The sequence below is a fragment of the Bos indicus x Bos taurus genome, chromosome 10 (genome assembly GCF_003369695.1).
Source record: "Bos indicus x Bos taurus breed Angus x Brahman F1 hybrid chromosome 10, Bos_hybrid_MaternalHap_v2.0, whole genome shotgun sequence".
Taxonomy (NCBI): Eukaryota; Metazoa; Chordata; class Mammalia; order Artiodactyla; family Bovidae; genus Bos; species Bos indicus x Bos taurus.
In genome coordinates this window covers 6,008,593-6,251,749 of record NC_040085.1, presented here as the reverse complement: position 1 = coordinate 6,251,749, position 243,157 = coordinate 6,008,593, and the positions used below count along the sequence as shown (strand labels likewise).

Below are 243,157 nucleotides of genomic sequence, written 5' to 3'. Positions count from 1 at the left end.
CTGAAGCAATAGAGAGGGTTTGTTTTTTTTTTTTTCTGCTTATCAATTGAAAAAGACTAAAAAGTGTAATATCCAATGCTGGTGAAGACACTGGTGATAGCGGGTAAATGTGATATAGCAGCACAAATGACCCTGCTAAACTGTAAGTCAGATCAAGTCTCTCCACACTCCACACATTCCAGTGGCTTCCCACCTCAGTCAGAGGAAAAGCCAATGACAGTCTGCCAGCATTGCTCGAAGAGCAAAAACTGAAATCTACCTAAACAGATGAACTACTGGTTACATAAAGGATTTCTCATCTTTCCAGTAGTCAATCATATAGCAGTTAAAGGAAATCAGTTCAGTTCAGTCGCTCAGTCATGTCTGAATCTTTGTGACCCCATGGACTGCAACATGCCAGGCTTCCCTGTCCATCACCAACTCCTGGAGCTTGCTCAAACTCATGTCCATCAAGTCAGTGATGCCATCCAACCATCTCATCCTCTGTCATCCCCTTCTCCTCCTGCCTTCAATCGTTCCCAGCATCAGGGTCTTTTCCAATGAGTCCATTCTTCGCATCAGGTGGCCAAAGTATTACAGTTCAGCTTCAGCATCAGTCCTTCCAATGAATATTCAGAACTGATTTCCTTTAGGATGGAATGCTTTGATCTCCTTGCAGTCCAAGGGACTCTCCAGAGTCTTCTCCAACACCACAGTTCAAAAGCATCAATTCTTCTGCACTTAAGCCTTCTTTATGGTCCAATTCTCACATCCACATATGACTTCTGTAAAAACCATAGCTTTGACTAGATGGACCTTTGTTGGCAAAGTGACGTCTCTGCTTTTTAATACACTGTCTAGGTTGGTCATAGCTTTTCTTCCAAGGAGCATGTGTTTTTTAATTTCATGGGTGCAGTCACCATCTGCAGTAATTTGCAGCCCAAGAAAATAAAGTCTCTCACTGTTTCCACTGTTTCCCCATCTATTTGCCATGAAGTGATGGGACTGGATGCCATGATCTTCGTTTTTTGAATGTTGAGTTTTAAGACAGCCTTTTCACTCTCCTCTTTCACTTTCATCAAGAGGCTCTTTAGTTCTTCTTCGCTTTCTGCTGTAAGGATGGTGTCATCTGCATATCTGAGGTTATTGATATTTCTCCCAGCAGTCTGGATTCCAGCTTGTGCTTCATCCACCCCAACATTTTGCACAATGTACTCTGCATATAAGTTAAATAAGTAGGGTGACAATACACAGCCTTGACATACTCCTTTCCCTATTTGAAACCAGTCTGTTGTTCCATGTTTGGTTCTAACTGTTGCTTCCTGACCTGCATACAGATTTCTTAGGAGGTGGTCTGGTATACCCATCTCTTTAAGAAGCAGAAAATATTAAGTAGAGGTGGCAAGAATACACATGAGAACTATACAAAAAAGATCTTAATGACCCAGACAACCACAGTGGTATGATCACTCACCTTGAGCCAGACATCCTGGAATGTAAACTCAAGTGGGCCTTAGGAAGCATCACTACAAACAAAGCTAGTCAAAGTGATGGAATTCCAGTTGAACTATTTCAAATCCTAAAAGATGACGCTGTTAAAGTGCTGCACTCAACATGTCAGCAAATTTGGAAAACTCAGCAGGGGCCACAGGACTGGAAAAGGTCAGTTTTCATTCTAATCCCAAAGAAAGGCAATGCTAAATAACGTTCAAACTACCGCACAATTGCACTCATCTCACACGCTAGCAAATGCTCAAAATTCTCCAAGCCAGGCTTCAACAGTACATGAACTGAACAGAGAACTTCCAGATGTTCAAGCTGGATTTAGAAAAGGGAGAGGAACTAGAGATCAAATTGCCAACATCTGCTGGGTCATAGAAAATGCAAGAGAATTCCAGAAAAACATCTACTTCTGTTTTATTTACTACTCCATAGCCTTTGACTATGTGGATAACGACAAACTGTGGAAAATTCGTAAAAAAGATGGAAATATGAGACCACCTTACCTGCCTCCTGAGAAATCTGTTTGCAGGTCAAGAAGCAACAGTTAGAACTGGACATGGAGCAACAGACTGGTTCCAAATTGGGAAAGGAGTATGTCAAGGCTGTATATCGTCACCCTGCTTATTTAACCTATATGCAGAGTACATCATGTGAAATGTAGATGAAGCACAAGCTGGAATCCAGACTGCTGGGAGAAATATCAATAACCTCAGATATGCAGATGACACCATCCTTACAGCAGAAAGCGAAGAAGAACTAAAGAGCCTCTTGATGAAAGTGAAAGAGGAGAGTGAAAAGGCTGTCTTAAAACTCAACATTCAAAAAACGAAGATCATGGCATCCAGTCCCATAACTTCATGGCAAACAGATGGGGAAACAGTGGAAACAGTGAGAGACTTTATTTTCTTGGGCTGCACAATCACTGCAGATGGTGACTGCACCCATGAAATTAAAAGACACATTCTCCTTGGAAAAAAAGCTATGACCAACATAGAAAGCATATTGAAAAACAGAGACATTTCTTTGCCAACAAAGGTCCGTCTAATCAAAGCTATGGCTTTTCCAACAGTCATGTATGGATGTGACTGTTGGACCATAAAGAAAGCTGAGTGCAGAAGAACTGATGCTTTTGAACTGTGGTGTTGGAGAAGACGCTGGACTCCCCTTGGACTGCAAGGAGATCAAAGCATTCCATCCTAAAGGAAATCAGTTCTGAATATTCATTGGAAGGACTGATGCTGAAGCTAACTGCAATACTTTGGCCACCTGATGCGAAGAACGGACTCATTGGAAAAGATCCTGATATTGGGAAAGATTGAAAGCAGGAAGAGAAGGGGATGACAGAGGATGAGATGGTTGGATGGCATCACTGACTTGATGGACATGAGTTTGAGCAAGCTCCAGGAGTTGGTGATGGACAGGGAAGCCTGGCATGTTGCAGTCCATGGGGTCACACAGAGTCAGACATGACTGAGCGACTGAACTGAACTGACTGAAAAAATAGCTTTGTTTTGCTTTATCTGCTTTTTCAGTGAAAGATATTACCAAAGTTTTAAGCGGGTAAGGGGAGAGCCTGGAAAGAGAGATGTAGGCCTATATTATGAGAAGCCTTTAAAAATTTAGACTTTATATCATTTTTCAAAGGAGAGGGTGTTCTAAATTAAAACATTCAGTTCTATTTTCTCAGCAAATGTAGTATCCACCAAATTTTCTGTTTTCTCTCTTTGAACTTTTTCCTAACATCCTCTCTTCCTTCTTCCTATCTTCTTTCCACAAATATATATTGAGTGTCACATTCCAGACCCTGGGGATCCAATTGTGGATAAGATTCACCCCTATTTACAGAGCAGAGATGAAGTTAATTGAAACTGCAATTGTATAAAATTGTTTGTTTTTTCAATGAGTCCATTATTTTAGACTGAGAAAGCTTTGTGGTTTTCTCAAATGCTGTAGAAAAGACTGAAGGAGGACTGAGAGGGAGATCAGAGTTTCTTTATGAAATATACTGCAAAGGAAGAAAGATATGTAGGAATAAACCTACAGATTAAGAAACTTTAGACATATATGAAGAAATTGCAATGTCTGGATGTTACTTGGATCCTAATTCAAACAACCAAAGTGTAAAAAAGTAAAACTTATGATATTTATGAGTCAACTGGATATTTGAAAGTTGACTAGGTATTTGATGAAAGTAGGGGTTTACTGCTACTTATTTTAAATGTGATAATGGTACTGTAATTGTTATGGACTTAAGTCTCTCCCTTTCAAGAGAATGAGAAGACAAGTCAGATTGGGAGAAAATATCTGCAAAATACATATCTGATAAGGGACCATTATCCAAAATAAGGGCTTCCCTGGTGGCTCAGATGGTAAAGAATCTGCCTGCAATGCGGGAGACTTGGGTTCGATCCCTGGGTTGGAAAGATCCCCTGGGGGAGGGCACAGCAACCCACTCCAGTATTCTTCTTGAGAATCCTACAGTCCACTGGGTCACAAAGAGTTGGACACAACTGAGCGACTAAGCACACACACAAACACATACACATGTATCCAAAATATACAAACAACACTTAAAACTTAACAAGAAGAAAGCAAATGATCTTATTAAAAAATGGGCAAAACCCCTGAACACTTTACCAAATTAGATATACAGATGGCAAGTAAGCACATGACAAGATGTTCAACATCATATGTCACTAGGGAACTACAAATTAAAACAACAATGATATACTACTATTTACCTATTACTATAGTCAAAATCCAGAACACTGACAACATCAAATGCTGGTGAGAAGCTAGAGCATCAGGAATATATAACAGAACCACCTCCAATGCTGCTAAGCTAAGCTAAGTCACTTCAGTCTTGTCTGACTCTGTGCGACCCCATAGACGGCAGCCCACCAGGCTCCCCCATCCCTGGGATTCTCCAGGCAAAAACACTAGAGTGGGTTGCCATTTCCTTCTTCAATGCATGGAAGTGAAAGTGAAGTCGCTCAGTCGTGTCCGACCCTCAGTGACCCCATGGACTGCAGCCCACCAGGCTCCTCCGTCCATGGGATTTTCCAGGCAAGAGTTCTGGAGTGGGCTGCCATCGCCTTCTCCACACCAATGCTGCTAGGAATATATAATAGTACAATCACTTCAAAGGACAGTTTGGCAGTTTCTTACAAAACTAAACATATGTTTACCATACAAGCCAGCAATCTCTCTCCATGATATTTATCTAGTTGAGTTGAAAAAACCTCTACCCACAGAAAAACACGCACAAGGATGTTTATAGTAGTTTTACTGATCATTGCCAAAACTTGGAAATAACCAAGATATTCTTCAGTAAACTGTGGTTTACCAAAACAATGGAATATTATTAACATATAGCACAAAAAAGAAATGAGCTATCAAGCCATGAACAGACATGAAAGAACTTTAAATGTGTATCATCAAGCAAAAGAAGCCAAACTGAAAGGACTACTTACTGTATGATTCCAACTAAATGACATTCTGGAAAAGCAAAACCATGAAGACAGTAAAAGGATAAGTGGTTCCTGGAAGTCATGGGAGAGGGAGGGATAAAAAGAGCAGAGAGGATTTTTAGAGCAGTGAAACTATTCTGTATGATGCTACAATGCTGGATACATGTCACCATACATTTGTCAAAACCCACAGAAAGTACAGCACCAAGAGTGAACCCTGTAATAAACTACGGACTTTGGGTGATAATGCTGTGTCAGTGTAGGTTCATAGAGTATAACAAATGTATCACTCTGGTGCCGGGACGTTGACAGTGGTGGAGGCTGTGTGTGCTAGACAGAGGATATGAGAACTCTCTGTTCTTTCACTCCATTTTGCTGTGAACCTAAAAGTGCTCTAAAAATAAAGTTTATTCATCAAAAAAGCCTTCTCTTTTAGGGATACATAATAAAGTATTTATGGATAAGATGTTATGCAATCTGTGATTTGTATCAAAACAAAATGTTGGAGAGAAGTGGGTAGGGTATAAATGAAAGAAGACGGAGAATTGAGCTGATAGTAGAAACGGGGTGAAGGGTATGTGGGGGTTTATTATGCTGCTCCCCATCTTTGTCTATGTTTGAACATCTTCAGTATTATTAAGACAAATGGGACATATCTAGAATTTCTTCGGACTTCTACTTTGGTGAAAATAGAGGAATAGGGTGGGATGATGAGGGAAAGCAGATAGCCTGGAGCTTAGAAGTATGATTTGTCACTGGACAAGGTCTAGACTAGAGAAGGCAGGGAGGAAGACATAGGGCAAAGGACAGTATAGGAGATGGAAAGGGAGGGAAGAGCAGAAAAGGAATGTGGACTCACTGCCTTCCCTTCACTTTCTCTCTTCCCCTTTTCCTCACTCACTCCTCACCTTTCCTCTCTGTAGATGAAAAAATCATATTGGGAACTTAACAGTGAACATTTCAGGCACCAATCCATGAAATTTCAATTCAGTCAGCATGCCCTTAGAATCTACATTTCAACATGTGTTGTAGGAGATTGGATGTCTGAACCTCCCTTGAGTCCCAATATCTGGCTTCTGTGAGCAGCATGTTATTTCTGTCACTAACCTTTACTCTGCCAGACTGGGGACCAAATCACTCTGCCTTTCAAAGCCTCTGTGACAGTGGTCCACTGTTTCAAAGCAGGAAAAAATAAAGGGGATGACAGATTATGCAAAAAGAAGTTGTTTATTGATTTCCTTTAACGTATGTGTGGAAACATGCAAATGCTAAAGGTCTCCTGAGTGGGAAAAACAAATTCATTAGCCTGCTCTGACTTGAAAGACATATCCTTTACGACCTTCTAACTCTTTGTGCTAACGTTCTCTGATTTTATATTCACTGAACAACCTTTTGATGTTTAATGGAATTCTACTAAGAATTAAAAAACAAAAACAAAAGCCCTTACCAGTTGCCTCAAGTGATATGGTTCTCTTGATAGTTCTACCTTTCATCATCAATTTTAATCAACTGTCCTTTTGCTTCCCAGGTTTTCTGAAAGCCTGTATTCAGAAGATGTGATTACCCAACAGCAAACTAATAAATTCAATCTTTAGTACCGGGTAAGGTAAGGAATCAGTCCATGGAACTGAGCTGGAACTGAGCACAGGGCTGTCGTCACACATTAGGGGTAACTCAGCAACTCCCTTACCCACACGTTCTTGGCCACATGCCTCCAACTAGGGAAAGAATTTTAAATTATAACAAAGTAATCAGGATGCAGCCTTACTTACCTAGAGTCCAGTGCCTGCTCAAGCACTGAGTCTTGAGATAGTGGGACCAGCCAAGCTGGTAGAGGAGTTCTGAAGCAAATAAGGCAGTCTGTCCCTGGCCCCTGATGCTGCCAGGGACATGCCCATGGACTGATATGCCGTCCTCTGCCTCCTCTGATATAAGGAGGAGACAGGAAAGAACTACAGCAACTGGAGCCCACACTCTCCCACAGAACAAACTGTGACTAGTCAGACTCAGTTGTTTGGTTCAAAACATCCTCCCTCCGTGACCCACCCCCTACCACACCCCATCAGGGAAGAGCGGAAGAAAAGGAGGCAAAGGCCTAAAGCCTTCTAGATGCCTTTCTGTTCCCACTTGCAACCTATGTGGTACAGAATTGTTCTTTGAACCATAACTAGCCAGGGGCTTGCTGGCATTCATTCAGGCATATCTCTAGCTGACATTTCCTGGCTCCCAAGAGGTTAGAAAGAAAGTCTCTTCTTGTCCCCTCAAAGACCTCGCTGAGGCAAAGGCTGCTATAGGGACACCAGGTTGCCAGAGGTGAGGTAGGCAAGGACCCATGATGCCTCACAGAAAAGCCTAAGTGCAAATCCTCAGCAGTGACCTTGGCCAGGGCAAGGGAACTGACTGAACCCTCTCCCTGCTTCCCTCAAAAGCTGCTGCTGCTAAGTCGCTTCAGTCGTGTCCGACTCTGTGCGAGGGACAAAGTGAGCATCTAGGCTGAGGAGACCAAGAGGGAAAGTCTTGATATGGAAATTGGCTCACGTCAACTACGAAAAATACACAGTATGCTTAGTATGGGCACTCCTCAAGCAGGGATTACTTTAAAAAGAGTAGGAAGAGGGGTCTGTCACCTGGTACAGAGGATATGAGTGAGGGGTCTGAAGAGGGACGGGGAAGAGGGGCAAATACCAGTGAGGGTCATGCTGGTGCACCAACGGGCCCACATGAGTGAGGAGACAGACTGTGAACAGGTCATGGGGTTACCCAGATAACTGAGGCCCACGCGTCAACGAGAGGCAGGTGGGCAGAAGGCCAGAAACAAAAAAGGAACAGCCCGAGAACGGGGAAAGAGAGAAGAGGCGGTCACAGCCCAGGGCCCGGCGAAGTCGAGGTCCTGTGGGGAGAGGGGTCGGTGGCGGTCGTCGCAAAATCTTTGTGATGAGAGACGCTGGGTAGCTTCTGGCTGAATCAGCGCCCCGCCCACAAAGTCCTTAAAGCCCCGCCCCAAGCGCCTCGCGCATCCCGGGCGCTGAGTTCCGTTTCGTCGCGCGGCCCTGTAGTTCCGGGTGCTGCGAGCGGGCGGAAAGTTTTTGTGGACGGACTGTGTCGGTGATGGGCACCGGGTCAGTGGAGGAGGCCGGAGTCCCTAGGCTGCTTTTGATTGCTTGTTAGAGCTGCAGGAGAAGGGGTCCGCGGCGGGGAACAGCGCGGGGCCAACGCCCGGCTTTTCTACTGCCTGGGTGCCAGTTCTGCGCCTCTCTTCGTTGTGCGGCGCTGGAGCTCCGCACAAGCACACCATTTCGGCCCCCTGCCCAGGCCCCCTTCGCCTCCTCTTCTCATAAGAGAGACTTCTAGATCTCAAAATTTTTTGAGTGATTTTTAAGGTAAAAACACAATCAGAAGCAGACGCGATCCAAATGCAGGAGTTCTGTATTTCCAGGTTGGCACTTGAGAGGTGAAGTTGTAACTGAGAAAGGTGGAGGGGACTCAACCGGGCAAGGGATGCCAGGCCAGCAGAGAAACTTAAGAGTAGGTTAGTGGATCCCTAGAAATTCGAGTGGAATCACGCCTTAAGAGCGGTAAGAATCAGTTCTTTATGAATAAACTAATTGCCTCCTTCTGGTAAGAATTAAAAATATGTAGCTGATGGAGATGGCCACATCAAGGGGCTAAGAGCTTTTCTCAAGAGTAGACTGTTCTGGAGAAAAGAAGGCTACCAGTTGTCTTAAGCATTGTTTGTAAACAGTACTTATGACAAGTGTGGGGGTGGGGTGAAAGGTAAGAATCAACCCGAGAGAGAGAACGTGTTTTCACAGAATTGCTGGACTGTGTGGGGAGGGATTTTTTTCCTTTTAATCAGGATTAGGCTGCTTGAGTGAACCATTCTTCAAGAATATTCACTTCCATCTTTTACTTCTGTGCTTACAACCTGAGTTCTGAATGGATTTCCTATGACTCTGCTGTTGTTAAGGAGGTGTGTTTGGGGGTGGACACATGCGCATCAGTCAGAAGAAAGAGCCAGCTCCAGAGGTGCCTTCTAGAAGGCAAGACTGCAGGCTGTGGTCACCCATTACAGCAGATTTACAGCAGATTTCATGAGCTGGATGGAAATGCTTTCTTATATATGATCTAAATCTGTGTCCCCTGATTCTCATTCTCATTCTAAGAGATGAGGTCAGTACTGCTCATCCCCAACTTTCAGTAACTTTCATGAAGGCCTCTATGCTTGAGTGGGAATACCATAGGAGGTGGATAAACTCTGTGTAGGCAGAGGCATAGAAGTTCCTGATACCTCTGCATGAAGGAGGAGAGGAGGAAGTGTGTTTCTGGTGTGCAGAGTTAAAATTTGTAATGTGTTTTGCCAAAAATTAATGTTATAGCTGGTGCTGAGAGGTAGTTCTCTAGTAATTATCAAGTTTTGTCCAGTACATACAATGTGGCAATTGTGGGAAAGTCTTTTGTTCCTTTTTTTTTTTTTTTTTTTGCCACATTGCCTGTGGAATCTTAATTCCCTGACCAGAGATTGAACCCAGGTCCCCTGCAGTGGAAGCTGGGAATCTTAACCACTGGACCACGAGGGAGGTTCTGATGTGATAGGTTCTTCAGAGACACTGATGGGCAAAAATTCACACTGCCCCTGCTCCTGTTGAGCTTGTGGTCTAATGTAGTGTAGTTGAACCAGGATTGCACAGAACCTCACTTCTTGAATAACACAGCTGAGATCCAAAAAGGGTCTGGAAAGATGAGTAGATGAAATAGTACTCAGTTGATAAACCTCAGTGCATGCATTTGACTCTCAAAGAAACTCTGAGCCTGTTAACTTTGGACACAGTTTTAACAAGCTGGATTACCTGGCTTTCTAGCTCATAGTCGCCAAAAGCCCAAAATTGAAAAGAAGGATGATTACAGAGACAAGTAGAATGCAAATTGATGGTCCAAAAATTAGTTATAAAGAGGAGGCATCAAAACACAACAGCCTGGATGGATCCCTTGAGTAAAAGGCAATGTTTCGGGGTCTGTTCTACATAATACTTGTTCCATGGGACCTTAACTGATGATCAGAGAAGGATTAAATGGGAAATATAGAGTTAGCAACTTAAACTGGATTCTTTGCTGTAGAGTTTCTGTGTCTTATTTATTTTTGGCTGTGCTAGGTCTTTGTTACTGTGGGGGCTTTTTTCTAGTTGCAGCAAGTGGGGGCCCCCTTTGTTGCAGTGCCGGGGCTTCTCATTGCGGTGGCTTCTCTTGTTGCAGAGCAAGACTCTGGGGCACATGGGCTTCAGTAGTTGCGGTTCCTGGCTTTAGGGCACAGGCTCAATAGTTGTAGCACACGAACTTAGTTGCTCCGTGTTGTGTGGGATCTGCCCAGACCAGAGCTTGCACCCATGTCTCTCACTTTGGCAGGTGGATTCTTTACCACTGAGCCACCAGGGAAGCCCTCAGTATCTTTAATAAGCCCTGAACTCATTTGTCTTGGAGCATCCGTCCAGGACAGTGTTTTGCAGCACACACTTGGAAGAATGGTAGTGTAGATTAAAACATCAGGGCAGCAATGCGCTGGGCAGTATTCATGTTTATAGTTGTGATGCTAAATCAGAATGAATTATGTTTAGCACACTATTTAATGAGGCACAGATTATGGATGCACATTTTAATTTTTTCTACCAAAATGGTTACACATTTTGGAATTCTGAGTCTGAAGGAGTAATCTCTTTTAGTCTTTATTGATATTGAATGCATGAGGCGTCACTGTATTTGAAATGTATCTAGGCCATTATGTGGTAAAAAGGCTTTCCCTACTTAACCTGAGCCCCTGATCCCCCTTTATAACATTGTTTTTGTGAGCCCTAATTTTGTGAGCCCTGAATTCCCAACAGCCTTTTTACAAATAGAATTTGAGAATATCACATATTTGCATTTGGACACTGTACTAAAACACGCAGTGTTTTGAAGTAAGTTCCAAAAAAAGAAATTAGTGAACATTAAATTTCTAACTTATTTATGTCCATCTTGAGACTTTTCTAATTGAATATATGCAGTATGATTTTTATGAAGTTGTAATCAGTGTATACATATAGTCCTATGACCTGCTTTTCTCAGTTGCTGATACTTTATATAAATATGTCTGATTTTGACATGTGTCATTTATTTATAACTATATGATATTTCACTGTGTGACTGGACTGTAGTTTTCTTAATAATAGAGTAGCAGCATCAAGAGCAGGTCTATATATCTGTAAACTTTTCTACTTCTGAGTACAGAAATGTTTTCTTCATACTGATTCTCAATTCATAACTTTAAAGAGCTTTTTGTTTTCCCTTTTTCCATTTTGGCTTTCATACAGTTTCCTGAGATAATGCCAGCTGTCTCACATATCCTTTTTTATTATTATTATTTTATTTCTTTATTGTTGGCTGTCCCGGGTCTTTGTTGCAGTACACAGGCTTTCTCTAGTTGCGATGGGCTCAGCAGTTGCAGCTCAGTAGCTGCAGTGCATGGGCTTAGTCGCCCCTGGGCATGTGGCATCTTCCCAGACCAGGGATCAAACCCATGTCCCCCTGCATTGGCAGGAGGATTCTTTAACACTAGAACCACCAGGGAAGCCCCCTGTCATACGTATTCTTTCATTTTGTTCTTTTCTTTCATATTTAAAACACCGTTGCTGGTGTGTCTATAATGAGTACTGCTGAGGCAATTGGTTGCTTCTGCCATGCTTAATGATTTCCTGCTTTGTCTAGTTTGGACTATAACTTTTCTAGCCCTTTCACTGTATATTTTGCATTCAGTTTTTTTAATGAGGACATCAAGCAACGAGATAATTCAGAAAACATTTGCCCAAATACTGCTGTATTGAGTAGGATAGTGATGGTGCCCCCAAAAATGGTTGATTGTCAAAAAACACCACAACTAGAAATGTTCTAGAAACGTCTAGAAATGTCTAGAACGACTAGAAAGGTTCTTTAGTAAATTAAGTGTTGGAGAGGTCATGTAGAAATGTTTGTTATTTTAAGTTGTATGACATTTGAAAATCTTCAACTCAGGGGCTACTTGAATTTAATATTTTGTTTATTTTATTTTTACTAGAGGAAACTTAAGATGTTCCTTGATTTATGGCCATTTAGTGGGTGATTCTGGGAGTGGTCCTCATACAGAGGACCTAGAGCAGGGAAGCTGCTTGCTTCCCTTACTCTGACATCCCTGCAGATTTGCCCTTACCTCAACTTAATGGGGTTTGCCTTCAATTATTTCTAGCAAGTTTGGTTAAAATTATGATGAAAAGTAAAGAATCTGCCTGCAACACAGGAGACCCAGGTTCGATCCCTGTATTGGGAAGATCCCCTGGAGAAGAAAATGGCAACCCACTCCAGATTATTGCCTGGAGAATTCCATGGACAGAGGAGCCTGACAGGTCCACAAAGTTGCAAATAGTCAGACATGACTGAGCGACTAACACACACACACACACGTGATGAAAAAAACACTTTTTTTTCCATGACATGAAAGACCTAATCATGTTTGTTTTCTGAAGCATTTCTCTATAGCTTCTCTATTCGGATTGGGAATACCGGGATCGCTTTCATCATGCCTACAGTGGTGGTAATGGACGTATCTCTTTCCATGACCCGACCTGTGTCTGTCGAGGGGTCTGAGGAATATCAGCGCAAGCACCTGGCAGCCCATGGTTTGACAATGCTGTTTGAGCACATGGCCACAAATTACAAGCTTGAGTTTACAGCTCTGGTGGTTTTTTCATCCCTCTGGGAGTTGATGGTTCCCTTCACAAGAGATTATAACACCCTACAGGTACTAAAAGAAATGAGTTATTATATGTACAGGGCCCAAATTTATAGGAAGGAAAGCAGTGTTATCATACTGCACTGAATATTTATAACTGGAATTGCTTAATGATAAGTCTCTGAGTATACTATTTTGAATATAACTATAAAACAAGGATTATAACCAGTAGGCCCTCAGCCTTTGTTAGAGCTCTGAGTTAGAGCTGTGAGTTGTTGCCATAGTCACCTCTCTTGGTTTTCTGAAATTCTCTGTGGGAGGGGAGCATCTCAGAATGTAGTGCCTTGTTCCCTGAGGTTCAAGATCTTTAGGTTCAACACTACTATTTTCTACTTTTCTATAAACTTGAGATGAAAAATAGCCCTTACAAAAGCCTTCATTCTAGAGTAATTCAGGAGTATATTTCCTCCCCAACAAATAGCCTTTGATTTACAGATGCCAAGAAATCCTCATTTTAAAACTTTGATTGATCGGTGTTATCTTCCAAAGGTTTGTCTGTGATATGCCAAAGAATTTACTTTCTGGCAGCATCTCTAAATTATTAATATTTCCAACAATGCCTCGCACAGTTCCTTGCGGATAGGGAGCAGCAGTCAGTGTTTGTGGAATTAAAATGAACAATTTAATAATTGCTAGGCAGTTTAGAAAATCAGGATCAGTGTAGTTTGCTTTTTAAATATAAGGAATAAAATTTTGTTAAATCACTTATTATCTCACTTTTTTTAAAAGTGACTCTAAGTTTGTTTGTTTTTTTTTCATTGCACCGAATTTCTTATAAGTAAGTAAACTGAGGACCTTGGATGTTTAGTAGTGTGAAATGTCAAGAGTTGCTATATCGATAGTGCAGAGTGATGATTAAGACCAGGAGTCTTAGAGTCTGACTGACTGGGTTCAGATCTAGATTCTGCCACGTGGGCATAAGACCTGGGAAAATTACTACTCATTTTGTACCTTAGTTTCCTTACTTTAAAAATAGGTTAATCATCTACACCTTATAGGATGTTATCATGATTAAATGCATGTAAAATGCCTAAGGTGGTGATAGTATTCAGTAAGTTTTGCATTATTTTTGTTGATGTGCTTAAACATTTTTCATTTTAACTATTCTGTCAAGATCATTTACAAAAATATGAACTTGATGGGCTATTCAGTCTCACCTGATGAGAGAACAAAATAAAGGGAAGCTCTTTTTTACCATCCTTTACAGTTGAGGAAGTCTGTTTTACCAATTTTCTTTAAGAAAGTGTACTTTGGGCTCTCGGAAATGCAATGTCCCCCTGTGTGACATTCATGCTTTGAACAGTTTATGTTTTTTTCTAGTAACAAATGAAAACAATAAAGAATAATGAACAATTTTATCTTTCATTCAATCAGGAAGCACTAAGTAATATGGATGATTATGATAAAACCTGCTTGGAGTCTGCATTAGTTGGTGTTTGCAATATCGTTCAGCAAGAATGGGGTGGTGCAATTCCTTGTCAGGTAAAAGCTTAATTCTTTTCTTTGCCTTAAGTTAAAAGCATTAACCACTGAGGTGCTTCAGTTTTCTTCAGGCTGTAACACAGCATGCATTGTAATTCCCACAAACTATCTTATATGCTATTGGTATCTTTTAAAAGAAGACACCAAATCGACACCAGTATACTCAGAAAGCAGCACAATTATGCGTTAAGGAAAGCATCTTCCTAGTAAATTGACTTATTGAAAGCTGGTATTTGTATAAAATATAGAGGGCTCGCAGTGGAATTTTAGAACACTCTCTGGAAGGGATGATTATAATTCTGAGTGATAGAATTGTAAACATCTGTACAATATAGTCTGTCTGCATTATTCCAGTGTAGCATTTATTCAGCACACTTTTAACCTTCTCAACTATTGACTCGTCTAAAAAGTGAGGTGTATCAATGTTATAAAATCGGTTGCCCTTTCCCGTGAGTCCACATTAGGTCTACGTTAGCATCAAATCAGAGCAGAGTTGTAGCAATTGAACATTTGCCATAAAGAGGTACTTTGAGAAGTGGTGTATTTTAAAGGAGAAAACAGTAAAGTTGCCACAAGGAAAATCATAATAGTCTACAACAGGAGTCAGGAAACTTTCTGTATTTTAGCCTTTGCAGGTCTGTGGCAGCTCCTCAGCTCTGTTGTAGCATAGAAACAGCCATATATATTAAGTAAATAAATGAATGTGTTTCTGTTCCAGTAAACTTTGCTTATAGAAATAGTCAGTGGCCCATAGTATATGATTTTTTCTATAGGGTCAAATACAGAATTCCTCAGTAGTGTCAGCAGCATCAGTGATATTTGTTTTTTAAATAAATATAAGATTGTAGCTGCCTATAGTGTAAAATCTACCCCAATCTACAATTGGAAAGATTAGGGGTTGACCTAAGTAAAGCATGAAGGAATATGAGAAGTGATGGAACCGGTCTGTATCTTGATCGTAAAAGTGGTTACATCGCTGAATGCACTTGTTGGAACTCGTAGAACTATATACAAATAAGGGTGAATTTTACTGCATGTAAATTGTATCTCAGTAAACCCAGCTTTTTTTTTTTTAAGCTTTTTTCTCTTTTCTTGCTGTAAAACCATCCTGTTGATAGAGTATGATGTCATGAGTTGGTGAAGACCCTGACCTACTACAATAAGGTTAAAATCAGAGCACTTTAGTGGACACTTGCTAAAAAAGCCAATAAATACGTTTTATTTCTTTTCAGAAATAAAAATCTTTGGCACCTTACTTCATAATTATTTGGTACATTACAGACTATCTAACTTCCTAACTATAATGAAAAGTAACGTTTTGTTGTTAATACCCTCTGAACTGAAAGCTAGCGGATAACACAGTTTCATTTGCTACTTCTTCAGTGTTTGAAGAAACTCAGAAAGTATGTAAGAGCCAGACCTTATGCACCATGCAGACTTCTGCCTTTTAATGTTTTCTTCTTCCTTTGCAAAAAGGAGGAATCTGAATTTGAGATATACTGTACCCTGAGGGCAAGGAGCTGGGCCTGGATCCACTTAGACTTGCTTGGTGAGTTTTGGGGTGAACCAGGTCCAAACCACAGTGGAAGTTATTAGTGATTGTTTTTTATAATCAGTTACTATCAAATGGATTTGTTTTAATATGGAATATTTTTAGCCAAATTTTTAGAAAGCTGGACTATGTCTTCGTTAGACATAGTCCATTAGAGTAAAGTCTGTTTCATTTGGACATTACAAAAAATATTTCATTATCACACAGCATCTGAAAAAGCTAGTGGCGGAAGTAAATAATTAGGTAGCAGCTGTTGGTACTTGAAAGAGGGATATGCGTTGCCTGCCTTCCCAAGAGATGACATCTCTCCAGGGAACCTCTATTAAGCATTTTTGGGCTTTAGAAGTAAGTGCCAGTCTTGAGGGGCTTCCCAGGTGCCTCAGTGGTAAAGAATCCTGCCAATGCAGAAGACCTGGGTTCGATCCCTGGGTAGGGAAGATCCCCTGGAGGAGGAAATGGCAACTCACTTCAGTATTCTTGCCTGGAGAATCCCATGGACAGGGGAGCTTGGCAGGCTACAGTCCTTGGTGTCGTAAAGAGTCAGACATAAGTGAATGTGCATGCATGCACATGTGAATCTTGGTGCTTCACATGGTACAACCACCTAATACTGCCTTACTGGCCTATTATTGTCAAGTTACTAGACTAGGTTAGAGAACAAAAACAATCCTCCTCTGGATTGCTTGCAAAGTCCACCCTGCACAAGATCACTTGGAAGCAATGAGAAAAATGAAAATGATCTGTAACTAACCTTCATTGTTAGTATGTTTTGAAGTCTTTTAAACATTATAGGTTGATTAAGAATGCATTTCAGGACTTCCCAGGTGGTGCAGTTGGTGAAGAATCCACCTGCCAATGTAGGAGACATAAGAGATGTGGGTTCAATCCCTAGGTTTGAAAGATCCCCTGGAAGAGGGAATGGCAACCCACTCCAGTGTTCTTGCCTGGAAAACTGCATGGACAGAGGAGCCTGGCAGGTTACAGTCCATGGGGTCACAGAGTCTAACACGACTGAGCGCACATACACACTGGTAGTACAGTGGATAAGAATTCCCCTGCCAGTGCAGGGGACACCGGTTCAATCCCTGGTCTGGGAACATCCCACATGCCATTGAGCAAAATGGTAAATAAATACATGTTTAAAGGAGTTGTCATTTTAGTTGACCAGGGGTAGATAAAGTTTGTCATCTTTGAAAATAAAGTGTCATGAATCAGTCTTCAGACTTCTGTGCTGATACCTCCTAAGGACACATGTAAATCCTTATTCCATTTTTGACAGCAGCGCCTTAGGTGCCAACTCCTCGTCTGAGAAGTAGGATTCTAGTTTTAATACAGTTAAGTAAGAATTGGTTATGAGTGGTTTTGTCCTTTTTTTAAGTGTTCACAGGTAGGTGCTTTTCTTTAAAGGTTTAATTAGGTAAAATATAGTAAAATCCATAGATCTTAAGTGTACAGTTTATTGAGTTTTAACAAATGTATACACCTATGTAACTGCTCTTCCAGTCAAGCTATAGAACATTTCCATTACCCTGCAGTTTCCTCATGCCCCTTCCTACCCAGTATCTCCCTACATTCCCTATTTGATTTATCTTAGTTTTGTTTCACCTGTTCTAGAACTTCACATATATATATATGTATAGAATCATAAAATGTGTGTAATCTTTCACTCGACAAAATGTTACTGAGATTTATTCACATCTTTGCTTGTATCCCTGCAAAGGTACATTTTTCAGTGCAAATGTAATTCGGGAGAAATGCAAACATTGCCAAATGAGACTGCCTTAAATAAATATGTTATTTCATGGACAAAGCTGCTCTCACTCTTTGAAAACAGGTGGTTCTGGTGACAGATGGCTGTCTTGGCATCGGTAGAGGGTCTCTGCGGCACTCCTTGGCTACTCACAACCAACGCGGTGAGAGCAACAGGTTTCCACTACCTTTTCCTTTTCCATCTAAGTTGTACATCATGTGCATGGCGAATCTGGAGGAGGTAATGCTTTGTACTAAGTTCTTTTTAGTTTGATTAGATATGTTTTGGGACTCAGTTTAATTTTTAATATATTCCAGTAATATTGCATTATGTATACAGGCATGCCTCAGAGATATTGCAGGATGTTCCAGACCACCACCACAAAGTGGGAATTGCAGTGAAGCGGGAATCACAATAAAGCGATTTGCATTAATTTCTTTCTTTCCAGGTGCATATAAAAGTTTTGTTTATACTTTACTGTAGTCTGTTAAGTGTACAATAGCATTAAGTCTAAAAAAAATCTACATACCTTATTTTTAAAATATTTTATTGCCAAAGAATGGTAACCATCATCTGAGCCTTCAGCGAGTTGTAATCTTTCTGCTTGTGGAGGGTTTGAAATATTGGGAGAATTACCAGAATGTGACACAGAGACAAAGTGAGTAAATGCTGTTGGAAAGATGGGGCCAATAAAATTGCTTGACACTGGTTTGTCACAAACCTTCAATTTGTTTTAAAAAAAAGCAGTATCTGCGAAGCTCAATAAATGAGGTATGCCTGTACTATCACACCGACCTGCATTGTTTCAGCTGAGACTGATTACTAATTATATTTGAAAAGACTTTCTGTCTCAAATGCTCTTTGAAAGCACAGTGTTATCTCAAGAGACATAGCAGGAGTTGTTATCCATCCTACTTCCCACAAAGATCCTTCACATGCTGAAGAGTCAAAATGTTCTTTTTGGTGGTCAGTGTTTTCCTCAGTTAGGAATTCTTAACATCCATTAAGCTAGGAATGTTGACAGAAGTATATGCTTTTTTTTTTTTTGTAAAGTAACATTACTCTGATGAATGTTTTATTAAACTCCACTTCCTGATTTTCCATTTAGTTTGGAAAGTTATTTAATTTTTCTTCATCTCAGTTTTTCTATCTGTAAAATATAGATAATGATGGTTTTTACCAAAAGATGTTAGAAACATTTGGAATGGAAGATGGTCTGTGAATACTAGCTGCAGTCACCTCTGAATCATTGCAAAGCTACTTGAAATGAAATAGCTCTACTGGTATAATTTTCTATAACATTCCTCTTTGGCAACTTTGAGTCAAAATTGTTTTCCTTCTCACATTGATTAAAGAAAAAAAATCATCTCCCTTATGTGACCTTGGTGTGTTGATAATAATGTCTCATTTTATGCCACTTTAGTCTGAGTGAACTCCGGGAGTTTGTGATGGACAGGGAGGGCTGGCGTGCTGCAATTCATGGGGTCGCAAAGAGTCGGACACGACTGAGCGACTGAACTGAAAAGGGTCGTTTTGCTTTCTAGCTTCAGAGCACTGATTCCTTGGATTGCCTTGAACGTCTTATAGATTTAAACAATGGTGAAGGGCAGATTTTTACTATTGATGGTCCCCTGTGCTTGAAAAATGTACAGTCTATGTTTGGGTGAGTATACACATTGAACTTTATTGCCTTCTTACAATCTATTATTATAATTTGATAGCAAACAATAATATCTAGTTTACTATTTCTAATTGTGTCATTTCATTTTCCCCAAGTTGCACATTTTTCAGATATTATGACTGATAGTAGTGACTTTTAAAAGTTTACTCCCTTTTAAATTAAGCATATCTAAATCTATAATGCCTGTAGTTACCAACTTCCTTACATTGACAAAGATGAACTTGCTTTTGGGCTTTTCAGAATTGAAATTTCCTCACCAAAAATATCAGATTTTGTTGTTTCACAAATGGTCAGATAGATCATAGCTTTGGAATAAACTTGAAGGGAAAACAAACTTGACATCTTAAAAAAAATTTCCTTGGAAAAAAGTACATGTGTCATACTACTGTTCCTATAACAAATAACCATCATATTCTAGAAAGCTGATAGATCTGGCATATACACCCTTCCATGCTGTCCTCAAGTGTGGCCACCTCACCGCTGACGTGCAAGTCTTCCCCAGGCCAGAACCTTTTGTAATAGATGAGGAAATTGATCCTATCCCTAAAGTCATTAATACAGGTAACTTTTTTTTTTTAAACTTCCTCCTTAGTACTTCTGTTATCCTTACTTTCTTCTAACTTCTGATTTTCTTCTCCTCTCTCCAGGAGGGCTGAAGAGAAATACATACTCAGTATACTTTGGATGGGAGGGTGCATTGCCTAAGGGTTGGCAGATGAGTGGTCTTCCATGGTGACGTCATGAATTAATCTCCAATCCTAGAGGGTTATAAACACAAATTACTAGAGATTGAAAACCAGAGCCAAATTCACTAGCATTGAAATCCTTGAGGTAGTCCTTTAATAGAGATAGTAAGACTGACTTGACACACACGGAGAGAAGCATGGAAAGCTTTGTAGAAGCTTGAAATTGAAGTCGCTCAGTCGTGTCTGACTCTTTGCAACCCCATGGACTATAGCCTACCAGGCTCCTCCGTCGATGGGATTCTCCAGGCAAGAATACTGGAGTGGGTTGCCATTTCCTTCTCCAGGGGATTTTCCCGACCCAGGGATCGAACCTGGGAGGCAGACACTTTAACCTCTGAGCCACCAGAGGCTGACTAGCATCATTATTAAGGTCATGTATGAAGAGCTAGCTTCTAGACTTGTCTGTGTGAGTCTTCCTCTGTGACCCTGGACAAGTCACTTCCTCTAGTTCTTATTGGCTAGGTGAGTGGAATCTCTCAGGTCTCAGCTCTGATATACCGTACCGCTCTAATCCTGCTGCTTATGACTAAAAGAAAGCAAAGTATATGACTTCTACCTGGCTCGTGTTGCCAGTGCTATACTTAGGTTAGATTGGCAAAGCCAAGAATCTAAAGTAACTAGGGTAGTAGAGAAGAGAATTGTCTGATATTGGCAGATGGACTCCTTGAGTGGTGGGTACATGTTGAACCATCAACTATTTTAGTCACCAGATCGCCCTCTGTGCCTGGCATACTGTCTCATGCTCAGTAGACATTCACTAGGTAGCTGTTCAGTCACCAAATGATTAAAATTAAATACAACTGGAGATTCATTGCATTCTTAAATGTATAGATTTTAAGGAGTTTTTGAAGGAAAAGCTGTGCACAAGCTCTTTTCTTTTCTGGGCCTTTATTTTCTGTTCCCAGCTCTCTGAAAGTAGGGCATCCGTCTCTTTCATTGCAACTAGACTGCAATGTGCCAAATGTTTTGTTGCCTTCAAACCCGTTAGACTCCCATCTTTTTTTGGATGAGTAACTTTCAATAGATCTTTTCTTTCAAGAAGCACTTTACTTTCTATGTATCAGATTTCATAAGCAGTGTTTACATGGGGAAATCAAATACGATGACTGAGAATGTTACTGGAAATTTCTCTGAGTGGCTCTAATACTTTGCATTTTAAGTCACTAAGATAATAAGGATAATTGTCTTTTATTTAATGGACTAAGTTATATAAACTTTTAGTCCAGGATTTTTGTTAAAGCTTATATTTAAACCACTTTAAAACATAGGCCTTTTTCTACTCAAATGAAAAAATATATATAACTGCTTATGCTAATTCATTTGTTAATCAGCTAAAGAAAGTAATGACACCAAAAGTCCAGAGAATCAGATTTCCTGATTATTCAATATAAGAAGTACGGTATACTCACCATGATCCTGACTTTTTTAAAAAATTGTTTTGAGAATGAGTGAAATATGAAGGCTTCTTCCAATTAAAAATAATGGGTGACTTTGTTTTTCTCTTTACAGTTTTTAGTGTTTTCTAAGTTTTTATACTAATATCTATATAATCAGAAAGAAACTTTTAGAATGTACTTTGGGTTTCAACTATTTTTTTTTTTTACTAATTTTAAATTTTCAAAAAATACTTTTGATCTTTAATACAGTTTCTATAAAGCAAGGAAATCATTGTCATATATAGACTGCAATCCTGGTTTTGTAGAACATGTATTTCTTTCTCTCAGGGAAAGCATTTTTAATGCAATAGCCTTGCTCTCCAAATACAGGCTGCTTTCAGTTGTCGTGGAAATATTTGTGTATATCGCCCCCTGGTGACCAGAACATCCTTTACAAAGACAGCCATTAAGCTTTTGCCTTGGCTGAGGACCTAGCCTCATAAAAAGTTTAGCTGATTTGTCATAAAACTTAAGTCCATTAAATAGACAGATATCCTTATTTTCTTAGTTACTTGAAATGCAAAGTGCTAGAGTCATTCAGAAAAACTTCTAATAACCTTCCTAGTCATTATATTTGAATTCCCCAACTAAACACACAGTGTTTATGAAATCCAGTACATAGAAAATAATGTACCTTCCCATAAGATGAATTAATTTTTATTGGAGTATAATTGCTTTACAATGTTGTGTTAGTTTCTGCTGTTCAGCAAAGTGAATCAGATATACACACACACACACACATATATATATATAATATATATAAACACTCCTCTATTTTAGATTTCCTTTCCATTTAGGTCACCACAGAGCATTGAGTAGAGTTCCCTGTGCTGTACAGTAGCTTCTCATTAGTTACCTATTTTGTGTACAGTCTCAATGTGTGTATATATCAATCCCAGTCTCCCAGTTCATCCCACCACCAATTCCCCCTTTGGTAACCATAAGTTTGTTTTGTACATCTGTGATTCTATTTCTGCTTGCAAGTAAGTTCATCTATGACATTTTTCTAGATTCCACATATGAGCAACATTATATTTGTCTTTCTCTTTCTGACTTACTTCACTCTGTGCAACAATCTCTAGGTCCATCCATATTGCTATGGATGGCATTATTCCATTCCTTTTTATGGCTGAGTGATATTCCATTGCATTTATGTACCACATCTTCTTTATCCATTCCTCTGTCAATGGACATTTCCATGTCCTGGCTAAGTAGTGCTGCAGTAAACATCAGGGTGCATGCAGCCTTTCAAATTGTGGTTTCCTCCGGATATATGCCCAGGATTGGGGTTGCTGGGTCATGTGGTAGCTCTATTTTCAGGTTTTAAGGAACTTCCGTACTGTTGTCCATAGAGAACAGTATTGGCTGTACCAATTTACGTTCCCACCAACAATGTAGGAGGGTTTCCTTCTTTTTTTTTTCCCACATTTGATAAGGAGGTTACTTGATATCGTGTAGGCAAAAATAAGTTATTTATCTGCAAATCCCACATGGAATCAATGCTTAAGGAAGTGCTCAAACATAGATAGTACTAACAGAATAAATACAACTAGCTTTTGTGTCCAGGACTGCCATTAAAGTTTTATTTTTAACTGAACATATCAGAATTTCATTGTACCTTGATCAGAACTCACCTTTGGTTGTAGTTAATGAAGTTTCCACTCCTTTTCAGTGGGTAAATCTCAAATTCAGTTCAGGATTTAGATGCTCCACTGCTGGTGGCAGAAACTTTGAAAAGTCTTCACAGCTCAGCCAACTCCACACACCACAGCTCTGGGCTCCAGAGAAGCAAGGGTTTCCTTCTTTCCACATCATCTCCAACAGTTATTGTTTGTCATGAATTAATTCTATGTTGATTCCTTCTTTTCAGATTTGGAAATAGTGGGATTTATTGATATAGCAGATATTTCAAGTCCCCCAGTTCTGTCCAGACATCTGGTCCTACCTATAGCACTTAACAAAGGTGAGTTCTCTTCTTATTCCAGTGATACATATGAAGTATCTTATTATCTAAAGTTATTCTTAAATGTTGGGTAGTAGAATAGCCCATTTTGAAGTTTTGGGGAAAGGAGTATTTACTGGGTTGGATTTTTTTTAAAATGGAGTGTTGCCTAATATATTAAAAACTAATTCTGCTGCTTTATAACTGTGGAAAGCATGTGACACGATTTACTGTGTGCTGCTTTGTTAATTTACAGTGGAAGTCCTCTTTAGAGATGAGAATGCTTGCTTAGTTCCTCATCTAGGGCTCTGTCTTTCCCTGTGGGATCATGCTGGGGAAACCAAAGTAGTTCTTAGAAAGTTGCCTGATGAACGTGGAATGTAGCTTTATAACAGGAGAAACTGCACCTGTTCTCTACTGGTGCTTAGCACATAGCACATACTCAGTAAATACTGTTGAATGAATGAATGAATCCAGGCCCTTGTGAGGCCACATTATCTCAGAATATACTTCTCCAGCAACTATAGTTACAGCTCCTGAATTCAGCATCTCTCTGGAGAATGTTAGTCTCTAGCACTTTAAACTTCTCTTTTCTCTGTTTTAGGCTGACCATCTCCTTTATGTTCACCAACTTTCTCCAAGAAATGTATACAGTCAATCAGGTTTCCCCCTACTGAGTTATGATCACGTTTCATTTACTCACGGTTATTTCATTTGGAGTTTTGGGTATTCCATAATCATCCATCACATAGACCAAATCTTTGATATGTTCTCACAGATGACTGTTTGTGATCATTGTGTTTACACTTTACCTTATTGTTCTTGATATTGATAACAACCAGGTTTCCCTTATTTTTAAGGTCCTGGGGGGATTCTGCACACCCATATAAATTGCCAAGAAAGAAAGTGGGCAAAATAAAGAGTTCATGTAGGAGAACAGTGGAAAGGAAAGTATGGGAAGGCAAAATGGAGCCGTGTTGTAAGGGCTATTGAATATCAAGCCAGGCAGAGTCTTCCTATTGAATTAGAAAGTCTTTGAATCAGCTTGAGTAAACGGATAGTTCCAGAAGGAGGTTACCTGAAGGAAGATGCATTCATCTGTTGGAGAGAACCTGGAGTTGGAGAAGCGAGTTAAGAGGCTTGTGGAGAAGTCACTGTTCTTTGGGGTATCCCATCCACTTGCTGCCTAAGGGCTGTCAGTTGAGAACACTCTTGACATCTTTGAACCTCTGTTTCTGTTTCAGTGGTGCCTAAAATTCCGAGAGAGCATCTAGCTTAGTGTTCTAGTAAAAACTAAGGAAAGCTGATTTTTTATGTAACAGTTTTGCTGAAATATAAATCATATACCAAATACTTCACTCATTTAAAGTGTACAATTCAGTAGTCGTATTTAGTGTATTTACAGTTATGCAACCATAACCATAGTTTTTGAATCAGAATTTTAGAATTTTCACGGCCTCAAAAAGAAACCTTTTAGCTGTCAATCCCTAACCTTCCATCTCTCTTAGCTTCAGGTAACCACTGATATCCTTTCTATCTGTATAGATTTGCTTATTCTAGATGTTTCCTATAAATGGAATTCCTATAATATGTAGAAACTGATTTTTAAATGGACATAGGAAAGCCAGAATATGAGTTTTTCTTCCTCGTTATAATATTCCTTTATAATTCCATGTACTCTCCTTCCAAGGTTAGAAGCAACCAAGAGTGCAATTGGAGCTTGGGGCTTTTCTAGCTAATATCAGTCTGATTGGTTTTCTCTCTTTTCACAGAAGGTGATGAGGTGGGTACTGGTATAACTGATGACAATGAAGATGAAAATTCAGCCAATCAGATTGCAGGCAAGATACCCAACTTCTGTGTCCTGCTTCATGGCAGCCTAAAAGTGGAAGGAATGGTGGCGATAGTTCAGCTAGGGTAAGAAACTTTTTTACCATTTGTTGAGTGAAAGGGAGAATCAATTTACAAAGTGAAGTATTTCCCAGATTTTTCTGAAAGAATAGAAAGAATCTCATCAGTCTTTTTCTCTTCCTGCCATATCTTCCCCACCTACTGTCACCGTGTCTACTTCTCTTTAAAGCATCCACTAGAGTAAGTACAGAGTGAGTCTTTTCATTATACTGCCTTTATATTTTTTAGATGATGAGCATTTTTTATTTCTTTTTTTAAATTTATTTATTTTTAATTGGAGGATAATTCATCACCATGAATCACTCATAGGTGTATACATATGTTGCCTCCTTAATAAAGTATTTTTTACATTGTTTTTTTTTTTTCCTTTTTATTTTGTATTGGAGTAAGCTGATTAACAGTGTTGTGATAGTTTCAGGTGAACAACAGAGGAACGCAACCACACATTACATGTATCCACTCTCCCCTGAGCTCCGCTGCCGCCCAGGCTGCCATGTAGCGTTGAGCAGTAGATCTTTATATTGCCTTTATATTATATCTCTTCTCAGTTTTCCTCTTTTCTGTCCTATCTAGGAAACCCGGAGTCAGTTAAAGCAATGCTGCCAACTTGTTATAGGATCTTAGACAGACTTCTCAGCTATAAAATGAAAAAAAGATGCTGATAATATTGAACATTTAACCATGTGCCAGATACTGCTCTAGGCACTTTACATATGTTAACTCATTTAATCCCTCATAACACTATCCAAGAGGTATCAGTATTACCCCCTGTTGCCTTAGACAAGGAAACTGAGACTTAGAGAGCAAAGTCATGGTACTTGCTCAAGATATTGAATGAAAGAGTCAGGATTTTTATCCATGCGTGTGACTCTGTAGCCCATGCTCATAACCACTGTGCTATATTCCTTCTCTATAAGGAATGCCCTTCTAGCTTTGACTTTGGATATAGTCTCAAAATCTGCAGAACTGCCTGCTTCCTTTTCGAAAATACCTGTTTGTTAGAGAAGAAGAGGTGACTGGTCATCCTCTGGCCATCAACTGGGATTGATTGGTAGAGAAGATCAAGAGTTGTTAAGGATACCTAGAGGAAGCATGGCTCCATTTCTGCTGGAGTTAAAATTAGCTAATCCAAAAAGACAAATGCAATTCTTATTAGATATTGGTGTGCTAGATTCTTGGTACTCAAGTTACTTGTACTAATTCTGAATACAAGAATCACCTGAGGCCCTTTGAGAAGTGTGAACAGAGCTGGGTGATGACTTTGCGCACTGTGTTAGAAGGGCTTCTCTGTGTGGTATTTCTGTGAATGATTTGGAGGTGGCTGAAGAGACCTATAGGTCACAGCTCTTACTCCTCACCACACCTGCAGCTATCTGCTGCCCTTGTGATTCTCTTTTTCTCTTATAAGACTGTTTTTTATTTCTGTATCTACATAACTAGTAATACATATCTCCAAAGAATGCTAATATTAGGGGGCAATAGTATGCATTTGTAGGTTTAGGATTTGGCTTTAATTTCAAAGCTGAAAGCCATATCTCTCGAGAGAAAAACACAGGGTAGAGTTATTTAGCTTGACAGTCCCAGGCGTAAAGCTGTTCTCACCGTCCGTCTTCTCTCCATCTAGTCCTGAATGGCATGGGATGCTCTACTCTCAAGCTGACAGCAAGAAGAAATCAAACCTCATGATGTCTCTCTTTGAGCCTGGCCCAGAACCTCTCCCATGGCTAGGGAAAATGGTGCAGTTGGGTCCAATTTCAGGTATACCCCAGATCAGACTTTATTTATCCTGACTTTGTTTTCTCTCTACTGTTCTGAATGGCTCTCTCTGTGAGTCAGAGAGCGCGTGATTTCCCTTATGAGTGCCCTGTGGTTTCTGATGCTGGATATGTAGGTGGACAGCCCCAAGAGAATTTAACCTTTGGACTTTTAACATTACAGCTCAGGGGAAACAAACTTTCTTTAGTGTACTATTTTTAACCCAGCTACCCCTAGACATTCTTAGTTAATTTAATCCCATTCCTTCTTGAGACTGTTTTCCCTTAGTTTTCCTCACATTGCATTCACCTGGCGCTTATCTTTTTCCTTGGCAACTTTTTTCACTTGTAATCCTGTCTTTTCTTCCCCTTGCCTCATGATTTCCCAGGGTATTGTTCTTTGCCTTCTACTCTTGGGTTATTACTCTCTCTTGTTTATTTCATCAGCTGTTTTGGCTTCAGACTCTCAACATGCCTCTAACTCTCATCCTGCTTGATCTCTCCCTAAATCTTGCACCTGTATTTCCCGGTTGCCACTTGGACCTCTCCACCTGGATATTCTGTCACAGTCCTCAGATCAGCGTGTTTGTGGCAGAAACCATCATCTCTCCCTCTCTCCCATAAGCCATTTCTTCAGATTTTTCTACTCCTTCTGATTGAGGCCTTTGTACTCCTAGGTACTCAGGCTCCAACTGTAGTGTCTCCCTGAGCTCATTTGGGCCCATTTCAATTTTAGGAACATCTGCCAAGCAGCCTATTCTGTGCCAGGTCTGCAGGCTAAAAGAGTCAGCAGAAGTTACTCAAAGACTAGTGGAAAGTGGAATAATAAACCTAAACTGGCATGAGATCACAGTTGGCCTGAAGTAGGGGATGGTCAGCTCTTCCTTGAGGACTTGGGCATATCTCCAGAGAGGAGAGAGACCATTACTGAGTTTGAAGAAAAAGAGAAATTTGTTCTAAATAGAGCACCTCTAAAAAAGAAAGAAGCTAGACCACAAAGTGGGAGGGTGAGGGTGGGAAGGCCAGATGGTAGGTTAGAGTTTGGCAGTGGGACAGCAGGGCAGGCCTCATCTGAGACTTTATTCTACAGATACAGGGGAGCCGCTGAAGGAGAGTAATATGATCAGATCCTTCTGGCTATGATGAGAACAGTGGAGATACCAGTTAGGTGATTATGTATTCTAAGTACTGGTAACTTCTGCAGTTGTGCAGTGTGGCTGATATCCAAGTGAGAGATAATAAATTTTGCATTTAGAAAGAAAACTCTGTGGAGTATGGATTTGAAAAGGTATGGGCATCTTGCTGTTAGAAGTCCCCGGTGACAGTCCTGGAGATGTCAAGATGAGACGCAGAACAAGGCCATTGGCTGGGAACAGAGAGGATGTGATCCATGCAAAGGTATTTTGAAGGTGGAAAGAGCAGTTTTTAGATAAAAGAATAAAGGAAACAGAAGAGTTGAGAATGATCCCAGGTTTCTGACGGGCTGCAGGGTCAAAGGTGGTACTAATAATTGAAACAGAATAGTAGATTTGGGAAGAACTTCTCTTGTGCACGCTTATGCCTGTGAGATTTAGGTGAAGGTACCTATAGACAATTCCTGTAAGAATCTGGAGTTCAGGAGAGAGGACAGAGTTGAAAGTACAATTTTTAGTTACAAACATTGCCGGGGTCCAGCCCTGGTGGATCCAGGGAAATTCGAAGGGGAGACGGCTTCAGCGAACTGGATACAATAGCTTTAATTAAATATTAATTAGAAATATAAAGAGTAATAGAATGGGGATAGCTCAGTAGGAAAATTCAGTGGAGAAAAGAGGCTGAATAACTTGGTTTACATGGAAAGCTAATAGAATTCCAGGGCAAGGAATTTATGTCACCTACGTAGGCCGCAGGCATCCTCCCGTTCTCCCGAAGGAGAGGAGACACTAAGGCCTCCCCGGTCAGATCTTAGAAGCCCAGGCATGATTAGTAGGCTTGACGAGCCTCCACGTTCCAGATGGGGATTCAGCCAGAAGGTGAGAGAAAGAACGACATGAGGAGACCAGTCTTTCAAGGAACTGATCCCATTTTTTATTTTTCCAGGGTCTGTTTTTATACACTGAGATGTTATACAAAAGTCATGCGGGGTCAGCAGTCCTGACTTTTATTGAAGTCAGGTGCTTCATACAAATGTATACAGAGGTCTTAGGGGCGTTACATCATCTTCTGACCAGGGGGCCTGCTGACAATTTATGACCCTCTCCTTGTGACAGTGGTCAGTCAACCAGAACACTTATTTCTCCAGAGGTGATTATTCTTAAAACAGACGCTACCTTCCAAAGGTACCAGATAAAGTTACATTCCTATAGGGTGAGGGTGTAGTGGGTTTTAATTAAGGAAAGAATTTACTTAGCCTAAGGTCTAACGTGATTAATATCAAAGGTTAATACTTATTTCTTCTATATATTCATTAATGTGTATAAGGGCAGGGGATGTGGAGACTTAGCAGCAAACATTGGCTCAACAAATGAAAAACCCTTCACCAATACAATTTCTAATCAGCCCACTATACTATACTAATAGTTTTCTAACTTCTCTAAAGAACCTGTTTTTAGAAGGTTTAAAGCATCTCGTGCTTCTCACGGTTGGGAGGCTGTGAACAATCACATGTGGCCGGACAAGCCTGTCAGGCAGGCTAGAGAACCTTCAGAGGAGTTTGTAAGTTGGAATACTCCTATCACGCCCAGGAATTATTATTAACTGGAGCTCTAAGTTAACTCCTTCTCCGAAAGAGGTGGTGGGGGACAGCCCCCCGTAAAGTCAGAGGTGTAGGTGAGAGCACAAAGTAGTAAAGTAGGCAGACTCTGGTTTTGGGGGTAGATGCTCAAGAATTTCCAGGGGGACTCCTGAGGCTCGATCCCGCCTTTGCGTATGTTGAGCTTCCTTCCTCACGACCTTTGCCACGGGCGGAGTTCCTCACTCTGGCTCCCAGCAAAACATATTGGTGATCTTTAAAATGGAGAGATGAGGGAGATTGCTAGGGCAATAGTTTACAAATTTGAGTTTTGGTATACAAAAGTAAACCTGGAGAACTTGTTTTAAAATTCTGTTTCCTGGTCCCCACTTACAGAGATTCTGATTCAGTAGGTCTGGATTCAAAATCAAGAATTTGCAGTTTTAATATTACCTAATTGATTACAATCTAGGTCAATAACCACACTTTAAGAAGCCCTAGCCTCAGGAAAGTATATACCTCAGGGGAAAAGGACCAGACCCCTAGAAAGGACCGACTACTAGAGGCAGTGGAAATGGCACCAGTAAAGGAAAATGAGAAGGAAGAGGCAGAGAAGAGAAAAAGTACAAGAAAAAGGAAGTCACAGAAGCCAAGAGAATAAAGAGATTCAAGAAGGAAGTAGAGTGTCTCATGAGCACATGTAAGTCAGGCCTGCAGTGTCTTACACACATGTGCATGCATGTCCATTCAGGTTCAAAGGATACCTTTTGCCATCGAAGCCTAGAGATTTTGATGGAATATCGGCCCTAGAAGCTAGGCCAAGGGTCAGCAAACTTTTCCAGCAAAGGGCCATATATAATAAATATCTTACATTTTATAGGTAATTATGGTTTTTGTCCGGGGAAGGCGATGGCACCCCACTCCAGTACTCCTGCCTGGCAAATCCCATGGACGGAGGAGCCTGGTAGGCTGCAGTCCATGGGGTCGCTAAGAGTTGGACACGACTGAGCGACTTCCCTTTCACTTTTCACTTTCATGCATTAGAGAAGGAAATGGCAACCCACTCCAGTGTTCTTGCCTGGAGAATCCCAGGGACGGGGGAGCCTGGTGGGCTGCCATCTATGGGGTCACACAGTCGGACACAACTGAAGTGACTTAGCAGCAGCAGCAGCAGCATGGTTTTTGTCACAGCTACTAAACTCTGACATCATAGCACAATACATAAACCATTTAAAATATAAAAAACCATTCTTAACTCAGAAACACACAGCCAACCATAGTGTGCCAACTCTTGAGCTAGATTCCAGGGGCTGGGATTTTAAAGGTCACACAGGAACAGGAGACAAGACTGAACTGAAATCTCCCGAGTAAAGCATGGAGTGTGGAAGTTCTACCCTCTCAGTGAGAGGACGACAAAAAAAATTCTATTCATTGTTTCTACCTACTTTTTACATATAAAGAAACCTAAACGTCTCCTGTGAGACGTGGAAGCCCAAGTCCTGCACCATGTGGCTCAACCCTGCCCGTTCCCTAACCAACAGTGTAAACCCTGGAGCTGAAGCAGCGAAACCCGTGGTGCGTCCTCCAGAAGCTAATGTAATGGCTCTGTGGAAACTCCTCTACAACCCAGGGGGAAAGTGAAAGTGAAAGTCACTCAATTGTGTCCAACTCTTTGTGACCCCATGAACTATACAGTCCATGGAATTCTCCAGGCCAGGATACTGAAGTGGGTAGCCTTTCTCTTCTCCAGGGGATCTTCCCACCCCAGGGATCAAACCCAGGTCTCCTGCATTGCAGGTGGATTCTTTACCAGCTGAGCCACAAGGGAAGCCCTACTGCAGAAAAAACAGTCCTCCCTGGAGATGTGTTTGATTTGAAAAAAAAAAGTTGTAAAATCATATGAAGGTCTTTGATTTGAAGGAAGAACGATAGGAGGATTAGCGCCTTGAGGAGTTAATCTAAAAGATGTAGAATGAGTATTTTAAATGATTAAATAGTTTTAGGGAAGAATAGAAACCAAGAAGAAAGAAGAGGACACTGTGAATCAAGAGTCATTTGATCTTGACAGATAAGAGATTCTTGGTGGCTTTGTAAGAATCAGTTTTGGCAAATGATTAGCCAGGAGACAGGCTGAGGAATGAATTAGGAGTTTGACCACAAGAGGACAGAAAGAGGACAGTAATTGGAAGAGAACCTGGGTGTGTGTGTGTGTGTGTGTGTAAAGGGATTCCTCACCCCCTTTATTCACTCTGCAGCATTCCTACATTCATTCTGACCTTTGATTCTCAGGGCTTTTGCATTGTACTGGGATTCTTTACCTTTCACTTAGATCAGTTCAGTTCAGTTCAGTTGCTCAGTCATGTCCAACTCTTTGCGACCCCAAGCCTGGCAGCACACCAGGCTTCCCTGTCCATCACCAACTCCCGGAGTTCACCCAAACCCATGTCCATTGAGTCAGTGATGCCATCCAACCATCTCATCCTCTGTCGTCCCCTTCTCCTCCCACCTGCAATCTTTCCCAGCATCAGGGTCTTTTCCAATAAGTCAGTTCTTCACATCAGGTGGCCAAAATACTGGAGCTTTAGCTTCAGCATCAGTCCTTCCAATGAATATTCAGGACTGATTTTCTTTAGGATGGACTGGTTGGATCTCCTTGCAGTCCAAGGGACTCTCAAGAGTCTTCTCCAACACCACAGTTCAAAGGCATCAATTCTTCTGCACTCAGCTTTCTTTATAGTCCAACTCTCACATCCGTACATGAACAACTATAGCTTTGACTAGATGGACCTTTGTTGGCAAAGTAATGTCTCTGCTTTTTAATATGCTGTCCTTATGTTGGTCATAGCTTTTCTTCCAAGGAGCAAGCGTCTTTTAATTTCATGGCTGCAAGTCACCATCTGCAGTGATTTTGGAGCCCAAAAAAGTAACATCTGTCACTGTTTCCATTGTTTCCCCATCTGTTTGCCACGAAGTGATGGGACTGAATGCCATGATCTTCGTTTTTTGAATGTTGAGTTTTAAGCCAACTTTTTCTCTCTTCTCTTTCACATTCATCAAGAGGCTCTGTAGTTCCTCTTCGCTTTCTTGGATAAGGGTGGTATCATCTGCATATCTGAGGTTATTGATATTTCTCCCAGTGATCTTGATTCCAGCTTGTGCTTCATCCAGCCTGGCATCTCACATGATGTACTCTGCATATAAGTTAAATAAGCAGGGTGACAATATACAGCCTTGACATACTCCTTTCGGAATTTGGAACCAGTTTGTTGTTCTACCTCTGGTTCTAACTGTTGCTTCTTGACCTGCATACAGATTTCTCAGAAAGCAGATCACTTAGATCAGAGGTCAGCTAACAATGGCCTGCAGGCAAATTAACCCACTGCTTGTTTTGTAAATATAGTTTTATTGTTAAGTTTTATTACAGAATCTCTCCCATTCGTTTACATACCTATGGCTGTCCTGCTTCAGTGGCAAAATTGAGCAGTTACAACAGAGACCATATAATCCCCAAAGCCTAAAATACTTACATCTGATACTTAACCTAAACTATTGTGATCGTTTTTACCACAGCGCCTGTCCATAATCTAAGGTAGTAGTGTTCATATTCCTTTCTGATCCGGCTGCCAGCCTAGCAATGCGTGGCTCATTGTGCATATTCTTAAATCAGATGGAACTGCTTTTTTCTCAGCCCTATATTCATGGTTTGTTTTTTTTTTCTCTCCCTCTGTTCTTTTCAATGAGGGTAGTAAGAACTAACATCTATTGAATTTAACTTTGTGCCAGGCACTGTGCTAGACAAAATGAAATGGGTCATCTCATTTAACTCTCACAACAGTCCTAGGAGATTGGGATTGTCATGGTAACAAGTAGTAAAAGTGAAAGTGAAGTTGCTCAGTCGTGTCTGACTCTTTGCGACCCTGGACTGTAGCCTACCAGGCTCTTCCCTCCATGGGATTTTCCAGGCAAGAGTACTGGAGTGGGTTGCCATTTCTTTCTCCAGGGGATCTTCCCAACCCAGGGATTGAACCCAGGTCTCCCGCATTGCAGGCATACGCTTTAACCTCTGAGCCACCAGTAACAATAAAACCTGTCTTAGCTAGTTGGTGAGAGAAGTTTCTAAGGAAATGAGTACCTGACACACAGTAGGCGCATTTGAATGGTAGAGCTTGCTATTTTAATTATGATTTTTTAATTAAAGGGAAGCTTGCAAAATACTACTATTTATACCTACCCCCTTCTACTCCTAATTCTGTTCTTACAGATAACCATTCTCAAATTTTAATTTTTTCTTCTGATATTTTACTTACATTTCTAAATAATTTACATATATAGCTATTTCTTGACTGTTATTTTAATGCCATTTTTTTACTTTTCAAGGAAAACTGCTTAGCTCTTCTCTTACTACTGCCATCCTTGCCCACCTGTTCACCCAAGAAGCACATTTTTCCCTTGCTCAACCGTTGCAGTGTGGTTATGGTGTTCTTGACCGTTCAGCCAGTTTTTGGTCCTTGCTGAGCAAAGTCAGTGCTACTCGCTGCTAAGCCACGTGCTGCACAGTGCGATGTTTCCTTTGTTTTGCAACTCTTTGTGTCCTACCCCAGATACTACTGTTGTTTTTAATTAGATATTTCTTTTTTCTAGCAGGTAAGCTAAATGTATTCTGACTGACTGTAATTAACAGGAGAGCTCTGTAGGGAAGACACCGACATTCCTCTTAGAATCCAGGAAAGAGCCTGGCAGCCAGGCTGGGGGGAAGCCAGCAACAGATGAGTGCAGCCATCACTCTGGGCCCTCATGGCCTTCCCCTGCCTTTTCTTCCCCCTTGTTTTTCTTTGCTCTTTTCCACGTACCTATCACCAATTCCTGCCTAAGCAAAAGACATCCTTTACGTATTTTGTTGTCACTTTCTTTTTTTCCTGAGAGTCATCTTCCTTCCTTTTGTTTCATGAATGGACTGGTTATTCTCTAGGCACATTGCATAGCTGTCATCCCACGTCTTCCCTTCACATCTCTCCCGTGACTCTCCTGGTTGATGAATCCTCCTGAGAAAAGGGCACATGGGAAGTAAGCATTTGAAGTCTCATATTTGTGGAAATGTCCGTATTTCATCCCTTACACTCTACGGATGGTATGGTTGAATATTGAGTTCTAGGTCAGGAATCATTTTCCCTTAGAGTATTGAAGCATCATTCTGTTGTCTCTTCTGGCTTCCAGTGTTGCTCCTGAGAGTCTAGTGCCATGCTGACCGTCCGAGCTTTGACCCTGGTCTCTGTTTCTCTGTGCACCTTGAGGCTCTTCTAGTGTCCCTAGCGTTCTAGATGTTCCGAATCACATTCCTTGGTTTCGGTCTCTTCATCATTGTGCTGGACTCAATGCTTCCCTCTCGCAATTCAAGTCCTGGAAGCACGAATATGTCTTTGGTTTCCTCCGTGTATTCTTTGTTCTCCTTTTCTAGATGTGTTTATAGTATTTGTGTGCATGTGTGTAATTTTCTTATCCTACCCATATTTTTCAGTTTTGAAATTTTTTGTTCTACCTTCTGTAAGATATCTTCAATTTTATCTTGCAACCAATATTTAAAAAAATTTTCCATTATCATATTTATTATTTCTAAGATTTCCTGTTCTTTTTTCATTAATGTCTACTAAGCCAGTTTCCACATAGAGGCTCCAAGCAATTAGAGACAATATAAGGTAGGCTGTAATAAGATGCCGAAATGTTGGGTACTAACACTGAGTGCTGTAGGATAAACGGGACTAGACAAATCGTCTACCAGAAAACACTGGGACAACTCCATGGAGAATGTAGGATAGGATCCGGACCTGGAATTTAAGTACATTTGGGTAGGTGAGGAATAGCAGTGTTGAATGGGGGAAGAAGTATTGCCTTTGAAACCAGGCCCAGCTGTCCCTGTGAAATCTGAGCCTCAATTTTCTCATGTTTAATGAGACTAATAATATCTACCCTCTTGAGTTGCTAAAAGGAGATAAGTTGTATATGTTAAGTATTTTGCACACAGTTGTAATTTAATAAATACCCTTCATAAATACTCATATTCTTCATTGAGGCCAGAAAAAAATATCTTCTCTAGCCATACTTCCTAGCATGGTGCTTCCTACATAGTGAGGTCTTAATATAGACGACGAATGAGTACGTGAGGGAGGGAATAAATAAATGAGGAAAAGAGAGCATTGCAGACAGGGGAAGAACGGAAACAGTGGCCAAAAAGTTGGAAATAAGCATGTTGCCTGGGAAATGACAGTTGGGATCTTGGCCTGACTTAGAAAGGCTTATGGAGTGACAAGTCTTCATGGAAACATCTGGAAAGCTGAACCAATAAATTTTTGGAGGGGGTAGGAGGAGAGGGCAGTGACAGAGGTAGAATGGGGCCAGTACAAGGCACCCAAATTAATGACCAGATTGGGGTTAGAGCACCTCTGGGTCAGTTAGAGAAGCTGAGCTAATTCCAGTTTTCAACAGAAACGTGGGCAAGGGATTTAAGCTCCCCAGTCTTGTTGGGAAAATGATTCCTGCTCTGTCTACCCTGAAAGATGACACGGATAAAATGAGCCAAGAGGTAATAAGTATGCTTTGTAAGTTTGTGACAAAATATCATTGACTCAGGAAGCAGGTGGAAAAATAGAAATCTTTGTTTATCCACGTGGCTATAAACTCAACATGGCTTTATGTCTGTGGAAGCAGTAAACCAGTAACCCGTAAGATGGGTATGTTTCACCAAGAAGGTATTTCTTCCCTGCTCTTTTCCTTAAATTGGCTATATGTAATTTCACTTTTAAATTTTCTCAATGTCTCTACCTATGCTGTCTGATCCAGTAGCCACTCACCACAGGAGGCTATTCAAATTTAATTAAATAAAATCCAGTTCCTCTGCTACACTAGCCAGGTGTCAAGGGTTCAGTGGTCTCATGGGGTGTGGCTACCTTTCCTTATCACAGAAAGTTCTGTTGGAGAGTGCTGGGCTAGACTATGTAGAATTGCAGTATGTAGGTATACATATATTTTTATATACACTTTAGTATTATTTTATGTATTTTTATCCTCTTATGACCTTAATTTATAAAGCAGATAAGTAAAACTTGTATATTTAAAGACAGTAAGCTGTTTTTCACTTGCCTGGGCCTCAGTTGATTGTTCAGTGTCCAACGTTAGTGCTGAGAACAGGTTCCCCAACCTGACGGAAGTTAATGGATTTTCTTAATTAGGGAGGTAATAGGATATAGGAGATCGAATGATTCAAAGAGCTTCTAACCTAATTGGAAATGTGCTTGACTGTGTTTTGCCAGATGTCATTTCAAGCTTGTTTTTTTCTTTTAAGATGCTAAAGAAAACCCTTATGGTGAGGATGATAATAAGAGCCCGTTCCCCCTGCAGCCCAAAAACAAGCGCAGTTATGCCCAGAATGTGACGGTGTGGATCAAACCCAGTGGCCTGCAGGTAACATTACCATCCACGCTGCTCTCCACTGGGGACAGGAGGAGGGGTTCCTGCAGGCAGGAGGACATTTGATTTGATTTTCTTTTCCTCTGATACTTCGTAATTCATTTACTTCTTATATTTGTCATTATTTCCAAAAAGGATTTGAGGTGGCCTACAGTAAAACACGTACGTAGCAGAATCATTTTTTACAAAATTTGGAGCAATATAAGACCTAGAGGAAGAAGAAAGACGGTGTTCCAGGAAGCCAAGGCAGAATGATAATTGTGTTTGAGCAATTTGGCTCTTGAGCTTCCTGCTACCAAGGTCAAAAAAAAACATGTTGGTTATATGGTTCTCCTTGTCTGATAAAAGGAAGCATGTCAGTTCTTCTAGAGAGACACATTTTTTCCAGCATTAAATTTTAATGTAAAAGTTTTGACATGGTGAGTCATTGAATAATATTATAGGTGTTATCTTTAGTACCAGTTTTGAGGAAGACATAAAAACCTTCATGTGATTATTTCTCCCATCGGCACAATGTAAGTCAAAGCATTACCATGTAATACCACAGAAACGCTTTATGGAAGACTCCTATGAAATTATCCTATTATCAAGGTGTGCTGCCTTTAGTCAAGGGGCTCAGTGACTTTCTCCTCCCATTGGCAAAGTCATTCATACCTATTTTTAAAAATCAGTTTTTGAACTTTTTTTCTCACTTGAATGCCTTTTCTTTTTTCCTTTGTTTCTCCCATGAGTCCAGTCCAAGCCAAATGAGAAGAGGCAGTCAGGCCACCTGACCACAGAAGTAACCTCTATTGACGCATAGTCTCTTCTAGCCCCCTTTTCAGGGAGACTAGACAGACACATCCTGCCCTGACTAAGGGGCCTCTTCCCTTTGTTGGAAATTAAAGTTCTCCCTCTTTCTTGCCATCGCTGACCCCAGCACTTCCCTGTCTGAAGGAGAGCTGAATTTTTCTAAAACTGTTTTTTAAATTTTGTTTTGGTCTGGATGTGTTGTTTTATTATGGTGAGGTGCACATAACAGAAGTTACCATTTCAGACATTTTAAAGCATTCAATTCAGTGACATTAATATAATCACAGTGTTACATGACCATCACCACTGTCTAGTTCAAAAACATGTTCATCACCCCAAAAGGAAATCCTTTACCCGCTAAACAAGTCACTCTTGCCCCAGCTCTAGGCAACCACTTACCTGCTTTCTATCGTCTGTAAGGATTTGTCTGTTCTGGATATTTCATGTAAACTGCATCATATATGTGCCTTTTTGTGTTTGACTTCTCTTAGCGTAATGTTTTCAACAGTCATTCATGTTGTAGCATGTATCAGTCCTTCATTCCTTTTGATGGCTGAGTAATACTAGTCCATTGAATAAATAAGGGTCCAATGTATAAAGTCCATATTTGTCCATTCATTCAGTTGATGAACTTTTGGATTATTTCTACCTTTTGGCTATTGTGAATAATGCTGCTATGATCATTTGCCAAGTTTTTTTCTTTTGTTGCTGTGTTGTTTTAAGAGTTTTATAAGTAAGTTTTATGGTAAGAGTTTTATAGTTTTAGCTCTTAACATTTAGGCCTCTGATCCATTTTGAGTCAATTTTGTGGGTATGGTATGAAGTAAGGGTCCAACCTCATTCTTTTGCAGGTGGCTATCCAGTTATCCAGGCACCATTTGTTAAAGAGACTTCTTCCCCCCATTGAATGGTCTTGGCATCCTTGTCTAAAAGCCTCTGGCCATAGATGTATGGGTTTACTGGGGGTGTTTTTGTGAGACAAGTTCATTTTTTTCGCCATGGGCTTTAGTATCATCAAGCCTTTTGAAGGAGAGAGATGATTTCCTAATGCTGAACAGTAACATTAACTTAGAAGGGAGCCTCATCTTTACACTATAACTCTTCTCATTTTCATTTTTTTCCATTTAAAGGTGTCCTTTTGTATTCTTTCCCTTTTTACCACAGAATTCTAACATTGAATTCGTTTTACCCTCTATAGACTGATGTACAGAAGATTTTAAGAAATGCAAGGAAACTACCTGAAAAAACACAGACATTCTATAAGGTGAGACTACGGAATTATGGTAGTTGAAGGTGGGCTCCATGTTGCGTGCCAGAAATAAACTGCTTCACAGTAGTGTAAACACTGAACATGGACAGGAATTAGAAATACTTGTTTGTGCCTCCAATTTTTCATCAGTAAAGTCAGTAGAAGCGATAGGTCTGTACCTGCCCTAAACTCCAGGAGTCAGGAGTGTCTAAGTGGCTGGTTCTGTGTGGTGGGCCCTCTGGCAGGTCTTCTCTGTCTTGGTGCTGCTGCGAATGGCTGAGGGAAGGAGCTGAAAGGACCTGGGAGTCATAGCCCTTAACGCTCCTCCCTGTTCCCAAATGGGTATCCGATCTAACTCCAGGCAACCAGTGGACGTTTTTCCAGGACGTGTCTGCTCAGAACATTCATACTTTGCCAGAGGAGCTGCTTCTGGTAATGACTTCTAAAATGGCCCACTTACGAGACTTCCCTGGCGGGCCAGTGGTTCAGACTCCATGCTTCCCATGCCGCGGGCACAGGCTCAATTTGTGGTTGGAGAAATAGGATTTCACCTGCCATGTGGTGCAGCCAAAAGATAGTGAGTGTTTTAAAAAATATATACATTTATAAATTGCAAAAGAATGGCCCTCCAGAATCATATCTCACTAATGCAGAACCATTGGTGGAGTCAAGCTTCAAGAGATGGGGTGGGGGTTGGGGGTGGCATTTAAGTTCACTCTTGCTTCTCCTGTCCTTCTGATATTTGGCTTAAATTAAATTAAGTGGCAGTGTGAGGTATGCAGTATTGTCAGTTGTGTCCTAGCTTGCTAATCTTAAAATATCGTGCACACAGTCAACCCCAGGGTAGCTAGCATCTCTTCCAGAGAACATAGGTGCTTTGGGTGTTATCTCATTACCTTTATGTCTTCAACCCTAATTATGTAGCGAGCTGGTGAAATCAGGCAAGAGTTCAACCAGAGAGTGGTTCAGCCCACCATGCCTCCCCCTAACCGAAGCCCTTAATCCATATTGGCCCTAGATGACCACCCCGTGATTGCAGCCCCTGCCTGCCTGCAGAGCTGTCTATTCGTCTATACTTTGGCCTTCTTCTGAACTTTTCATCTGTAAACAGATGATCGTAGAAAGGTGATCAGAAAGTCTGTTTCTTTCTTCTGGTTTTATATAACCTACATAACAGAGTGGGAAGGGGCCTCTACCAGATGGCTGTGTCTACCCCTCCAGTGGGCACAGCAGAGGTGAGCCTCGTTTTGTAAATGAGGCCACTGACACCCAGAGAGGCTGCACAACTTGCCCAGATCACACTGCTAAGTGATGGATGGGGCATTTCATGTTTCTCTGCTTCCATCCAGTATTTGACTTCTCTTTTTGAGGCAGTCTTTGGGGTCTGACTTCCTGACTCCTCCAGACATACTCATTGTCATTCAGTCTAAGGCTCCAGCCAGAGAGGCACCAAAGGGTTAAGAGCCCTCTGAGGTTTGGGCAAGCCTTTTCCATACCTGAGTAACAGAGATGAAGTATCCTCAGAGTTATGAGTTGTTGTTTAATCGCCAAGTCGTGTCCAACTCTTTGTGACCCCATGGACTATAGCCCGACAGGCTCCTCTGTCCATGGGATTATTCTCCAGGCAAGAGTACTGAGCAGGTTGCCATTGCCTTCTCCAGGGAATCTTCCTGACCCAGAGATCTAACCCACATCTCCTGCATTGGTAGGCAGATTCTTTACCACTGTGCCACCAGGAAGCCCAGAGTTACGAGTACTGTACATGAAATGATGTACGCAAAGCACCTCACCATGTTTGGCCTAAGTGGTCATGAACTGTGGTGAGGATAACCTCAGTTTCAGAAGCCTGTTGTCCTTTGCCTGCTGACCACCTGTAGAGGAACTACTTCCCAGGCATGTCTTCACACCCTCTTATTATGGGTGTCCCTGTACAAATATTTGTTCTGATACAAAAACACTCATTTAAGTTTGGGGGTCAAGGGGAATATATGTCACACTGAGCACTTAGGAAGTTTGTGATGAGGAGAATGCATTTTAGGAACACTGGTGTTTTGTTTGTTTCAGGAGCTGAACCGTTTACGAAAGGCTGCCTTGGCCTTTGGTTTCCTGGACCTGCTCAAAGGGGTGGCAGACATGCTAGAAAGGGAGTGCACGCTGCTGCCCGACACGGCTCACCCCGACGCTGCGTTCCAGCTGACCCACGCTGCCCAGCAGCTCAAGCTGGCCAGTACTGGCACTTCTGAGTACGCTGGGTATGACCACAACATCACACCTCTGCAGACAGACTTCTCTGGGAGCAGCGCAGAGAGAATATGACGCTGACTTTGGAAGCCTTCCTTCTTTTTTTCAAGTGAGAATGATTTCGGGTAAAACCTTTTCAGTCTGTTCACCTCTGCAGCGGCTGCCCGAAGACCTTCCGAGACTGCCTGAGACACACTCCTCACAGGTTTGACTCTGCTATTCCGAGAAGGTTCTGCAGGGTGGGCAGCTGCTTTCTGGAGCTCAGAGTCTTTTAAATCCCAAAGACAGCTGTTGCTCCCACAACGAGAACATCTCCTGAAACGCTTGAAGGACTGACAAGTGTAGAGCCCTCTCCACCATCCTCAGGAAACCCAACAGCTTGGGTTCTGTTTCTGAAAGACCTCTCCATTCTTTTCCTCTCCCAACCATAGGGACATTTTCAAGTACCTGTGGTTGGGAGAGGAGACTTGTTAAACACAATCCCGACATCCCTAAGTTTCAGAATTTCCTTAAAACTTGGGCAAAAAAGTCAGTGGCAACCCTTAGGGTGCTTTTGGTATATCTTGAGATACAAACTTAAACAGCAACCATAAATGTATGATACTCATTTATTCAAATTTTTTAATGAAAATAAAATATTTGGTTTTCTATAAAATGGTTTCACTGGGAAACCAGTAGGTCTTTGCCTTGGGTCTCTCCTACAACATAAATATAATTTCAGCTTCCTAAGTGGCATAGATTCTTGAAGGTTCCTTGGATTCCATATTGACTTCCTTATTTCTGACACTGGTTAGGCCTCACTGCCTAAGCCAGGTTCTGACATCACTGTAGTCAGTTATGGTTCTAGTCCATCAGCTAGCTTCATGACCTTGGGCAAGTCATTAAACTTCCCTGGGATTTATTTACATCAGTAGTGCTTTTCAGATTGCTCTGTAAACATCCTAAGGAATTATTCCCATAGGCTTCAGCCCAGGCAACCATATTGTTTTAAACTTTTCATTTTGTATTGAGGTATAGCCAATTAAAAATGTTGTGATAGTGTTAGGTGAACAGCACAAGGACTCAGCCATACATATTCGTGTATCCATTCTCCACCAAGCTCCCCTGCCATCCAGGCCAAGCAACCATGTTTTACTTATTAATAACATGCTGAACTGCTATAGAGGCATACCTCAGAGATTTCGGAGGTTCACCTCCAGGCCACCATGATAAAGCAGGTATTGTAATAAGGTGAACCACACAAATTTCTTGGTTTCCCAGTATATAAAAATGTTATAGTTTATACTATAGTCTGTTAAGTGTGCAATAGCATTATGTCTAAGATAAAATGTACATACCTTGAGTAAAAACTAGTTTATTGGTTAAAAAAGGAAAAGCCAAACATCCTCTGACAACACAGGGATCTTCAATTTCTGAAAAATGCAAGTATCTATGAAGTGTAATAAATCAAAGTATGCCTATATAATATTTTGTCTAAATGAAAGGATTTATCACTAATAATTTTGAAACCATTAGACTAAATGATCTTTAAACACAAGTTACTAGGATTTTGATTGTAAATGTTTTAATAGAAATACACAATCTTTAGCTTTTTTAGACAGCAGTGAGGTTTTTAACAATCACTAAGAATACAAGATTCTTTACAGCATAATCTACTGTAAAGCTGATCTGCCCAATTACACATAGAAAGTCAGTTGAGAAGACACCAGAAATTAATACAAACAAATGCTGACAGAAGTTGCAGACATGCAAAATATCCTTCAATGCAGTGAACTTGACGTCTGGTTAGTATAGGCCTATACTAACCAGATGTCTTTAGGTCAAACCAAGTTTCTATCTTGGGCTCAGAGAAATGGCATAATCCAAGTCCCCCTTCCCCCAGGAATAGTGGGAATGGCAGAACAGAAAGAGCTATCATACCTTAAATTCTTATAGACAAACATTACTTATTTTACTTGGTTTACTTGGAATGTACTAGGGAAAACTAATGTTTTTGATGGTGGCCATATCTTAAAAGATTTTTCTCAGTTCCTCTGTTGGTGAACTTCCTGTAAGGAATCTTCGTTAAGGCTCAGATGGTGGTTCTTCAGCCAGAGTTCTCACTCTGTTTTCACTGGCCTGCTGCAAACAGGTGAAACAGCAGCAAAATAAAAACCTGGTGTTTTTGAGGCATGTTCAAAAACACACAGTCTCACCAGCTGACTCTGACAGGTACACAAGCACATGAACTCGGTCAGTGCAGGGGAAGGAAGGCTGAGTGTCTTTATGTCTGTGCACAGCCTAAGACAGTTCTGTAGCTACTTTTAGTGTGGTCTACTCTGAGGTTTCCAGCGTGCCACAAGCCGCATTGCCAGACTACCTTTTTGATCCCTATAGTGCCGTCTGGGTTTGGAACTCGTTTACAGTCTGTTTCCTAACTAAGGTTTCCATCTTTCATGTTGAAAACAGCTGTGATTTAGCTGCAAACGAAGTAAGTGATCATGGTGTTCCAAGGTTCTGACTGGTTTCTCTCAAATCACCCTGTGGCTCTCCAGTGCCTATGCAGGTTAAGATGTCGCTAGAGAGACCAAAAGTTTCACAGGTAATATGTGTCCTCCAGCCCTACCTGGACTCAGAAATGTTTTTATCAGTAACTGAGTCAAACTTAATTTTCAAAAAAAAAAAAAATCAATGCCAACCCACTTAACAAGTAGCCCCTTGGGTACAGAATATATTAGGTCTTTTTCTGAGTCACTTTTGGAGCCTCCTATACAGCTACATAGTCTTTTTGTTTTTTTTCCCCACAAGCAATAGCTGCAAAGAACACATCTCAGCTATACACACGGCCAGTAGCTGGTAGCCTCAGGGCACTGAAGAAATATCTGGGGCCTGTGAAACAGACTGACTAGAGATGGAGTGGGTGGGGGTATGGCTGAGTCTTTTGCTGTCACTAACAGAATACACAAGAATGAACCTGTCATCGGGTATCAGGAACCCATGTCATGCGAGGACTACACTAAGGTAATACAGTAAATTCAGGAATGTTACTGGGAAAAAAAGAAGATAGCTCCACTGAGAATTGAATCATTTAACTTTAAAAAAACTTTTACATCAGTACAAGAAGGTAAAACTGTAAGAACTATAGATTAGGCTCAAACTGGCAAAAAGTCATCTAAATCTCTTCCGTTTAGTGGATCTTTTTCTTTTTTTGTCCAAAGCGCCGCCTGCGCTGTTTATAAAGATAACGGAAATTTACGTATAACCCTGGAAAAGAAAAGAGGCCAATTAGAATCTTTGTCTCTGTTTATAAGCAGAAGTTCTTGGGGTAGAACAGTCCCTAGCTGTCTGTTTTTCATATCCCACAGCCCTGTGCTTCCTGCAGTTCCTCAAGAAGCACAACCTAGAACACATATTAACAATGCACTAGAGACATTCAGTTTTCCCCCAGTGGGTTTTACAATTTAATTTTCTCTCATGCTTCATTATGAAAATTTTCAAATATACAAATTAAATCATTGTACAGTGAATACCTAAATTTAAACTTTAACTGTTTATTACACTTACTTTATCACATACCCATTCCCATCTCATTTTTTATGTATTTCAATGTAAGTTGAAGACATCAGTACACTTCACCCCTAAAAAATTCATTAATTAGAATTCAATACTCTTTTTCCTTTCTTTTAAGGTAGGATTTACACAAACTGAAATATACAAATTTGAAACAGAAAGAGAACCTAATTTTTAATTCAAGGCTAGGCAATAATATATATTAAGCAATAGCCTAAAAGGTATGAGACACTTTTCTAGGAAACAAAATTCAGTGAACTAGAAAACAAAGGATTTCAGAGCCAGAAAAAAATTTCAATCCCACGTGATCACTGAGGAGCTCTATAGCGAAACCTCACTTCCATTTTTTCCATTGTACAATAGAGTTAAAAACACTTATAGACTTACTGTGAGAGAAGGAACGTTTGATCTGTACACAAATATAATTGTTATACTGCTCCTAAATTATGCAGATTTAGGGTATCATTCTCAAGAACAACTACACACTCATTGTAGGCAAGCTAAATATGAGTATAGAACCTTGTAAGTTAGAATATGCAACACAAGGAAAAGCCACTAGGGTTGCTGCTGCTTCTGCTGCTAAGTTGCTTCAGTCGTGTCCGACTCTGTGCGAGCCCATAGATGGCAGCCCACCAGGCTCCGCCATCCCTGGGATTCTCCAGGCAAGAACACTGGAGTGGGTTGCCATTTCCTTCTCCAATGTATGAAAGTGAAAAGTGAAAGTGAAGTCTCTTAGTCGTGTCCGACTCTAGCAACCCCATGGACTGCAGCCTACCAGGCTCCTCCATCCATGGGATTTTCTAGGCAAGAGTACTGGAGTGGGGTGCCATTGCCTTCTCCGCCACTAGGGTTAGTGAACATTAATATTCATTTTTTAGTAAAATATTTTAAGGGTCTTTCCAGTACTTATTCCTACTCTCAGTAGGTCCATTGGTTGCAGCTTAATTACAGCAGTACTAGACTTATGCAGGAATAGAAGTAAAAAGCTCTTTTAATGAGTGCATTTTCCAAATTGATGCTTGCTCTCTTCAAGCACCAAAGACTGTAACATTTTTGGTTTGAAACCTTTCTGAAATGGGTAATATCCTTTATGAAATGGAAAAGAAGACATGGAACAAAAGGTAACCTTTGTTATGAGGGTACTCATAATGTGTCTCGTTTAACTGTGCTTCTGCCATGCGCTGATTCCCTGAAGGGCTCCAAAAGGATGTAGTTCTCTTCTCCCCCACTTCTAAATGGCCAAAATCAGGAATCCCCTCGTGGTCCAGTGGTTAGGACTCTGAGCTTTCGCTGCCAAGGGCCCAGGTTCAGTCTCTGGTCGGGGTACTAAGATCCCAAAAATGCATGGCACAACCAAATAAGTAAGATCACTGGGCTTTCCAACTTCTTGGGTTCACTTTTTGTGGTCTCCCTCTCGGTATGGGGAAGCCAGCCTCCGAGCTGGTCCCCAGTAATCCCTACTTCCTGGTATCCCATACCCTTGTGTAGTCCCCTCCCACACTGTACAAGGTTGATCTGTGTAACAGAGAACACAGTAAAAGTAACAGTAAATCTGAGTTTAGGTTATAAAAAGGGTGGACGTGACAGAAGTGCTAATTATCACTACAATGGCAATCTTATTACACCTGATGTATCAAATCAGTGTTATATACCTTAAAGTTACACAATGTTTTATGTCAAATATATTTCAATAATACATAAATTTTTTAAAGGGAAAAAAAAGGGAGTTTGACTTCTGGCTTTCTTCCAGATCACTTGCTTTGGCGAGAAGCCATGTTATGAGCATCCACATGGAGTACTGTGGCGGGACACCGAAGCCTTCCTGCCCACAGCTACACAAGCGAGCTTGCAGTAGATCCTCCAGCCCCGGTCAAGTCTGCAGAAACTATAGCCCCAACTGAGCCAACAGCTTGACTGAAACCTCGTGAGGGTCCCCGAGCCAGGCCCACTCAGCTTGCCTGCTTCCTGACCAGGAAAACATGCCCGATAATAACTGTATGTTGTCTTAAGCTGCTACATTTTGGGCTAATTTGTTACACAGAAAAAGATAACTAGTACACTATCTGTGTCACATCCTTCTGTTGCCAGGAGACCAAATAGCCATACTTAAGGCCACCTCATGACTTTTGTGAAATACAACAGGGAGAAATACATATAAATTATATTAAAATGTGTCAGAACTTTATCCAAAGTAAACAGTCCTCCTAATTAGGCTTTTATCTTTCAAACTTGCAATAATTTAGGTTTACTTCTCTATCCCTTCTTTTAGTTCTTAGGAGGTCCCTAGTTTTTATGAATTAAGACAAGAATTTATGATTTTATATAAAAGTTGATAAGCAAGCAAGGTTTTACATGAGGAATAGGGGGCTTTCCTATTGTCAGGTAGAAGGCTTTCTGACGTCTTGCGGGTCCTTGAACGGAGGCCTTTATTGCCTTCTTCCTTGCTGCCAGCTGTATTACCACCTCTGTAACAATTCCTCTGGATAAGGAATCTGCTACTAAAATCAGCAAAAGTAAAATGAGCTTTTTATTCAGTTTTAAAAGCGCTTCTTACATTATTTTAAACATGAAATATGGGAAAGTCTGAATGACCAAGAGCATTTCAAGAAAAGAACTCATCCAATCAAGATGTGAGAAGAAATATTTCTATGTGGCATATTCTCCAGTGGGTCTGTTCTGCAATGTAATTTGTTCTTAAACTTATTTCCACTCTTTTGAAAGCAAGAATATTAATAAGGATTTCTAAAACTTTGAATCATTTAACTACCTTCTAAGAAGCAACAGAAAGAATCTATTATGGAGCCAATACTTACCTAAAAATAGTAATATAAGATAAATCTGAAGAAAAAAGGAAAATCTAACTTTGATTTTCACTGGATATGGCAATGTGAAGCTGAATCTTCCTGTTTCATTAAATACTGGAATGGACTGAATCACTGAGACAGCTGAAAGCAGAAACAGTAGCTTTTTAGAAGCAAATGAAATACAATTAAATTTACTGATAGAACCTTCTAACTCCTCAAAGTTTCAGTTCTAGGTTTGTTGAAAATGCTTCCTCCTCCCTTTGTACAATAGGCTCACGCCTCTTCTTTTTTCCCCACTAGCTTTCCTAGGAAATAAGCCTTCAAGCTGACAGCAAAGGTAAATAAGGAACAGTCATCTGATAGCACTGAGCTTCCTATTCTATAAAATGGAGAGAAAAGTGCCTATCTGACTCACTCATTAGGTGTTTGTCATAATAAAATGAAGTCATCAATATGAACTTGCTTTGGAAGATTAAAACTACCATATAAATAGGAAGCATGCATGACCACCAGCTTCCAAACCTTAACAAAATGAACTAACTACTTCCTTGGAACAGTCTGGACAGCAGTAGTATTGTGGAAGGAAACCACTAGAAAGAAATTCTTGTAAAAGTTCAACACCCATGTATCAGACTAAAGCTAGCAGAGGGAGGAAGAGAGGTCTGGCTACTCAGTGGAGGTAAGATATAAGTCCTAGAGTTCTTTAAAGTACCTTCTGCCAAACATCCCATAGGATATAGGGGAATCCACACAGTGTAACGAAGCCATGTGAGCACCTTCCAATCCATGTCAATGCAGGAGAGCATGTAGAAGGGGTACCTATTGGAAATAAGGCATTCACATGTTAAAAACCACTGAATGCAACTCTAGAACATCATTGAAGAGTAATTTCACAATCAGTCACACATGGCTTCTTTTTAGCAGAATTAATGAACTCCCATCGTGCTCTTCGTCCAATCTTCAAAGGATATGAAAGTGAAAGTGAAGTCATTCAGTCGTGTCTGACTCTTTGCGACCCCATGGACGGTAGCCTACCAGGCAGGCTCCACCATCCATGGGATTTTCCAGGCAAGAATACTGGAGTGGGCTGCCATTTCCTTATCCAAAAGGATATGAATTCTCGATAATGGCAAAGTAAGTTTAGGTCTGAAAGGAATCCTCTATGAAAAAGTTCTGTACATGGAACAGATCCTCAGAAGCATTTTGGCTTTATTCCTGGTTCTGATCTATGTCCCATGTAGGTTAGGACAGATACTTTGACACTTTATCTCTGCCTAAATGAACATTTACCAAAATTAAAGTATAAAAAAAGACCTCTAATCTATAATCAGGCATACTCTACTTAAAAAGAGCTAACATAAATTTGTTTCTCCCAAACAGTAAAAGTTACTATTAAGAACCTATAATCTCTTTCACTTTTGTGTTAAGTAGACTAGAGGGTATACAGGATGCCATGGGGTACAGACTACAGTTAAGACATAATCTAGGGCTGCTAATGTCTTTTCTCCCTCTTAACTGTCAACTTTCCCAAAATATCACCAAACCTAGAACTGAAGAGTCAGTTTGCAAAACCAATGCTCCACTTGGCTGAAAAGGGAAGAAGTATGGAATATGTATGGTCTGGTACAGAACACATCTACTTTAATCAGATTTTTTTTTAAGAAAAGGATAATTTCTGGATTTCCCTGGTGGTCCAGTGATAAAGAATTCACCTGCCAATGCGGGGGACACGGGTTCAATCCCTGGTCTGGGAAGAGTCTACATGCCTCGGGGCAAGTAAAGCCTATGCGCCACATCGGCTGAGCCTGCGGTTTAGAGACAACACACAACTAGCGAGTAGCCCCCACTCGCCACAAATAGAGAAAGCTCGCACACAACAGTGAAGACCCGGCACAGCCAAACACAAAGTTATTTTTTTAAGAGATTTCTTCTACTGACAATCAAAAATTGAAGAATCAAATAAGAGATCAATTCAAACTTCAGTAATCTTATAGCCAAAGATTTATTCTATCATCCCTTCTCGAAGGCTGGTCTTCAGTACTTCATCCAGCCTGGGATGCTTCTTCAGTCACATGTTTCTTCATCCTTTTCAAGAATTTTTCCATGTGAATGAGTCCTTTCTTTCCAATAAGACAGCAAGATCCTAAAGGGTAAGATAGGCCTTTGGTTTCTCTGGATCTCTCCTTCTCCTCCCCAGTGTCCAGGCTGGTATTATGATCCACTGAGTGCTTTAAAAAAAAAAAGCCTCAGACTTCCTGGCAGTCCAACTCTGTGTTTCCACTGCAGGGGACATGGGTCTGATCCCTGGTCAGGGAACTAAGATCCCGCATGGCGTGAGGCCAAAACATAAAATTTTTTAAAAATAAATAGGCTTGTCTGAAAGTAGTGCATTATCTCAATTGATTGTTCACAGTTATAGATCGAACTCCTCATCCTACTCTTTCCCCCGTCTCACTACTGCACTTGACTAGTCTTTTATGAAAGCAGCCTAGATGTCCATCGGCAGATGAACGGATAAGGAAGTTGTGGTGCATATGCACAATGGACTATTACTCAGCTATAAAAAAGGAACACATTTGAGTCAGTTCTAATGAGGTGGATAAACCTGGAGCCTATTATACAGAGTGAAGTAAGTCAGAAAGAGAAAAACAAATATTGTATATTAACGTATATATATGGAATTTAGAAAGACAGTACTGATGATCCTACATGCAGGGTAGTAAAGGACACACAGGTGTAAAGAACTGACTTTTAGACTCGGGGGGAGCAGGTGAGGGTGGGGTGATTTGAGAGAACAGCATTGAGACATGTACATTACCATACGTAAAACAGGTGACCAGTGCAAGTTCAATATATGAAGGAGGGTATCCAAAGTCAGTGCTCTGGGACAACCCAGAGGGACAGGGTAGGGAGGGAAGAAGGCGCGGGGTTCAGGATAGGGGGATACATGTATACCTGTGGCCAATTCATGCTGAAGTATGGCAAAAACCATCACAATATTGTAAAGTAATGATCCTCCAATTACAATAAATTAATTAATTAAAAAAACTTTTAATTCAAAAAGTATCTTTAATGTTTTAATTTAAAAAAAAACACTGTCTCAACTTTGCAGAGCACATAGATGCAGGCAGAACTCCACACATGAAACTTTAATCTCAAATAAAATGAGACTCTGGATAAGACAGTCTTATCCATAGTAGAAGGAGCACTCAAACACCATCCTGGCATTTGTACCCACCTGAAAATTTCAACTGTGCTCCATATATAAAACACAAAGAAAACCACAGCTTTGTTTTGCATCTCTTCCATGGTACCAAAGATGATAAACAAAATGAAGTTTCTTCCAAGAAGCTATTAAAAAGACCCAAAAGAGAAAAACAAGTTTTAAAATACATTCTTAAAAGACAACACATAAATGTGTTATCTGAAACATAACCCCATTAAATTCAAGGTAAATAGAAAAAGACTGAGAACAACTTAGAACAAGTTTAAGTACCAAGTGAGTACCAGTATTACAGACTGTGTGTGTGTGTGTGTGTGTTCAGATAAAACACTGCTATTTCTCTGCAACAGGTAGAAAAGTTAAAAGTACCCAAGCCAGTACCAGTATTTCTGGACAGATTTTGTGTGTGTGTATTCAGAGAAAACAATGCTATTTCTCTGCCAACAGGTATTTTTACTCATTGAAACGTCTCAGCAAAGTGTGGATACCTAGTAAATAAACATCGAAACCCTGCATTCCCCACCCTTGAGCTTGACTGTTCAATACCTGGAAAAGAGAAGGTACCACTGGTGACTTAGTGACTCCAATTGCTGCATTGATAGATTCCACGGCTGCCAGCATCTGGCAAAAATACATCATGTCAGCCACAGTGTGGAACGTGTCATAGAAGGACTCTATGGGACAAATACATATTAAAGGTAAATCAATTGGTAAATGCCAACACAGAAGTATTTTGCAATCTAGACAAGCCTTTACATGAAATGAATTTTAGGAAAAGTATAATAAACATTCAGTCAGATTCAAGTTTACTACTCAACTAAGCTGGAGGGGAGCAGGCCTCCATGAGCCTAATTAGTAAATTTTATTAGTTACCAGTAAGTTAACATATAAACCTTGTATGCCCTTCTCAATTTTAAAAGGCAAGAAAAAAAGCATACCTAGATTTCACTCACTTATTATATGCTGAAAAATCTATGTATCAGGCACATTGGTAATTCTTTTCAGATCCATTATCTCATTTAATTTAAAGGTAAAACTGTATTACATATATAGAATGAAACCCAGCTTTTTAAAATATCAAAACTATATAATCATAAATACATGCAGAGGTACAAAAGTACTGAATAAAATTAACTTCCAAAAACCTTAATTGTATTTATATATTTAATCCTATTAATTCTCATTCTTAGAACATGTCCTAACTAAAAAATCTAAAATGAAAAAGAATAAAAGCTTCAGCAAGGAGATTGTTCTCTGAAATGTTACATATTTCTAAGTGCACTAAAACAGAAATGGTCTAAACTTACAATTATGGAAAGTTTGAGTAAACTACAGTATATCTATTTCATGGAATATTATATAATAAATTAAAATGAGTTATTACTTATATGAGGTCAACAACTGTGGTATCAATTTGGAGTGGTCCATAATTTAATATCCTTCATTTTTCATACTGATCCTCACTTGACATCCCGAATTCTTACATTCCTCTTTGCAGTGTTTCTCAAGCAGGGTACCACTGACGTTTTGAGCAAGATAGTTCTTAGTCCTGCATATTGTAAAGGTTTAGGATTCTTGTCTCCCTGCCTATTAAAGTAGAGTCTTTAAGAAATGGCAGAGTTGGGCAAGTTACCAGTAAAGATGACACTGCAGGCTCCTCAAAAGAATACAGTTTAAATATCAAATGAATAAAACAGGTCCTGGCAAGACTGAAAACACTCTCTAATCGCAAAAATGATCGACTATACAATCCTGCTACAAAGTCAAATGTGAATACACCAATGCTATACTATGCTAAGTCACTTCAGTCGTGTCCGACTCTGTGCGACCCCATAGACGGCAGCCCACCAGGCTCCCCCGTCCCTGGGATTCTCCAGGCAAGAACACTGGAGCAGGTTGCCATTTCCTTCTCCAATGCATGAACGTGAAAAGCGAAAGTGAAGTCGCTCAGTCGTGTCCGACTCTCCGCGGCCCCATGGACCGCAGCCTAGCAGGCTCCTCCGTCCATGGGATTTTCCAGGCAAGAGTACTGGAGTGGGGTGCCATTGCCTTCTCCGGAATACACCAATGAGTAAGTTCAAAATTTGATTATTTTCTTTGAAGAAGTAATGCAAAATTACAATTTAAATTTTGCTATAATATAAAAAATTTATTCATAATTTTAAATGCCCCTTGTGAAGACAAAAATCACAATTTTTTTTTCACCATTTACAGTGAAATTCTGGTATCTTTCTTCAAGAGATTCACTTCTTAATTTTTTGGACAAATTATCTTTGACAAATGAGGTTCTCCATTATTTTGAACTAGAAAATTGTGACTTAAGATTTGGAATATGGTAAATAAAAGTAGATCTTGTTGCTTTGTATCTGATTTTATGGGAAATTCATCCTTGTTTCAATTCAGGAATAAAAATCTGATTTCTAAAATGACTGTTATAAAGAATATTAATAACACTAACATGCTTATAATACTGTTTTAAAAACAAGATGCAAAACTGTATACACAGCATGATGATAGTTTTTAACTGCAGGAGAAAAAATAAAGACTAAAAGGAAATGTATGGAAATATTTAAAGTGATGGACAATGGCTTATTCACCTCCCCTTCCAGGCCCCCACACCTCCTCCCCAGTTTTCTCCCATTTTCCAAACTTTCTTAAATTGCTCCATTTACTTTTTAAAATTTTGTATTTATTTATTTATGGTTGTGCCGGGTCTTCATTGCTGCCCGCGAGCTTTCTCTAGCTGCAGTGAGTGGGGCGACTCTCCTTGTCGTGCGCAGGCTTCTCACTGCAGTGGCTTCTCTTGCTGAGGAGCACGGGCTCTAGGTGCACAGGCTCAGTAGCTGTGGCGCATGGGCTTAGTTGCCCTGTGGCATGTGGGATCTTCCCAGACGAGGGATTGAACCCACATCCCCTGCATTAGCAGGCAGATTCTTAACTACTGGACCACCAAGGGAAGCTCCAGCCCATTTACTTTTATGATCTGAAAAAAATTTTTTGAAAGTACTAACACAAGGCACTCGTGTTAATGGACAAGGATTTAAATAATGGTAGTATAAAACAGTACACTCTTTCTGGGCAGTATACATCAGAATCCTTAAAAGTAATCTGCCCTTTAGTCTCATAATTCTTCTTCAAGAACTTTTCCTAAGAAAGGTACATGGGTTTATTAGAAAGATATCTAACAAAGTGCCAAGAATCCATCACTCTGATAGATGGAATTACAGCAGAGTTTAAGTATTTAAGTAATTAACACATTTTTATAATTAGAAAAAAACTTTAATTAAAAAAAAAGTATTAATAGAGAGACAGACATGAGTTTCTACAAGTTTGCTATTTCCTTAACATGAGTTCAGCTATACATGTTTATGTAAATAAAACAAGTACATGTGTAGAATTTGCCATTCACCAACACCTTTTATTCAAAAAGAGGTAACTGCAAAGGACAAACTATGACCCTTGGTACCAGGCCCAGGTCCTTACTATACTTCTGAGGACTGATAAGAGAAGAATTTCAACAGCAGCTCCATTCCAATAGGTGGAATTTCCAAAACAGAAATTACAGATCCAGGCAGCTAACTTTAAACACATGACCCAGATAATTTAGCAGCTTTTGGAGTGGATCACCTAATGGCTAGCAGGCTCGCACAGGAACATTCAGAACCAATACAACTATGCTAAGTTAAATAAATAATTTATGAATTGGAAAGTCCCTACTCATTCTATGAAACTTGTGTTAAATCCATACTAGTAAGAGCTACAGATCTAACAACTGTCCGAGACTTCCTTTGCTTCTTTAAATAACCAATCAGTGGACTTCTGGTTACATACGACTATAAGATGCTAGGCATTTGGGAAATTTTTCACTAGCCTACTACTGTGCTTTGCAGAAATCCAAGTAAAGACTGGAAAAACACTGTGCACTTCATTCTAAAGATTCTGGAGCTAACTACAATTCATCTTTACAAACCTCAGGTGGGAAAATTTAGGACTGAAGAATAAAATAGTCTACAGGACTTTTTCTCTTTTTAAATACTTTCTTTTTTTCCACTATGCTCATATTTTCCCTCATATTTACTTTACAAAATAAAGAAAAATTTTAAATGATCCATTCAAGCCATTTGAAAATGGTGCCTTTTCTTCCAATCATTCCACATTTATTGGTTGTTTTCTTTCTCCTTTTTATATTGGTGTGAACAAACTGGAAGAACAAGTTTGTATGTTACCTTTTTAGTCTATCGTATTTTTCCAGATTTTACCACCTCTCTAAATACTTAACATTTGCTTCACAACATTCCACTGAGTGAACAATCTATAGCAATCCTTCACTCATGGACATTTACATAGTGTCTAATTTGTCACTAATATAAATAATGCCATAATGTTTATTTTTTATAATTACTTTTTGGATATGAATAATTAAGGTTCTTGATGTTGCTATTGTTGTCGCTATTCAGTCATTCAGTTATGTCCAACTCTTTCCGACAGCATGGACTATACAGCACAACAGGCTTCCCTGTCCTTCACCGCCTCCCAGAGCTTGCTCAAACTCATGTCCATTGAGTCGGTGATGCCATCCAACCATTTCATCCTCTGTCATCCCCTTCTCCTCCTACCTTTAATCTTTCCCAGTATCAGGGTCTTTTCTAGTAAGTCAGCTCTTCCCATCAGGTGGCCAAAGTATTGGAGTGTCAGCTTCAGCATCAGTCCTTCCAATGAATATTCAGGATTGATTTCCTTAGGATTGACTGATTTGATCTCCTTGCAGTCCAAGGGACTCTCAAGAGTCCTCTCCAACACCACAGTTCAAAAGCATCAATTCTTTGGTGCTCAGACTTCTTTATGGTCCAATTCTCACACTCAAAAAACCATAGCTTTGATTATATGGACCTTTGCCAGCAAAGTAATGTCTCTGCTTTTTAATATGCTGTGGTGTTGGTCATAGCTTTTCTTCCAAGGAGCAAGCGTCTTTAAATTTCATGGCTGCAGTCACTATCTGCAGTGATTTCGGAGCCCAAGAAAGAAAAGTCTGTCACTGTTTCCGTTGTTTCCCCATCTGTTATCTACAGGAAGTGATGGGACTGGATGCCATGATCTTAATTTTTTGAATGTTGAGTTTTAAGCCAGACTTTTCACTCTCCTCTTTCCCTTTCATTAAGAGGCTCTTAGTTCCTCTGTGTTTTCTGCCATTAAGAGTGGTGTCATCTGTGTATCTGAGGTTATTGATATTTCTCCCAGCTTGAGCTTGAGCTTGAGCTTGAGCTTCATCCAGCTCAGCATTTCACTTGATGTCCTCTGCATATAAGTTGAACCAGCAGGGTGACAATATACAGCCCTGATGTACTCCTTTCCCAATTTGAAACCAGTCTGTTGTTCCATGTCTGGTTCTAACTGTTGCTTCTTGACCTGCATATAGATTTCTCAGGAGGCAGGTAAGGTGGTCTGGTCCTCCCATCTCTTGAAGAATTTTCCACAGTGTGTTGTGATCCACACAGTCAAAGGTTTTGGCAAAGTCAATGAAACAGAAGTAGATGCTTTTCCAGAACTCTCTTGCTTTTTCTATGAGCCAACAGATGTTGGCAATTTGATCTCTGGTTCCTCAGATTTTTCTAAAACCAGCTTGAACATCTGGAAGTTCTCGGTTCACGTTGAAGCCTGGCTTGGAGAATTTTGAGCATTACTTTGCTAGCGTGTGAGATAAGTGCAATTGTGCGGTAGTTTGAGCATTCTTTGGCATTGCCTTTTTTTGGGACTGGAATGAAAAACTGACCTTTTCCAGTCCTGTGACCACTGTTGAGTTTTCCAAATTTGGTGGCATACTGAGTGAAGCATTTTAACAGTATCATCTTTTACGGATTTGAAATAGCTCAGCTGGAATTCCATCACCTCCACTAGCTTTGTTTGTAGTGATGCTTCTTAAGGCCCATTTGACTGTGCACTCCAGGATGTCTGGATCTAGATGAGTGATCACACCATCGTGGTTATCTGGGTCATTGAGGTTCTTAAGTATCTTACAAAATGATTTTCCCAAAGAGCTGTACTTATGCACCCTCCCCAGTAGCCACTGTTGTGTTTATTTTAGCACATGTTGTTTTCAATTAGGCTCTTTCAGAACTTTGCAAAACTGATATATAAAAAATAGTATCTTTCATTTCCTTCACCATTACTGAGTTAAACATTTTGTTGTATGTTAAATTAGTTTTATTTCCTCTTATGAACTGCCTGTATGTGATCTTTATCTACTGGGTAGAGTTTTCACATTTTAAAATCAATTTTACAAGTTGTTTATATGTAAAAAAAAAGTTGCCAATATTTGTTACAATTTTTCACCAACCCTCCATCCCCATTTTGCTCATCTCAATATGCTTTTCATCTTTCATGTTGTTTTGCATGGATATTTTTAGATATATAGAAATTTAGGCATTTTATGTGGTCAAATACATTGACCTTTTTCTTTATGATTTCTTCTATTATTTTTAAAGTTAGAAAATCCTAACCCTCCACATGTGATTTTCATAAACATTTATTTATATCTTCTATTATGACTTAACTTTTTGATATATGACTCCTAAGTCTTTTGGGGGGGATTTTTTTTTTCCTTTATATACAGTGTAAGAAGAGTGAAAGAGATTATCTGCCTCACAAATCAAGCCAATTTTCCTTGGGAACATTATTAGATAGATTTCCCATCTAATAGAAAAAATGACTGGATAATATTTTCCTTTCCATTGATTCAAAATTCCTTTTTACCATATACATAATTTGGATATATATTATCTATTACATAATGTAATATTGTAATAATAATAATATATAATGTAAGCTACTTTTGAGCTACTTAATCTGCTCTATTAATTAGTCTATCCTTATACTAATACTATACTATTTTAATAATATTTTTTCATAGCAGATAGAGAAAATCCTCTCCCATTACTGTTTTTTCCCTCAAATTTTACTATTTATGGTTCACAATAAAATTTCAGAATACTTTAGATCACATTCTCAAAAATGTTCTATTGTCATTACTTTGGCCAGAATTCTGCTAAACATATAAATTAACTTAGCAAGAACTAATACCTTTATGATAGTCTTTTCATTCAGTTTCACAACAGTCCATTTAGTCTATTTAGGCTCCAAAGGAGTGGGATCCCTTTAGGACTTTGTGTAACTTTGACACTGGGAGTATCTCATCAATTTAGTTAGTTATAAACGAATTATCAAGCAGTGAATAAGAAAGGGATTTTAGTCCAAGATGTACCTCTGGCTAGCTGGGTGGATGTGGACCATTTCTTTGACCATCTCCAAATCTGTTTCCTCACCTATTAAATGAACAGAACATCCAGGCAGCCTGTTTCACAAGGTCATGGGAAGTGAGAGCTGCGAGCATCCAGTGAGAGGCCTGAAGCGCTACATAAACATGGTGGGGGTGGAAGGGGTTGGTGTGGCAGGCTGAAAGGCAGAAAGTGTCACTTCTGAACAGTGGGCCAAACCACTCAAAAAAGAAAGCAAGCTTTGAAACTGTGTACTTGCCTTTTCCCAAGATAAAGAATCTCACGGTCATGTTCACAAATATCCAGGAGAATCCCAAGAACTGCACTAGATTATACATGAACAGGTATCCTTTCTTCAAGCTTGTAAGAGCTGAAAAGCAAAGAAAGGCAGAAAGATGTTAAAAATAGTAGTCACAGCAGGAGACAGGTATGTGGGGTTTACCTGGATGACTGCATCCCTCTTTCGTACATGGGTGCCCTAAGCTTCTCAACAAATACCTGGCCCAGGCCTGCACCAACCAGGCTCTTGGTCCCATAGAAAACAGATAAGCAAAATTATAAGGAACACTGTAGTCCAAGGCATATCTTCGGTGGTCTTTTCCCTCACAGTCTTGAAGGGTTAAGTACACAGACTTAACAAATCCAAGAAGGAAAAGGAAAAGTTACATCTGGCAAAGAATAACTGACTAGCTAAGGAGGCATTATAAGGAAAGGAAATAAAGCTATATTCAGTCCTTGCTCCTGTCATCTTAATATAATATACAGTTTGTTCTTTTTTAGAATTTTTTTAGGGCATATAGGTCAAACTACCTCAAAGAAACAGAAACTGAATTAAAAACATCTAATATTTGACCATGTATCCATTCAACCAAACATTAAGTGAACACCTACAACATGCAAGATACTGTGAGTGGCATCACTGAGCTTCAAAGATGGTTAAGACATGATGCTCCCCTCAGAGAGTTTACAATCTACGATCCATATTTCAAGATTGAGAGTGACAGGTAATATCCTGTGAGAATTTCTAGGTGAGAAAATGACTTTAGGCTGGAGAAGCATGTATCAGGCCAAGTCTGCATGGATGAGATGGTTATCTAATCAGGGCTTTGGAAGATGGAAGAATGAGGATATAACCAAAGGCGGAAAACTGCAAACCAAGAAGAAGGAAGGAGAATAAAGGTCATTAACTTTGCAGCCTAAGGGTTTTCGAAGACATAGCCAATAATAGAATTAAGGGAAGAGTAAGGAGCTTAGACAGAGTCATGGTTGAGTCAAAGGAGTAGGGCACAGGAAAGGATAATTCTTAAGAAGAGCTTTGGAGTTCAGGTTTTGCTGCTACACATTTATTCCTACCTACATATTTTTATAGCCACATATCAGTGTTTCTATAGAGATATCCAGCATAGAAACTTGGTTGATGCTCAAATAATCATACTTGGTATGTCCAATCAAAAACAGCCTTATCTCAAGGGGTGAAAAAAGTCATACTTGTAGCAACATTTAACAAATTAAAATTTTTTTCTTCAAAACTACAAAAATGTATTACATTTCCCCATTTAAAGAACTTTATTAGGAGATTTTATGAATTTAGATAAAACTGCTAAAGCTTTTTCTAAGATCATAAAGTAATCCATACATAAGAATTTTTACATATTTCAGAAGTTTATCCCTCTGGACACCAAAGGTGGCCTTTTTATGTCATTATCCTTCATCTCCACTAGTCCTCTCCCTTCGGCTTTTCTAAAGCAGAAAATTCCTCTAAATTAGTGGTTATTCAAAAATTTTTTAAAGCAACAAATTGTCTTTTCCATAAGAAATGTTATGGACTTCCATAAACACTTCCATAAGAAGCGTTATTCGGGACGCTAATACATAAAACACAAAAGCCAAGCTGCTCTAATTGAAGTGGACCTGCCTGCTTGGCCTACCTCTCCAAAGCATCTCTGGGAATCCCTGGGGTACCATGGTACATAGCTTGAAAACAACTGCTCTAAAATTTCCCCTTCAGTCGTGCCTGACTCTTTGCAACCCCATGGACTATACAGTCCATGGAATTCTTTAGGCCAGAATACTGGAGTGGGTAGCCTTTCCCTTCTCCAGGGGATCTTCCCAACCCAAGGGTCGAACCCAGGTCTGCCGCATTGCAGGTGGATTCTTTACCAACTGAGCCATAAGGGAAGCCCAAGATACTGGAAAGGGTAGCCTAACCCTTCTCCAGAGGATCTTCCCAACCTAGGAATCAAACCAGCGTCTCCTGCATTGCAGGCAGTTTGTCTATATCAGGGAAGCTCTTTCCCTACTTGCTGCTGCTGCTGCTGCTAAGTCACTTCAGTTGTGTCCGACTCTGTGCGACCCCACAGATGGCAGCCCACCAGGCTCCCCCGTCCCTGGGATTCTCCAGGCAAGAACACTGGAGTGGGTTGCCATTTCCTTCTCCAATGCATGAAAGTAAAAAGTGAAAGTGAAGTCGCTCAGTCGTGTCCGACTCTTCACGACCCCATGGACTGCAGCCTACCAGGCTCCTCCATCTATGGGATTTTCCAGGCAAGAGTACTGGAGTGGGGTGCCATTGCCTTCTCTGTTTCCCTACTTATGGCATGCCAAATAAGTGCCACTAAAACTTGAAAAGTTTTTGATTTTGGACACATGAGGAACACTTATTCATTCTGCTTTTCAGCATTAGTTTTGTATAGACCTGCATGGTCCTCCAACTAGAATGGATAAGCTCTTCAAGCACAGTGCTCTGACGGATCACTGGCTCCAAAGCTCAAAGGCCTAGGACAATGCTTTCCATAAAGCATGAATTTAAGAGCTGCTGAATTTAATCTATGATACCCAGAAGGTAACACACTTAGAGACAGACACACTTGGACAGACATAGAAGTAGAACTGAATTTTTAAAAGGTTAATGAACAGCAGGACTGTACAGAATACTTTCCATCTTTAAGGCTGACATCAACAGCCCTTATGATCTCGGTTAGGAAAACACCACCAGACTGGAAGAACTGTAGTCATGGACCTATGCAGTACTTTCCAGGTCTCTGAAGGACTTGCTGCCACCTAGCACCCTACTAGGCCAGTCCAGGAGGCTGAGGTTCTTCCATTCTGCTACACCAACCTTGGTGTACTCAGATGATGTCAGGCCCCCAACAGCAGGGAAACATTAAAAGTAAGTAACACTTTAGATGCGGGTTTGCACAGCTTAAGCATTGGGCATTAAGGATTTCTCAGAAACTCATCCACCCAATACAAGCCCTCCTGCTGCTTCACACTCATCCACACTCCCATCTCTGTCACAAGTTAACTGGTAACCACCATAGCAGTAGGGGCAACTTACTTTCAGGGGAGCCTTGGCTTTCGAGTCTGAGTTTATTTAATTGTTCTTCTTCCTAGAATTTGGACAGAAGTTTTCCAAGAACACAAGTTAGACTACTGTATGGTACAGGGAACTATATTCAATATCCTGTGATAAACCATAAGGGAAAAGAATATGAAAAAGGATGTGTATATATGTGTATAAATTAGGCACTCTGCTGTACAACAATAATGTATTTAACATTGTATTTTAATTATACTTCAGTAAAAAAATAAATTGAAAAAACAAAAAAAACACAAGTTAAAATTCCCAGATGCTTGCAGAAGCCCACATGAGAGATAAATGATCTGAGTCCTTCAAAGCCACCTCCTCCTCCAATTGTGTTCTCACTTCCTTGGGAAAAATGTCTGAACTCACGGTACTAAGGAGCCTGACTCCTTACTGGGTAGCACTGGCACTACAGAATGACCCATCCAGGGCTCACAGAATTAAACCAATCAGCTGGCTTCCAAACTACAAAGTGGGCAGCCTTAAGATCTTAGAGCTGGAAAAGACATCTAGAAAATCTGTCATGGTTGTAGAAACAAAACAGAAATTTAAGACAGGAAATAGATTGCTATTTCATTTTTTAAGACTTCGATAATTTTCTATAAGCTAAAATCAAATCTCCAACATTAGTGTGAACTTATATTAGGATAATATAGATATAGATGGATATATATGGAAATACTTAGAGGTACATGTATATACATGGGCTGGTATACACACATATATTTCCTTGTGCTGTCAGCTGAGAGAACCTAAAAGTAATATCTCAGTAGCAATGAGCACACTTAGCACGCAGATCACCCAGATCCTGGTTTCCACTATCATCCTGCAATAAAAACAACAGGCCTGGGAATATACAAGATAAACCTGGAGCAGCTTACAGTGCCAGAAATTAAGGATGCACTTTAAAAAAAAAAAGGCCCATGATGATGGAGCTGTGTCAAAGGGACACAAGAGCCAACCGCAAGAGCTTCCAGTGGCCAAAGATAGAACAATATGAGCAACAAGATATATTACCCAGTATTGAATTACAGCCCAACTATAAACCAAATCTGTTCTGATATAAATAAATGACAATATCCATACTGATATAAATAAATGACAATAAATAAAGGAGAAAAGAAAAATCTCCCATGCAGAATTCCAAATAAAGTATACAGATACTCCACCCTAAGAATGGGAAGCATAACTTCTGGCTTGTTAAGTGTGAACTGTGCATAGTGACTTCCTTCCAAAGAAAACAGTAAAGAAAGGAGAAGAGTAACATTATAGTAGAGAAACCATACAGTGGAGAAACCTACCAAAGATTAACCACATCCAGGTGAGCTAGATTAACATCAAGAGCTATAGGTCATGTTGAGAGTATTAAAAGCTTGATATGACATGATAAGAATGGCACTTTACCTCTGTGGCCTTCCTACCCAAAACCCATCACCCTAAGCTAATCATGAGAAAAACATCAAACAAAACCCAACTGAGGAACAGTCTACAAAATACATGCCCAATACTTCTATAAAACCACGTCTCCAGGTCATTCAGTGAATTTATATTTTTGTCCTTATTCTATCAGATCCTGATAGATATCTGAGGTGGCCCAAATAACTTGGGTTCCTCATGACTTCTGTCTAGATCCCAGATCCTTACTGACCTTGGCTCTGAGCTCCATTTCAGCATCAGACTCGTCCAGCCAACGATCAAAGTCAGGGGCCAAGAACAGTGGGCGCTTCTCCTGCTTGGTGAGTCTCTCCCACCATTGACTCTCCTTCTTCTGCACGGTGATGTTTACCTGCCTCTGGGTCAGCTTGTAAACCGGCTAGGAGAGAAAGCAAGAACATGAGAATGCCCTTTCCCATCAAAGAAGCTGCATGGTACTTACTGCTGTTCCTTCTCAGTTCCTAAAAGTCCTGGGGCAAAGAGAACATCTAGACCAAGGGCTGGCACAAGGAAGAACGCCAAGAACAGCAATATCTTGCTCCGGTTCCCTCCCCACCCGCTGCCCCACTGGGGACACAGGAGGAAAGCCAGACAAGAAAGGCAGATAGTCTTGATTATCTTGGTAATTAGCATGAACTCCCTACTAATTAGAAATTAGCATGAACTCCCTACTGGATCTACATCATGCCAGGCTCTACATCCAACCGCCTTCTCAAGGGCACTACTGCCTTCCAAATCTTCCCATGAAGATGATTCAATTCAAATGGTCAGTGGTTTCCAGCATTTAGAAAGGCCTGCATCAAGGCCAGAACTGTACTGTATCAGTTACAGCTTTTTTAAAAGCAGTCTTTCACTACAGAGCCTTCTCAACTAAACTCAAATTCTTAGGGGTGCTCCAGCTCATTATTTCTTTGTATGGCCTCTCTCTTTTCCTCCAAATGAAGTCCCAGACTGCTGACTATTAAGAAACCCTTAAACCACTGCTGACTATTAAGAAACTCACAGCTGGAAAGAACCTTAGAGATCCACTTAACCCAATCCTCCATGTAACATATGAGAAAACTGAAATGCAAAGAAGTGAGGAGACTTCTTCACACCACTAATAATGACAAAGCCCAGATTCAACTCAGGTTCTCCAATTTTCCTCTTACTCTGTGGCTAACACCTGGGCTCTGTTCCAAACAAAAGTATATTCTGCTTAGGTTTATCTTCTTCTTCCCCATAAGGCTTGCCCCCCATTTCACAAAACTATAAGTATTTATTTCTTAAAATAGAAAGGGAAGGAAGGAAAGAACATACCTCTGGCTTCACAAGGTCTAAGAACTCCAGGTGAAATTCATAAACATTGTCTCCTTTGGCACCATGCCCCTGAGCTATAAAGAAATGTGGGTTGCTGTGAATTTGAGCAGAACAATGCCATTCAAATGTTAGCTTGGTGCAGTTCTTTCAGAAGTATGAAAATATTAATGGGTCCTGCCAAGTGAGTGGGGGCTTGTGAGCAGAGCTACTCAACAGCTAGATGAAAGCTAAATCCTCGACAAAAGTTTATCTCCTTATGACTTTTTGGTGATCAGTTCCAGAATATTTAATCTTCTAATGAGGCCTCAATGATGGCTGGTATAAATAACAGATAAGCAAAAAGAATACGGAAAGCAAAGCCAAAGATAACATTATATAAACTCTATATAAATTTAACGTTCACATTTACTTTGGCTCTGAATCCACAGCAGAGAAAAGTCAAGTAGGCGTATTCTCTTGACTGCAGTTAAGCAAAGCTGCAGGGTACATGGACCCTCTAATGTACCGTCTCAAAGAAAATTCTAAATTTAACATCTTCCAACCAGAGATGGGAGACTTTCCAGGTGACACCAGTGATAAAGAACCTGCCGGCCAGTGCAGGAAACATAAGACATGGGTTTGATCTCTGGGTCAGGAAGATCCCTGGAGGAGGGCGTGGTAACCCACTCCAGTATTCTTGCCTGGGAAGTCCCATGGACAGAGGAGCCTAGGGAGCCAGAGTCCATGGAGTCACAAAGAGTTGGACACGACTGGAGCAACTTGCACACACAACCAGGGGTAGACAATGGAGCAGGTGACTGCTCCTTTAGCACATGCCAAATGGAATAAAAAAGAGAAATAACATTTTTTCACCTCATTCCCAAGAGGACAAATGGAACTAGGAAGAAAGACCTCAGGTTGACCATCATGCCATTCCTGTGCCCTGACATGGCATTTTCCCCCAAAGGCAGCAGTTGCCATGCCTAAAAGCCAGTGACTACAGGATGTCCCTGCCCTCTAACTCTTGGGATTATCTTTCCTCATCTGACCATGTGTGGAAGGACTTGCCTATTATGTGTTATAGGTAGCTATTCTCTAAGACCACAAATTCCTTAGGGTAGGACAGTCTAGAAAGCTCCACATGGCAACATACACGTTTATCATTTTAATTTCCTTCCAAATGCTGAGCTCCCTCCAAAGTCTGAGCCATTACCACCATGGCTCTCACTTGGCAAAGTAGATTCAAAAGCCAGGCTGTGCTTTCACATAAGTATATTAAGGTAGATGGAGTCTCATATAAGGCAGAAACTCTTCAATCTCCCATAACCCCAGTCACTTACTAATGACATTCCAAGGAACCAGAATAGAAAGACAGCAGGGAGAATCCCACTCCACTGGGTATCAGTGAATCCCGACCTACCCTCTCAGGCTCAGCAGAAAATCTGCTGATGAACTAAGAAGGAGATGGAGGTGAATTCACAGAATTAAAGACTCTCAGAGCTGGAAAGGCTTCAGATATCATCTAAAGTACAGTGCTTATTAAATTGGTCTGTAAGTATAACATCAGGGAGCCACAAAGTCTTGTTAAGAAAATTTCTATTGTTGGGTTTTGTTCTAATATTTTTAAAAAGAAGCATATTTTGAGTCATCTAGATAGCTACCTTATAATCAAGTAATACTTGTACGAGTTCAGCGGCTGTTTGCCACTGCGTTCACAAGTGTAATGGAGTCAAATATCACTTACAGTGACCATACTTAACTCTTAACATGCTTTTCAACCTAGGGTCTGTGGCCCTAGAGGATCCTGTAGATATACGTTCAGGTGTCCTTGGATCTTCAAGTTTAAGAAACACAGATTATAACCCAACACCCTATAGGCCCACAGAAATCAATAAGTTGTCCAAAGTAGTAGCAGAATTTTAAGCTAAATCTCCTGATTTCTAACCTAGGATACCATTTTGCTATATCTCCTGCCTTTCCCAGCGGAAAGTGGGATGTTAAATTACTGAGCTCTCTGATCATACCTCAAAATAATATAATTTACCCCACGAGTATGAGAAAGGTAAACATCAATAGAGAGTGAGTAAAATAAACAGATAAAGATAAAAAGCAACCATCACAATGTCTCTTTAACTGTGTAGAGGCCTAGGAACCTTTTGCCCAGATACTGACCTTTGAAATGTAGCACATTTTCAGTGATGCTGATGGCAGGATTCTGTGGAAAAAGACCAAGAAAGCAAGAAGGACATTTTAATGAAGAGAAAAATCAAATTAAAACCAGTGGCTTACTTCCCTCCCTACATTGTTCCACCCTGGGGACTCGACCTTCCTGCCCTGTGCTTCCTCCAGAGAATATATTTGGTCATTTACTCCCATCTCTGTGGAGGGTTTCTCTGTATCTATCTGTACACATGGCAGATTGCAGGCTCCCGCAAGAAGGACCCTAAACTGCTCTGCCGTGAAGAGCAATCATATACTGAATCAGTCCATTCTGCTCATGGTCAGTGGTAGATGGTGCCGTGTGAGGTGCCATGGGGGAATACACGGATCTCTAAGACTCAGTCCCTGAGCTGTGGAGGCAGGGAATCTGGTAGGACAGATGAGTCATATCCTGTGAGAAGAAACAATATAGTATCAAGTAACATATGCTCAAGACCAAAAGAGTAGAAAAAAACAGTTAAGTGTTACGGGAGTTTAAGAAGAGAGTGAGTACAACAAGAACAGAACGGTTAGGGACAGCCTTACCAGGAGGGACACCCATACCGCATCATGAAAAACAAATTAATTCCTGTATGTTAAGTGAAGGGCTGTAGATTACAGGCAGTTGGATGAAAATGAAAACGTGCAGTCCCTGAGTCTTAGGCTCCACGCTCTCTTAACCTCTATCCAAACCAAGACTAGAAGAGATGGAAATTCTCTAAATTGTTCATTTATTCCCAGAAGTTGCTATGTGCCTTTTAGCAACTTAACTCTTTTTTTTTTTTTCAGGGGATGAGAAACAGTTTGCATCCTAACTCCCAGATCAAAATTAACAAGCAAGCAGCAGCGTATTTCCAGTGCCATAACTAGTTCATTTACTCTTCTTCTGTAGGCTCTGCTCTGTTTTCCATCTTGCATCAAAGAAAACAAACAAGACAGAGAGAAGGTGAAGGGTATGTTTATTCTAACAATGGGAGCCTAAATGCTTCACTCATAGCCAAGTGTTAGGAAAAGGGGGAGCATGAAGGCTGGGTGAGGGAGCTTTTAAGCCAAGAACCTCCCCAGTGAGAGTATAGACTTGAGGCTGAGAAGCTCACCCACAGGGGCTAATAAGCCAGATGATCTCTGTGCCAGGGAGAGGGAATTAAGGAACTTCACCAAAAAAGTTATACGTTCAGGGGCATGGTTCCTCTATAAGGGAAGCAGGGTTTTAGTGTGAGTATCATCATGAAAGCCTGCGTTCTGGGATGTCTCAGTGGTACATTTCCTATTTAGGTCACTTCTTTGCTTACTCTGTGTTCCCCATATCCTAATTCACCTGGAAGGAAAAAGGAGTCTGCGGGGGGCTCAGTTTATTCTCCTCAGACACAAGATGTGAGCAGCCAAGGTTTAAGCTCTAGACACAGCCTAAGGCCTGCAGTTTATTAAGCATTCTGAGTCAGATTTTAGATGCTAACTCTTTCCCTGGTAGCTCAGTCAGTAAAGAAACTGCCTGCAGAGCAGGAGACCAGGGTTCAATCCTTGGGTCAGGAAGATCCCCTGGAGAAAGAAGTGGCAACCTACTCCAGTATTCTTGCTTGGAGAACCCCATCGACAGAGGAACCTGGTGGGCTACAGTCCATGGGGTCGCAAGAGTCGGACACAACTTAGCAACTGAACCACCATCAACTCCTACCCAGCAGTACATGGGCACGTCAGATTCAGCTTCTCCAAAGGTGTTGGTAATTAAGGAAGATATTTCAATTAAAAAAAAAAAATGCCAGAAACAAGCTCAAAACTGGGAAGGAAGAGACACGGAAGTGATAAAAAAAAAATTAACATCTATGTCTATAAATGAGATTGGCCTATAATTTCCCTTTCTTATAACTGCATCACCAAATGAACTGGAGAATGTTCTCTCTTTCTCTTTTCTGGAAATGCAAGTATAAGTGCCGTGGTTGCCACCTGCAAGATGCCCCCCCATGATCTTCTGCCCCTGGTATTTATACTCTTGTGTAATCGCCTTCCAAATGACATCAGGAATCTGTGTAACCGATAGAACACAGTGGAAATGAACCATGTGACTTCTCACGCTAGGTCATAAAGGGCACTGCAGCTTCCTTCTGAGCTCGCTCTGGGAAAACTCAGACACCGGGGCATGAGAACACTCAAGTAGCCCCACGTATCCTCTGTGAAGGATTAACTCATGGATAACTTGCCAATAAGGTGAGCGGCACATCCTTGAAGAGTCTACTTCAGACTCTTCAACCTGTCAACCACAAATGACATCCGAACAACCACATGAGAGATCCCAAGCCACAACACCCAGCTGAGTCTTTTCTGAAGGACTCAGAAATGGAGGCATTGACTTTTGTGTATGGCATAAGACAAGATCTTATTTTATCTTTTTGCCACTTGGATTACCAATTGTCCCAACACAATCTCCTGAATAGTTCACCCTTTCCTCCATTAATTTGTAAAGCCACCACTGCGGTTCAATAAGTTTTCACACATGGGTAAGTCTATTCTGTTCTATTGTTCTTTGTGTTTCTCATCTAAGGTTTAGTATCACAATAATAATGTTTTACACCTGAGTAGCACACCAGAATTCACAAAGCACTTTCAAATCTATTATCCAAGGCAAGCCTCAAAACAATCCCGTGAATTAGGTGTTATTCACATTTATTTGTATGAAGAGACTGAGGCTCATAAAGGTTAAGTTAATAATCCACGGACACCAGATATTAAGTGGAAGAGTAAGGAACCAACTCTTTCCACCAGACTCTATCAGGTAAGGTCAAGAACAGCATCTTTCCAACAGCTCCCAAACAAAGCTAAACACACAGCCCTCATACAACTGAAATGAACAAAAACCTCGAAAAATGAACAAATGCTTTAACAACTATGGTTGTTGGCACAAATCTGTCCTTCATGCTTATCCTGTAAACCAACTTTATTCTGAAAGCAACCATGCCTTAGCCCCAATGGACTTTCACTGGTGTCTTTGCTACTGCTCACCTCAAACACAGAAAACAGCTGCTGACGAAGCCTTTTTCTTCTCACCTCAGTGGTGGTTTCTCATCAGGCTCTAGCTCTACAGCTCCAAAGACGGAGGAGAGATATGAAACCCTGACAGCTCTCTGTATCTCGGGAAGGGAGCATGTCTGATGCCCTCAAACTGGCAATACTGAAACTCACTTACACATAAGCTACAGAAAGCAGGGGGCGATAGAGAACTGTCCGAAAACCCAGAACCCAGCTTAATGCAGGTACTCCACAAATGGTCTTCATTAAGCAAATAAACGGAACGCTTCATCCCAAGCCAGAATCACCAGTTCCACAGGCCATGCGTGGAGCAATTAATTGGGAAGTTTTTAAAAAGGAGCAGCCCCTGACATTCAAAAGCTGGCCTGGCATTCACAGCTAGGACACATTACTCTGCTATTACACAAGAACAGAATACCTTGATAAAATGAGATAAAGCCATTTCATAATTCTGTGCAAGCACAGACAAAAACATGGCCACACTGCCACTCACAAAACATGTTACCCTGCCCCTACGCCAAAATATGTGACTGCCACTCCTCTACCAATTAGTTTTATTCTTGTTCTAATCTCTCTTCCCTATATATGATTTATTCAGATGCTCAACCATAGCATTGGTCCTGTTTTCTCACAGCATCTAATTTAAAGTGAATCCTTGCTTCCTTAGTCTATCCCCCAGTCTCCAAAGTCCAAATTCTATAATCAGCTCTAACGTTCTAATGAGCTAGCCCCACAGGGTATGCTCTCCCTTGCTGTTATGAGCAATAAACACAACTTGTTTAACTAGAGGTGTGTTCCTGGCAGTCTCTGGTTATAGGGCATTGACTCCTACAACAAATCAGATGATCTGAAAGTCTATGCCGTCCTCTTTCCAGAAAGTTCTCCCAGTTTCAGTCTGACAAGAATACTTCATCTTATTTCTGTAAAGTGAAAGTGAAGTCACTCAGGTCCGACTCTTTGCAACCCCATGGACCGTAGCCTACCAGGCTCCTTCACCCATGGGGATTTTCCAGGCAAGAGTACTGGAGTGGGCTGCCATTTCCTTCTCCAGGGGATCTTCCCAACCCAGGGATCGAACCCGGATTTCCTGCATTGCAGACAGACGCTTTACTGTCTGAGCCACCAGCGAAGCAATAAAAGAATTAATAAACGCCACCAGGTAATTAATAAAAGAGAGGTAACAAATTCCTTTAACACCAGGGACCTGGTTTAATACTCAACCCCAAATCTATAAATAAACATACTCATGCACAGAATTTTTTGTTTGTATATAATATCCTTCCTCCTAGATAGAATACCCTTGGAAAGCTGAGTCTGTCTGACTCATCTTTGTAAATCTGTAGTATTTCACACATGGTAGGGGATTTCTTTTATGAATGATACTGACATGTTACTTTAAAACTAATGGTAGCACCAATGGATGCCTCAGAATTACAGACAAGAAATCTAGGTAAAAAAAACACTCAACTGGGGACAAAATATTTATTTTTTTCCCTAAAAATAAAAAAGGATTTCTCTTTCCAAAAGAAAATCCCATTTTTTTCCTCCACCTTTACATTTCTTTAACTATAAGATATTCCAAACGCATACGTTCATATTTGAAAATACACCAAATACAATTAACACATATGTTCATGTTTCTTAACTAAAAGGTTTATAACTTTCAGGAAAAATTTAAGTGTGATGCTTTCATTTGCCCAACAAATTTACATTTTTTTCCCCCACCACCACCACCCTACCTCCCCTAAAAACAGCTTTTCTGTTTGTGTTTCAGAAGTACGCCAGGATATCACATCCTTATTACAACTAGAGAGGGTCTCTGAGTTTAACTGGTCTACAAAATGTTTAACAATATCTAAGAGACATTGCCACGACACAAGGTCCATACTTTTCTTATTGATTACTGTTAGAATTCTCTCTAGAAAGAGACTTTGATGCCCATCTACAAAGATTTTGCTTTTTTCCTTTTTTATTAAAACACCCTGAAGCAGAGTAGAGGAACACTGTACAAAACATTTATTCATCCTCTGAGGTAAAAGTACAATTCAGCCGGGTTTAACATATTAAACGACACAGCGTGCAGTGTCACAGCCTAAAGCATTCTGGCCAGTACTATCTTTCAATAGGAAAACAGGTTTATATTCCAGAAGCAAAGACTGAATTCAACAAACTCAAGTCTACAATCAAAGATCACCTATACCTTGCAAGACAATATGCCAGATGGGCTGACAGACTGAATATAAACGCCTGACTCAGAGGCAGAGGGAGTTAAGCCGGAGTGAAGGAGGTTATAAAGTGCCATAGATGTCAAGGAGAGTAGGCAGTAAGAATGACTATAGAAAGAACATTCCAGACTACAAACTTCAGCTCCTCAACGATGGGAATCCTGGATGGTTTTCACAGAGACAGGGGGGTACATAGGTCCTGAGATGGCCACCAATTAAGAAGCCTCAGCTTGTTCACATGCAAGTCAATGAGATCAAGCATAAATGCTCAATGTGAGTTAAGATAATTTTGAAGTTCTGCATGCAACTCAGCAAACGTGAGCCCACAGTCTTCAGAAGAGGGGGGAAATCACTCCTTCGGGGTCTTCTGGATTTTAAAATGAACAAGAATGATTTCCATCACTGAATGGCTAGGAGGTGGGTGTGCCCCCCTCCCCCCGCCCGAGGCAGCGGCGGGCCTCTTGAAGGCCCGAGGGGACCGCGGGACCTCTAAGACCAGCGCTGGACGTCCAGCCACGGCCCGGCAAGCCACTGTCACACTGTATCTCCGACCCAAAGAGCTCATCCCACGCCTCGAGGGGCCTCGGCAAACCCGAATCCAGACAGCCAGGCCTCCAGGGCCAGGCTCGGGCTCCACCAGGCCGCAAACTGCGAACAAAGAGACTGCTGGGGCAGCCTCTGTTGCGCGGGGCTCACGCAGCACCCAAGGAACCTGAGCCTTCAGGGAGTCGCGCCCGGGGTCTGCCTTGATGAGGGGCAGCCCGTGCTCTGGCCTGGCAGCCCAGAGCGCACCGTGTCCTGGATCCCGTTGACGCGCTGCTGGCTCTCCGGAAAAAGGGGACGGGGGTCCCAGCGGGTCCCCAGAGCCGAGACCCGGCGCACGTCCCGCCGCCCGGCCTTTACCTGCACATCACTCAGCTCCACGCGCAGATACAGCTCGTGGTGCCGCTGAGCCCAATAGACGTGAGGCGTCAGCACCTGATTCTCCATAACCACACTGCCCAGAGCGGCTCGCTGCGCCTCGCTGTCTCAGGTAGTGCGCGGCTGGAACTGGTCAGACGAAGGCCGCAAACCCCCGAGCTCCGAAGTGCCGGCAGTCCGCAGCCTCCAGACGACCCACGCTCGCGGGCCGCGCCTGCGCAGTAGTGAGCGAGGGGCCGCGGCGCCGGCTCCCGCCTTGCCGCTAGCCGGGTGGGGGCGGGGCGGAGGCGGGATGGGGTGGGCCACAGGAGCGAGTGGCGCCGCCGCTCGCTGCGAACGCCTCGGGAGTTGGCTGGTGTGTTGTCGTTCCTCTTACCTGCTGGAGGACGGTTAAAAAATAAGAGTAAAAACTGAAAAACGCTGGAGACTCATGAAGAACCGATTAGCATAGAGAAAGGACTTGGGATTGGTGTATCTGGAAGGTTCCTCCCATTTGTCACTCATTAATTCAACATTTGTTGAGCGTCTGCTATGTGCCTGAGCTGCAAAGATAAAACACCGAAGCTTCAGGAGTAAGTCACAGTACCTGACGTCTTGAAACCCTCAGTCTATTAAAAAAAAAAAAAGCCGCAAGGAATTATAGACATAATAAGTATGATGATGGTTATAAGGGAAGCAGTGGGAAAGCGAAGAAGAGATCGGAAGAGTGTTCTAAGAGAGGAGAGTAGCCTTAAAGGCCAAAGATTTCCAACGCTATCCCATAGAACTTTACACGTAGATTATGGAAATATTCCATTCTGCGCTGTCCATAACGGTAGCCACTGCCCACATGGGGCTTTTTGACTACTCGAAATGTGGCTAAAGAGACTGATAAACTGAATTTTTTATTTCCTTTACTTCTAATTAATTTAAATTAATGGCTATTAATTAACGTCACAAATTAATGGCTATTCTATGGGACAGCGCAGGAGACTGTATCTCTAAATCGGAAACCCAAACTAGAGAGAATACCAATTTATATCTAATTTAAACTATCGCGTCTGTATCCACTTTCAGCCCCAAGTCGGCTTGGAGAGAAGAATTCGATAGGAAGCAACATGACAACGAAAACCAGAAATCTGGGACAAAATTGAACTTTTATAATTCAATCTGTTAGTACCCATTTATTTAGCAAAGTCCTGAGCACAGGGATCCAAAGATGAAATGATGCCAGTTCTCAGAAAACATTTAGCTCAGGGAGTAGGTCATATAAAATATAGAGGGTTTCAATATGAGAAATATGCTGAGCTCTAAAAAAGGCAGGAAGGTAGGAGCTGAGGGTTGTAGAAACCAGTAGCAGACATTTGAGAGTAAATCCTTGAGAGCTGGGCTGTGAAATGTGAGGAGGAATTTGATAGAGGAAGAAGCGGAGGTAGGGCAGTAGACCCACAGGGCGGGAGTCCAAAGTTGAAGAGAGATGGAAGGTTCTGCATATTGGGCGGTGGGGGCTTCCCAGGTGGCTCAGTGGTAGAGTTCGCCTGCTAGTGCAGGAGATGCAGGAGACTTGGGTTGCATCCCTGGGTGGAGAAGATCCCCTGGAGGGAGAAATGGTAACAGATCCCATCATTCTTGCCTGGAAAATCCTGTGGACAGAGCCTGGTGGGCTGCAGTCCGTGGGGTTGCAGAGTCAAAGGTGACTGGGGGACTGAGCACACGCACACATACTGGGGGTGAAGGGCATGGAGAAGAGAAGTTGCCCTGGGTCTCGAAAGACCCAGGTATTGCATCAGGGAAGTCTGTTTTAATAGCTGTTTGTACTTTATCCTACAGACACGGAGGAGTCAAGGAAGTTTGTTGCAGGAGATTAGCAAAATCATATATGCACTGGGCAAAAAAAAAAAAACAGTCAGTGAGGAGGAATTAGTAGGAGGCAAACCAATTGGAGGTGATATAATCTTCCTGTTATGACATAATGAAAACAGCAACCTTTGATAGCCTTGAATTTTAAAAATAAAATATTTTTTTAATTATGAAAGTACTTTTATTGCATTGCTTTTACTACAGTGTAGACACAATATAGGGCACATTTTAAAAACTGAGGTATAGGAACCAGGCAAATTTTAAATATTCGACTTCAGCTGAATTTTTGCATGTTTATACCTGTATAATTAATTACTATCCAGATCAAGGTCTGGAACATTTCTAACATACTACATGGTCTTTCATGTCAATAAACATTTGCCTACCCTTCCCTACACCCCAATAATTACTATCATGACTTGGATCACCGTAGCGTAGTTTTTGTCTGTTCTTGAATCTCGTGTAAATAGGATCGACAAATGTACACTTTGTGTCTGGTTTCTTTCATTCAACATAATGTATTTGAGATTTATCTGTGTTGTATGAATCAACAGTTCATACTTTTTTGGTTTTTGTATAGCATTTAACTGTATAAAGTTTTCACAAATTGCCCGTTCTTCTGATGATGGACATTGCATTGTTTTCCATTTTTAGCCATGAATATTTATGTACTTGTTTTTTGTGGATATACTACTCAGTTCTCTTGGGTAAATACCTGGGAATGGAATTGCTAGGTCATAGACTATGTATGTTGAGCTTTTGTAGATACTATTAGGCAGTTTTGCAAAGAGTTTTGATCAATTTACACTTGCACAAGCAAAGTTTGAAAGTTCTAGTTGCTCTCAGTCAGTCAGTTCATTCGCTCAGTCATGTCCAACTCTTTGTGACCCCATGGACCTCATCACACCAGGCTTCCCTGTCCACCACCAACTCCTGGAGCTTGCTCAAACTCATGTCCATCAAGTCGGTGATGCCATCCAACTATCTCATCTTCTGTTGTCCTCTTCTCTTCCTTCCTTCAGTCTTTCCCTGTGTTAGGGTCTTTTCCAATGAGTCACCTCTTCGCATGAGGTGGCCAAAGTATTGGAGCTTCAGCATCAGCATCAGTCCTTCCAATGAATACTCAGGACTGATTTCTTTTAGGATTGACTGGTTTGATCTGTTGCAGTCCAAGGAACTCTCAAGAGTCTTCTCCAACACCACAGTTCAAAAGCATTAATTTTTTGGCACTCAGCTTTCTTTACAGGCCAACTGTCACATCCATTCATGACTACTGGAAAAACCATAGCTTTGACTAGATGGGCCTTTGTCGGCAAAGTAATGTCTCTGCTTTTTAATATGCTGTCTATGTTGGTCATAGATTTTCTTCCAAGGAGCAAGTGTCTTAATTTCATGGCTGCAGTCACCACCATCTGCAGTGATTGTGCAGCCCAAGAAAATAAAGTCTCTCACTGTTTCCATTGTTTCCCCATCTATTTGCCATGAAGTGATGGGACTGGATGCCATGTTATTAATTTTTTGAATGTTGAGTTTTAAGCCAGCTTTTTCACTCTCCTCTTTCACTTTCGACAAGAGGCTCTTTAGTTCTTCTTCACTTTCTGCCATAAGGGTGGTGTCATCTGCATATCTGAGGTTATTGATATTTCTCCCGGCAATCTTGATTCCAGCTTGTGCTTCCTCCAGCCCAGCATTTCGCATGATGAACTCTGCATGTAAGTTAAATAGGCAGGGTGACAATATACAGCCTTGACATACTCCTTTCCCAATTTAGAACCAGTCTGTTGTTCCATGTCCAGTTCTAACTGTTGCTTTTTGACCTGCATACAGATTTCTCAGGAGGCAGGTAAGGTGGTCTGGTAATCCCATCTCCTGAAGAATTTTCTACAGTTTGTTGTGATCCACAGAGTCAAAGGCTTTGGCATAGTCAATAAAGCAGAAATAGATGTTGTTCTGGAACTCTCTTGCTTTTTCTAGTTGCTCTATTTCCTTGGTATTTTCAGTCTTTTAAATTTTAGTCATTCTGATAGTGATAGTAAAAGTCACTCAGTCGTGTCTGACTCTTTTCGAACCCATGGATTATACAGTCCATGGAATTCTCCAGGTCAGAGTACTGGAGTGAGTAACCGTTCCCTTCTTCAGTGGATCTTCCCAACCCAGGAATCAAACCAAAGTCTCCTGCTTTGCAGGTGGGTTCTTTACCAGCTGAGCTATCAGGAAAGCCCTGGTCATCCTGGAGGCTGTATAATAAAAGTAATTTTAGTCCAGCATATCTGAACCCTGAGGTTTATCAACTGACCTCTGTCCAAGGTGAATTGAATTCAGGGCTCTTGGTAAGCAAGGAGACTGAATGTTGACATTCTGCCTCAGATGCTCCATAAGAAAAGTCCAGTGGAAGGGGACTTATCCAGATTGGTTCCACCACCACTAACCCATTGGATGACTTCTCTGGGCCTGAGCTTCCATATCCATCGAATGAGAGAGTTAGAGTCAGTGCCTGCCAATATTCTTCTCAGCTATTCCTAAAGTTTCCTGTGAGGACCACTATTGTGGGCCTCTCTCTCCATGGGAAATACAGTAAAAAAAAAAAATAGAAATGGGGAAGGGAAAGAGTAGCATCCAGGTAAATTATAAAAGATAGCAGAGGGGGTAAAAAGGCAGAGCAGAAGTAGCCCTGCCAAGCTGAATTAGGAAGGGCTGAGGGTTTTATGATACCAGTCAAATGAAAATGCAAACGAGCACTGTTTTTGTATTCGACTTTCCAGGTAAGCCTCCCCAGCCCTCTTTGGCCCAGGGTCACCCCTCCCTCCTCTGGCCACCAGAAGCATTTGCTGAGTGCTTTCTGTGGCTGAAGCACATGGTGGTGGTGGCGTAAGTCATGTCCGACTCTTGTGACTCCATGGACTGTAGCCTGCCAGGGTCCTCTGTCCATGGGATTCCCAAGGCAGAATACTGGAGTGGGTTGCCTTTTCCTTCTCCTGGGGCTGAAGCACAGGCTCAGTACATAAATCTGTACTCCTGCCTTTGGCAAGTCATCATCCACATTCTCCTTGTCCAGCATTTTACAGAAGTTTTTTATATCTATAAGAAACTTTGGAAAATGAACTATTGAATTTGGCTGTGCTGTGTCTCACCCAGGATCACCCAACCAGATATCCTTAACTGAAATCAAGTTACTCTATCTAGATGGCACAAAGTTGAGAGTGGAGAGAGACTGAGAGATCAGCCCAGGCATCTACTGGGGAATCTGTGCCCAACCAGTTCATATCCCTGTAACCTCTTAACAATGCCAAGAGGGTGGTGAGCATTGCAGCCAATCATTGCTGTAAAAACCATCCCCTCAACCTGTCAATCCCCAGTTCGGATGACTGTGCAGAGATGCCCCTTTCCTTGAGTGTGGGGAGTGGCCTTTCCACCCTGTTCAATTTGACCTACCTGATAAGTCTTGGCTTTCTGGGCTGCCCATACGGTTGCCAGGAAGACAGTTGGTGTGCTACCATTTATGGAAAAAATAGTGGAGTGGAGAGAAGAATACTACATTTACATATAGGCATTTGTTTATGGGCAAACTTGGGCAAACTCCAAGAGATGGTGAGAGACAGGGAGGCCTGGCGTGCTGCAGTCTATGGGGGTTGCAGAGTCGGACCCAACTTGCGACTGAACGACAATAAATTTATGTATTGTGTTGGCCAAAAAGTTTGTTTGGGCTTTTCTGTAAGCTGTTACAAAAGAATTTTTGGCCAAGTCAATATCATAAAATGGGCTTCCCAGGTGACCCAGTGGTAAAGAATCTGCCTGCAATGCAAGAGACACGAGACCAATCCCTGGATCAGGAAGATACCCTGGAGAAGAAAATGGCAACTGGCCCCAGTATCCTTGCCTGAGAAATCTCATGGATGGGGGAGCCTGGTGGGCTACAGTCCATGGGGTCGCAAAAAAGAGTCGTGCCTGACTTAGTGACTAATACACACTCGTTAAAATATTACATAAAAAGTAAATGCAAGAATCTAATAACCTCAGTTTCTTGTGGGGAGGGAAACAGTGACTGAAAGACCAGCATAGGAGGATATTTCTACTATATATGCTTTTATTCAAAAAACTAAATATGAAAATTAACTGAAAAGGCTCCTTTTTGTTATGGCAGCTTGGTTTGTACTGTCTCCAAAAAGGTGCAAAATATAGAGGAAGTGGAAAAACAAACTCTAACCCATGGGATATGATGTAGTCAGCTGCTATTACCTGCTTATGATCTGTTTCCTCAACTAGATCAGAAGTCCCCAGCCTTTTTGGTACCAGGGATGGATTTCATGGAAGACAGTTTTTCCACAGACAGGGCAGATGGTTTGGGGATGATTCGATTGCATTACATTTATTGTGCCCTTTATTTCTAATCTGATGCTGCTGATTTGACAGGAGGTACCAGTCCATGGTCCAGAGGTTGGGGAACCCCTGAACTAGGTTGTAAGCCTCCCTGCAGCACAGATTGTCTCCTCTTGGTATCCTACAGCATCTAGTACAATGTTTTAAAAAGTAAATGCTTAAAATGTGCATGTTGATGATAATGCCCAGTGCTAGAAAAGTTTCAGTGAAATTGCCACACTCATGCTGAGTGTAGCTAAGGGCAGTGTGAATTCGTGGCATCATTTTGAAAAGCAATTTTGCAAGAAGTAGCAAGAAAAATGGAGATGTTTATGCTGGTTGGCTTTGTAATTCCCCTTTGGAGATTTTATTCTAAGACAATAATTTCAAGGAAGAAAGATGTATATATGAAGATGTTTACAATGTTACATAGAAAAACACTGGGACTTAAGAATGACCAAATGAATTGTGGTATGAGAATTCAGTAGAAAAACTATACAGCTGTGCAAAATAATAAGACACTAGCAGTATTGAAAATATTTATGATAAAAGATACAAAAATTTTGATTATAACTTTATATAGTGGTAAGATACTAGGGAGTAACTTGTATTTTTCTTTTCTTCCTTTTTAACCCTTGATCCTTCCCAATAGAGGGACACAGAGTCGGATACGACTGAAGCGACTTAGCAGCAGCAGCAGCAGCAGCAGCATGAGGCAACCATTGTTTTCTGGGAGTTGTGACTTTGGGGTTAGAAAACAAAGACAGATTCTTCTCTTTTAACCTCAGTTGAGTATTCAAGACAGAAAATATTTGGAGCAATATGCAGACTAAATAAAAATTGTCCAGGCACTCTTTCTGCCCCCTTCTAATGTCTATGTCAGAAGCTTTCTCTATCTCTTTTACACTTTATTTTAAAATTTCCAAGTATAAGAGGGAGGAGAATGTTTACAGATGAGAGAAATAAAAAGAGAGGCCTGATATTAATCTGTTAGTAAGGAAAGGATCCAGGATGGGAACCCAAGACTGCCTGACTCCAGAAATTCGGGCTCTGACCCATGAATACCTGAGCAAAAGTACCACTGCCTGAAGATCATGGACTGGTAGATGCAGAAGAACTGGGAGACAGGTTGGTCTCTGATGAGGCCCAGTGTGAAAAGGTGTCAGATTTTCTAAAAATGAGGTCAGAACTGCTGGTGTATCTGACTCTTTGTGACCCCCTTGACTGCAGCCTGCCCGGTTTCTCTGTCTATGGAATTTTCCAGGCAAGAATACTGGAGTGGGCTGCTATTTCAGGGGCTCTTCCTGACTCAGGGAAGAATCTACTTCAGGGGAAATAGTTTATTACCTACTTCAGGGTCCTTCCAGGAATTGAACCCTTGTCTCCTGCATTGCCAGCAGATTCTTCACCACTGAGCTGCCTGGGAAGCCCAGAACTGTATGAGGATCTGATTAGCTCAAACAGGCATGGATTTCAAGATGCAGTCCAGAGACTTCCCTAGTGGCCCAGTGGTTAAGAATCCACTTTCCAATGTAGGGGACATAGGTTCTATCCCTCTTCTGGGACTAAGATCCTATAAAAGAGGCAAGAGGGGCCACTGAACCCCTGTGCTCCTGAACCACAACTAGAAAGAAGGCTACAGGCCACAAGGGGAAAAAAAAAATCCTCCAGGCTGCAGCTAATACTTAACCAACTGATAGCTGATGCAGCCAAATTTAAATTAAAAAAAAATTTTTTTTTAAGTCGCAGCCAGGGTTCCCTGGAAAGGGTTCTCACTTGGCCTTACCACTCTGGCTTTCACTCACACTTACCTGCCTGCTGTCCATTATGTCAGAATATGATTGTTTTATGATGCTTTTTGTTTTGATTAGCAAGGGTGGATTTGTATCATCCCCACCATGCTATTTATTCAGACCATGTGTGCTAGATAACTTGCCTTTTCCTGAGGAGTTCCTAGAGTGTAGCCTAATATGATACAGTTAAGTAGGTTTTGTCAAGCACACATATACAAGTTTGGCAAGGCCCAGACCTGACTGATTCAGCCAGTAAATATACAAGGAGCCAGTTTAGGGACTTCCCTGGCAGTCCAATGGTTAAGAGTCCACCCTTCCAACTCAAGGGGGTGTGGGTTCAATTCCTGGCCGGGAAACTAATATCCCACATGCCACATGGCATGGTCAAAATAAAAAGAAAAGCAAGGAGCCAGTTTAGCCTCAGAAAGTGCATTACTTACATATACCACAAAGGGAAGAATGTATCAAGATGCCAGCTGCCAGTGATCCTTATCCCACTTATGAAAAAGGACACTCCTGAAGCAAAAGGGGCCAGGTGACTGCAATGTAAGTTCTGGGATAACTGCCTGCTGAGGAGCCAGTTCTAGGCTGCAGCTAAGAGGTTTTTATATTCTCAGCTCTATTCTGGGGGGGTAGGAGGGGATGGGGCAGAAAGTCTCCAGCTCATCAGACCTGCAAGGGGACAAGGTCTTCAGAGGCTTCTGGTCCTCTCCAGTTTCAGAAAAGTCACAACGCATTCTGCTACAACTCAGGTAAGTATCGGTTTGACCCTTTTACCTGGGAGGGAGGCCTTTGTGGTTACATACAAGGTGGCCAGGGTTCATGAAGATGTTCTCCCACAGCTTTCTCAGGGTTAGAGGCTTTTTAAGCCTGCCAGCCTGCTATGTGTGTGTGTGTGCTTAGTCGCTCAGTCGTGTCCAACTCTTCTTTGCGACCCTTTGGACTGTATCCCACTAGGCTTCTCTGTCCATGGAATTTTCCAGGCAAGAATACTGGAATGGGTTGCTATTCCTTGCTCCAAGGGTATTCCTGACCCAGGGACTGAACCCTTGTCTCCTATGTCTCCTGCATTGCAGGATTCTTTACCCACTGAGCCATCAGGGGAGCCTTAACCCTGCCACAGAAAGAGAAAATAAGACTGAAAACAAGAAATATGAATTCAAATCTAGTTCAGTCCATCATTAGCCACATGACTTCAGAAAATCTTTTACCTCTCTGGAGTGTGTTCGTTTGTCTTGAGGGGGTTGGTGTTTTTCTTTTCCCCTGAGCTTTACTGTTAATTTCTTTTTTTTACTTTATATTGATATAGTTGATTAACAACATTGTGTTACTTTCAGGTCTACAGCAAAGTGATTCAGTTATACACATACATGTTTCTATTTGTTTTCAAGTCATTTTCCAATATAGATTATTAAACACTATTAAGCAGTATTTCCTGTGCTACACAGTAGGTCCTTGTTGGTTATCTATTGGAGCTTGTTTTTTTAATCAATAAAATTATATAGTTTTTGTTTGCTTTTGAGGAGGTCTCTTTCCTCTTATTTGAATGTAAACTGCACAAAGTCAGGGATTTTGCCTACTTTGTTTACTATTATAGCCCCAGTGCTTGGAACAGTGGCAGGCACATGGCAGAGATTCAGTAAACATTTTTGTTGTTGTTCAGTCGCTCAGTCATGTCTGACTCTTTGTGACCCCATGGACTACAGGCAGCTTCCCTGTCCTTCACGATCTTCTGGAGTTTGCTCAAACTCATGTCCATTGCGTTGATGATGCCATCCAACCATCTCATCCTCTGTCGCCCCCTTCTTCTCCTGACCTGTCTTCCCCAGCATCAAGGTGTTTTCCATTGAGTAGGCTCTTCGCAGCAGGTGGCCAAAGGACTGGAGCTTCAGCATCAGTCCTTCTAGTGAATATTCAGGGTTGATTTCCTTTAGGATTGACTGGTTTGATCTCTTTGCTGTCCAAGGAACTCTCTAGAGTCTTCCCCAGGACCACAGTTCAAAAGCATCAATTCTTTGGCACTCAGTCTTCTTTATGGTCCAATTCTCACATCCCACGACCACTGCAAAAACCATAGCTTTGACCAAATGGACCTTTGTGATGTCTCTGATTTTCAGTATGCTGTCTAGGTTCATCACAGCTTTTCTTCCAAGGAGCAAGCATCTTTTAATTTCATGGCTGCAGTCACTGTCCAAAGTGATTTTTGAGCCCCCAAAAATAAAGTCTGTCACTGTTTCCATTTCTCCCCCATCTATTTACCATGAAGTGATGGGACTGGATGCCATGATATCTTAGTTATTTGAATGTTTAGTTTAAAGCCAGCTTTTTCACTAATGAAATGAAGATGTTTTGCTTATTTTGTTAGCATGTGCATTCAAAGTCCTTTCAGGTGTTTTGTGTTTGTTTTAGTTTTTTGCACAAAATTCATAGAGGAGTCCCAATGAAAAAATGACTATTCTTTTAGGGGAACAACTGAAAAACAAAATTCTGAGTGAAGACACATTTAAGTTCAGGGTGAATAATTACATAAATAAACCCTCATGACACCTCTGCCAAATGGTTCCTTGCAATAATAGAAAATAGGGAAGGCCCAGCTTGTCCACTGTTTGATTCTACACCTAGCACCTTCCCAGTCATCTCCCAAGGCTCCTTTTTCCTCTTTCTCTCAGACAGTGTGTAGTGCAGAGTAGAAAATAAATTACCCGTCAAGAGACCTGCCTCTGGTTCTGCTAAAAGCAAGATCACTCCCTTCCTTGCCCTGAGCCCCAGTTTCTCCATCTTTCTGTATCTGTATGACACACATGGTTTTCCTTAATTGTAACTAAGTGATGTTAGTATAGCACTTTCACAGATCAAGAAACCATGTGAGCTCAGAGACTAACCCGCTGAAGGTCATTAATTAGTACCAAAGCCAAGCTTTCTGACTCCAAGTTCACATTTCTTTGTGTGTCAGTTGCTCAGTCGTGTCTGACTCTTTGCGATGCCATGGGCTGTAGCCCACGGGGCTCCTGTGTCCATGGAATTCTCCAGGCAAGAATACCAGAGTGGGTTGCCATTTCCTTCTCCAGGGGAATCTTTCTAACCCAGGGATCGAACCCAGGTCTCTCACATTGCAGGCAGATTCTTTACCATCTGAGCCACCTGGGACGTCCTTTCAGGGTTCTTTGCACCATATCAGTGAGACACCTAGAAATCCCCAGGCGGAGGTCCCCTCCCTCTCCATGTCTCCTCTATGAAGGGACAGGGATTTTTGCCCGACTTGGCCCCTGTTCTAATCTCAGCGTTTACAATTCCTCCTCGCACATAAGAGGCAGTCAATATGTATTTGTCGAAGGAAAAAAAAAAAAAAAAGATGAGACGTGCCACAATTCTTCCTGTAATTTCCAGCAAGTTACTGCCGTTTTCTGGATTTGTTCTGTCCCCCACTCTCGCGGTTTCTTTCCCGCTCCTCGTTCGCCCCTCTGGCCACTAGACGGCACTGTCAAAAGTGAACCCCATCTAACAGAGAGCGGCGCCCTTCTTGGCCCCGTTGCGCCTTCTACGGTCGGAGGGCAGCGCGCAAGAAACCGGAAGTGCCGGAGCCGCCGCCGCCGCCGCCGTCTTTAAGTGCCGTGTTCGCCCCTTCGGTTACCGCCGGCGCCGTCGCCAAGGAAGCCGCTGCAGCCGGGTCTGGAGTGGAGGCGGCGCGGCATGAAGCGGCGCAGGCCCGCTCCTTAGCGCGCGTCAGGACGGTCCGGGCGGGGCCGGGGAGGGGGGAAGGTGCAGTATCCGCCCTCTCTCCTTCCCCTTCGCCCGCGAGGCCTGCGCCCCTGCCCACTCAGGCCTCTCCGCCTCTCGGAGGAGCTGCCCGGCGCATTCTCCCGGTTAGCTAGCTCTGCGATTTACCCGGCGCGCCGCTCTGCGCGGGCCACAGCCGGTGGTAGAGCCCCAGTTGCCGGAACAGGAAGCCGAGGCTCTCAGATTCCGAGTCAGCCACCGTTCACTGGGCGCCCCCTGAGCGCTGGGTGCTGGCCGCCGGACTTCCACGTCCGTTATCTTAATTGAGCCTTGCTGGGGTTGGGAGCCGGGTGTTGTCCAGGCTTACAGATGAGAAGCGGAAGTCCACAGAGGCAAAGGGATTTGCCTAAAGTCCGACTGTGGCAGACCGGATTCGGACTGAGATTTTCTGGTTTCCTAGCTGGTGTTCTTCCTACTGCCCCATTTCTAGGTCGATTCCTTCCCTCCTTGTTCACTGGCCCCTTCTCATTCTATTTCACCCACCAGGGCAGGATAGGTTCTTTACTTTCCTATTTCAAACCTGTCCTCACACATTTTTCTTAAGTCTCGGCATCTTCCCAAGTCCCCTTAATATTCTCTGCTACACTTCTGCTCTTCATTCTAGCTCTCAAGGTCTTTGCCCACTTTGTGATAATAAACCTCTCAACTAGCTGTGTGGATCCTGGCGAGTGAAATAACTAGGCTTCAGTGAGGCTTGGGATGTTTAAGTGGACAAACTGGCGCCTGGATTAAAAATTAAGGAATGATGTCTGAGTGGGTCCAGATTCAAGAGTCCTGTTTTCTAACCCGACATACTCTTCTCTGAATGAGAGTCTTAGTGCATGAGAAGGTGTCTTGACCTCTTAGTCCTGTTGTTGGCTGTGTTAGCACAACTTCACTTTTTCCCCTCCATTTGCCGGTGACCTGCATGTCTCTCCATCACCTGTCAGGGCTATGAAAGCCTCTGATTAAAACCGATAACCAAATAACGGGTGTAATCACAGACTCTGCTTTTTTCTTTTACTAAGCCAGAATTTCAACAAACTTAACACTTCCATTTTTCAGAGAAGTTACCTAATTCAGTTATCAATATTTTCGAAGTAACATGGAAAGGAAAGAAGCAAAAATGGAGTGCACTGAAAATGGATAGTACATTCTTTATCTTGTGAAAATCTTAATGTTAACAGCATATTCTCTTTCCACAGAAATGGCCTGTTTTGTATTAATAGTTCTTACTGGTTATTACACTGAATCTGTTCTGTCTTCAATCTGCTAAATATGAATTCTGTCAAATAATACAAATTGATTATTATGTAAAAGAAAAACAGGACCAGGCACAGAGAAATAAATTTTATTATCCATTATCTATCATTTTGAGAATTTGTAATAGCCACTGAGTAATCTCACATCTGTATGCCTTTTATACTTTTAAAAGAATTTCTATAACTTACCTTTTAATATGTATCCAAATGTCAGGACTAAACCACTGTGTAGATAGTCTTTGGAGTAAATTCAGCTGTACATTTCTGAAATAAAGTCATTTTATAATTTTCAGAAAATGCAGATACAAAATAATCCAGGCATTGTATATTATTTCAAAAAGAATATGTGTCAGTTCTAAGTACTAATTGAGACTTTAGGTTTGATATTTTGGGGGCACATATGATCCATTTTAATAATGATCAACAGGCTTATATCTTATTTCATTATCCTGGTGAGCAGGATTGGATGGTGAGAAAAGGAAAGACTCCTGTGAGAAGAGAGCAGGATGAGCAGAGGGATCTATGCTTGAAGTTGAGTCACTTGAAAAAAGATCTCTTTGAATGTGGAAGAGATCTGAACAGATGAAAATACAATCAGGTAGGCACCAGGGAAGGGCCTCAAGTGAAGAGGTAGGTGGGGCAGTGAAATAAATGCACGGTACTGAGAATGTGTACTGGCCTATTTTCTCATTGTTGAAATGAGAAAACTCTGGTCACGTGTTTTGAGGATGTATATATAAGGTGTTATGGAAATATGGAAATTAGTTACACATTTGTGTATATTACTAAAATTATGTAATATCAGGTCTGTGCAAGGAAATGCAGAATATACATTTACCATAAAATACAGAGGAGTAGTGTCATTTGAACTGTAGAATGTGTGTGTGAGAGAGAGAGAGTGGAGAAAGAGAAATGGTGAGTGTGGGCATCTAGTACAATTTAGGAATATCTGATACATGCTTAAGTGCAAGGCAATGCAAGGTTTACATACAAGAGACATCAGTAGCTCAAGAAGCTGGGCGGTGAGCTTGGGAAGTCTTGTTTGCTAAGCTTCCCTGTTCCATCCCCGTTCTCTGTTGTTTCAAGCAGTGATTTGGAGATGAAGTTCCAAATTAACACAAGGAGTGGACAAGAATGAGCCCGGTTTGTGTATCTCCTTGTTTAACCTGTCCCTCACTCTCTTAGGAATTAAACTAGATCCACTTATATATTTGATAGAAAACAGACCTCCACCAGCTTTTAGATGGGCAAACAACCACGACTGTCATATACTGCTACTTGACATCAGTGTGCTGAGTATCAGTTGAGCTGAATGACTTTTCTATTGAGCTGTGTGGATTTTAATCATGGGAGGTAAATGCCCAGTTGTAATAATGTTGCAAGTTGTATACCTGTAAAACTCTCCAACGCTCTTGCTACTGTTACATTGAAAATGGCAGTGTAATTCTCGGTAACTTGAAAAAAGGCACAGTATCCTAGCCATTCAGTTTTGTTTATTTCATCACACAGCATACCTGATGGAGTAATTCACAGCCTACACTTGCTAGTCTTTTTCTCTGTGGCCCGTAGTTTTTTACCCTGAGCTCCTATTAACCTGTGAAATTAAACCTTAAAAAAGACATGTTAAATTTACAGCCATGTATTGATTTTTGTTGTAGAAGTGGTTAATAATTATGTGAACTGGTTATACAAAGGCAGTGTAGTTTATCTCCCAGGTCCTCATGTTTTTGGCATTTATTAGTTCCAAAAGAGCAGGTTGCCCCAAATTTTTATGTTGTTCCTTTTTGGTAGTGTTATAAATAATGCATGTCAGAATATCTTACAGTGGCTTATAATAACACTTGTTGTTTTTTTCTGATACTTTGCACCTGTTAATATTTAAATATTGAACTGGATAGAGGAAAAAAAATCATCATCTTCCAGATTTGTAAAATGAAAGAAACATCGTTAGTAGATAAAATGTTAATATTGTTTTGGGGTTGAACTAGTAAATTGGGTTCAGACTTTTGTCAAAATATTGATAATACAAACATTAAATGTTTTCAGCATAAATTACAACTAAAGCCACTTTCTTCTCTTCTCATTTGATCATGAGAGTAAAAGTTGCGTAATCAGTAATAAAAGTATAAAGGCACACAAGGGATGGTCAAATAGTGCTATCTAGCAAGAGCAAAGACAAGAAAAACGTATCAACCAGTTAGGTCTTTTGGTGTTTGGAGGTCCTATTTAAAAGGAAATGGTATTTGTGTTATCTTGGGTAAATGCTCCAGGATGATTATTACATTTTTTTTTGGCAACAATTTTATTAGTGTTCTGATTGGTTGTGATTATTTCTGTTAGCTGAAGAAGTCCACAATGTATCAAATGTATTACTTTTTTAAAGTGCAAAAACACTCAACTCCCTTGGCACATTTAGCTTCACTATTGACATGCTCTTTGAAGGAACATAGCAGCCAACTGGCATATGGCCTGTTTCCTTCCAGTGTGGGAAAGAAGAAGGAATTTTGGCAAGAGATACCTAAGGAGAGCCTTTTATAAAAGTTGCCAAAGAGATTTATAGTCACTGTGAAATAGACATGACCTCAATTTTTTTTTAAATCTGTTTCACACTGAACACAGAGAAGGGGGAGCTATTGCTTTTAGTACTAAGTTTCATTGCAACTGTACTGAAAAGCACTTTTCCCCCTTTTTTTGGGGGGGAAGGGGGACCCTAATCAGGCTGTCATTCTGATTAATGTAAGAGAGGACAGATCTGTGAACTTCATGTGGCTTATTTATTTATTTTAGGAAAATGCAACATGGCAGCAGCGATGGAAACAGAACAGCTGGGTGTTGAGATCTTTGAAACTGCAGAGTGTGAGGAGAATATTGAATCACAGGATCGGCCTAAATTGGAGCCATTTTATGTCGAGCGATATTCCTGGAGTCAGCTTAAAAAGCTGCTTGCTGATACCAGAAAATACCATGGCTACATGATGGCTAAGGCACCACATGATTTTATGTTTGTGAAGAGGAATGACCCAGATGGGCCTCATTCGGACAGGATCTATTACCTTGGTGAGTGTGAAGTCATAGTTTCTGAAAGGAAATGCTTTCTTAATTCAGAATTAGAGGCTAGATGCAATGGGCACTCAAATTTTGTTGAATAAATAAGTGAATCAGTGATGGCTCCACTAAAGAGAAAAAAATAATTTGAAGAACTTCAGTTTTGGTACTATTTTAACTTTTTGTCCCATTAATTTTGTTTTTATTTGCAGATAACAAATCAGTTGATCATGATCTTACTTTCAAAGTAAAGATGCCAGATATTACTTCTTCCTAAAGCTAATTGTAAATGATTTTCCTTCAGTATGGTCAGTTTCTTTAGGAATGGTGGATGAGGAACACACATAATAAAACCAGTAGTTTGTTGCCATTCTCAACAGCTGCTGCTTTCATTTTTTTAATCAAGGCTGGTCTTGGTCTCTTCTTCCTGAGCCCATTCAGTCCAGATTTAAGATATGTTGACCTTAAGTCTATTATATCACTGATTGACTTTTTTTGTTTCTTTTTTGTTTATAAACCTTAAATGTTTTGCTAAGATGTTGTGGTAAAAGGAATAGGTAGTAAAGACTGAGCACCAAGGATGCTTAGGCACAGCTGATAGCTCAGCTGGTAAAGAATCCGCCTGCAATGCAGGGGACCCTGGTTCGATTCCTGGGTTGGAAACATCCCCCTGGAGAAGGGATAGGCTGCCCACTCCAGTATTCTTGCCTGGAGAATCCTCAAGGACAGAGGAGCCTGGTGGGCTGTAGTCCATGGGGTTGCAAAGGATCGGATACAACTGAGCGACTAAGCACAGAACAGCATTGAAAGAAATGACTAATCTGTCACATACATAGACACAGGGCGGTAGATAAAGAGGTGGTCTTGGAGTCAGAAGCCTAGGCTCTGGCATCAACTTCATGGCTGACTTACTAACCCTGTGAGTCTCAGTTTCCTCATCTATCAAACAAGGATTAATATCTATCTCACAGGATTGTCTTAAGTGTTGAGTTGACCAAAAAGTTTGTTCGGGTTTTTGTATGCTCGTATGGAAAAACTTGAACAAACTTTTTGGCCAACCCAAATTTAAACAAATGTTAATAAACACAATACTGTTCTTGTACAACCAAAACAAATTTTACTACAGCTAGTCTGAAGAAGAAAACTAAAAAAGAAAAGAAAAAAAAATTTGGTTATGCGATCTCCCAAACAATTGTCTGCACTACAGTATTATTTTTTAGGATTAGAAATAATAGTTGTAAAAAATACCGGAAAAAAACACCAAATAATAGTTGTAAATTACAGTATGCTACCTAGTATTCACCAACTGGTAATTATTATTTGTACAGTTATTAGCTTAAGTCCCAAAGGCCCATTTATTCATTCATTGTCACTCATTGAATACATTTATTGAGAGATGGTGCTGAAATATTTAGGTAAGTTGTCTGAGTGAAAGTGAGTCTTTCAGTCATGCCTGCTGTTTGTGATCCCATGGGCTATAGCCCGCCAGACTCCTCTCCATAGAATTCTCCAGGCAAGAATACTGGTGTGGGTAGCCATTCCTTTCTCCAGGGAATTTTCCCAGCTTGGGGATCGAACCCAGGTCTCCTGCATTGCAGGCAGATTCTTTACCATCTGAGCCACCAGGGAAGCCCAAGTCATCTTGGAATACATATATATCTTTCTCAAGAAACTTATGCTGTGGCTTTGTTGGAAGCAGAAAGTCAGACTTTCCTTTGATTGGAGAAGCATTGTAAGAAAAGCTCATTCATAATTGCTAAATCAGGCAATTTGATTGGAAGAGAGTTTGGGCAAAATTAGGGGGAAAGGCCTTATATTTTGTATAGTATTTTAAACTTATAGCCATACTGTCTGTAGTTCTTAACTGTAAACAAATGTCTCACAAAAATGTTTATTAATTACCATTAAAAGTGGTAATTTCAAAAGGGATTTCACCCCTAATACAGTAGTTGAAATGGGATCCCAAGCCCATAAATTTTGGAGTTCCTTCATGTAGTCATGCTATGCTATTTTATTTTCCTAACCCACAGCCTGAGGGAATGAATGTTTGGTTGGTGTTGGTTGGTAGAGTAAGAAAGAAAAGAATGTGAGAGATGAGAACACTGAAGGAGCTGAGGCCCGAGTAAACTCCCACAGCTGAGAGCTGGGTGGAAAAGGACGGGCTGAGATGAGTTTGAGGGCACTGACCTCCTGATGTGCCTTTGTTTACCAAGTTTTTAAAAATAGGTCTCCTGCCCTCCTCCAAAAGTGTTTTTTTTTTTTTTTTTTGATAGTCTCTGCATGAGTCCACATTAGTAATTATAGATTTTTTTAAAGCAATTTCAGAGTATTCCATTATATAATTATGCCATATCCAGGCTTCTCTGGCCATGGGATTTTCCAGGCAAGTGTACTGGAGTAGGTTGCCATTTCTTTCTCCAGGGGATCTTCCTGACCCAGGGATCGAACCCAGGTCTCCTGCCTTGTAGGCAGACGCTTTACCCTCTGAGCCACCAGGGAAGCCCCATATTTTACTTTACCAGGCCCCTACTAATGGCCATTTAGGTCTTTCTATTTTGGTATTACAAAAAATGAGGGAGCAAATATCACTATATATCATTTTATGCATGTGTGAATTTACTTAATAGGACTAATTGCAAAGAGTGGAATTACTAGGACAAAAGGTGTACACTTTCTGAATTCTTATTGATATTGTCAAACTACCCCTCCATGGAGGTTACAGAGTTTACATCCCTGTCAGCATTGTCTCAGAGTATGTATTTCTCTGTACCTGTACCAATAGTGAGTGAGCAAACTTTTTATCCTTCCCAATCTAATTGGTGAACAGCAATCCCTCACTGTGATTTTTTTATTATTGTTTTTTTAATTGAAGTGTAATTGACATATTAGTTTCATGTGTACAACATAATGATTCAATATTTTTGTACATTGTGAAATGACCATTACAGTAAGTCGAATTAACATCTGTCACCATAGTTAATAAAAAAATTTTTTTCCTTGTGATGAGAACTATTAAGACTTATTCTCTTAGCTACTTTCAAATATGCACTATAGTATTATTAATTACAGGCATCGTGCTGTTCATTATATCGCCATGCTTCATTGTAGTTTTAATTTGTATTTCTCCTATGAGTGAAGTTGAGCATCCTTTCACATATTTACAAGGCATTTGTGTGTTTTTTTCTGTGACTGATCTGTTTGTAATCACTGTCTATTTTTTATTGGGTTGTGGGTACTTTTCTTGTCAACTTAAAGCATTTTTTTGTACAGTGAGGGAATTAATCCATTGTGATATTTTTTCCCTGAATGTTGAATTTTTTCCCTGAATGTTGAATTTTTTCCCTGAATGTTGAATTTTTTTGCCTTTGGTCCTTTTGTAGAAATCTGTGGGTTGGTGTTTTTTTTTTGGTAGTTAAATTTTTACTTTTTATGTAGTTTTGTATCCCATCTAGACATCTAGAAAGGTTATCTCAACTCCAGATTGTATTTTTTTGAAATCCTTATGTACTTTGGACTTTGTTTTGCTCCATTGATCTGTCTGTCAAATCAAGGGCCAATACTGTGCTGCTCTTACTATTATTACTATAACTTTAGATGTTTTACTGTTTGATAGTAAACAAACAGTACTTTTCATTACTCTTTTTCATACTTTTCCTGATTATTTTTGTTTGCTTGTTTTTCTGTGAGAACTTTAATTAGCTTAAAGCTCCTTTCTCCCAATCCTACTTAAACTGTGTTATGTTAGGATTGCATTATATTTACAGATGAAGTTAGGAAAATTGACAGTCTTTAAAATATTTATTTATTTTTGGCTGTGCTGGGTCATCGTTTCTGCACAAGGGCTTTCTCTAGTTGCAGTGAGCAGGGGTTATTACTCTTTGTTGCTGTGCTCGGGCTTCTCACTGCAGTGACTGCTCTTGCTGTGGAGCACAGACGCTAGTGCTCGGGGCTTCAGGAGCTGCAGCGCGTGGGCTCTGCGGTGGCGATGCACGTGTGCAGTTGCCCTGTGAAATGTGGAATCTTCCTGGACCAAGGGTCGAAACCGTGTCCTCTGCATTGGCAGGCTGCTTCTTAACCACTGGACCACCAGAGAAGTCCTCTTTAAAATAACGAGCTTTTCAAGAAAGTTGTATGCCATTTTATTTGCTCAAGTGTTTTATATCTACCTGAATATTAATTTTTTCCATATAAGTTTGTTTCAAAAAAATTAATATACTTCAGGTCAGTTCAGTCGCTCAGTCGTGTCTGACTCTTTGCCACCCCATGAATCGCAGCACGCCAGGCCTTCCTGTCCATCACCATCTCCTGGAGTTCACTTAGACTCACGTCCATCGAGTCAGTGATGCCATCCAGCCATCTCATCCTCTGTCGTCCCCTTCTCCTCCTGCCCCCAATCCCTCCCAACATCAGAGTCTTTTCCAATGAGTCAACTCTTTGCATGAGGTGGCCAAAGTACTGGAGTTTCAGGTTTAGCATCATTCCTTCCAAAGAAATCCCAGGGCTGATCTCCTTTAGGATGGACTGGTTAGATCTCCTTGCAGTCCAAGGGACTCTCAAGTGTCTTCTCCAACACCACAGTTCAAGAGCATCAATTCTTCAGCGCTCAGCTTTCTTCAGAGTCCAACTCTCACATCCATACATGACCACAGGAAAAACCATAGCCTTGACTAGACAGACCTTTGTTGGCAAAGTAATGTCTCTGCTTTTGAGTATGCTATCTAGGTTGGTCATAACTTTTCTTCCAAGGAGTAGGTGTCTTTTAATTTCATGGCTGCAGTCACCATCTGCAGTAATATACTTCAGACACCAGTAAATACTGTTGTGTCAGCAAGAAAGAAACAATGGGAAAAGGTCATTCTGTGTTACACAGAGCTGGAGAGTGTGTATGATAGAAATTTTTATTGGTCACGGTTGAATCCTGGAAGACATGGAACAGTAGCAGTTTCAAGAGGGGAATGTGAAGGGATTGTGGGAAATGACTCACTGAGAATAGATGAGAACCAGCTTTATCCTAGTTGCATGCTGAAAGCTCTTAGAAGGGAAAGGCTTAAGGAGGATATGATCGTATTTTGTACGATTATGAATAGTATGGATAAGTGGCTACTGTCTTAAGAAATACGTAACAAAGTAACTCTGGAATGTGCAAAGTAGATCTAAGGCAAAACTAAGTGCTGGGTTGGGGAGATCCCCTGGAGAAGGAAATGGCAACCCACTCCAGTCTTCTTGCCTGAAGAGTCCCATGGTCAGAGGAGCCTGGCAGGTTACAGTCCATGGTGTCACAAAAGAGTCAAGACACAACTGAGCAACTAATACTCCCACAAATGCTGAAATAAGTATCAGCTGATAACTAACTTTTTACTCCAAAAGGCAAGACAGACTAAGAAAGGTTTAAGTAAAATTTAGGATAATAAAGGGATACAGGAAGCTGTGAATCTTTGGGGACTCATCCCCAATCTTTGCAAGGGTTAGCATGGAAGTTAGCATGTCCTTCCACAGACTACCTTCTCTGCCGTTATCAGAAACACAAGGCTGAAGATTTATTCTGCCAGGAGAGAGTTTTTGTTCTTCCTGTGTTATTTACTTTCTCTTTCTCTCCCCCCTAGTTTTTTTTGGAAGTGATAACCTTTCTGGTACCTTTATGGTAGAGTAAAAGGACTTTATTTTACTATGAGTTTTCTTTGGTTCACCTCTTCATAACCATGTTGTATTTCTGTTACTTCTCTCTGTTATGTAGTTTATTCTACACTGCTGTGATCTTCCCGTTCAGTTATCCTATGATTTCACAGAATAGACCCATCTTCTATTTAATGTGGACCTCTTTCTTTCACAGTTCCTGAGTAAAGGATAAAGAGACTTTTAGCAAATCAGATATCAGATTCTGTGTTGTTTTAATGTGAATGTCCTTTCATTTGAAGCTTATTAGTGATTATAGTGATAGAATATTTATATTGAAGAAAAACTCAAATTCAGTTAGACCTATGTATATTTCTAAATGAATACTGTAAATGATTCAGAAAAAGAAGCTTAATCATCTGAAGTTGTCACAAAGCACCCCCATTTGAAATCTGATAAGTCTGTTGCCAATTTGTAAGACACTAACAATTTTTTAAAAAACTAAAAATGACACATAACCCTTACAACATCTTATATACTTTTTATGTTTGCTTTGAGAAGGACTAAAATTTGAATATTTTCTGGGAGCCTGGGTTTTACTGAAGAAAATTAGCATGGCGTATGGCGTGCGCATCTCTGCTTTGTTAACATGCATTATAGGTCCCACAGAGTACAGCATCCTGCAGTATGTAAGAGGTGTTGTGTACTTACTGCTGTGATTGTTGTAAATAGATTGCCATTTTTTAAAGTAACAAAAAATGATTGTTTTCTTTTATAGCTATGTCTGGCGAGAACAGAGAAAATACACTGTTTTATTCTGAAATTCCCAAAACCATCAACAGAGCAGCAGTCTTAATGCTCTCTTGGAAGCCTCTTTTGGATCTTTTTCAGGTAGGATTAAATGTTGTTGTTATTATGATTTTCTGTATGGTTTTAATATTGCATTTATTTAGGGGCAGAAATTCAATTGGGATCTTATACTTGAAGTAGATATGAATCAAAAGGAATTAAGATATATGTTAATAAAGTAATAATAAAAACAATTTTAAAAGACCAATAAGTCATAATATAAAAAAAGAATTAAAACATTTTTATGTTTTTCTGTGTATGACCCTGAAATTTGATTTAATTCTCAATATCTGAGACTAGGGATATTAGATGTTATTAATACAATTCAGTTTTTTTTTGGCTACCCAGTGTGGTGTGGCATGTAGGATCTTAGTTCCCCTGCTGCTAAGTCACAGTGTCTGACTCTGTGCGACCCATAGACAGCAGACCACCAGGCTCCCCCGTCCCTGGGATTCTCCAGGCAAGACCACTGGAGTGGGTTGCCATTTCCTTCTCCAGTGCATGAAAGTGAAAAGTGAAAGTGAAGTCGCTCAGTCGTGTCCGACCCTCAACAACCCCATGGACTGCAGCCCACCAGGCTCCTCTGTCCATGGGGTTTTCCAGGCAAGAGTACTACCAGGGATCAAACTACACCTGCTGCAGAGGAAGCATGGACTCTTAACTTCTAGACCACCAGGGAAGTTCCCAGATTTTTTTTTTAACTACCTTCTCCCTGTTTAACCACCTTTCCCTCTGTAAACTTGCTAGTTACATGGTTCTCACATTTTGGGAGAGAATTGTTCACATAAAAGAAGTAATATATATTTCCAGAAAGCTTTTATTTAAATCTTTAAATTGTAGTTCTAATATTTAGTAACAGTACTAATATAGGGATTAAATAAAGGTACTAAGTTCAGTTTTTGTTTCTAAATAGCAAGATTCAATTTAGGGAAAATCAAAGGTTAAGTTTTTTCCTTCAATATTTTGTCTTTAGACAAAATGTAAATGGTCGAAAACATCAAAAGAACAAGATTATAGTTTGGGTACAGTTGTTTGCCTTTTAGGTTCTCACTTAATATTTTTACATTGAATATTATTGAATGGCATATTTGTGCTAAATGAACCAAAATGTGATATTTCTCTTAAGAAGTAAAAAAAAAAAAAATAGCTTCCATGACAGCTAACCATTTTGACTATAACTGTTTATCAAGGATGTTTTTCACATTGCTTTGTGACTTTTCTTTAAAGCAGAAACATTTCTTATTCTAAGAACAGTGTGTTGAACTAAAATAATGGTCGTTTTCACATAGAATAGGTTGTAAATTAGTGAGTCAGAGGTTTTTGTGTGGTTTTTTTTGAGGTCTATCATGGAAAATTTCAAACCGTGCAAAAGCAGAATCCCATGTGAACTGGTTTTAACAATGATCACATCTTGGCCATCAGTGTTTCATTACAGCCTTTCCAGTCCCCACCCCCCTTTTCAGAATATTTTGAAACAGCTCCCAAATATATCATTTCACTCCTAAATAGATCGTATCTCTAAAGAATATATATTCTTTTTAGACATTACCACAGTATCATCATATCTTAAAAAGTCATTAATCATTTCTTCATATGAAATATTCAAATTTTCTTGATTTTTAGATAAATGTTCTCTTTTTTTTACACTTGATTTGTTAAATAGGATTGAAATAAGTTTGATATGTTACTTTTTATTGATAGGTTTCTTAAGTTTCTTTTCCTTTTAATCCTCTGATTTTCTTTCTGTCCTTTTCTCCCCATTACGGTTTATCTATTGAAGAAAGAGGGTCTGTTCTGCTGATTGTATTCCTATGGTGTTATTTGATACGTTCTTCAGTTTCCTATATTTTCTATAAATAGAAATAGGTAGTCAGATCTAGAAGCTTGATTAGACACAGGTTTGCTTCCCCTCCCCACCCAAGACTACTTTACAGATCAAAAAAATTGAAAGCAAGGTCTTGAACAAATAACTCTACACCATGTCCATAGCAGCATAATTCATAATAGCCAAAGTGTCCATGGACAGAAGAACGAATAAACAAAGTCTGGCATATATATGTGACAGAATATCATTCAGCCTTAAAAAGGAAGGAAATTGTGACATGCTACAACATCAAGGAACCGTGAAGACATTATGATAAGTGAAATAAGCCAATCACGAAAGGACAAATGCTACATGACTCCACTTATATGGGATGCCTAAAGTAGTCAGATAGACTACCAGAATGGTAGTTGCCAGGGACTGAGGGAGAGAAAAGTGAGGAGATGCTGTTTAATAAGTTTAATGGATATAGAGTTTCAGTTTTGCAAAATGGCAAAGTTCTGGAGATGGGTTGCACAACAATGTGAGTATAATTAACAGTACTGAGTGGTATACTGAAAAAGTTGTTAAGGTGGCAAATTTTATGTTATATATATTATTTATATGTATATATGTTTTTTGTACAATTTAAAAGGTAAAGAATACTTCATCAATAATGTTATATGCCCCCATCAAAAGTCATATAGAACTTTAGTTGCTTGTGATGATAGCGTCGTTTGATCATTACCTAGATCTATTATAAAACAGTGAGTTTTTATCATTCCTTCTTCATTTATTAACTGAGAAACTTCTATAAAGAGAAAACTGCTATTCAACAATTATTCAGTTATCCTGAGGAGAAGTTCACGATAGAAAGGCAGGATGTTTCTTTCCTTTCTTTCCCATTTTTCAAACACAGTCTTCTATGTGTGATAAATTAGGAGTTTTGGAGAGTATTTGGTTTTCATTTTTATATCTTTATTAATTTACAGTGTAGCCTGTTTGGTATCTTTTGATCCATTGACAGTTGTTATTCTTATTGTACAAATTATCTTATTTTTGACTGTTAGAATCCCCGTCAACTTGACATATCAAATCGTTTTGACATGATCCTGGTAGTAATTGGTATTTGGTGGTATGGAGATGTTTCATGATCATCTTTCACACTGCTTTTTCCATGCTTGGAATCAGCCATATCTGTCTGCTTCCTTTAGAGGAAAGTGGTATTAAGAGACTTTGATCTGAGTACTAGTTACTGAGGGACAAGCCGTATACATAATCTTTATTTGTTTTTACATCTGTGTTGTGTTGTACAGATGAATCATATTCAACCAGTTCCCTCTTGATGGACATTTTAGTTATTTTCAATCTTTGTATTATAAATAGTACTGCATTAAAATAGCTTGGGCATACAACTTTTTACATTTTGCCAGTGTATCTTTAAACTAGATTCCTAGAGCTGAAATTATTGGACCAAACAGTACATGGTTTTGTAATTTTGCTAGGTATCAAATTTCCTTCCATAGGAGCTGTGCCATTATGAATTTCCATCAGCAAGGAATAATTGTACCTGTTTTCCCATAGATTCTCCAACACAGTTTGTAGTCAGACATTTGGATTTTTTGCAAATCTGATAGAAATGCTATCCCAATTGTAGTTTAATTTGCTATTCTTTTATAGGCAGAGTTGATCATCTTTTTATCTATAAACCATTTTTATGTAACATGGTCCTTTTTTCATTTTTAGAAGCCTTTTATTTCCTGGAGATATTAACCCTTTGTCTGTGATATAGTTTCAGATGTTTTCATGAAGTTGTAATTTGTATTTGTGTGTGTGTGTGTGTGTGTGTGTGTGCATGTGCTCACACACCACATGAAAGACTTTTGTATGATAAAATGTATCCTTCTGATATTGCTTCTAGAATTTGTCTTTTATCATAGGACAGTTTTTCTACACTCGGGTTATAAAAGAATTTACCCATGTTTTTATCTAGTGCTTTATATGGTTTCACTTTTTAAAGGTTTATTGAGGTATAATTAACATATAAAAATTGCAAGTATTCGGTTTAATAGATTTGGATATACATACCTACTTTTATTTATTTTTTTTTCATTAAAAATGATTTTTTAAAGCAATTTTAGGCTTACCATAAAGTTGAGAGGAAAATACAAAGATTTCAATCCATATGATTATTTTATTTATTAAATTTTTATTAGAGTATAGTTGGCTTACAGTGTTATCTTAGTTTCAGGTATACAACAGTGAATCAGTTATACATTTACATATACACGCTTTTTTAGCTTATTGTCTCATATAGGCCATTACAGAATACTGAGTGAGTTTCCTGTGGTATAGAGTAGGTCCTTATCAGTTATCTATTTTATACATAATAGTCTGTATATGTCAGTCCCAATCTCCCAATTTATCCCTCCTCCCACTTACTTGGTATCTATATTTATTTTTAGATCCACACATAAGCAGTATCACGTCTTTGACTTCACTCGATGTGGCAGTCTCTGGTCCATCCATATTGCTGCAGATGGCATTGTTTTGTCCTTTTTTGTGGCTGAGTGATACTCATTTGTACATACATATGTACCATACCTTTTTTTGTTTATTCCTCTGCTGATGGACGTTTAGGTTGCTTCCATGTCCTGGCTATTGTAAATAGTGCTGCAGTGCATGTTGGGGTCCATGTATCTTTTTAAATTATGTGTTTTTCCAGATATATAAACTTGACTACTTTTAAAGTACTAGTCCTTGAGACGTCCCTGATGGTCCAGTGATTGGGACTCCATGCTTCCACTGTGGGAGACCAAAGTTTGATTGGGAAACTAAAATCCTGCAAGCTGCGGCTTGGCTAAATAAAATAAAATAAAATAATTAGTCCTTGATAGCAGAAACCATATCTGTTTCCCTTATTTATTCCTTTATTTATCATAAAGAGCTCTTAGGGAAGATGTGGATATAAATTCTTAAAACTAGCACTTACTAGATTTGTTTTCTTTATGTTTCTTCTTATACATGTGAAATTTTATATATATGTATCAGATAATACTTTTAGTTTGGGAAGGCCCCTCATCATCATCAATCATTAATTACAAATATTCTTTGACGGAGATTTTAGCTGTTGCTTTAAGTGGGAAAACAAAATGAGACAGATTCTGCTCTCACATTTTTTTTAATTCATTTACTGAAAGAAAGTGAAAAACAAAACTATAGCCAAATGAGTAAAAGAGATAGTAACTCTTATAGAAATATCGGGAAACTTTCCTGGCCAGCGTTGATTTAGGGCTAAGGTTTTGGGATAGCAGTAGAACTCAGATGGATAGAAAGAAAAATGGCCTCTCAGTGTGAAGGGAAATGGAACAAAGGCCAGGAGCCAGAACACCACAGTAATGTGATGGGCCTGACCTGGGGTTTTATTAGAGTAGTATTAGCGGATGTAGTGGAAAGGAACTAATGACAGCTGATGTTTGAGAACTTTACTCTGTGCCAATCATTGTGCTAATAAACATTTTACATATTTTTATCTAAGTTAATCTTCACAGTGCTGAAGTAAATGGTTTATTACTACTCTGAAAGTGAAGAAAACTACTTTTGAAGAAATTAAACTACTCTAGAGTCTCCTCTTAAATGCATGCAGAGCTGCTGTATTACATTTAAGTTGTAGGAGATCTTGAATGCCAAGTCAAAGTAATGGAGCTTAATGCTTGCTCTCTAATGAATGCAGTATTCATATAGGGACCTTTTACCAAATTTTTCAGCAGACTTCCCAAACTTAATCTGTTTAAAGTTGTAACAAATTTTGGGATCACGCAAAATGTAAACTCAGTAATACTGTAGATGCTAGAATTTCAGTGCTATTAATAAAAGCAAAAAGCTGGCTTTCAGAAAACTGGAATAGGAGACCTCTCTCTTTCTGCATTAGGCGACACTGGACTATGGCATGTATTCTCGAGAAGAAGAACTATTGCGGGAAAGGAAACGCATTGGAACAGTTGGAATCGCTTCTTACGATTATCACCAGGGAAGTGGGACATTTCTATTTCAAGCTGGTAGTGGAATTTACCATGTAAAAGATGGAGGGCCACAAGGATTTACTGTAAGTTGATTTTACTGCTTGATAAACTGCTAGGTGTCCTAAAATTATTTGTGTCCAAATCAGAAAGATAGTTAAACTAAGAAATTCTGCTTACCAGTTATTTACCACTAACTTAGTAGTAAAGAAAATAGGAAATATGGGTATTAATTTCCCATATGGGTATTAATTTTTAGTTAATAATTTTTCAGTGACATTAGTTATATAATTTTAAAATACTGAAAACACTTGTTATGTAGGAAGAGTTAACAAAGGGAATCAGTGTGCCATTTTTTGTGTAATTGCTGAGTTGGATTTTCAAAGATAATGATATCACAAGACAATCCCTTTTTGGTTCTTCTAAAAGCTTAATTCATCTCAATAAATAGTTTAAAATTTTGATTTTATTCCAAGCAGTTTTTCATGTGATATTAGAACTATTCTTCTGATAGAATTGTGACGCTTCTAGCTTTCATTACAATGTTATGAACAAATTATTTTATACTGGTAAAATTAAATGGAAACATTTAATAAGTGAAATAGGCATATAAGTTTAATAAAAGTATGCAACAAACAATAATTACTCTATTTAACAGGTTTGGTCAACAGAATTTATGAGGTGCTGTTATATTGTCTTTATTTCCGTTCCTATTAGGCTTAGCTTATTAATTCATAGGAAAAAAATGATTCATTTCTTATAAGGCACATAAGTACATTTTTCTGGAGAGCAGTTATCACAGTTGATATTATACTTAGGATTATTATTCATTTTATAGGAAGGGTGCTGGTACAACACCCTGTATTGTATGTATGTAAATAGGTATGTATAAGCCTGATACTTGCCTTTAAATGTTGTTTACTTTTCTAGCAACAACCCTTACGGCCCAATTTAGTGGAGACTAGTTGTCCCAACATTCGGATGGATCCAAAACTATGCCCAGCTGATCCAGACTGGATTGCTTTTATACATAGCAATGATATTTGGATATCAAACATTGTAACGAGAGAAGAAAGGAGGCTCACTTATGTGCACAATGGTAATTCAGGTTCTTCAAATCAATTTTCCTAAAAAATATTTTTAAAATTTAATTTTGTTTTGCTTACATTTTGAAATCAAAGCATGCTGATCTTTATATTTTAAATTTAAATCTTTAAAATTAGAAAACAAATGCAACTTTTTTTTATAAACTTGTATGTATCACCTATAGAATGCTACTTGTTTTTTTTTGTAGTTGATGGCTATGTCTTGATTTTGCTGATATTATAGGTGTCTTCACATGTCCAAAATAATCAAGTATGTATTCAATGCATGCACTTTTAATGTCAGTTATACCTCAGTAAACCTTAGAAAAGATGATAGTGAAGCTTAACAAAAAGAATACAAGTTTCTGAGAACACTAGATTACATAAAATTTCCTATGGGGTAAAAGAAAGAACTACCTCTACCACCACCAAAAATGAAATAACAAACAAAAAGAATCATTGTAATGCTACCTTGTTTTAATGGTTATTTTCAGACAGCACAACCGTAGCACTTATCTGATTGAAATAAAATTTAATTTAAAAAATCTTGTTTTTAGGAAAACAGAAAAACTCAATACACACTGTAAGAACTACTTAAAATTTTATTTTCCCTTTTTGGAGAGCCTGCTTAGTTATTTTGTCATAAAAGGAAAAATAAAACTTTCTGTGTTGTGGAAATATTTAATTTTTATTGAAATGACTTTAATAATACTAAGCACTACTAAAAGGGCTTCCCTTGTGTCTCAGCTGGTAAAGAATCCGCCTGCAATACAGGAGACCTGGGTTCGATCTCTGGTTAGGACGATCCCCTGGAGAAGGGAAAGGCCACCTATTCCAGTATTCTGGCCTAGGGAATTCCTTGGGCTATATATATAGTCCATGGGGTCTCAAAGAGTCAGACATGACTGAGCCACTTTCACTAAAAGCACAGAAATGATATGGATTTTTTCCTTTTTCCTCTAAAGCTTTTATGCAAATGAAAGAAGGGAAATAGTTTTTTTTTTTTTTTTTTTAAACATGGAAGTACACCTTAAGGTTAAGCTCCATGATGAAGGACAGTCCTCTAAAAATTTATTGTCCAACTTTCCCGTAATTTGATGGTCATAAAACTGATTTATTGGGCATGGGCATCTTCCTTAATAAATTATTTTAGAATATGATAGTGTATTGGCAACAGTTTTTTCATCATTAAGATAGTCAGTGTTAGAGAAGAAGTCTTTTTCTGAACGACTTATATTGATTTAAAAAAGCACTGAATTAGAAGTCAAGAAATCTGTTCTAACCATTGTCAATCAAGATATATCAAGTTCCCGGCCCTAAAGGAAATAACAAATAAATAACAAATAAATAACAGAACAGAATGATAAACAGCAAACATTGGGTGTTATAAGAGTACAAGCCAGGGTAGTGGTCCCAGAAGGCTTACCTGAAGAGATGACACTTAAACTGCTCTCAAATAGTGACTGTACATTAGCCAGTACACTCCAGGCAAGAGGACAGCCTGGAAAGGCCTTGATGCGGAAGGCACCATAGTTTGTAAGAATTAGAAGCAGTCCTACGCTCCTAAAGCATGAGGTGTGAGTCAAGATATAGAGAAAGATGAGGCTGGCACATAAGGGCAAGGAGAAGGGTGGACAATTTCTTATGTAAATGAACATGGCCTTTATCATGATATGGGGGTTCATTGGAAAAAGCTTTTAGCAGTTGAGTAGTGTGGTCAGAGTCCTATTGTAGATAAATTGTTCTGAATACTTCGTGAAAGTTATATTTGAGAGGTGCAAGTCTAGAGAGAGGGCAAAGCTTAACTAGTGTAAATACTGTAAATACCCAGGTCTTAACAACCTAAAACTAGGGTGTAGAATAGAGAAAAGGGGATGGAGTAGGGAAACTTTAAGTAAAATGTCCATATTTTGGTGTTTAATGAGTCTTCATCTGGAGTCAGGAAATCAGGACAGCTACCACTGGCAAAACAAAGTTTAGGTTAGTAGTTAGTAAATCTGGGTTGGAAATCCTAGCCATTTGTTCATGGTTTCAGCAAACATTAGAGACTCACTATGTACTAGTTATTGTTGTTGAGGCTGGGACTGCTTTGACAGTGACTGTTAGAAATAAGGCATGTTTTTAGTCTGTACATTTTTTCCTTCTGTAGGATTGTTTTCCATACAGGATTATTGTGAAAATTGGCAGAATTTAAAGTAGAAACCACTGAAATCCTGCTGGATGTGTGTGTGTGTGTTGGAATTTATTTTATAAATCTGAGAAGTGATTCTCTTGTGTGACTTTTTTTAACAATTTTTTTTATATTTGGCTGTGCTGCGTCTTCGCTGACGCGTAGGCTTTTCTGTAGTTGCGGTGAGTGGGGGCTACTCTTCGTTGCCATGCTTATCATGGTAGCTTCTTTTGTTGCAGAGCAAGGGCTGCAGGCACGTGGGCTTCGGTAGTTGATGCATGTGGGCTTGGTATTTGCGGCTCACAGGCTCTAAAGCACAGACTCAGTAGTCATGGTGCACAGGCCTAGTTGCTCTGTGGCATATGGGATCTTCCCAGACCCGGGATTGAACCTGTGTCTCCTGCATTGGGAGGCAGATTCTTTGCCACTGAGCCACCAGGGAAGCCCACTATAATAGTGTTTTTATTAATTTCTTTTCTGTGCATGTAGGTATATGGTATATTTTTTATTTTCAGGGTTAGTGTAGTAGTTAAAAATACAATCTAGAACTGGAGTATCTAGATTTGAGTCTCATCTACTCTTTTTTACTTCTGTTCTTTTGAGTAAGTTGTTTAACCTATCTTTGTTTTCATATCTGTAAAAAGGTTAATGAAGAGCATGTCATCATGAGGTTGTTATTGAAGTTTTAATATTTGGGAAGTGTTTTAGACAGGGTCTGAAACACAGTAAGTACTGTTTAATTTGTTTATTTAGAAAAGTAGGTAGAGAGGAAGCATTATCACTTTTATTTCTCTTATCACAACAAATTTCCAAATGAAAGTCTTCTTTTACATGGGTTTATTAATCACTCAGCATCTGCATTTGCTTATTCTCTGCCTTGCATAATAGAGAAACTTAAAAGTAATGTCATACCAACCTCTATTCTCAAAGGACATATCTTATTGCAAGAACAAGGTGATACCATTTATTCATCTAATTAATCTTAGTAATTGAGGTCATCACCAGGGACGCCCGTAATAAATGATAGAGAGATATAAATGAGTGATACATATTATCACATCTACAGGAGAACAAAACATAAAACAGTATGGGAGGTATAACTTTGGAGTCGTTGAATGATCCAAGAAAGCGGAGCACTGATGGCTGCATCATTAATTACAAAATCCAGAAACCTGGAAAACAGAGCTTAGTGTTGATTAAGTTGGTGCGAAAACCTCTTTGGTGGCAAGATGTGACCTGAACTGACCTGAGGTTATTTATAGTCTTAATCCTACTTAGTTTGCTTATTCCTAAATTTGCTGCAGGAATATTAGTGTATTTGATTACAAGGTATTTGATTACCCTGCTGGAGATATGACATAATTATGTGTTGATATATAAACATGAAAAGAATTCCCCAGATTCTGTGTTCTGAACACTTCTGGACTCAAAATTTTGTTGTTGTTTTTTTACTTGATTTTTATTTTATATTACAGTATAGTTGGTCTACAGTGTTGTGTTAGTTTTAGGTGTATAGCATTCAGTTATATCTATTAGGTGTATAGATTCAGTTATATCTATTCTTTTTCAAATGATTTTCCCATTTAGAGTGTTGCAGAATATTGAGTAGAGTTCCCTGTGATTTACAGTAAGTCCTTTTGGGTTATCTAATTTTGTATATAGTAGTTTATTTATGGTAAGAGTGCCAGTTTCTTTTCTGGCGTGCTGCGATTCATGGGGTCGCAGAGTCGGACACGGCTGAGTGACTGATCTGATCTGATCTGATAGAAACCAATATTTGTTGTTTAGTCACTAGTGGTGTCCAACTCTTTTGCCATTTCCTTCTCAAAATTTTTTGGTAAGGAACAATTGGTTCATATTACACATTCTTACCCAGCCATTCCAGTCCTAGGTTTTTATTCAAAGAAATGAAAACACATGTTCACAGAGATTTTTATACAAGAATGATTTCTGTTGAGCTAGTACAGATTTTGGTCTGTTGGCTAAATGCACATGGCTTAGCTAACTGTTAGGATTGGATGAAACCTATGAATATAATAAATGTCAGAAGACCTATAAGTATTTAACCTGTCATTGTATATCAGAGTTTCCACGGGGATAATTCAAACTTCTGTCAGTATCCTGATTGATCAGAAAACTTGAATGAAAATGAGAAGTCTCAGGGAAAAACACAAAAATTTTTTTCTGAGCGAATGTGTGAGTTTCAGAATTGAAAATAAAGTTCTTAGCTGAAACTGATGTATCAGACTTCTGTTTTGTTGTAAGATCAAGTCTCATAGAAACTATACAAGAATATATTTACTTGTACACAAACTCACTGTGGAATGTGAAGTTTTTGAGATGGAGAGATAACTTGAATTCTGTGAACACCCCAATAAATGTGATTAGTTTCAGAAAAATAAAAGAATGATTTTAGCATCTTTATTCATAATAGCAACTAGAAGCTATTCAGATGTCCATTAACAGATGAATGGATAAAAAAATTGTGATATACAATGGATTATCACTCAGCAACAAACATAAAGTATGTACTGTATGATTTCTCTTACATGAAAGTCTGGAATATGTAAAACCAACCTTTGGTGATAGAAATCAGATCAGTGGTGCTTTCTGAGGCAGGAATGGACATTGACTGGGAAGGGACATGAGAATGGAAGTATTCAGTGTCTTGGTAGGGTTAGGAGAGTTACAAGGCACCATGACCCTTCTCATGTATTCTTTTCCCCATGGTCCTAGCTAAATGGGAAAATAAAAACTGACATTTATGGAGCACATACTATGATGGTTCAGGCTTTGTTGTAAGTACTTTATGTAAAATAGCTCATTTAATCCTCATAACAACCATATAAGGTAGGTTCTTATTCCCATTTACAAATGGGACTCTGCAACGGAATGTGATCAGGTGATTTGCCCAGGATCAGTCATTTGGTGGATAATGGAATCCAGATTTGAATTCAGTCCATTTGGCTTCACAGTTCACCATGATACTATAGCTGCCTTTCAAAATAAATGGATCGTTCTGCTTTGTACCTGTGAAAAGATGAGAACTTCTGTGAAAATTTTGCCTTTATGTTTATTTAGAGCTAGCCAACATGGAAGAGGATCCCAGATCAGCTGGAGTTGCTACCTTTGTTCTTCAAGAAGAATTTGATAGATACTCTGGTTATTGGTGGTGTCCAGAAGCTGAAACAAGTAAGAGGGTTCAAAATAATATACTATAAGTCAGTTAAAGCATTATGAGATTCAACTACCGGTTAGGTAACTGCACAGATTCTTAATTCTGAATAGTAAATTCTTAAGTGATGAAGATTGGATCTTACTAGTAGTTACTGCGAATATTCAGGCTGTATACCACCATAATGAATTCTCATAAAAAACAATTAGTTGTATTATGGTTCTGTGCCCCAGGTCCTTCAACTCTCCTTGCCAGTTTTTCTTTTTTTTTTTCTTTCTTTTTTTCATTTTTAATTTTTTGGCTGCACCGTGCAGCTTATGGGATCTTAGCTCCTCGATCAGGGATCGAACCTGTGCCCCCTGCCTTGGAAGCACAGAGTCTCAACCACTGGACCACCACGGAAGTCCCACCAGTTTTTCATCTAGAAGCTGATTGGTGGCAACATTGGTAGCAAAATAAAAAATGCCACCCTTTAGTGGGAGTTGCTATAAATATAGGATAGCCTAGAGAGTCTGCATGAACAGATGGCCAAATTAGTATATGAATGGATCAGGAAAAAAAGGCAAAAATTCCTTTTTTCTTTGTGAATTTACAAGTATTTCACTAGCTGAGAAACAGCTCTCTAAAGCAGAAGCTTTCAAACTTTTTGACTGTGATCTGGTTAGAAATTTGCTTTACATTCTAGCCTAATACATTGTACATATATTCCACATAAAACTGAAAACAAATTTCATGAAGCAATGCTTAATCTTACACATGATGCACTCATATATTTTTTTTGCTTGTCTTATTCTTAAAATGCTGATTATGACCAGCTAAAAGATTTCATGACCCACTAATGGATTGCACGTAGTATTCTGAACACATCTCTAAGGGACCATGAAAAATATTTATAATATTTAAGCCATATCTTAGATTTGGACATTTTAAGATGTAAAATGTTTTGCCATAACTATGCTGTTAGAACAAGATTATGACATGAATTAGAGAAGCCATTAAAAAAAACCTGGACTCTTTTAAAGTGGGGTTTATTTTGTTATAGAAAATATTGTAAGTGTAATAATTCCTGAAAGGAATGCATTTTAAGGTGTGCAGGAACTAAAATACTTCACAAATCTGTTTCTTCCATTGTGTGTGTGTGTGTGTGTGTGTGTGTGTGTGTGTGTGTGTGTGTATGATGATCTTCAGTTTTTATCTCCAAGAGTAGTAGCCTTTAACCAATAACAGTGGCTTAGCAGTAACTCACCTTGCTACTGCAAAGATTAATAGTATTTTCATACATGAAAGGCATATATTTTATACATAAACTATTTTTTACTATGGGAAATAGAATACTAGAGGGAATGGTCAATTGTGATGATTTTCTGGCATAATACTCCCAAATTTTCAATATTTAATTTCCTTTTAAGCACCCAGTGGCAGTAGAATTCTTAGAATTCTGTATGAAGAAAATGATGAATCTGAGGTGGAAATTATTCATGTTACATCCCCTATGTTGGAAACAAGGAGAGCAGATTCATTCCGTTATCCTAAAACAGGTACTGCTTTCCATTGATGTTTATATACACTCATTCCTACTTTTAAAACAAGATTCTTCTGCATTCATTCAAAAGTTTACAGACCGAAGGATAGATTGTTAAGTGTCTCTGAAGTAAATTATTTTAATTATAGGCTGATCCTTTTAAATTATTTCAAAGGTAGGGAAGTGCACAAAACTGATTATTTCAAGGAATGGATAAAGAAGTATCTTTGCTACAAAATAAAGATTTTTAAGGGATTATGTTCTTAATTAGCAATTTTTCCCCATATTGCTATTTACAGCATTTCAATTGTGAAATGATATAGGATTCCCCTTCATTACCTACTAATTCCTAATGTTCTTTGGCTCCTTCTTTTATAGTCATATTGAAAATTATGAATTTGAGATAGAATTTTGAGTTTTTTATATAATAAAGCCCTGACTAAATGCAATATTCCTGATTTGACTAAAAAGGATTCATCTGGTAAAATTAGTTTGAATAGCTTTGTATTACTATTTGTTTATATCTCTTCTTAAAGGCACAGCAAATCCAAAAGTCACTTTTAAGATGTCAGAAATACTGATTGACGCTGAAGGAAGGGTAAGTATAAAATGCTGAGTTAACTTTTTGTATCATTTCGTCTGTCAACAGAGATTGTAGATATGCTTTCTTATATTTTGGACTTGTGGAACTTGCTGAGACATCTGTAGATCATGATTTCAGGTTGACCTCATTTTCTACTTTGAAAACTTTCTTACTGGTTCCCAAGTTAGGAGTATGGGGAGATGCATATTTACCATTCCTTTCCAGTAGTTTTTCCTCTTTGCCTTTGTTAATTCTCCAGATCAATATTTCTTAGATAGTGGTTATTGACTGTTGAGTTACCCTCTGTGTTGAATAGTTGTCTGTCTTAGGTTAAATATCCCTCATGTCTTTTATACTGCTGCTTTCCACAGTCAGATGCCTATAAGCTTAATGTACACATAATTGATTAAAAAAACAATCTTCTCTGCTAGACTTTTTAAAAACAGCTTTATTGAAGTATATTTCACATACAATATAATTCACTCATTTAAAGTGTAAAATGGCTTTTAGTATATTCTCAAGATTTGTGCAGCTATCACCACAGTCAATTATAGAACATTTTCCTTACTCCTAAAGGAAATTCACATCCCTTAGTCATCACCCCAAAACCTCTCCATGCCCCCCAGCCCTAGGCGGCCACTAATCTGTCTATGGATCTGCCTGTTCTGGACATTTCATATAAATGGAATCGTACAGTATCTAGTCTGTTCTTTCACTTAACATCTTATTTTCAAGCACTAATCCTGTGGCACCAAGTAACAGCACTTCACTACTTTTTATCACCTAAAAATACTCTATTGTGTGGATATATACCACATTTTATTTATCCACTCAGCAGTTTTAGACAGTTGGGTTCTTCCAAATTTTGGTTACTAAACGTAATGCTACCAATAATGTGGGTGTACAGGTTTTTGTACAGTCATACATTTTCATTTCTCTTGGTTAGATACCTAGGAGTGGAGTTGTTGGGTCATATTATAATTCTGTGTTTTACCCTTTTGAGGAACTTCCAAACGGTGTCCGCAGTGGCTGCACTACTTTATATTCCTACCAGCAGTGTATGAGGTTTTCAGCTTCTCCACATCTTCATCAGCTCTTGTTATTATTTGTCTTATAGCCATCCTAGGGGATTTGAAATTGCATCTTATTGTGATTTTGATTTACATTTTTCTAATGACTAATGATGTTGAGCATCTTTTCGTGTGCTTATTGGCCATTTGTATATCTTCTTTGGAGAGCAGTCTATTCAGATCCTTTTGTTCATTTTTAAAAATTTATATTTTAAAGTGTGTTAGCCAGACTAGGGAAAAAAGTTTGCTTACTCAAGACCATTTCACTAATATATTATACATATAGTATTTTAAACTAAAATGTAAGGAACTAGAGACTATTTTTCTTAGATACTAAAGTCTATAAAGTGATTAAAATCTGATTTTACCAGTTACTATCAAGAGTTCTATTAGTATACACTCTTGGAAAAAAACTTTTAGACTATGCTAAGTCTTTTAGTTAGAACTTTTTTAGACATAAAGAATACCAATAAAGGTAACCCATGACTTACTGCTGGTTTTGCCATATCCTTTGTACCTAAGACTGAACAAGTGACTTGCTGTTAAAAATAGTGCTTTACGTAGACCAGTATCAGTCTTCTATAACTAGGTTCCTTTTTTCTTTTTCAATAGATTATAGATGTCATAGATAAGGAACTAATTCAGCCTTTTGAGATTCTGTTTGAAGGAGTTGAATATATTGCCAGAGCTGGATGGACTCCAGAGGGAAAATAGTGCGTATGTTAAATTGTCACTTCTTTACAAATAATTTAAGACCCAGAACTGTCTGTGCTATTAGGCTCTTCCTTTCCTTTGGAGCTGTTTTCACATGTAAATTTGCAAGGTAGTTAGTTCTACACAAAGAATTTTTCCTGAACTAAGTAGACTTGTAATCCTATAAGCATAGGTGCATTGCATTTTATTTCTGTCTCTTAGCCAGTGACAGTTTCACAGTGGTATTTGTGGTTAAAGTAGGACTTTCAGGCTCATATGTAAGTATATGTATTTTTTTAATTGTATAACTTAAGCAGAAATATTTGTACAGCCTTATGTGAAGATGATTACATGTATTTCCTGTGTCTGATGTGGACAACAGGAGTTTTCATGGGGCTAGCATTTGTTGACATTAAAGGGAGAAAATAATTTCAAAGGCCATCTGTGATTTTGGAAATTTAAAGAAAACTACTTTTAAAACCTCTACTCAAGCTTAACTTTAAAAAAAATGAGTGGAATATGTGTACCTATGGCTGATCCATGTTGATGTAAGGCAGAAACCAACACTATATTTTAATTATCCTTCAATTAAAAATAAACTTAAAAAAATAAGTGTAGAATGAACTAATACTTTTCATTAGCTGTTAGTGATAATTTAACATATACTAAAGCAATACTGTCACTGTGATTACAGAAATAACTGATGAGTGCTAAAGGAAAGATTAGTGGAATATTCATTTTCCGAAAGAGAGCTTTATTTTGTGCTTTTCTTTTGTTTATGTGAATAGTGCGTGGGCCATCCTACTAGATCGCTCCCAGACTCGCCTACAGATAGTGTTGATCTCACCTGAATTATTTATCCCAGTAGAAGATGATGCCATGGAAAGACAGAGATTCATCGAGTCAGTGCCTGACTCTGTGACACCACTGATTATCTATGAAGAAACGACAGACATCTGGATAAATGTATACATGTTTTCTTGTAATACTTGGTTTAAATATTTTCTCAGAATGCTAAAGTAAATGAATCTTGATAGCAAACTATCAAAAGGAATTTTTTAAGTTCACAGTAATTTTGAATGTTATTTGCTTAGTTTGAACATTTCAAATGGGAATGTTGGTTCCAGAATGGGGAATGGTTTGTAGATGAAAGGTCGATGCCATTCCAGTGACATCTCCCTGGATGCAGAATTGCTGTTGTTTCTGGACACGTCAGATATTGAAAACACAACCTCACCAGTGCCTCTGGGAGGCCCACGAGAGTCCTGACTAGAAAAGACTTTCTCTTTTAAGTTGGTAAACTATCCCAAAATATACCAATTTGGGATTGAATTTTTCATTTTCCAGTTTAATGGAAAAAACTTACACAAGATACAAAATAAATAAAGCCAGTTCACTCTCCTCTGGCTGCATATAGGCTTCACGTGATTCACCTAACAGATGACATCTGTTTTCCCTTGAATTGTTAGAATATTTCTCTCTGGAAAAGAAAAGTAAAAAAAATTTTTTCTCATAATTCTTGTAATAAGATTTATATCATTAAATAAACTTCATGCCATTTTTCAAAGAATTCCAGAGATGGTGAGTAAGAAACAGCTTTTGGTTGTATTTTTCATTTTTCTCCATTTGGAAACATTTATTTCTCAGTAGATGACATCTTTGACTAAAGTAAGATAAATATGAAAGGCCCAGGCAAAATCTGTAATTGTACATATACCATACCCTGAAATCTGGCAATTACTTACATTTCAGAAAATGTTTATCAAGTAATTCTTTCTCTCTGGCTTAGTCAAATTGTTTGCATAGTATTCTCATTAATGTATATAGTAAATTAATCTATCTATTTTACAGATCCATGACATCTTTCATGTTTTTCCCCAAAGTCATGAAGATGAAATTGAATTTATTTTTGCCTCTGAATGCAAAACAGGTTTCCGTCATTTATATAAAATCACATCCATTTTAAAGGAGAGCAAGTATAAGCGATCCAGTGGTGGGCTGCCTGCCCCAAGTAAGAAGTTATTTTCTATTTAAAAAGAGGCAGAAGGTGGGAGGGTCAGGACAATGTAAAGTCTCTTTTGTGTACTTTATAAGCATAAGACAAAGTTTTTGAAGGATACATAATAAACTATTAATACTGGGTAATATTTGGGTGTTGAAATTACTTATTGTTACTTTCTGTTTTTGCCTTGACTATACTTTTTGTTTCAAGTGAGCTCATGTAATTTTTAGATTGAAAAAGCTACTTTTAAAATGTTACAAAGTTATTAGATATTTGTGTGTACTAGATTTTTTTATACTGTCTGCACGTATGCTGAAGTTGATTTATAGGTATAGCTCTTCATATTGATATAATTGTTTTCCAAAGTGAAATTAAATATTATGTCAGCTGAAATTAATTTCTTTTTTTAAAGTGTTGGGTTTCCTTCTGGGAAATGTAATACAGATAAATGGGTAAACAAAATGTGTTTACACATACAATGGAATATTATTCAACCTTAAACAGACAGGACATCTGACACATTCTACAATCCGAACGAACCTTGAAGACACTATACTAAATGAAATAAGCCTGTCATTAAAGGACACATACTGTGTGATTCTATGTATATGAGGTAGCTGCTGCTGCTGCTGCTAAGTCGCTTCAGTCGTGTCCGACCCTGTGCGACCCCATAGACGGCAGCCCACCAGGCTCCCCCGTCCCTGGGATTCTCCAGGCAAGCACACTGGAGTGGGTTGCCATTTCCTTCTCCAATGCATGAAAGTGAAAGGTAAAAGAGAAGTCGCTCAGTCGTGTCCGACTCTTAGCGACCCCATGGACTGCAGCCTACCAGGCTCCTCTGTCCATGGGATTCTCCAGGCAAGAGTACTGGAGTCGGTTGCCATTGCCTTCTCTGTATGAGGTAGCTAGAGCAGTCAAATTCATAAACATAGAAAGTGGCTGCCGGGGACTGAAAGGAGAATGTGTAAGCCTAGAAAAGATGAAATAGTGCATTCGATACTTCTGTGTTTTTAAAAAGACTGAGCTACGGTTTTCTACTTTAATAATACAGAGTTTGTTTTAAAATACTAGACATTTAATGATGTTATGTTGTATGCTTTACTGCCATTTATAACTTAACAGGCTCAACATAGCCATTTTTTTTAAATTGTGGTAAAATATGCATAACAAAATTTACCATTTTAAGTGTGTGGTTTCATGACATTAAGTATATTTCCTACTGTTCTGCAATCATCACCACCATCCATCTCCAGGATTCTTTTTCGTCTTCCAGAACTGATTCTGTCCAATAAGTAATATCCAATTTAGTGGTAAATAATTAATAGCTTCCCATTCCTTCCTCCTCTCAGTCCCTGGCAGCCACTTTCTATGTTTATGAATTTGACTGCTCTAGCTACCTCATATACATGGAATCACACAGTATGTGTCCTTTAATGACAGGCTTATTTCATTTAGTATAGTGTCTTCAAGGTTCGTCCGGATTGTAGAATGTGTCAGATGTCCTGCCTTTTTAAGGTTGAATAATATTCCATTGTACGTGTAAACACATTTTGTTTACCCATTCATCTGTCTATTAACAGTGAGGTTACTTCTTTTGACCATTTTAAGTAATGCTGTAATGAGCGTGGGTAGACAAATACCAGTTTGAAACCCTGCTTTCAGTTCTTTTGGGTATATATCCAGAAGTGAAATTGCTTAGTATTTTAATTCTTTAAAGTTTTTTGAGGAACCACCATATACTTTCAATAGCAGCTGCACCTTAATACACCTTAATACATTCCCATTAGAAAGTGCACAGAAGTCCCAATTTCTCTACATCCTTGCTAATAACACTTGTTGTTTTCTGGGTATAGTTCTTTTTTTTGTTTGTTTTGTTTTGGTTTTTTGGCGGGGTTTTGGTAAGAGCCATGCTAATGGATATGCAATGGTATATCGTTGTGCTTTTGATTTGCATTTTCTTAGTGTTTAGTAACATCATATTATTTAGCCAGTTTGTATCTCTTTAGAGAAATGTCTATTTGAATCCTTTGTGGACTTTTTAATTGGATTATTTGTTTTTTCAACATGCCCTTTAACATCATTCTTATTTGGGAAACACTGACCTACAATTTAGGACAGTAGTAAATACTACCTATGACTTGCTCCTTCCCTTAGCATGAATTTTTTTAAAAATCAGACTAGATCTTATATATCCAAGATGGAGTTTTTTTCCCTAAGAGCCTTAGTTTAATTTGACCCTTGGTGTGGAATTGCCCTTACTTGTTCCTCTGTTGTTCAGAAATTAAATCTACTTACAGATTCCAGAAAGTTTAGTGATGAAGACTGGTCAAAGAGCTATGAATAGTAATTCACTAAAACAGCATTCTTGGGACAGGGATTAAAAGATAACTTAAAATTTTATACTCGTATTGAAGAATAAGAAGCACTGTCACCTCAGCTGACATTCTTTTCAGAACACTTAGCCCCTGTTCCCTCTCAGTGTCTGCTTCTGGGCCCTTGAGCTTGTCTACCTCTTTCCATTTCCCTCCTTTTTCCTTAGACTTTCTTGCTCCAAATCTTCATCCTTTTCCTTGATGTCCATTTTATTTTCCTCTTCCCTCCTCTTTTTTCTTCCATAAGTGGCTATAATGTGTAACAATTAGTATTGTTATATATTAAATAATACTTATTTTCTGGTGATAAAATTTAAAGTACTAAGTTGAATTTTTGTATCTAAGAAAAATAAAATGAGTCTATTTTTTTAACTTGAGTAGGACCCTACTTAAGATCCTATATCATCTCAGCCTCTTCTCAGCTATCACTTTGAGAGCCAGAGCTGGCAGCAGCTAGGCAGAAGCAGGGGTTTCTTTCTTTTTTTATTTTAACCTTCTCCTTAGGCCACTGAGAGAGCCTTATCTACCAAGACAGAATCTTACAAAGATAAATGGAACATGTTGTTATTTACTATGGTAATATTCAATTTGTTTTTTGCAAATAATAAACAGTTGTATTAAAATTTTCCTTCTCTGGCTTAAGTAGTTTGTTGCATTTCTAGAAGAAATGCCTCGTTGACACATTAGATTGTTTTTGTCTGTCTAACCAAAGGTCTAGGAATACAAGTGCTTTTGAGTTCTTTTCTGTCTTTACCATAAGAGTCTATTTTGCTGTTTTAACTTTAGTTACATGGATCATTCCATTACTATTGAGAAGACTCATAACTTGGAGTTTTTTTAACTGTAGACTTTATGTTGAGGTGGAATTCACATGACATTAACCGTTTTAAAGGAAACGTTTAGAATGAAGGGAGGCATTTGGTACATTCAGTGCTGTGCAGCTAGCTACCACCTCTCTTTAGTTCCAAAGGATTTTCATTATTCTAGACATAACTTTGAATTTTTCAGTGTTCCCTTTTTGAAAAAAAGAGTTTAGAATACTATTTTTCATTGTTTTGTTTGCTTATAGTCTGATGCAAAGTACTGAATTATAATTATATTTATCTTTAGGTGATTTCAAGTGTCCTATTAAAGAGGAAATAGCAATTACCAGTGGTGAATGGGAAGTTCTTGGCCGGCATGGATCTAATGTATGTTCTTTTATTCTACTGATATGTTTAGTCAACATCAGCTGTGTGTATGCTGTACTGAAAATCAGTAGTGCAACTTCATATGACCCCAGTATTTTGAAAATACTGCTAGGGCCTCAAAAAACCCAAGTTGTTGGAAAGGGAGAATCTTAGTTTGAATTCTAAATCTCACCTATTTAATAATGCTGATATTAGAAGTGTTCTGGTTACCAAAGGTCACCATTTGCAGATGCAGTGTTGCATCTTAGTAAGGAAAGGGCTGGTCCATTCTTTCCAAGTCTCTCAAAAGTGATTGAGGATATAGTTTGAAAATTATTTCTGAATCACTTATAGACTACTTGTGTCATTTCTGCATTGGTGCATTTACAGTTCCTGAGGTAGTGATGCTCTTTCATTCACCTGTTTATCTTATCTCACAAATGTAAAGTTTCATATACCACTTGCAAATTATAATGGACATTTATACAGAGCATAGATTGATAAGGAAAGGGAGGAAGTCCACCCTCTGTTTTCCTGTTGGCATATGGCTTGCTGTAGCAATTCAATGAATTCTAATTTTTTTCTTTTGCCTTTCATAGTACCTTGTGTTTGTTTCAACTTTCAGTTAGATGGTCAGTTTCATGAGATGTCCAGAACTCCATCCTTTATATGTGTGATACATAAAGTTAAGTTGAGGTGTGCTACCAGGATTTAGTGAAGGCCTATGATTTCCTCAAATTGATTCAGAAATTTATTGAAGAATTATGTATACTGGCCACTATAGAAGTCACTCACACTTCCTTAGGTGATTAAGGAGAAAGAATGAAGATACAGGCCCCAGGTTTGTTTTTGTTGGTAATGACTTTAGAATGTAATAGGTGACCTTTAAAGTCTCATTTCCACTGGTAGTGTCAATTGGCCTCTGGTTATATACTCAATATATTTTTTTCTGTTTAGGGACCTTTAAATGTTACTGTCAGATGTTAGTGGAATTCTTAAGTTCTGATAATAAAAATTTACACTGATATAAACTTCATGCTGTGTAATGGTTGGATAATACTGAGGGAAACCCCAAAATTATACAGAGCTGAACCTTATTTGGGTAACTAAATGTCTTTCTGTTACTTGCTATAACGTGCATCAGTTCTTTTCTATCATGCCTATTTATGTGATATATTTATCTCGCTTTCTTACTCTTCTATTTTCCCTCTATTCTTGCTTTATTTTTTTTTTAAGTTATCTTTCCATTTTCTACTTTTGCAGGTGACCTGTTCACCCAGAGATTTTTAATGCCAGTAATTGAATAAATCTTTGAGGCTTTTAAGTCTGTTAGCCACTTAGGGTTCTCAAAGTGTGGTCTCTAGACCACAAAGTATCAATACCACCTGGAAACTTTAGAACTACTAGGCCCACCCTAGACCTCTTGAATGGAGAAAGTTGTCTGGGGGTAGGATTCAGCGATCTGTTTTACAAACCCCTCAGGTGATTCTGATGTAAAGTTGTTACAGGAAACAAAGAAAAAAGGAATAAGGAATTAACTATTTATTTAGTTTTGAAAGGCCTGACTTCTAACTGCTAAATCAAGAGCAGAACCAGTCCTGACCTTTTACACAGATTAACACATAACCTGTGAAGCTTCATGAAAGTTTGTTCTGCCATCTCTTATCCTTTGTATCCTTTCTGTCTGTGTCATATAGGCCTTACTTAATGTCAGCTGTGTTTATTTCTGTATCCATGCATGCTAAAATATGTTTGCAATGATTAAGAAGCTTCTTGAAGAAAATGTGGCATCTAAAAATATTTGCTTTTAGAAATACACCTTTGTTTTCTGTATAAAAGTTTGGATTTTATTAAACGTTATTTGAGTAGGCTGCTGGAAGATTTTGAAAAGGAACAATAAAAGCCATTTATTTAGAATCTCACTGTAATTTGGGAGGAATATTAAATGAATTCATCTGTGAGTGTACTGGCAGTTTTTTTGTGTTCTGAATGAAGACTTAAAAGATCCTTCATACTTATTTGTAAACTATGCCAGTATTGAAACTGATGGAGTGATTGAGTAGAGTTACTCCCCAACCCAATAGATAAAACATTTTTGCAAATTTTTACAAAAGACCAAAAAAAAGAAAAAAAAAAACACTGTCTAACATACTGCTGCACTAACTGAGAAATAGGAGCTACTGCTGCACTGAGAAATAGACAGGATGCCAAAATTAGACTCTTTTAGGTGTGCATGATTGGTTGACCTGAGCTGTGATACAGATATTTTTTCTTTGTAAAGCGTAGTCGTTTTAATGAAATAATTTTTGTATTTTAAGAAAAGCACACATTTTATCATAGGAAATTATCAGCAGCATGCAGCTCGGGTGTCCTTTTAACTTTCTGAACAGGATCTATTAAGACATGAACAAAACCACTCAAGCTTATTAACATCAGTGACAAATTAAAGTCAGTGTGTGACTCAAATTATTCTGAGTGAAATTGACTGGTCTTGCCAAGGTCATACTAGCACTGATTTTTATGTTGTTATTTTGACAGATCCAGGTTGATGAAGTCAGAAAGCTGGTATATTTTGAAGGCACCAAAGACTCTCCTTTAGAACATCACCTGTATGTGGTCAGTTATGTAAATCCTGGAGAGGTGACGAGGCTGACTGACCGTGGTTATTCGCACTCTTGCTGCATCAGCCGGGTATTAAGTCCCTGTTTGCAAAGGGTTTCCTGTCATATAAAAAAACCTCTGCTCATATAATACTCCTTTTTAGTAACGTGAAAACTGAAACAGCCTATAAAAACCTTAGCCTTAACTTTAGCATTGTATATTCACATAAATGGTCAGAGTGTTACCATACTCCTGCTGTAGCATCAATGCAGATATAGCAACAGATAACCTTTTTTTAGTTTTCCCTGGGGGGAAAAAATAATTGTTTTTCCTTTCTCTAGCATTGTGACTTCTTTATAAGTAAGTATAGTAACCAGAAGAGCCCACACTGTGTGTCCCTTTACAAGCTGTCAAGTCCTGACGACGACCCAACCTGCAAGACAAAAGAATTCTGGGCCACGCTCTTGGATTCAGCAGGTACTCATTCTCCTGAACCCGATCTTAAGCGAGATTAGTACATTAGTGCTCTAAACCCGTGTCGTAGGTCCACGTTTCCTGACAGAGCCTTCCCGTCCCTCACCACTGCCTGTCCTTCGGCTGCTGGCTGATCCCATCCCGCCTAGTCTATCAGTTATCAAATAAGGCTGGTTACCTCCTGCTCCAGGCAGGAGCAAGACTGGACGGCCTTTTTGAAAATAAGATTAACATAATCAAGATAACAGCTAGGAAGTGATTTATTCACATGTTTGGATGAGTTCCCAGGTAAACAACGGAACTCGAACGTCATATGGACTGAACTCTTGAGCAGGGAAGCTGCAGCTTTAAGGAATACCCACCTGGTAGCTTTCTTTAACTTCTACCAGCACTTGCAATGGCCACCTTAATAAAAGATAAATCCTCATTTTGTATAGGAGTGAAGAGCACTGTGATTACCTGAATTTAAAATGCTTGATTTCTTAAATATAAATAATGGACTAATATGTTATATCTTTTAATTCATTTTATACCCAAATCCTTTTTTCTGTTAGGTATTTTCACTCATAAATATCTCCTAAGGGGTTAAGAAATTAGTGCAAAACCACAAGGTATAGGTATATTCTGATGTCCACAATTAGAATTTGTAATACGCCAATCTCTGCTTCAACTGGAACATCATCCGGTATACACAGACTTGGGGGAGGTCTGTGTAGCTTTGTAAAACCAAGCACTGATCATGAGTTTTTTTTCTGGGTTCTGATTAGGCTTATTCTCTAATGATCATAAAGAAATGTTTTTTGAGCACCTGCTGTGAGCAAGTTAAGTTAATTTGTGCTTTCAGTTTCTCATCAGGTATATGGCTTAACCATCAATAAGTTATACAAGCTGAGTGCAAAGTATTTGTGTTCTGCATGTAAATACCTCCTGGGCTCCAATGATTATTGATAATACTTTGTGTCTGCTTCTGAAATGGATAATTTGATGTGTTCATTAGATTTCCTTTTTTAAATATAACTATTTGTGCTTAATTTCTTGCTTGTCATCTAAAGGAGGGATAGTTAGTTATTAGGGTAGTGGGTTTATGGTATTTTTTCCTTGCTCTCAGATTGTCAAGCTCGCATAAGAACTTTACAGAATGTATTACCTCCTCCCAGGTCCTCTTCCTGACTATACCCCTCCAGAAATTTTTTCTTTTGAAAGCACTACTGGATTTACATTGTATGGGATGCTGTACAAACCTCATGATCTACAACCTGGAAAGAAATACCCCACTGTGCTGTTTATATATGGTGGTCCTCAGGTAGGCATATTTCTGTACATATGTGTATGTGTTTTCATTTTTTTTTTAGGTAATTTGTTATTTAAATGTCTGGTCAGTTGTTTAAGATTTGAGCATTGCTGAGCCTCTGCTGTTACTGACTCTGGCTTATGCTCTCATTACCCAGTTTAGGAGTTTAGGAAGCTGGGTTTTGTTAGGTAGCGAATTTGAAAATCAGTGTCACTTTCTTTTTTTTGGCCATGCTGCTTTGCTTGTGGGATCTTAGTTCCCCAACCAGGGATTGAACCAGGGCCCTTGGCAGTGAAAGTGCAGAGTCTTAACCACTGGACTGCCAGGGAATTTCCTCAATGTCAATTTCTTAATTCACAGTGAGGACTGTAACTGTCATGGGGAATGTACTAGTCATGTCAGTTAGTAAATATGTTGTATTCTAGGTAGTTATAGTTTCCACTTGTTTGGAAAATGATACTAAATAATTAAATGTCTTGGTTAATAAAGAGTCTTAACAGATATTTTTGAAACCTTTGGTATCCTAATGAATTCCCCCTCTTCATTCTAAGGCCAGATCTCTCAAGCAAGCTATAATACTTTTATCAGCTAGTTAAGGCAGCTGCTGGAGAAGGAAATGGCAACCCATTCCAGTATTCTTGCCTAGAGAATCCCGTGGACAGAGGAGCCTGGTGGGCTGCTGTCCATAGGGTCGCACAGAGTCGGACACGACTGAAGCAACTTGGCATACATGCATGCATTGGAGAAGGAAACGGCAACCCACTCCAGTATTCTTGCCTGGAGAATCCCTGGGACAGAGGAGCCTGGTGGGCTGCTGTCCATGGGGTCACACAGAGTCGGACACGACTGGAGGGACTTAGCGGCAACAGCAGCGGCAAGGCAGTTGCTAAATGGCACTAGTCCACACGTGTCACACAGCTTTTAAATAGAGACAGTAAAATTTAAACCTGGGGCTTCCGAAGTGGCGTTAGTGGTAAAGAATCTGCCTGCCAATGCAGGAAACCCAAGACATGCAGTTTTGATCCCTGGGTTGGGAAGATCCCCTGGAAGAGGACATGGCAACCCACTCCAGTATTCTTGCCTGGAGAACCCCGTGAACAGAAGAACCTGGTGGGCTACAGTCCACAGGGTCGCAGAGTCATGACTGAAGCAGCTTAGTACAGCACATACTATTCTTCAGCACTGCCAGAAGTTTGCACATTGATTTTCTTTTTTTTCTGCGTTAAATAGTAGCATGTGAGTATTAAGGAAATTTTACTATCAGAGTAAAGTGTTTTGGGTAGGTTAGTTGGTTAACTGGTAATTTTTTTTAAAGTTTAATCTTGTTTACATATCTTACACTGAGCCCCTAAAGAAGTTAGAATTATACATATATATATATGTTTTTTCCTAATATAACTCTCTCTCTTTTAAAATTAATGCATTTTGGATTGTGCTAGGTCTCTGTTACTGTCCTCAGGCGTTCTGTAGGTTTGGCCAGCAGGGGCTGCTCTGTTGCAGCTGCGCAGGTTTCTCACTGTGATGGCTTCTCTTGTTGCAAAGCACAAGCTCTAGGAGCATGGGCTTCCCAGCTCAGCAGTTGTGGCTCCTGGGCTCTAGAGCACAGGCTCAGGAGTTGTGCCACTTGGACTTAGTTGCACTGTGGAGTGTGGGATCTTCCCAGACCAGGGATTGAACCTGTGTCTCCTGCACTGGCAGATGGATTCTTATGTACTGTACCATCAGGGAGGTCCAATTACAACTCTCTAGAATTCAGTAAATATCCTATTTTATAGTTATATCCAGTTATTCAGATCTGGAAGTATATCTAGGTGTCAAGTTATCAAAAACATAAAAGGTAGCTACATAAGCCATAACATCTCAGTAGTGATGATCATACATCAACTTAAGTCACTTTGCCATTGTTTGATGTGTTTTACAAACAAAACATGATTTTCATTGTAGTTATCTACACATAAATTATGAAAGAGTTAAATGAGACTTCTCTTAAAAACTTGGAAGCCAGATCTTTGTGAACTTAAAGGTGTAATATAAGGAATTCAAGAGAGAAATTACAGGGCACTCTTAAAAGCTTTACATGTTCTATTATTTAAATAAGAAGGATGTTTCTTCTTCCCAATGAAGAAATGATATATGAGATATGTGAAAAACATACTATAAAAACTAGCTGGTTATCTAGATATTTAAGACTAAAGGACTCCTTATATTAATGAAGTGAAGTGAAGTCGCTCAGACATGCCCGACTCTTTGTGACCCCATGGACTGTAGCCAGGCTCCTCAGTCCATGGGATTTTCCAGGCAAGAGTACTGGAGTGGGTTGCCATTTCCTTCTCCAGGGGATCTTCCCGACTCAGGGATCGAACCTGGGTCTCCCAAATTGTAGGCAGATGCTTTACCGTCTGAGCTACCAGGGAAGCCTCCTTATATTAGTAATTAAGTTTAAAAACTCTAAGCCATATGAAAAGATAGTGTCACTAATCCAATAGGGAAATGCAAATCAAAACCACAATGAGATAGCACTTCACACCCTTTAGAATAGCTCTTTTTTTAATAAAAAAGAAAATAATAAATGTTGGTAAGGGTGTAGAAAAATTGGAACTCTACTTTGCTGATGGGAATGTAAAATGATGCAGCCGCTGTGAAAAACAATATAGCAGTACTTCAAAAATTTATACATAGAATTATAATCTGACCCAGCAATTCCATTTCAGGCTATATACCCAAAAGAATTGAAAGCAGAGACTCAGATACTTGTTTGAGTTACAAGTATGCAGTGTCAATTGCAACATCATTCACAATAGCCAAAATGTGGAAGCAACCCCAGTGTCCATTGATAGACGAATGGGTAAACAAAATGTGATATATAAAGGAATATTATGCAGCCTTAAAAAAAGGAGGAAATTCTGACTTATGCTACGTGGATAAACCTTGAGGACATTGTGTAAGTGAAATAAGCCAGGCACAAAAGGATAAATATTGTATTATTCCACTTGTGTGAGATACCCAGAAGAAGCAAATTCATAGAGATAGAAAGTAGAATAGAGCTTGTCAGGGACTGGGGGAGGGATAGGGAATTATTGTTTAAAGAGTTGAAGTTTCTGTTTGAGATGATGAAAAGGCTCTGGAAATCAGTAGTGGTGGTGGTTGTACAGCAGTGTGAATGTACTTAATACCACTGAAATAGAGGTGTTTGTTTCTCAAAGTGTTCTTTGGATGCATTCAAATTTGGTGAGGCCACAGGAAAAGCTGGTGTTCAGTCTGCAGGGAGATTTCACCTTAAGACTTTGAGTGATAGAATCGGTTAGCACTTCAACCCATTGGGAGATCATTCATCCTTGTATTTGATAATCATTTTGATTAGTTATGAAGAGACTCCTTAAGGTAAGACCAGATCTTTCTACTAGCACACAGTAACCTTGCAAAATTTGATTAAATCCTAAAAGTGATCCAAGCCTTTTTTTTTTCCTTCCCTTGGTGGGTATTCAGGTCAAAGTGGAAGTCTTTTTGAATAAGGAACAGTGTCTCAATTCATAACATGAAAGGAATTACTTCCTGATTAAATGTAGCAGTGCCTGCCATAGGACATAAGTGAAACCAAGGAAAGCAACAAATAATTCTATTTGAAGTTGTTAAGGCTGATTGCTTTAAACCTTTTATTGATAACAGTAGTATTGTTTAAAAATGTTTAACAAATACTTATGATGCTTCCTATGTGTCGGACACTTCTGCAAACATAAATGCATAAGAGAGGTTAAAATAGCAGAGTACAGGTTTTGAAGAATTGATACTGAAGAAAACTTTTGAATTCTTGGTGCTCAAGGGCATTATGTTTGAGTACCTTCTTCTAAGAAGAAGCAGGCCTTGAGGCTACAAAGGCAAAAACACTGGCTCTGGGGGAAAATGTTCCTATCAGGCAACTGAGGCCGTCTTCAGTGATTTACAGCAGGCAAAGAAGTGAGTTAATTTTCTTATATGTTTGTATTTGTGTTCTTCTAGGCTTACTACTTCTTTTTGCAGCTCCTTTCCTTTAAAAACAAGCACCTTTGCCCACCAAACACCTCTTCCCAAGGTAGAAAGGAAAACCATCATTCTCTATTTTTCATTCATTCATTCAGCAAATAGTTACTGAGTGCCTGTTATGTACCAAGCAGTATTCTAGGCAGTGAGGATACCACAATGAACAAGTCAGACTAATGTCCCACCCTCATGAAGATTAATGAGGAAAATAAGATAAATTATATAACTTCATATAATGGCAGTGTTATGAATAATTGTTGAGAAGGAAGATAACAAAGTGACTAAAATGAGGGTTCTGATTGGAAGGGCAAAGAAGCTCTCTGAGGTTGCAGAGGATGAGAAGGGATGAGCCATGTTAAAGATCTGAGGGAAGAGCATTCCAGACTGAGGGGAAAATAAATGTCAAGGTCCTGGGGTTAGAACCAACTCAGTATAATTGATAGTAAGACTAGAATACAGTGCTCAAGGGGGAGAAATGGGATGAGATGAGGTGAGAGAAAATAGCCAAGGAACAAATATTGTAGGGTCTCGAAGGCAGTGGTAAGAAGTTTAGATCTTACTCTGATCTAAATGCCCTACCATTAGAAGGAGCCAAGCCATAAAGTCATACCTGGTTTGCATTTTTAAAACATCGTTCTGTTACTATGAGAATAGATTGTATGGAGGACAAGTATAGAAACAGAAAGACCTGTTTGGCAGTTGTTACAGTGGTAACTAAACATCCAGAAGTTCAAAAGGAAGATTTTTTTACATGCCCACCTCCAGTCTAGCTCAGTAAATGGTCAGTAGATGTTGACTGAGTGAAGATAGCAGCAATTCTTATTTTAATTCCTGACTAACTTGGTTTTCCCAATGGTTTACACCAGAGAACGCTTTCTCAATTTTGCCAGAATCCATTTTTTGTTTATTATCTGTCTTTGTTGTTGTTGTTCAGTCCCCCAGTTGTGTCTGACTCTTTGCAACCCCATGGATTGCAGCACGCCAGGCCTCCCTGGCCGTCACCGTCTCCTGGAGTTTGCCCAAGTTCATGTTCATTGCATCGGTGATGCCTTCCAGCCATCTCTTCCTCTGACGCCCTCTTCTCCTCCTGCCCTCAGTCTTTCCCAGCATCAGGGACTTTTCCAATGAGTTGTCTGTTCGTGTCAGATGCCCAGGATACTGGAGCTTCAGCTTCAGTCCTTCCAGTGAATATTCAGGGTTGATCTTTCTTAAGATTGACTGGTTTGTCCCAGGTTCTGGCACCAAGAAATGGAACAAAACAAAACAAAAGATTGGTTTGATCTCTTGCTGTCCAAGGGACTTTCAGGAGTCTTCTCCAGCACCACAGTTGAAGGCATCAGTTCTTTGGCGTTCTACCTTCTTTATGGTCCAGCTCTCACAATCATATGTGACCCCTGGGAAGACCATAGCCTTGACTATACGGACCTTTGTCGGCCGAATAATGTCCCTGCTTTTCAACATACTGTCTAGGTTTGTCATCGCTTTCCTGCCAAGAAGCAGTCGTCTTCTGATTTCATGGCTGCAGTCACTGTCTGCAGTGATTTTGGAGCCCAAGAAGAGGAAATCTGTCACTACTTCCACCTTTTCCCTTCTATTTGCCATGCAGCAATGGGGCTGGATGCCATTGTCTTAATTTTTAAAATATTTAGTCTTAAGCCAGCTCTTACCCTCTCCTCCTTCACCTCATCAAGAGGCTCTTTAGTTCCTCTTTGCTCTTAGTGTCCACCAAAACCTTGAACTTCTGTAGCTTTTTGCCCATTAGTTAAAGTCTTCTTTTCACTGGAGAGTTTACTTCTGGTGAAGCACTAAACTGCATTTAATTTCGCAGTCATTTTGAAGTATAGTTTCTAGGGTGCTAAAGTTTTTTAAGAATTATCTTACCTTTTGCACTGATCTGTGTAACAGGAAAAAGTAAGCTGACTGGTCACAGTATTTTATTAAAGTACTGAAGTTTTCCCTCTACTGGTCAGAGACAATCCCAGAAGATACCGGTAGGGAGAAAAAAAATGGTCCTGTTCCATCATTTGAAGGATGCATTTCTTTCTCAGGGTAGAAGTAATCATTTTAGTAACTTTTTTTATGGAATAGACTAAATCATATATCTTATAGTAGTTAATATCTTATAATTTTGAAGTCTGTAATTGTTCATTAATCCTCTGAACTTTGCATGTGAAGTTAAGAAAGAAAAGAAATAACATAAACATGAAAAGATTTAAGTTAATTTAAAAATATATCATGGAGAAGGCAGTAACACCCCATTCCAGTACTCTTGCCTGGAAAATCCCATGGATGGAGGAGCCTGGTAAACTGCAGTCCATGGGGTCACGAAGAGTCGGACACGGCTGAGCGACTTCACTTTCACTTTTCACTTTCATGCATTGGAGAAGGAAATGGCAACCCACTCCACTGTTATTGCCTGGAGAATCCCAGGGATGGGGTAGCCTGGTGGGCTGCCGTCTATGGGGTCACACAGAGTCGGACACAACTGAAGCGACTTAGCAGCAGCAGCAGCAGCAAAAATATATCAGGCAAGGGGAAAGAGAGAGTTACTAAACAGTGACCATAAAAAAAAAACCTGAATTATGCAAGATGAATAAGTTCTCGAGATCTGCTGTGCAAAACTGTCCTATGATTAACAATACGGTATTGTACGCTTAAATTTTTAAGAGGGTCCATTTTATGTGTTCTTGCCACAAGAAAATAATTTCATTTTATAGGCAAAATAATATTAAAAATGTAAGCTTTCTATTTTTTGCAGCATCCTTCCTCTCTAATTTGCTTTTGTATGTTACCATAGAATACATTTCACTGAAACTGTCTTTCTTCCTCAGGTGCAGTTGGTGAATAATCGGTTTAAAGGAGTGAAGTACTTCCGACTGAACACCCTGGCCTCTCTGGGCTATGTGGTTGTGGTGATAGACAACAGGGGGTCCTGCCACCGGGGGCTTAAATTTGAAGGCGCCTTTAAGTATAAAATGGTGTGTGAGCATACCAGCATTTCTCTTTTAAAGACATTTGCAGTTTTTGGTGCTTTGTTTGGTGTGAAATCCCAGAGACAGAAATGGGGCAGGGACCGTGAGTGAGTGTGTGTGTGCACATGTGTGAGCATGTGCTTGGGGCGGGAGGGAAGGTGCCAGCCGATCCTCACTAGGCTATTCCAGTCTACCTGTAAGTAGCTTTGTGGAGCTGAGATAGAACCACTTTTACATAGAAACCCCCTCTCTTTCTATTTTTTATGTCCAGTGTAGCCAGAAGGCATCACATTTAGTTTTCAGCATCCTGTACACTAGTAAGAGGAATAACTGAGATTTGTTCTGTCCTCTGTGAAGAGAGAAACCAACTGGTTAGTGCCTTCCTTGTGACAAGCCTCTTTCTCTCTACAGGAAGCTTTAAATGCTACCTTTTAGAGATGCCCCATGTCCTTTCTGCTGCTTTGGGAAATGATGAGAATCCGATGTTCCTTTTGCACAGTAAGGCAGTTACTGTGTTTGCCAGTGTATTGGACATGCTGAGTAAGACATGGGGATTTTCTCCCACAGCCAGTTCTTTGACCTTATGTTGTATTCTCATGTAAGTTTTTGTTTTTATTTTTGTTTTTGGCTCAGTGAAGTGAGATTGTGTGCACTGGCAGGCCTAGTAATACAGATAGGGTGGTGGTGATAGGAATCAGGACTATATAGGACTTTAAAGAAATTGTATGTTCAATTCCTAGAGGTAGATAATGGGCAAAGAGGAGAACAAGACCTCAAGAGTGATTCCTTCCACTTTATTGCATGAAGTTTTAAAGAGAAGTAAAATTAGTCATCCACTTAAGGGGGCTAATTTTTCATCTTTGGGTATAGGAAGGCTTGTTACAAGGAAGATGCTGACCTCTTAGCAGACAACAGAACAAATGGAAATGGGAAATACCCATATGACAAAGGACATTTGGGCTTGCAGTAGGAAAGAACTTTGTGACTAAGGGGTAACTAAACTCTAGGACAGGCTAGCAACAGAAGCTATAGGCTCCTATCTCTAAATAGAGTTAAAAAATTTTTTTCCAAGCCACAGAATCTCAATCAATAATAAGTTCTTTTCTAAAAAAAAAAAAAAAAAAACACAGGTGTTTTTAGTAAGAACATCTGCCAGCTTTCAAAACACTCTATAATGAGATTTTTATTTATCAGAATCAGTGAAATGTTCTCCCTTTTTTGACAGGGTCAAATAGAAATTGACGATCAAGTGGAAGGACTCCAGTATCTAGCCTCTCAATATGATTTCATTGACTTAGATCGTGTGGGCATCCATGGCTGGTCCTATGGAGGATACCTGTCCCTAATGGCGTTAATGCAGAGGTCAGATATCTTCAGGGTATGTGATTTCCTATGGTATTTCTTTTGCAATAAGGGTAGAATTTTCTATAAATTGAGATACAAGAAAAGAACCAATTTTCTGAAGTTGACAGTATTATGAAATATTAGGGTTTGTGTGTTTAACAGCCATGAGAAATAATAGATTTATCTTGTCAACTTGTGGGATATATATTTATATTTCTTTATCTGTATATATCTGTATGAAATACTTGTCAGCTTGATCAGGTATTAGCTATTAACAGACATATGCCAAATATTATGGGAGATAGTCTTGATTAGTAAAACCCACATTCGTATTGGATTGTTCTTATTTTTTTAATTATTGGGCTACAGCGTCTGAGGGCAGGGATCTATCTGCCTTATGCTGTATCCTCAGCAGCCAAGCACAAGGCTTGGCACATAGTAGGTCCTAAGTAAGTCTGTACCAAATGAATAAACTACTAAATATATAAGCAGTGATTACAACTTTATAAACAACCTCTTATGTTAGAGGTTGTAGAAAAATATGTTAGAAAAAAGATGCTAAAAACTGTTAAGCACATGGAAATAATGAGTAGCATTTTTCTTTTTTTAATATTTCATTAACATTTTATTTTACAGTGGAAATTATTTATTTTTAGGAATAAAAGTGACAAGGTTTTTGTATATTCAGATAATCTTTATTTATAATAACAACAAAATGAAGTCTGAATACTGCCATAATTTTCCCAGGCTTGCAGCTGTCAAGAAAGTAATTACGATATTTAAATATAAAACTGTGGGAGCCTTAAAATGAGACAAGTGTTTAGTACGTAAATATATTTCATTCATTGTTTTAAATTCTGTACTGCCAACAGAAGCTAAAAAAACAAAAAAGAAGAAAATGACTGCTCTTCCTATGTAAAGCTGACACGTGTCCCATATTTTTTTCCTCAGCTTACACTGAGGCATTCATATGTTCTAGTTCAGCCTCCTCTTCTAATGGAGACTCATGTTTATGTTTCATCCAGCCCAGGTTAAGGATTTAGCGTGTGCCACCTCTGTGGAACATGAAGCTATCTGACTCATTAAGTATCAAGTTCTTGACCTTGGCATTCCCCTTTGATTTTCTCAGTTGCCTGAGACCACAGTTGTGAGGCTAAAGCCTAAAGATAATTTTAGCCTATAAATTTGCAGTTACAGACTGTCAGTGTTAACCATTCTTTTCTGAACCACACTTGACTGTCACTGTTATCTTCTGTAGGTTGCTATTGCCGGGGCCCCAGTCACTCTGTGGATCTTCTATGATACAGGCTACACGGAACGTTATATGGGTCACCCTGACCAGAATGAACAGGGCTATTACTTAGGATCTGTAGCCATGCAAGCAGAAAAATTCCCCTCTGAGTAAGTTCAAGCTTTAAAACTAAAATTTTAAATTGTATTTTTTAAGATTGTCTTTAATAGTAAGGAAAGCTACAAATAAAAAAAATAAAACTAATATTATATGGATTACTAGAAAGCATGGCTGTTTTCTTAAAGCTGAATTATAGGCCAGTTCATATAATTTTGGTTTTTTAGGAGAAGGCAATGGCAACCCATTCCAGTACTCTTGCCTGGAAAATCCCATGGACGGAGGAGCCTGGTAGGCTGCAGTCCATGGGGTCGCTAAGAGTCGGGCATGACTGAGCGACTTCACTTTCACTTTTCACTTTCATGCATTGGAGAAGGCAATGGCAACCCACTCCAGTGTTCTTACCTGGAGAATCCAAGGGACGGGGGAGCCTGGTGGGCTGCCGTCTCTGAGGTCGCACAGAGTCGGACACGACTGAAGTGACTTAGCAGCAGCAGTGAGTTATATTTGAAGCAATTGCTTAAGTGCTAAAAGAATCTTTATTAATTAAGTATACCACTGTTTCCCTGGAGGAGGGCATGGCAACCCACTCCAGTATTCTTGCCTAGAGAATGTCCATGGACAGAGGAGCCTGGCAGGCTACAGTCCATGGGGTCTCAAAGAGTTGGACACAACTGAGCAACTAAGCACAGCACAACACCACTGTTTCAGAGTGGAAAAAATCCCATTTCTGCTTACGTATATTTTACAAATAGCATATATGATTATTCCTTTTCTAGGGACATGCTGTAATTATTGATGTATGATAATATCTTAATAGGAAATTGAACACGTTTGATTTTTTTCATTATATGTAGCATCTGGTTAATATATTACTAATTTAATATTGAAATGTTGAATCCTTATTCTAACATTACAGTATAAGGAAGTTATTGTAGTAGGTTATGGTTAGTTTTAACAAGTTAAGTAGTTTTCGCAAATACTCTATTTTACCTCATCTTCTGATATTTCCATTTCTCCAGACCAAATCGTTTACTGCTCTTACATGGGTTCTTGGATGAGAATGTTCATTTTGCACACACCAGTATATTACTGAGTTTTTTAGTGAGGGCTGGAAAGCCATATGATTTACAGGTGAGTTATTTTAATTTTCTGATTAATATAGTCATGATTCATGATTGGTTACTTTGAAATATAATAAACTATGGAGTGAGGTTGAATTTTCAGCTGTGGCCACTGTCTGCTTAAGAGAACTGAAATACTAGGCATAGTTAGCAGTGCCTCTAGTTGGTAAAAGTTAAGATTCTGTTCTGTTGAAGTCAGGATGAAAATTGGCCTGTCCGATTACATGACTTGTGTGTCTGTATCTGCTTTCAGTTTGTAGTCGTGGACAAGATGACAGGAGTCCATTCACTATCCTCCTTTGCTTTTCTTCTTCCCCTTGGAAGGGTGAGGAAATGCTACTTGATTTCATTGTAAAGGATTTTTAGGACCTGAATATATGGTCTTTTAATTTTCTTCTATTTTATATTGACACTGGGGCAGAAACCAAGTTACCCACCTCCATTGCTCCATTATTAAAAAAAAAAAACTTTTAAGAGAAACCGTTCTTCCTTTTCTTCCTTGTTTCTGCTCCTTGCATGGATTATATGCTCGTAAGAAATGAAAAATATTACTTTCCTTCTTTTATGTTTCAGTTGGCATTTCTTTGGGTAAACTCTGAGATATTTGCTGTAGCATCAGTTTCCAAGGGTCTCGGGGCCCTTCTATATACCAAACAGTTTTTCTTTATGTGAATTATGTCAGTGGGTATTGCTCTTACATTGACTAAGAAAATCTTAAAATATTTATTTATTTACCAATGATAAACTATTATTACATGTTAGCACAGATCACATTTTTTTAATGGGGGAAAAACAATTTAAAGTTTAGTGAGAAAGTTAGTACTGTTTTACATATTTATAAATCCCTTTAATATCTGACTTAATAAGAAATAACACCTCAATGCTCATATCTACTTCTGTTGTGAAATGTTGTTTTGGCTAAAGTAAATGAAGAAATTTCAGCCTCACAAAATACCTAGCTAAGAAATGGGAGTAATATTTTAGCTTTTTCAGATAATAATAGCTGTTCTTTGTTGCTGCACTAAAACTGGACAAATGGTAGTTCTTAAAGGTTAGTTTTAGTGTAGAATCCGAAGCTATATCTGTAAACTTCTCATGCTCTGTTATAGTCTGTTGGGTGGATCTTGTACTTCAGATGCATCTTTTATCCATGCATTGGTCATCTGGAAAACACTGGTTCACTTCTAATTGTTGACTCATTTTATCATACAATATTTTTTAAATCACATACATTAATACTACCACTAATGCCAAGAGAAAAGTCTTCCAGGTATTGGAAACTCATGAAATAGTAGTTGATAGAATGCAAGTTTTCCAAAATTCTAATTTTCACTTAAAATCTCACAATTTATCACTAGCAGCAAATACTGTCAATGTTGTCTTTGAAGTAGCCAGCTATTATTTTTGAGAAAATGTTTGCCAAATAGCCAAGTCTAAATCACCGTAGATGTCTTTCTTTCAAGTGAGAAAATGGAGTTCCATTTATAAGCTCAGTTTGAGAGACCCTGGCAATCCAGTGGTTAAGATGCCACACTTCCAGTGCAGGGGGCATGGGTTCGATCCCTGGTTGGGGACTTAAGAGCTTGCATGCCTCGAGGCACAGATAAAAGAAAGAAAACTCAGTTGTACAAGTCTTTCCCTTCAGACATCCTGTAGCAGAAGTGCTTTATGCATTCTGCCCGTTTTATCACCACAGAATATAAAAAGACCTCTGCTCAAGGGTTGCAATTTAATAAAATTCTAACTTCTGCTTAAATGAAGCTGGCATTTTTTCTTATTTACTAAAGTGTACGTCACTGATTTGATTCATGCTAAGGCACCAGCAGTTTTACCCACCGTTGCCTTTCATTATCAGTGCAGATGCCAACACAGTGAATAAACGCTTATTCCTTAATGTCTTAGTTTTGTCTTAGTTTTGTCCTGAAAGTAGTTTTGACCCTGTGTATCCCTTGAAAGGGTTTCTGAAGACTCCAGAAGTCTGCAAACCACACTTGGAGAACCATTGATCCTTCTGTAAGCTTAGTGATACATAGGGAATTACAAAAGGAAGAGGGGCTTCCCCAGTGAGATGCCACACTTCCAGTGCAGGGGGCGTGGGTTCCTACCTTGGACAGGAACTAAGAGCCTACACATCGTGGGGCTTGGCCAAAAAAATTTTTTAATAATAATAAAAAAATAAAAGGAGGGGAGCCTTTACATTGGAGGTGTGTATGCAATATCTTGGAGAAGCTCTGCTCCATGTTATTATTCCTGTTGAGAATCTCTGGAAAGCTTTGGAAGGAGATACTAAGTTCTTATTTTTTGTATTTTGATTTGGTTGTTGTTTTTTAAGATCTATCCTCAGGAGAGACACAGCATAAGAGTTCCTGAATCTGGAGAACATTATGAACTGCATCTTTTGCACTACCTTCAAGAAAACCTTGGATCACGTATTGCTGCTCTGAAAGTGATATAATTTTGACCTGTGTAGAACTCTGGTGTACACTGGCTGTTTAACCAAATGAGGAAGTTTAAATTTAATCAATAGAGAATTGATCATCACATTTTGGTACTTGCCACATAACATCTACTTCTGAAAGTACATCTGGTGCCACGCAGGTGTTTACAGCTTGTGGATAGTAATCTCATACCTTAACCATACACACACAAAATTAAATGACACGTATTTCTAAGGGACCCAGCAATACCTTGAGAATCACTGAAAGAAATAAGACATTAGCACTATGTATTCATACTACCTTATTTTCATTTTTAATAGCATTATGAAACCTCATGGACTTAGTGTATTTTTACAGTATACTTCGGAATTTGTTAAAATATGATGATATTAGTGATTGGCTTGGTTCAATTCCAGAATCTCTGACTAGTTACAGATTTGATAGCACTTAAATGTAATTGAATAGCTTCTGCTTCGTTGCTTGGGGTGTATCCAGCATGTTATAAAGTAATCACTATTAAACCTATGACTTAACCAATCATTAACGATTGTTCAGGGTTAAGTTAGTGGCCTCCTAAAGACACTTACTTTGTTTCATTCAAACTCTGACCAGTTTTTAGCCAATTTAAATTGTATCTAGTATAAATGGTTCTCTTTAATGATATGACCGAGTGGGTTTTTCTTTTCACATAAAGGCAAGTAACTGTATATGTAGCATGATTATAATATTGATAATTACAGGCAGGAAAATTTTAATCAGATAATTAGAGCTTAAATATTTGCAGGCAGTTCCTTTCCCTTTGGGAAAAGAAAAAAGTACACATTCACTCGTATTCTTCAGAAAACTTAATGGTGCCATTTTCCATTGGGTATTTTCCTCACTGAAATGTTCCAGAGTTTTAGGGCAATGGAAGGGAATTTTGGTGGAGTCGGGGAGACCAGGGTGTGGAGAATGGCAAGGAGAGGAGAAGGCAAGGGTCTGCTTAAGAACTAAGCAGAAGTATAATCTGACCAAAAATACTCATGAAAAAGTTTCAGAATTGAAATTTAAACTCCTAGAATATTAGCTAAGGAAACCAGAATTAAGAAATCACTCTCTTGCCAACAGTTACAGACTAACATTATTCAGGGGAAGAAAAGCTCCTTACAGTTACTTTTACATTTCAATTCTAATTTTTTGTTATTTTCTTCTTAATTTTGGAAGCCTTGCAAATTGAAACTTTCTTGAACCTTTATAAATTATTTGAGCATCATTTAAATATTGTGATCTTAAAATACAGAGGTTTCCAGACAACCTCTTAACCATAAACTGATCCCCAGCCAGCCATGACTCTCTTTTTCAGTGTTCAAAGCTTATAAGCGATTTCTTGAGTGGTCATGACATGTTCCTGATTTAGCCCTAGAGCTTGACTATTAAGGGAGCTCATAGTGCTGATTGGGATCTGTCATCTTAGCATCTTAGGGTGCTAGCTGGGTCACATTGGAGCCAATGTCAGAGAAGGCACCCAAGAGTTTGACCCTTTTTATCACAAGCCTCAATGTTCGGAAAGTCGTTATCAGTACTTCTAAACAATATTCCAAAAGAAAAAAATTTTACTCTCTCTCACCATTACAGAGTGAATAGATTCCTAATCCTAGAGAGCACAGCCTCCGTTAGTAAAGATAACTGTGCTTGAGACGTGGACCTCATCTTTGAGGGCCACATGGGAGGTGGGAGACGTCCAGAGGTGGCAGGGTGACCTGGTGGTTCTGTCCACGGAGGGGGGTTGGGTTTTGCTGTTTTTGTATTTATACTGTATTATAGGTACCACACTTTTCCCAATGACTGTATATGTATGGATTTTCTTGTTTATGATATTTTCCCATGCTGAGATATGTTTATATTCTTTTCAATGTTAAATTAAATTGATTTGGGTAATATTCTTCCCCAAGAAAGTACTTTCCCCCATGACTTAAGTTTGTATCTGATTACTGAAGGCCATTTTTGTTTGTGGACCTCGTTGGCCTCCGAGGATATATCCTTATATAATATGCAAAGTAGAAATGGTATACAGTAGCTTTTAGACAGCCGTTCATTTGAAACCTCTTACCCAATATGGCTGTGTTTTCAAAATGGCATCTCGTATTTTACCAAAACAAACCTTAAAGGAACCTCATGGACTCTCAAATTCACAGATATTTTCCTTTTGCATCTTGCCATCTGCTTTCCTCCCATCACAAGGAATGCTTCTGTTATCATTCCCTGTCAGTCAGTTAAAGGCCATTCTCCTTCTATAGAGAGGGAAAATACCTGACTGAATTTGCATGCAGAAAGACAACTTGACTGAATTTGATTTTTAAAATCAATGGGAAAAGCATAGTCAATTCAGGCAATCTGTAGAAACCTCACTAAAACTATTTGTACCCTATGTATGGGCAACAAACTAAAAGGCAAGAGTATAGCAACATTTTTAGTGAGAACCAAAAAGCTCTAGGTTAAACATCAAGGGGGAGTTTTGCAGGTTTGATAATTGAGTGCACTTGAACAGCCATCAGGTAGGTATGGTTGCTTGTGTGTTGAGCAGGGAGACTCAAGATCTCATTCATCTGGATGCTTTTGAAAAGAAATGCACTCTTGAACCTCACTCTTAGAAATTTGGATTTGGTTGATTAAGTGGAGACCAGGAATCTGCATTTCTAACAAGCTTTCCAGGTGTCTCTAAAGCAAGTCATTTGTGGAGCTACTTTAAGAAACTCTCCTACAGGACTGAGTTGGATTAAGAAAATAATAGGTGATTTTTACACTGGACTGATTTTCAAGAACGTAAAACAATAGTCAAGATAGCTCCTCATACAGTAATTATTGGCTGTTTCTTCACTGTGAAAAAAGCAGAAGGTATCATTAACTGTATCTCCCCTTGGTCTGGAGATTAATTTTGGAATGAAGGTTTTTCCCTCTTGCTGTTCCTGGCTTGTTTCCAATGCCTCACACATAAGAGGAAGAAGTCACAATGCATGCATGATTTTTCAAAAGAATGAGGTAATAGGTAACTGATGCTTACTTTTACTTGTTTTATTTCTTGAAGAAAAGTGTATCCCACCTCTCTATAACATTGTCTCTCTTTAGGTGGAATGATTCCTATGAGATCTCTCATTATTATAGAATTACAGAACTTTCAAGCTATTATATCTTTGATATAATCTGATGTTCTCATTTTTTAGAGGAGGAACCTCCATATAGAGAGGAGAAAATATACCCGTGGCCACACAGCCCCTTAGTGCTTTGTCAGTGCTAGACTCCATCCAGATATCCCAGCTCATGGTAGTTAAATGATATGTAGAAAAGGCAAATTTTTAAAGAAGTATTTATTAATATATTCCTATGAAACATTTTAAAGATAACATAAAATGGTTAATTTTTCCATTCTGAAGTAAATGCTAAGCATGCTTATTAATGAAGCAGTACTTCTAATTAGTATATGACATTCTGAAGTTAATTAAAATTGTTAAACTCAACGTGTCTTCCTTGGTGTAGTGGGAGGTTTGGGGCTTGGGATATAAAGTGCTTGTTTAAGCCTAGGAACCCAAATTAGAGCTATTTAAAGTAAGCAAAAAGACATAGCCATATCTAAACTAAGATATGGAAGCTGAGTGTCCATTCCCAGCAGACGTAGGAAACTTTCCTGACTCTCACCTTTCCACAGCCCAACCTCACCTATCCATCTTGCAGCCTAAAATATGAAGGCATGTTAGTGCAAGGTGCTGGCTGCAGTTTTTTCTTACTTTGTCAAAAAACAATTCTAGGTAATCATTTAAGAAGTCCCTCACAGAGAGAGAGAAGTAGTGTTTGTATGTTTGTTTTTAAATAACCCAAATACAAGTTTATGTTGTATTCAGCACAATTGGAGTTCAGGTCTTTAATTTTAGAACATAAAGTGCCTGCTGTTTTAAGCGTTGACTTGTATAAAAAGAACTGCATGTCTCACTCCAGTAAGTTTATGGGTTTTCTCATTTTCAGCTACATGGCTTTTAATCATGTAAAGTGAAACCTTAGTTTTGTTGCATTTTATTACAGGTTCTTTGTTGCAATAAAGATGCTGCTAAAATTAATTGATGTAAATGTCCCTTTTTCCCCCATTCCGCATTTGTACACTCTTGCTTTGACTAGTGGCAACCGTGACTGGTTAAAACACACAAACAAGGTCCTGTGCTTGCAGTGGAGAATGGAGACTGCAAGGTGATTGATTACATGTGGTTTCTAGTATAGGTACTAACCAAAGATACATCCAGGCTTCCTTGATAGTTCAGTTAGTAAAGAATCTGCCTGCAATGCAGGAGACCCTGGTTCGATTACTGGGTCAGGAAGATCCCCTGGAGAAGGGATAGGCTACCCACTCCAGTATTCTTGGGCTTCCCCTGTGGCTCAACTGGTAAAGAATCCGCCTGCAATGCAGGAGACCTGGGTTCGATCCCTGGGTTGGGACGATCCCCTGGAGAAGGGAGAGGCTACCCGCTCCAGTATTCTGGCCTGGAGAATTCTATGGACTGAATATTCCATGGGGTTGCAAAGAGTCGGATACAGCTGAGCATCTTTCACTTTAAAAGATGCATCCAGACACAGAGGGTGATGTGTTTTGTATGTGTAAGTGGTTCCCAGCACCCAGAGCTGGTACTCCAAGGGTGGGCGATGCTTGGAGCCAGTGATTAGCATCTCCTCCCTGAGCAGCTGGCAGTTTCTCTGGAATACCTCTTGGAGTTGACAGTGGTTTCTGCATGCTCCCTAGGAAGTTACAAGGGAGTTCAGAGTAATACTTTCCTCAGAGATTTCTTTGGCAATTCTCTGGTCTTTAAGGGCAGAACTAGAGAAAAGGTGGAGGAAAGAAGCAGATGAACCCCTCTAAAAATAGTAAATTTATATTTGTCTCATAATTCTTCCAGAACAGACCTTCAGTTTGGATTCTATAGCCCTCTGAAGTTGTATGCAAAATACTCCATGAATGAGTGGGGGTGCATTCCGAGGAGCAGGGCTTTCACATCAGATACTCAAAGGGATAATGTTTAAAAAAAAAATGCTGTGTTCTATATTATGGTCTTTAAACTTTATATATAAAAATTTAGAAATAAAAGATTAAACATCCTACTGCCATAGACCTATCCTTTTTCCCTCATGACATATTTAAAAAAAGGAAAAAAAGACATTTAAATGACTCTGGGATAAACTAAGGTGCACTAGGTTAACCTGTTGAGGTTACTTTTAGCCAGAAATGATCAGCCAGACCCACCCAAACTAAAGAAATTTAGTGCCTCAGCGCACATATAATTTATGGCACTCCAGGTGAGAAACTTTTATAGACTATGATCTCTTTAATTTACCCAGGATTATTGCTAATCAAAAATCAGCTTTCAAACTGGCCATAATCATCCCACAAAGCTGGATGGCAGTGCAGACTTGGCAGTGGCTCCTGGGCTCCAGGGTCCTGTCAGAGCAAGTGTATGACCTCAAGGCCTCCGACGGCCCTCTGGCCTGACCTCACCCACGCAGTGGTTATGAGAAATAAGGATTGATCCCTTGGTGCTTTGGAGGGAGCAGAATTAAAACAATTGCAGTATAAGGATCCATAACCATAATTTTATTTGGGGCTTGGAGCAATTTGGGGAATTAGCAGGATTTAAATAATCAGCCTAGTTCTGTCCACAGATCTGGTGCCCTGGCCATGCCACCCTGGATGGGGGTGAGCTCTCACTGAAATGGATTACATGGGATCAGCTCTGACACAGGGAATGAGATTTCTGAGTTTGTGTGCACCTTGCTGAAAGATACACCTAAATTGGCTCCCTACTTGAGTTCTTGAAATAGAAGTTTGGGAACAGGACAGTGTCCTTAGCCAGTGTCAGGAACCCACTCCCTGCCACTGCCCACACCTGCACATCTTCACTGGAAAAGCGCTCTGCGGAAGGACATGGTTAAGCGTTCTTCTCAGACTTCCCTGGTGGCTCAGATGGTAAAGAGTCTGCCTACAATGCAGTTCGATCCCTGGGTCGGAAAGATCCCCTGGAAAAGGAAGTGGCAACCCACTCCAGTATTCTTGCCTGGAGAATCCCAGGGACAGAGGAGCCTGGCGGGCTACAGTCCCTGGGGTCACAGAGTTTGATGCGACTGAGTGACTAATACCTTCACTTCTAGCATTCTTCTCACAAGTGACAGTTATTTGCAGGAAGGTCCTCCGGCCAGGTAGGTTCTGGAAACCACGGTGCTCTTCTGTGAAATGGATTTTCCATGTTGGCTCGGTTTCTGGGCACATGTATGGCCACAGTGCCATCCCTCAGCAGGCATGTGAATGCCACCCTCTGTACTTAACGTACTTGGGCACTTAATGGTGTGTTGCTGAGCCATGTCATTGTTTTTCGTTGTCTCAACTGTCCATCCTCATTCCTGTCTCTGCTCCTACCTCCTCAGTCCAGAACCTTCAATGTCATGCTGGGTTGGAGTAGAAAGTGAAGATAAAAAATTCCACCTGGAGCTGGAAATGGCAACCCACTCCAGTATTCTTGCCTGGGAAATCCCATGGACAGAGGAGCCTGGCGGTCTGTAGTCCATGGGGTCGCAGAGTCGGACATGACTTAGCAACGAAAACAACAAAATAACAAGTGGCATCTGAAGTTTCTACACCCAAGGTAATCTGTGAGATGAGATGTGATGTTTGGTCCCCTCATATGGAGTCCTGTGTTGATTAAAAAAAAAAAAAAAAAAGCATTAAGGATGCTTTAGGAATGCCCATCACTCAGAGGGCAACGATTCGTATTCCAGGCTCTGAGCTCCTTTTGTAAAACCCTATAGACTATTAGCTATTTGAAGTGAGTGTGTAATTGTTCAGAACATGTGGATTTCATGTATTTGAGTTCCTGTCCAGTTGCTGTCAGTTTTTCTTCTGCTGCCAACTTGTGACTCATGAACAACTAGGATCTCTTGTTCTTTCATTTCAGGGGCTGTTCCAGGGCTCCAATTAGTAACTTGATTATTACAAGGTGCTGAATATGTTGGTAACCATATTGTTATATACCTCAAGGAAAGGATTCAGATTTTTATTTTTAAAATATTTTCGTTCCCTTCTCTTTTGAATTTTATATCCATGTATCAGCTCAGACATGCCTAGCCTATAGATGGGGATATTTATTATGAAATGGGCATTTTTTTTAAGAGAATATTTTGCTTGAAAGGCAAAGGACTGAAAGATTTGTAGGTTGTTGATTTTGTTACTTCATACTGGAGCTTTCAAGTTTTCATTAAAGTTTTGTTTTCTACTTAAAAAAGATTTCCAGGTGACTTTCTTCAGAGAAGGAGAAATATCGTATGACATCCCTTATATGTGGAGTCTAAAAAGAAATGATACAAAGAACCTACTTACAAGACAGAGACCCACAGACTTTGAAAATGATCTTATGGTTGCCAGGGGAAAGGAATAGTTAGGGAGTTTGGGATTGACATGTACCCACGGCTATATTTAAAATGGATAACCAGCAAGGACCTACAGTATAGCACACGAAACTCCACTCAGTGTTATGTGGCAGCCTGGATGGGAGGGGAGTTTGGAGGAGAGTGGATACATGTATATGTATGGCTGAATCCCTTCCATGTTCTGAAACTGAAACTGGCACAACATTGTTAATTGGTTATACCCCAATACAAAATAAAAGGTTAAAAAGAATTCCAAATGACTTCAAAGAAGCAGTTGCCAACTTCACTGACCAAATACAGTAGCAGTCATGTGCCAGGCCTGTGTAGACCATGAGGAAACGAAGATGGAGAGGACCTTGCCCTCAGCAGGTCCTCAGGACCGACTTCACCTCCCACCTCACTAGTGCACTCGGCAGAGCACTGCCACCTCCTTAACGGCATGATAAATTCACTGTCTCACTCCTGTCCCTAGTCAAATCCACTCGACACTCAAAGCCCTTGTCACCTCACGTTCCCTCACATGGTCTCTTCTCTCACCCACAAGCATCTGGAAAGTTTCCTCTCTTCTTTTAATTAGTAGAACACATGCTTTGAGGCCAGACCCAGGCTCCTCTTGGTACCCTACAGAGCTTATATGAGAGTCTCCCAGCCAACATGGGTGGTATTGCACAATGGTACCAGCGTCAGCTTTGGAGCCTGGCTTCAACCCTTGCCTCTGCTACTTGCTATCTTTATGGGCTTGTGTATGTTTACACAACACTCTGATCCTTGGTTTCCTTAAGTGAGAAGTAGGAATAGTAGCAGAACCCTCCTCAGTGGGTTATTGTGAGGATTAAATTCGTCTAATATACTAGAAGGCACTTGGTGCCTGGCATGCAATAAAAGTGCTCAATAAAAATTATCTTAGATTTAGCACTTAATTTTATACCATACTGTTTGCCTCTGATTTTGTTTCTGCACTTAGATTGGAGACTGTTAGACTAGGCACTGTATTATACTTGGTTAACTCTCCCCATCATACCTACTATAGCCAGGTAGGAATCACTTATTAGATATTTGAATATCAAAAAATTTTTAATGAAAAAATTATTTTGACCTCCCCTATATGGGATCATCTAATGGGAGAAAAGTTATGGCCAACCTAGATAGCATATTGAAAAGCAAAGACATTACTTTGCCAACAAAGGCCCATCTAGCCAAGGCTATGGTTTTTCCAGTGGTCATGTATGGATGTGAGAGTTGGACTGTGAAGAAAGCTGAACCGAGAATTGATGCTTTTAACTGTGGTGTTGGAGAAGACTCTTGAGAGTCCCTTGGACTGCAAGGAGATCCAACCAGTCCATTCTGAAGGAGATCAGCCCTGGGATTTCTTTGGACGGAATGATGCTAAAGCTGAAACTCCAGTACTTTGGCCACCTCATGTGAAGAGTTGACTCATTGGAAAAGACTCTGATGCTGGGAGGGATTGGGGGCAGGAGGAGAAGGGGACGACAGAGGATGAGATGGCTGGATGGCATCACTGACTTGATGGACGTGAGTCTCAGTGAACTCTGGGTGTTGGTGATGGACAGGGAGGCCTGGCGTGCTGCGATTCATGGGGTTGCAAAGAGTCGGACACGACTGAGCGACTGAATTGAACTGAACTAAATTGATAGGTTATAGGTTCCTGAATACCCATCCACCAATCTATTTGTAAGACTGCAAAAGAAAATTCTGCCCAGATTTAAGCTTTTAAGGCTCCTCTGAAATGTCATTGGAATTTCTATCCTTTGTCCCCCACTGAGGCTTTAGGTCTGGAAGAGTGGTACTTCTGAGCCCTGCTTGCAGTCACAATTGCCAAGGGAGCTTATAAAAAGGTGGATGTCTGAGTCTTTCCTGGGGTCAGTGGGGGAGGATGTCAGCCGTATTTTAATAATTTTTGATAAGCTCCCTAGATGATACTAATGTACAGCCAGAGTAATGTAGGACCTTTGAGACAGAGCATTGGAAGACCGCATTCATGGAATGTCAGAGCCAGAACAGAAATCATCTTGGACTTCCCTGGTGGTCCAGTGGTTAAGAATTCGCCTGCCAATGCAGGGACATGGGTTTGATCCCTGGTCTGGGAAGATGCCACATGCCATGGAGCCACTAATCCTGTGTGCCACAACCACTGAGCCTGCGTGCCTTAGAGCCTGTGCTCCACAACGAGAGAAGCCATCACAGTGAAAAGACCGCCTACTGCAACTAGAGAAAGTCCATGCACAGCAGTGAAGACCCAGCACAGCCAAAAATTTAAATAAATAAATAAAATCAGTGACCCCTCCAATCATTTTAGAGATGAGGAAACTAAATCCCGGAGAGGACCACAGAGCCACATGGCTGTCAAGTGGCAGAGCCAGTGCCAAAAATCAGGCCAACTCCCTGAGGTACAGGCATGTAAAATGACAAAGGCACAGAACCAGTTGGTAACTGAAAGAGACACTTGACTGCGGTCCCAGGAGTCCTTCTAAATTTCCTAAAATCTCAACTGTTATCATTTTTATGATCTCCATATCAGAAACATAAAACTGAATAAGAATACATCTTAGAATCAAGGAAATATGGAATTTGCCTGAAATCTGAGTTCCTCTGGGGACTCATGCTGAGCTCAGAAAGCCTGTACTGGGTGGGTCTTGGATATGAATCTCCCTGAACTTGCCCAGAGAAAGAAGGGGGAGCATGAGAAAGACTAGCATATTTGAAATCTGATAGACTTGTGTTCAAGTCCAGCAGTTGTGCTCTTGAGCAAGCCCTTGGCTTCTGTAACCTTGGACTCTACAGTGGGGTTCTAATACCTTCTTCACAGAGTTGCGGTGAGGTCAACATGTTGGAAGTGATTTATGAAGTTGGCATTCCTGCCATTGATATGACCTCATCTCCTCCAAGGAGTGAAGGGCTGCCAAGGGGAGCAGTCTGCTTTCCAAGACCTGAGCTGTCAGACTCAAGCCATGGGGAGAAGTTAGATGCTGGGTGGGGAGGGGAACATGAGCCAGCCCCAGAGACCTTGGGAGAAGACCAGGTTCCAGGACGAGTAAGGAGGGTGGGGACAGAAGCCTCCCATGGGGGTGACCAGGCTCTGCCTTGACCTCAGATACTTCTCATTGGCCTGACTGAAGGCTGATCTTCCAGAATTACACATTAACTTGGATGAAGGTATCATTAACTGTAAGACCCCTGTTAGCATAACATGTTTTACCTGTGAGCAGTTGACACATTTCCCTCTGAATACCAGCTGCGTGCTAAGTTGCTTCAGTCATGTCTGACTCTGTGATTGTACGGACTGTAGCCCGCCAGGCTCCTCTGTCCATGGAGGTTCTCCAGGCAAGAATACTGGAGGGGGTTGCCACGTCCTTCTCCAGGGGATCTTCCTGACTCAGGGATCAGACCCATATCCCTTATGTCTCCTGCACTGGCACCCTGGTTCTTTAGGGCCACCAAGGAAACCCTGAATATCAACTGCTAGCACCTATATGGTGAGTGCCCCACTGCTTACACTATATTTCCTCATGACAGCATCATGTTCAATTTGATCTTCATAGTAAGCTAAGATTAGTTATGCAGTATTAATACCCTCCGTCCACCAGGTTGCTTTTTTATTTTCTTCCTCCAGAGAAAGAAATGAGAGCTCAGGGAGGTTGTGTGCCTTGTCCAAGGTCACAGTGCAGAAGCAGAATGCTATTCCTGGCTTCACTCATCCTTGAGCAAGCAACATGAGTTGAGCAGCTGCCATGACCTGGCTCATGCTGAAGGATTCAGGGATCTGGGAATGCTCAGAGGAGTCAGTCTACTCTCCAAGGGTTCTCAGTCCAGAAGTGGACATAGATGTATAAATAAAAGAGGGTCAGTACAAAGAGAGATGTCGAGTGCTGAGTCTTGTGTGAGCCCCCCCACCCCCAGGAGGCAGGGAAGAATGGCAGTTAGAACAAGGGGCTTTGACCTAGAGAGTCTATCTTCCTGTCTCCCACTGAATCACTTCCTACTGTGTGACCTTGGGCAAGTTACTTAACCTCTCTGTGCTTCAGCCACCTCTTCTATAACATAGAGTTATTAATGGTACTACTTCATGGAGTTGCTGTGAACTTCAGTATGAAAAAAATGCATACAGAATTCCCAGTATCTGACACACAGCACTCAACAAATATGAGTGACTGTTTTCTCTGGGCAGTGGCAAAGAGGATGGTCAGGGCTTCCCAGCGGTTAAGAATCCACATTGCCGTACAGGGGACACTGGTTCAATCCCTGATCTGGGAAGATCTCACATGCCTTGGAACAAATAAGCCTGTGCACCCTAGAGCCCAGGAGCTGCAACAAGAGAAGCCACAACAATGAGAAGTCCACACTCCACAATGAAGAGGAGCCCCCGCTCACCACAACTAGAGAAAGCCCATGCACAGCAACGAAGGCCCAGAGCAGCCAAAAAGAAATACATAAATAAAAAAAATTTTTTACAAGAAAAGAGGATGGTCAATAGGGCTGCACAGAGGAGGTGGCATTTGGATTAGGTGTCAAGGAGTGAGTTTCTCCAGGTGAGAGTAAGTCATTCTAGGCAAAGAATCCTTTCCTCACAGGCATGAAGCGGGTTAAGTTTGGGAGCTGGCACTCTGGAAGGCGGGAAGCTGAGTGTGGCTGGGGAGGGCTACGATAGGGAAGGGGAGTGCTGGGATGGGCTGTAAGGGCCTTGAACAGTGAGAGCCCATGGGGTTGTGCATCTTCCCCCTGCCCCTCTCCTGGTGGCTGCACCTCCACAGATTCAGTTTGTCTGAGAGACCAGAAGAGAAGGTGGGTCATGAGCATATATACTTAAACTTTATTGACTGACTTTTGCCCTTGCTGGGTCTTTGTTAGGCTGTGCAAGCTTTTTTCTACTTGCGGAGAGTGAGGGCTACCCTTGTTTGCTGTGCATGGCTTCTCAGGTCACAGAGCACGAGCTCTAGAGTGCGCAAGCTTTGGTAATTACGGCACGAGTTCTAGGTTGCACAAGTTTTGGTAATTACGGCCCGTGGGCTCAGTAGCTGCCGTTTCTGGGCTCTAGAGAACAGGTTCGACAGTTGTGGTGCACAGGCTTATCTGCTCTGAGGCATATTGGATCTTCGCAGGTCAGGGATGGAACTTGTGTCTCCTGCATTGCAGGCGGACTCTGCAATGGCAGGCGAACTCTTTACCACTGAGCCACTGGGGAAGCCCCTAAGACATATATACTTTAATGGGGAAAGTGAAGAGGAAAAAGGCTATTAGGTAGGACAGGGCCTGGGGAGGACTCGGGCCCCCAGGGGCTGAGGGAGGTCACAGTCTCCAGCATGGAGGGTGCAGCTTCCAAAGATGGGTGGACAGTGTGACCAGCATCACCTACCTTCAGTTCCGCAGAAGGCAGGGCTAGCATCCTGCCACAGTCAGTATATCCAGCTACAGGCGGAGCTTCCAGAGACCTTGGGAGAGAGCTGGTCTCAGCCCACTGTGTTGGGTGTACAGAGGCCCCACACAAGGGGACAGAAAGAGCCACTCCAAACCCAGGCCTGCAGGGGCAAGCTGGCCTTAGGCACAAGTGGGTGTCCAAGAGCAGTGATTCCAGCAGGAATCAGCTGCTGGGCTCAGCAAGGTGGTGTAGAAAGCTGTGGAGGAAGGATGGCTCAGGGCAGGGGGGCCACCGTGTGAACACTACTTGTATCATCTCTTTTTTTTTAAGTTTTAATTCTATCATAGTTACATAGCCACATAGCTTAAGGAGTCAAGTTCTAAAATCTCTAAATAACATGTTTGTAATGTTACTCTGTGATTCTTTTTTCCAGTTTTATTTCATTATCTAGTGGTATCCCACTACAAAAGATTAGAATTTAGCTGTTTTCCCTCCCATATCCACCAAGCACACACACCGCTTACCCCCCTCCTCATCTTTTCAATAGAGCAGTTCTACTGCAGTTTTACTTAGATCAATATTCAGTGTTTACATCATTATAACTACGTAAATATACTCAGCGATGAATCATGTATTGTAATAAACTTTGAATCATTTTCATTCATGCAGAACTTTGTTTTATCTATATAATTATCTTTTTTTTTTTTTAAAGTGTATGTATGGGCTTCCCTGGCGGCTCAGTGGTAAAGAATCTGCCTGTCAGTGCAGGAGACATGGATTCGATCCCTGATCTGGGAAGATCCTACATGGCATGGAGCAACTAAGCCTGTGAGCCACAACTACTGAGCCTGTGCTCTGGAGCCTGGGAGCCGCAACTACTGAAGCCCACTCAGCTTAGAGCCTGTGCTCTGCAAGAGAGGCCACTGCAATGAGAAGCCTGTTCACAGCAACCAGAGAGTAGCCTCTGCTCAACATAACTAAAGAAAAGTCTATGCAGCAATGAAGACCTGCTGCTGCTGCTAAGTCACTTCCGTCGTGTCCGACTCTGTGCGACCCCATAGACGGCAGCCCACCAGGCTTCCCCCATCCCTGGGATTCTCCAGGCAAGAACACTGGAGTGGGTTGCCATTTCTTTCTCCAATGCATGAAAGTGAAAAGTGAAAGTGAAGTAATTCAGTCGTGTCTGACTCTTAGTGACCCCATGGACTGCAGCCTACCAGGCTCCTCCATCCATGGGATTTTCTAGGCAAGAGTACTGGAGTGGGGTGCCATTGCCTTCGCCGAACGAAGATCTAGCACTGCCAAAAATAAGTAAATAAAATGATTTTTTTAAATAGTAATTTTTTAAAGTGTGTTTTTATTACAAATTCAATCCCAAACTAGACACCTTTCCACTGATATTTTTTGTTTTAATTGCTAACATTTCCAATGTTTTCTTTTTAAAGTACACTTTCATTGCCAATATACAGCATTTCAGATATTTAATGAGTTTAATAGGTTTGGATTGGTGAGATCTGGAAGGTAACCTTGAAGGAGCTGAGACTCAAGTCGAGTTTTACAGAATTGTATATATTTTTCCATTTTGGTAAACTATACATAACAAACTTCACCATTTCAGACATTTTGAGTGTACAGCTCAGCGGCCTTCCATACGTTCACACTGTTGTTCAACCATCACCACTATTTAACTTCAGAACTTTCTCATCTTCCTTAACTGATGTATTTTTTCCTTAGTTACATTTACTATTTCTGTTTACAAAAATAATATGTGTTCAATGTAGACAATTTGGCAAAAAACAAAAAAAAAAACAGAAAAGCACAAAGGAAAAATGAAAATATCCCATAATTTCACAAATCTATTAGCATCTGTTGATAAGAAAGAAATGAAAAGATATCTTAGGGTGAGAAGACCCACCCATCCCCCTGGCTCAGAGGACATGAGCAGAAGCATCCTGTGGGAGATGGTTTTAAATGTGAAGAGTGAAGATATTCTAAACATATTTATCTTTAGTATCTTCCTCAAAGGGGGATGAATGAAAGAAGCAGAGAGTGGTTCTAGTAGTGAACCCAACCCAGTAAAGACTCTAGCGTGTGTTCTGGCTATCTGGTAATACAAATCAAACCATCCCAAAATTAACGGTGCAGAACACCGACAACAACCACGTGTTACTATTACTATTTCTCACAGTGCTGGGGGTTAACTGGTCTCAGGATCTCCTATGTGGTACGGTCGGTCAGACAGGAGCTGGGGGTGGACATGGGAAGGTTTCCTCACACCTTTGGCTCCTGGGCTGGAACAACTGGGGCTCCTCCAGCATCTCCATCTCCATAAGGTCTCCCCACATGGACTCTCCAGCGTGGCAACTTCAGGGTGGCCAGACTTCCTACCTGATGGCTCAGGGATCCAAAGGCACATGTCGTCTGGAGAAAGCCAGGTGGGAGCTGCATCTTTTTTTGACACATCTCAGAAGCCATGTAGTACCACCTTCACCACATTCAGTGCTTTAGAAATGAGTCACTAAGGTCACTATATTCAAAGGCAGGGGAAGGAGATTACCTGAAGGGAGGGATGTCAAAGAACTGGTATAACTCTCCATACCTGTGGGTTCCATATCTGCAGATTCAAAAAACCACAGATGAAAATTAAAAAAAAAAAGTTCCAGAAAGATCCAAGAAACAAAACTTCAATTTTCCACCCAATGCCAACTATTCACATAGCATTTACATTGTATTTAAAACTATTTATATAGCATTTATATTGTACTAGACATTACAAGTTATCTAGAAATGATTTACAGTGTATGGGATGTTATATGTAGATTATATGCAAATCCTTCCCCACTGTATATAAAAGACTTGAGCATCCATGGACTTTGGTATCCATGGAGGGTTCTGGAACTAATCCCCCACAGATACTGAGAGACAAGGGACGACTGTACTTTAAAACTCACTACAGTCATCGATTCTGGCATTTATTCTAGAATGATGTGAAAGCCACAGACTCCCACTGCTGGTCCTACAGAGCAAGTGTTCCATAAATGATTAATTTAGGATCATAGAACCTACTGAGATCTTAGAGATTACTCAGGCAAATGCTTGCCAATGCTTTTTGATGCTCAAATCCCTTTCACAGTAATATGCTCTCTTGACAACTTCCTTAGTGATTTAAAACTCTGGTCATTTTTGCATGCTGCTAAGTCATGCAATGGCACCCCACTCCAGTACTGTTGCCTGGAAAATCCCATGGATGGAGGAGTCTGGTAGGCTGCAGTCCATGGGGTCGCTGAGGGTTGGACACGACTGAGTGACTTCACTTTCACTTTTCACTTTCATGCACTGGAGAAGGAAATGGCAACCCATTCCAGTGTTCTTGCCTGGAGAATCCCAGGGACGGGGAAGCCTGGTGGGCTGCCGTCTATGGGGTCGCACAGAGGCGAACACGACTGAAGCGACTTAGCAACAGCAAACTGATGATTAAAAAAACACTCTTCCCTATCAACGAAGTGATGGGCACTAGTTTTAAATTAATTGCAAAAACATATGATCTGTCAACAAACAAGATGATATATAAAATTTGGGGACCAAATGTACATTGAAATTTAATCATGTTATAGGATCGAAAATAGATAAATAGATAAATATTGCCTTCATTTAGTGATTGCATTTTGTGCTAAAGTGAAAAAAACAAATTTTGAGTTTTATTCCTGAAATGTGAAAGAAAAGATGTTAGGATCTATTGGGAAGTACTTCTCCCCAAATAACATAGATAAAATCCACGTGCCTTCTCGTGCCCTCATGCAACAGGGCCTCTGCATTAGGGCATTTCCTCCCCCACCATGGCTGTTCCTCCCCCAACAAGGCTGTACCCTCCTTAGACTGTCAAGACCTAGGTCAAACATTTGTAACAATTAACAGTTCTGTGAAGGCTTTTTCCTCAACTACTCCCCAGCCCCTCACCACACACGGTTGGTCCCTCCTTCTCGTATTCCCATTCTCCCAGCCACCCCATGCCACTTAGGACACAGCTGTCTCCCTAGGCAGTGACTTGTATCTTATCCTGGCCCCCTGGCATCTACACAGTGTCCGATACCGGTTCACTGCTTAGAATTCAGCAGTGAACCCAGCCAGTGAAAATCCTTGTCCTCACAAAGCCCACATTCTGGTTAGGAGGACAGATTATAAATGAAATCAGTAAAACAGAGGATGTTAGAGGGGCTTCCCAAGTGGGTCAGGGATAAAGTATCTGCCTGCAATACAGGAGATGCAGGGCATGGAGATAAGATCCCTGGAGGAGGGCATGGCAACCCACTCCAGTATTCTTGTCTGGAGAATCCCATGGACAGAGGAGCCTGGTGGGCTACAGTCCATAGGATCGCAAAGAGTCGGACACAACTGAAGCAACTTAGCATGTACAGAGCATGTTAGAAAAATGGGCACACAGGCAGAGTGGGGGGGCTTGTGAGGACATGAGATGTGGGGGACAGAGCTCCAGACCGGCACCAGCTGAGTAAAGGTCTAGAGGCTGGAAGTAGGGGACTGGCTGCCATCAAGTTACAGCAAGGAGGCTGATGTGACTGGAGAGGCAGTGAGCTGGGGAGAATGGCATTGGAGAAGAGGTCAGAGAGATAGAACGGCCTTCCAGATCAGATAGGCTTTCCTGTCATATGAAGGACTCCAGCTTTTGCTCTGAGCTAGGAGGCCCTGGTGGGTTTTGAGCAGAGAAGCGACATGATCTCATCCCTGTTTTAATAAGATCACTCTGGATGCTATAGTGAAAAAAGACTGAAGGGGGACAAGGACTGAAGGGGGACGAGTGAGAGGGCAATTGTGACAATTTAGTGAGAGATGATGGTGCTTGGTTGAAGGTAGTAGCAGGAAAGTGAAGTGTGAAAGATGGGATGGTGAAGAGTCAAGGATGGCTCCAAGGCTTTTGACCTGAGCATCAGGAATGATGAAGCTGCTAGGAACTGAGATGGGGAGACTGGGGGAGAAGCAGATTTAATAGGGAAGGTCAGAGCTCAGTTTTAGGCATGTTAAATTTGTTGCTGTTTTTGTTTTAATCCTTGCAGTTTACATGGATCTTAGTCCCCCTCACCAGGGATTTGATCTGTGCTCCTGGCAGTGAAAGCACAGAATCCTAACCACTAGACCACCAGGGAATTCCCTGGACACGTTAAAGGTGAGATGCACATTGGCCAACGGAAATGTTGAGCAGGTAGCTGGATACACAAGTCTGAAGTTCAAGGGAGATGGTGCAGGCTGAGATATAAATGTAGGCATCTTCAGCATAAAGATTTAATTTACAGCTTTGATGACCAGATGAGATCACTAAGAGAAACAAGTAGGAGTGATCGGCTAAGTCAAATGCTACTGATGCGCTTGGCAATGAATGAATAAATGCTAAATTCCACTGGACCTGCAAAGTGCTGGTCATTATTAAGGGTTAATTAGCAACAGATGGGTACGGTACACACTGGGTACAGAGACAAAATAGCTCTGTCATGGAGACAGAGGAGATAAAGAACCATGGCATCTTGGTCTTAGAAATGACCTTAAATAGGTCATTTCTAATGATGACCTTAAATTCTGTCTGTACTTCACTCCCTACCTTAGCCTGACCACTGAATCCCTGGCTTTAGAGAAAGAAGTGACTGGGATACTAAGACAACCAGTCTAGCTAGAACACAGAACGCACAGTTGAAATTGTGAGTGGGAAATGACCTCCTGGAGTCAGAAAACCAGAGTTCAGGTCTTGTATCGGCTACTCCCTGGCCTCGTTTCCTTAGGCAAGTCACTTTGCCTCCTCCAGCCTCAGTTTCCCTACATGTAAGATGAGAGCAATCAAACCTTCCTTGTCTCTCCCAGGGCTGCAGAGAGGTGCAAATATGGCAGTGCTTGCATGTTCATGGGTACTAAGTCTTGTCGAACTCTTAGTGATCCTATGGACTGTAGCCCACCAGGCTCCTTTGTCCATGGGATTCTCCAGGCAAGAAAACTGGAGTGGGTTGCCATGCCCTCCTCCAGGGGATCTTCCTGACCCAGGGATTGAACCGGCATCTCTTGCACTGCAGGAGGATTCTTTACCCCCTGAGCCGCCTGGGAAGCCTGTGGCAGCGCTTGGAGTAGAGTAAATGCCCTGCTGGGGCTGGTTATTCCAAGACCAAAAGGTCAACAGAAGTCATCAGTTTGTCATGGCAGTGGAAATGGAGATGAAGATGAGGAGGGAACCGTCGAGTCCCCAGAGGGTCTGTCGGTGGAGAAACTAAGGAGGATTCAGGCCAGGACCTGGGCTGGAATGGACTGGCTCAAATGGCAAGATGGGGTTATCAGGACAGAAACCAAGGCCTTGAATCTGCCTCCACTGAGCCTGGAACCCAGATGCTGGAGACCCTGAGGCAGCTGCAGAGAAAAGAAATAGAGACATCGAGGCAGAAAGAGATCCCGAGGCAGAGACGAAGAGACAAACAGACCCAGAAACCAACTGCCCAAATGGGGGGGGGGGGGGGGGCCATGGCGACCCGGAGCCGGCGAGGCACACGCGCGCAGACCCCAGCAGGGCGGAGCACCCGCGAGGCGCAGGTCACAGCACGGGGCCAGGGTCGCCGGCGGGGCTCGACCTGCCGCGCTCGCCTGGCGCCCCCGCCTGGGCGGCTCGCCCAAGATGGCGATGGAGGGGCGGGCGAGGCGGCAGCAGCCCCGGCCCCCGCGCCGGCCCCCGCTCAGGCCCGGGCCCCCGAGGCCGCGCCCCCGCCCGCGGCGCCGCGCCTCCCCGGGCCACTGACGCCCGGCGCGCCCTCCCCCGGCGGCGGCGGCGGCGGCGGCCGAGGCGCGGGGAGGCGGCGGCGGCGGCAGCCCGGGCCCGGCCCCATGTCGCGGGGGGACGCTGGCCGCGGCAGCGGGCTCATCGCTCTGACCTTCTGCCTGCTGACCGCGCGCGGTAAGGGCGGGCGCCCAGGCAGCGGCGGGAGCGCCTGCGGGGTGACTGTGCGCCCCGGACTGCGTGAGGCTGTGGGGCCGCCGCGCCCCGAGTCCCGAGCGAATGGGGACCGTGGGGCGCCGGCTGCGCGCCCTTGTGCCGGTGATGCCTGCGCTCCGGGGTCCGCGAGCCGCGGCGGGCGGCGTTCGCGGCGCGTACTTGTCCGTAGGGGGTGTGTATGTCCTTGGTTTGTGGAGTCCGGAGTGAGTGTACGAGTGTGTGTGTGTGTGTGTGTGTGTGCGCGCGCGCGCGCGCGGAGGGTGGGGAGGGGGCTTCTGCCTGGCGCACAGGTCCGCAGTGCGTGGCCGATCGCTGCGTGGCATCGCGGGCAGTGGCAGCGGTGCCGGTGGTTTGTGCGGGGCGGGTACTGCCTTGTACTCGCGCGTCTCCGGGTTGGGAGTGTGAAAGAGGAGGGGTGTGTGTTGAGATTGTGTGTAATTGTGTTCATGGCACTGAGCTAATATTTGGCCTTGGCTTTTGGGGAGTGTCCTTGCCCTTGGTGGGGGGACAGGAGTAGGAGATTCCGGATTAACTGGGGATAGTTGTGATAAAATACTCAACTTTGTCCAGTGGGTGTGTCCCTGAGGCTGGTTGCGGGGGGGAGCGGGGGACTGTTGCCTCCCCCCAAAACCCGAGGCCCGGAGTGGGCTGGGGGAGGGGGCAGGAACCAGTTGCTTTCGTGGACGAGTCCAATACTCGCTGTCGGGCTGGGACGCGTGTCACTTCTGCCCCACCCCCGAGGGACACATCTGAAAAGGGTTGACGAGGTCAGCAAAGCCTGCTCCAGCCCCCCAACACAGTGCGCATTGGGGGTGGGTAACTCTCCAGAGTTGTTCTAGATGGAGAAAGGGCTGGGGATGGGGTGACGAAGTCCCAAGTGTCTATGCTTAAGGGAGCCTTTTTCTACCCCGGCCCGCTCCCTTTCGGCCCTGTGTGCGTTTGGGGGGCGGCCCAGGGGGAAGGTGGTTGGGAGCGCTGGGGAGGGGGATGGGCTGCCCGCTTTGTTCGCCTAGTCCTTGCCTTCTCTGCCTAGCGGGGAGTTGAGGATGTGTCCGGGGCTAGTCGGGGAGGGACTTGGAGGTGGGGGTGGGGAGGGGGATTTCTCTCCAGCTGCTGCGGCTTTCCAGAGAGACTCAGCCAGGCCACGTGGGAGGGAGGCAGGGACGGCGGAGGGGGGAAGGAGCCTCCGCCTGGCCCGCCCCGGCCCTTCTCCAGGAAACCCAAACAGCGGGTGGGAAAGTATCAGGAACTACTGGGACCCCCTAGCTGCCTACAAAGACACGCCCCTTTTCAGACCCGACTGCGGACCCGGCAGGAGGCCGCCTAGGGGCGGGGTCCCGGCCTCTGGGCCAGGGTAGTGGGGGGTCTGGGGTTGTCAGGTGGGGTGCGGGGAACCTAGGGATTAACGAAGAGTTGTACCCACCCTCTTCTCAGAGCTCCAGACCGGGGTCGGGATCATCCAGCCAAGCGGAGTCAGGGCTGGGAACTGCACTCAATCGAGCATTATGGAGTAGCGGTGGGGCCTCCCGCCAGGGGCTCAGTTTGCCTCGGAGACCTGGCCTCTCCGGACTCCGAGTGCACAAGGCCGAGCTGGGGCTCCCTTGGCAGCAGTGTGCTTGGCTGAAGCTACTGCGCTGCCGGTCCTCAGTGCTAAATCCTTTGAGTGTGCAAATCTTCTCAGTCCTGGGGACATTCCCCAGGCTAGAGTTTGACTAGCCAGCCCCATCTGGATGGAGGTCATTTATTCAACAAATATTTACTGAGTACTCGTTTTGGCTAGCATGTGACCGGTGCCTGGATATAGTAAATAAGGAGGAGACTGACAGGTAGTCAGCAAAGGCTTCCTTCAGGAAGTAGTGAAAACTAGAGCTCTGTGCAGAGGGTCAGTTAGCACGGAAGGAGAGCGATGGTAGGGAGTTTTGCACAGAGAACTGCACATGCAAACGCTCAGAAGTGACTTTCTTTAGACCACCGGATGAAACTAAATCTGGCTGGAGTTTAGAGTGCAAGGCATGAGGCAGGTTAAGGAAGAATGGGCCAGGGGCCACAGAGTGTCAAAAAGAGAAGGCTGAAAATGGAGCTGGATCCAACTCATGAAGGGGCTTATAAGCCCCACCAGGGTTTCTGGCCTGAGAACCCAAATGAGTCCTTGGGGGTTTTTTTGTTTGTTTTTTGTTTTTCTTTTAAAATATTTACTTGTTTTTGTATGCTCTGGGTCTTCGTTGCTGCTTGTGGGCTTTCCCTAGTTCCGGAGACTGAGGGCTCCTCTCTAGTTGTGTGTGGGCTTCTCACTGCCGGGGCCTCCCTTGTTATGGAGCACAAGCTCTAGGCACGTGGGCTCAGTAGTTGCAGCTCGCTGGCTCCAGAGCGCACACTCAGTAGTTGTGGCTCAGGGGCTTAGTTGCCCCCTCGGCATGTGGGATCTTTCTGGACCAGGGATCGAAATGGTGTCCCCTGCATTGCGGGGAGGATTGTTAACCACCGGAGCACCAGGGAAACCCTGGAGGGTTTTGAGATCTGTTTTGCATCAGCTCACTCCAACCGAGGTAGAGAATGATTGCATGGGATGGAGGCAGGAAGCTGCCTCTTCTTGGGAGGCTGTGGTAGTAATCCAGAGGAGAGGGTGGTGGTAACTAAAGTAGTGGCAATTGGAATGGCCAAGTAGCTGGATTCTAGAGTAGAATTAGCATGATAGTTTCAGGGAGTTTGTAGAGAGTGAGGGAGGGAGAAGTGAAAAATAATAGACACTTCAGCCACCTTGACATGTTGGAGTCAAGACTGACTGCCTGTCTCCCCAGCACACTTCTGGTCAGGGATTGGGAACTGGGGAAGTGTTGATGTGAATGGGATCCTACCTGGGAGTGGTGGTGGGATGCCCAGTGCTCTGTTTTCACCACAAGCAGAATTTAGGGGGTGGTGATGCAAGAGGTCAGCAGGAGGAGGGCTCTAAGAATAGGTGAGCTGCTTTCTTCTCACCAGGAAACTCCCACCTCCCATCCCTTTCTCATCCCAGAGGCTTGGAGGCCAACCTCCATCAGTTGGAGTGTTGGGGTGGCCATTTCTAACCTCATCTTGGGGGTTAGGAACTAGGTCAAACACAATCTCTATTTTTTTTCAAGATTTTTTTATTTTGATGTGGACCATTTTTGAAAAATGTCTTTATTGAGTTTGTTACAGTATTGTTTCTGTTCTATGTTTTGGCCTTTTGGCCAAGAGGCATGTGGAATCTTAGTTCCCATACCACTGACGTTGGAATGGGACATCTTAACCACTGGACTGCCAGCAAGTCCCGAACATAATCTCTATTAATAGTGAATCTAAACAATCCAGTTAAACCTTCACTGATCTTGTATGTTTTTTCATGGCTCAGTTAGTCATGGCTCAGGCTTCCCTGGTGGCTCAGACAGTAAAGCATCTGCCTGCAGTGTGGGAGACCTGGGTTCGATCCCTGGGTTGGGAAGATCCCCTGGAGAAGGAAATGGCAACCCACTCCAGTACTCTTGCCTGGAAAATTCCGTGGACTGAGGAGCCTGGTAGGCTACAGTCCATGGGGTCACAAAGAGTCGGACATGACTGAGCGACTTCACTTCACTTCAGTTAATCATGAGTTTCAAGTTGATTAATCTCACAATGAGTCTTCAAAGGTCGGCACTAAGGAGAACTTAGAAATACTTTTAGCATGAACTCATTTTGCAGATGAGAAAATTGAGTGACTTCCCAGAGTTACATGGATGGAGACTGAACTGGGACCGTAACCAATCTCCTGGCTATTGGAGTAGCCATGCCTTCCCGGGATTTGGTACACATTAAACCCGAGTTCAGTCTCTCTTCACCCCTCCCCATCACATGAGAAGTTACCAACAACTTGGGGCTTAGCCCCCTCACTTCGTGTGTCTGGGCCTGGGCCCTGGAATCCACTGTTCCCCACCCACCCCCACCCACTGCCTCCTGTTTTGCCTCCACTCTTTCTGAGATACAGGAACCAGACTTGACACAGAATTCCAGATGCAGAACAGATGTTATTGCCAAGCAGGCCTAGGGGCTCCCAGCTCCCTGGGTCACAGGGGAGGAAGAGAAAGAGTGGCTCTGATGGGGGAAGACCCCAGCCCCAGCCTGGTCAGGGATGGGGGATGGCAGCTGGGGGGAGAGAAGAAAACCAGAGAGGATGATCTGGGCCTGACATGCAAAGAAATGGAATCCTCGTGCTTGGGACTGGCTGGGCTGCCAGCTACTACTGCCTCACTGCTGAGGCATTGTCTGGATTTGAGGGGCTGTGGGGTCCCTGAGGTTGAGAAGCAGAGGCTCAGGAAGCCGTCTCTCAGGTGCAAACCTGAACACACAAGCTGGTGCAGAGTCAAGACTTCCAGATGGCTTCATAAGGGGCTCACTTACTTTGCACATAGCTTGGAGCTCTAGCAAATGAATGGAGCATAAGAGAGACAAAGGTGGGCACACAAGGAAGGTATTTTTAATCGGACCTTCCATATAGCAGCAGAGGTGAGGTAATGAGCTCCCCAGTCCTGGTAATGTTTAAGTACAGAATTTCTTTGAATGTGAGTTTGCTGTTTTGTCTCTGGGCTTTTTTTGTTTTTTTTTTTTTTGGCTGCGCCGGACAGCTTGCACGATCTTAAGTCCTTATTTCCTTGATCAGGGGTGAAACTCGCCCACGGCAGTGAACGCACAGAGTCCTAACCAGGGAATTCCTAACAGGGAATTCCCTGCCTTGGTGCATTTTCAGCATTTTGCTGGATATCTCATAGGAGGCACATACTATGCTAGGCATTTTCCCACATGTATTATTCACATCATCCCCAGCCCTGAAGGGAGTTCCTATAATTTTTCCAGATAAGGAAATGGATGTTTGGAAAAGCACAAGGGGCTCTGCGTCTTGTCCTGTTGCGTGTCTCTCAGCCTGTCCTCTCATCTGTTCAAGGACTATTTACTGAGCACCTGCTGTGTGCCAGACAGTGTTTTAGGTCCTAGGGAACGCTGACCAGGACGATAATCTCAAACTTGTTGCCTTGCTGGGGAGATAGGCAAGTCAGAAATCTGCCGTGCTAACTGCAATGGCTCAGGTACCCAGGGTCCTATGGGGCAGAAAAAGGAGCGCCGTGGAAGTCAGACCCCAGGATGGCACAGCTACTGAGGAAGATGGAGCAGCAGTGCTTTCCGAGAACAGAAAGTGGTTTGGTCTGGTGGGGGCTCCGCGTGACAGGAAGCAGGAGGTAGGCCAGTCAAGCTGAGCGTGGCTTTGCTGTCAAGTCTGCTGGGGCCGAGCCTGACTCCACAGGATCACAGATGAAGGGAATGCTGTCTTCCTCGCATCCCAGGCAACAGTCCCAAGCTCTCCTTCCAGCTGTTGTGGGAGGGGTTTAGCTGTTGTGGGAGGGGCTTAGCGTGTGGTATGGGAGGTGGCCAAGGTGGGGAGTGGGGAAGGAGGTTTCTGGAAGAAACTGACTTGTGTCTCCTGGGAAAGAGAGTGGTGTTGGTGTCATGGAGAATTGCCCTTGTAGACTGAAAACAAGTTATAAATCTGTTGGGCCCTGAAATTCAAAAATGACAAGGCATTGATGTTTGTGGCAAGTTCTTGCCTTAACAAAGGCAGCATCTCAGCTTTGTCCCCCTTCTTCCCCCCACTCCCCCATCCTCTTTTCTGAAAGTTCACTGAGGAACGGAACCCTGGCTTATGCCAGGCCCCCACAAATCCTGCAGAACAGCACTGAGCTGGCCCCAGGGCTCAGCAGCGAATCTCCTTTCTGTCTGGGTCCTAATTGGCCTCATAAAATCTAATTTATCCTGCAAGTGGGTAAAATAATGCCAGAAAAAGGAGACTGAGAGATGGTCCTGGGGCTCCTGAGCATAGAAGCTCTGTATCTCCAGCAGGGTCCCCCCCTCCCCACCCAGGAGAGTGAGGAGAAGGGCTTGTGGGGGAGGGAGAACCCCTTGAGCAGAAAGCTGGCCACAGCGTGTCCGCTTTGTCCGCCCTGGCCTGAGAGGGAGGGCTGAGAAGTGCTCATGGGAGGGGCTGGGGGTGGTGGGAAAGGGGGGCGGGGCATGAAACCACTGGGCAAACACTGCCCACTCTCCGGAGCATCACTTTATGCAAAAAGATTTGGTGGTGTAGGAGCCACATGTACATGAAAGCCAACACTGCTGTGTAGCAGAATAGGATGCAAAATGGGCCAGAGGTTTCAAAATAAAAGCATTTCAGGTGGTCAGTAAGCCTCCTGAGTCTGATCCCCTCTACTGCTGGGAGAATTTTGGTGAAAACGAGAACCGTGGCAGCTCTTCATTTTAAAACTAGGGAAATGGAACCTGAAAGGAGGAAAACGGACCAAGGTCATACAACACACGATGCGCCTAGGACTCTGACTCTAGGCCAAGGCTGGTCCCACCACATCCCATGGTCTGTCTTAGGCAAGAGGAAGGATGGGTAGGGGACCTCTGAGTGGCTCCATTCTGTGAGACCCAGGAAAGACCTTCCTTGGAGGGGAACAGGGGCAACTTCATGGAAGGATGTGGCAGCTGAGCTGAGCGCCTAAGGATCCACATGTCCTGGGCACAGAAGTTGGGCTGGGCCCTGAGGCAGAGAGAACCTCCTCTTATTCGGGAGCAGCTCTCTCCTTGATGCTGGGTTCACCCCTGGGATATCCAAGGACAATTTCCCCAGACTATCTCCCAGAGAGGCGAGCCCCTCCCCTGTTGGGCCTCAGTTGGGCTCCTCCCCATCTATAAAATGAGCAGTCTCAGGCTCTGCACATATTTTCATTAACGTGAGCTGATCTGGACTCCTGGCACAGCCCTGTACCCCCCGGGACCCCGAGTTCTCCCCACATCTACATCCCTGTTGGTTTCCACTGCCGCCTGGTCTTGCTGGGTGCTGAGCTCCTCTGAGGTGGGGCAGCCAGACATCTGCTGATCCATGAATATTCAGAAAGGAATTGGAGCCTTCTCTGGGCTCCCCAGCCAGCCACGGCCCCTCTGGCCGCCATCCTGCCTGTCCGAGCCCAGGCTGCTGACAGACCCAGCAGCTGCTCGGGGCCCCAACTGTTCACATTGTTTGTTCACCACGGCGGGGGATTTTCCAAGCCTCCGACATGCTTTGGGGGGCAGGGAGGCTGCCAGAGGGCTCAGGGATTCGAGTCATGTGGGGCTTTTCTTCCCTGAAACTCAAACCGACTGCTCAGTGGCGGCTGGAATGGGGCATTTGGAAGCCGCTGGGCTGACAGCCCAGGCTGGCCTTGCCCCGACCGCGTTTGCATCCGAATCTAGGGCCGCAGATAGACAAGGGACTGGATGTTGAGAATAGTGATTTGCATTTGTACATCCCTTTCCAGTTTATGAAGTCAAAGTATTAGTCGTTCAGCCGTGTCCAACTCTTTGCAACCCCATGGACTGTTGCCCACCAGGCTCCTCTGTCCCTGGGATTCTCCAGGCAAGAATACTGGAGTGGGCTGCCATTCCCTTCTCCAGGGGATCTTCCCAACCCAGGGATCGAACCCGGGTTTCCTGCACTGCAGGCAGATTCTTTATCATCTGAGCCACCAGTGAGATCTCCAGTTTATGAAGTGCCTCTAAAGAATGAGTTCCCATTCCTTGATTGATGCCTGTTAAGCTTTGAACTGGAGCCCTGCCCTCCATCATCTGGTGTAATCCTCACAGGCTCCATAGTATCACCTTCATTTTACAGATGTGGAAACTGAGGCCCAGAGAGGTGAAGTGGCTTGTCACATAGCTGGTAGATGGAACAGCATGATTGGAAGCTTGATCTTCTGCCCTGGGATCAGGTGCTCTTCGTGGCTTCCTTCCCCAGTTTGGCTGGAAGCCAGGTGAGGGCAAGTGCTGCCTTCTCCTGGCTGCACCCTCTAGTACTGCTGAAACCAGCTGTGTCGTTGAAGGTGCCTGCAGGGCCTTTAAGAAAGGCAGAGAGGCCCGTTCAGACCCCCTCTGTCTGTCTGTCTTCCCACAGCGGTGGCCTGGCTTCTGCACTGGCCTCTGTATCTCAGCTTGTCAGGACTTCTCCCCTCCGTCTTGATCCTAAAGTGTTGGCAAATATGTGTGTAGGTGTAGCAGAGATTCGGGTGCACATGTTTAGATGTGGAAGGTATCTATAGTTTTTTGTGTGTATCTAGATGATACAGGCTTCCCAGATGGCTCAATGGGTAAAGAACCCGCCTACAATGCAGGAGATGCAGAAGGCACAGGTTCGATCCCTGGGTTGAGAAGATGCCCTGGAGGACGTCTTGAAAACCCGCTCCAGTATTGTCTGAAAAATCCCATGGACAGAGGAGCCTGCTGGGCTACAGTCCATGGGGTTGCAAAGAGTCGGACATGACTGAAGTGACTGAGCACTGCACAGCTAGATGATACTCTAAATCAGTTTAGGAATAGGTGTGTCCAGTTCACTGGACAATCCTGCCATCATAGAATCTCAGACATCACCTGCTGTGTTTGAGTAAACGAGCAGGGCGGGGGTGGGGGCAAGAAAGTCCCAAGGCCACACAGCTAGACTGTGACAGGTCCAGGTCCAGAACTGAGGGTTGCCTGAGTCCCCCACCGCTGTGCTTTCTGCATGCCCCTGACGGGACGCTGTCAGCCCTGGCCTGCCTGGTAATGAGTATGGGCCATTGTCTTCACCTCTGTCCCTGACTCACTCTCAGACACACCATGGTGCCTTTAAGCAAGGTGTCAGGCCAGAGGATAGAAGGGGGCCTTCAGCCTTGGAGCGTCTATGGGACAAGGAGGCAGTAGGCCAACCTTGTGGGAGATACAATGGGAAGAACACACCATTTCCCTGTGAATAATGGTTACTGGCCTGGCTGAGATGTTGCTTAAAATGATAAACATTGTCATTTGGGTGTTTTGCCTTGACCCTGGGATGGCATTCCCTGCCTCTGTTGTCCTCCTGCTTCACCTCCTGCTCCCTTCCTCTGCTGTCCACCTTTGTGGCCAGGGTGGTGTTGAAGCTGTGGGCTCTTCTGGGGCATCTGCAGAGGGTTGGAGGCCTGGGTTCTGTGCTGGCTCATTGTGCGGCTCTGGAGGAATCAGCTGCAGGGAGGAGAGCTTAACTCTTGCAGTCGCTGCAGCAGAAGTGAGTTGGACAATCATGGTTGAGATGATCTGCAGGATTCCAGGAGAGGGAATGACATTACTGAGCCAGGTCAGCCACTGTGCCGCTCTCCCTTAGCACACAGCATCTCACTGACCACTCATGGCAGCCTTTTGAAGAACAAATGACTAAGTCTTTTTAAATTGAGAGGCAATTCACAAGCCACAAAATTCACCATTTAAAGGCTACAAATCAATGGGTTAAGTTTATTCACGAGGTTGTGCAACCATCACCACTATCTAATTCTAGAAACATTTTCAGCACCCAAAAAAGAAACCTTAGATCCCTTAGCCATCTCTCTTCATTCTTCCCTCTCCCCAGTCCCTGGCAACCATGAATTTATGGTCTTGTCTCTATGGATGTGCCTATTCTGGACATTTCATAGAAATGAGATCACATTATACAATATGTGGCGTTTCATAACTGGCTTCTTTCCCTTTGCATAAAGTTTTCAAGGTTTATTCCCTCTGAGGCAAATGTCAGTACTTCATTTCTTTTGATAGCTGAGTAATATATTTATCCATTCATCAAGTGATTGGGTTTCCCAGGTGGTGCTAGAGGTAAAGAATCTGCCTGCCAGTGCAGGAGGCATGAGACTCAGGTTTGATCCCTGGGTTGGGAAGATCCCCCTAGAGGAGGGCATGGCAACCCATCCCAGTTTTCTTGCCTGGAGAATCCCCATGGACAGAGGAGCCTGGTGCACCATAGGGTCGCACAGAGTTGAACACGACTGAAGCGACTTAGCACGCACGCACGCACAGGTGATTGGGCATTTGAGTTGCTTTCACATTTTGCTAAGAACTGTGTTATTTTGTGGATGAGGAAGTTGAGTGGGGCTGAGGGGTGGGCACGATGGGCACGAAGCGCAGCCGTTGACCCAAGATCACAGTTAGTCAGAGGTAGAGCTGGGATCCAGACACAGGTTTCCTCATGAGCCCTCTTTCTCCGAGGCTTGTCCCCAATCCTGGTGCAAGTGGCTCAGGAGCTGGAGGCTGTGGGATGTAGGAGGACACACTCTGATGGCCCTGGTGTCCCTCCTCTACGCAGGGGAGCAGCCATTGCCCCAGGAGACGACCGTGTCGCTGAGCTGTGGAGCAGGGCCGCTGCAAGTAATCCTGGGCCCAGAACAAGCCCTGGTGCTGGACTGCAGTCTGGGGGTGGCTGCCACCGGACCCCCCACCAGCGTCACGTGGAGCAAGGATGGAGGCGCCCTCCCTGAGCACAAGCACCTTCGCCTGCTACCCAATGGCTCCCTATGGCTGTCCCAGCTGCCAACAGTAGATGGCACTGACGAGGCAGACCCTGGGGCTTCAGAAGTCATTGAAGGCAGCTATTCCTGCCTGGCCCATGGCCCCCTTGGGGTGATGGCCAGCCAGGCTGCAGTGGTCAAGCTCGCCAGTAAGTGCTACATCTGGGGCTGAGCTGAGATCCGCACGACGTGGGGTGTGGGAACTGGGATCCGCCGTTAGTTACTTGCACAAAGGCTTGTCCCTGAGCCACCCCCCTTTCCCTGCCTCCTGTCCTGCCCAGTGGGTCCCTTCCTGCTACTATCTGTCTCACCGTTCAATAGTCTCACATCTTCCCCACTCTTCTGCTGCTCCTCTTTTTCCTTCCCTGTGACTTCGAGAGTCTAGACCTGTGCTTTCCTCCAGGAAGCCCACCAGAGAGACTTGAGTGTCAGGAGCACAGCGGTGCTCCCCACGCCCATAGTGTGTGGCGCTGAGCTGCATCGTCCAGCCACCCCTTGGGGGGGCTCTTAGGAGGCACAGATCACCATGACATAATTTTGAGGCCAGAGGAGACACTGTAGTCTGACATGAGTAAGGCAGGGGGACTCATCTGACCAGTCATCACCACTTACCCTCTGCCTGCCTGTCTGCGTCGGGTTGAATTTTCTCTACGCGTGTTTCTGTCGCCGGTGTCCCTCCGTGTCCGTGTGCACGTGTGTTTCACCATCTGTGCTCACTGTGGCCTCCTTTCTCGTGTCCCTCTCCTGTCGCTGTATTTTCTCACTGTCCTCATCCCCAGCCCTTGCAGGCTTCTCCCTGCACCCAGAATCTCAGACTGTGGAGGAGAACGGGACCGCTCGCTTTCAGTGCCAAATCGAAGGACTGCCAACACCCGTCATTACTTGGGAGAAGGACCAGGTGACAGTGCCTGAGGAGCCTCGGTGAGTGTCCTATAATGGAGTGGGGAGTGGTTCCCAGAGGGCAGATAGGTTGGGCTCTGGGACGTTCTTGGAAACTGGGATCCTTAGAGTCAAGGTGGCTCCATTTGCCCAAACTGACTTAGGAGCCAACCACTACCAGATGCTCAGCTCATTTCTGGTCCCAAAGAGAAATTGGGCCAGAGGTTTTTGCTCCCTAGGAGAAAAGCCACCTACCAAGCTATGGGGCTTGGGTTAAGAGCAGTGATCTAGTACTTCAGAGCATATGTAGCCCAACCACTTGTTTTATCGAGGAGGAGACCAAGGGCCAGAGAGGAGCTGTGTTTTATCCAAGGCCACACAGTGAGGCATTGGCTGGATGTTTGTAGTTTGCTCAGGGCCAGGAGGCTGCTGGGAGGCTTTCTCTTTGCAGGTTCCTCTGAAATTTCTACCCTAGATACATAACTTCTCTTCTTCCCTCAGTTCCATCCAGTGGGGTGCAGCATTTGATAACTGGGTTGTGGAGAGCTTTTCTGTTTCACCCTCCTTTCTCCCCATAAAGGCAATGGAGCAATCCCAGGGAAGGGTTTCTAGGGCAGAGGAGAAGCAGAGGCTAGACCCAGGACCTGATCACTCCTATGGCTTCCTGGGAGAGCCCAAACGTACACAGAGCGTGTCCAGAAGGCATGAGGCTCATTTGCATCCCTGGTCTTGGAATTGGTCTCGTGACTTGGCCGCCACCCCATAGATTCTTTTTTAATTGATGCGCTGGGTCTAGTTGCTGCACATGGGCTTTCTCTATTTGCGATGAGCCAGGGCTGCTGTCTGGTTGCCGCACGTGGGTTTCTTATTTCGGTGGCTTCTTTTGTGGCTGAGAGCACAGGCTCTTTAGCACTCTGGTTACAGCAGCTGCGGCTCCCAGGCTCAGGAGCTGCAGCACATGAGCTTAGTTGCTCTGAGGCACGTGGAATCTTCCTGGACCAGGGATCAAACCTGTATCCCCTGCATTGGCAGGCGGATTCTTAACCACTGTGCCACCAGGGAAGTCCCACCCCGCGGATTCTTACATTTTGAAAAGGTTTCTCCAAAAGCCTTTCCCAGCCACCCTGCCCTCCTTTCCGTGCATCTCTCTGGCTGTAGTTACCAGCCCACTCTCTCCTCTCCCAGTTGAGGTGAGATTCCTCAGGCTCAGAAATACTGGTTTCCAGATCTCTCTGCCCTGGAACTAACCTGTCTTTAGAGTATTGAGTTGGCCCAGCTCCTCTGACTTTTGTCCATGTCTTGGTAGGGGTGAAAGTGTGAGAGAAACTTCTAGATAGAAAAGCCACAGGCCACATCTCTGCAACAGTTGGAAGGGAGGAAGAAGGGTGAGAAGCCAAGATGTAAGTGATCCTGTGATTCTGGTGATCAGTGAGCCCCAGTGGTCCAATGGGTTGGACTAGATCGTGGTTTCCAAAGTGAGGTTTTTTTGAGAATATTAGTCCCTAAAGATGATTCTTGGAAAAAAAATTTTTTTTCCATGGTCAAATAAGACCAGGAAAGTGCCTATAAATCTCCCTCTTGGAGTTGACAAGTCCCCTGAGCAGCCCTGTGCTGAGAACCTGTTCAACTTGTTTAACCACCTCTTAGAGTCATTTGCTCCATAGTGTCAGTCGCTCAGCTGTGTCCGACTCTTTGCGAATCCATGGACTGTAGCCCGCCAGGTTCCTCTGTCCATGGGATTCTCTAGGCAAGAATACAGGAGTGGGTTGCCATGCCCTTCTACTATCCCCAGAATGAGCATTCTAGGGCGGGGCCTTGGGATTGCCAACCCAGTTTCCCAGCACCGGCATGTTAAGTTCTGTGCCTCCGAGTGTGGCGCCCCTCACTGCTGGGGGTGGACGCTTCCAGGGAGTTGCTGGGTGAGGGTCAAGTGCGAGGTGGGAGAGAGCAGAAAACTCTCCCCGCATTAAAAGTCACAAGAGGCCCTGCTTAGTGCGAGCGGTGTGTTCTCACTTAATCCCTCCCGTCATCCTGCAAGCTAAGGGTTTCCTATTTTTCACATTTTCCTCTATTTACTTTGTTTATATTCCTATTGGATCTATTTTTCAAATTCGTATAAACAGAGAAGAAGAAACAAAAATGACTCATCTTCTTGCCACATGGGAAGCCTCTGTTAGTTTTGATGTCTACCTTCAGGACTTTTCCCCTGTATGTTTATAAATATTAAACATTTTGGATGATATATGCTGGGTATTTCTATTCAGTCTTTTTTATAGAAAACAAAAATGGGATTATATTGCAATTCCTGCTTTTTTTTTTTTTTCACTTCATGCATACAGAACCCCCTTCCAGGTCTGTCTGTGTGGCTGTGGCAGATGCTTTTCTCTGAACTGTGAAACAAGGGAACTGAGGATCAGAGACACTAGTCACTTGCCTCAAGTCACACAGCTGCTGCCGAGAGTATCTGGCGTTGGAGCCCTGGGGTGGATGATTTGGTGGTTGGGGTGGGGAAACCGCAGGGTCTGAAGAAGCTCCTGTTGTAGGTGGGCTTAGAGATGGATCCAGTTATGCTCAGAGGAGAGGTTACTTCCTCAGTGTTTCTCCACAAATAGAGGAGTTCCCGCACCTCCCAGCATCTAGTTAGGCCTCTCCCAGGAGGCTGGAGCTGTCAGTTCCTGGACTCTGGAAGTGTTTGCCCCCAAGTCCTCTGAAAATTGATCCTCATCTATAAATAAGCCAGGCTCATATGTCCCAGCACATTGTGTGTGGGGTGGGGGATAAAGAAATACCTAAAACAGCAACTTGATTATGCCCAAGGTATGTATTTTTACACATGCCCGGATAGAGTTCATGTACAAATATGCTATTCATAAACTCGACTCAGAGGTTTGAAGGAGACCATATGCCCAGGTGTAGGCTGTGCACATGTGCAGTTAATAAGCACACGCCGTCAGGGTCTGTATGCATATTTTGGGCACTGACGGCAAAGTCTAGACCCTAAGGCAATTGCCTGATACTTACACTAATTTCTAATGAGAGGGGATCATTTTTCTTCCACAGGAACCAATAATCACCAAGAGCAACGTTTCCCAAATCACAGGCATTCACAAACTCCTGTCATAATCTTGGCCACCCCTAAGACATTTATATAATCACTCACTTTATACATTTCTTCAAATCAACTCTCTCTTTTGTAACTTTTGTGTCTGCGTGCTAAGTCGCTTCAGTCGTGTCCGACTCTTTGCGACCCTATGGACTGTAGCCTGCCAGGCTCACCTGTCCATGGGATTCTCCAGGCAAGAATACTGGAGTGGGTTGCTATTTCCTTCTGTAGGGGATTTCCCGACCCAGGGATCGAACCCAGGTCTCTCACATTACAGGCGGATTCTTTACCGCTGAGCCACCGGGGAAGTCTGCTTTGTCACTTTGGTGGTGGTGGTGGTTTAGTCACTAAGTTGTGTCTGACTCTTGCGACCCCATGGACCCCATGGAGCCTGCCAGGCTCCTCTGTCCATAGGATTCACCAGGTAAGAATACTGGAGTGGGTTGCCATTTCCTTCTCCAGAGGATCTTCCCGTACTCACACTTTAAAATGAATGGATTTAATTCCTGCAGGATCCCTGGTCCAGTCCTCTGCCCTGCCCATCTCCCAGGGTCCATCTTGTGTCAGCCTCATGTGACCCTCGGCTCGTGTCCCTTTTCCTGGGGTGGATCTCTGAATCTGCCCCAAGGTGGGGCGCGTTGGCCCTCAGGACATTCAGAGCAGCTCTGCCATTTCTTCTCTGCTTTTGAATCCCGGGGTTCAAGTGTCCTTTTGCAGGTACAGGAAGCAGGTTCAGGCTTGGGAAGAGAATGGTTCCTCCCTTTTAGATAGAGGTTGCTTTCATTCTATAAGTAGCTATTTTATTTGAAGTCATTTTAAAACGATAAAATATACTAACTTAAAGAAGAAAAAGTCACCTACAAACTGACCACAGATAGCTATTACCACGATCTTATGTGGGCTTATAACACATTAACAGGGTCAGGGGTGTGAAATACATAGGAATTTATGAAGCCCGTTTTTCAAAGGAGAAACCTGAGGCCTGGACATTGGATGTCACTTGCTAAAAATCACATTTATTGGAATCAATTCTCCTCACTATGCCACAGCTGCTTTTATTCCAGAGCCAGGAGTCACAAAACAAAGTGTACAAGGGCACGTGCATTTTTCCATTTAAGTTTTATATTCCCAAACTAATAAATGTTCACTGTAACCAAGAAATTTAAAAGCAGAACAAAGAAGAGCACCCCCACCAGTAATCCCCCTTGCTGAGAAAACCTCCACGACTGACGTGAGCTTTACCACCCTTGACTTTTTCTGGGCACATCCTAGCATATCGTTTATCTATTTTCCAAAAATAGCATTGCTTCGCAAACACTGTTTTGTGATTTTCCCCCCCACTAACCAATGTGTCTTGGACATCCTTCCAAGGACAGAGCTTTTGAAACCACATTTTTAACAAAGCAGCAAAGATATTAAATGAACATTAAAAGTGGTGCCATCTCACTTCTTTGGCTGTAGCAAACGCAGCAACAGCACCACACCCAAGGAAAGGCATCCATTCCTTTGTTCGTTCATTCAACACACACAATTTAGGCAATATTACTTGTCAAAGGAGGTATTAGCTCTTGGATTGTTGTTTTTGTTGTTTAGTTGCTAAGTCGTGTTTTTTGCAACCCACGGACTGTAGCCCTCCAGGCTCCTCTGTCTATGGGGTTTCCCAGGCAAGAATCCTGGACTGGGTTGCCATTTCCTTCTCCTGGGGATATTCCCGACCCAGAGGCCAAATCCATGTCTTCTGCATTGGCGGGCGCATTCTTTATCACTGAGCCACCAGGGAAACTCTTGGATACCTGGAGCAACATTTCCCTGGAAAGACAGGGAACCTTTGGGGTCAGGAAGTGCAGCCAGCTCTTGAGACTGAGGAAGGAGGAAAGGTCTTAGAGAATATAAAGTGGAGGAGACGAGGATGGGGGTGGGGGCCTTGTTTCCGAGATGGGTCCTTGTCTTTCCCATCAAATTCGTGGCGACAGGCTGGGTCCTGGCCCAGGATTTAGCTCTAAACACCCTGCACCTCCTCATCACCTCTCCCCTGCTGGCCCCAGCACTGCTGCAGGCAGCTCTTGGAGCTGAGGATAAGACTCCGGGGGCAGAGTTGAGTTTGCCTGTGGGGTGAGGGAAGGAGTGATGAAGGTTTACGTGTTTGTTCTAAGTCTTTGGGCCACAGCAGATTTCTAGGCTTATGGCCAGAATTCTGTCCCAACACCCTTCTGCTAGTGCTTTTCTCCTGTGTTTAGATTTTCTCATACCTTGCTTTCCCCACGAGCCAAGGGATCTTCACTTCGTGTACACAGCTGCCCCATTCCCTCCTTGACCTTGGCCTAGCCTGCATCCACAGTGAGAAACTAGAAGTCTCACCCTCAAGCTGACCCTGCAGAGATCACAGCTAGAAAATTCAGGAAGACCCACTCCCTCCCTGCTGGGGCCAGAGCCCATTCTGCTTCCCACCACCCAGGCCCCCGTGGACACTTCTCTGCCTGGGATTGCACTGTCTCTAAGCAAGATCTCTGGGTTCTTCCAGCCCAAACTGCTTTCCAACCCTCACCAAAAGGGCAGACAACACCACCCTCATCCATCCTGCCCCTCCTCCGTAATGTACACGTTGACTGGCGGGCGGGGCACTTGCTGGGACTACATCCCTTCCCACTGGCATTGTTAGCCATCTAATCGCTGCTAAGACAGGCAGATGGGAAGAATGTGGGATTTGGCACCAGGAGATGTGGGTTCCAGTCATAACTCTGCTTTAACTGTGGGACCCTGGAAAAATACCCTCCTCCCTCCAAGATTTGGTTTTCTCACCAATAAAATGAAAGCTATGATCCCCTCTATCTCTTAGGCTTGTTTCAAGGTTCAAATTGAGATCATGTGACTAGAAGGGATTTTATCAGAGGAGAGAGAAGGTAATACAGGCAGGAGGTAAACAAATTCAAACTTTACAGAAGGTTATTTAATAAAAATAAAGTCTGCTCCTGAGAGCTCCCCAGATCACAGGTTCCCTAAGACAACCACTATGACCAGGAACATTCCGTGCAAAAGCATATAAGTACATGTCCTCCACGCACTGTTCTGTACCATACATATTTTGGAGATGGCCTTGTATCAGCACACAAGGAGCTGCATCCTTTTAACAGCTGCCTAGCATTCCATTCTATGAATGTACCCGAACAAATTTAGCTAGTTCCCACCCTACAGATGGACGCTTGGATTGTTGCCAGTCTTTTGCTATGGCAGACAGGGTTGGAGTGAATATTGTTAAACATACATTTTGTGTATGTGTATGAGAATATCTTGGGATGAAGTCCTTGAAGTGACGTTGCTGGGTCTAAAAGGTGCATGCAGGTTTGATAAAATGCTTATTTGGCTGTGTCGCGTCTTAGTTGAGGCATAGTTGTGGCTCACAGGCTTGAGAGTGTGGGCTCAGTAGTTGGAGAGCGCAGGCTTAGTTACCTGTGACACGTGGGATCTTAGTTCCCTGACCAGGCATAGAACCCAGGTCCCCTGCGTTGGAAGGCGGATTCTTAACCTCTGGACCAGAAGGGAAGTTCCAGTATCTTTTAGTTTTAATTTGCATTTATTACGAGTGAGCTTAGTAAGCCACAGTAGGTATTTCAGGAAGGAGGGGTGGTGGGTTCAGGACAGCTGGGGCACTGCCACCCTCCCTGTAGAGCTCCTGTCCACCTCACAGGTGCCCTCTGTCCCTTCCCAAGGCTCATCACCCTTCCCAACGGGGTCCTCCAGATCCTGGATGTACAGGAAGGCGATGCAGGCTCCTACCGCTGTGTGGCCACCAACTCAGCACAACAGCGCTTCAGCCAGGAGGCCCTACTCCGCGTGGCCCACAGAGGTAAGGGGGCTGGCCGGGTGGGGCAATCAGCCATCTTGGAGCTGGGAGGGACCTCAAGTCGTCCAAGACCTGCCTTCAAATAGGTGACAGATGAGGCCATGAAGCCCAAAGAAGGCAGTGCCACCCAAGTCAGAGATAGCACTCAGGGCAGGAACCCAAGACTTCTTTCTGGTCCAGGGTTCCCTTCCTGCTGAGACTGTTTCCATGGGTGGATGGAGTGTCCAGGGCTGGGGACAGGTGCAGGGAGATGAGGTGTCTATGGAGAGGGTAGGTGCCCGTCCCTGCCCTGGGGGAGCCGCCCCCTGCTGCTTGCTGTGGATCTGGCTCCTAATGGTCTGGGACTGTTCTTTCCATTTCTCTGAAAACCTCCCGTCCCAGAGTGACGCGGTAGAAAGGACACAGGCTTTGGGGTCAGAATGACCTGGTTTGAATCCTGGCTTCTCTACTAACCATCTGTGTGACCCTGGGCTCCTTATCAAATGTCCAGCCCAGGGAGGTGGTGAGAATCGCCGAGATAGGAATGGGAAGTGCCTGGTGCCTGGCAGGTGTTCAATAGATCTCACTTCAGGCCCCCTGCAAAGGCCTCTATCTTGCCTTCCTTTGCCAAGGCAGCTCCCCTCGACTCCAACCCCTCCGCTCATCTCTCCATCCCGCTCTCATCCCATCCACTTTCACTCCCACCCTACTTCCGGGGGCTTAGCTGATGAGCGGAGTTTGGTTTGCTGCCCATTCAGTGCCCGGGGTCTCTGCCTCCACCTGTTGGACAAACCAGGTATTTACCATGCTGACCCAGGGACCCAGGGTCATGCTGAGAACTTGGCAGGGAACGGGTGCTCCGGGCGCCACCAAGCTGGCAGAAACTCGAGCTCATCCCCTGCCTTCCCCACATGGGAGCTGAGGCACTCCAGGGAAGGGACTTGCCAGAACTAGAAACTCCAACTGTTGACTTCAAGTCCAGACTGCAAGTCTACTCTTGACTCTGCTGGTTCTCTGCCTTGAGGGGGGGTTCCATCCAGTAGGAAGAATGGGGGCGCTGTGTCGGAGGCCCGGTTTTTCCTCTCTGGCTCCCAGAGAAAGACCTCTGAGTTCCAGTCCCAGCTCTGTTGAAGTACGCAGCTGCTTTCCCATCTGTCCGATGGAACCCTGGCTGCCCCACCTGTCTCACCAAGTGACTGTGAGCATCAGGTAAAGGGCTGAATGTGAAGACGCCTGATGGTAAGGCTCCCTCTCTCCAGGGTCCCTGGCATCCGCTGGGGGGCAGGACGTGGTCATCGTGGCAGCCCCGGAGAACACCACCGTCGTGTCTGGCCAGAGTGTGGTGATGGAGTGTGTGGCCTCGGCTGACCCCACCCCTTTTGTGTCCTGGGTTCGACAGGGTAAGTGGAGGGAGAGGACTTGAGGGCATGGGAGAGGGAGGGGGTGGCGTTGCACACACCCCCAAGTCAGGGATCTATAAGCGTGACCACAGTATGGTCACCAACCTTTGGTGTGGCAGGAACTAACTTCTGTCCCAGGGTGGAGTGTGGGTAGAGGAGCCTGGACCAAATGAATCAATCTGTCTAGCAAGTTTCTTTTATGAAGCCCACTCAGTCTGCCACTCACAAATCACTCTTGAGACCTTTCTTGGGGGTGGCCGCTGGGCTTTGTTCTCCACTTTCTATGTTTCCAGTCCTTAAAACAGTGAGTGTGGGGCCAGTGAGTCAGGTAGCACTTGGACGCTCTGCTGGTCTAACTACATAGCCCCTCCTGGTCCACCCAGTCTGCTTCTGCCTTTGTGTGCCCGGCTTCATGCTGGGCACAGTGAGTGAAAGACCCAGGTGAAAGAGATGGGGCCCTGCCCTCTGATCTCACAGTCTGTGTAAGGGAGACATATCCGTGAGGAGACTTGGTGGTATCAGGCAGCAAGTGATGAGTGCCAAGCGGGCTGCATTACAGAAGATGCTGTAGGGTAATGAGAGCGCCGGGCCAACGTGACCTTGTAGCCTACTAAGCGTGAAACCCAGTTTCCTGCCAGAGCCTCCTAGAGCTGTTCGAAGAGGTTAAGGGCCAGGGCTGTTATTCCTGGTGGGCAGATGAGGAAACTAAAGCTCAGAAAGGCAGGTGGAAAGCCAGGACCCAAACTTTAGAGCCTGTTCCTTTTCTGGTACACCACCCCCTACAGCTCTGTATGGAAGAAAAGCAAGGATTACTTGTTTCCATTTGTCAATAAGAAGTGTCTTGTCCCAAGTCAATGGCAGAAGTAAGTCTTAAATCCAGCTCTCTTTACACCTCTTCCCTGGTTCAGTCCATGACCCCACACTCCCTTTTGTAAGTTTGTATCTCACATTCAAGACTAGATAATGATGAATACATAGAATTTAAAGAAAAATAATAACCCAAGATGACTGCGTACCCCCACCGAGCTGATGAGAAAGAACAGTGCTGGTTATCTGTGCCTCCCTGACCTACCTGACCTCACTGGACTCGTGACACCTGCCTAGTTAGGGGAACCTTAGGCCAGCAGGACCCTCATAGTATTATTGGGGTAAGCCTGTGATGTCGCCTACTTCCATCATCAGTGCTTCTCAAATCCTGACCAGGCATCAGGATGACCCAGGGAGCTTCTTCAAATTGCAGACTCCTTCCCTTCACGCCTGAAAGATCATGACCCCGGATTCTTAATGTTTAACAAGTTCCTAAGGTCCTTCTACCGAAAGTGTGGTCTTTACCTACCTCCTGGGCGAAGTTAGAAATGCAGAATCTAGGGTGCCTGACGCCTCTGCATCTTAACCAGGTCTCTTGCGATTCTGTGATTTGTTTGCACAGTGGGGATTTGAGAATTGCTGTCCTAGAGGGTCCAGACACTGTGGTTCTGGGGTCTCACTTGAAACTCTGCTAATAGCAAACTTAGAAGACAGAGACTGGCTTCACTCCTGTCCCTGGGTGCTGTTCCTTTTCCAGGAATTTACTCCACTAAGTCTGGAGAAGGAAATAGCAACCCACTCCAGTATTGGTGCCTGGAGAATCCCATGGACAGAGGAGCCTGTTGGGTTACAGTCCATGGGATCGCAAAGAGTCGGACACGGCTAAGCGAGTAACACAACACAACAACAACTCCACTAAGTCAGGGGAAGGGCATGGCTTTTTTGTTTTGTGTTGTTTTCTTCTGATGGCAAAAGTTGTACATATTCATTGTAGAAAACTAAGGAAAACCAGAAACAGTAAACATCCCACCACTCAGAGACTAAATTGCTAACATATGAATGTGTTTTCTTCCAGAGTTTTTTCTATGCACATGTATATTTCCCCCCCTCAAATAAAAGCATGCTGTATTTACAGTTCCAAGTCTTGTTTTTATTCAACCGTATATCATAAGCATCTCCCCATCTTTATTTTTTATTTATTTTTGGCCACACCATGCTGATTGTGGGATCTTAGTTCCCTGACCAGGGATTGAACCCGTATCTCCTGCAGTGGAAGTTCAGAGTCCTAACTACTGGACTGCCAGGGGAATTCCCTCTCCATCTTTAAAGCTTTTTCAAAAAATAATTTTAATAACTGATAGTCCATCATTTGAGTATAGCCATGATTTAATTTTTGAAGTCCTTCCCAGTTGTCCACTGTTACAGTTAACGCTGAGGTGATCAGCATTGTTAACAGCTCCCCACCACAGGGTGCCCACAAGTGGAATCCTGGCTTCAAGGTCAAGCTGGAGCCCCTGTATAGCCCTATCCGCATTTACCCTTGCTCAGGCATTGCAACATACTGTCTTTAAAAACTTTCCCACTTTAATAGGTGAAAATGAACATCTGTGTTTTGACATGCATTTCTTTGGTTTTGTGAAGTAGAATAGTTTTTTTGTTTCCTGGCGGTTTGCATTTCAGCTCCTGACTGTAAGGCAAGGGCTTTCAAAATGATTGTCACTTCACATCAAAATAAGTCTCCCGTATTTAGGTCTCTGGTTATGGTGCAGACCTTTCCAGCCATTTCTTCATCGTAGCCCTGGGCTGAGGTCATATGGCAGGAGTGTGTCCTTGAGAGAAATGAATTTAACAGTAATGGTAATGGTTGTAACTGAGTCGTGTTCAGAGCACCTATTAATGTGCCTGCATTGTGTGGGCCAGCCTCACAGACCTTATTGGTTCCACCCTCAGAACAGCCCTTCCTGCGAGGGACTATCTCCCCATTTTACAGAGAGAGACCCTAGGGCTCAGAGGGGATCATTGGTCTAGCAAGTGGAGGAACTGAGATCCCAACCAGAGACTGTTAGGTTCTCTTAACCCTGGTGGAGATGGCGCGCCCACTCGAGGTCGGAGGTCCGGAGAGTGGATGGAGGGGCAGCGGTCAGCTACCCGCTCCAGCACTCTCCCTCCTCCCGCAGACGGGAAGCCCATCTCCACCGATGTCATCGTCCTGGGCCGCACCAACCTACTCATCACCAGCGCGCAGCCCCGCCACTCTGGCGTCTACGTCTGCAGAGCTAACAAGCCCCGCAGGCGGGACTTCGCCACCGCAGCCGCCGAGCTCCGCGTGCTGGGTGAGGAGGGGCGGAGGGTGAGATGGGTCAAAGGACCGGGGAGCAGGTGTAGGGGGAGACTGCTTTGGGGCGGATTAGCGGGGGCTGAGCGCAGGAGGAATAGGAAGTGGGAAAACGGACAGGTGGGCGCGCCACGGTGGAGAATGAAAAGGGAAGATAAGGTTGAGGGGGGCGGGGCCCCAGCACCTGGGGAGGAGTCCTTCGTGAGGGGGTGGGGTGCCTTGGAGGGGACAGACTAGGTAATTAGAGGAAACAAGTGTGGGAGGAGATTGGAGGATGGAGTTGAGGAAGAGGAGAGGGGTGATAAAGGGCATTGCTTGGGTTATTGGAGAGGTGGTCTGGGTGGGACCCGGGTAATGTGGGGAAGGATGAGAGTGAGGTTACTGGGGGGTACATCTGATAGGTGTGGGGTCCTGGGAGGTAGGGGAGACGGAATAAGTGCGGGAGAAGGGTTAGATCCTGGAGAAGCCAGGGTATTTGGGGAGGCCGAGGAAGCCTGGAGAGAATGGTTAGTGTAGGGCCGGGATAGAAGGAGGAAGAGAACTAGAGCTGCGCTGCTGAGGGTATTTTGGGGGGACGGGTGAATCGGGGAGAGGTGAGAATGAGTGAGGGGCTGCGGGAGTCCCTTGGGTATTTGGAGGCCGGGGCAGGCCTCTAGCGGCGGGAGGCACAGTCAGCGTTCCCCTCCGGTCCCCCAGCCGCTCCAGTCATCTCGCAGGCGCCGGAGGCGCTGTCGCGGACGCGGGCCAGCACCGCGCGCTTCGTGTGCCGCGCGTCCGGCGAGCCGCGGCCGTGGCTGCGCTGGCTGCACGACGGGGCGCCGCTGAGGCCCAACGGGCGCGTCAAGGTGCAGGGCGGCGGCGGCAGCCTGGTCATCACCCAGATCCGCCTGCAGGACGCCGGCTACTACCAGTGCGTGGCCGAGAACGGCGCGGGAACGGCGTGCGCCGCTGCGCCGCTGGCGGTCGTGGTGCGCGAGGGGCTCCCCAGCGCCCCCACGCGGGTCACCGCCACGCCGCTGAGCAGCTCCGCCGTGCTGGTGGCCTGGGAGCGGCCCGAGCTCCACAGCGAGCAGATCATTGGCTTCTCCCTCCACTACCAGAAGGCACGGGGTGCGTCTGCCCGGCGCTAAGACACCCCAGCAAAGACCTACTGCAGGGGGTGCCTACGGGGGTGGGTGGGGGGAAGGGACGCGGCACAGGGTGGATGATTGAAGGGTTGCCTTTGGGGATAGGATGGGATGGGGTGAGAGACCTGTGTGTAGATATGGGTTAGCGCATTTCCCCTTCAGCCACAGTTTAAAAGGGCAGCGAGAGGATGCCGCTCCCAGGGAAAATGCCTTGGCATTCCTGGAGCCAGCTTGTTAATTGCAGCAGGAGTCACTTCAGTTACACGCTAGAAAAGACTTCTAACCAGTGGGAGGAACTAATACAGTGGGACTAGATGTCAGAGGAGTTTATAGTCTCAGATTATCTGGAATGATTTAGCTAGAAAGAGGCTATTCCAGGGACTGGACAACATGAAGGATTCCCTAGACAGCTTTGAGCAGGGAAGCCTCTGGCGGTGGCCCTGTGACAGACACTTTGTCCCTAACCCACTCAGGCGTGGACAATGTGGAATACCAGTTTGCGGTGAACAATGACACCACTGAGCTACAGGTTCGCGACCTGGAACCCAACACAGACTACGAGTTCTACGTGGTGGCCTACTCGCAGCTGGGGGCCAGCCGCACCTCCTCCCCGGCTCTGGTCCACACGCTGGATGATGGTAGGGCCTCTGCACCTGCCGTGGGCACCTTGGGCCCCAGGGAATTCCCTGGAGATGGTAGCTTAGTTTCTCTTAACTCCTGTACGCCAAGGTGCTTTTACTTGCCTTGTGCCATCTTTTGTGCCCTGTAAAGGAGTGGGCAAGGGTTCATCTCCCTAATTTGCAGTTGGAGAAACTGAGGCCCAGAAAGTGAGTGACTTGCCCAAGGTCAATAGTGTAGCTGGGACTTGAGCCCAGGTTTCATGACTGCCTGTAATCAGGTGGCTCCTTCTCCGCTGCACCCAGGTACCATCCAGTCAGACAGGAGCCAGTGACAGTCCGCTGGATGTAGAAGATTGTGCTGGGGGAATGTCCTGGGAAGGCTGTCCCATCCTCTCCAGCTTGGGGCTCCCCTGAGAGGCTCCCTTTCCTCCCTCAGATCCTGGTCCTGGGCCTACTTCTGACTTGCTGTGTGACCTGGGCAAGTCTCTGACCGCTCCTGGGCCTCACCTTCCACGTCGGTGGAGCCGAGCTCACGTTGATGTTCTTCTGTCTCAGTCCCCAGTGCAGCGCCCCAGCTCTCCCTGTCCAGCCCCAACCCCTCGGACATCAGGGTGGCGTGGCTGCCCCTGCCTCCCAGCCTGAGCAATGGGCAGGTGGTGAAGTACAAGATAGAGTACGGTTTGGGAAAGGAAGGTGAGTGGGGGCAGGAATCAGTGAGGTGAGGGTTCCATCAGAGCGGCTGGTGGAGTAGGGCAAGGTGAACCTAGAAAAGGGGAAGGTGGGCTGGGGGTTGGGAGGGCAGGAGTGGAAGGGAAGGCTCAACTAGAGGGCTCGCTTGAGACAGGGGTAGGGCTGGGGGCTAGCCCCACCTTCTGTACAGCTGCGGCGCGTAGTCCGACAGTCCCTACTTCAGGCTCCTTGTCTGTGAAGTGAGGCAGGTGACCTAGGTAATCCTGGGGTCCCTTCCAGCTCAGAAGGGGTAGGGAGGTGCAGGGTTTGCTTGTGGGATTGAGGGAAATGAGGCATGGATGGGATGTTAGGACAGATGTCAAGAATCTCGGGGAGGAGGAATGAAATTGATGAAGACATAGGAGAAGGCGACTGGCTGGGGGCCAGGGGGCCAGGGCGAGAAGGCAGGGAAGGGTGAGGAAGGGGGCGTGGGCGGTCGACAGGGCTCTGGAAGAGGCGGTGCTTGGTGGCTTCACAGTCAGCCCCTCGGGCCCATGCCCTGGTGTGTGTGGGCCGGCTCCTGGGGCAGTGGGGAGCGTGTGCCCTGATTCTCCCCACTGTGAGCCCAGGCTCATGGCTGGCATCAGCCAGGGTCAGAGGCCTGGGCATTCACTGAAGCGTGGAGTCCATCCAGGCACTGAGGGGTCACGGCCTGAGGTGGAAGAGTCAGTGTAGGGGGGGTTTAGGAGTTCTTAAGGGGGCCACCAAGAGCCAGTGTCTTCTGTCCCAGCAGATCAGATTTTCTTCACCGAGGTGCCGGGGAATGAGACACAGTTTACGCTGAACTCACTTCAGCCCAGCAAGGTGTATCGAGTGCGGATTTCAGCTGGCACAGGGGCTGGCTACGGGGCCCCCTCCCAGTGGATGCAGCACAGGACGCCCAGTGTGCACAACCAGAGCCATGGTACGGGGCCAGAGGGGACAGGTGGGGTGATGTGAGTGACTGTGTGGGTGTTTGGGAGCCCTTGGAACCCAGACCGAACCACTCCCTCCATGAGAGATCTACCACGGCTGCCCCTGCTCAATGGGTGAAGAGACGAAGGGCTGGTGTTTGCAGACACCCCTGGGCTCATGTATCCCTTCCATCTGCTGTGTGACCTTGGACAGACCATTCACAACTCTAAGACTTCACTTACTACTGCCAGGTGTATCATGAAGATTAATTAATGTAAACAAAGGTTTGATAAAATCCCATGGGTGGAGGAGCCTGGTGGGCTGCAGTCCATGGGGGTGCTAAGAGTCGGACATGACTGAGCGACTTCACTTTCACTTTTCACTTTCATGCATTGGAGAAGGAAATGGCAATCCACTCCAATGTTCTTGCCTGGAGAATCCCAGGGACGGGAGCCTCGTAGGCTGCCATCTATGGGGTCACACAGAGTCAGACACGACTGAAGCGACTTAGCAGCAGCAGCAGCAAGTAGTAGCAAACAGGGGCCTTCCCTAGCAGTCCAGTGGTTAAGAAGCCATGCTTCCACAGCAGGAAGCACAGGTTTGATCCCTGGCTGGGGAACTAAGATTCCCATGTGCCGCACAGCACAGCTGGGAAAAAATAAATAAATAATAGCTGCTTCTGTGATTATGACTGTTGTGGGTTTTGTTGAGAGGCCCAATAGTAGAGTGGTTCAGTTCAGTTCAGTTGCTCAGTCGTGTCCGACTCTTTGCAACCCCATGAATCGCAGCACACCAAGCCTCCCATGAGGACAAAGCCTGGCACACATACAATCTGTGTCATCTTGGGCAAGTTACTGGACTTCTCTGAGCCTCAGTTTCCTTATCTGTAAAACAGGGACACTAGTAGGTTTGTTATTTTGTAGGGTTGTGAGAATAAAGTTAAAATACATGCTATGAAGTGCTTAGGACAGCATCAGACACACAGTGAGCCAACCCACTCTCAGGCTCCAAGGAGGTCTCCCCACTCCGGTGGCTCCATCCCTCCTTCCTGGCTTCAGCAACCCCTCTGATCCCCTTGCCTGCTGGTGCCCATGCCTTCATGCCTTCAGAAGATTTACAGAGCCCTCCTCTAAGTCAGGTATTGTCAGCCCTGCCCCAGAAATGCTCTTGGCCAACCTCTTTGCAAACCCCCGGGAAACGTCCCTGCGTTCCCAGCACTCTGGGCTTATGGAATAGTGAGTTCTCCTCTAGACCCAGCCTGGGCCTGACCCTTAGGCTGGTGGCTGAGTGGTGAGATATATGGGGAGAACTCTGGCAAGGGCCTCACTCAACGCTGTCTTCCTGCTTTCTGCTTCCTCATGCTCCTTCCTGCCTCCCTTCCCCGGCCTCCCCTTCTTCCTTCTCTTTGATTCTCTTCTCCTCCTCCCTTCCGGCTCCTCTGCCCCCAGTCCCTTTTGCGCCCACAGAGCTGAAGGTACGGGCAAGGATGGAGTCCCTGGTCGTGTCCTGGCAGCCACCCCCGCACCCCGCCCAGATCTCTGGCTACAAACTGTACTGGCGAGAGGTGGGAGCGGAGGAGGAGGAGACGGATGGTGAGAGCCCTCCAGGGGGCCGTGGGGACCAGGCTTGGGATGTGGGGCCTGTCCGGCTCAAGAAGAAAGTGAAGCAGTATGAACTGACCCAGCTAGGTGAGGAGGGCCGCCCGGGGGGTGGGGGGGATTGACACAGGTCCAGCGGGGGGCTGGGCAAGCTGGGCTGGTGGTTGGAGATGGAATCTCTCAGGGGACACAAGAGTGACCCCCCTCCATGGCCTTCCCCAGTCCCTGGCCGGCTGTACGAGGTGAAGCTCGTGGCGTTCAACAAACACGAGGATGGCTATGCGGCAGTGTGGAAGGGCAAAACAGAGAAGGCCCCCACCCCAGGTGAGGAGGCTGGGGAAGCGGAGCGCGAGGGCTCGGTCAGCAGGGCTGCGCCTTGCCTCCTTTCCCTCTCCTCCGGGCCGGCCCTCGTGGGCAGGCCATCTAGAAGTTTCAGCCACCTGCAAACCTATTCTACTGGCTCATTTAGATCACAGAGAGAAGCTCCCGCTTTTGCCTTATAGGCCCGTGTTTTCATTATCCTTGAGCAGTGCTAATTTGGAAGGTTTGGACATAGAGAAACCCAGTGGTTCATCAGTGACTTCTGGCCCAAGTTTGACCTTTAAACAATTTTTAAGATGACCCACCTTCATCACACTATCTCTGAGATTATTCCTCTGCTCTAGGCAGGGAGGGTATCCCTATGTGGCCCACCAGGAAACTGAGGCTCAGAGTTGGTTCAGGTTACTGTAACAAAACACCATAGACTGAGTAGCTTACACAGCCAACATTTACTTCTCACTGTTTTGGAGGCTGGGAAATCCAAGATCAAGGCTTTAGCTGAGTCAGTGTCTGGTGAAGACCCGATTCCCGATTCATAGACCATAGGCCATCTTCTCGCTGTGTCCTCACAGGGCAGAAAGAGGTCTAGAGAGTTCCCTAGGGTCTCTTTTATAAGGACACTGTTATGGACAAAAAATCTGTGTCCCCCAGAATCCATATGTTGAAATCCTACCCTCCAGTGTGATGTATTAGGAGGTAATTAGGATTAGATTAGTTCATACTGCTTCACTTTCTTCTTGAGCCGGACGGGCCCCACATCCCAAGCCTGGGGGGGTTTGTACCCTTTTAAGAGTCACACAAGAGCTTGCTTCCCTTTTCTGCCCTGAAGATACAATGAAAAGTTGGTAGTCTATAACCCAGTAGAGGGCCTTCACCAAAGCTTGATCTCAGACTCTGAAATTGTGAAAAATAAATTTCTGTTGTTTACCACCCAGTCTGTGGTTGTTACAGTGGCCCAAACAGGCAGGACTCCACCATATGTTCAAGTTTCAACATAGGAACTTTGCGGGGGGACACAGACATTCATTCCATGACACTTCTATATACTTTACAAATATTAACTAATTTAATCCTCATAACAACCCTATGAAATGTAGGTACTATTATTAGCCTCACTGACGGAATAGAGAATGGAAACACAGAGAGGTTAATTAACTTCTCCATAGTCACACAGCCAGTACATGGCAGAATTGGAATTTGAACCAGGACAGCCTGGCTCCAGAATCTATGCTCATAATTATCGTGACTTGCTGTCTCTCTCTCTTACATACTAGTGTTCCATAGTCTGCTCCCTGTATGCCCTTGGCCAAAATCACTTAAATCCTTGGCGGCCTCAGTTTCCTTATCTGTGAAGTGGAAATAAAGCATTATTCCCAACTCACAGGATCACAAGTGAAGGGTAAAAGAAAGTGCCTTGGGAACTGCAAACCACAGTACATATTACCAGATGAGTATCTTCCCTCCCTTCCCACACTCTATAATTTTCACCCTCCAGACCTGCCCATCCAGAGGGGGCCACCCTTGCCCCCTGCCCACGTCCATGCGGAATCAAACAGCTCTACCTCCATTTGGCTTCGGTGGAAAAAGCCAGACTTCACCACAGTCAAGATTGTCAACTACACTGTGCGCTTCAGCCCATGGGGGCTCAGGAATGCCTCCCTGGTCACCTATTACACCAGGTGGGAAGAGGGACTGTGAAGGGGCGGAGTGGAAGGGAAGGAGGCAGCAGGTAACGATGAAGAGAGGGGCCTGAGGGTTCAGGGACATTTCATGACTCATGTGTTAAACTGGGGGCACGTTGAGAGTCTGATGACCTGATGGTGACAGATGGGAAAGGAGAGCCCATCCAGTCCTGTCCCCTCACCGGAGGGCTCAACCCTGGGAGACGTCATGCAGGACAGACCTATTTCTTCAGTCTCAGGTGATGGGGAAGAGACAGCCCAGCTGCTGTCCTGAGAGGCCCCCCATTGGATGGGGAGGCAGAGACCTCTTGGTCTCTGTTGGTTTGGCAGACAAAACAAAGCATAAAAAGGAATAGATACATATTAATACAATTGCAGCTGAAGGAAAAGTTATGCATCTTTTCCTTTAAGTCAAGGAGAAGATGCATCAGATAGGATTCTTTGGGTGGAGAATGATGTGGATTAACCCAGGAATATTTCTTGAAAGAGGGGGCCTGGCTTGGGGATTGGACTTGGAATCATATATATACATCCATCCATCCACATCTCTCTGCAGGTCTCTGGATGGTGTTAGTGGCCCTGGTGTCAGGGAGCAGGTTCCCTGCCCGAGGCAGGGGTTGCAGCTGGGTTGGGGAGGAGACTTGAAGGGGCCCGAGAGTCCTAGTTGCATTTCTTACCTCGGCAGCTCTGGAGAAGACATCCTCATTGGCGGCCTGAAGCCGTTCACCAAATACGAGTTTGCGGTACAGTCTCATGGTGTGGACATGGACGGGCCTTTTGGCTCCGTGGTAGAGCGCTCCACCCTGCCTGACCGTGAGTGGCCCCTCAGCCCCTTGACCACAGGTCCATCTTTCACCGAACTCCTTGCCCCAGCAGCCCTCTTCTGAAATGCCCCTCAGAGCCCCAAAAGTTCCAGTCACTTGCTTTGCATTTATGCTGGCAGTCCAGTGCTGGTCTTAACCATTTACTCACGGACATGATCACATGAGATTTAGAGGAGTGGTTTCTTTTAAGAGGCTGTGCCGAGACCTCACTGAGCTGTGAGGAGGGCCAGCTCTGGAGGCAGGCATCCTGGACTCTGCATTTGGGTCCCCAGCCTGCCCCTGACACACAGGGAGACCTAGGCAGACCCCTTCCCCAGCAGGGTTCTGTGTCCTCATCTGTAAAAAGGGAAGTTGGGACCATGAGCTCTGCAAGTCTGTGACTCTGGAACCCTCTGGAAACGCATCTGGAGACAAGTGGCTCTTTGTCCTCACAGCAACCTCTTAGGTTCTGCTGACACAGTTCCCCTTTCTACCAGCAGACCTTTGTTCCTAATCTGAGATAAGAAGACGTATGTAGGGTAGGGTGGAGAGGCCATCCACCCTCATGAATGCACTTTTTAAAAAAATGCTTACAAATTGTTTCTCACACACCCATGACCTCAGCTCAAGTGGTGTTGTTAGTCGCTCAGCCATGTCCAACTCTTTGTTCCTCACGGACCGAGGAGCCTGGCCATGGAATTCTCCAGGCAAGAATATTGCAATGAGTTGCCATTCCTTCTCCAAGGGATCCTCCCGATCCAGAGATCGGGCCCGGATCTCCTGCACTGCAGGCAGTTTCTTTACTGCCTGAGCCACCAGGGAAGCCCAAGAGCTCCACTTACCATGGTCTTGCACGTGGAATGGAGGGAGGCTCAGTGTTTTCTCAGGGGAGACCATGACACGGAATCCCCAGCTCAATTGACCTGATTACAGAGAGGGGAATATTTTCTCCTTTCACAGATGGAGAGACTAGAGCCTGAGAAGTGGGGAGTCACCCAGGGCCATTGAGGGTTCTGACAGCCCATGGTGCTGTGGCTTTTTTAAGCCTCACAGCCCTGGGTCCCCATCTCACCCTCTGTTGGGCCTTGAAAACCTGAGCCCCCAAATTTCTGTTGTTTCCCAACTCACTAGTCACCTTTTGTCCCTCTTTTCTCCCCTCCCTTCCTCATTTACTCCTGCCCCACTCCCGCGCCCCCATCAGCTTCTCTGAAAACAAAACACAAAGCCTTTCAAGGTGGTACTTCACACATGAGGATTCCTGTGACTCTAAGGTCCTGGGCCCAGGCAGGCGTACACGGAGGCTATACAGGACGTCAAACAATTTTACTTGAAGATTTGCGGTGGTGAGGGGAGTTAGGAACTTTAAATAATAAATCATTTAAAACATTACTTAGATATTAAATGTTACCACAGAAGAGATGAGTTTAAATGAAATGTGAGCCTTCCAAAAACTTTTGAGCTCTGCCCCCAGGTCCCCTGAGGACCAGACACCATCTTCAGCCCTTGAAAGTATTTGAGTGTGGACATTTGAAGAGCTCTGCTCCAAAGAGTGGAAAAGAGTTTCTAAGAGGGGCAGAATGGTGGCAAAGACCCCTCCCTAACTGTTTTCCAGAAATTCCCCAGTGAGAGACCCGACCTCATTTTGCTTCGTGGTTTGTGGTTTGTTCCAGTAAAGGCGGAAGCAAGGAGGCCATGCCTTCATGCCCTGGCTCCCAGCTGTGCCCATGGCTGGGGCTCTCAGTGACCCTGCCTCTCCCATCTCCTCCCCTGACACCCAGGGCCCTCGACACCCCCATCTGACCTGCGCCTGAGCCCCCTGACACCTTCCACCGTCCGGCTGCACTGGTGCCCCCCGACAGAGCCCAACGGGGAGATTGTGGAGTATCTGATTCTCTACAGCAACAACCACACCCAGCCCGAGCACCAGTGGACCCTGCTCACCACAGAGGGTGAGTGCCCGCACCCCAGGACCTCTGGGGTTTCCCCCCACCCCTTTCCAGCCTCCCCAGTGGCTGGGTTAGTACTGAGATGGCCACGGAGGTTTGTTCTAGGAGGAGCAGGCAGAAGCTGCTACCTGGGTGGGAGCAGCAGGTCTTCCCAGGGCCACTTCCCAGCCCAGCCCTGCAGGCCACCCCTACCCGGGTCACCAACCCTGCTCTCCCTGGCTCCCCCGCCCCCCAGGAAACATCTTCAGTGCTGAGGTCCACGGCCTCGAGAGCGACACTAGGTACTTCTTCAAGATGGGTGCACGCACAGAGGTGGGGCCTGGGCCCTTCTCTGGCCTGCAGGATGTGATTACTCTCCAGGAGAAGCTCTCAGGTAAGAGGTGGAAAGGGAGGAAGGGGTGGGCTCCATCCTGGGGCAGCCCAAGCTCTCCAAAGGTCCCCAGAGCTGACTTCTAATCTTGAAGTCATGTCCTCCAAGGGCTTGCGTTCAGGCACATGTTGTTGGACAGCTGCCCTCTCTATTTGGTGTGAAAGTGTTAGTTGCTCAGTCACATCTGACTTTTTGTGACGTCATGGACTGTAGGCTCCTCTGTCCATGGAATCCTCCAGGCAAGAGTACTGGAGTGGCTAGCCATTCCCTTCTCCAGGGGATCTTCTCGACCCAGGGATCGAACCCAGTACTTCTGCATTGCAGGCAGATTCTTTACCATCTGAGCCACCAGGAAAGCCAGGTGTGGAGAGGACACATTTGAAGGGGAAATGGGTGCGGTTCAGTGGTAATTCAGTCGAAAGGTCAGATTTGTGGGAAACTGGCTTGGTTTCTTTGGGAGCTTACTTTCACTGGAGAACTGGCTTGAAGAGGTGATGAGCTTTATACAGTGGAGGTCTTAGGCCATGAGACTGTCTACACAGTAATTTGCAGGGCTCAGTGTGAAAGGAAAATGTGGGACCCCTTATTAAAAAATGAAGAAGACAGACTTCCCTGTCAGTCTAGTGGTTAAGATTCGACACTCCCGCTGGAGGGGGCATGGGTTCAATCCCTGGTCAGCGAACTGAGATCCCAAATGCTGCACAGCAGCCACAGAAGAAAAAAATACCCTGTGTGCCACAACTAAGACCTAGCATAGCCAAGGAAATACATTAAAAAGAAAAATGAGCAAGAATTTCAGGGTGGTGACAGCAGAGCATTAAGCCAGGCGCAGAGCCCTTCTAAGCATGGGCCACGTGCCACTGCACGTGTTACACACCTGCGAAACCAGCCCTGTTAGGCAGGCAAGAGGCATGTTTCACTGAAAGGCCGGGTTGATGGGGAGGAGCTCCAGCTTCCGGATGTCCAATGGGGCTGACAGTTGGAGAGAGAGGTAGTGGTGGTCCCTGTGAGTCTGTGGGGCCCTCGGATCCTTGCATCAGAGATTTCACATGTCCAAAGGAAGAGACTCAGGCCAGTGGCCTCCAGAGGAAGCCCCAGGATGTCCTGGTCTATGAACCTCGGGTTTTCTCCTGTCCCTGATCTGTTCTATTCCCTCCCTCTCCCCTGCCAGACTCTTTGGATGTGCACTCAGTCACGGGCATCATCGTGGGCGTCTGCCTGGGCCTCCTCTGCCTCCTGGCCTGCATGTGTGCTGGCCTGCGCCGCAGCCCCCACAGGTAGGTAGAAGGACCAGTCTGACCACAGAGAGGAGCAACTTCCTCTGCAGAGAAGAGAGAGCAGGGAAAGTGGCTGTGACTTGCTCTAGCCCCTCCTGGGGGCCCCATTAAAGTTGTCTGGGATGAATGGGTTGGGGTGAGGTCCTCGTGAGAATGGGAAGCGGAATGGGTTTAGGGAAGCCCCCAGCGTATCCCCTCAGTAAGGGCTGGCGTAGCATAGTTGCCTCTCTCCTGCTTCCTTGGTGGTGGTTGTTCAGTCACTCAGTCGTGTCTAACTCTTTTCGACCTCATGGACTTCCTTGGTAGCTGCTAGCGTCTTGCAAAGAGGGCCCCCAAATCTCCAGATGCCTAGAGCCTAGGGAGGAAGGACCTCAGTACAGTGTCACAGCTGTTGTGAACAGTCACAGAATTTCTTATCCATTGCACAGACGGTGAAATTAAGTCTCAAAGATGGGTAGGAACCTGCCCAGGGACATAGGCTGGACTAATCCCAATCCCACCCCTGCCCCTCTCTTTGACCACACTGTCTGTTTCCCATCTTCCCTTCCAGAGAAGCCCTCCCTGGGCTGTCCTCCTCGGCCACTGCTGGGAACCCTGCACTGTACTCCAGAGCCCGCCTGGCACCCCCCAGCCCCCCAGCTGTCCATGAACTGGAGTCCCTTGTGCACCCTCGTCCCCAGGACTGGTCCCCACCGCCCACGGACATCGAGGACAGGGCTGAAGTGCACAGCCTTATGGGTGGTGGTGCTTCAGCCGGCCGGGGTCACTCCAAGAGAAAGGTGAGCCTGAAGCCGGGGAGGCCGAGCCCCACACTGCGGTTCATTCCCAAATAGGACACTAGGGGGCGTGAGAGCACGCTGTGTGACCCTGTGAGAGGCCCGCTCCCCCCTCCCCTCCCTGGACCAGCTGCAGAAGAAAAAGCTCTCCCTCCTCTTTGAAAGGTTTGGCAAGGCAGGGAAGCAGATGGGCCTCCGTCTCTGGCAGAATAGGTCAGCCTGGTTCTCAGGAAGGAGGGGAGAGCCCCCGAGGGGCTGTTGGCGGGTGACTCAAGGTGGCCAGAACACGCCTCATCCTGGGAGCTGGGGAGAGCTCTAAGACCCAGTTCTCCCCAGCGTGGGGGAAGGAGGCTGGTCAGGTAGGCTGTGGCCAGGTAGGACCAGGATCCAGATGAGGTGCATCCACACAGGCCGGGTCCTGTCCATCCTGGCAGTGGCGGCTCATCCTGCATTCTCTGATCAGCCAGCGCGAACTCCTGAGTGCTTTCTCACCCTCTCCCTGCCTCTGTGTGGTGAAGGAGACCTTGCCTGGCTCAGAAACTCCTGGGCTGTTCTGCAGGAGCATCGTTCTATCCTCAAATTCACCCCCAGACTCTCAGCTCATTCTGTGCCTGTCCCCACTGCCTTGGGGAGGGAAGTAGAAAGGGGGCCAAGAGTCTGTGGAGGGGGCTCCAGCCGTTTCCTGCGTATATCCCCATCAAGCCTTCAGCTCCTGCTTCTTTCTCTGTGCAGATCTCCTGGGCTCAGCCCGGTGGGCCCAGCTGGGCAGGTTCCTGGGCAGGCTGTGAGCTGCCCCAGGCAGGCCCCATGCCCTCTCTGACCCGGGCCCTGCTGCCCCCTGCTGGAACTGGGCAGACACTGCTGCTGCAGGCTCTGGTGTACGAGGCCATAAAGGTCAGTGTCCTGGAAAGAAAGAGGGAGGGAAGGAGAGAAGCGTCCCATGCTTGGTAAGAGCAAGTAATGAATCTTCTGGAGACCCCTGGTGGTAACGTCCCTGGGGGTAAAAGTCGAGCCTGGAGACCCCTGGAGCCTCTAAAGGTGAGTGGGTGGAGGGCAGGCCAGTGTTTGGGAAGACAGTCCCTCCTCGAGCTAGGCATAAGTGGGCCACTGCAGAATTCCCATGAATCTGAGCGTGCACCAATCTGACTGCATTCAGCCCTTCTTCGTGTTCACAGAGCCCTGCCCATATCTGGTATTTCTGAAATTCTGTGACAAGGGCAAATCTTAGTGTTTCCCTGCCTTCCCATGGATCTGATCATCATCTGGAGGACAGTCACTGTTCTTCCCTTACCAACTCCCGCATGATATATAAAGGGCTCTAGGCTGGAGGTCAGCCTCTCTCCACCCCGAGAAGGACAGTCATTCTTCTGATGGTCACGCTCAGTGATGGTTTTTGTGTTCTCTGCTCTGACCAGGGCAACGGGAGGAAGAAGCCTCCCCCAGCCTGCAGGAACCAGGTGGAGGCCGAAGTCATCGTCCACTCGGACTTTAGTGCATCCATTGGGACCCCTGACCTCCACCTCCAAGACCTGGAACCTGAAGATTCCCTGCCTTCAGAGGCTCCTGACCTCACCTCGAGTGTTGTGGATCTTGGTCAAGGGGAAGACTGGCTGGACCAGGAGCCAGGCGGGTGTGAGCAAGCAGCCCCTGGGCCAGACAGACTTACTTGCCTGCCAGAGGCAGCCAGCGATGCTTGCCCCTACTCGGACCTCCAGTCCAATGAGGCTCTGGAGGAGGCCCCTGGGAACAACGGCCAGCCAAAGGCCCCCTGCCCTCCAGGAGCCAGCCCAAGCCTGCCCAAAGCCCCAGTCCCGTCCTCCTCTACTTAGCTCCCCTAGAGGGCACCGTTTGGGACAGGCTGGTTTGGATCACGCGACATGATGCGTGTGGCTACACGTGTACGCGTCTCTGCCTGCAAGTCATCAAGCCACTTGGAGCCTCCTGGGGTGCTTTGGCTCGGGGAGAGGAAGGATTGGATTATTCGCTCCCCCTATACTCTGTGACACATGTGGTTTGTGAGACATGTGACGCACAGTTACATGTGATATGCACATGTGTGAAGCACATGTGTGTGTGCTGGTTGGTGAGCTGGGAAGCTCTGGGCCAGGCAGTGGTCACTGTGGCCTAATTGATCCTCCAGGTCAGGACACTGCCCCAGAGTGGTCTGTCCCCAGCCCTGCGGGCCCCTACTCTGTCACCCAGCCTTTTATTACACACTCTGAGAGTGTCTCCAATGCCTTGTCTGACAAAGACAGCCCCGGCCCACTTTCCGGTTGGGCTGGGCTGAGTGCAAGTAGGCTCTGAATGCCTGACACTTTAGTCGCGTCACCTCCCATCTGCCGTGTGTCCTGTGTCCAAACTGAGAGGGTGACTCCAGCTCCCCTCAGAGCGAGTCTGCACCTAATTTTGTAATTGGGGAAGTGCCTGGTTTTGAAAATCTGCTTTCTCTTGCTCTCCCTTTTCTCCTCCCCCTCGCTCCTCTAGGGTCTTGTTTCCCTGTGCCCCTGTTCTCCCAAGCTTAGGGCCCTTCCCTTCCGTCCCAGGACTCTCCTCTCTGTGGCTTCTGTCTGTCTCCGCTATCTCTCTCTCGCCTCTCCCACACTGTGTCACGTGGCTCTCCTGCCTGGGTTCAGTCTCAGCACCCTTCCCTCACAACGCGACTACCTCATGTCTGTCTGGGGCCGTGATGGGACTCCTGTGTCCGCCGTCCACTTCAGCCATCATCCTCCTGCCCCTGCTTCTCTGTGCCTCTGTAGACCCCATCCCCAGGCAGACTGCACACCCCCAGTGTGGGTTGGGAGAAGACCTTTCAGCTTCCCTTGCTTCTTTCTCCCTGGGATTGAGACTGGAGGGTTCTCCTTAGAGAGGATGAATGCAAGTCATCCTTGGGGGTTTTGAGACACAGAAGGGGGAACACGACCCAGAGGCTTGGGATACAATTATTCCCTCCCTTCCATGCAGTAAGTCTGGTTTGCTGGACAGAGGCATTTGAGGCACCTTGCTTCCCAGCTGGAGCTTGAAAGGGAGAAGGGGGTGGGAATTAGGGGCTGGGCAGCCCCTTCGCCTCCCACTCTCTGCACCTTGTCCAGGAACTGACAGGATGGGGCTGGGAGGAATCATCCTCTAGGGTGCTGGAAGTAGGGTCTTCACACAGGACAAGGGTGATGGGCTCATCTCATTTTGCTCTTTCTTTAAATTCAATCCTGAAGTCATTTTCTGTTGACGCCCCCCCACACAGGGACAAGCCTGACTTGTTTCATTTATTTGATTTTGCACCTCAGCCTCTCATAGGAGCATTTAGTACTTGGTCTCTTCTCCCTGAATTCATCTTTTTTCACTGAGCAGCAAGCACATCAAGGGTTAACTCTGGCTTCTGAGCCAAATTAGAAATAACCAGTCTATCTTTCCTTTTTTTTTAATGGTGAAATGTCTCTCAGTGGAGTTGCAGCTTCCTCAGACCCTTTCAGCATCTGTGTTTATTACACTCGGGTGTCACTCAGGTTTGACATCCGCACCTACATTTCCTCCTCCTCCCCCTTCAGGCAGCCTATGATAACACTAAAGATTATTAATGCTGGTTTTGTATCTCGTTAAGGACAGAACTGTCATTTGTACTATTTCTGTAGCATTCGGCATTGCTGTGGCTAACACTACTGTACATGTTTCATCACTGCTCTGAAGGTCAAAAGCCTCATTTTATTTGGCTGGTTTGATTTTTTCTTTTTTTTTTCCTAAAGGGGGAAAAAAAAAAAAACCTGTCCTGAATTAAATAGCTGTTTTAACAGTAGGCTCTTAGCATTACACCACATAGTCATTTTTCATGTTCTTGTTTAACAGGCACTGAGGTTCTGGTTTAAATTAAATAGCTGCAAATGAGACAATTTATAACCCATTAGGTTGGGTGGAAAATTGTTTCTCAAAAGCAAATAAGTAATAAATCTGGTATCTGCCTATAACTCACAGTTGATAAGAACATGGCCATTACTCACTAGCATTATATATGATTTGGGCTCTGGGTAATTTGGAAGTGTTAGGTTTGTGTCTTTGTAGCAGTATTTTTATTAGAAAAGAGTCCATTGGCCTTTTACAGGGTATTAATCCTTTTGTCACCTACCATGGATGCCTTATGGTTTTTGAGTCTCATTTAAAAACCTTTTATTGATGCATGACAAGTATAATCGGTACCTGCTCATTTATTTGTCTGTAGTTTTGCTGTATTATTTAATTATTTTCCAGCATTTTTTTCTCCTTACAATTATGATATTCTTTAGTGTTAAGCCAATGCATTGATCATATATCTGTCCCTGTAATGAATTAATAAACTATTTTCCAAAAATGTTCTTGTTTTTGGAACCAAGTGACTAGAATTTCCTCAGCCTTTCTGCCCTAGAGAATGTATTTCTTACCAGGATAGGAAATGTTGAGTTTTGAGCAGAAGAGCAGGTAGTTATAAGAAAGAACTGGACTTTCTCTAAGGAAGAGGGAACCTTTGTACACTGTTGATGGGAATTTAAATTGGTGCAGTCACTGTGGCAAACAGTATGGAAGTTTCTCAAAAAACTAAAAATGGAACCACCATATGACCCAGCATTTCCACTCCTGGGTATGTAACAAAACAAAAACATTAATTTGAGAAGATATGTGCATGTCAATGTTCACAGCAGCATTATTTACAATTGCCAAGATATGGAAGCGTCCTAAATGTTCATCAACAGATGAGTGGAGAAAGACAGTGTGGTTAAGCAATGGAATACTGCTGCTGCTGCTGCTAAGTCGCTCAGTCGTGTCCGACTCTTAGCGACCCCATGGACTGCAGCCCACCAGGCTCCCCCGTCCCTGGGATTCTCCAGGCAAGAACACTGGAGTGGGTGCCATCGCCTTCTCCGATGGAATACTACTCAGCCATAAAAGAGAATGAAGTTTTGCCACTTGCAACAACATGGATGGACTTGGAGGGTATCAAAGTGAAATAAGTTAAAGACAAATACTCTATTACTTATATGTGGAATCTAAAAAATACAACAAACTAGTGAATATAACAAAAAAGAAACAGACTCAGAGAGATAGAAAACAGACTAGTGGTTACCGTGGGGAGAGGGGAAGGAGCAAGATAGGGGTAGGTCCATACTATTATAAAATAAGCTCCACGGATATGTTGTGAAACACAGGGAACAGAGCCAGAATTTTATAACTATAAATGGAGTATAACCTTTAAAATTATGAATCACTGTATTCTACACTTGTAACATATAATATTGTACATCAACTATATTTCAATAAAGTAAAAAAATAGGTTACTCAGACTCCTAGGATAGGAACCCCCCCCCCCACCTCAAAAAACGAACTGAACCATGTCCCTCCCCCAACAGGCACTTAGAAAAAACACCTGAACTTAGGAAAGATGCTTTCTTTGATGGCATTCTTTTAGGCTCTTCAAGGATCTCTTTTCATCTGGACACACTTTTTTTTTAACTTTGTTGAACCCAAGGGAGGAGTGAACCACCAAACTCCAGAGATTGGGTTCGACAAATCTTCTTTGTATAAACCTGGCTTCCAAAATTGCCCGTGACGCCCGTTCACACATATGGGTGCAGTGCCTATGAGCTCAGAGACCCATACATGCACTCTCACCTTCACAGTCATGCTGGTGTCCATTAACTCAAACCTAGGCACAATAGTCATACACCAGACTCCACGCTTACACCCCACACACATCTCAGGATTACAGTTGGCAACTGCTCTGCTAGGATCTTTATAGTGCCTGGACCATGGGTGTTTTTCTACTGCTGGGAACCAAGAACCAGAGGCCTTCCTGCCCAGGACCACCCCCAAAGTGACTGGTGAGCCAGCCCTGAGTTAATTGACACATTGTAGGGGGAGATACTGCACATTTTGCATGCAGGAGAATAGCCATTATTTGCATATCATTCTCAGACCAAGTGTTGTGATAAAGAAGAATTAAACACTTGTCAAAATGAATTTAAAATGACAGCAACTCAGGACACCAATTTGACCTCTCCTGAGTGTAGGACAAGCCAAGAAGGGGTTGTTGAGAATTCAAACCCTGCAGGAGAGATTTCCAGGCCTTTCCGCCCAGGGAAGGCCCCCACCTCTCCCTTTCCTATGGCCAATAGAGGTTCATCCTTCCTGCCCTTCCTTGTAAGGAAATTGGCTTGGGACTTCGGTGTGTTCCCTGACCCTGAATTTCTCCATTGGCTCCTACTGCTTGCTCATATGTCTCAAGTCCTGTTCATCTTCCAATTGCTACTACAGAGTCCCTGGGCTGCACGAACCCAGGGACTAGTAAACTTACCTGATTTCTGGGGGCCCTTTACCTATCTGCGTCAGAGTTAGTTTTATATATGTTAACACTCCTGCTCTGCAATTCACAGTTGGTATCAAAAGAGAGATGTAATTACTCCTCTGCCTGACCAATTCAATGCCAATAGCTAAGTAAGGCAGAGACTACTCTCTTTAAACCTCTTGCTCCTCGAACTTGGAAGATGCTCAGTAATTTTGATGGACTAGCACATCATGCTGAACTCAACAGAAGATCATTTAATAGCGAGTGGCCAAGACTGATGATCTCTGCAGGCCAGTGTGGGGCTGTATCTCCTAAGAGGCATGCCTATCTACCATAACAATCCTTACCTGAGACTGATGTCTCCTTTTACGTTCTCTGACATGAAACACTGAGTCTTTGTGGCATAGAAGCGTTATTGGGAATTTTAACTTTCAGGGTGCTATTCCAGTTACAGGTCATTTGTCATGACCTGTATCCTTTCCGTTTCCTTGAGAGTGAGCAGGGGAGACGGGATATCTTTATCTTTCAGTTGAACTCTGAGAGTGCCCGCCTGGGTCTGCTGAACTACACCGCAGGGAGAAGTGGGGTCAGAATCCGGCCTACTTTAGCGTTCTCATTGTCCTGTTAGGTCGTCTCTCTCAGGGCCCTGGACCAAGCCGCCTTCCCACTCTTTATCCTTCCTGTCCACCCAAGCGCCAGAACTCTTCGGTCTAAAGAGGCCAACCTTGCAGCTAAACGTCCTAACCTTTGGGTGGAAGAACCAGAAACCCATGGAAAACCGAATCTTTGACAACTTTGTGCAGCTTTTAGGGAATTATCTCGACAATACAGACTTGGACACGGTGCAGAAGGGCGCAGCAGAAAGAGTGGGTAGGAGAGAATCCGGCAGCTTTGCGTGTTTCTCCGCAACCCGGTCCTACTCCGCAGACCACTGGGTTTCCACTCCCCTAGCCCCCCAAGTTCGGAGCTGGCCCGCGGGGAGGGGTCCGGGGCTTCAGCTCTGGATGGCGCCCGCCGCTCCGGCCCCAGTTCAAAGCGCAGGGGGCGCGTCCGCCGCGCAGCCGGGAATGTCCGGCCGCTTAAAGCGCTCGCCGGCTCTTTTGTTCCCCAGACCCGGCCTCCGGGGAGAAGGGGCTGGGGGAGGGGACCGGGAGGGGAAGGAAGAGGGGCGGCGGGAGGAGGGCGGGGCGGGTGGTGAGAGTGCGGAGCGCGCACCCCGAGCGAGGCTGACAGATCGCCCGGGTGGGTGCAAGATGGCGCAAGCGGCCGCGCTCGCCCTGCGCCCCCGGCGCTCCTAGGCAGGCATGTGGCCCCAGCCCCCAGCCGCCCGGGCTCGGCCCCGGCCGGAGCCCCGGCCCCGGCCCCGGCGCCGACCCCGCGGGACACTGTGAGCCGCGAGAGGCCCCAGAGCCGCGCGTCGCCGATCCGAGCGGACCGCGAGCCCCATGGCTGCCTCGCGCGCCGCGCCCCCGCGCCGCCGGCCCCGGCTCCTGCTGCCGCTGCTGCCGTTGCTACTGTTGCCTGCGCCAAGCGACGGTGAGCTAGGGCGCCCGCGGTGCGGCTGCTGGGGCCCGAGCCCCGGGAAGGGCGAGAAGGGAGTAAGCGGGCGCGAGGGGCGGACCTGGGGAGAGCGGCGCGGACCTGCCGGCGGACCGCGGGCTGGAGGGACTTGCCCAAGGGGAGACGAGCGGGACGGGGCGGAGGCGGGGAAGAGGGCACTGAGGCCCGGCTGCGGGGAACGCGGAGCCAGGCGATGCTGAGCATGGACCCCCCAGAAGAGAGACTCGCATTCAGTCCGCTGCGGCTCCAAGACTCAGTAGTGTCCGAGCCCGGACCAAGCGGCCAGGAGCGCGGCAAAGCAGGAGATCGGCGGGCAGGCTGGAGTTGGGGAGAGGGGGAGACGAGCCTTGGGAGACTGCAGGGCTGAGTCCGGTCCGAGGGGCGAGTTGGGGAGCGCGGAGCCCGAGGGTGGGCACAGAGTGGCCCGCGGTGGCCGAGGTTAGGAGACCGCCGACCCCGGGGGCGGAGTCCGGGACTGAGCGGGCTGCGACGGGTGAAGAGATCGCGTCTTGGATTTGGAGAGGGACTAGGACGCGGAGTGCGAGGGAGAGATCGAGGAAGAGGGAGGTCCCCGGCTGGCCGTGCGTGGGGAGGGGGAGACACCCTGCGAGCTGAGGAAAGGAAAGAGAAGCCGACCGAGGGCGAGAGCGCGGCGGGGATGCCCACGTGCCCGCCCTACCCCGGAGGGTGCACACGCAGAGCTCGGGGTCTGACGGCTTTGCTGCCCCGAGCTCCGTCACCACCACCCTGTTCCCTCAGGGACTGTAACGGGCTCATTTCACGCGAGAGCAGTGAAAATCTAGTCTCTTCCCCTCCCACCCGAAGTTCTCAGCAGACACTCCTCTGGGCAGTATTCTCTCCCCTCTTAGCTCCGGAGAAGCAGGATGTCGCAAGCGCATCTAGTAGAAAGTTTATCCATCCCCCAGTTGCTATTAAAATACTGGGGTTGGGGTGCGGAGCCGAGGCAGCTGAAACGCAAGTCTTGGGAAGGATGGGTAGGGATCTGGAGGGGCGTGACCCTCAAATATCTTAAAATACGAATTACACGTCCCTGAGGGTGGGGGAAACGCCCCTAGCTGCAGCGCTCCTCCTTCTGCTTTCTCCCCCTCACTGCCCCGTCTCCTCGCAGCCAGGGAGGGCGCTGGCCTGTGAAGGGAGGGGCCCGCTCCCGTGTCACTAGTTCCCCGGAAATGTGGAGGGGGTCTGTGGCTGCCTTCTCAGCCCAGGCGGGTTCATTTCTCCAGGACTGAAGTTGTAACTGGTCTGGTAAGTTGCTCGCTGGAGAAGTTGGAGACTTGGCATCATGCCTGGGCTTGGAGCTCTCGTCCCTCCTCTCCCACTTCTGGTTCCCTGATCACCCTCATCTTCTCCCTTCTTTTCTTCCCCCTCGTCTTCCCCTTTTCCAGTTCCTTTCTCTTCTGCAGGAGTGAAGAGGTTGCTGGGAGAAAGGTTCTAGGAGCCTCCTTCTTTCTGAATTTTGAGAAATCTGAGTAGATGTTTGGTATCTCTCATCCTCTTTATGAGAAAAGCAAAGCAAACGGAACTGCCAAACCCCAGAGCATCCTAGGGGTGGGGCAGTGGGGCTGGACCATCACCCAGCCTGTACCCAGTCCTGGACCCACACACCCTTCTCCCTGTTCAGATGGTGTTGTCAGCAAAAAGAAACAGCGGTTTATTACTATCTCACTTTATACTGTGTAGAAATTTTAACTTTTCATAGTGCCTTTACGTCTGTAGGTCATATTTAACATAGGGCTTCCCTGGTGGCTCAGTGGTAAAGAACCCACCTGCCAATGCAGGAGACATAATAGACGTGGGTTTGATCCCAGGTTGGGAAGGTCCCCTAAAGGAGGGCACGGCAACCCTCTCCAGTATTCTAGCTTGGAGAATTCCATGGACAGAGAAACCTGGTGGGCCACAGGTCATGGAGTTGCTAAGAGTCGGACTGAAGTGATTGAATGACCGAAGTGACTTAGCATGTACGAACAACACAAGCCATATTGTTGTTCCTTATTTAAACAGATGAGGATGGAGAAGCCAGGGCAGACTGAATACCTGAGGTCACACTCTGAAAGTCTGTGTGGCTTCAGTGTTTAACCAGGTGGGCACAGAGTGGCAGCAGCTATGTTAGAATCAGTCTTGCTTTTAGGTCCCAGACTTATAACTATTAACTCTGAGGTCTCGGACAAGTTGCTTAACATCTCTGGGCTTCAGTTTCCTTTTCTGTAAAAGATATGAATAAAGACCTTGAGCCACAATTACAGAGTCCATGCACCACAAGGAAGATCTTGCGTGCTGCAACGCAGCCAAGTAAATAAATATTTTTTAAAAACATACAAATAAAAGAAAGGTGGTAGAAATAATATCCATCTCTCTGAGACAGTCTGTTGATTAAGTAACTGTACTGCATGAGATGACACTTCATAATGCAGAAATTTCTATATATTAATAGAGATTCCAAGCATGAGATGACCCTTCATAAGGCATACATTTCTATATATTAATAGAGATTCCGATACAGCAGAATGATGGGGATGGGACACTCAGATCCAGAGAACTTGGAAGCCCTGTGTTTTCGAGTTCATTCCACACTAACTTCTCCTTTTACTCTCTCTCCCCCTCCTGATGCAGGTCTTGGCCACTCTGCTGAACTGGCATTTGCTGTGGAGCCAAGTGATGACATTGCAGTCCCTGGGCAGCCCGTAATGCTGGGCTGCAAGGTGGAGGGGATTCCTCCAGTGCGAATCACCTGGAGGAAGAATGGGGTGGAGCTGGCGGACAGTACCCACTCCACTGTGCTGGCCAATGGGTCCTTGATGATCCGCCACTTCCTGCTGGATGGAGGCGGCAGCCCTTCAGATGAGGGGGACTATGAGTGTGTGGCTCAGAACCGCTTTGGGCTGGTGGTCAGTCGGAAGGCTCGAATCCAGGCTGCAAGTAAGTGGGTGCCCTTACTTTTTTTTTTTTTCCAGGTCATGGAGGGATAAAGGGAGCCATTCCATCTTATGTAGCTTCTGGAGAACTGTCTCAGCATGGGTCAGCTGAGAGGAGCATAGCAGCAATTTGCAGTAGTGGAATTATATCATTTACTCATTTAACTGATTGGAATGCAATTTGACAAGAATGTAGTCAAGCACTGTTGTAGGAAGAGGGAGAGAGAAAGCCAGCTTTATTCAGCTCTTGGTTCAGTGTGTCTTAGCTTCCATATGCCTGTATATTATGAGCATCCCAGTCTTTTGAGTATGATTTTTGTGTTTAAAGATAAACTTTGGGGATGATTTAAGAGGATTTTGAAGGGTGATTTTGATTACATGCAGTTTTTAATTACATGCTGACTTTCAAACCTTTGGGGTAGAATAAACCCCCTGTACCAGTGATAACATTCAGAAGCTTCAGCGATTTGCTTTACAAAAAATATGATAGAATAATTTCAGGGTTAACACAGTGATGACATTCCCCTCACTCACCTTCCTGCTGGCATACTTAAAAAAAAATTTCAGCTTTATTGAGATGTAATTGATAATAAAATTATAAGATATTTAAAGCATACATTATGATGACTTGATATTTGGTATGCTTTTTTGATTGGGAGAGAAGAGGTGTTTCATCTCTAGAGCTGTGCTTAGCTGATGGACCAGCAGTCACTGTGGTGATGAAATTATGGTCATGCTCTACTGCTCTGTCCTGCCAAAAGTCTGCTGTTGCTGTTTAATCTGTGTACACTCATAGGTATTATCACATAAACCAAAATTATTTACATATCTTGGGAAGGTGGCAAGCTATGAGGGTGGGAAGTCTGCTCACAGACTTCTGGTTCTTTCTTTTTTTTTGGCTATGTCGCACAGCATGTGGAATCTTAGTTCCCCGACCAGGGATCAAACCTACATCTCCTGAATTAGAAGCAGGGAGTCTTAACCACTGGACTGCCAGGGAAGTCCCAAGAACCACTGCTTTTGAGAAAGGGTAAAAGTTTTGCCAAGTGGAAAATGTTCTGCATCCCATAATCTCTGTACTTCTGGGTGGCGTCTTGAGGTGGTATCCCTTTAAAAGGCTGCTTTAATTTGGGTTGGTAATCATTCAAACTAATGCTTATTAAACACTTGCTGCGTGCTGGGCACCCTGCCCAGGTGCTTTATGTGAATTATCTTATTTAGTCATTGTGATGACACTGGAATATAGGCAGTCGTCATCCTCATTTTACAGATGAGAACACTGAGACTTAAGGGGATCGGTGACCTTCTGGTGAGCAGAGAAGCCAGGACTGCAGTTTAGGTATTCTGAATCCTGCACCCTCCCAGTTAACCCTTGTGGCACGCTGCCTCTTCCCTGTCTGATCCCTGACCAATTTCTTCCTGGCTCCAAGGGCATTTGCATAGTTGTTCTGAACGGCTGGCGAATGATGAATTGTTCTGAGGCAGGAGGCCTCTCGTTGGGTTTAAGATGCCCCTTTGTTCTAAGGAAGGCTCCTCTAGGCCCCCATATGGAGCTCTCTGGGACGCAGCCCTGGACCTTGAGACGGAATCACTTCTGGCTCAGCAACCCCTCAGCCTCCAGCCCTCCTGGCAGTGTAGGGGAGGCTGGTGCGTCCTCCGAGCAGATGGCTGGGTGTGAGGAGGGAAAGTGGGGACAGAGAGTGGGGACCCAAAGAAGCTTGTCGGACAGAAGAGAAGAGACTTCTCAGGGAGCTCTCCCTGGCCTGTGTCAACTCCGCAGGCTCGATGGCTCCTGCATCACCAGCCTAGAGTTCTGGGAGATAAATCCCCAGGTGTTTATATAGAGCTAATTGTAAATGTGCTTTTCTATAAATGGTAATACCTTCAAGATGTTCAGCCTCCTTAAACTCCTAACAGTATAAGCAGTTGAGCTGTGGGCTCTGGCTGCGGGGAGGGCCAGCAGGTGAGGTCGGCTTGGTTAAGCCTCTGGGGTCCTGGGGACATCTGGGGGTTTGCCTCCAAACCCTAGCAGTCTGATACGGGCTCTCTCCCCAGCAAGGCTCGTGGCCCCTCGGGGAAGGCTTGGACGGTTGGATCCCCTTTCCTCACGTCACAGGCTCATGTCCCTGTGAGGTTTTAGAAACCTCCAAAGCTGATTAGCTGCGTGGGTTCTCTCCTTTGGTAACAATGCCCTGCCCATGTGCCCACAGGCTGGGCAGATGTCGTATGACATGGGAGGAGGCCTTCTGAAAGGGTGTGAGGTGCCTTCCAGAGCCCCTGCTTCTCCTGCCTGCTCCACAGGGGCTGACAGGGCAGGAGGATGCTAAGCACCCCTCACAGACACACAATCTGTGTCTGTGCACACCCAGCGCACCTGGTGAGGCAGGTCGGTGTGGGGCACCAGCCAGAGGCCGACGGCTGGGAACGCCTCCTCTTCCATCCAGTGGGCCTGGATGCTGTCACTGAAAGATGGCCTGACCATGATGGACTGGACTCCAGGCCCATTCCTTGGCTTCAGTGCAAGTGTCTCCTGTCTGGGATGAAATGGCTCAGGGTCCTAGGAATACTCATGCTTCCAGCATGTCTGGTTTCTCTGCCTTGCTGTTCCATGTGTTTATAGTTTGGGGGCTGAAAATTGCGACCCTTGTGAAGGAAGAGATCCTAGACAAGTTACTCTCTCCATGGCCCAGTGTCCTCACCTGTGAAATGTACATATAATCCTACTTGGTGGGATGGCAGTAAGGACTAGCACACTCCACGCTTTGCCTCGCACAGAGTTGGTACTCAGTAATGGAGTCAATCCTCTTTGCTTCTTTTAAAGGTGATTCCAGTCTTGTGGCTCAGCTGGTAAAGAATCTGCCTGCAATGCAGGAGACCTGGGTTCGATCCCCTTGGGAAGATCCCCTGGAGAAGGGAAAGGCCACCCACTCCAGTATTCTGGTCTGGAGAATTCCATGGACTGTGCAGTCCATGGGGTCACAAAGAGTTGGACACAACCCAGCAACTTTCACTCCCAGTGACATTGCCAGCAAAAGCAGACTCCTGAATCCACTCCCAGCCCCCAACTTTCTCCCACACTGGGATTCAGTTAGGGAGTACTCCAGGAACATCTCTCAGGGAGTGAATCTCTCACTTCAGAGGCTGAGTGCAACCTGTTCTGTTTTAACCCCTTCCTGGGAGGGTCTGGGGATTCTCCCAAGCCTCTGGGCATCCGCTGAAGCTTGGCTGCCCTGTGAGACCCTCTACCATCCCCCGGGAGAGGCTCCAGGAGGGGCATGTGGGACACCTGATCCAGTGGGAATAGGCAGTGACTCACACCTGTTGAGACCTGTGTCCCTGGATGACTCCAAAGAGGGATGGGCTGGCTACAAGGAGGGGAGATAAGTGGGGGCCCCACCCTCAGCTCCCCTCCACTCCCAACTCCCCTCCACACCCCTAGCCCCCCTCCACCCCCAGGTCCCCTCCACCCCTAACTCTCCTCCACACCCCCAGCCCTCCTCCACCCCCAGCTCCCTTCCACCCCCCTCCACCCCCAACTCCTCTCCACTCCCAGCTCCCCTCCACCCCCAGGTCTCCTCCACCCCCAACTCTCTTCCACCCCCAGCCCCACTCCACCCCTCTCCACTCCCAGGTCCCCTCCACCCTCAGCTCCCTCCACCCCCAGCTCGCCTCCACCCCCCCAACTCATCTACACCCCCAGCCCCCCTCCACCTCCAAATCCCCTCCACCCCCCAGCTCCCCTCCACCCCCAGCCCCCTCCACCCCCAGCTCCCCTCCACCCCCAGCCCCCTCCACCCCCAGCTCCCCTCCACCCCTAGCTCCCCTCCACCCCCAGCTCCCCTCCACCCCCAGCCCCCCTCCACCCCCAGGTTCCCTCCACACTGAGCTCCCCTCCACCCTCAGCTCCCCTCCACCCCCAGCCCACCTCAGGCAGATACTTAGTTCCTGCCACTCACTTTCTGGCCTCAGTTCCTGGTCTCGAGCCTTTTGGGAAACTGGAGTAAAGAGGTAGATGATCTGGAACGCAATTTGTCAGACTTTGCTGTGCCCGTGATCTTGATAAGATTCAGATTTTGAATCAGTGGGTCTAGGCCAGGGCCTGGGGGTCCTGCAGGTCTAACGGATCCCTTGTGACGCCCACAGTGCTGGCCCACAGGCGTGAGAGGAGAGCCCCTCCCACATCATAGTTGCTAGTGTAGGGGCGTCTGTGGGCAGGACAGTGAGTTTGGAGAACATGGGCTTCAGGGTCACATCTGGGTAGGTTTGAACCCCAGCTCTGCCACTCACAGATGCCATGTCCTTAGCACAGTTACTTTCAACTCTCAAGTCAAATGAGTCTCTGCCTTCATTTGAAAAGGAAAAAAAAAAGCATAATCCCATCATCCTATCAGGGCTGTCGGGGAATTAAATGAGATGATGGATGGAAAGTATCTGGCCCAGGGCTTGGCCTCTAGAAATGCTCATTAAGTATTATTGTTAGTATTAGGTTTGCTGTTGCTGTTGTTTAGTCGCTAAGTTGTGTCCGACTGTTTGCTACCCCATGGACTGTAGCCCTCCAGGCTCCTCTGTCCACGGGATTCTCCAGGCAAGAATACTGGAGTGGGTTGCCATTTCCCTCTCTAGAGGATCTTCCTGACCCAGGGATCAAACCCACATCTCCTGCATTGGCAGGCAGATTCTTTACCCTGAGTCACCTGGGAAACCCCTAGTGATAGGTATTGAGTGCTAATTTAGGATGAAGACAAGCCTGTTCCAATGCAGGTAGGATTCTTGAAGTGCCAGGATTGCCTCCCCCGTAGCCCGGAGCCATCCTGACTGGGTGTGCCCAACGATGGTTATGAGGGTAGGCTGTGGAGGGAAACACATCCCCAGCTGGATGGACTTGGGTAAGTCACTGGAATCCCTGAGTCTCAGTTTCCTCATCTTTAAACTTGAGGAAATAATACTTAGCAAGGAGGAATGCTGGGAGGAGCCCCCACGACAATACGTGTAAAGAACTTAGCACAGTGCAGGGCAGATAGAAAATGTTCCTTAGGCACTGTTACTATTCTGGAGTGATAACAAGGTGAGACATGAAGTTCTAAGCTTCTTTAGGTATGGTGGTTCCAGGAGGGTCCCTGGTAGCCTGGACTCCACACACTGGAGTGTGGTGAGAGGGAAGGAAATCCAGGTCTAGGCCCCTACTAAATCACCTGCTGCTCACGCCCTCAGTCACCCGCTCCTGAAGTCTGCACCATTCTCAACCTGCCTGAGCGAGGGCAGTTTCACCAGCTACTCTGAAATCTCTTCCAGCAGCAAGATCTATGCCTGTGTGGATGTGGAGACAGGGTCTCAGCACAGATCTGTGGAGCCAGGTCTGGGTGGGCAGGTTGGGAAAGCTATGGGCTGGAGCTGCCTAGTGGCACAGCCTGTGTGGTGGGCTCGGTATATTTAGGGAACCCCAGCAGTGCCTCAGTGTAGGGCAGTGAGTTGTGCAAGGAAATGGTTCCTGGCACAGTGACTGGTGACCCTGGAGGCCTTTGTCACCTGGAGGCCTGGTGTGTGAAACCCAAGCTTTTCTCTCCTCTTTGAGGGGCAGCTCAGCCAAAGTAGATGTTGTTCAGTCGCTCGGTTGTGTACAACTTTCTGTGAACCCATGGACTGCAGCACTCCAGGCTTCCCTGTCCTTCACCATCTCCCAGAGCTTGCTCAAACTCATGTCCATCGAGTCAGTGATGCCATCCAACCATCTCATCCTCTGTCGTCCCCTTCTCCTCCCGCCTTCAATCTTTCCCGGCATCAGGGTCTTTTCTAATGAGTCAGATCTTCGCATCAGGTGGCCAGAGGATTGGAGTTTCAGCTTCAGCATCAGTCCTTCCAATAAATATTCAGGACTGATTTCCTTTAGGATTGACTGGTTTGATCTCCTTGCTGTCCAGGGGACTCGCTCCAAAGTAACCATGAGGAAATCTCCCTTTTGCCCTTCACATGCTTCCACCTACCTGTTAGAGCAGAACGCAGGTGCTGCTGCTGAGGTGTCACCTGTGTGACGAGTGATGGACATGCCAAGGCCTACTCTCACACCAGGCAGGTCATCTGTAAGTATGCCAGGGTGCAGAAGTAGGTGGAAATCAGTACTCCACAGCCTGACCTCTTCTGATGCTCTTGAGAAGCTGTGAGGCGTGGTGCAAAGGCCCTTGCCTGGACACCGGTGTCCTGCATAACTGGGCAAGTCAGTCACCCTCTCTGGATTTCGTTTTTCTGATTGTAATATTGAGTCGTTGGACCAACGTTCATCTCTGCGCTGCGATATTAAGGCTTCCTTTCCATCCAGTTAGTCCTTGGGACTGCCTGCCTTTCTGAGCCTTTTCCCAGTCTATTCTTGCCCCTACTCGTCCCTTACCCAATCCCTCCCCAAAGACCACTTAATTCACAGTAATTTCTTCCTCGCCCTCCTAAGGCGGGGAGTACTTGTGGTCTGTGGCATTCAGGCTCAGCCTTCCTCTCAATGGAGGCTGCCTGCATTGTTAAGTAACTGTTTTGTGGCTGGATATTCCATCTGTTTCCTTAACTCGATTTTAAGCTCCTAAATGGCTTCTCTCTCTTTTGTATCTCTCACGTCCTTGCCTGTGGAGCCCAATAAAAACTAAATGAATATGTGGCCTTGTAGGTGCAAAGCTCCATCGCTCTCTGCTTCTCTTTGACTTTCTCTGTTTCTCCCCACCTCGTAATTGAGAGCATAGCTCAAAGGGACAGAAGCTGGTGAATGGGGAATTTAACACACTAGAGGCAAAATCTTGGGGAGGCTGTGGCTGCGTGTTTTTCTCTAGAGGAGCTGAGACTCTCTTCTTCGGCAGATGGCGTGTGAATCAGAAACCGCATTGCTTGGTAGCCCTCATGCCTGGGTCTTGGGGTCTCCTGCCTTGGACTGTATTCCCTGGCTGGATAAAGGCTGTATCCCCAGGCCTGCTGGCCTCAACTGTAGTGGGAGGACCGCCCCTCGCCCCAGCAGCAGGACTTGAGTGTGGAAGTTGCAAGCTTCTGGTTCCCACACCTTGGCTCCGCTGCCACAGGCAGCCAGCTGGCCCCTTGAACACAATGTGCAGATCTTCTCTGTTCCCGTTCCCGGCATTGTCCATGGCCGGGCGCCTTGGCTGGGAATGCGGGCCGGTGAATAGCGGAGGCATTTGCAGCCTGCAAATGAAACAGGCCCCCAGCTCCCGCTAGCCCCCCATTCCCTCCCCAACCCCCGGGAGAAAGGACTTTTTCACTTCTGGCCTTCTTGTATTGCCTTCCCCTCGCCTCTCCAAAGTCCCTGCAGGCATGTGTGTGTGTGCGTGTGTGTGTGTATGTAAGAGACTTTTCACAGCAGCTTGAAGGCTGTTCAACACAGCCCTCAAAAAAACAAGTAGAATGGAACAGAAGGGCACCCAGGATGGAAAACCAAACAGCTCACTGCTGTCTTTGTTTAAACTGGACCGAGTGGTTCCAAAAACGTCTGCCTGTGTAACTAACCTATGGCTCCCTAAGATCTCTGGCTCTAGCCTTGTTGCAACAAGAAACGCAGAGACCAGTGCTAGTGCTAAGTCGCTTCAGCCGTGTCTGACTCTTTGTGACCCCATGGACTGTAGCCTGCCAGGCTCCTTGTCCATGGGATTTTCAGGGCAAGAATACCAGAGTGGGTTGCCATTTCCTTCTCCAGGGAATGTTCCCAACCCAGGGATCAAACCTGCGTCTCCTACATTGGCAGGCAGGTTCTTTACCACTAGCGCCACCTGGGAAGCCCATGGAGACCAGCAATGTGTGTGTATATTGCCACGTGGGCCTCTGTGGGCACCTGAGCATACAGCTGCGTGCCGAAGAAGGGTGCAGGGGGTCAGGATGAGGGTCCAGCTTTCAAAGGACTCTTCTGTGGGAATCCCTCCTCCCTGAGCAGTGTGACCAGGCTAGAGATCTAGAATGGACAGAACTAGTACAGGGCAAGAGGGGGTGGTGGGTCATTTTATTAGATCCTGTAGCTGAAGTGAGGAAGGAGGGAAAGCTAGCCTTAGGTCGCTGGCAGAGGGTGGGGCTTACATGATGGGCTTGGGGGCCTGGCCATAGTATCTGGGAATCTAGACCGTGGTTTTCTTATTTATTAGGTGAGTGCCAGCAATCTGGCTGCAATCCGAGCCTGCTGGCCTGGGCTGTTCGTGTGCCAACCACCCCCCACCTCCACCCCCACCAAAGGACCATTCTTTGATGTCTGAGCTTGCTTCCCCTGCCCACCAGCTTTGTTCACCCTGTTTCAAGAAAGGCTGACCCTTTCTGACTGCCCTCGAAGGTAAGGGAGGAGCAGAGAGTGTTCTCTGTGAATCGGAGCAGCTCCAGGGGCACTTCCTGGACAGGTGATGATGTGACCTATGGAAGGGCAAAGACAGGGGTCCAGTAAGGGCCTGAAGAGGGGCAAGCGAGGAGGAATGCCAGGCCAGACCCTGGACTCCAGGCAGATGGAGGGGATGGAAGTGTGGGCTTAATCCAGGCCAGCTCACCACCTGATTCAGGCAGATGGAGGACAATTCGATGCAGAGGACTCCCAGCCCACCCTCTCCATCTCTTCCCTGGATCTTAGGCTCCTCAATCTTCGACACCCCCTACACACTCTGCCTCGCCCCCACCCCCTCCTGTGAGGTCACGTTCGGGGTCTTTGTCTTAGAATTCCTCCTGCCTCCTGGTTTCTCCTGCCCTCCCTTCTTCCTGTGTCCAGCTCTCTTTATTGTTCTGTTTCCTCCTGCCTCTGGCTCCAAATGTAGCAATTCCTGTGTCCACCCTCTGCTGCTGTGCTTGGAGGGAGACACCACTGCAAAAGTAGGTGAGCTCAGGCCTCGGCACAGAGCAAAGAGATGGGAAGAGGGGAGTCAGAGAGGATGAGGTGCAAAGAGGACCCCAAAGGAAGGCGTTCGTGGCCTCCCCAGCAAGTCAGAGTCTCACTGGGGCACACCTTCCCCGGGAGAGGAATCTGAGAATGCTGGCCCCTGCTTGGGCCCTGTCTCTGAGCCTGGACACTGACCACGGTGGGTGGTGAGGGCAGCCCCAGGCTACTCTCTGGAATGCTGGTGTTGGGTTGCAGTGCAGATGCAAGCAGTGATAATGGGCAGGAACTGGACTTTCTGGTCTGGCTGCTGCCCCCAAGGCCATTGGAATGTGAGGGGGGACTAGCAAGAGGCCCCAGGGACTTGGAGTGGGCAGATGGAGACCAGACCACCTAAATGGAGAGGAGGGGGCAGACCACCAAGAGAGAGGACCAAGTTCTAGCCTTTTCACTGAGTTGCAGGCTACAGTCAAAGAAGCCTAAAATTCCTGGTCCATCTAGGACCTTGGAAGTCTGCCCAGCCCCGCAGTGGGATCACAGGCATCCAGACTGCATCCATTTGGACCTTGCCTGGTCCCACCTCCTCGTTTTACAGAGGTGAAAACTGAGGCCCTGAGGAGGTATCCTGCCCAAGGATGTGATTGGTCCTCCAGCCTGGGCAGGTTGGAGAGCCCCTGGAGTCCCTCGTGCCGCTTGCCCCACCCAATGCCTCACCGCTTTCTGGTTGGGGATGGGGGAGATCTTTTTATATCTCCTCCAGGGCATACTGGCACATACATTTCCATTTTTCTCCTGATCTACCCCCACCCCTGTCTGTGGGGGTGGTTCTGAATGTGAGTGTCAGCCAGGGGGTATAGGCTCCTGACATCCATGGCACATCTCAGAGAGTCCCTGAGTTTCCAGAGCACCCCGGATGCTGGGCTGAGTAGTGTGAGGGCTACCTACGTGCTGGCTCTGGTGGGGAACCTGTAGTAGTAGCAGGAGTCTTCCTAGTCTAAGGGGGCTGCACTGTCCTAAGCCCTGTGTATGTTAATTTACTTAATTCCCACAGATTTCCATTAGTAGGCGTTACTAGTCCTATTTCACAGATGAGTAAACAGAACTTTTCACTTTCATGCACTGGAGAAGGAAATGGCAACCCACTCCAGTATTCTTGCCTGGAGAATCTCAGGGACGGGGGAGCCTGGTGGGCTGCCATCTCTGGGGTCACACAGAGTCAGACATGACTGAAGTGACTTAGCAGCAGCAGCAAACAGAAGCCCAGACTGGTTATTAACTTGCCCAAGAGTACACAGTAAGTAGAGACGCTGGGTTTTAAACCTGGTCTGCCTGACTCAAAATTCAGTGGCCTGAGTGTCCTTAAAGGGGGCTAGAGTCCCTTGAGAACATAATCAGTATTTTTGCCTAAGAAATATTAATAGAGCCATGCTCCTGTGAGAGTATTGGGAGCAAACAACTTAGAACCCTGGCCAAAGTGGGAGCCACTTCTGGGTGTGCAAGATGGGGCTACATGGTCCCCACCCCCAGCTGCTGCTGGAGGTCTGGGGAGAATCAGGAGGGCAGTTAGGCTGGGTGCTCTGCTGGGATGCTCTGCAGAGAAAAGTTGTCCTACCTGAGAGGCTGGGCAGAGTGGCTGATACAGGTTCCCAGCAGCAGGAGAAGTCCGGAGGGTGTTGGGCTGTAGGTGTGAGAATTGCTTGTTTCAAGGAGGAAAGACAAGTTCCCCTCCCCCGGGGCCCCTCATCTCCCTTTCCCTTTCTTGTTGCCCCCGCATAATGATGCTGATTGCTCCACATCTGTCATAATTACTCTTTGTTTGAAAATTCAGAACAAATCACAGGAAAGGAACTGGTGTGGCTTGAGTAGGATCCTTCTCCCTAGGGGTTCCAGGGGTGGGGGCTGGGTGGTAGGGAAGAGACGTAATCAGCCTTGGAAGATGGAGAAGCCAGGCTGCTGATTGTCCTTTTGCTGTCCCCTTGCCTGGGCAAGGTGGCCTAAGGCCTCGTGCAGTTACGTGGCCCCCACCCCTGACCACAGTCCCTGCCCGCTGTGGTAGCTGGAAGATTCGGCTACTACCCCATCCTGGGTGAGTGGTCGACGTGAGGCCCCTGCCCTCTCGGCTCCTCCCCTGCCCTCTTGGCCCCACTGAGCAGTGTGTTGGACGGCAGGCTCCGTCGTCAACCTAGCAGCACTGCAGGGAGGGGCGGGCTGTGCCTGCTGGGAGGGCACAGGGCGGGGGCTTTACTGGCCATGGGGAGGGGCCAGTTGCGGCTGGGATCCTTAGAACAGGGTGAACTTTGGGTCTCTGAGTGAGAACCGGTAACGGGGGTGGGGAGGGAGCACCAACCAGACCTTCTTGGGATGCTGCGGCAGCCCTGCGTGCTCTGCATTTCTTCACCCTCACTCTGAGCAACCTGACTTCTGGGGAGGGTCCTGGATCCTGCCCCCATCCCTACCTGAAAGCCTTGGTTTGGGGGCTGATGTTTCCTGGGGCATATGCCCTGACCTGGGGCCCTGCCTGCCGTGGAGCTGCCTGCATGTTTTCCTCCCAGTCTACCCGCTTCCCACCTGGGAAAGTGCCTGCCAAGACTGCGGACTGGGAGGAGCCTGGACCTGACATAGACGTCATCCTTACTTCTGTGTCCTCTTTGACTCCCACTTCGACCAGGAGCTGCTTGTAATATATGAATATTCAACTCATCCCCATGTGGTTTTTGGACCCACAAAACCCAAAGTTCACTTTCCTGGACCTCAGTTTCCCCATGGGTGGAAGGTAGTGTGGAGAGGACCAGATTACAAGGTTCTCAAAGTCCCCTCTCACTTCTGACTCGTTTTGCCTTGAAGGTAGTTTCCCCCCTCCCCAACTCTCCTCTCTACCTCTCCCCAGGCTGGCCCTAGCTCTCTCCTCCATCTCCCTCTCCCACTCCTCTGTCTCTCCCGTACTGGGCTTGGCTTCCTCCTTTTTGAACTGTCAAGATCACAGTTCTATAGCAAAGCTCTCTTGTCATCCTCACCTTCTGTCGCTGCCCCTACCTGGGCGGTTGCTGCCCGGGGCAGCACGCACGTGTCGGAAGCGAGGCTACTGAGTCCCTGGGATTGGGGTGTGGCGGGGCGCTCAACCACCTGCGCAGGGACTGGCCCTCCGCCCCGCGGCAAGCGCGGTGTGAAATGAGTGGACCGCGCTCTGAAAACGACTCCTTTCCTTTGCATCGGCGAAGAGGGATACCCCCAACTGTCAGCACAAAGCGGGCTGCTTCTCGCCGAGGCGGGGCCCGGCCGGTTGGCCGACAAGGCAGAATCGATGTGCCTTCAATTAACCTGCGCCGCGCAGTTGCGGGGCTGTCAAGTCACCGCGCCCTGTGTGTCTGTGGATGTGAGAACCTGTGTGCGTGTGTGAGTGTATCTGCGGTCTGCGACTGCGCTTGTGTTGTCCTTGGAGCTCCTGTATGCTCCACTACTTCCCTGGCCTTTACCTCTCACCGACTGGAGGCCTCTTACTGGTCTTGGGGAGCAAAATAGAACAGGAGAGTGGAGGTCTAGGGCCCCCAGCCGCCTTCCTCCCGATTGGCTTGGAGTGCAGGCCAGGGACTGCTGACAAGGGGTGGGGGCTAGACAAAAGTCTATAGGCCAGCCTTTGAGCAGGAAGCAGAGTGGGGCCCAGAACCTTCACAGAAGGGTAGCTGGGACAGAGATGTGTGCTTGTCGCCCTGACAGTGCTGGGGAGTGTGCTCCCCCCAGGGGCAGGCAGGAGTGGGGAGAAGGGAGCTTTCCAGGTTTTCCTGATGCACCCTCACCCTGCTTTGCCCTGTCCTCCAGTCTCTTGCCCTTGTTTCTCACATCACTGCTGTGGAAGCTGAGACCAGAGAGCAGGCCTTGCCCCAAGTCCTGGTGTACAGAACTGGGACAGAAAGCATTCAGGCATTCTTTCCAATGAGCTGGTTGGCCAAATGGGATTTGGGATTCTAACTTGAGAGCCGGGATCTTAGAACACTGAAACCCAGTATTTGCTTGTGATAAGCAATTCCTGGATCTTTTCCTGCCATCTTCACATCTGGCTGTTTTTTTCCCTCACCTCCCCTGCTCTTCGTGGGTTATTTTTGTTTTGCCTCTTACATCCCAGCTTATATGGAATGTCACTCTCTTTCTGCAGTAGTTCCCTTTACCCTAATTTTTTAGAGGTCTCTTAAAATTGTATGCTGGGCTTCCCTAGTGGCTCAGTGGTAAAGAATCTGCTTGCCAATGCAGGAGACATGGGTTCAATCCCTGGGTCGGGAAGATCCCCTGGAGAAGGAAATGGCAACCCACTCCAGTATTCTTGCTTGGAGAATCCCATGGACAGAGGACCCTGATGGGCTATAGTACATGGGGTCACAAAGAGTTGGATACGACTTAGCAACTGAACACCATCACCACCACGAAAATTGTATGCCAAACCTCTAATACCTTAGAGAAACCCTGTCTTAAGTTGGTCCCACTTGAAGAATGGGTTAGAATATCCTTGCTTCCACTATATCAGAAGACCAGTAATGATATATCATAGAATGAGTCTTAGGATTGAGCCTGTTTGACATTCCTGCTCTCTTGTGTTTCTGATTTTGCTTTTCAAATCAGTCATTTTCCCACTGAAACATGACAAAATCAAGATCATTACAAGCAAGGCTGCTAAGTATAAGGTTGATGGGATCAAGGCTTTCCTGAAATAAAGCCATATAGCTTTTATTGCATCAATTCGGGAAGGAGTCATTGAACTGAATGCCCAGCTTGGCTTTTTGGGGGTGAGGAGAATCAGAAGACACCCCAGTCTGTTCTGGGACAGTGAGTATGAAGCTTGTTCCTCCCACTGGTTTGCAGACTCCTTGAGGGGTGGGGCTAGCTCCTCTGAGCATCCTCAGCGCTGAGCACAGAGTGACGCCTGGGAAGGGTGAGAATGGAGAGCTGCGGGCGTATGCAAGGGAGGGTGGAAACACGTCCTGCCTGCTGTGGTCAGCACACTCTTCCTCTGGAGTTCAACAGCCTGGACCTGGGGGAGGCAAGGAAGGCTGAGTCGGATATCACTCGAGAGCCTCCAGTGTACTTTCCCTGAAGCCATTCTCTGCAGGCTTCTGAGTCCCCTGCTGTCAGGAGCCAAGAGCAGCCATGTCTGCACCTAACTGTATCACCAGTCTCCTAAACCAGCTTCTTCTAGTCTTAAGAGGCACCCCTGTCTCCCTCTTCTGTTCCTTTGCTTGAAACAGCCTTCTTCCAAGGTCCCACTGCTGGCCACTTGGGGGAGGATGGAGACTGGACAAAGCTGCAGGTGAGGCGGTGGCCTGGTGAATTCAGACCTCGGTTTACCAGGTGAGGTGGCTACTGATACTCAGTCACCTCAGGGTGGGACACCCTTCCAGACAAGCTATAGAAAGTCCGAGGATGCCAGACCTTTGGCCTCATCCCCAGAATGGCTAACAGGCTAGTTCCGTGCTGGGAAGTGTCCCTCTTCCCTTGAGCTCCATGTGCATCCTCTTGGGAAGGACTGTCCTTGCATATGTATATGCCTATCTTCCTATTATCTTGAAAAATCATAACTATGATAACAAAGCCTCCTGTGAATGCATGTTGCTGTGGGAATGGATAAGAGGAGAAAAAACACATTCTCGTTATTATACTCATTATCTTCTTATGAAAATATTCACCCATGGAGCATTATTTTTAAAGTTATTTAATGGTCTTGGGTTTGGGGAAAGAAGAGATGTGAGGAGAAATAGGCTTCCTTTAGAAAGCACTTTTTTAGTTAAAAGTGTTGAATCTCCAGTTTGGGCCTGGAGGCGCCTCATGTTTTTTGAATAGTGGATCATTTCCCAAGTGTAATTTTCTGGGGATTAGATATTCAGGCACTCTTGTTGAAATCTGGACAAACTATAAAGACACGTGTATAGTACTATATAATAACAATTATAGTTTCTGCTTGAATGGTCATTTTAGTCCTGTAAAATGAAGCTAGTGGCCTGTATGGCATTAGAATGATCTCTGATCTACTACAAACTAACTGTTGTTTCCTTGGGTAGGTCCTTTTTTTCTCTAGATGAAGGGACGTTCAGCATCATTCTTTACGGTCCTTGGGTCTGTGAAGGGGGCTCGGGGATGGCAGATGAGGGAAAGAGAAGTCAGATTGGTGGAGCTTCAGGCTTCTTACATTTACCACATCCACAGCAGTTCTGCGTTACCTTTTTGTTTTGTTTTGGAGTTCTTTAGACCACCTAACTAAGCAGATCAGCTAACTAGGTAGACTGGCCTAAGCAGGGGAGTAGTTCAGCAGGTGCTGGGATACCAAATAGGCTTAAGATTCTAGAGCCTTAGGCAGAAGAAACATGACTCTGAGATGAAGATTTAGGAGAATTATTAAGAAAAACGTTATGATCATATTGGCACTTATGACCAGGTTAAATTAAACCTTGATTGAGAATTGGGTTAGAAAAATAATAACCTGTACTTAGATTTTTCTCTCCTTTAAAAAGCATATGTTTTCACGTATCACTGTTAAAATTAGCGCTCAGTAGTGTTAGACGTGGTTGATCAGTCAAGACAAGGACCCATTTTGGCGGCTGTGTAGTCTCTCAACAAGTGTTGTCCAGTCTTTAATTTTATTCTCAAATAAACGGATGGATGAAATGGCAACCTGCTCCAGTACTCTTGCCTGGAAAATCCCGTGGATGGAGGAGCCTGGTAGGCTACAGTCCATGGGGTTGCAAAGAACAGGACACAACTGAGCGACTTCACTTTATGGGTGGTCCTGTTTCAGAGCCTAGTTATCGGCTGTACACAAAGGGTTCATAATCTCGTTGTGGTAACATGGACATTAGAACATTAGAAAAGATTGCTGCCTTAGAAAGAGCCCAGTAATATGCATCATAAGTGATGCTAACCAAGGGTGACTGGGTCAGCCCAACAGCCTACTGTTGATCTGAGCAATGGACCTTTTTATCAGTTGAGAAGCCTGAAAGGACACTGGATCTTATGTATGTTCTTCTTTAGGCAGACATAATCTAAGAGCCCATCAGAAGGGATTAGGAAGTATGTGCTTCCAGGAAAAGGATACTGGAACTGAAGGATATTAAAGCAGGTCAGTTATCAAATCAACCAATCTCTAAGAGCATGTCTCCTACACCTACCTGCCTCTAAGCTGAGGACTCTGAGGGACAGAAAGATAAGACACCTCCTGATCTTGAAGAATTCGAGCTCCTCTTCCTGCCTTGTCAAGAAGCAACCATAACTGTGGTGATAGTGAAGAGAGAAGGCAGCTTGATAAAGCACAGAATCTGTTGAATTGATTTACAGTGTGATTGTCAGCCTGTCCATCTGCATCATGATTTTCCTTTAGTGCTGATTTCTAAGCTAAGCCTCTCACATCCTTAAACAAGAAGAAAAGGGAAGTGCCTCAGGCTAGTCCAGTTCCTGATAAAGAGTCGGTTTTCACAGGCAAGTGGTTGAAACTCCAGTCCTTCCTTCCCACCCACCATTCTCATCAAGGGGACCTTTCTTGGATCAAAGCAGCGGCCTGGGCGCTTCCGTTGTCACATCCGAATCCTGAACCCTGGCTCAGACCTGACTGTTAGGACCTCCCCTTTCCAAGCTTTCTCTCTTCCTCCCGGAACATGCCAGTCCATTCCTCAGCCCCCACAGCTTCCCATCTTCCTGCCTCTTCTTTTCAGAGCCCTGTTCCTCTTCTCACATCTCTCCCAGCCATTCTCTGAACGTCTCCAGCCCTTTCAGCTGGTGGCACACAGTTGGGCACTGAAGAACATAAATCCTCGACTCTTCTCATTGTTTCATGTGTTCCCAGCGAAATCTAATTAGGCTGTAAAGGCAGGGCCTCGCTTGGTTTTTCTCCGAACCGGGCTATCACAGTAGGTGCCCCCAAGAACCCACTGGTGTAGAGGGGAGCCCCGGGGCAGACTCGTAGCCCCTGCCGGGCTTCCATGGGTAGTCGGGGCGCGGAGGGCTTCTTCCGTGGGGAGGCGGGACCTGCTTCCTCAGTTTCCCTGGGCCGGCCCGGTCCACCCGGGCGCAGCTGGGGCATTTGCCCCGCTGGGGGGAGAGGGTGGCGGGAAATGGTGCCTCGCTCGCCCCAGCGACATCAAACCCTCGTTTGGCGTGCGAGGACAATGGTTGTCTTATTTTCTCCATTCGCCGCGCACAATGCCGGATTCTCTCATTCACCCGCGGCGGTGCGAGCGAGGTAATTAGCCAGCGCCATTCAGCGCGGACACTATTGCTATGCGGGGGGGCGAGGACGCCCGCGTCGGCGGGGATTAGCCGCGGCTCGGGGTGTGCAGCTGCGGCCACTTCAAAGGGGCCCGACGGCCCGGCCGGCTGTGGGAACCGGCGCCGCCTCCCTCGGGAGCCGCCCCGCCGGCTCGGCCCGGGCCCGACGGACCGGACGCGGCTGCTCCTCCCCGGCCCGCAGCCGCCCGCCGCGCGCTCTCCGCCGGCGCAGGCTCAGCACTGCCCGGGCCCCGAGCTCCGGTGTCGCTCCCCATCACACTCCCACTTTCATCAGGACCTCAAGGGCTTTTTTTTTCTTTTGAGTCCCGGGAGTCAAAGGGCAAAGAGGGGAAGGTGGAGGGAGGAGCGAGGGGGGATGGGAGCTTGACACAAAGCGCTGACCTCTGCCGAGCGGAGCAGATGGTCCCACTTACTCCTGCCGCCGAGCGAGCGGCTCTCAGGGCCCCAGGCTCGGGGGCCCTGACCCCGCTCGGCAGCCGAATGCCAGCACTGGGGGCTCCGGGGGGGCCGGGCTCCCACATGCTCCACCCGCCCGGCTGCCGGCTCCTGGCATTGGAGTCCGACTGCCTGGACTAACTACTGGCCTTGTTGCTGGAGGGGTTGGATGGGTGGATGGGGTTATGGGTGCTGGGCTGGGAATCTGCCCTTGTCGGATGCTGGAGCTCGGGGGACGATAAGGATTCTCGAGAACCTGCCAGGCCAGGGGGTCCCAATGCTGGCCGTGCACATGTGACAGCCTCCTGCGCTTTCATAGATTCCTGAGCACCGCGCCAGACCAAGGAAGTGGAGTCTGGAAATCTGCAGTTACTCAGCGTCCTAGGTTATTCTGATACACAGTCAGGTTTGAGAAGAGGACTGGGGTGCTTAGTCCCAAGTCCTTCGTTTCATTGAATAAGCTGAGACTCAAGGAGAGAAAGTAACTTGCCCCAAATAAACAATGAGTTGTGGCAGGGTGGGGTCTTGGGTGGAAGAGAAGATAATGTGTAATGACCCCAAGATCATATGACCCTTAACGCTAGCATTCAGGACACAGTTAATGAAGACTTATTATTTACCTAGTATTTGTTCTAGGTGCTGGAGATAGAAAGGCAAGTTAGACCATTCTGGGCCCATAAGGGACTCATAGGCTAGTAGGTGATTGATGTGTAAGCAACGGATTCTGATATGTTTTGTTAAAGGCTAGGAGAGAGGCACAAAGGCAACACATTCAAGGCAGGAATTAATTCTGCCTGCCTCCTTTGGGGGCTGTAGAAGATGAGATGCTAGTAGAGAAAATGGCAAAAGAGTTCCAGGCAAATGGGGACAGCAGAGGTAAAGAGAAGTATGAACATCTGATGTCTGGAAAAGACAAGCCTGTCTCACACAGTCGGAGTGCAAATTACATGAAGAGAGAACTAGCTGCCTTTGAAGCTGGAAAGATTAATCAGGATCTAATAATGAAGACCTTGAATGCCATCCCAAGGAGACTACCTTGATTCAAGGCAATGGAGAACCACCGAAGATGGTTAATTGGATATTCAGGAAGATGATTATGGCTTCAGGATGGACTAAGAAGAGGAGGTGTGTCCGACACTTTGTGACCCCATGGACTGTAGCCCCCAAGATCCTCTGTCTATGGGTATTCTCCAGGCAAGAATACTGGAGTGGGTTGCTATGCCCTTCTCCAGGGGTCTTCCCAACCCAGGGATCGAACCCAGGTCTCCCGCATTGCAGGCGGATTCTTTGCCAGCTGAGCCACAAGGGAAGCCCAAGAAGCGGAGGAAGGGAGCACTAGAAATGGGGAGACTGGACAGGGGAAGCTATTACAGAAACAGTTGAGAGTGTTGAGAGCCTGAGCCAAGGCAGTGGGAGCGATAAGGGAGGATAGCCCGGGATTAGTGACCAGTTGACTGTGGGGGAGAGGCGACAGGTGTGGCAGTGCCCTTGTTTTGTTCTAGCTTGGGTAGTTGGCCCATGGTGAGGCTCTAACTAAGAATCACAAGAAAACGAAGAGGTTAGGGGTGGATGTGGTGAAACCTTTGAATTTAAGGGAAGGCTTTTGAAACCTTCTATAGAAGATTCCCAGAGAAGGCAATGGCACCCCACTCCAGCACTCTTGCCTGGAAAATCCCATGGACGGAGGAGCCTGGAGGGCTGCAGTCCATGGGGTCGCTAAGAGTCGGAGACGACTGAGCGACTTCACTTTCACTTTTCACTTTCATGCATTGCAGAAGGAAATGGCACCCCACTCCAGTGTTCTTGCCTGGAGAATCCCAGGGACGGGGGAGCCTGGTGGGCTGCCGTCTCTGGGGTCGCACAGAGTCGGACACGACTGAAGCAACTTACCACCAGCAGCACTGTTGCTGAGGTGGATTGTCTGCAGGCCTTTAACGATCATGGTTCAGAGTTGAGCCGCCAGAGATTCTGTAGAATCATGAGAGGTAAATACAGCATCAGATCAAGGTTTGAGAAGAGGAGTCCTTTCATGGGAGGAGAGAGACCATTTCATGGTCTGAACCTTACAGATTATCTTGTCTATCCTCCTCCTCTCCCATTTTAAAGATGAGAAAACCAAGATTGAAATGGAAAGGTCACATAAGGAATCTGTGAGAGTCAGACATGATCAGGTCACCCCTCCATTACCTAATGCCTGCTAGATTAGTCCCCTACAAATCCTAATATATGGTTCTGGAAATTTGGGGGCAGTGTCTGTTTTTGTTGAGTTGTCCTCATGGTCACGTGAAAGCAATTTACTTAATAGCTCCAGCCTGCGCCCCCTAGCCAGACGTCCTTCCGGGAGGTGAGGGAGATCCGGTATCCCGACCAGAATGACGGAAGTTAGGATGTCGTGGGCCCCGGGCACGTTTACATAAGGAAGATTGGTGACCCTGACACAGGTGGAGACGTGCAGTCTGTGGAGAGGGGCCCTGCTGGGCCTGGACAGTTTCAAGTCTAAGGCAGAGAGGGATTCCCAAGCTGACTCCCAGCCCCCGACCCTGCACCCTCGGCTGCCGCCTGCAAGCACATGTGTCTCAGAGGCTGTAGCCGGATAGACTTTGTAATCAGCCCAGTTCAACTCATCCATTTTACAGAGGAGGAAATAAGAGGCCCAGAGAGGGGCTTTGGCTTTATCAAGACCCAGTTATTAAAAGGACTGAGACAGTCACGGCGGCCCTTCTCTTTAACACATTTACCTTCCCTCTCCCTGCCCCACCACCCCCACTCACCCCATGGAAGCCACTGGCCTCTCACAATGCTTTGTCCTCTTCCTGCAAAATCTGGAAAATAAGTTACTCCTCTGTTTTGTAAGGCCTGACAAGTGACAGGAATAACTCTGCAGGCTCCATCCTTGCAGCTTGGTTTCTTGGTTTGCCGATTTCCACGAGCACGAAAATGCCCGTGGAAGGGCTACCTGGGGACTGGCGTCTGGGTTGTTTATTTACCTGTGTTAATAGAATTTAGGAAACACGTGTGGGCTAGTGACCATTAGGAGGCTAATAACACTGTCGTATCATGGTGCTTATCTGCATTAGTTATGCTCTGTGAAACCTACCTCAAACCCTGGGGGACTTCAGTTAAAGTGAAGCCTGCTATGTCATGGGTGTCTCTGACTGTACGTAGGCATGATACTTTTTTTTTTGGCGTGATACTTTTAAGGGTCAAGGATGTCGTGTACTTCTGTGATTTTCTGTGCCATTGTTCAAAGGTATGGTCAGTCGTGTTTGAGAACCATTTGAATGTGTGTGTCTCACAGCTGTGATGCAAGGAAAGAGCATGGGTTAAAACATTTTAAGTTCAAATGCCTGCTGTGGCATCATTAAATGTTAATGTGTGAGCATCATTATTAAATGACTATGTGACCTTGGGCAAGTTACTTAACCTCTCTGTGCATCAGAAGGGCTAATAATCCCTGCCTTTCAGGGTTATTCTGACATAATATAATCTTAGCTTTGCCCATCAGTGGCTTCTGCAGGTTTCTGGACTATGATCATACCTAAGACTCTGGCTCTGGTGTTTTAACCTTTCTAGAAGATTGGGTGGAAAGTCTAAAGACAGGGTCTGTGGGAGGAGGGAATTTGCCCCAGGGTGCCAGGACATCCTCTTGACACGTTAGCAATCAGTAAGTATCTGTTGAATGAATGCTTAGAGTTGATTTAGTGGGTGTGCTATGTAAATATAGGACAGATGACTGTATTTCCCAGCCCAAGACACACCCTCTGACTCATTGCCTGATATGTGGGATGAAAAATAGAGCAAAATATTTGAAGTTGGGACTGCTTTTGAGAACCTAGCATGGAGTGGGTAGGGTGGTCTCATGGGAGAGTGATTCTCTTCGCCTTTCCCTTCCCGTGTGTAGGGGCCACACTGAAAGCAGGGGAACGCACCGACCTAATGGCTCACCCAGGATGCCACGTCGGGCAGGGCCTCACCCGGGGCCCACAGCACACTCCACCAGACACCTTTACACCTCCGTGGTGGGCTGGAGGTAGGGAGGGATGGGGAGCCCACTGCTTGATGTGGAGGAAGAACCGGAGCCTCCGAATTATGGGCTGAATAATTGAAAGGAGGGCTTTGAGAGGTTTTATGCTCTTTGGCAGTAAAAGCCCAGCCCAGAGACTGCAGAGAGCCCGACTGCCTCCCCTGCAGCTGTGCCTTGGGTCTTCCTGTCCGTTGGAATCAAAGATCAGGCCATAAAGGTTCGATGCTCACCAGCCTACAGTGGGCCGACAACTGGATGCAGGGACTTTCCCAAGCTGAGTCTGGCCCCCCACTGTCCTCCACTCCTCCCATTTGTCAGAGGTGGCTGCCAGGAGGCAGGGGAGAGACGTGGATTTATGGCTGCTGACTTGAAAGACAAAGTTGCCTTTTGTGTTAGAATTGGGGCCAGGGGAGTGGTGAGCTGGTGGTGGTGTGGGAGGGTGGGAGGGAGGGTCTGGGGTTCAGGGGCCTAAGGCAGGGGGTAAGGGGCTTGAGGAGGGGGACAAAAGGATCCAGAGGCTTCTCAGAGCAGGGTCACCAGGCAAAGGCCCAGATGAATCAATCACCCCCAGCAAAGCTGAGCAGAGTCTCTGAACCATTGCAGTCTTCTGGAGCTGTTTGTAAGCCCCAGATACCATCCACCCACACCCATCCACCCAAACCCCACACAGAGCGCCCCCCCATACCCCCCCAAAAAAACAAAAAACACCATACTCCCTGGATTCAAAACCTAATTCAACTCTCAGACTTCCCTTTGGAGGCCCAGGGAAGTAAATACAGGTCTTCAAAGTTCATACTTTGCTCCATCCCAAATGTCAACAGCCAGTCAATGTGGGTGCTCTTCCCTAACAGAGCCAAAGTCATGGGCAAGGCGGGGACCCAGATACTGGGGAGACTGACAGAGGGTTAGGAAGGGTGAACCTGGGCCAGAGAAGCCTGATGACAAAACCAATATCCCATGGGGACTGTGGCAAGCTGCCAGCCTCCCCAGGACTCAGGACTCTCTGCCATCACCTCCCTCCTTCCCATTCACAGCTAGAGATAGGACATTTACAAGTGCTTTGTGGAGTTTAAAGGGCACGTGGGGTGGGACTTGGCTGGCCTCCTCACCCTCCAGGGTCACTGCCTGGTGGGTCTGGGTGGAGCCCAGAGTAGCTGTAGGGTGCCGGAGTTCAGCAGGTGCTTTAACTGCACCTCAGAGAGCCACATCCATCCCCCGGAATGAGCCTGGCCAATAAAGGCATGAGTTTATGGGCTTCATAAACATTTTACTAGAGAAGTCAAGGCCTCAATTACCCAATGGCTTCTTCCAACTGACAGCTCGCCTATTAGAGCCTTTGTGAAGCTCCCAGGCAGAAGTGAAATAGAAGCCAAGTTGGTTTATACCCCGCTGCCCCCTTCCCCCTGCAGTGACCCTCTCACCATTCAAGCCTTGCAAATTCTATCTTTACTCACTTTTTCAGAGCCTCTACCGCTAACTCTCTGAGCCTTTGCCTGTCCGTGAGAATATGGCTACTCTCTTGGAGGAGATGGCTACCAACCCCCAATCCTACCGTGCTCTACCATAACCTCAATACCTGTTTTTTTTTCCTTAATTTTCTCGGCTGTGCTGTGCGGCATATGGAATCCTAGTTCCCTAGCCAGGGATTGAACCCAAGCCCCTTGCATTGTAAGCACAGAGTCTTAACCACTGGTTCACCAAGGAAGTCCCATAACGTCTCAGGATCTTTTAACTCAATTCCTCTATTTTCCCTCAACATTAGGTAGCAAGCTTTTGCTATTTTCTGAGGACTGTGCCAAGTACTTTACAAACAGGTCTCATTGATTCCCCCCCAGTGCAGCGGCTCTAATGACATGAACTATTATCAACCCTATTTTTATTAATATAAGTGAGAAAATAGACGTTCTGAGAGACTAAGTAACTCACTCAATGCCACAGAGCTGAGAGTGGTGGTGTTGAGTTTTGTACCCAGTTCTGTCTCATTCCAGAGCCTGTACCGTTAACCTCTTCACTGGACCATTGCCTCAAAATGCTCTTAGCAAGTATTCCCCCACCAGGAGCAGAAATCTTGCTGTGTGAGGCCTTCCTGCCATGCAGAGATGCAATCAAACGTGGGCCTTGTCAGCAGTCTCTGAATCCATGTGGCCCGGAGAGGGGGGATCTGGCAGGGGCAAAGCTGAGCTAATGATGACGATACAGAAAAAGGGAGGGGCTCTCCGGTGGGGTAGCAGGAGAGAGGAAACGATGCAGAAGGCAGCTGTGGGTCTGAGGCTTTGCCTTGGGTGTGGGGCAGTGCTGTCCAGCGGGGTTTTCTGTGACGACAGAAGTATTTTATTGGTGTTGTCCCATAAGGTAGCCTGGAGCCACTTGTGGCTGCTGAACACTTGAAAGGCAGTTAATGAGTCAGAGGAACCGAATTTGTAGTTTAATTTTAAGTGACCACTGTGACTAGTGGCTACCATATTGGATAGCACAGGGATGGCCACTACAGATGATGGCTGAAATCTGCTCCAAGTCCCCGGTGGTGTAAGGCTCTGTGGGTTCAGAGTGTTGCCCATGGTCTTCAGGCTCAAGACACCTGAACGTCACTCATCATCACAAGTGACTGAAGGAGTTAAGGGTATTTCCTCTCAGTGGGCTTCCCCAGTGGCTCAGAAGGTAAAGAATCTGCCTGCCATGTGGGAGACCCGGGTTCAATCCCTACGTTGGGAAGATCCCCTGGAGAAGTGAACCAAAACCCACTCCAGTATTCTTGCCTGGAGAATCTCATGGACAAAGGAGCCTGGTGGGCTACAGTCCATGGGGTCACAAAGCATCGAACATAACTGAGCAACTTTCACTCGCTCCTCTCAGAAGGTATTTCTCAGGAAACACCCCGGACCTCAAGTATTTGAAGGTCTGTTACATGAAGAATAGAACTGTGTCTTCTAGAGCAGCAATGTCCAGTGGGAGTATAACAGAAACCACATAGATAATTTTAAATTTTCTAATAGTCACATATATTTTTTAAAAAGTAAAAAAGAAACAGGGAGGTTAATTTTAATAAAATACTTTATTTTACTTAATATATGCAAAGTATTATTATTCCAGCACAAAATCATTACTTTTAAATTTTTTATAACTTTTTGATATTTTTGGACTGTCTTTAAAAATCCAAACTATTATTGTTTCAACTTTATCAGTATTTAAAATTATTAGCTATTATTATCAATTAAAGTTATTATTTTTCCAACTTTTTAATTGTGGTAAAATACACTTAACATAAAATTTACTGTCTTGACCATTTAAAAAAAAATATTTATTTAGCTGTGCTGGGTCTTAGTCGTGGCATGTGGGATCTAGTTCCCTGACCAGAGATTGAACCCAGGCCCCCTGCATTGGGAGCCAGGAGTCTTAGCCACTGAACCACCAGGGAAGTCCCTACCTTAACCATTTTTAAGCGTGCAGTTCAGTGGCATTGCCGCTGCTGCTGCTGCTGCTAAGTCGCTTCAGCCGTGTCCGACTCTGTGCGACCCCATAGATGGCAGCCCACCAGGCTCCTCCGTCCCTGGGAGTCTCCAAGTACCTTCATATTATTATGCAAACCACCACCACCATCCATCTCTGGAATTCTTTTGCTCTCCCAAATGTGAATCTCTGTTCCCATTAAACAGTAATTCCTTCAACCTCTCTCCCCATCAGCCTGTGGCAACTTCCATGCTACTTTCTATCTCTATGAATTGACTGCTCTAGGTACCTCATATAAGTGGAATCATGCAGTACTTGTCTTTTTGTGACTGGCTTATTTCACTTAGCATAATGTCCTCAAAGTTCATCCACGCTGTGGCATGTGTCAGAATTTCCTTCTGTTTTAAGGCTGAGTAGCATTCCATTGTGGGCTTCCCTGGTGGCTCAGTGGTAAAGAATCTGCCTGTGTGCCAATGCAGGAGACGCAGGTTCTATCCCTGGGTCGGGACGATTCCATGGAGGAGGAAATGGCAACCCACTCCAGTATTCTTGCCTGGGAAATCCCATGAACAGAGGATTCTGGCGGGCTACAGTCCACAGGGTTGCAAAAGAGTCAGGCACGACTTCGTGACTAACAACAACGATATCCCATTGTATAAACATATTTCGTTTATCCATTCATTTGTTGATGATTACCTGAACGTCTCTCACATTTTAGCTATCGTAAATAAGGCTGCTTTGAACATGGATGTAGAGATACTTCTTTGAGACCTGTAATTCTCTGGGGTAGATACCCAGAGGTGGAATTGCTGGGTCATATGGTGGTTCTGCTTTTAAGTTTCTATTTATGTATTTATTTTTGGCAGTGCTGGGTCTTCGTTGCCGCACTTGGGCTTTCTCTAGCTGTGGTGGGCAGGCTTCTCGTTGTGGCGGCTTCTCTCGTGGAGCATGGGCTCTAGTCAGGGGGGGTTCAGTATTTCCTGCAGACAGGCCCAGGAGTTGTGGCCCACGGGCTTAGTTGTCCCGTGGCATGTGGGATCTTCCCAGACCAGGGTCCCTGCGTTGGCAGACAGATTCTTAACCACTGGACCGCCAGGGAAGTCCTCTCTTTTTAAGTGTTTGAGGAACGCCCTCACTGTTCTCGCTAGCAGCTGCACCAGTTAGCATTCCTACCAACAGTCCACAACGATTCCATTTTTTCCCAGGCTTGCCAACACTTGTTATTTTCTGTTATTTCTTGCTGTTGCTTTGATCGTAGCCATCCCAATGGGTGTGAGGTGGCATCTCATTATGGTTTTGACTTGCGTTTCTCTAATGCTCCAGTGTCTTTTAGTTTGTACTAAATCTTTGAACTCCAGTGTGTGTTTTAAAGGTACAGCCCAACTAAATTTGGACTGGTCACATTTCAAGTGCTTAATAGCTAGTTCCTCTATTGGAAAATGAAATTCTCAGGGGGAAAGTTAGGGCATTGGGTGGAAGCATATGGGGTTCAGGCATGTTTCTAGCACAAGGAAAAGTGTTAACATCTGAGCTGCTTGAGGGGCAGCAGGGCATTCAGGATATCCCTGGTCCTTGGCAGGGATGGATCCAAAGAGAGGGACTGGCCTTGATGGCCTTCGGAAGAGTTTGCAGATTGTGGTTGTTCTTCTTGAAGGGCGGTATGAATGGGGGCAGTCGGTGCCTCAGACCCCCAGTGCCTCCGGCTTCCACAAAGGCTGTGTTTTGAACTCTCCATCCTGGCAAGCCCACTGATCTTTTTGTCATCACACACCAAACAGGAGTCTGGCTATAGCCGAGAGCTAGAGGCTGGGCCAGGGGGATGTGGCCGGCTTCCTTCCCAGCACTCTGCCCTGACCCTTCCTGCCCCGCAGCGTCCCCCTGGAGCCTGTCTAATCAGATCCAGGCCTGACCTCGTCAGAGGTCCTGGACCAGGAAGAAAGCCCCCTCCCCTCCCTGAGCCACTCTAGATCTGGCTCTCAGGAGAACTCCCCTCCCCTTGGGTGATTTATAGGGGTGTCCAGGAGCCATATCCTGCCTGTTTCTGCTCCCTTCTAGGCTGGTGGCTTGCTGGGCTCTCTCTCTGAACCCTCTTTCCTCATGGCTTGGGTGTACCCATAGCGGAAACAGGGAGTGGCTGGGAGATTCCTTTGCAGACTGTTTGGGGACAAAGGTACTTTCTTCTTTGCTTCTCCACCGTGACCAGCCCCCACAAGCAGACCTCTGTCCACCCTGTCACTCTCTCTGGTCCTCACCCCGGAGGGGCATCCCAACACGACCCCCTCCCATAACCCAACTTGAAACAAGGAACCCACAACGGCCCCTACCTGACCAACAGGTGTCAGCAGGAGAATAAAGCATCAGCAGCCACAAGCCACAACACCACTTTCACATCCACCAGCCACGGACGCACTGCCACCCACTCTGGCCTCTGTGCAGTGTTTCCAGCCACCACAGTGACCCGTGTCTGGCATTATCTACCACACAGTGGCCTGCAGGATAGCTTGCTCAGGGATTAGGGTTTCCGGAGGTCCAGTCCTCAACCCCTCAGTGCCATGGCTGCCCAGGGACCCTTTCCCAGAGCGAGATACGATCAAGGACCGCTTCCCCTAGCTCCGTGGCCAGCTGTACAAGCCAATGCAGAACAGACTTGTCAACCCAACAGGTCCTACTCTGAGACATCGGAGATCTAAGTGGCCCCGAGAAACTTTCTCCCCTGACTTCCTAAAGAAGTCAGGAGTGAACTTGGAGTGAGTGGACAATTCCCAGAGACCCCAGCTCAGCTGAGAATGGACAAAAGAAAGTGAAAGTGTTAGTTGCTCAGTCGAGTCGGACTCATTGCAACACCATGGACTGTAGCCTGCCAGGCTCCTCTGTCCGTGGGATTTCCCAGGCAAGAATATTGAAGTGGGTTGCCTTTCCCTTCTCCAGGGGATATTCCCAACCCAGGGATCAAATCCAGGTCTCCTGCATTGCAGGCAGATTCTTTACTGTCCGAGCCACTGGGAAGCAAAGGCCTGTTTATGAAGGTGGCAGGAATCAGAGATGGTAGGCCCTGAGGAGCACCTGTTCACCCCTTCATCTGTGGAGGGGAGGGTGGGCGCTGTTTGAAGCAGTGGAAACAGGGTTCCCAGAGATGGGCCATTATGTATACTTTAAGCAACATCACTTTAGAGATGAACTTGTAGCAAAAGCAATAGAATAAAAGGTTAAAGTAAAAGAAAGGGATCCAGCATGGAGTCAGATTTGCTCTTCCTTATTACCCTCTGACACTGCCTGCCCAGGGCCTCACTGTAGTCCCTCAGGACACTGCAGGGATACACAGGGCTGACCCAAGGGTTGAATAGGGGTGGGAGGAAAGGGAGGGAAGAAGGAGCCTCAGATAAAGGGTGCCAGCCCTCCTATGGCACCACCTGGAGCACACCGTGTGGCCAACTGGGCTCGAGGGGTGGGATTTAGGAACCGTCTCTGGGGCTCACCGCAACTTGCAGCACAGTGGTAACTCCCAACCAGTGAGAAAAGGCTCGCCCCACCTGCAGTCCACTCTGGGGTCACCTGTCCTTGGAGAGTGGAAAAGTTGCTGGAGAACTAAGGGACACCCCAGCACAGGGCTTAGGGCATGGAACTTCTGATTTGGGGCTGGTAGAGCCACCAACTGGGCCTGGGCCTCAGTTTCCCCTTCCTAAAGTAAATGGGTTGGCTTGCAATGAGTGGTTTTCAAGCACTTTTCAAAACAAAGCTACCCTTCCAAGGAGATGTTTGGCAGAACGGCAGTTAGGTGAAGCTGATAGAGAGGTTCATCAAGGGGCTGCTCTGAGGGAGCAGAGCAGCCCTCCTGGGTGGGGAGGGGCCCTGGCTGCCTGCCAGGGGCCCTGGGGACCTTTCAGACTCTTGTACAGTGAAAAGATGAGCAGACCGACTCCTTAACTACTCCTTAACTACCGCGTTTCCTGCTCCAGCATTCCTCTCCAGCAGGGCATTCAAGCCGGGCTTTGTCATTGTTTAGTTTTAGGGGGAAGAAGAAGCTTAGAAGCCAAACTTTGTCCATCCCCAGTGCCCTGAGGAGAAGGAGTCCCTTCCCTGGTATCTCTCCCCAGGCCAGCTCCTAGCTCTCTGTACCTCCAGGGAGCCCAGAATGGGGGCTGGAAACACAAAAGGATTCGGTTCCTTAATGAGGAGGCATCTGTAGTGTGCAGAGCCATTAGTCCCCGCCCCAATCCCCTGGGGGACTGCAGGCTCTCTCCAGCTGGAGTGGGGGGGTGGGTGGGGGGAGAAGGGGGGTGGCAGCCAGCTCCCCAGCTCCTGAGTGGGTCGGGCCGGGTTGTGGGGGCACAGAAAGCTGACCCAGGAGACTGGGTGCCCTCTCCACTCCCTAGGCTTGCCTCCAACCCTGCCCTCCTGGAGGCTGAGGCCTGGAAGCAGTAGAGGGGTCCCACTGGTGTGTCTGCCCCCTCCCCTGAACCTCTGGGCTGACCTGCAGGCTCTTGGCCAAACACAGCCTTTGGCCTGAGACAGGGTAGGCTGACCTCACGGTGCTCCCTGGGGATCATTTCACCAAGCCTGATGGGGACACCAGCTGGGCACTTGCCCCCACCCCCCTCCCCTAGGGCCCAAGGTGCCCTTTGTAAGGACTATATCTACCTGGGGACATGTGTGATGGATTACCTACACAGAAGCCACAGAAGCGGAACCATACACCAGCCACAGGAGCTGAAGGATACAAACCTCCATTCACATCCAGCCTCAGACCCTCACACCACACCACACACACACACACACACAGCCCCGTCCTCCCGCACACACAGCCTTGCACACATGTGCAAGGAGGCGCTCACACCCATCAGCCGCACTCCCAGGAGGCCCTGAAAGAGGAGGAGGCAAGGCTGGGGATTTTTATGCATGTTTATATTTAATGAACCACATGCAAATGAGACAGAGAACATGCCACAAAAGAGTCAGCCCCCAGAGACTCTGGCAAGAAGGGCACAAAGGCTTGGCCTTTCTGAGCTGCCCTGGAGTCCTGCACAGGCTGGAGGATTGAGGGGGTCTGACATGGGGTGTGCCCGCCTGCAACCAGGGAGCTGGGAGCCGGAGCTGGGACAAGCTCCAGGGTCCCTGCTGCTGTGGGGGAGGGCTCCTTCTGGGAGGGGACAACTGTCCCCATTGATGGAGTGTTGAAGGGGAGGGGCTGCCTGCCTGGACAGATGGTGAGCCGCCTTCCCGCACTTGAAGCAAAGTGGATTTTAATGAAATCACAGCCCTGGTGCTGAAACTGGGAAGCTGCGTGGGAGGGGCCCCTTCCCGGGGCTTTACAGGTTGGGGAGTGGGGATGGCTGGGAATGAGGGTGAGCAGGGACACTTAACCAGCTGAAAATGGAGTGGGGGGAGGCGGGTGGCCTACGGCCCCTCTCATGATCAGCCCCTCTCATGATCAGCGCTCAAGCAGTTAGTTCAGATCCCCGAAAGGTGGGGAGGCAGCCCCTGAATATTTATGACACATTGAAATGTAGATTGGTGGGTCTGACAGTCTTCTGAGAGGCTTGTCACCTTCGATGGATATACTACCCTCTTGGGGTACGTTGAGAAGCTGCAGAAGAATTGGGGATAAAGGGATGATGATGAAGGGCAAAGAAAGCCACTGGGCTCTGGTCACCAGGGTCTAAGGACCTGCTAGGTGACACTGGCCTAGTCACTTCCCCTCTCTGGGCCTGTTTCCTATTCTGTAAAATGTGCAGCATAATATTTAGCACCTGCATACTTTAGCCGGGGGAGGGGGGGCTTCCCTGGGGGCTCAGCGGTAAAGAATCCATCTGCCAATGCAGGAGACTTGGGTTCAATCCCTGGGTCGGGAATATCCCCTGGAGAAGGAAATGGCAACCCACTCCAATATTCTTGCCTGGGAAATCTGTAGCCCTCCAGGCTCCTCTGTCCATGAGGGTCACAAAAAGTTGGACATGACTTGCGACTGAACAACAACAACCTAAGGGGGAGTTTATAAAAAATAAATCTAAAAGCAGCTGTAAAAGTGGGGAGCAGGCCCTGGGAGCAAGGCTTTCTATGACTGGCCTCTGTGGGTCCACAGTCCACTGTTTCAGAATTCGCCCATACCTTTCTCAGAGTGTCCCAGCCAGGCCTATACTGTGCCTTTGGGGGAGATGTTCCCACAGGTAGGTGGCAGGGTAAGCGCTGCTGTGTGATCTGAGGCCCCCACGCCCCCTCCTGTCCCCTCTGCTCCTCAGCAGGGTGCCTCCCCCATGCACACCTCCTTTTCTTTCTCCAGCCATGTCAGACTTCCACGTGCATCCCCAGGCCACCGTGGGCGAGGAGGGCGGTGTGGCCCGCTTCCAGTGCCAAATCCACGGGCTCCCCAAACCCCTCATCACCTGGGAGAAGAACAGGGTCCCCATTGACACGGACAATGAGAGGTGAGCCCTGGGTGGGCATGACTGGGAGGCTCATGGTATGACCAGGAGGCAGGCCCAGTCCAGTGTCTGGGCCTTGAAGAAGGCCTGCCTGCAGCCTCCGGGCTGGTATTCCTGCAACTTTGTTGAGACTGAGTATCTGGTGTGGCTTGTGGGCCCAGATGCAATACTTGAGCCAGTGAGAAGATGAGTGTGTGGTTGTTTGTTGCTGAGGCTGGAATTTCAGGTGCGTCCACCAGTGAGAGTCCCAGAGTGTGTCTGCGATGACGAAAGTGAGACCGGCTGGGTGGTGGACTGTGTCCGTGATGCTGAGTGTCCTTGGGCCAGTGGTGCTGTGCTGGTGGTTGACCGTGCCCCCCACCACAGGTACACGCTGCTGCCCAAGGGAGTCCTGCAGATCACAGGCCTTCGAGCTGAGGACAGCGGTGTCTTCCACTGTGTGGCCTCAAACATCGCCAGTGTCCGGGTCAGCCACGGGGCCAGGCTCACCGTGACAGGTGCGGGCCTCTGCCCTGTTGCATTCTTCCCCCACCACCACATCACCCTCCCTTCAGTGGAACCCCAGGGCCTGGACTGCCGAGTGTGTACCGAGCACCTTCTGAGCGTCTAGCTCTGTGCTCCTCCTCCCGAGGAGGGTGCAGGGACCCCGAGGAGGGCATAGGACCCTGAGGAGGGCACAGGGACCCTGAGGAGGGCGCAGGGACCTCGAGGAGGGCGCAGGGACTCCGAGGAGGGTTTAGGGACCCTGAGGTCCCTCGCTAGCTCAGTTCTCTCGGAGGAAGCCCACCCTCTGCTTCTAGGTGTTTGGGTGGGGGTGGCTGTCCCACCGCGAGAGGCCATGACCGGAGAGATGAGTGTGGTAATGTCCAGGGACGGCCAGCATCTCCTCTCTCCACCCACCGTACCTGGTTTGGGGCTGCAACTTGTCTCCCACCCCCCATGGCCTGAGCTGTGTATGCGGGTACGGGGGGGGGAGTGTGGTGAGGAGGTGGGAAAGGTCCCAGCTACAGTGGAGCAATGTGGCATCTTCCTCCCAGGCTCGGGCTCTGGGGCCTACAAGGAGCCTACGATCCTCGTGGGGCCTGAGAACCTCACCCTGACTGTGCACCAGACCGCTGTGCTCGAGTGTGTCGCCACGGGCAACCCGCGCCCCATTGTGTCCTGGAGCCGCCTGGGTGAGCCCCATCCTGCAGCCCCCGCCTCTCCCAACCCTGGGAGGGCCAGTCTCTTCTCCCAGTGCTGGGGGGAACTTGGAATCCTGTTTATTCTCCGTGGGGGTCTGCTTTCTCCAGTCCTAGGGAGGGGGTGGTTTCCCTCTCCTTGGCAGGACCAGGGAGGTCCGCCTGCCCACTGCATTCTCCCTCCCCCAGTGTAGATGGCTTAGCTCCCCGGGTTACCTCGTCCAGTCCTCCTCCAGTCCTGTGCCAGCTCCCCTCCTCCATGCTCCACTCGCCCTTGGCCTCACCACTGGGGCCTCCAGAACCTCTCTGCAGCTCTCAGCACCCCTAGTCGCTTCCTCTCCGGTTCATCTCTGTCCTCTACACCCAGGCCATCTTCCCCAGCGATGCAATCCCAAACCTCTCATAATCTCAGCCGGTTGTCACACCCTCTCTGAGCGCCCGAGTCTCTAGCCTGGTCCCCTAAATCCCCAGCCTAAATCCCCAGGCAGCTGAAGGAGAGAAATGAAAGGGTGCAGATGGGCCCACATTGTCTGAGTGGAGAGGTCACTGGGGGAAGGAAAGTCTGGAGGGGACGGGTGGGGTCGCATTCACAAGAAGACCACACTGCATTGTAGCAGCTGAGTGACGGGGAAGGAGGGGGCAGCAGGCGGGATAATGGAGTAGATTTCACCACTTCAGAGGCTGAATGGGGAGCTGTCTCCTCACATTCTGACTGTGCTAATCTGATCCTGGGTGGGGGGAGAGCCCAGGGCCTGGGAGAGGCTGAAAAGAGTGGCCTCACCATTAGGAGGAGCCCATAGGCCCGGTAAAGACCATCTGGGAGAGCATTTCCCAAAGCGTGATCTGCAAGGGGAAGGAATGGCTTGGTGGTCTAGCACGTTTGGGAAACAGAGTTAACCAGATGCCTTGGCTGCGGGACTTGTCAGAGCCTTGATATTAATGGGCATTGGGATAGTGAAGGAGCAGAATGGATATTTGATCAAGGAACTTTGCTCAGGAGAGACAAATCAGGCTGGGAAATGTCCATGTAAGACCTTACTTTCCTGTTTGAGAAACTAGGGGGAGGGGACTTGAAAGTCACCAGAGAGGCGGTGACAAGGCTAGGATTAGGACCCAGTTCCCTCCTGCCAGGGCAGGAGTTTGCTGTGCTGCCCCTGCCCGCTCCAGCATGCCGCGATGCTTGGAGAGAAGAGTCAGAGGCAAAGACAGGGGCTCCCTGGAGGACTGATGGCGGTCAAGTTGGGACGTTCTTGGACACCCCCCTCCCTGACCCTCCGTTCCTCTTTAGATGGCCGCCCCATTGGGGTGGAGGGCATCCAGGTGCTGGGCACGGGGAACCTCATCATCTCAGACGTGACTGTGCAGCACTCAGGCGTCTATGTCTGTGCAGCCAACAGGCCCGGCACCCGGGTGCGGAGAACAGCCCAGGGCCGGCTGGTGGTGCAAGGTACGGACCCCACCCCCGCCTCGCCCCCGACCCAACGCCGCCCCGCGCTGCCCCTCCACCCGCCCCATCCTGCCCAAGCCCAGGGCCTGATACTTGCCCACGTGCCTATCCTCACCCTAACCTTCCCCTGCCCCTCTCCAGGGCCCCAGCTCTCCCCCCACCTGCCCCACCCCACCCCAGGAATGTATGTGTTGGGAAGGGAAGGGTATCTTTGGTCATTGGTCCTTCCAGGTGCCATCACCCCCTCAGTCTTTTCCACCGTGTAATCTCAGCGGGTCTCCCCGACTTGTGCCATCCCCCTCCCTGGGTCCCCTCCCGTCACATGCTGTTCTCATTCACACATGTGGCACTTCCACGCTCACACCTGCACGCACGCTCTCAGCATGCTTGTCATTTCACACTCTCACACCCCAGCTCCCTCCACACACGCAAACACACACACACACACACTCCCCTCCAGAAGCGTGCGGGCCCTCTGCAGTTGACCAGGTCATTCTGTCCATCCTCCTGTCCTGGGACTCAGCTGTCTCTGTGAACTGGGCTTGGCGGGCCGATCTCGGGGCGGGGGCGGGGGCGGTTCTGTGGTTGTTCCCTCCTGGAGAGCTGGGGAGGAGATGGGAGAGAGCGGAATTAGGAACTTAAATGCCTGTTTGTTTAGCATTCCATGTGCCGTTAATCTGTCCAAATGAAAGTGATGGAGCATTTCATTTCTCGGGCGTTAATGGAAGCTCGAGGCTTGGGATTGGAGGAGAGCGGAACAGAATGTAGGGGTGAGGGGAGCCGGTACTGAGGGCTCATCCATCTCCCCGTCATTACTGCCTTCAAGGTGCAGCCAAACCTATTAGCACATTTATTTATTTAACAATTTCCTGAACAGGGAGCTCAGCTTGATTGCTTTCGGATACAAATGTCAGTCTTTTAAATAGTCATTGAAATGGAGTCCTCTCTTGGGTCTGCCTCTCTGGGGCGAAGGGAGGTGAGGGCTGCCACATCCTGGAGGCTGGACCAGGCTGGAGGGTGGGCCCCACCTGGGGGAGCCTCCCTGACCCCCGGCTCTCCTGCAGGTCTCTGGCCCCTCCCTCTCCCCCTCCTCATCCCTTCATTCAGAGGTGTCCCCTGCATCTCCCCCTGACCCCTCACGTTTCTCTGTGCCCCCACCCCGACCCCAGCCCCCGCAGAGTTTGTCCAGCACCCCCAGTCCATCTCCAGGCCGGTTGGGACCACAGCCATGTTCACCTGCCAAGCCCAGGGCGAGCCACCTCCTCACGTGACGTGGTTGAAGAATGGACGGGTCCTGGGGCCCGGAGGCCACGTTAGGCTCAAGAATAACAACAGGCACTTGCGTGGCGTGTGTGCGGGAGTGAGGCCTGGGGAGGAAACAGGGAAAGGGGGTCTTGGATGAGTGGGCCAGGCAGGTCTTTGCACCTCCTGCTGGGGAAGAACGCTAAATTGGGGATCTGGAGACTTGTGTTTGAGTCCCAGGTCTGCCCCTAACTAGCTGAGAGACCTCAGACTAGCCTGTGGTTGTGGGGAGATGTGACCCACCTCCAAGGAGACTCTGGGAGGAGGAGGGGGGTCTGAGGCTCTCCCTCTCCCTGCAGCACCCTGACCATTTCTGGAATCGGCCCGGAAGATGAGGCCATTTACCAGTGTGTGGCCGAGAACAGCGCCGGCTCCTCTCAAGCCAGCGCCAGGCTGACAGTGCTGTGGGCCGAGGGGCTGCCCGGGCCCCCCCTCAACGTGCAGGCGGTCTCCGTATCGTCCACCGAGGTCCGCGTGTCCTGGACCGAGCCCCTGGTGAACACCAGGGAGATCATCGGCTATGTCCTGCACATCAGGAAGGCTGCCGGTGGGTGGGGTCCCGGAGGGCAAGGCTGCCTCTGCAGCGCCTTCCTCTTACTCCCTGGCTCTCACCCACTCAGTCCCACGCGTCCTGACCCTCCTGACCCGACACCTTCCCTTCGTCCTCTGGACTGCCCCCTGGCGGCCGCCCTCGTTTCCCCAGTGTGGGCGGGATTCTCTCCTGCCCCTTCACTGCCTGCCCTGCCCTGGCCTCCCCAGACCCCCCGGAGCTGGAGTACCAGGAAGCAGTTAGCAAGAGCACCTTCCAGCATCTGGTGAGCGACCTGGAGCCTTCCACTGCCTATAGCTTCTACATCAAAGCCTACACGCCCCGGGGAGCCAGCTCAGCCTCTGCCCCGACCCTGGTCAGCACTCTAGGCGAAGGTGAGGTCTGGGTGTGGAGCACAAAGCCCCAGGGTAGTAGGTAGAACCCCCGTGCACCTTTGTTCAGGCTGTGAACGGCACATAGGGCTTTGCCCTGGGGCTGAGACGGGGCTGGGTCTGCTTGGAAGAAGGGGTGTCCTTTTCTGTTGATAATTCATGTAAAGGTGCTGTTTGAGCAAGCAGAGGCCCTGGGTAGAGTCAGGGAGCAGCTGGGCTCTTGGGGACAGTGGGGTCTGGGGCATAGGTGGCAGGTGGGAGGGAAGCGCTTCGATGGCCACCAGGCCCTCACATCTCAGCCTCCTTCTCCGCCCACAGCCCCCGCCCCGCCGCCACTGTCAGTGCGGGTCCTGGGCAGCTCCACCCTGCAGCTGCTGTGGGAGCCCTGGCCCCGGCTGGCCCAGCACGAGGGCGGCTTCAAGCTGTTCTACCGCCCAGCAAGCAAGGCCTCCTTCACTGGCCCCATCCTGCTTCCCGGAGCTGTCTCCTCCTACAACCTCAGCCAGCTCGGTGAGGCGGACATGGCCCGGGGCTTGGGGCGCTGGGCAGGCGTGCGGTGCGTGGGGCCTGGAGTGGTCTCTCAGCAACGTGCCCTTCCCCCCAGACCCCACTGCAGTGTACGAGGTGAAGCTGCTCGCCTACAACCAGCATGGGGATGGCAATGCTACAGTCCGCTTCGTGTCTCTGCGGGGAGCAGCTGAGAGGACAGGTGAGGGGTGGGTGTGGGGTCTGGCCAGAGACTGGCCCTCAGGAAGGGAGGCCAGAAGCTGAGTGGGGGGCAGGGGGAGCAGGCATCCAGGGAAAGCAGGAGGGAAGAGCTGGAGAACACAGGCTTAGACCTGAGCTTGACACTTGACTGCGTGACCTTGGGTAAGTTACTTAACCTCTCTGAGCCCTCATTTTCTCCTTCATAAAACAGAGATGGTAATACCTTTATAGAAGTGTATGGAGGATGAAGTGGTCCATGTAAACTGTTATTCCTAGTATTTGACACCAAGTTAGTGTTCAATCATTGGTAAAAAGAACCAAAAAGGTTGGGCTGGGACTCCATAGACAAGAGTAAACGCCATGTGGACTAGGGGGGTAGGAACAGCTGCGGGAGAAGCAACCCACGAAGGCTGGGTGTCTGGGAGCCACAGCCCCCAACCTGCCCCTGCTTCTACACCCCAGCCCTGAGCCCACCATGTGACTGTCGGAAGGAGGAGGCCACCAACCAGACGTCCACCACGGGCATCGTCATCGGCATCCACATTGGGGTCACCTGCATCATCTTCTGTGTCCTCTTCCTCTTATTTGGCCAAAGGGGCAGGTGGGGCCTGGGCCGGCGTGGGGTGGGCAGGCGTGGGGCAGGGGAGCCACACGGGAAGGGCAGCTTGGGGCCCACCGTCTCCATCCTTGTGTTCTTGCCGCTCCCACATCCCTCCTCCTAACTCTTGGCTCATCCCCTAGGGTCCTCTTGTGCAAGGATGTGGAAAACCAGCTCTCCCCTCCTCAGGGACCCCGGAGCCAGAGGGACCCTGGCATCCTGGCACTGAATGGGGCGGGACGGGCAGAGCGGGCCCAGCTGGGCCGAGACGGGAAACGTGTGGACGTGAAGGAACTGGAGCAGCTATTCCCCCGAGCAGGGGCTGTGCAGCCTCACCCCAGACCCACGGTGAGTGCCCCTGCCTGAGCCAGCCCCCTGCTTTAGGCTGCGCCCTCCTTACCTTGGCCATAGGCCTTGGTCACCAGCCTCTGCCAAGCTTCAAGACACAGAGCATCTCTCTGTGCCCCCAAGTCAGGCAGGGAGGCCTGGAGACCTAAGCCATGAGTGGAATGGGCTCCAGCGCCTGACCCTCTGACTCGGGGCTCGTGGGCCTCTGGCCCCCCTTGCTGAGGCCTGTGTGACTCACCCTCTCCCCAGCAGGACCCCGAGGCCCCTGCCCTGTGTGAGGAGACCCAGCTCTCCATGCTGCCGCTTCAGGGTTTCAGCCTCCTGGAGGAGATGCCGTTGGAGGCCCTGCCACCCCAGGACGTGGGCCCTGGCCTCCCGAGTGAAGGACCGGCTGCCCAGCCTGCCCCCTCGGGACCGTAGCCGGTGTCCAGCAAGCTCTGCAGGGAGCAACCCCCATTCTCAGGTCAAAGGCAAGATTTCTCCTGTCATGTGGGATTCACATAGGCTTCCCAGGCGCTTCTGTCCTGACCGATCCTCTGATTCTCAAGACCTACAGTAGCCTCAGCAAGAGCCCTCCAAGGACCCAAAGGGGTTCCTGCGGGAGCCCCCGCCTTGGGCCAAGGCCCCTCTTCACCTCTGCTTGTACCCACATGACTTGGAACTGAACTAATGTTTTCCTTTAAAAAAAGAACAAACATTAAAAAAAAAAAAAAAAAAAGAGAGAGAGCGAGAGAGAAAGAGAAAAGAGAAGGTGAATTAGACTCCAAAAATATGCCCCTGCTGTGGCTGGGCGCCTGACACTGTCAGCCTCCGCGACCTTGTTTTCTCAGGATGGAGTTTTGCTGTTTTGGCTTTCAGCACCTACCTCAGCCGGAATGAATGTCCTCGGGGGAGTGGGGCCGTGGCCTCAGCCCCTTGCCCCACAGAACCCCGAATGCACTCCTACCTCAAGCCCCTTTGGGGGCACCCCTTTCCCCACATTATTGCCCAGAGTTTAAAAAAAAAAAAAAGGAAAAAAAAAAAAGCACTTCCCCATTTCCAGGTGTGAAAGAAAATGTCTACCTCGAAGTTCGCTGGCTCTCAGGCCTGTGTTGTATCACTGGACCGTCCCTCCTGGCTCCTCACCAAGGGTGGGTCTCTTGGAGCCTGCAGAAATAAAGATGGAATTGGTCAAAGAAAATGTGAAAAAAAAAGAAAAGCCAAAAATAAGAGGAAAATTTGTTCCTGGGAGTGTAAATCGTCGCTCCCTCCAGACTAGCCGCTTCTCAGCACCCTACCAGGGCTCAGTCTCTTCGGCCTGTCCACTCCCATTTTGACCCTCTCAGCCAACTCATCCTTGACTGGGACCCCAAGGACCCTCTCTGTACCTGGGCCTTGGGAGGGCGGGCCGTCACCCCGCAGCCTGCCTGCCCACAGAGCCGCTGGAGCAGACTGGCCCCTGGAATGTACTGTGTGTGCTCGGTTGTGTGCATGTTGGGGGGTCCCCAGCCCTCTGTCCCCTGGGACACTGCCAGCCTGACCCACCCCCCGGGCAGTGGACCGACCACTGTCAGCAGCTACGGCCGGAAACTATTTTTATACGAGGTGTGTTTAAGGATTTATGTTCTTGTGATTTCTTGTTTCTCTTTTCTGTTGTGTTCTTCGAAAGACTTAGTTAAAGATGAAGAAAAAAGGAAAAGGAAACAAATACGTATTTTTGGTTACACGCAAACATTTTTTTAAATATCAGAAAGAAAACTTTTGTTTTAAAGAAGAAAAAAAAACAAACTGTATTCCTTAAGTATGAGATTAGACCTTAATGTCCCTGACTCCCAACCCTCTAGGGACTCCTCACCCCAGACTTTAGTGGATTAGCTGAAGGAGGTACACTTGACGGGGTTTTCCTGAAAGACTGAAGTCTCGTCCATGTGGATTTGGGGAAGGGCGTTGTCCCTTCTCCCCGGTGCTGGGCCTGAGCCCAGGTGCCTCAGGCCTCCCAGGCAGTGCCCCGTGGTCCCTGCAGCGTCGTCTCCACACCCCCTTCCTCCTGGAACCCCCTCTCCCTAGGGAAGGGTGGGCATGCGGGAGGGCGGAAGGGGCCACCTGGCCCGTCTTGGGTTTGTCACACTCATTTTGACTGAATAAAAGTCCTGTTGCCAAAGTGAAGCTTGCGTGTTTGGGTGCCTGTGGCACTCCCCTCCTAGGGGAGGGGTGGGAGTGCTGGGTGATGGGGCGATCCTGTGGACCCTGACAGGGTCGGAGCCCAGGGTGGTAACAGCGGAGCCCTGGGTGCTCCTTACAGGAGCTCTGCCTGCTGGGTCTCCTCCGCGGGTGGGGAGGCCAGGGAGGTTCTCACAGCCTCCCTGGGCGGCGGGGAGGGGGTTTGATGTTCTCGTTATCACCATCTCCTCTCACAGATGATGGAACCAAGAAAGAATGAGAAATGAAGGAAACCTTTTATATCCCACACGGCGCAGGGTCGGCCGAGATCAGTTTGCATCCGGGCCAGGTGGCCTGGTTCCAGAGTTTGCATTCTGACCATGACCCGTGCCTCCCTAGCTGGCAGGAAGGGATCCGAGACCAGTCCTTCCACCAGATGGTGACAGACCACCAGTACAGAGCCAGCGGCCGGGCGGGGCTAAGTGCTTTTAAAAATAATCAGTTAATTACATTGGCTGCCCCAGGTCTTGGTTGCGGCATGCGAGATCTTCAGTCTTCGTGGTGGCGTGTGAGATCTTTAGATGTGGCATGTGGGATCTAGTTCCCTGACCGGGGCTTGAACCCAGGCCCCCTGCACTGGGAGCTCATGAGTCATAGCCCCTGGACCACCAGAGAAGTCCCAGCTACGTGCTTTTTTCTGCCTTATCTATAAGAAAGGACTAAAGTTGAGGAGACTGGGGCCCTGACTGGCTGAGTCTTTACAGGACACACAGCCAGACCCTTGGCCAGGCCTCTCCGTTCCTCCCTGTGGTCTCTTCAGTCCAGACTCCTGAAGCTGCTGAGTCTGAGAATAGGCCAAGAGAGACAGGCCTTGAAAGTATCTTGCTGACAAAGATCTGGAGGTCTCAGGGCTTCCTTGGAGGTCCAGTGGTTAAGACGCGGCCCTTCCAATGCAGGGGGTACAGGTTTGATCCCTGGTCCCTGGATCCCACGTGCCGCACAGCAAGGCCAAAAAATTAAAAAAGATCTGGAGGTCCAGTGGGCCTCAAGCTTAGTAAGAAGCAATGGTGTAACGCAACTGCTTAGACTGTCAATGTCCTCTCTGTTGCTGAAATGGAAAGCCAAGGCTCACCCCTGGGAGACTCTGCAAGTCTGGAGGGCTGGGTTCTATACCCAGAGGTATCTTTTGAGAAGAACAGACAAGGACAGTGGTTGGCAAGCTGAGTTCTCCAGGTGTGGCTAGAGGGTCTGGGGGAGCCTCCTTGCCCATCACACCTAGAGCAGCTTGACTTTTTTGTCTTCTAAGTTGAACTCTGCATGAGATTTTCACTAGAAAACAGGGTACCGCTTCTAAAAGAAACATCTGAAAGCCCTTGGCCTGGCACTTCTGGAAGAGGGCTGCAGGGGTGGCTGGGGCCAAGGTCAGGCCACAGACAGTGATGGTGCTGTGGATGCTGAGCTGAGAGAGAAGCCTGAGGCCACATGGTACCATCATGGGTCTTGGGGAGAAGTGGTTGACTTGTCTTGATTTTCCCAGAGGAAAGAACTAAGCCCACATATAGAAATAATACCTTGCCTTTCTTTACACAGAACTCCACAAACAGAAATTCTTGAACTTCAGCCATCCAAGGACCACCTGGGGGGGGTGATGAGGGGACATATGGAGGAGCAGACGTGAGGATAGGAGGGCAGACCACGCAGCCTCCAGTGCTCCTGTCCCTCCAAGGGTCCAAGAGGCTAGTACCTCCCCCAGGGAGGGTCCCGGAAACCTTTAAAAACCACCTAATATGACTCACATAGATGTATGCAAATTATACACAAATCACATGTAAATAAAGGAAGGGTCTGTTCTAACAAGACCTTGAACTGAGATAAAAGGAGAAGCAGGGTTCCAATTAGGAAGTTTAGCAGAAATTGCTCTCAGCTGAGTGGCCCAGCTGGAATCTAGGTCCTGAGATCTCAAATGATCCAGTGGCCTCTGGCTGAATACCTACACACACACACACACAGAGACACACACAGACACATAGAGACACACACACGTGCATATTTGAGTAGAAATCAGCAGCAGCCAGGGCTTAAGTTTGCTTCAGTTACCTAATGCTCTGTAACAAACCACCCCACATGTTAGAGGTTTATCCTAACATTTCTTTTGCACACACATCTGCAGTTTGGGCCGGGCCCCAGCGTGGAGAGCTGTCTCTGCTCCATTGCGCATCAGCTGTGGCAGCCTGAAGCCCCAGGGCTGGAATCATTTGAAGGCTTGCTCGCGTCTGGTGGCTGATGCTGGCTGTCAGCCTCAGCGCCTACATGTGGCCTCTCCATGTGCCTGGGCTGCCTCACAGCCTGCTGGCTGGGACGCAGGGATCAGCATCCTGAGAGCCAGAGCCAGGCAGAAACTGCTACGAAATTTAGAACCTAGCCCTGGACGTCCTGCAGCATCACTGCCATGTACTATTCCTGAGAAGCAGGTCACTAAGGCCATTGTATTCTAGGGATACCTTTGGATGGGAGTGGAATCAGAAATGTTGTGGGTCTCTTTGACCACAGGTCCACACTGGAGGGGTGGGTGGAGACCAAGTGTGAGCTGGGAGGCTGGGCAGCAGGAAGGCTGCTCCCCGAGGCTCTGGTGTATGATGGGAGGGACTAGAGGAAGACAAGCAGTGCTCCCGACTCCTAGCCAAGCCATGTTTGTAGGTCTCATCCCCATGATTAGTGAAGATCGGTCTTGAAGGGCCATTCCTGAGGTCACAGGAAGGGAGTCCCAGGCCTCTATGAACACCTAGCAAGGGCCTTCTCTACGGCCAGCTCCCTCCGGGCAGTGAGGGCTGAGGGGCCAGGGAGAGCTGGTGCCGGCCTGAGATCACCACCCACCAGGGATGGTGGTCCCCAGAATGACCCCAGAATGACCGAGCAGGGAGGGACCACTGACGCCTTCATGAGACAGAGAAGACAACCGAGAGCCAGGAGGAGCAGGAAGCGCTCAAGTTCTCAGAGAAGTTAGAGGCAGGGCCAGGGCTGGAGGCCAGGAGCCTTTGCACTAAACCTAGTCAGGCTACAGTTGATGGGGAGACTGGGTCCTGGGGAGAACGGGGGTTGGAGATGTGCGAACATGGACCTGGGAGCAGGCAGGGAGGAGAGTAG

General features: G+C 44.9%; 5 protein-coding genes and 2 long non-coding RNA genes across 12 annotated transcripts; 5 read left to right on the top strand and 2 right to left on the bottom strand.

Annotated features, from left to right (window-relative positions):
- Nucleotides 1-8,001: 8,001 nt before the first annotated feature.
- On the top strand, nucleotides 8,002-44,118 carry INTS14 (integrator complex subunit 14). Of its 2 annotated transcripts, none has more exons than XM_027553002.1 (12): nucleotides 8,002-8,332; nucleotides 12,479-12,753; nucleotides 14,119-14,226; nucleotides 17,613-17,768; nucleotides 19,073-19,191; nucleotides 19,628-19,770; nucleotides 23,262-23,354; nucleotides 25,106-25,250; nucleotides 26,869-27,002; nucleotides 37,045-37,163; nucleotides 39,160-39,225; nucleotides 41,275-41,849. In XM_027553002.1, exons 2-12 carry the CDS (start codon nucleotides 12,532-12,534, stop codon nucleotides 41,524-41,526), a joined length of 1,557 nt encoding a protein of 518 aa, XP_027408803.1. In that variant the 5' UTR covers nucleotides 8,002-8,332; nucleotides 12,479-12,531; the 3' UTR covers nucleotides 41,527-41,849. The 2 variants fall into 2 exon arrangements, with proteins under 2 accessions (XP_027408803.1, XP_027408802.1); XM_027553001.1 differs by having other exon boundaries at nucleotides 8,013-8,527; nucleotides 41,275-44,118.
- On the bottom strand, nucleotides 42,790-72,969 carry HACD3 (3-hydroxyacyl-CoA dehydratase 3). The gene is made up of 11 exons (XM_027553003.1): nucleotides 72,726-72,969; nucleotides 66,547-66,589; nucleotides 64,396-64,469; nucleotides 63,311-63,475; nucleotides 61,636-61,687; nucleotides 58,558-58,668; nucleotides 51,574-51,701; nucleotides 51,043-51,155; nucleotides 48,517-48,623; nucleotides 47,814-47,945; nucleotides 42,790-44,694 (listed from the first exon to the last, which is right to left on the bottom strand). The coding sequence occupies exons 1-11, from the start codon at nucleotides 72,810-72,812 to the stop codon at nucleotides 44,618-44,620; spliced, it is 1,089 nt and encodes a 362-aa protein (XP_027408804.1). The 5' UTR covers nucleotides 72,813-72,969; the 3' UTR covers nucleotides 42,790-44,617.
- Nucleotides 46,278-51,699, top strand: LOC113899755. Its single transcript, XR_003512980.1, has 2 exons — nucleotides 46,278-46,995; nucleotides 51,475-51,699. It is a non-coding gene; the product is annotated as an uncharacterized LOC113899755 (long non-coding RNA).
- Nucleotides 72,970-84,279: 11,310 nt separating the features above from the next.
- DPP8 (dipeptidyl peptidase 8) lies at nucleotides 84,280-138,614 on the top strand. 5 transcript variants are annotated; one of them, XM_027553000.1, is made up of 21 exons: nucleotides 84,280-84,490; nucleotides 86,210-86,347; nucleotides 88,537-88,806; nucleotides 95,186-95,298; nucleotides 100,989-101,162; nucleotides 102,007-102,175; nucleotides 107,413-107,523; nucleotides 108,916-109,044; nucleotides 109,565-109,626; nucleotides 111,294-111,394; nucleotides 112,163-112,340; nucleotides 113,226-113,385; nucleotides 116,859-116,938; nucleotides 119,456-119,608; nucleotides 119,860-119,995; nucleotides 121,150-121,295; nucleotides 128,132-128,278; nucleotides 129,498-129,650; nucleotides 130,875-131,017; nucleotides 131,987-132,098; nucleotides 134,421-138,614. In XM_027553000.1, the coding sequence occupies exons 2-21, from the start codon at nucleotides 86,311-86,313 to the stop codon at nucleotides 134,541-134,543; spliced, it is 2,697 nt and encodes an 898-aa protein (XP_027408801.1). In that variant the 5' UTR covers nucleotides 84,280-84,490; nucleotides 86,210-86,310; the 3' UTR covers nucleotides 134,544-138,614. The 5 variants fall into 5 exon arrangements, 4 of the variants coding, with proteins under 4 accessions (XP_027408801.1, XP_027408800.1, XP_027408798.1 ...); XM_027552999.1 differs by having other exon boundaries at nucleotides 84,294-84,462; XM_027552997.1 differs by having other exon boundaries at nucleotides 84,294-84,594.
- A 10,184-nt stretch (nucleotides 138,615-148,798) lies between these two features.
- LOC113899750 lies at nucleotides 148,799-156,103 on the bottom strand. The gene is made up of 2 exons (XR_003512978.1): nucleotides 155,734-156,103; nucleotides 148,799-149,948 (listed from the first exon to the last, which is right to left on the bottom strand). It is a non-coding gene; the product is annotated as an uncharacterized LOC113899750 (long non-coding RNA).
- Nucleotides 154,158-193,491, top strand: IGDCC4 (immunoglobulin superfamily DCC subclass member 4). Its single transcript, XM_027552996.1, has 20 exons — nucleotides 154,158-154,271; nucleotides 164,467-164,817; nucleotides 165,448-165,589; nucleotides 172,358-172,494; nucleotides 173,730-173,870; nucleotides 176,855-177,010; nucleotides 177,709-178,122; nucleotides 178,613-178,777; nucleotides 179,315-179,452; nucleotides 180,222-180,392; nucleotides 181,831-182,070; nucleotides 182,203-182,304; nucleotides 183,797-183,980; nucleotides 184,669-184,796; nucleotides 186,565-186,735; nucleotides 186,968-187,105; nucleotides 188,274-188,379; nucleotides 188,930-189,158; nucleotides 189,888-190,049; nucleotides 190,571-193,491. Exons 1-20 carry the CDS (start codon nucleotides 154,202-154,204, stop codon nucleotides 190,982-190,984), a joined length of 3,759 nt encoding a protein of 1,252 aa, XP_027408797.1. The 5' UTR covers nucleotides 154,158-154,201; the 3' UTR covers nucleotides 190,985-193,491.
- A 3,354-nt stretch (nucleotides 193,492-196,845) lies between these two features.
- IGDCC3 (immunoglobulin superfamily DCC subclass member 3) lies at nucleotides 196,846-238,916 on the top strand. The gene is made up of 14 exons (XM_027552995.1): nucleotides 196,846-196,995; nucleotides 199,651-199,956; nucleotides 231,228-231,372; nucleotides 231,736-231,866; nucleotides 232,407-232,544; nucleotides 233,839-233,997; nucleotides 235,167-235,332; nucleotides 235,599-235,846; nucleotides 236,059-236,223; nucleotides 236,539-236,730; nucleotides 236,825-236,929; nucleotides 237,391-237,529; nucleotides 237,670-237,874; nucleotides 238,127-238,916. The coding sequence occupies exons 1-14, from the start codon at nucleotides 196,905-196,907 to the stop codon at nucleotides 238,292-238,294; spliced, it is 2,358 nt and encodes a 785-aa protein (XP_027408796.1). The 5' UTR covers nucleotides 196,846-196,904; the 3' UTR covers nucleotides 238,295-238,916.
- The last annotated feature ends 4,241 nt before the right edge of the window (nucleotides 238,917-243,157 follow it).

Coding starts and splice junctions, on each gene's coding strand:
- INTS14 (XM_027553001.1), top strand. CDS start 12,532: ATGCCTACAGTGGTGGTAATGGACGTATCTCTTTCCATGACCCGACCT. Junction 19,192..19,627: donor AATGTACAGTCTATGTTTGG/GTGAGTATACAC, acceptor ATCATATTCTAG/AAAGCTGATAGATCTGGCAT. Junction 27,003..37,044: donor GCAGTTGGGTCCAATTTCAG/GTATACCCCAGA, acceptor TTTTCTTTTAAG/ATGCTAAAGAAAACCCTTAT.
- HACD3 (XM_027553003.1), bottom strand. CDS start 72,812: ATGGAGAATCAGGTGCTGACGCCTCACGTCTATTGGGCTCAGCGGCAC. Junction 63,476..64,395: donor TAGACCTTGTGAAGCCAGAG/GTATGTTCTTTC, acceptor TTTCTCTCCTAG/CCGGTTTACAAGCTGACCCA. Junction 51,156..51,573: donor TGGTACCTTCTCTTTTCCAG/GTATTGAACAGT, acceptor TCTTTTTAATAG/CTTCTTGGAAGAAACTTCAT.
- DPP8 (XM_027553000.1), top strand. CDS start 86,311: ATGTGGAAGAGATCTGAACAGATGAAAATACAATCAG. Junction 88,807..95,185: donor GGACAGGATCTATTACCTTG/GTGAGTGTGAAG, acceptor TTTCTTTTATAG/CTATGTCTGGCGAGAACAGA. Junction 111,395..112,162: donor TGGACTCCAGAGGGAAAATA/GTGCGTATGTTA, acceptor TTATGTGAATAG/TGCGTGGGCCATCCTACTAG.
- IGDCC4 (XM_027552996.1), top strand. CDS start 154,202: ATGTCGCGGGGGGACGCTGGCCGCGGCAGCGGGCTCATCGCTCTGACC. Junction 165,590..172,357: donor ACAGTGCCTGAGGAGCCTCG/GTGAGTGTCCTA, acceptor TCCCTTCCCAAG/GCTCATCACCCTTCCCAACG. Junction 182,071..182,202: donor GTATGAACTGACCCAGCTAG/GTGAGGAGGGCC, acceptor GGCCTTCCCCAG/TCCCTGGCCGGCTGTACGAG.
- IGDCC3 (XM_027552995.1), top strand. CDS start 196,905: ATGGCTGCCTCGCGCGCCGCGCCCCCGCGCCGCCGGCCCCGGCTCCTG. Junction 235,847..236,058: donor GCACATCAGGAAGGCTGCCG/GTGGGTGGGGTC, acceptor TGGCCTCCCCAG/ACCCCCCGGAGCTGGAGTAC. Junction 237,530..237,669: donor TTATTTGGCCAAAGGGGCAG/GTGGGGCCTGGG, acceptor CTCATCCCCTAG/GGTCCTCTTGTGCAAGGATG.